Source organism: Sphaerodactylus townsendi, linkage group LG07, assembly GCF_021028975.2.
Source record: "Sphaerodactylus townsendi isolate TG3544 linkage group LG07, MPM_Stown_v2.3, whole genome shotgun sequence".
In the NCBI taxonomy this organism is placed as follows: domain Eukaryota; kingdom Metazoa; phylum Chordata; class Lepidosauria; order Squamata; family Sphaerodactylidae; genus Sphaerodactylus; species Sphaerodactylus townsendi.
The window spans coordinates 15708997-15997354 of NC_059431.1; the positions used below are offsets into that span (position 1 = coordinate 15708997).

Genomic DNA, 288358 nt, shown 5'->3' on the forward strand with positions numbered 1-288358 from the left:
GCCATAAAATCGACTTCTCCTCCATAAATCTGTCCAAGCCCCTTTTAAAGCTATCCAGGTTAGTGGCCATCACCACCTCCTGTGGCAGCATATTCCAAATACCAATCACATCGTTGCAGAAGAAGCAGCCTTTTCTATTAGTCCTAATTCTTCCCCCCAAAGCATTTTTCTGTTCGAATGCCCCCTGGTTCTAGTAGAGACAGAGAAAGAGAGGCACCTCTCTGTCAACATTTTCTACCCCATGCAGTACTCTTGTAGACTTCAAATCAGGTCCTCAGTCAGCTTCTCCCTCTCCAAACTAAAGAGTCCCAAACGCCAGTAGCCTCTCCTCATAGGAAAGGTGCCCCAGTCCCTCAATCATCCTTGTTGTCTTCTTCTGCACTTTTTCTATCTCCTCAACATCCTTTCTCAGATGTATGCGATCAGAACTGGACATAGGTACTCCAAGTGCGGTTTACTCACTGCTTTATGAGTAAGGGCATGACAATCTTTGCAGTTTTATTCTCAATTCTCTTTCTAATGATCCCCAGTGCATAGAGTTTTCTTCTGTTTTTTACAGTTGCCACACATTTGTTGACATTCCTGCTGGAACTATCAACTAAGACGCCTAAATCCTCTTCTTTCCTAGTTCCAGTAATTTTATAGCACTTGACCCCTGTGAAGGCAGTGTGTGAAGTTTGGATCTTTTTGCCCCTATGTGCATCACTTTACATTTTGCTACATTGAACTGCATTTAAGTGCCTTCCACTCACCTAATTTATCAAGGTCCGCTAAGCCTCTTCGCAACTCCTTCGTGGTTTCTCGCCACCCTACATAATTTGGTATCATCTGCAAACTTGGCCACCACGCTACTTCCACCCTTACTTCCAGGTCACGATGAATAGGTTAAAGAGCACTGGTCCCAAAACGGATCCTTGGGGGACACCACTCCCTACATCTCTCCATTGTGAGAACTTCCCATTTACACCCACTCCTTTTTACACCCACTTGCTTCCTGTTTCTCAACCAGTTTTTAATCCATAGGAGGACTTCCCCTCTTATTCCTTCATTGCTGAGTTTTCTCAATAGTCTCTGGTGAGGAACTTTGTCAAAAGCCTTTTGGAAATCTACCATACAATGTCCACTGTTCTCACCCCTGTCCAAATGCCTGTTTACACCCCTCAAAGAACTCTAGTAAGCTTCTGTAAGACAGGATTTGCCTCTGCAAAAGCCATGCTGACTCTTTCTCAGCAGGTCTTGCTTTTCTACATGTTTTATAATTTTATCTCTTGAATAGATAGATTCTACTAATTTACTATGAAACAGATGTCAAACTGACTGGCCTGTAATTTCCCGGGTCCCCCCTAGATCCTTTTCTAAAAGATTGGTGTGACATTGGTTATCTTCCAGTCTTCTAGGACAGCCTGATTTCAGGGATAAGTTGCATATTAAAGTGAGAAGATCAGCAATTTCATGTTTGAGCTCTTTAAGAACTCTTGGGTGAATGCAATCTGGGCCAGGGGATTTGGTAACATTTAGTTTATCAATGGCTGCCAGAACTTCTTCCTTGTCTACCGCTATCTTTGCTAGTTCCTCGGATTCGGCCTCCTACAGCTTAGTTCAGGTGCAGGAATGTTCCTCAATTTCCTCTTAAAGGAAGACAGATGCAAAGAATTCATTCAGCTTCTCTGCAATCATTCTGGCACCATTTGACCATGTTCCCTCTCATATTCCTTTCATCAGTCAAACTGGGACTTCCATTTTCTAAAAGACATTTTCTTTTTCTCTGATAATTTCCTCAACCTCTCTTGTTAACCATGGTGGCTTTCTTTTAGTCTAAAAGGTGCTGCCTTTTCTAACCTAGGGAAACAAGCCATTCCAGCTGAGCTTTTATTACTGTGTTTTTAAATAACCTCCAAGCATCCTGGACAGTTTTGACTCTCTTGATTTTCCCTTTCAGCTTCCTCAAGACTATCCCCTTTCATCTTTGAGAAATTTCCCTTTCTGAAGGTAAACAACTACATTAGTAGTTGCCACTTGTTCTCAAGATAAAGGAGATACTGAATCTGGACAGCATTGTGGTCGCTAAGCTCCCCATCGGCTCAACAACACTGACTTCCTGCACCAGGTCCTGGGTCCCACATAGAATTAGATCTAGGATCACCTCTCCCCTGGCTGGTTCCACAACCATCTGCTCTAAGCCACAGTCATTTCGCATATCCCAGGAATGCTCTCTCCCTACTATGACCTTGAACATGCATTTTTCCAGTTTATATGGGAGAAAGTTAAAATCACCCACTACTCACTAAGCATTCTTTGTTTCTTTGTTGGCCTCTCTAATTTCTTTTTCCATCCCAGAATCCTCTTTGTGCACTTTGGTCTGGGGGACTATAATATATTCCTAACATTAAACTGTCCTTCACACCTGGTATTGATATCCAATAGTGATTCCTGTAGGGGAACCAGCTCCCCTTGCATTATCTATTTTATGTGATACTATGCTCTCTTTGGATGTAAAGGGCAACTCCACCCCCAATGCGCTCTGTCCTATCCTTCCTATAGAGCCTGTAGCCTGGCATAACAGCATCCACCTGGTTCTTCTCATTCCACCATGTCTCTGTAATGCCCACTATATCAAAGTCCTCCTTCAAAACTCTGTACTCTAGCTCCCCCCATTTTAGGTCGAATGCTTTTACTATTAGCATAGAGACACCTGTATACCCTGCTCCCCTGTCCTTAACCTGGGATTTATGTGCTTTACCCTCAAGTCTTTTGTGACACTATCCCTTGTCACATGCACATTGCCATGTTCCTCGCCTGTATGTGGTTGATTTAGAAAAACCTCTCCCTCTGTCTGCATCCCCATATAGATACTGTATTCCGAACCGAAGTCACCCCAGCTCCTGTCGGCTTTCCCCCAGTGATCAGTTTAAAAGCTGTTCTGCCACCTTTTTAATGTTGAGCGCCAGCAGCTCGCTGGTTCCTCTTTGGTTAAGATGAAGCCCGGCCCCGCTTGTGCAGGCCTGCCTTTGTCCCAAAAGTGTTGTCTCAGTTCCCACAAATCGGAAACCCTCTGCCTTACACCACCTTTCTCATCCACGCATTAAGACCCTGTATCTCCCGCTTTTCTGCCTAGTTTTGCCCTGGCAGCTGGGGTGGAACGGGTAGCATTTCTGAGAATGCCAATCTTGGAGGTCCTGGACTTCAACCTGTTTCCTAGCAGCCTAAATTTAGCTTCCAGGAACCTCCCGGCTACATTTCCCAATGTCGTTGGTGCTAATATGGGACCACAACTGCTGACTCCACCCCAGCACTGTCTGTAAAAGCCTATTCTAGACGAAGCGCGACATCCACAACCTTCGCATCAGGCAGTGGGTGCCACACAATGCCATGTATGGCCATTCACGCTTCTCACAAATCCCAAACTCTCTACATTTCTAATGATCGAACCACCCACTACAAGGAGCTCCCCACTCTCCTCGGGAGGTAACCTCAAAAGGAAGAGGATAGCTGATCACCAGTTAAGGAAGGGATCCCATCTAAGGGAGCATCTTCCCCCACCTCAGACTGGCACCCTCCGTCCCCAAGACCTTCATTCTCCATGACATCTGAAGAGATGTCACCTTGGGAGTGGGACCCGGCTGTTAAGTCCCTGAAAGCCTCATCCGTCACCCTCTCTGCCTCTTTCAGCTACTCACAGACAATGTTTCTTCACCCGCCCTGGACACTCCAACAGGTATATATACTCCACTTGCTTTCCCAACATCAGATCCTCTGAAGATGCCAGCCGCAGATGCAGGCGAAACGTCAGGAGAGAATGCTGCTAGAACACGGCCACACAGCCCAGAAACCACACAGCACCCAATGATTCCGGTCGTGAAAGCCTTCGACAATACATCAAAGCCCAGTTTGTTTATCTTTGACCCTCTTTTTGGGGGGTGGGGGGAGAGGGGACTGGCAATACCCATCCACTGCAAGAGAAAAATATATCTTGCTTTTAAAAAGAGCAAACAAGCTATTTTAGTGCAAGGTTGATTTTTTAAAAAATATTTTTTGCTCTGTTAATACTCTGTCCCCCTTTATCTACCTTCTGTAAGAGTGGGAACACTCTGTGTGTGTGTGTGTGTGTGTGTGTGTGTGTGTGTGTGTGTGTGTGTGTGTGTGCTCTGTGTGTGTGTGTGTGTGTGTGTGTGTGTGTGTGTGTGTGTGTGTGTGTGTGTGTGTGTGTGTGTGTGTGTGTGTGTGTGTGTGTGTGTGTGTGTGTGTGTGACAGGAATCTGATTGCTACACTAAGGACTTGGCAACGCCTGGCACTAGGACCTCACAGGCGCCTTTCTGAATCGCTGGCTGCTAGCATGCCAGTGATACAGACACAGAGCCGCTCTCCCTGCTGTTACACAAGACAAGGGACAGCCGTGGTTGCAGCAGGAACATCCTTTGCCTCCCGAAAGGTATTTCTTTACCTGCCTGCTACCTTTAGCATCCTTCCCCTTGGCAGGCCTGGGCCGTGCCCAGCTGAGCCAGATGCCTGGCTAAAGCCCCAGCGGCTGCAGCAGCTCCTTCACACCCATGTTTTCTTATTTCCACAGAGCAACGTGAAGCAACAGTGCCGCAAAGAAATGGGCTAGTTATCCTTCGGCTGGCAGAATCGGAAGGGGGTATCTGGACGCCTCGAAGTGTAAGTTGGATTGATGTGACGTTTTTGGTGTTGGCTATTAATGCTTGCTCTTCTCTCTCTCTCTCTCTCTCTCTCTCTCTCTCTCTCTCTCTCTCTCTCTCACACACACACACACACACACACACACACACACACACACACACACACACACACAAAGCCTAATTGTAGTTGCCAATCAATCATTTCTGAAGCCAGGTTCTGACGTGAAATGCTTATATTTGCTTGCTCTGTTGTTCAGGAATTCCCAAAGAGGCCTGGAAAAATCTGAAGAGAGATAATTTCTTGGCTTTGTTTATGTTGGATCGGATATTATTTCCTTATGGATATATTTTTTTTAACATTCTGTACGGTCACTGAGGGCACAGCAAGAGGTGAAATGCTTCCCAGCTGGAGCAACGACTTGGGTTGAAACCAGGAAGGAGCAAGTGACCCTGGGAAAACTGAACCCTGTTGAGTCTGGCTGCCGTCAATGAATGCCAATCCTTTGCAATCCAAATACTTGGACCGGCCTGTGTCGTCTACCGAATTACGAGGTAGTCGTGTCTAGAACATGCTGTTCGTAATCATCGGGTGGTCCCCCCCTCCCCCGTTCTACAAGCAGACCTCTACAAATATTTTTGGGGCTGGAGGGAAAAAATACTCAATCTGCACGGTCACATGAAAGAGCTCATGGCATAGAAACAGCTGCCAAGGAGAGCAATTAAAAAAAAAGCATGAGAATATTGGCTGGCCTAATGTTACGGTTTTCACTCCCCATGTTTAGGATCACGCTGTGCCTTTTTTTGTTCCAGAGTAGTGTCTGGCTAGTGCTCTGTCTCATCCCAATGAGATCTGGTAGACAAAAAGAAATACAGTGTGATGCTAAATATATTGACTCGGAATAGGCTTGCCAGGTTCCCCAGTCTCTGGTAGGGGAGGGGTGGATAGGGTCACCAGATCTAGGATTGGAAACTCCCGGAAATTTGGTGTTGGATCCTGGGAGGACCGAGGCCTCATGGGTGGGGGGTGGGGGTACCATGCCATAGATTCCCCCCTCCAAAGCATCCATTTTCTCCAGGGAAATTGATCTCTGTAGCCTGTAAATGAGCTGAAATTCCAAACTGGAAGGTGGTATACCTCAGAAGAAAGTCTTACTAATTTCAGAATACTTCAGAAGAAAGTCTTATTAATTTCAGAATACTTCAGAAGAAAGTCTTATTAATTTCCAAGTTGGTACCTTTCATGTAGTTCTTCTTAGGACTACAACAGTGGTTAATGCCCTATGAATCACAACCTGCATGTGTGGTTAAGAACATAAGAAGAGGTTGGTGGTTCCTCTAGTCCAGCTTACTGTTTCACACAGTGGCCAGCCTTAGAGGACCAAATAAGCAGGGCGGAGAGGCAGAGGCTCTCCTCTGATGCTGTCTTGGCATTCTAATGTTTGCTGCCTCTACACACGGCGGCTCTCTTCAATAACTCTGGCTAGTAGCCTCTCCTCCATTAATCTATCGCAGTGATTCCCAAAGTGGGCGCCACCGCCCCCTGGTGGGTGCTGCTGCGATCCAGGGAGGCGGTGATGGCCACAGATAGAAACATTAATGCATATATCTTTCTGTTTAATTGGTATTAAAAAATTTAAAAAAATTAATTTCCAGGGGGCGCTAAGTAGTATTTTTTCTGGAAAGGGGGCAGTAGGCCAAATAAGTTTGGGAACCACTGATATCGCCTTTAAAAAGCCATCTATGCTTATGATCATTGCTGCATCCACTGGCTGTGAATTTCTCCACTCAGTGCATAATTTTAGAAACCTCTGTCCTGTCTCCCCTTAGCTGTCTTTTTTCTAGATTGCAATGCCCCAGACACTCCAGACCAGGGGTCTGCAACCTGCGGCTCTCCAGATGTTAATGGACTATAATTCCCATCAGTCCCTGCCATGTGGCAGGGGCTGATGGGAATTGTAGTCCATGTCCATCTGGAGAGCCGCAGGTTGAAGACCCCTGCTCCAGACTTTCCTCCTAGGAAAGATGCTCCGATCGCTTTGGTTATTTTCCTCGGTCCTTTTTCTAGTTCTGCAATATCTGGTTTGGACATATGGCAACCAGAACTGGACTCCTCATGCCTACCCCCAAAGATAGTGGGCCAAGCTCTGTTTGGCTGTAGAATTGGATCTGAGAACCAGACTCTTCATCAAAGAGTCAGACAACAGTCTGGAGAAGATGTGACCGGAAAAGTAGCAAGCAGGGGTGAAGACGCACAGACTCGTCACTGTAATCTTCTTGCCTTTAGCCAGTTTCCCCTGAGGTAAGACAGGCATGCATCCAGGATGGGAGGAAAATGGGGGAGACGGACATTTTCCTTACCGCCAGTTTTGTATAGCAAATAATCTCCTCACTTTGCCGCTTCATCAATGTTCCATGGTGAGAAATTTGGGGACTGAGACCCCGGATCTGCCACCAAAAGTTGACATCTGCATCAAACAGGATGTCCCCTAAGGTCCTTCCTATTCCTTCTGTCTTTTCAATGGGAACTGGATTATTATTTTTTTGGCTACTTTGGAAACTCTGTAACCCGCTTTTGATTGCAGCTGGGTTTATTTTCTTGGTAGCTGATATGATGTAGCTTACTCGCTCCTTTGCTTTCCTCCAACGTTAATGTTCCCATAAGATACGCGATTATATTCTCCATCAGACATGCAAGGAGAAAACTTCCTGGCTTTCCACTCCACCGACTTGAAACAAAACAAAATGTCGGGATCTGCTGTATTGATTTCCTCTTGACTGCTGAGTAAATGCTGCGATGTCCAGATTGCTTCCAATTTGATCATTTAAAGGTTGTATTGACTATGCATCAGTGGGTGCTACATCTCTTTCATTCTCCTGCCTGAGTAAACAGTCTTAATGAAAACAGGTGCGATCTGAAATGTTGCAAAGGAGTCATGCTGTTGGCTGAAGCAGAATACATCCTGCACTCTATAAACAATCTACGAAATGCTAAAAGATATAGTGAGATTTGGGTCTTGTTCGACGTAACACTGTTATCATCTGAGGAGAAGCGGAGTGGCTGTTTCCTAGTTGCGTTTGTTTGCATGTGGAAATGGAAATGTTTGTATCCAGGACTATTCTATTCTGTGATTGTTCAGGGAACATTTTGCTGGGTTTATATTTGTTTTGTATAGTTTTAATATTGTTTCTTCTTCATTTTTAATAACGTGCAGTGTTTATACGGTGTTCCCGTTGCAAATTGGGTTTGTAAAACTGTGACTAAAGATGGATTCGATTTAACTTGGAGGAGAATGTCAGTCTCCCTGGGCATTCTGTAATGGAGCTTTGTGCTTTAAGCAGACCCGTTTCTTTGGCCTTGTTATGCCTGGGATAATGGCAGAATCACATAATGGCAGAATAACAAACTTACATTCAACAAACAGCAAACTCAACAGCAGAAGACCTGCTGCAGAATAAAAAAGCTAGTCAAGCAGCTCTGATCTTATTAGATAGAATCATAGAGTCAGAAGAGGCCACAAGGACCATCAAGTCCAATCCCCCTGCCATGTAGGAATACACACCCAAAGCACTCCTGACAGGTGGCCATCCAGCCTCTGATAAAAACCTCTAAAGAAGGAGACTTCACCACACTCTAAGGCAGTGTACTTCACTGTCAAACAGATCTCAGAAGATAAGCAAGGTCAACCACCATGGACGTCTAGGGTTGTTTCACAGAGACAGCATAATTTAGTGGTTAAGATTCTCATCTGATTCCCTGCTCCTCTGCATGAGTGACAGACTCTAATCTGGAGAACAGTGTTTGATTCCCCCGCTCCTGTAGATGAAGCTTGCTGGGTGACCTTGGGCCGATCACAGTCCTCTCAGAACTCTCTCTGCCCCATTGATCTCACAAGGTGTCGGTTGTGGGCAGAGAAAGAGAAGATGATTGCAAGATGCTTTGAGACTCCTTGAAGGTAGAGAAAAGCAGCGTATAAAAACCACTTCAATTTGTCTCTTGTCTTGAAAACCCTACCCAGGGCACCATAAACCGGCTGCAACTTGATGACAATTTATAAACAAAAAAAAGGAGCTCTGCCAGACACACTCTGAAAACTCAAACAGAATGTCTGGCCCTTTCCGCACTGCAACGGTGCAGGGGTGCATCGGCATAAACAATGCCGACACACACCCCTAGGACCATTCGCATGGACGGTCCCAGGAGGGCGGCAGGCGGCGGCACAGCCTTTGCACAGGCTGCGCCGTCGCCAAACGCCTACCTTGTCTCCTGGCTTCCAGCTCGTCGCAGAAGCCAGTGGACACGCCCCTGCAGCCTGGAACGACGGCTCTGGAGTCGCAGGCCAGAGGGGCGTGTCCCCTGGCCTGTGCGACAAGCCGGAAGCCAGGAGACAAGGTAGGCATTCGGGAAAGGGGGGAAGGCACCTTCCAGCTGCTGCTGTTTGCACGGCAGCGGTTGGAAGCTACTGTTTCCGAAATACCTCGCTCAGGGAACGAGGTTCGAAAACAGCGGGTTCACGCCGCTCGGGGGTTGCGAGGCCGCTGTGATGCAGCGGTGGCCATGCGAACCCCTCCCCAGGGACGCTTTTTTTAGCGTCCCTGGGTTGCTGTATTCTGCCTGTGAATTTCAGCAGTATCCTGAGTTGCTCACTAGGACAAAGCAGTGAATTTCTTACCCTTCAACTTCAGCAGATGACCCCACGTTCCAGTCTTACGAGCGAGAAAGCTTCTACCTGTCCACTCTCTGCTTCGTACTTCAGTCACACTTCTAATTTTGTCTAGCACTCTTCTGCCGTAAGGTGAACTCCAGTCCTGATGTTGCAACCAGCAGCACAATTCACATCACGGATGTGTGGACAGGCACTCATCCTGTCTGTTATGAAGCCCAAACAGTGTTTTTCGCTGATACTCAACTGTGCAGAAGTCCTGCTCACAAATGTCTCTTTTCGTACTCCGTAATTCATTTATGGACTCTGTTGCCTGGAGATGCAGTGATGACTATCAGTTTAGATTGCTTTAAAAGGGGATTAAGGACATTCAGGCAAGGGAGTCTTATCAGTTGCCATCAGCCATGAGTGCGAGCCAAATTCATCCTCCCCATTTGCAGGCAGTGTGCGTACTAATGCTACTTGCTGAGAACAAACGGCACGCTATTTAGGGAATGTCTATGCCACCTCTCCAGGTGGCTTACAAAACATGAACAGAAGAACAACACAAAACATTAATCCAAATATCAGTTTTTGAAAAAGTGCATAAAAACATAGATCATCTATGCTTAAAATAGGTTTGCCAAGTCCCCTCTGGCCATCGGTGGAGGAAGGGGAGGTAGGTTTGCCTGATCCAAGTGGGGAACTCCTGGAGATTTCTATGTGGAGACTGAGCAGGGCTGGGACCTCAGTGGAGTAAAATGGACTACGATTCCCATCAGCCCCTGCCAGCATGGCCCCTTGGCCATGCTGGCAGGGGCTGATGGGAATTGTAGTCCATAACATCTGGAGTCCCAAAGGTTCGCCACCACACTCCATGCTCCAAAGGATCAGTTTTCTCAAAGGGAACTAATTTGAGAAAGCTGGAGAAATAACCCACCTGGGACTGTTTCCATATAGGAAAATGGTTTAAGGGGGAAGGCAGGAAATCTTCTTTCCCTCATAGTGGCTTCCCAAGCTCTTTTGGCCCAGCTTTATTTTAGAAAAGCCATTCCTCTACAGCTGCTCAGTAACTGCAGGGAACCCAAGTTGGGCCCAACAAACCCAACTTGTTAAAAACTGTAGAATAGAATAGAATAGAATCTTTATTGGCCAAGTGTGATTGGACACACAAGGAATTTGTCTCCGGTGCATATGCTCTCAGTGTACATAAAAGAAAAATACATTTGTCAAGAATCATAAGGTACAGCACTTAATGATTGTCATATAGGTCTAGTAAGCAATCAGGAAACAATCAGTAGTAATGAAAACATAAAATGTAAAATCATAAACTAAACTAAAATAAAATAAAATGTAAAATAAAATGAAATGCCAGCACAGGCTATAGTCATACACAGTCATAAGTGGGAGGAGATGGGTAATAGGAATGATGAAAAAAGTAGTGCAGTAATTATATAATAAGTATATAATAAATAGTTTAACATTATCGAGGGAATTATTTGTTTAACAGAGTGATGGCATTCGGAAAAAAACTGTTCTTATGTCTAGTTGTCTTGGTGTGCAGTGCTCTGTAGCGACGTTTAGAGGGTAAGACTTGAAACAGTTTATGTCCAGGATGCCAGGGCTCAGTAAATATTTTCACAGCCCTTTTTTTGACCCGTGCAGTATACAGGTCCTCAATGGAAGGCAGGTTAGCAGCAATTGTTTTTTCTGCAGTTCTGATTATTCTCTGAAGTCTGTGTCGATCTTGTTGGGTTGCAGAACCAAACCACACAGTTATAGAGGTGCAGATGACAGACTCAATGATTCCTCTGTAGAACTGTATCAGCAGCTCCTTGGGCAGTTTGAGCTTCCTGAGTTGGCGCAGAAAGAACATTCTTTGTTGTGCTTATTTGATGACATTTTTGATATTAGGTGACCATTTTAGGTCATGAGATATGATGGAGCCTAGAAATTTAAAGGTCTCTACTGTTGATACTGTGTTGTCTAGTATTGTGAGAGGAGGTAGGATGGGAGGGTTTCTCCTGAAATCTACCACCATTTCTATGGTTTTAAGTGTGTTCAGTTCTAGATTGTTCCAGTGGCACCACGAGGCTAGTTGTTCAACCTCCCGTCTGTATGCGGTTTCATCGTTGTCTCGAATGAGACCAATCACTGTTGTATCATCTGCAAATTTCAGTATTTTAACAGATGGATCGTTTGAGATGCAGTCATTGGTATACAGAGAGAAGAGAAGTGGTGAAAGTACACAGCCTTGGGGGGTAATAGCCCTGTAATGTGAAGTTCAGCCATTAGCTGTTTGAACAGCACTGACAGAACAAGATGCAATCTTAAAAAGTGTTCACCAAATGCTTTTTTTTTAAAAAAAACTCGCCCCTCCTTTTTTTGCAATTTAAATCTTTTCATACATCTGAGAGTCATCTCCTCATACTTAATGAGAATTTCCCTCCCCTCAACACACAACACTGCAATCTCTTGTTCCCATTTAATGAAAACAAATGATTCCCCTGCATCTTTATGCTTCTTAGCCCTAAACTACTGATCTGGGAGTGGCATTAAATCTGATAGGACTCCCTTTCCGCCCCCACCCCCCAAAAGTCCTTGGCTGACTGTACGTCTTGGATCAATATCGCAGCACTTTGGAATCTTGTGGGCATTCGTCCAAAAGTAGAAGCTGTCGGCCTTTCACTACGTGCCTACACTGTGGCATTTATTGCTAGGACCACCATTAGAAGAATCTGTGTAGCAACCCCATTTTATCAGGCATGGGGAACAGCGTACACATAGAGCAGGGGTCCCCAAACTTTTTAAACAGGGGGCCAGTTCACTGTCCCTCAGACTGTTGGAGGGCCGGACTAAAAAAAACTATGAACAAATTCCTATGCACAAATGATTGTAAAATGTTTGATTTCACCTTTCAGCCTTTCTGTCATGGTCTATTTTTAGAACAGTGACCAAAGTATGTCAAGTACAGGGTGGGCTCCAAATATTGTTGCGGAGGCTGTGGAATCCCCTACCCTATAAAAAAAAAAAAAAGCAGAACTTTCCCAATGAAGCATTCCATCTAACCCAGGATCAGGTATCTTCCTGGGTTCTTTCCTCCCTAGCAGCCAGCGAGCGATTCGCCAGCCTGGCTGATGCCAATGGGAGTGGGGCGGAACAGAAAGCCTGAGAGCAACACATGGAGTAGCTGAGAGGGAAGGGCGGAGCAGGCGTTGCCACATGTAAGGTTTCCAACTCTGGGTCAGAAAATTCATGGAGATTTGGGGGTGCCATCATGTAATTGCAATCAACAGCTGTTGGGGCTGGTTCCTCCTCTCCCTCGAGCCCCCACTGCACATGAATGGAGCCATCGCCGCCATGCCTGGCGGGCCAGATAAATGCCTTCAGGGGGCCACATTTGGCCCCCGGGCCGTAGTTTGGAAACCCCTGACATAGAGCTAAGGATGAGATCAAGTTAACTGTCTATGTTTCCTTGGGATAGCTAATTCAGCATGGCAGATTCCTCACTACTATATTTAATAAGGTTGCTGCCTGTTGAACGGGATGCTCATTGCTCCTGAAGGAGCCTAGAAAATGACCATTTGTGATATTGTCTTGCCAATCAAGAAAGCACTAGCAATTTGCTTTCCATCGCTGCCCCAAACTGAACTTTTGAAACAGCCTGCAGGAACCATGCATATGTCCCAGTGGTGGGATCCAAAAAATTTAGTAACAGGTTCCCACGGTGGTGGGATTCAAACTGTGGCGTAGCGCCAATGGGGCTGGGCGGGGCACGACGGGGGCGTGGCCGGGCATTCCGGGGGTGGGGCATTCCTGGGCAGGGCTGTGGCAAGGATGCAGCTGCTGCACCAGTCCTTGGGCGGGAAACGAATGCACGCAGGCGCAGGCTGCCACGCACGCCGGTGCACCTCCTGCTAGACTGCTTCAAGTTCTGCATGCTACTGCTGAGAGGAGGGGCGTAACTAAGGCAAAAATCACGTGGCAAAATCACCAATTAGTAACCCGCTCTCGGCACACACAAATAATTAGTAACCTACTCTCGGGAACCTGTGAGAACCTGCTGGATCCCACCTCTGATATGTCCTGATGGAGACAGTTAGGAGTTGTCAATGTGGCCTACTCATTTGCCTTTAAGAAGTGTGTTGTGGAAGGCTCACGCCTTTTTTTTTGGTGCTTATTATGTAAGGTGTCATTACCGTAACGAATCATTCTGCAAGCGTCACCCATAAAACCGGCAAAGTTCTTGCTATGGCCACAACTAAGTTAGCCAAATTCTATATGATCTCTTTACTCAGCTTGAGGTTGGTTGTTTGGAATGGATTTATTTTTTGTTAATGGGACGTATACAAACCAGCCCAATCGTTTCCTAAATGTGCTCAGAGAAAAGTCAGCAGAGCAATCCTACTTTATTGGGAGTGTGTCCGGGGACCCTCTTGAGAAGACAGTCTGAATTCAAAACCTTCACCTTTTATTGTACAGGGAGCTGAAAGCTCTCTAGGAGCATTATTGTGTCGGCACTCCTAACCTGTTTCTCAGTTGTCTTGTCCTCTCAGCTGCCTGATGCCAGCTAGTTAATAGCCCTTTTCAGGGATACAATTTTGGATACTCAAACTGTGCATAAAGGGAACTTGCGCTGCCCACAATCCTCCTGACTCGCAGAGGCACCATTTGGGGGTGAACAGCGTAAGTCACACATTTTCTAACTTCGCTACATTCAGTCATATGCTCACAGCAAATCTAGGGTTCTGACTGCACACAGAGAAGCTGGAAATTACACGCAACGCTCTTTTGAGACAAAATGGCAACCACAGTTTCAGGAACACTGCAGTTAGCCGGATCTCCTTTTACGAGCAATTTGAGTCCTGGCATTATGACTGAACAAAAAAGCAAAAGTGGTTTTTTTTAAAAATCCGCATGAATTTAAATGGATTCACAAGTATGCAAGAGAACAATTTTCCTTTTCCTGTCTGGGTTGCGGCCCATGGGTCCTGTCAAAAAACAGCAAGCTATCGCTTTGGTATATGACGAGCCCTTTTAGTTGCATAGGAACTGGACTTATACTCAACTTTTGATATCTTTTTTCCCCTCAGTTTAATTGAGGCCTCTCTAGGAAATCTCTCTAATGGATGTCTCTCCACCTTTCCTGAAAAAGGGGCAGGGCATGTGAAAAGTGAGCGTTGAGACTTGGCAGATTCCACTAACACAGCAGAGATAATCCAACTAGCCAGTTAAAGAATTTGGGTCACAAGGGACTTACCATGAAAGTTATGCTGCTTGTGATGAGCGTGATTAATAAGAATCACAAGGTAGGCAGCCAAAGGGATGGGAGGCTGGAAATTACTTTTTAAAAAAAGTAAAGAAAGAAAAGCAAGTTCTTTGCTGCTTTGTGAGGGATGCCATTCAAAGTTTTCTGATCTGGTGAATCAGTTTAAACTGGATAATGTGGTCAACTCAGGAAATCAGCAGTGGCCGACTGAATTTTACACACAGCCGTAAGAATACAGGACTCTTTTTAGTACTTCAGAGAGACGCCTAAGTATATATGTGGAACCTTTTGGCCTTATATGATTCTGGAGAAATTTCTAAGACTGTTGCAGACTACAAGGGACTCTTGCAGTGATGGGATCCAAAAATTTTAGTAACAGGTTCCCATGGTTGTGGGATTCAAACTGTGGCGTAGCGCCAATGGGGCTGGGCGGGGGACAACGGGGGCGTGGCTGGGCATTCCTGGGCGGGGCTGTGGCAAGGACACAGCCGCTGCATTGGTCCTTGAGCGGGAAACGAATGCGCGCAGGCTGCCATGCACGCCGGTGCACCTCCTGCTAGACTGCTTCAAGTTCTGCGCACTACTGCTGAGAGGAGGGGCGTAACTAAGGTAAAAAATCACATGGCAAAATCACCAATTAGTAACCCCCTCTCGGCACACACAAATAATTAGTAACCTACTCTCGGGAACCTGTGAGAACCTGCTGGATCCCACCTCTGGACTCTTGTCTCATTGGTCCACCACATACCTATTTCTTCCTTAATATTATGGGTCACTAGATTCTTATTCATCCAGCTGCTGTAGAGACAGCTGTTAAGTCTGTTTTGGCGTAAAATAAGATATGGCAGAGAACTAAAGCATTTATACTTAGGGTGTGGTTTCCACACCTTTTACCATTTTGGTTGCCCTCCTCTGGACACGTTCCAGCTTGTCAATACCCTTCTTAAATTGCGGTGCCCAGAACTGAACACAGTACTGTAGGTGAGGTCTGACCAGTGCAGAGTAGAGTGGTACAATTACTTCACTCGATTGAGACATTATACTGTTATCGGTGCATCCCAGAAATGCATTGGATTTCTTGGCTGCCATATCACACTGCTGACTCATGTTTAGTCTGTGGTCTACTAAGACTCTCGGATCCCTTTCAGATGTAGTGTTGCCAAGCCTATAGGTATTTCTGACTTAGGGAGCTGGAGAAGTGAAGGTTATGGAGGGACATGATAGCTATGATCTGAAGGGATGTCATGTCAAAGAGGGAGCAAGCTTGTTTTCTGCTGCCTCAGAGACTAGGACACGGAGTAATGGATACAAGATGCAGGAAAAGAGATTCCACCTAAATATTAGGAAGAACTTTCTGACTGTCAGGGCTTTTCGACAGTGGAATTCACTGCCTTGGAGAATGGTGAAATCTCCTTCTTCAAAGGTTTTAAAACAGAGGCTAGATGAACATATGTCGGGAGTGCTTTGATTGTGTGTTTGTGCATGGCAGGGAGTTGGACTTGATGACACTTGTGGTTTCTTCCAACTCTTCTATAATTCGGCGCTTGTGGTTTCTTCCAACTCTTCTATAATTCTATGAAAATTCAGTAATGTACCAATTAGTGTAATTTTATTTGCTGATGATGCTTGTTATATTCTTAGGCAGCAAAACAGGCTTAGATTTGATCAGAAAAGTAGGTATTCCATATGAGATGAATTGCAACACTTATCCATATTCACTGCATTTGGAAATCAGCTCACAAGGAGTTAAGTGAGGACTGTTTGTGACTGATGGCTGGTAGAAGTGGTAGAGAAATTTTGAAGGGGAGTAATTCAGAGTGTGCCGTGAACAGATGTGTGAAATAAGCCCCATTGTATGGTTGTTTTAAAGCTACCCTGATTGAGGGACTGAGATTAAAAAGGAATTTGTACTGAGTTCCTGGTGTAGCAAAACACTCACATCAAAGAAACACATGGATTGCTATTTTGATTTCTCCGAAGGAAATCCACACTCTAATACGGAGCAAGGAAGCTTATGAGAGTCGTGAAATTTTAAGAGATAAATGAGAGGAAATTGACTTTATGAGAGATAGAAGTAATTCCTGCTCTCGAAAGCAACGTGTGGGCAAGACAGTGAAGGGATTGTCTTTACAGTTTGTGTGAGGAAAACTGTTTTGAAATACTTACTTGCGGGTAATCTGAGGGATTTTCTAACTAAGAGAAAGGAGAACTAAATACTCAGTATTCTTTTACCAATACTTAAGTGTAATATCTGTATACATCAGCCTGAATGTAACATCTTAAAGGAACGAAGCTAGAGTAACTGAGCTAAAATGGAACCAAAATTCGAAGAAAGTTACAGCAACAGCTAGTATAGATTAACAGTACATCTCAATTTACCAGCTGCTTGTTTCTTAATTTAGTTTTTTGCCAGAACTATTTTGTTCCTGTATATTTTTTTAAAGTTATAAAGCCTCTGGTATCTTAGTTTATTTCTGTCAGAAAGCAAAGGATTTATTTTGTGTTTCCTCAGAACTGGCTGAGAGGTACCCACACAGAACAGCAGAAGAACATTTTAATTTTAATTTTTTGCTACAGGTGGGAAAGCACAAAGTGAAATATAAAGTAAAATCATCACATTCACACTACTGCTTTATCATCACAGTAAACCAAAGGGGGCTGCTCAGCCACAGCATAAACAGACGGAATTTTGGAGGGAAAATCGCCCTCCAAAATCATTGTTGTAGCATACATTTCAATCCCCCCACCACAAATTTCCATTTTTCTAGGAAAAGGGTGGGGGAGGAAAAGCAAGGATTCCCCTCCCTTGTGTCTTCAGAGATTCTGAAAATGTCATATCTCGTATCTCTTCTTGAGATAATGTTCCCCCTAGCTTCAACCTGACTATGCCCCTTTCTGATTAAGACTTCTGTGAACTCTAATGCTTGCAAACGTACAATCCAACAGAAGTTAGCTATTTGAAGGTCTTGTGCAGAAAGGATGCTTTTTTGGTGTGTATGAAGAATCCAGCATTTGATGTTTATTTAGTAAGTGAGCTGATGCCCCCCAAAAACAGACGCAAGACTGGTACTGACTCTGAGTGCCTGTCAGACAGCGTTACAACTTTTGACATTTGAAACCTGCTCTTTAATGGCTTTGTGAAATCAAAGGTTTAGTCAAGCTTTGAGCTGGCTTGATGCAATGATCTGGCTGGGTGCAAGACACTTGGATCAATACAGCAGCCCAAAGGCTTTCCTGTAACCTGAGGGGCTTTTGCATTTGTAGCAGTGCATTTCAGAGGCACCCGCTTTACACCATTTGCAACAAAGTCATCAGTAGCCTTTACACTTTCCGTCCCAGCATTTTAAACTCATGATAACAATATTTTGGCAGCCGTTGGTTCAAAAATTTTTTATTCTTACCTAAAATGGTTTAACAATGCAGAAAGGTGTAGAAAATTGAAGTAAGAACCTTTATCATAAGGACTTCCACTTTCGTTTGCATCAAATATTCATTCTGAAAAATATATCTCTTGGACATTATCAACATATTGTCGAAGGCTTTTACGGCCGGATTCAACTGGTTCTGGTGGTTTTTCCGGGCTGTGTGGCCATGGTCTGGTGGATCTTGTTCCACAAGGAACAAGATCCACCAGACCACGGCCACACAGCCCGGAAAAACCACCAGAACCAATTATCAATATAGGTAAAGTTGTATCTTTATCGGCATTTCTGATAAACATCACCCTTTTCCCTATTAAATCTTATTATAAAAGTCTATTAACCTTTAAAGTCACCAATCATCAGCTCATTTTTTCTTTTTTTATTTAAATAGTCTATCAAATGTTTCAGTTTCCTTTCTTTAGCAACAAAGTGAGCTTAGCCATCTCTGCTAATTCAAGCATCATTGGAAAGACAGCACTACTAGCTTGTTATTCAAAGCCTGTCTTTAATGTTGGTGTGACTTGGCTGGAAATAATGGATGTGTTAAGAATTACAACTAGGATTGGCATAGAAGGAGAAAAATTAAGAAAATGTCTGCTGGGTTGATGGCATGGCATCACTTCTGGGGAAACCAAGTAGCCACATCACATCTCTCTGGGAATCACTGGAAATTCTGTGGCAAAACCATAGATTTTCTGATGATTTCTGGAGAAGTGTGACATCACTTCCAGTTTTTCCCAGAAGTGACATCATGCTGTGACTGATGACCGCACCCTCATGGCCCAAACCCCTGCTCTCCCACTGGTTGTCTGGCAGCCCTATGCACCAGATCATCATATGCGAGGACATAGCTAGGGGTGAACTTTCCCAGACTCACACTGAACACTGAAAGCCATTAAGCTCCATACTCCAACTATAGGGAACATGGATTTGGGGGGCATCACTAGTCAGGATGCAAGTTCACAACAGGTCATGAATATGGAGTGGGGAGAATAGGCAAAGATTAAGTTTGTACAGACATCTAGCTCTGACCAAAAGAGGGAGCTACAGAGCAACTTGTTAGGTAGTGATAGGCCCTAGTTCATCATGTGATCTTGCTGGATGCCTATAAAAATTTCCAAGTCAGGAGCAGGATTGTAGATATTGGTAACAACCAGCCATCTTTAACTAACTGTATTTAACTACACAATAGCTTTCCACCACTCTTATTTGCAGATTCCTTTCAATCAGGAAGAAGGCTAATCATTCATGGATTGCTTACCTTGAGACTCTTCAGTGCACTGTGGGCTTGTGGAGAGGTCTCCTCGCATTTCTCTGTTTAAAGGCACAGATCTTAAAGACACTTATTCTTAAAGGCACAGATCTCATTACAATCGGAAGGCAAAATCGCTGACTTAGCCTTTAAACTGCACTTTTATTGATATTACTATTCCAAAAATAATCCCCCTTCCAAATGAAAGAGCAAAGCAATTTCCAGGACCAGCTGCTGCCAAAGATGGAAACATTGTGCTACAGCTGATACAGTTGCTGGAAGATAGAGAGGCTTGTTATTTTCAAGCAATCTCTGTTCTTATTGTGTTGGTATCTCATTATATCAATATAAGGTGGAGGTTGATGCATTTTGATTGAGACCCGTGTGAATGAGCTTCTTTTCTGTGATATTTCTGGGAGCCAGCAACATGGAAGGGGAGGATGAGAGGGAAGGCATACAGTGTGAGAGAGTGGGAAGGATGGAGGTAGGTAGGTTGGCCATGGGTGGAGGGAAAATATATTGGGCAAAACTGTGCTCACTGGCAAATCTGCTTGCTCTGGTGACAGAACAAAATCAAAATCATGCTACAAGTGGTCTCATTTGCCATGGAGAGAATGGAAAGTGGAAGTGGGCCTTGAAGAAATATGTCTGTCCAAGAAATCTTGCTGTGACAGACATTCACTCCCCACCATGAAGCAGGCACTTTGTGCATAATTGACCAAAGAGTGAGCCTTCAGATGTATCTCTAAAACTCCCCTCTTCTTTCCCCAGGGAGCACAAAAGTCTCAAACCATGCAGGTAATAAGACATTTCTATAATCACCCATCTAGCTCTGCTGCCCTGAGGCTTCAGATCAGACACAGATTATCCGTACTAGTCAAGCATTTACTGCCAATGTGAGAGATTTCTCTCCCTTTGATATATTCTCCAGTGCTCCATTTAATCTAGTTTTAAACTGTCTTTATGTTGCAGTCGTGCCGGATCTAAGTACATTTTCTCATTATCCCCGGAGCCAGACTGTGATACTACATAAAACATATGAGGATTCTGCAGGAGCAGAGTTGCTTCTGCTTTTCATTGGATAGCAATAATGATATTCCCTCTGAGAACTTAAGGTTGCCCGGTCCCCCCTGGTCAACGGTGGGGAATGTGGGTAGGGTTGCCTCCTCCAGGTTTTGGGATGAAAGGGCAGGGATCTCAGTGGGCACCCATGCTATAGAATAGGGAAGTGCATTTGGCAAAAAACGAATGGGGGGAAACAACCCCAAAGCACCTTTTTAATTTTGGGGGATGTTTGTACCTCCCCCAAAAAGGCAGCAGTGTAAAAGGATTCCAAAAGCAATCTGTAAAGGGATCCAAACAGGAGAACTGATCTCTGTAGTCTGGAGATATAACTCTTGAGGATCCACAGGTTCCAACTGGCGGCTGGCATCTTTATCAGGACTGCATTCATCTCTTCCCACTCTGGCTGTGTCAAGATTCCAAATATTCTTAAAACTTAGACCATAGGTGTCAAACTCGTGGCCCTCCAGATGTTATGGACTACAGTTTCCATCATCCCCTGCCACCATGATGCTGGCAGGGGATGATGGGAACTGTAGTCCACGACATCTGGAGGGCCGTGAGTTTGACACCTGTGACTTAGACAAATCACTTTCAACATTTGACTAGTGGGTGTAAGTTTTCCCAGTTGCCATAATTAGTATAGAGCTGAGAAACCCTGAATAAATTAAAATACTGGGTTTATTTCCCCCCTGCCCCCATAGCCAGTGGGCTTCTTGAACCTATACTGCCTTCATACTGGAGACTAACTGTACAACATAATGCCAGTGCAATGCCACATTCTGGTTAGGAATTCTTTACAGTTGCTCATAAACTCTCAAGATGCCAACCATAGGGGCAGGCGAAACGTCAGGAGAAAATACTACTGGGACACGGCCACACAACCCGGAAAACCCACAATGTCCTAAACTTTAATCTACTTCTACTGCTGAAGATATTGATCATCAAACAAGTCTCTATGTCACGTGTTATTGATGCATTTGAAGACAGGGAAACATTAGGAGCAAAAAAGAGCAAACCACAGCCACACAGCCCAGAAAACTCAAAACCAACAGCCTGTTGATTCCAGCCATAAAAGCCTTCAACAATACATTTGATAACCATTAGTGGTTCAGCTTGATTCAGTTTAGAATACCTTGTAAATGTCTTCATTTTTATGTATTTTCCCCACACAGACATTTCATTTTTCCTTTCCCTATAGCTAAATAAGGTATAAAATATTTTTTCTCTAGATCTCCTGGTTTTCTTCATCCTTCCCTGCCCTTTGGCCTACATAGGGGAGAAATCGAACTGGGTCTATTTTGAGAAAACTTGTTCCCTATTAATTGACTTAGGCAGTATTATTCCTGCATGCCACTGGCCAGCCCTTTGTTGAAGGAGGACTCCTATCAGGAAAGGTCTTCAGAAGCTGAGAAGAAGGCAAAACGAGAGAAACGAAAATGTATGAAAGGTCTGAAGAACGTGACATGATGGAATTCTGAAGTAGTTGGATTGGAGTTGCGAGGTGGAGGTGGGACCACCTGGCATGGTGGCGTGCTTTAGTCTATTCTGGTAAAAATTGGAAATGACGTAGCAGGTGATCTAGCAAACCGCAACAACTCTGTGCTTTTGCCATAGAGTTTTTGCAAAATGCTAGAGTTCCTTCCATGTCACTTCCTGTTTATATTGGAACTGCCATAATTGCAGCAGTGAGATGCCTTTCCCTCCATTTTCACCTGTCACATCCGAGGCACCAGTGGGCAACAAAACAGGAGGCCTCACATCTGAAAACTAGGTTTTGTTGGGGTTGGAGAGGATTTGATAATAGTTTTCAGATATTCTAGTTGCCTTGCAGGGAACAGGGATTTGTTGTTCTTGAGCGAAGAAATAATGGGTGCAAAATGTAAATTCCTGGCTATCTGGAAGAACATTCTGCCTGGGGCGATGGAACAAACAGCCTAACGATTTTGTGGAATTTTTGTTACCAGCAGCCTTTAAGCACAGTACAGAGATTTTCGTAAAGATTATTCAGGATTTGAGAGGGAAGAACTAAGGCACTTCCATTTGTATATCTGTTATGTTGGACTTGATGACCCATGAAGTCTCTCCCAACAGGGGCGTAATGAGTCAAACTGGAGCCCTGAGCAAAACCCGAGTTGGATGCCCCCCCCCCCCCATGGGCGGCCACACCACCACGACCAAAACATTTTTTTTGCACCAGGTCATTGGTGCCAGTTTAGAATACCTTAACTTTAGACTCCCTGAACCAAACTGCACCAAACTTGGCAGTTAGCATAAGGACAGTCTCCTGATGATACGCTGAAATTCTGGTGCCGCTAGCCTAAAAACTGCACCCCCTGCAGGCCAAAAACGGAAAACCACTAAAAATATCCAGAAACGAACCCTGCATTTTTGGTGCCCCCCACAAGGTGATGCCCTGGGCAGTTGCCCACCTTGCCCAATGGGCATTACACCCCTGTCTCCCAATTCAGTGAAAAGGATCCGATATACAAAACCGGATCCAGGCAACACCCTCCGTTGCTTTCTTAGCTACTTGGGTATTGTACACGAATGTCCTATGAAGCCTTCCAAAGTACTGCTAATTGAACTGGGCCTGCCTTGTTTATCTAGCGAAGGTGCCTTTTTGTTCCATCTAAGATTTTTATCCATTAGTAGGGGAGATGGGGTAGAGAAGGATTAGAAGGATTTCTCTCCAATTCAATGCCTTGGCCCACCGCGGTGGCTTTAAATGGTCTGCTAAGCATTTCTGTGCGCTTTTTTTAATTGATTCAAAAGATGGCAGGACACAAACGTAACAGCAGTCTTTAAATAATTGAAAGCTTGCTAATCCTCCAGAAATGCCAGGCGGTGCCCCAGTAGTATCACATGATGTGCTCTTTCTTTCCCATGGCCTGTTAATCGAGGAAATTCTATTCCCCGAATGTAAACAGTGACGAGAATTGCTCCTTTTAGTCATCAGGGCTAAAGGAGTGTGTGGAAATGGCTAACTGGGAAGATGCTATGAAGACAAGAGGATAGTATTTTTTTTAAAAAAAAATAAGAATCAGGCTGCTGTTAAATTCCAAGTTTTAATCAGTGAAACCGGTAGATCAGTGTTTCCCAACCTTTTTAACGTCATGGTACCCTTGACCTCGCTCTTCATATCTCAGGGTACCCTTGAAGTTCATTTGATTATTTTTTTTGGCCTTTTTGGGGGTTTTTCCCGTTTTTGGCCTGTAGGTGGGGGGAGTGGCAAGCAGGGGGAGGGGAGGGGAAGCCACGTTGACAGCCGTGTTGTTTGTTTGCCTATATTCAGCATGGATTGGGGGGGGATTTAAAGGGAGAGCTCCCTTTAAATCTACCCCCCCCCCATCCATGCCGAATTTAGGCAAATAAAATGATGCTGGTTTTCAGTGTTGTTTAAAGGGAGCCCATGAGGCTTCCAATCCCCCCTTCAAAATCCATTTGATTCTGGGGGGGGGGGGCAGGTGGTAGCATTGTCATGGTACCCCTGGGACGTGCTCATGGCACCCCAGGGTACCACGGAACCCTGGTTGGGAATCACTGCGGTAGATGAATCAACCAAAGGCCATTTCTGCGCAGCACAAATAAAACATCTTGAAGATCTTTTTTAAAAAAGTTTGGGCTTTTTTTGTCCACATAGGCCCTTGTTCCACTTACCTTAAGCCCTGCGCTACTCTCCTCTAGTAGCGCGGGGTCCTGGGGCACTCCCCACTACAGGGGCGGTGACAATGCAGCCGCCCCGGCGCTGCCGCTCTCGCACCCCCTCAGTGCGCGGCATCCCTGGCGCTCCTCGAAACAGCGCCTTCTGATGAATCGTGGGAATGCCCGGGCGCGCGCCAGAGATGCTGCGTGCTGAGAGTAGCGCGCAGCAAAGGGAAGTGGGGAAACACCAATAGCCTGGACAAAAAAAGTGTTGCCAGGGAAAGTGGGGTTTTTTTCTGCCTCCCCCCCCCCCAGCTCTCACTTCTGTTTTTGCCACAGCTCATGCCCACCATTTTCTCCTGCTTGTGATAAGTGCTGCTCACCATTTGGTGAAGGTTTTCTCTGCTTGCAGCACATTCGCCCCAATTCTGTGTAAAAAGTACATTAAAGTTAGTTTAGACTGCCGATTCAGCACATGTGTCGTTCTTCCTGTTGTTGTTGTTGTTGTTTTGAGGGAGGTGTCTTTGAAGCTACGACAACACGATACAAGAATCTGCAACATGTGCATATTTCGAGTCATCGTAGCTTTGAAGACACCTCCCTCACAGCTAAACAAAAAGAAAGACAAACTACATGTGCGCCAAATTGACAGTCGAAACTCACTTTTTTCATGTATTTTTATACAGAAAAGATGGGCGGGTGAGCTATAAACTGAGGAAATGGCAGGTGGCACGAAGGATCACAAGTGGCAGGAAATGGTGGGTGCGAGCTGTGGCGAAAATGAAAGTTAGAGCTTAAAAGGTTGGAGACTCTTGATGTAGTGTTTGATAATATTCCAGTGCTCTGTCCTTAATAGCTCAGGCGAGCTTAATCTCATCATATCTCAGAAGCTAGGTGCCGTCAGCCCTGGTTAGTGCCCTGAAATGGATGGCTCAGGCTAGTCTGATTTCTCTGAAGTGAAGCACGGTCAGTTCTTTTTTAGTAACTGGATGGGAGACCTCTGAGGAATCCAGGGTCACTACACAGAGACAGGCTATGATACATCACCTGATAATGGGTTTTTATACACATTGAGCAACCATGCCCTTCAGGTTCGACTCTTCAGTTATGCACACGTTTTGTCCCCTTCAGTAGTCACCCCATCCCTCAGATCAGAGATCCCTCGCAGTTTCCGAAATCGGTTTAAGTGCAACTCATGGGGATATAGTACATGCATAAGTGACCAGTGTCTCTTACTCTGAAAACCTCTCCGGGGTCATCATAAGTTGCTTTGGGTCCCCATTGGATAAAAGTTGGATGATGACGACAACAACAACAACAACAACGTGATGTTGGGGCAAATTCAAGTAGATGTGGGACTTATCGCAACCTCTGCATTTAGATATATATATGGGGTGGGAGGTGGGAATGCCTTTAAGTGGGCGTTTCCCCACTCTCCACGATCCCCCGTGTGCCGCATGCTGCTCTCAGCGCGCGGCATCCCTGGCATGAGCCCGGGCGTCCCCACGACGTCATCAAAAGGCGCCGTTTACAAGAGCGCCAGGGATGCTGCGCGCTGAGGGGGCGCAACAGCGGCAGCGTCGGGGCGGCTGCGCTGTCGCCGCCCCTGTCGTGGGGAGTGCCGGGGGACCCCATGCTACTTGAGGAGAGTAGCGCGGGGCTTAAGGTAAGTGGGGAAAGGCCCAGTGACACATCCCATTGCTGCGACAGTCTTGTTACAAATGGGCATTTCTTCTTTCACTCTGAGCTCAGACAATCTTTCAAGCAGAAACTTCACAACAAGACTTAATATGTATTCGCCATGGGTAGAAACAGCCAGTCTGTGTCCGGAGACTGTCTGCTTCTTCTAGTTTATGACAAGGAGCCTGAGCAATTAAGCTGACTGAAATAGGAGTTTGGCAGAAGCCAAGTTCAAATAGACTTGCTGAAAATCACCAAAGGCTGTAAATGGCCTTTTATTTGTGAGAGATTCACCAATTCCATTTGGCCCACCAATAGAGGGGGAGGACAATAATATGAACCATCCTCTCCAGAATAATCGTTATTATAAGTTGGGGGCCCGCAAGAAATCATAAACAACTGGAAATTGCCCTCTACCTGTAGTGCCATAGTTCAGGACAGCTGAGCTCTGTATCGAGACGGGGCAGGATGGTGTGGGCAGGGTCGCCAGCTCCGTGTTGGAAAATACCTGGAGGTTGTGGAGGTGGAGCTTGAGGAGGGTGGCGCTTGAGTAGTGAAGGGGAGGAACTTCAGTGGGGTATCATGGAGTCTATCTTCCATAATGGCCATTTTCTCCAGGTGAACTGATCCAGATGTAATCCCAGGATGTCCCAAGGCACCACCTGGAGGTTGGCAACCTTAGCTATGGTTCAAAGGGGATTCTCCCAATGTTCTGTGGAAGACTCTGAGATACTTCCTAGGTTTCACCTTTGGGGTTTGAGGAACTCAGTTTGCCTTCCCCATTCTGTTCTTCTTTTTCTTTCTAAATTGATATCTCAGAGAGTCCCTGGCTCCTGGTGACAATCAGTAGGCACGGTCTTTGTGAGACCATTTTTTTTCCAGGCTGCCTTCTTTCTTCTTAGCTTACAAACATGGGTTTTGAACATAGCTAGGGAGCCTTGTGACTCTCCAGAAGACCCAGTTTGTCCGTGGATGGCCTCATTTTGCTGCCCTGAAATAGACATGGAACCATCAAATTGTTTATTAGAGTGATTATAAGTGGTGAACCCACAAGGACTTGTGGGGGCATCGAATTTCCTCCTCTCCCACTATTTCCTGTTTCCCTACCTTTGAAGCCCCCAAAGCTCACCTTCCCTGCTTCTTTCTCCTGGAGGCGTAGGGCATCTCTATGGGTTGTTCTTGTCCCTTACTTAGGAAGCAGGACTTCCTGTTTTTTCTTCTTCTTCCACTCTCTCTTGGCTTGCTCACTTCCCCCTAACGGCCAGTAACGTTCCTGCCTCTATTCAGGTTACCTCTATCTATCCTGCTGTCTCCAGCGTTCCCTCCCCAGCAGCCTCTACTGAACTGGGCACAGTTTTGTGGTGCTAGCCACTGGGGCAGGCCCAGTTGCATGATGGGAACTTGCAAGGACTTGCAGGGGCACCTGATTTTCCCCTGTATCCCCCTCCACACATTATTTCCTCTTTTCAGCCACCTGGCAACTGAATATCCTCATTTCCCCCTGCTTCCCTTTCTTCTGCCTACCCACCAATTTATCTTGTGTGTGCCCCCCACTTGCTGTTTTATTATTTACTTCATTTTTCCTGTCTTTCCCCACAATGGGTACCCAAATCAGCTTACACCATTCTCCCCTCCACCATTTTATCCTAAACACAACCTTATGATGTATTTTAGGCTGAGAATGTGTAAGTGGCCCATGTTCACCCAGTGAGTTTCCATGGCAAAGTGGTGTTTTGAAGCTGGATCTTTTAGGTCCTAATCTGAAACTCTAACCACTACACCATACTTGCTGTTAAACAGTAGAAAGGAGCCGGGCCTGGATGAATCATGCAAGTTGCTTGTTAGCAAAGTTGCCTGGTTGTTGCTGACCGAAGTGGCCCCAATGAGTCCTTCCTCAAACATCAAAATGGCCCTAGAGAGGTCCTCCCCCCATCCGCTGCCTTTTAATGACAAAAATCAAGGCTTGAACTGGCAATACTGTTGTGATTTCTTAGCAACGGTCAAGGAGGATGTCCATTTCTTAAAGCTGGCAGTGTTTCTTTTCTTTAGGAACATTTTAGCCCCCAATGTATGTTTGATATTTCAGCAAACCTTTTTTTTTCCAGGTTTGTAGAAAGCTCTGCCTTGTCTGTCTATGGTTCCAATCTCTGAATTAAGTATCCATAAATTTGGCCATGTTGTATATTAGATATACTGATATTGATGATGATTTATTAAACAGCTATAGAACTGTGTGGCATACTAATTGTGTTCTTTGAAAAACCGACCTGCTGAAAAACTTGCCTTCAGTGGGCATGTGTTGCCTTAAATTCTACCCTCTGGTGAACTGATCTCTGAAGTCATGTGTAATTCTAGGAGAATGAGGTTGGCAACCCTAGTTCTCAAGTGGGCAACCCCCTGTCCTCTGCCAGCTCTTCCCACTACTCAGCTGGACAGCAGGGGGAAAATACTAGCAGAAATGAGGATGCAATCAATGTTGTGCCAACACCATTACATCACTTCTGGCATGACCAGGATGTGACATAATCATGTCAGGAGAGACTCCAGCATTCACCCCCAAACTCTTTGCTTAACCTAAAGTGCTTTGGGTGAATGCCAGAGCTGCACCGTTACACAATGAGGTAATGGTATTACTCCCCCCCACCCCAGGTGAGTCCTTGGCTAGCAACCTATCCTACTGAATCATTTTGCAGGGCTAAAATGGCTTCGTTTCAGCTATGGGGCTCAGTCATGCACCTATCCACTTATTCTTTATCCAAGATACAAGGCCTCTGTTACTCACTGTAAAGAGAGTGTCGGCTAGACACTCACAGCTTGAAGCACAGAAAGAAAGAAATGGTATAAACGATGGAACAATTAGCCATGAATTGGGATGGACTTGACTCAATGCAATTTAAATCTCCAAGCATAAAGTTGTGATTTAAAGGGAAACAATTCAGTTACGGTGCCAATTTGCATTCCACCATGAAGAAACATTCTCTCTGTCTGGATCTACAATATACCTTTGCTACCAGTGTATAGGGTAAAGTGCTATCAAGGGTCAGTGCTATCAGTCACAGACCAGGAAAGGGATTTGGGCATCTTAGTTGATAGTTCCATGGGAATGTCAACTCAATGCATGGCAGCTGTGAAAAAGGCAAACTCTATGCTGGGGATAATTAGGAAAGGAGTTGATAATAAAACTGCAAGGATTGTCATGCCCTTATATAAAGCCGTGGTGCGACCACACTTGTGTTCAGTTCTGGTTGCCACATCTCAAAAAGGATATCGAAGAGATAGAAAAAGTGCAGAGAAGGGCAACGAGGATGATTGAAGGATTGGAGCACCTTCCTTATGAGGAGAGGCTGCAGCGTTTGGGACTCTTTAGTTTGGAGAGGAGACGTCTGAGGGGGGATATGATTGAAGTCTATAAAATTATGCATGGGGTAGAAAATGTTGACAGAGAGAAATTTTTCTCTCTTTCTCACAATACTAGAACTAGGGGGCATTCATTGAAAATGCTGGGGGGAAGAATTAGGACTAATAAAAGGAAACACTTCTTCACACAACATGTGATTGGTGTTTGGAATATGCTGCCACAGGAGGTGGTGATGGCCACTAACCTGGATAGCTTTAAAAAGGGCTTGGACAGATTTTTGGAGAAGTCGATCTATGGCTACCAATCTTGATCCTCCTTGATCTCAGATTGCAAATGCCTTAGCAGACCAGGTGCTCGGGAGCAGCAGCAGCAGCAGAAGGCCATTGCTTTCACATCCTGCACGTGAGCTCCCAAAAGCACCTGGTGGGCCACTGCAAGTAGCAGAGTGCTGGACTAGATGGACTCTGGTCTGATCCAGCAGGCTAGTTCTTAGGTTCTTAAAGTCACAGAGAATATCACACTAGACTGTGTATGCATGTATTTTGGTAATTGTAGAGCTAGATGTTTTCAGATTGTTTTTAAACAGCAGGGCATTTTTAAAGTTCTCAGGGATGACGCTGTCTAAAAAAGCTGCACATCAATTCCAAGCTGGCCTGCCTCTCAGCCGTCCTACCTTTTTCCAGCGCAAGCCCACTCAGGAAGAACATGTGACTTTCAGGCGGGACAGCATCCCTAGTGAGTCTTCAGGAAGCGGGGGATGCTATGTGCTTGAGGCCATTTGTCTCTCATGGGCCAGGATGCTCCTCAGCAATCCAGGGTTACCAGCTCTCGCTGAGGAGGACAAAGTTTGAGGAGGGACTTTTGTGGACTATAATGTCGTAGAGTCCACCTTCCAAAGTGGCCATTTTCTTCAGGGAGATCAGCTGTAATTCCAGGAGATCAGCTGTAATTCCAGGAGATCAGCTGTAATTCCAGGAGATTTCCCACTATCGCCTGGAGATTGGTAACAGAATTCCCATGGAGCCTCTAGGGATATCTGCAGAGGTGGGATCCAGCAGGTTCTCACCAGTTCCCGAGAGTGGGTTACTAATTATTTGTGTGTGCCGAGAGGGGGTTACTAATTGGGTCTGCTTTTCCGTTAGAAATTCCATTAGGTCCAAAAATCATAAAGTCCTATTGTTTCCCATGTGGCTGGTTAGCGAAGGTAGAAAATGGGATAATTCTCCCTGTTGGGTTGTTTTAAAAACATGTTTTAGAAATATGATAAAGTTCCTTGTTTAAGGAAAGTATCCTTCTTTTGATTTCTAGAAACAAAATTAAGTATTTGAAAGTATTTGAAAATTAAGTATTTGAAAATTAAGTATTTGAAAGTATTAAGTATTTGCCAAATACTGTTGGCAGTAGACGATAGGACTTGCTATAATGAGTTTAAATTATGAACAGAAAGAGACCAGCTGAAAATTAGGAACTTTTTTTTTTACAGTAAGTGTTTTTCACAGTAACAGAGAAATTATTAATGCCCCGCCCCCGGAATGCCCGGCCACGCCCCTATCGTGCCCCGCCCAGCCCCATTGGCGCTACGCCACTGTTTGAATCCCACCACCATGGGAACCTGTTACTAAAATTTTTGGATCCCACCACTGGATATCTGGCATGCTAGAAGGGAAGAAAGAGATGAGTTCATTCGGTCGAAGCTTTGTTCTGAGTCTCTCTGATAATAAAATAGAGGATGTTCCAGAGGGAAGCGTTTTCTTGTATGATCTGTGAGGATTTTTTAGGTCCAGGGGCCAGATGCTCCCTGGTTACCTTTTCAAATGGCCGGGTGCTTCCTGGCTGTCTTATCAGATGGACAGGGCCAGGGCGATGGCTGACGATATCAAATCTGTCTCCAACCTTACCAGTCAAATCCTCAGGGCTAAAAAAGGTTGGCCGTCCCTCAAACTAGACAATAATTATCCTTCTGTACATGGTTAATGTCACGATGGTTTTGGAGACTGATTGCCACAATTAAATTGAAACAGATGAAATAGCAATAAAACGTACTCTTGTATAAGTCAAAATGACCTTCGGTGTTTTAATAGATGTCAAATACCAGCTTGTGGGGAAAAAAACACATTAATTGCAGCCAAAGAAGCTGCTTCGTCAAGGCTGGTCAGGCTAGCCCTTGTCGCTTAACTACAGAAATGTACCCAGCAATGGAGTCTGTTCCTCCCTTGCCTCCCCACTTGAAGGGGGCACCTCTGTTTTAAAAGATACATGCCAGAGACATAAAAGGAAAGGAACACTCACCCTGAAGACCTTTGGGTATCTTTTCTCCTACCATGAGTCAGATCCCTGCTGCTTCTGTGGACCCTGAAGCTAGAATCATAGAGTTGAAAGGGGCCACACATGCCATCTATCCCAACCCCTGCTCAATGCAGGATCAGCCTAGAGCAGTGTTTCCCAACCTTTTCGAGGTCAGGGTACCCTTGACCTCACTCTTCATATCTCACGGTACCCCTGCTGCCACCCTCCACCTTCCCCTCCCATTGCCCCTGCTTGCCACCCCCCCCCCCACCTTCCCCTCCCAGGTGAAGGGTAGCACTGGGGGTGGTGGTGGCTGCTGACCTTGTGGCAGGCCCTGCCCCGTGGGCCAGCTCCATGTCCTTGCTGGCGCCGGTGGGAGACACCACAAAAATGAGGGGGGGGGGGGCGTGGTAGTGTTGCCGCGGTACCCCTGGGACATGCTAATGGTACCCCAGGGTACCAGGGAACCCTGGTTGAGAATGGCTGGCCTAGAGCATTCCTGACAAGTGTTTGTCCAGCTGCTACTTGAAGTCTGTCAGAGAAGAGGAGCTTACCACTTCCCTAGGTAGCTGATTCCACTGTTGCACGGCTCTTAATGTAATATTTCCCCCCTAATATCCAGCAGGTACATTTCTGCCCATAATTTAAACTCGGTATTGCAAATCATGTCCTCTGCTGCCAACGGGAATAGCCCCCTGCCTTCCTTTGTGAGACGTAGTGTGGTGCAGTGGTTAAGAGTTATGGGCTCTAATAACGTAGAACCAACTTCAATTCCTTACTCTTCCACATGCAGCCTCCTAGGTGACCTTGAGTTAGGCACAGTTCTCTCTGAGCTCGCACTGCCCCATCTACCTCACAAGGTGCCTGTTGTGGGGAGCGGAAGGGAAAGTGTTTGTAAGCCACTTAAGAAGAAGAAGAAGAAGAAGAAGAAGAAGAAGAAGAAGAAGAAGAGGAGGAGGAGGAGGAGGAGGAGGAGGAGGAGGAGGAGTTTGGATTTATATCCCCCCTTTCTCTCCTGCAGGAGACTCAAAGGGGCTGACAATCTCCTTGCCCTTCCCCCCCCCCCCACAACAAACACCCTGTGAGGTAGGTGGGGCTGAGAGAGCTCCGAGAAGCTGTGACTAGCCCAAGGTCACCCAGCTGGCGCGTGTGGGAGTGCACAGGCTAATCTGAATTCCCCAGATCAGCCTCCACAGCTCAGGCGGCAGAGCTGGGAATCAAACCCCTAATGGTTGAGGGAAGTGGGGTATAAATCCAAACTCCTCTCTTCTCCTCTAAGTTATATCTCTTATGTCCTCTCCCAACCTTGTCTTTCCCAGAATGAACATTTCTAAGTCCCTCTGACTTTCCTCGTAGGGCTTGGTCTCCAGACCCTGGCTGCCCTCATCTCTCTCCTCTGCACTCATTCTATTCTGTCCAAACATATTGCATTTCCTCTGGCTCTGGCCATGCAGGGAATATGGGGAAACTTTCAGAAGAGCTCCCGTGATGAAAAAGTGTAGGGGAAAGGGCGTGCGTTCCTCAAACAAATTGTCATCATCTGCTCGTGGCAATTGTTAGCTGATACTGGTGCTTCGCTCAGCAGAGAAAAGCCCCAGGATTGCAGAGAGATTTGAAATCTTAAAAAAAAAACCTTTAAAAAAGTGGGAGAGGGTTAAAACATTTCAAAATTTGAACCATATCTTTCTCCCATATCTTAGAGCAGTGGTGGCGAACCTATGGCACGGGTGCCAGAGGTGGCACTCAGAGCCCTCTCTGTGGGCATGCAAAAACAGAGTGCCCCCCCCCCCCCCGCATCTAGGCTGGCCTGGGCCACTGGGCTCGATTATTAGCATTAAACCTAAGACCTGGTTTTGGGGACGCAGTGTAGGTAACCCTGTTAAGTGCTGTTAAACCCCATTGATTTTCATGCGAAGAACTAAAGCGCAATCCTTTACCTAGGAGTAAGCTCGGTTGCTGGCAATGGGGCTTGCTTCTGAGTAAACCCTCCTAGGGTCGTGATTCACCCGTTGGAAGAGTTGCATGGTTGCTTCAAAGCAAATCCATCGACTACCAAGCTACTCCTGAGTAACGCGCACCTCGGAGCCAACCATTTTTTCTAAACTAAAACCTCAGTATTCAGATTAATTTGCTCTGTTGGCACTTTGCGATAAATAAGTGGGTTTTGGGTTGCAATTTGGTCACTCGGTCTCGAAAAGGTTCGCCATCACTGTCTTAGAGTGACCCTTCTACCACTTTGCCACTCTGGCTTTTGTGTAGTGGTTTTAGTTGAGCAGTAAGAAGCAGCCAGCCCTGCCAGCAATTGCTGCTATGTCTGGCCCCTAATAAGTCTTCCTTTAAAGGCCAAAACAGGTCTGGAAAGGGTCCTGTCCCCCATTTTTTCCTGACAGAAACTGAGGCTTGAAGGCTGGCTATATTGTTGCAGTTGCCTAGCAACCCCCATAGTGACCCCTACACAGGGCACTCATTTCTTAAAGAAACAAGTGCTGTGGCAAAGGAGATGAGATGCCCCCCTGCAAGTCCTTGCATGTCCTTCACTTGTGCACACTAATGCGCACACTAATAGAAGAGCAAAGGGTTGAATGCAAAGTACCCTTTTCAAATTCAGCCCATAAGGACTGGGCCAGCCATCTCTGTGTCAAGAGATCTATTTTTAACTTCAGATTGCCTGGAAATTGATCTTTGTTGCTATGTTTGTGAGCCCAGAGGTCCAGGAACAGTTAGATTTTAGAGTTCCGGATCATCTTCAAGGTGTTGGTGTTTACCTTTAAGGCCATTCGCGGCCTGGGACCATCGGTGATCTTCGGGGAGACCGGCATTACTCCACATATGTCCCTCGTAAGCGGCCTCTCCGGGACGTGGGCGGAGGCCAATCTCTACTGGTGGTCCCTTGGCCCCTCGGGTGATGGCAGCTGGGAGTCTTCCACATCGGGCTCAGGACCTTTACGGCCTTGGCCCTGGCCTGGTGGAATGCTCTCCCACCAGCTGTCCGGGCCCTGCGGGACCTTGGGAGTTCCCGCGCCCAGAGGGCCTGTAAGACGGAGCTGTTCCGCCGGGCCTTTGGAGGAACCAGCCGCTAATGGTGCCCCCCCCCCGGCCCCCAACACCCGGGCCCTTAACCATCTGATGAGACTCGCCAAGCCTCCCTTTTTTCGTGGGGAGGGAGGGACTTTATGTTATTGGATTGCTGGACGCCACCTCACACTCAAATTTAAATTCAAATTTTTGAATTTTTAAAACTGGACTAAGACTTGGAAATTTTTATCGCTGCTTTTATATGTTATCATTTTATATTGTATTTTATATGTTGTGCACCCCCCAGAGCCCTTTGGGGATGGGGCGGTTTAAAAGTTTAATAAAATAATAATAATAATAATAATAATAATAATAATAATAGATTTTCTAAGTGGTGAGAGAAGTGCATTCTGCGCATGCTTGCAAGCACTCTCGCTCCACCTAAAGAATGTCTGAGGAAAGCCTTGTCTCAAATTAAAATTTCCCATGATAATTCTTGTGCCATGTGCCAGCATCCATTGTGCTGAGGTTTTTTTTTTTTTAAAGTCAGGTTTAAATAATCTGGTTTTTGTTTAAAAAAAATACTATTTCAGAAATACCTTCCAGGGCATCAAAAGGTTTGAGGCTGGGCCTTTTCTCCCCCGCCCTCTGCCCCGCTTTTTTATGATAAATGTATGTCAAACCTTCTTGGGGTACACGGGAGACGGTTTTGTGCTTTTCCCTGCTAGCACAACACAAAAGAATGGAAGATGGGCAGCTTTATTATATACCGTAATAAAAATGGGTCTATTGAAATTGTAACTGGCTGAGAGCCAGTTTAATAGCACTGTGGAAAGCAAAAAAAAATCTGCAGATAAATAGGACACAGCAGAAAGCACTGCTTTTAATATTTCATACAGCGATAATGAATTATTGCTTAGAAAGTTGGAAATAGCACAGGGAAATAGTAGGTCAAAAATTCAGAGAAACTGTCTTCTGTGATTGAGGCTGGTAGTGTTTGATTAACACCAGGATCCATATCTATGAAAAATCAAAAAAAGAGGAAGAAAACCAAGATGACCAAGGGACACTTCATCTCATTGCTCAAATTGGGGGGAGGGGGAGGTTGGAAGCTCTTAATGAAATTAATCTCTGCTGTCCTTTAAATTATAGCCCCTCCTACACGCTAGTTTTCTGCTACTCCAGAGACTAGAACATGGAGTAATGGATTCAAGGTACAGGATAAGAGATTCCACCTAAACGCTAGGAAGAACTTCCTGACGGTAAGGGCTGAGCTGAGTAGGTACTATCGAGTATGTACATTGTGCCCTTCTGGACTTGCATATTGTGCATCTAAAATGCTGTTACAAGAAGTATCCAACAACATGTTTAGAAATACGTGTTCACCTTAGTGATGATATGTACCTTCAGTGTGACGTATAGAATGTCCACAGAGCCAATGCAAGGTTACCATTTCCCTAGTTTCAATATCTCCGTGTGTGTGTGTGGGCACACACACTGTCAAGTCACAACTGACTTATGGTGACTCTGGGTGATTCCGCACAGCACGTTACCAGCAGAGCTCGACTTGTGTTGAGAGCTTTCAGTAGTCCTGCGACAGCCGAAGATTCTTCACCCAAGTCCGACTCTCAGCATTCGACTCGCCTAAGCCGGATTTTCTCTATTCTGCTCGGAGGGAGTACTTTTTGGTGAACTCGTGTCGAGCCCACGCTTCTGCGGACAGTCTGTTGAGCTCGACTCGACTCGACTCACCCCTCCAGCCAATCGCGTCATTCCTGTCTCTGCCCAATCAGGGCTTTGTTTCCCTTTAACCAATCACGGCGCATTTTCGGCCAGCCAATCACAATCGGCCATTCAGAGCATGCGTAGAGCCGTCGGAATTCCACGTCGGCCAAATGCCAGTCTTCCAGCACACTCACTTTTCTCACTAGCAAATGAGTCCTGTCTCTTTACTTTAGTTCAGGGGTCCTCAAACTATGGCCCAGGGGCCAAATGCGCCCCCCCCCAAACATTTATATGGCCTGCTGGGTGTTTTTGCCAAGTGCACCCACCTTCCTTTCAGGGGCTTCCTCTTGAGCAAGCGGGCGTGCACTTGCAGCCTTGGAGACCTCGGTGCATGCAAATCTTTGCAAGGATCCTCTCAACTGTAAGGATCCTCTCAACTGTAAGCCCCACAGGAGGTGAGAGGTCTCTGTTCCTGGGGGGCTGCAATGCCTGGCACGCAGGAGGCAGCCCCCTGGCACGGCAACTCCTGCAACCAGGCGCCTTGAAGGCGGCAGGCGGGTACACCCACCAGTTGACCCTCGCCGACTGCAGCTACAGCCATGACTACTGGCCCTGCTCACTGTCGTCGTGCACCACTCCCCAGCCTCGGTCATCCCGTCCGGCTTCAGTCTCCTCGTTTGCTGCCTCCCAGTACCCGAAGTGGGGAGGAAAGGCCCCTGCCACCGGCTTCTCCCTATCTCACTCACTTGCTCAGCTTGGACTGCTCGCATGACTTGGACCACTCGTACAGGGGTTGCAAGCGAGCAGTCCAAGCTGAGCAAGCGAGCGAGCGAGCGAGCGAGATGGGGAGAGGCTGGTGGCAGGGGCCTTTCCTCTCTGCTTCAGGTACTGGCAGGCGGTGAACAAGGACACTGAAGCTGGACGGGATGACCGAGGCTTGGGAGTGGCACACGACGACGGTTGGCGAGGGTCGCCTGGTGGGTGTACCCTCCTGCCCCCTTCAAGGCTCCTGGTTGCAGGAGTTGCCGTGCCAGGGGGCTGCCTCCTGTGTGCCGGGCATTGCAGCCCCCCAGGAACAGAGACCTCTCGCCTCCCGTGGGGCTTGCGGTTGAGAGGATCCTTACAAAGATCACGCGCGCTTGCTCGAGAGGAAGCCCCTTGAAAGCTCACACGTGCACAAAGGTGGGTGCGAGCTGGCACGGGAAAGATGTGTTAAAACAAACAACAGAGATTCCCACTGGGAACAAAAGGAGAGATGCCTGAAGGCCCATTGGATGCAGTGGAACCCAGGAATGCCCGTAGACTTGCATGGGCTTCATTGAAGACTATACAGCACACAAAAGAAGATGCAAAACAAATTTGGAGAAGCCTGTTTTTTGCCTGGCATGACAGCCCCCAGGGTGGAATGGTGGCCTCTGGGACCAGTCAGCTCAACTGCTGGGGGTCTGCAGTGCCAGCCCCCAAAAGGGAACAAGAGATTGTGGCGTTAATATCAGTGTTCTGGGACTGGAATGGCTTGTGCTTTCAAAGTAAGACCCTGCAAATCAGAAGGGCTTTGCCTAGGGCAGGGGGTCCCCACAGATACCATAATACTCATGATACCTTTTCTGGGCCCCCCCAAATGTATTTACAGAGTAAGCAGGACTGGGGGGTGGGGGTTGTCCTTGTATACTATTATACGTATTTTTACAGATGCGAGCATCCGTCCAGAATGGCTAGAGGATGATTACTCCAGAAGGGATAGTTGACTTGGAACAGGCAGTTTGCAGGGAGGCTGGGGGGGGGGAGTCGGGGAAAGGTCCCTTTAACCAATCACGGCGCGTTTTCGGTCAGCCAATCATAATCGAAGGAATTTCACGGTTTCCGCCATGGGAAAGGGAACCAATCAGGGCAGAGGGGTGGATGACGCACAGAGTCGAGCCCGCCCCCTGAGCTCTGGTAAGGAGAGCCGAGCTCGGCAATGTGCGGATTAACGGTGAGTTGAGCTCATGTGCCAACTTTTCGCGGCAGCCAATCGAATGCGAAGCAAGAGGCTTCTGAGCTTGGCTAAGGAGGATTGAGCTCTGCCGCTGTGCGGAACGACAGCGAGTCAAATTCATGATGAGAAATTCCGGTGAACTCAAGTCGAGCTCAACTGAATGTACTGTGGGGAATCACTCTCTGTGAGGCTTTACAGGCAAGAAATGTTCAGAGTTGGTTTGCCATTGCCTGCCTCCAATGGCAAGCCATGGCAGTCAAGACTTAAATGAAAGTCATTATAACTTGGGATGCTATAAAACCTGCTGGTTTAGTTCACATCCTGTCTGCAAACTGTCAACAGGGAGCCATTTTATTGTTGACCATGTAGCTGTTAATAAGCAGTTCAAATCTGTTCGTGGGACAGTTCTTGGCATATTTGAGCAGAGGAATTGGTACTGTTTAAAAAATGAGCATTTTCGTGGAGCCTGATGAGCGTCTTGACTTTTCTTCCACTTCCACTGACCTCTGGTCCCTAGTTGAATGAGAAAGTTAATTAGTAAGCAAATTGATCAGTCGGCTAGTGATTTCAAACAAGGACTGTGTCATTAAAAAAAAAACACAACCTTACCATTTGGCATCAACTAATTATGACTTCTTATTCCCTGCATGCGCCTTTTCTCATAGACTTATGGGAAGTGTAGCTCTCTTCCTGTGTCATTAAATGCCCTGGAACAGCTCTTCGTGACCCTGGTGGAGAATAGTTTTAATCTACTACACAGAGGCAAAATGTCATGCAAGGCAAGGAAAAGAAATGTTACCGCCACAAGAAAAGGAAACTCGGCTGTTCCAGAAGGCAGCCGTCTGCGGTAGAACGGCAGGATTTGGGGGGTATATTCTTTTGAAAATCAAAGCTCCTTTTGTCAATACTGGTAAACTCCACCCTATCCAACCAAGGGAGCTTGGGCCAGTGGTGGGATCCAAACATTTTAGTAACAGGTTCCCATGGTGGTGGGATTTAAACAGTGGCGTAGTTCCAATGGGTCTGGGCGGGGCACGACGGGGGCGTAGCTGGGCATTCCGGGGGCGGGGCATTAATAATTTCTCTGTTACTGTAAAAAACTCTTACTGTAAAAAAAAGTTCCTAATTTCCAGCTGGTATCTTTCTGTCCATAATTTAAACTCATTATAGCAAGTCCTATCGTCTACTGCCAACAGAAACAACTACTTCTCCTCTAATTGACTGCCTGTCAAATACTTAATACTTTCAAATACTTAATTTTGTTTCTAGAAATCAAAAGAAGGATACTTTCCTTACACAAGGAACTTTACCATATTTCTAAAACATGTTTTTAAAACAGCCCAACAGGGAGAATGATCCCGTTTTCTATCTTCGCTAACCAGCCACATAGGAAACAACAGGACTATGATTTTTGGACCTAATGGAATTTCTAACGGAAAAGCAGACCCAATTAGTAACCCACTCTTGGCACACACAAATAATTAGTAACCCACTCTCAGGAACTGGTGAGAACCTGCTGGAACCCACCCCAAACCCTGTTAGTCTATAAGGTGCTACTGGACTTGAACCTAGCTGTTCAACCCTGACAGTTATTGTGTAGCTGCAAAGCTGTTTGGTAGCTCTTTGACACAGAGGCAGCAGACCCAATGAATCTGAGGTTTGGCTCATGAGCTGTCATGGCTGTCAAACAGTGTGCCAGATGCCGAACCTGTTTGGTGGCATCCTTAATTGTAACTGGAAACAGGGTGGGAAAGGGGTTCTGTTAACACTTTCCCCTCGCTGTGCACAAGAACGCACCTTCCCACCCCCATAACGGGAGTTCCATTTTCATCTAATTGGACTGGAGCTAGCGTGCCAAGTTGAAGCAAACGGAAAGAATTCAAGAAAGAGGAGTGTTATTCTGAACAGACAGTTGAGATGTCGATTTAGTTGGGAAACAGTGAGAGAGTGCTGAGGGACCGAACCCTGGAGCAGAGCCAGAGCTAGTGAGAAGAAACACTTGCGAGAAAGCCTCTTGGGGTTCTTAAAGCAACTGTCAGGGAAAGAAACACTCTGCAGGCACCCAGCCTTGCTAAAGAGGTGCTTAGAAGGAACAAGGACAGAGGATGCCAGCAGAATCTATGCCCGTAGGGTAGGTAGCTGGGCGTGGAAGCAGGCACAAGGGGCCCAGCTGGGGATGCGAACCCACGGAGGCCTGAAGAGGAAGAGTCCGTAACTGTCCCCAATACGTTATAAAGACTACTTATGGAAGCAACCACAGCGATGCCTTGATTCTGAAGCAGCAGAGTGGTAGTCGTTTTTGTCTGTGGCAGCCAAATTTTTTTTTTAAGCTGTGTGACTCCTTAAAGGCCAATTATTTGTTGTAGCAGAAATGTTTGCGCGACAGATGCACAAAGTAGAAGGATGCCGTTTTCCTTTCACTGTGCGCACGAAGCTAAAATTTCCTCTCCCCGTAAAGGGAGTTTCAGTTTCATTTAATTGAAGTGAGTCTGCCAAGCTGAAGCAAACCTGGAGCGTTCTAAAAGAGAAGTGATATGCCAAGACACACACACACACACACACACACACGCAGAGAGAGAGAGAGAGAGAGAGAGAGAGAGAGAGAATGCTGTAAGCAGTGGTTGAGTGGTATGGGAGGAACTGTTCCGTGGCAGTCCTCAGGTTCGTATCACTATGTAGAGCATACATATGCCACACTTTTTACATGAGAGAGCAGTGGTCATTCATTCACAGGTGAGAATATTCATGGTAGGGAACACCAGAAAGTAAAAGCATTGGGCTGTGTTTGGGAATGGGATGGAGACTAGACCTGGTTTTACCACAGATTTTCCATTGGTTCCTCAAGTTACTCGCTGTCACTTCTGGGTTTTCTCCGGAAGTGACATCATAACACTGGCAATAACACCCTCCATCATGTCCCTCCCCTTCCTGCCGGTGGCCAGTGCGTTGCTGCTGGAAAATGGCAGGAGAGTTGTGGTGATGTGGCGGGACAGCATCCTGGGAGAAAAATTGAAAAGAAAAATAAGCTACTGAAAATTCTTATCATAAAGTTCCTAGTAATTCTCAGAGCTACATCGAAAGTAACAAAAAGTAGCTCCAGAAATTGCCAGAAACCGTACGGTAAAAAGCTCTTAGCATAGACTTTCCATTGATTCCTGTAGCTACCCTTTGTCTCTTCCAGGAAGCTCTAGGAATTGCTAAAAGGTCTATGATACAAACACCCTGCGAGCAGAAAAATCCTTATTTTTTGTTTCGTTTTTAATTTTTCGTTTTTAATTTTTCTCCTATTGCCACTGGAAACAGCAATGAGTAACAGCACCAGCGGTCTGGCAACCCTACAATAAACTCCAATAACTGAGTCTCCAGGCTGCTAACTGAAATCCTGTACCACTTTAAATTTCCCTGAATAAAATCGGTAATCGTTGAACTAAACGCAGTAAAGGGTTCATAAGCCACCTGTAAACCAAAGTGTGGATCATTTTTTCCCCTTGAAGGCAGGATTTCCTTACAAGAACAAAGCCCTTCTCATTCTTGATTCATGAATTAAGGTGACAATTAGCCAATTATTTTGGTGCAGCTAAAAGGGTTTTCGTACACATTTGCCTCTGGTGTAGCATAATTTCAACCGGTTGACCTACTTTTTTGAGAATCGAGGGAAATGTCTAAAAGCAAATGCCTCCGGGTGTGACTCTCAGTGGAACAGGCAACAGCCAGTCCCTTTGCTCAGCTGACTATATTGGACAAAATCCCAGTGCTTCAAAATGGTGAAACCTGTTTTTCATGAATAGTGCATCATTATCTGGAGCCTGCCTCCTTCCTGGACAGCCATAGTAGCCTCTGTTTGCTCAGCTGGAGGCAACGTGGAGCTGCAACGTGATCCCAGCGGTGAAAGCTTTTCAAATAAATATTCATTGACAATAATGAGACAGGTGTAGTGTGGACTTAGGTATAGTCCTATACTTAGGTGGACACTGCTCTGTGGCCTAGGATTAAATGGGATCAATCAACCCAGCCTAACCGTAGAATCCTGAGCAAATTTACAACCTCCTAAGTCCATTGAAGTCACCTGGACTTCAAGTGGGTAGAGAGGCAGTAGGTGGCGCCCGAGGCTGCTACATCCTTGCTACCATTGACAATCAATTGTGTGATAGCCTAAGGGGATTTTGGAAGAGCATGAGGTTACCAACTTCCAGGTGGCTCCTGGAGACCTCCTGTAATTACAACTGATCTCCAGATCTCTGTATCCGTTCCCCTGGAGAAAATGGCTGTTCTACAGGATAGACTCCATGGCATTATATATCCCACTGAGGCCCCGCCCCCAACCCTGCCATCAGATGGTCCCTCTCAACATCCCCAGGAATTTCTCAGTACACAGCTGGCAACTCTAACAGTGGTGGAAAGTCCTTTTGATGTGTAGTCCACACAGGGCGACCCTAAAGGGTTTTCATGGCAAGAGAATTTCAGAGGTGGTTTGCCATTGCCTGCCTCTATGTAGTGACTGTGGACTTCCTCAGTAGTCTCTCATCCAAATTTTAACTACGGCCAACCGAGTTTAGTTTCTGAGACCTGAGGAGATCAGGCTAGGTCAAGGCGCCTTTCAAGGTTCTAAAACGGGAATAACTCTGTTGTGCTTTTGGCAGATAAGTACCATTTCAGTACAGAGCCTCTTGTCTTATTTATGCTAGTATGAACATAATAGCACAGACCTACCAAGGAGTAAAATCGGCACCACATTTCTCCACCTGCCGCCTGCATCAAACTCAGTTGATACAGGAGCCTAATACTGGCCTGCCAGCCCTTGGCTCTATTTAAAATAAAGCTACCTCTGAGGTAATTTATGATGGCAACACTGAGGCACCTCTGCCTTGCCTTGGTAGATCTTCCTCTGGACCTTGTTTCCTCTTTTATAAACCCAGGAGGATGACAGAGAATGAAGACACAAACTGAACAGTTTTATTTAACAGGGAAGGGGAATAAATAGTAGATGTTCAGCACGTCAAACAACTGTAGCTTTCTGTAATGGCTGAGAGTCAAGAATGCAGTTTCTTAGGGTAAGAAGTAATCTATGTCATGGCAGAGTAGCAGTAGCCATCAGTTGCTTCTGAACAAAAACCAAAACAACTTTTCCCCGTCTTCGGAATTCACTGCACTCTCAGATCAGAGAATCTCCACAGTTTCCGAAACCTGTTAAAGTGTGACTTTTTCTCTACCTTAGCAGGGGAAAGCGAAAACTGTGCATTGAGGTTTCTTCGGGTTTTCTCACTCTTCCCCACCTTCCCCCGCTCACACAACATCAGATTCTGTCACTCTTCGGACCACCGTTTCAAAATGATCGGAAGGACTTTTAAAAACAAATTAACTCTGAAATTGACACAGTATTGACCTTTCTGCACAAATCACCTAAATGTTTCTAAAATGTTTTCCATCCCTGCCTCCCCTTTACAAAGATGTATGTCTGCATTCACCCCCTTGAAATGATTTCTGGCTGCCATTATGTGGTTTCTTTCTTTCTTTCTTTCTTTCTTTCTTTCTTTCTTTCTTTCTTTCTTTCTTTCTTTCTTTCTTTCTTTCTTTCTTTCTTGAGTTCTTGAGTTCTTGAGTTCTTGAGTTCTTGAGTTCTTTCTTGAGTTCTTTTGAGTTCTGTGTTGAATTGGTGTTTTAATGCTTCACAGCCTTGTGCTATATTCTATGCTGTCTGTAGACTTACTTGATGCTTTGAAAATTTCCCCCTCCAAATAAACAACCAGGGAAATGCTGCAAATAAACAGGTGAGGGGGAACTGAGTGAGCTCAGAAAATGGATCTGAGGAGGAAGTTCAGGGAAGCAGAGAAGCGTGGAAAACATATCGAGTAGATCGCAGCTGAAGACTCTTTCAAAATGTTGCAGCCAGAGAATCGTTGTAAAAGGGGATTCATTTAAAACAATTTTGAGGCTGCAACTAAAATGTTTGGGGGTAAAAAACAAAGCTGAACTCCATGGAGGAAATGTATTTCCTGCCTCAAAGCATTTTAAAAGGTTTGTGCGGAAAGGATCCTAGTGGAGCAGTGCTAGACCCGAGACAGCACAAAATAATTTAAAAAGGCAACAGGCAATCTCCACAAATGGCAGTTGCATGGAAGGAACTAGGAAGTGGCAGGAGCAGACGAACTGGTGGATCAGCTCAGCTAGAGACACATTGCAAGAGGAGAATCCCCGTGTAAACAAACAAACAAAAATTGGGGGAAATCCACAGTGAAGCAACAGCTATGGGGTAAGCAGTGCATGCATAAACAGCCAGAGTCATTACCATGAGATTATTACCATTGAAGGGACTGCACTGAGCCTTTTCAACTGGAAAGATTTAATCATATGCGTCTCCACCTGCAGTATGAAATAATACAGCCCAGGCCCAGGTTCAGTGCCTCCATAACTAGGCCCGAAAGACTGCTGGGAAATCTGGCTTAGGATTCTGGCTGTGTATTGGAATAATTTATTGGGTTTCATTTCTGTTGCTGCTCATTGCCTGAGGAAACTTGAATCGAGTCTAGCTTCAGCCAAAAGTGTTTTCGCAGCACTTAACAGCGTTTTTGGAGCCTCGTTAGTGTTTAGCCCGGCATCTTTAAGATGCTGAATATTTATCAGCTTTTGTTTCCTTCTGGTGATAAAAGATGGATCCTTCTCTCAGAGGGAAAATAAAATTCCCTTTTGGACAATCAGCCTGGCAGCTTTGTATTGCATTCAGCTGAGCGTGGAAATTCTTTTCTAATGATGTTTGTTTTGCCGTCCTTGAGTAAGGTATTACTTTACTGGCACGTAGCTGTTTTATTCCTACAAGAGAGTTTTCAAAAAAAATGGAGTAAAAAGTATGTTTAAAACATTCCAGAGAAATATATGTGGCATCCAAAAGGAGAAGGAGAAGGAACGACGTCTGTACAACCAATATTACAAAGTAGTAGGAGAAGAAGAGTTGGTTTTTATACCCCATTTTTCTCTACCTTTGAAGAATCTCAAAATGACTCTAAAGTGCTTTCCCTTCCCCCAAAACAGACACATCAGATATGTAAGGCTGAGAGAATTCAAACAGGCCTCATGTGTAGGAGTGGGGAAACAAACCAGATTTACCAGATTAGAGTCCAACACTCTTGACCACTATGCCACACTTCTTATATACAACTTATGATCATAGAATTATACAAATGAGTGCAAACATTTCAGTGGAGTTCCGTATAGGATCTCACAGTGATTTACATCTTTGGTCCATGAAACCTTAATGTCAGGGATGGAGCAAGGGGGGAAAGCACCTGGTGCACTGGTGCATCCTCCGCCCCTGCCACGCCCCTGTATGCCCCGCCCCACCCCTGCCATGCCCTCACCATACCACACCCCTGTCCCCTGGGAGCTACGCCTCTGCTTAATGTCCACTATATTTGGCAAAGCCTCTCCAACACATCTCTCCAAACAGAAAATAATCTTCCTTTACCCATTCAGAGATGGTTGCTGGGACCATTCGCATGCAAAGCTTATGGTTAGATTTCTCATCCATCCCTTATATGGAACTTGCAGGATACCCGTTCTTCGCTATGCATACTTCATCACAGCCTCTCTATGAATTTCGGGGTGACATTCAGCATACTTCTTTGCAGCCTGTTTGTGAACTTTGCGGTGACATGCAGCATATTCCCTCACAGCCTGTCTGTGGACTGACGGGTTGGTTTTCGCATATTTTGCAGCAGCTTCCTGTAGTTAATTTTTAGCTCTTACCGCTGCTTTTAACTGTTTAATTGTTTTATACTGTTTATTTGATATGCTGTACACCGCCCAGAGCCCTTTGGGGATGGGGCGGTATAAAAGCTTAATAAATAATAATAATAATAATAATAATAGTTGTCTTTTTCTAATGCAACGTGTAAATCGCTTTCTGCGTTTAATTCCTCTTCTCCCTTTAGTGGTTTCAGCAGAAGGAACAGGTTCGTATGCATTGAGGAGGGCGGTGTTAGAATGCAGTTGGCGCACAACTGGATCAATCGTGCTTGTTGTTTAGTGGGCATTAGCAGAACTTGTCTATGCGACAAATGGAGTTAGAGCTTCAAAGTGCCCTTCATTGAAATGTCCTGTGAAATGAAGCTGTATATATAAACGTGAAATACCACTTACTGACTGACTGGCCCATCAAAAGAACTCAAAAACCATCGAAAATACCATGTTGAAGGACATGAAACTCGTGGTTTGTAACTGTCACCCTTAGAATGTTCATGCAGATGGCCAGAGTTGAACAGTAAATATCTAATAAGTTGAGTGGAAGTGAATATTTTGGAAAATCCTTTCTTAGCGAACACCTGAAGCACATAATGAACCGGTGTGCCAAATTTCAACTTTGTAGTTTTGGTGGGTTTTGAATTCTTTTGATCAGTCAGTCAGTCAGTCAGTCAGTCAGTCAGTCAGTCAGTCAGTGGTATTTCGCATTTATAGATATAGATTTCCTCATTTTACTCTCATAACAATTCTTCGAGGTGGAATAGGGTTAGAGAGAAAGCAGCTACCCCAAACAGCCTCGTAGCTTGTCTATGAATCCTACAATTCCAGTGAAATGTTCCCTCAGTATACAGTGCCCACAATTTTTCAAGGTAAATTATTAACAGGTACCACTTTGCCAAACATTATTGCTCACAGAAGTTTGTCTTTTGGAACACTGCATTCTGGGCATGTTTCCTGGTAGGCTCTGTAATTTACAATCTAATGATAGAAACTTTTCCCCTGCAAACAAAGCTTCTGATATTTGAGGAATGGCACTTTCAGATTGAAACTCTGCAACAATGTAGAATCAAGATGGGCCTTTTCTGTGGTGAATTGTAATTCCTTCCACTTTGAATGCACTCGAAGCATCGTATAGTTAAGAAACTACATAAAAGCCCAGTCCCCTCACTTGCTACCTTAATGACACCATCCTGTGCCTTGTTACACCCTTCTAAGCCCCTTGACTCAGAGGGGAATAGCTCTGCTTAGGCCCCTTCCGCACATGCAGAATAATGCACATTCAATCCACTTTCACAATGGTTTGAAAGTGGATTTTGCTATTCTGCAAAATCCATCTTCGAAGTGCCTCGAAAGTGGATTTAAAGTGCATTATTCTGCATGTGTGGAAGGGGCCTATTAGAATGGCAGCGTGAATCTATCTCCTTTCCCACTGACTGATCTTCTGTTGTTTTGCATTTGTCTGACCTCAAGTCATGCTGAGTTTTCGCTCTTTAGGCCAAGTTGTCCGAAGGCAGCAAATCAGGGATGCACCCTTTCAGACTTCAGGGATGAGGGCGTCACATACAACCGATTATTCTTTTGTTCAGAAAAAAATGCACTGCAAAGAAAAAGGAGCAAGTCGAGCCATTCTAAATACCATCTAATTTCTAACAATAAATTTCTTTTTGAAAAAATAATTTCTCAGGTTGTTCTGGTGGGTTTTCCAGGCTGTGTGGCCATGGTCTGGTATGTCTTGTTCCTACAGTGTGTAACAGACTTCCCTCTGTGATACACCTCTGAGAATGCCAGCCACAGATGCAGGCGAAACGTTAGGAACAAGACACACCAGACCACGGCCACACAGCCCGGAAAACCCACCAGAACCAGTTGAATCCGGCTGTGAAAGCCTTCGACAATACATTTCTCAAGTTCTTTTGCAGGTTGTCAAAGACTTTTCAGTCCCACCGGGATCTTCTTCAGTGGCCCATAAATATACAAAATTATATACAGACTTGCCCTGGCCTGGATAGCTCAGACTAGTCCAAACAAGCCAGATTATGGAAATTTAGCAGGGGTGGCCCAGATTAGTACCTGGGCGAGGGACCATCGAAGAGGTTAGGATTGCCAAACCCAGACAGGCAATGGCAAGCCACCTTTGACGTTGCTTACAAACTCTGCAGAGTCGCCATAAGACAGGTGCAATTTAACTAAGGTGACCAGACGTCCCGCTTTTGGCGAGACAGTCCCGCCTTAAACCAATCTGTCCCGCAGGGTTTTTTAATTGTCCCGATTTTGCCTTCTGGGGCGCTCCCCTTTTCCCGCCCTGTCACAGGGCGGGAAACAGGGGAGCACCCCAGAAGGCAGTGCGGCATCCTCCCGCGCTGCCACACTGCCTTCTGGGGCACTCCCGTTTCCTGCCCCGTACCAGTTTTAAAAGGTGACCATCTGGCTCTTTCCACTACCATATAGGAACTGTCAGTGGCACAGCACAGGGTCTGAAGCCATTGGCTCCATCAGCCTTGTATAACAGCTAGATTTGAGTCCGGTAGCATGAGAGCCAGCGTGGTGCTGTGGTTAAGAGCAGGTGGATTCTAATCTGGAGAAGCGGGTTTGATTCCCCACTCCTCCACCTGAGTAACTGAGGCTTATCTGGTGAACCAGATGTGTTTCCGCACTCCTACATTCCTGCTGGGAGATCTTGGGCTACTCACAGTCCTCTCAGGACTCTCAGCCCTACCTACTTTACAAGATGTCTGTTGTGGGGAGAGGAAGGGAAAGGAGCTTGTAGGCCACCTTGAGTCTCCATACAGGAGAGAAAGGTGGGGTATAAATCCAAACTCCTACTCCTCCTCCTCTTCTTCTTCTTCTTCTTGACCAACAAGTTTTTTTTGAGATATGAGCTTTGGCTCTAGAAATCTCATACACTAAAAGTCTTTTTGGTTTCTCAGGTGCTACTGGACTTGGATTTCATTGGAATTTACCTGCATGACTACCCTCTAAAACTATCAGCCTTGTATGGAACTGGGAAGTTCTGGATCTAAGTGTTTGGGTGAAGATATTCCTGGGATAACTGTACTTGCTGCCTTGAGCTGCAGAGAGGAGAGATGGAGTATAATACCAATTAATTCTCTAGGCATCATCTGAATTTCCTTTTCCATCATTCCTCCCTAAATCGATCCTAGATTCATAACTGCGAAAGAAGCTATAGCCCAAATGGGACATTAAAACATAGTAATGAAAAACACTTTTTTTCAACCTATGTTTGACTTGGCTGGTCGATGACTCCAGATGCATTAAAAAAAACTTTCCTCAGTCCTTTTCATCCCAACATTTTTTAGTTTCATTTTATTGTACGTTGCTTTGTGTATTATAGTTGGTAGTGGTTGGAAGTGCTGTCAAGCAGTGGCGTAGCACCAAGGGGATAGGGGGCGCGACGCACTGGGAACGTGCCGGTATGGGGGCAGTGCGAGGGCATTCCGGGGCACGGCGGTGTGGGGGCATTCCGGGGTGGACTGGGGCGTGGCAAGGCCGCAGGGCATATGCGTGCCCCGGCATAGTTCCCCCTCGCTCCAACCCTGCTGTCAAATCATAGCTGACTTATGGTAACCCTTTTGGTTTTCAACATGAGATGTTCAGAGGTCCCATTGCCTGCTCCTCCGTGGGCTGAGTTCTGTGAGAATCATGACTGACTCAAACTCACCCAGCAAGCTTCATGTGGAGAAATGGGGAGTTGAACCCAGTTCTCCAGATTAGAATCCACTGCCGTTAACCACTACGCCGCACTGGCTGTCATTAGAAGTAAAATAACAGCACCAGTAACTCCTTTCAATGCTCCAATGATTCTCAGCCCTTCTTCCTCCTTCACCATAAAATCATTGATAAAATCTCGAAGCCTTAATTCATCACTTCTTTTTTTAAAGCGAACTTATTAAAATGTTGCATAAATTGATCCAGAGATTGGAGAGAACGTCAGGATCATGATAACAAGGTGTGTTACTCATTTAAGCTCCTCATGTTTACATCTGTCACAGCCTCTTTCTTTAAAAAAAAAACACTTATTGTGGGAGATAAGGACAGTGTGAGTTTACACAGCAGCAAAACTACATAAGCCTGATATGACTCAGTCGAGTTTTACACCAACCATCTTTTACCCTGAATGAAATTATTTGTACCAATGTGACACGGATAATAGGGCACGTACAGTAATAAGAAGGCCTTGCCTCTTTACCAGGCACTCTTCATTGCCATGATTTTACACTAAATCATGGAGCAGCGGTGGCGTAGGAGGTTAAGACCTCGTGTATCTAATCTGGAGGAACCGAGTTTGATTCTCCGCTCTGCCGCCTGAGCTGTGGAGGCTGATCTGGGGAATTCAGATTAGCCTGTACACTCCCACACACGCCAGCTGGGTGACCTTGGGCTAGTCACAGCTTCTCAGAGCTCTCTCAGCCCCACCTACCTCACAGGGTGTTTGTTGTGAGGGGGGAAGGGCAAGGAGATTGTAAGCCCCTTTGAGTCTCCTGCAGGAGAGAAAGGTGGGATATAAATCCAAACTACTACTACTACTACTACTACTACTACTACTACTCTTCTTCTTCTTCTTCTTCTTCTTCTTCTTCTTCTTCTTCTTCTTCTTCTTCTTCTTCTTCTTCTTCTTCTTCTTCTTCTTCTTCTTCTTCTTCTTCTTCTTCTTCTTCTTCTAAAATAGCAAGCATCAGATACTGAGCAAATGTTGCTATTTTATTTGTCCCGCTAGCATCGCAGTGTGAGTGACCCACAACTGGCATGTCAATATTGACTGATATTACAGCGCACAGTGTTTAATTTCCAGGTGTTCCTTAGTATTAAGGCCCGACTTTGTATGTTGAGCAAAGTTCAGGACTCTGAAGCGATCTCTCAGCTTTTCCTTGTTGAAACTGGAGAAGGACCAACCCTTTGGAACAGGAATTCATAACCTTTGCCACAGCGAGCCTCCCGCATCGAAAGCATTCTTTGCCGTTTCCTTTCGTCCTGCACCTCTGCAGGGCAAAGCAGGCATCCTGGAGCTCAGAGCAGGAATTTCCAGCCGTCTGTTAAAGGTTAATTGTGCGAAGCCACCACTTGGATTGGGGCCTCACAGGAAGGGGAGAGTGGATTTAACCCTTCACGCCTTGCTTGGCTCTGCTAATTGAAAATCGTTCAGGTTTCCTCATGATTACTACCGTGTTTCCCTGAAAATAAGGCAGTGTCTTATATTAATTTTTGCTCCCAAAGATGCGCTATGTCTTATTTTCAGGGGATGTCTTATTTTTCTGTGTTTCTGTTCGTCAGGCATGCTTCCAAACAAAAACTTTGCTATGTCTTACTTTTGGGGGATGCCTTATATTTCGCACTTCAGCAAAACCTCTACAACGTCTTATTTTCTGGGGATGTCTTATATTCGGGGAAACAGAGTAGCAGTTTTAAATAGGAACCAGGATCAGTAATGGTTAGTACTGGGATGGGAGCCCACCAAAGAATACTAGGGCGACTGTGTGGAGAAAGGCCGTGGCAAACTACCTCTACCAACTTCCAGGTGATAGCTGGAGATCCCCCACTTTTACGAAATGATCTCCAGGCAACAGAGACCAGTTCACCTGGAGAAAACGGCAGCTTTGGATCTTCTAGGAAGATGGACTTTATGGCATTACTCCTCACTGAGGTCCCCGTCTCTGCCCCTAAAGCTCCAGGAGCTTCCAAACCGGAGTTGGCAACCTGACCTTCCCCCTTGGAGACTTAAAATAAATGGCCAGCTCCCCAGTTCATCATATTAGCCAAAGGTCTCAAGAAAGTCATGGTCCAGACACCTGTACAAGACCCCGTGGTGGCAATTTAAGCAGGTGAGGGTTGTCATATTGGGAGAGGCGGTCCTGCAGGATGGTCCCAGATCATTTAGGGCCATGGTGGCGAACCTTTGGCACTCCAGATGTTATGGACTACAATTCCCATCAGCCCTGCCAGCATGGCTAATTGGCCATGTTGGCAGGCTCTGATGGGAATTGTAGTCCATAACATCTGGAGTGCCAAGGGTTCGCCACTACTGATTTAGGGCTCTATAGGTCAAAGTCTGCACTTTGAATTTGCACTGGCAGCTGACCAGAATCCTTTGCAGGCACTGACCAGAGAGACTTAGTCAACAACCTAGCTGCTGCAGACTCAATCGTCTGAAACTTCCGAAGCATCTTCAGGGGCAGCCCCGCATAGAGGACATTGTAGCAGTCTATCTGGAGGTGACGGCTGAATGGATCACAGTGGCAAGATCAGAGCAGGTCAGATACCCTGTTTCCCCGAATATAAGACATCCCCTGAAAATAAGACATAGTAGAGGTTTTGCTGAAGTGCGAAATATAAGGCATCCCCCGAAAGTAAGACGTAGCAAAGTTTTTGTTTGGAAGCATGCCCGTCAAACACAACACAGGAAAATAAGACATCCCCTGAAAATAAGACATAGCGCATCTTTGGGAGCAAAAATTAATATAAGACACTGTCTTATTTTCAGGGAAACAAGGTAGGGGGCCAACTGGTGGGCTCAGCATAAGTCAGTGGTGGCGAACCTTTGGCACTCCAGATATTGTGGACTACAATTCCCATCAGCCCCTGCCTTTGGCACTCCAGATGTTATAGACTACAATTCCCATCAGCTGAGTGCCAAAGGTTAGCCACCTCGGTCATAGGTCATAAAATGCTGTCTTTGCCAGTCTGGACACATATTTGTCCAGAGTAAAGGAAGATTGACCAATACCACTATGCTCCTAATGGGATCCCCTGCAAAGAGCTGGACTCCATCAAGTGCTGGTAAAGCCAGCCACCCCTGAGCCTTGGACCTACCTAACCACGCGATCTCTGTTTTTGAAGATCTCCTGGAACTGCAGTTAATCTCCAAACCATACTCTATGGTGCCATACCCCATGGAACGCCCTCCCCTCCCCTAACTCCATCCTGCCCAAGCATCACCCTCAAAATCTCCAGGGATTTCCTAACCCCAAGTTGCAACCCTATATCGATCCTTTGCAGTGGGAATTTTTTTTCATAACTTCTTTATTGTCCCCTGAGCGTTTGCAGTTCATAAATGCTCTACGAGCTTAAATCCCTCCCTTTCCGAGCACTGGACACCCACTTTGTGTCTATATTTACTTAAAGATTAGGATTCAGATTTAGTAGTTTCACCACTGGGCTTTCCCTGAGATGGCCTTTGAGTAGGAGGGAGTGGCACCACGCTTCAGTACATATAGCTATGGGCCTGCCGAATCTTCCCTGCTTCCACCTGCTTCCTCCAAGATGGTGCTTATCCAATCATGCTGAGGCAGTTGCTCACCTTTCCACTGCCAGTGGTCTTCTGCTCCAGTCTGCAGCCATTTAGTCCAACCTCCTTCTCAAAGCAAGATCAGCCTAGAGCAGGGGTCTGCAACCTGCGGCTCTCCAGATATTCATGGACTACAAATCCCATCAGCCCCTCCCTGCCCTCCGCTGACAGCCCTTCAAATGCTTAAAGAGAGCAATCTTGTCCCCTGCTCAATCTCTTCTTCCCCAGACTAAACATCCCCAAGTCCCTCAGCCTTTCCTCGTAGGGCAGTGGTGGCGAACCTATGGCACGGGTGCCAGAGGTGGCACTCAGAGCCCTCTCTGTGGGCACGGGTGCACAGAGTTCGTCATGTGATAATAATGTAATTATTTCAGGGAGATTATTAGCATTAAACCTAAGACCTAGTTTTGGGGAAGCAGTGTAGGTAACCCTGTTAAGCACTGTTAAACCCTATTGATTTTCATGGGAAGAATGAAAGTGTGATCCTTTACCTGGGAGTAAGCTCAGTTGCTGGCAATGGGGTTTGCTTCTGAGTAAACCCTCCTAGGGTCGTGATTCACCCGTTTGAAGTGTTGCACAGTTGCTTCAAAGCAAAGCCACCGACTACCACCAAGCTTACTCCTGAGTAACGTGCACCTTGGAGCCAACTGTTTTTTTCTAAACTAAAACCTCAGTATTCAGGTTAAATTGCCATGTTGGCACTTTGCGATAAATAAGTGGGGTTTGGGTTGCAGTTTGGGCACTGGGTCTCGAAAAGGTTCGCCATCACTGTCATAGGGCTTGGACTCCAGGCCCCTGATCATCCTCACCCCTCTCCTCTGCGCGCCCCCTCCATTCTGCCCGCATCCTTTTTGAAGTGAGGCCTCCAGAGCTGTACACAATACTCCAGGTGAGGCCTGACCAATGCAGTGTGCAGCAGGACTGTGACCTATTGTGATTTGGATTTAGGACACATCAGAGGCGGAGCGAGGGGAAACTCTGCCCGGGGTGCGAATGCGCCCTGCGCCACTGCCGTGGCACCACCCACCCCTGCCCTGGAACTCCCCCGGAACGCCTCCTCCACAGCCTGGCCACGCCTCTGCTGCGGCTCCACCCAGGTTCCATCATGCACCCCTCCTCGTTGGGGCTACGCCACTGGGACACATTGTATTAATTCACTAATAGGGAACTGTTCTGAACCTGGATTCTGGTCACTGTGGATCAGTCTATGGCAGGGGTAGGGAACCTGCAGCTCGAGAACCGCATGCGACTCTCCTGCCCTTGCACTGTGGCTCCACGAGCTGAGCCGCCGGCTTTATCCTTGCCCGCCCTGCAGGCAGCAGGGCGGGTGCATCCATGCGCTTCTAAGAATGAGCGGAGTAAAAGGTAAAAAAACCCTATATATATATATATATATATATATATATATATATATATATATATATATATATATATACTATATATATATATATATATATATATATATATATATATATATATATATATATATATATATATATATATATATATATATATATATATATATATATATATATATATATATATATATATATAAATATATATATATATATATATATATATATATATATATATATATATATATATATATATATATATATATATAGCGTTATCTTTATTTTAAATGTCAAAAATTATTTGCGGCTCCAAGTGTTTTCTTTTCCCGTGGAAAACGGGTCCAAATGGCTCTTTGAGTGTTAAAGATTCCCTACCCCTGGTCTATGGGCTTGGCCAAAAACAGCATGTTTCTGAGGAGCCAGATCGTGTCAGAAGATTTCACAGTGACTACAGTTATCTCATTTACTTGGCTTCAGGTGTTTTGCTGAAGTGCACATCAGGATTTGCAGGACTTGGACAGCCCCCAACAAAGGGCAAGGAAGGGGGGCAGCCGAATGTTTTCATGTGAAGGAAATGCAATTTCGGGTTCTGGCAGAGCCGGACAGAAGCAGACAGATGGTGTTGTGATTGAGCTGGAATGCCTGGAAGGAGCCGGATCTCTCTCTGGGGTTCTGATATGTAGCAGCCAATTCACTGCCCTGTAGGAATTCCTGTCCGCCTTCCCCCGTGGTCTCCTCGTGTATATGAAAACAAAGTAAATTGACAAAAAATGTTGCTCTTTCCTCCAAAAGGAACCAACTCCAGTAAAACACTTACCATGAAGTGTTCTACCACCTGGAAAAGTGGGGCACCCCTAGAAGAAACAATGGATATGGTCTCTCATATAGGGCGCTTCCCCACTTACAGGGATCCCCCCTATGCCACGCGCTGCTCTCAGCACGCAGCATCCCTGGCGCGCGCCAGGGCATCCCCACGACCCCGCGCTCTGTGCAGAGTCATCAAAAGGCGCCATTTTCTCCAGCGCCAGGGATGCCACATGCTGAGGGGGCGCGACAGCGGCAGCGTCAGGGTGGCTGTGCTGTCACCGCCCCTTTCATGGGGAGTGCAGGGGGACCCCGCGCTACTTGAGGAGAGTAGCGCGGGGCTTAAGGTAAGTGGGGGAAGTCCCATAGACATTGGTTAGAAGGCTAGACAAGTTTTGGTTAGACATATAGACATTTGGTTAGTCACATAGACATTGTTTAGAAGGCTGGTGGTTAGAAGGCTGGACAAGTTTTGAAATAGGGTTGCCGTCCTCCAGGTGGGAGCTGGTGATCTCCCTAAATCACGGCTGAGCTGCAGTTGACATAAAATGGAGGAGGGAGAAATGGGCCAGCACGGGATAGTGGTTAAGAGGGGTGGACTCCCATCTGGAGAACGGGGTCTGATTCCTCACTCCTCCACACAAAGCCTCGGAGGTGACATTGGACCAGTCACAATTCTCTCACCTACCTAACAAGGGCCCCTTCCGCACATGCAGAATAATGTGTTTTCAAACCACTTTCACAACTGTTTGCAAGTGGATTTTGCTGTTCTGCACAGCTTCAAAAGGCCCCTTCCGCACACGCAGAATAATGCACTTTCAATCCACTTCCAATGCACTTTGCAGCAGGATTTTACTGTGTGGAAGAGCAAAACCCAGTTTTAAACAGTTGTGAAAGTGGATTGAATGTGCATTATTCTGCATGTGCGGAAGGGGCCAGAGAGTACTGAAAGCAGTTTGAAAGTGTATTATTCTGCATGTGCAGAAGGGGCCAGAGAGTACTGAAAGCAGTTTGAAAGTGTATTATTCTGCATGTGCGGAAGGAGCCAAGGTGTCTGTTGTGGGGAGAGGAAAGGAAGGAATTTGCAAGCAGCATTGAAACTCCTCATGGTGAGAAAAGCAAGTAAAAATCCAAAAGGCACGATAAAAATGCACTAAAAAAACCCCTTCAGCTGCTTTTAATGGAAATGACCTTTCGGTTCCCATAAAAAATTGGAAGCTTTTCAACTGCTTCCATCTCGTTTCTCCTGCAGCGCTGAATATAAGGCTGTGACACACCTCGCCACGAGCTATATGACTCCCACAATTGCATTCCAGAGGCATGAGCTGTCATGTTCCACAAACATGCCCTGCGCTCCCGTCATAAATCATGCTTTCTGCATTCCCATCCATCTGGGAAAACATATGCATGGTTATCGCAGAGAAACGCCAACTCCGCGCCACCCTACAGTGTTGAGGGCTCTCCACCCAAGGACATCCTTTTACCGGAAACCAGGAAACAAACTCTGAACTGAAGTTGCTCCTGGGAATCCATTATAGACTTTCTGTATTTGAATATATCTAGATGGGAAAACTGGAACATTCAATCTGGAAAAATGCAATGTTAGCCTGAAATAAGAATTAAAGAAACAGTGTGTGTGTGTGTGTCTCTGTGTGTGTGTCTGTGTATAACACAGACACACACATATATACACCACACACACACACCTCTGTATTTTCTATAAGCCCAAGTGGAGTATATGTTGTTACAAGACACATATTTCTGTCACTCCTCAGTGATAAGTTCCAGAAGTGGAAATAGTCATTTTATCTCAAATAACCTCTGGTTTAGTATCACTGCAGTCCATAAGCGTGCCTGTACACTGTTGCCGCTACAGAAAAAGAAGAAGAGTTTGGATTTATCCCCTGCTTTTCTCAACCCTAAGGAGTAATAAAGTGGCTTACAAACACCTTCCCTTCCTCTCTCCACAGCAGACCCCTTGTGAGGTAGGCGGGGCTGAGAGAGTCCTGAGAGAACTGTCCTAAGCTGTGACCAGAGGTGGGATCCAGCAGGTTCTCACAGGTTCCCGAGAGTAGGTTACTAATTATTTGTGTGTGCCGAGAGGGGGTTACTAATTGGTGATTTTGCCACCTGATTTTGCCTTAGATTGTGCCCTCCTCCTCAGCGGTAGCTCACAGGGCAGAAGCAGTCTAGCAGGAGGTGCAATCGGTGCGTGCGCAAGGTGCCTGGCGTCTGTGTGCATTCGTTTCCCCGCTTAAGGACCAGTGCAGCTGACTGCGTCTGCCACAGCCCACGCCAGGGTATGCCCCGCTCTCGGGAATGCCGGGGCCATGCCCCGTCACATGCCGCCCACTTGTCCCATTGGCTTATGCTACAGTTTGAATCCCACCACCATGGGAACCTGTTACTAAAATTTTTGGATCCCACCACTGGCTGTGACCCAGCATCATGTGGAGCAGCAAGGAAACAAACCCTCTTCTCCAGATTAGAGTCCACTGCTCTTCATGACTGCAGCACACTGGCAGCACATCAGACCGTGACCAATGATGGGACACGCGGATAGATGCAAGTCTGATTGGGGAAGTGGGGAAGTTAGCAGTGTGAAAGTATCAGTGGGTGAACACTCCTGTGCATGCAATAAAACTGTTTGCAGCAGCAACAGTTGGTGGACTGTTTTTCATATAGCTCTACCTGCTGCTGCAAATGCAAAGGGATTTGCAGCAGCACTGGGGCATATACATGTCCTCCCACTGGCATCTTTGCCCATGTTGCTAACCTTCAGGTGGGCATCTCCAGGAATTACAGGTGGACCTCCAGACTGCCAAGATGAGTTCACCAGAAAAAGAAATGGCACATTCCAAGGGCAAACTCTATGATATACCATAGAGCCGTGGTGGCAAACCTTTGGCACTCCAGATGTTATGGACTACGCAGTTCTCCATCAGCCCTGGCGGCATGGCCAATCGGCCCATGCTGGAAGGAGCTGATGGGAATTCGTAATCCATAACTATCTGGAGATATAAATTAACCGGGCTTACCACTGCCATAGATTCTAGGTGAAATCCCTCCCCCAATTTTCCTCTCCAGAATCATGGCACTCAATTCTCCAGGGATTTCCCAGGCTGGAGTTGGCAACCTTTCCCCTCTCCCCCCCTTTCAGTTCTGTGGCACTCACTACCCCTACCATTAGCCATTGCACCAGGAACAGCTAGCGTTATCCTGGCTGACTTTCCTGTTATCTCTGACAGCAGCCTTCCTGAGTTGACAAACGTGTGGACAAGCATCATGCTTTTATACCAAGAGCAGCTTCGCAGGTCAGGTTGGCAATGGCAACTGTACCTCCCACACAGACACACAGAGACACACTCCCACCCCCAGCAAACTAATATCTCTGGGATCCGTCGTCAAATCGACAACGGGCTGAGCTGAGGCTGTTAACAAGGTTGCATTTTGCTCCCTGCAAGGATGGGTTTTGCAGACCTTCCTAGTCTAAAATTATCTCGAGAGCAGGGGCTCCGTGAGGGGCCACGACTTTTGTCAATCTTGCCCGACGGTGGCACCGAAACGGAACGTGAATCACACCAGAAGCAACAAGGGCTGCCAAAAATGTCGGGCACGAGCTGAGGGTGAAACTGAGCAGAGAGCAAAATGGTCAGGCAGGAAGCAGCCTCTTTCTCCCTCTGACGCCTCTGCTGTCTGGAAGCTTTAGAACCACCTCCTTTCCAAAGGCGTCCCTGGACATTTTTTATTTTGGGAGTGCAGAATGAAAAAAGAGGCCGTGCTTTCGTTCTTATGTTCTTAAAGATGTCCCTGCAGCAGAGGTTAATCAGAAGCCAAACCTCCAGATGTTAATGGATCTCACAATTCCCAGGCAGCCCCTGCTATCATGTAGCCAATTAGCCCTACTGGCATGTGGGCTGATGAGATGAATCGTAGGGTCCATGAACACCTGGAGAGCCTGAAGTTAACACCTATGTCCTACAGCGAGTGAGTGGCTGAACCTATGGCGCGGGTGCCAGAGGTGGCACTCAGAGCCCTCTCTGTAGGCACATGCAAACAGGATAATTTCCACACACACACACACATCTAGGCTGGCCTTGGGGCGCTGAGCTCGATTAATAGTTAGCATTAAACCTGAGACCTGGATTTTTGGGAAGCGGTGTAGGTAACCCTGTTAAATGCTGCCAAACCCTAACTGATTACCTGTTGAAGGAGGAATAAAGCGCCGATCCTTTACCTGGGAGTAAATTTCGATCTCCTGTATAATGGGGCTTGCTTCTGGAGTAAAACCCTCCTAGGGTCAGGATTCACCCGTTGGAAGAGTTGCACGGTTGCTTCAAAGCAAAGCCACCGCAACTACCACCAAGCTTACTCCTAAAGTAATGCATGCCTCCAGTTTCTCAAACCAACCGTTTTTCTAAGCTAAAACCTCAGCATTCAGGTTAAATTGCCGTGTTGGCACTCTGCGATAAATAAGGGGTTTGGGTTGCCATTTTAGGCTTTTCGGTCTCGAAAAGGTTCGCCATCACTGTCCTACAGTCATCTTTTTTTGTGCTGTGTGGAATGGACCATAAGCACCATTCTTCCAGTGTGACATTTTCTTGGATCTTAAAATAGGAGTCCTTGCTCCCAAACCTTTAAAAAAAAAACCCTAGATGTTGTGGTAAACGCTGTTACCCAAAATGGCTGCCTGCATTTGACTGAAGTGCCGTCAAGCTGTAGCTGACATACGCCAACCCCAGAAGGGGCCTTTCAGAGCAACAAGGAAGCAGAGGTAGTTTGCCACTGTCTTCCTCTGCAGAGTCTTCCTTGGTGATGTTCCTTCCAAATACTGATCCCGCTTAGCTTCTGAGGTCTGATTAGATTGGGCCAGAGGCGTAGCAAGGCGGGAAAGAGCCCAGTGCACTAGTGGAGTCATAAGCCCCCGCTCCGGAACGCTCCCGGAACACCCCCGGAATACCCCCAGATTGCCCTCACCACACTCCCACAGGGGCGTGCGCCCGGTGCATCGCCCCTCCCGGTCCCCTTGGAGCTACGCCTCTGGATCGGGCTATACCAGTGGTAGCGAACCTTTGGCACTCCAGATGTTATGGACTACAATTCCCATCAGCCCCTGCCAGCATGGTCAGTTGGCCATGCTGGCAGGGGCTGATGGGAATTGTAGTCCATAATATCTGGAGTGCCAAAGGTTCGCCACCACAGGGCTATACCATACTGCCTTCCCTCCCAAAATGGCTGTTGAGGCTTTCCATGTTGCCTAATTTTAGAATTCACTGAAAAAGTTAACCCAATTGAAATGATAAATTTCCAAATTTTAAGATTCACACTCTACCCTAAAGCATTTCTCTGCTCGGCAGCAAACCTTTTCCCTTGCTTACTGATTGTATCAATCAAAAGCCAGTGCAGATTGGGAAAAGGCCTGCGATAATTAGAAATTCACATTTTCTCAAATGCTGCTAAATTTCTCGGACTGTATCTGTTTCTTTTTGGTCTGCTAAAAAGTTTTTAAAGGCAAGCCTACTAAGGATCCATAAGTTGTATGTATAAAAACCTGGCACATTTCTTACCCCAGCGTGGAAAAAGCTCCAATTTCCTCTCTCACCCCCACAACACTTTTGAAAGGCATATCACCAAACCAAATGGTGGTGTACTACTTCTCTGCAGATGGACGGCTCTGGAGTTGTTCTCCTACATTCTGAATTTTAATTGGACTCTAATTTTAATTGAATGGTCTAAATTTAGTTAGTGGAATTAGTTACTGTGCTTGATTTTACATTTAGGGGTTTTTCATTTTGAGTCAGTTTTTGTTGTATTATTTATTTCTATTGCAAATCACCCCGAGCCAGTTTGAGAGGGGCAATCAATCTCAATCAATCAATCAATCAATCAATCAATCAATCAATCAATCAATCAATCAATCAATCAATCAATCAATAAAATGGCAAATGAATTATTTGTCTTGCACCTCCCTGCACACATCAAGATGGATAGCTGCCTTTTTGTTTTAAAAATTCACCTTGTAAATATATCTAATTGAATGAAAAACTGCTCCTACTGAGGGGAGCACCACAAATTTATCAGTATTGTTCACAGCTAGCTCGTGCTGCGAATGTGGAGAAACAATTTTTGTAGGAGTCTATCCTATATATGAAGTGTGGAGCACATTTTGGAAGCCGCATAGTGTTGCCAAGTCTGGGTTGGAGAAACGCCTGGAGGTTTTGTTGGTGGAGCCTAGGGCGGGCAGGGTTTGCGCAGGGACCTCAATGGGGCAAAATAGCCCTCCAAAATAGCCATTTTCTACAGGAGATCTCTGGAGATCAGTTGTAATCCTGTAAGATGTCCAGGCTCCACTTGGAGGCTAAAAAACTAGAACAATTTGCACAAATGATGGCAATATTTTAACACTTTACTGAATCAACAGTGTGGATAGAATCTGCACTGGGGCTAAGAAATATCTAATGCCCATTAACCATATATGTGGAGTATTGAATCCCAGTTCAACATATTTATCATATACACATTTATATCTTATACATTTATATCATATGTATCATATTCTCCTAGGCTGATTCCGCACAGCACATTTATAATGAGCTGCAATCATTGTAAAACAAATTCATTTATAACAATTGCAATTTGCTGTAAAAATGCTGTGCGGAATCCATCTGAATTAATCTGAAAACCCACAGATGAGCGGCCAGAATCCAATATTAATCTGGCATCGCTATCTTTAAAGCAGTGGTGGCGAACCTATGGCACGGGTGCCAGAGGTGGCACTCAGAGCCCTCTCTGTGGGCACTCAGAGCCCTCTCTGTGGGCACTCATGCATAGAGTTCATCATGTGGGAGGGGGGTGGAAAATCATCCCCCACACACATCTAGGCTGGACTGGGCATGATCCTTTACCTGGGAGTAAGCTCAGTTGCTGGTAATGGGGCTTGCTTCTGAGTAAACCCTCCTAGGATCATGATTCACCCATTTGAAGCATTGCACGGTTGCTTCACTAAGCTTACTCCCAAGTAACGCGTGCCTCAGAGCCAACCGTTTTTTCTAAACTAAAACCTCAGTATTCAGGTTAAATTGCTGTGTTGGCACTTTGCGATAAAATAAGTGGGTTTAGGGTTGCAATTTGGGCACTCGGTCTCGAAAAGGTTCACTATCACTGCTTCAAAGGCTCGTGTGCTCGTGGTGTTTTCAAAATCATCAACGATGTTGCAAAATAAGTTTTTCTTGCAATTCAAGCGGGACCACATTCAACTCTGCGCTGCTGATGCCTGATCGCAAAACATGCTACCTGAGCCCTTTGGGGGAGGGCGGTATAAAAGTGGAACTAATAAATAAATAAATAAAATAAATACAAAGCCAGATTGATACCAGATTCTGTCTGCTTGTCTGTGGGTTTTCGGGTTACTTTCGAGAAGCTCATGTTTATGATATGATTATGTTGAACTGGGATTCAGGACACCACAGAGCCCTGATGTCGATTCTATTCACACTGTAGATTCAGTGAAGTGTTAAAATATTCAAGTCTTTTGACAGCTAGCCATCATTTGTGCAAATTGTTCCATTTTAAAAAACTTTTGTTCCACAACTCCCCTTTTTTCAGAGCATAATATGGACCCACTTGGAGGCTGGCAACCCTGAAGCCGTTCCCTCTGTCCAAGGCTGTGTGATTTAGTGCCACCTTGAGTAACTTACAAGCTGGGTCAAATTTTCGACGTGATTTATGGTGAAACTTGCTGCTGCCCCTGTTCTTGCCGGACAGGATTGGTAGAAGCAAGCTTTCCAAATAGCTCCGGCATTCATGGCATTCTTCTTTGCTCATTGTTTTCACCCTCGTGCAGACCTTGTGGTGCAATGGCGGCATTGCCTGGCCGGCAAGGGGAAACATGTCGTTCATGTAGCCCAGCTCAAGGCTGTTGCTTCAGAGATGTGACTGCGCGCTTTGCACAGCATTGCTTAGTGTTGGGTTTGTTAAACTTGATCATTAGCAGCGTGCGGAATAACAGACCGTGAGACAGTTGCTGTGATTATATAAAAGAGTTTACTTACAAATAAGGGAAAGGGTTACATGGAATAAAACAATGAACAATTTTCTATTCTACCACTAACTTGGTTACATTGCTTAGGACCATGTGAGCCCACATGGTGTCTATGTAGCAAGGCACAGATTCACCTCTTAAGGTGAATCTCAATGAATCACCAATTAGTAACCCCCTCTCGGCACACACAAATAATTAGTAACCTACTCTCGGGAACCTGTGAGAACCTGCTGGATCCCACCTCTGCATAGGAGAGATTTAGCGGCGCTGGAGTGCATCAGCATCTTCTTGATGCCCATTCACAAGTTTCAGATGGGAACATAGCTGCCATTGCTCTTTGGGCAAGTGGTAGATGGCAAGGGCAGGGGGAATCCATGCCACATTTACAGTTGCCAACCTCCAGGTTGGCGGGGGGGGGGGCACGCGTGGAGGTCTCCAGGAATTGCAATTGCCCTTCAGACTACATGAATCACTTATTTTTTTAAATTTAAATTATTTATTCCACTTCTGGAAAAAAAGGCTGCTGGGAAGGTGGGCTGCGTGGCATTATACCCTACCGAGGTTCCCCCCCTCCCCACTCTCTCAAGCTCCACCCTCAGACATCCAGGTATTTCCAGACCCGGATCCGCCAACCCAATTATTCTCCCTCAGTAACACAGAGTATAGGGCATCTGTGAGAGAGAAAGCAGCGTGTTGTGGACAATCGCGCTGGGCTCTACCAAGCAACGGACACAAAAGTCTTGTGTGTCCAAATATCACAAGGCTGCCTGCTATCGCGTGGGCCCCTTCCCCCCCACCCCCACACGCGTGATCAGGAAGCCGGGCGATCTCAAGTTCATGAACAGTTTGACACCGGCGCTTGAGCGAAGCGAGGAGTCTAGAACAAGCTGTGCTGTTTATCGTTTTGAGTAACAAGGTCAGATAAAATCTGCTGTATAGGAAGAGTTTATGCTGTAATTGAAATGTGTGGCTAGCTCATGGGACTCCCTTGTGATTTGTTAGTGAAAAAAAACCCAGGCTTGATCTCATAATTTCCTTTCTGGCACGTATAAAGACACTCCCTCACGCTTTATGCCTAACATGTCTATGTGTGTGTGTGTGTGTGTGTGTTTTAAGTACATCTGTCTACTAATTAAAAGACTCTTTAGCTGATGAACCATTCGCCTTTCAAGCGATTCATGAATTGCACAATTAGACTTGAAAAACATCTTCACGTTATCACTAAAATGCCTTTTAAAGAGAGTGAAAGAAATGTTGGATTTTTGAATTTTAATAACAAAGGTTATGTTAGAAGGAAAGGTCTCCCTTGGTATTTTCTTCTTCGTTCCCCTGACGCAGAAATACATCCGAAGTTTTAATTCCCAGGTTCATTGGTAGCCTGTTTCGCACGTCTATTAAATTGCCTCCCACAATCAATCAAAGCTGTTTAAAGGTGGTATGTATCTGTTCGCACAAGTTGATTTCTATGCTGCTTTTTTCTCCACTTCTTACAGAAATTCCCAAAACAACTGATTTGAATGTATTGTTGAAGCCTTTCACAGCCTGCCTTTTATGGAATCAACCGGCTGCTGTGGGTTTCCAGGCTGTGTGGCCGCGGTTTGGTAATTTTTGCTCCTCATGTTTCACCCCCATCTATGGCTGGCACCTTCAGAGGCATGTCACTGTAAGATGGGTTTCTCTTTGTGGTGAATGAATTCCACCCTGACACATACAAATGCACCTAACCACCACCACCACCCCCTCCACACACACACCTAAGAGGTGGACAAAACATATACTTCATCACACAATCACTCCACACTGTGACGCGGAGAGAAACACAATGTGACATGCCTCTTAAGACGCCAGATGCGGGCGAAACATTAGGAGCAAAAACTACCAGACCACAGCCACACAGCCCAGGAAAACCACAATAGCCAACCCATTTGAACACCTTCATTTAAATAAACGAAACAAAGAAACAAAAATAAAACAGATCAAAATTCTGAAATAAATAAAACAACATGTTGGATGAGACATGCGACACTCGTACCGACTGTTGCAAGAGATGTCATGATTTTTGGAGATATGAATGGGACAATGGACCCCCCCCCCCCCGCCGAAAAAAAAAAAGATAGATCTAAGAAGACCAGTTGAGGGAGATCCCCTGAAAATGTCTTTACATATATGGAACTGTTACCATTAGAAGATGCGTGGCAGGTTAAGAATCCAAATACCTTCTCCAATAGACATCAATAGTGCAAGCCACGGACAAAGAACTATCAGGATTGGGACTGCCAATTTTGGGTTGGAAAATCCACAGAGATTTGGGGGTGGAGGGCAAGGTTTGGGATAGGCAAGGAAGGCAAGGTTTGGGATAGGAGGGACCTTAGCAGGGTATAATGTTATAGAATCCATCTCTTAAAGCAGCCACCCCACACACCCCCACACCCCCAAAGAGACGATCTCTGTAGGCTGGAGATCAGTTGTAATTCTGGGAGACCCCCAGCCCCCGCCTGGAGGTTGGCAACCTTATGATGCTTTGGAGGGTGGCCCGAGATTCCTCCACTCCCCAAACCCCACCCAGCCTGGGCTCCACTCCCATATCTCTAGGTATCTTTCCAGTAGGTGCTGGCAAGCTTATCTGGGCATTATAATATAACTGAGCACCAGACTACATAGGTCAGTTCCTGTAAGCTTCGGAGGAAGGACTCGATGCCACCACAGCCCTGCTGAGCTCCCCCCCTCCCCAAATCCGGCCCTCCAGAGGCTCACTACCCTCGATTTCCAGAATCTCCAAGGCCTTTTTCGCACACACGGTTTGTTCTAGAATTAAAGCAATCCGCATCGACATCCTGACCTTTTTGTTGCTGTTTCGCCGCTCGATAGCATTCACACATCACCAGGTTGTTACGGATCTTCTGGTTGTTTCGCAACTCGTTTTTTTGCATCGCCCTTGAATGCGGTGCAAACGACGATTCCGATTGGCTGTTGTGCCGTCCAGGGTCCAACTGGCAAGCTCAATCACATCCTGATTGGTTGCAGAAAATCGCATCACATGGTGGGCGTGACCCCTCGCAGTCGCTTGCTCCAGTTGTGTTTTGCACCTAGGCACCAGATTGTGGGGGGAATCCGTTTTATACAAGAAAGTTGCACAATTATCGAGCGACAGGAAAAATGTGGGACAAAGGCTGAAATGAGGTACAGATTGGGGGTCGGCACACATTACTGCTCAAGTGTGTGCGAAAAAAAGCCAGAAACAGTGACGACCTCACGTATTAAATCTGGAATAAACCGTGTGTGCAAAAAAGGCCCAAACCAGAGAATGCGACTCCAGTTAGGCTTGATTTCCGAGGCTGCCCGAATCTGGTCTAAACCGACTCAGTGGATGAAAGTTTTAGTGTACTCGGGTGGATTCTGTCCTGGTCCTCACCTTTTCTGTAAAGCATTGTTTCTCACCTGCTCGCTTGTCACTGCTGAATGTAAGCCTCACTCATTTGGGCAAAGATGTTAATTTTTCACTGGGACTGAAAAGGATTCGCGGGTCAGTGGTTTTTCTAGGCCTTTTTTTTTGCCTGACAAACCTATTCTATTCGATTTGGCCTTCCCTCTGGTCCTGCAGCTAAAAATACATTACCTTCCAATGCTGAAATGAAGGTGTTAACATTGTGAGCTGCACAAAGGAGGGGAACGAAACGTAGTCCTGTAACAGTGGAATTAAGCATTCGAAGGTCAAGAAAATACAAATGAAAAGCCATTGATTACAAATTGCAAAGGTATAGAATCTATTCGTTTATTTATTTGTTTACCTGCTTGCTTATTTATTACAAATTAAAACTATCAGCACATGTTAAGGGGCCATAATAGCTTACCTTACAAATATTCCCTTGCACGTACGTAACATAAATTGGATATAACTAGCCAATTTTTGACCTAACCAGATGCATTTTGGCCAAGCCATCAAAACTAAAACGTCTGAACACCCAGGCTAGAAATAATGCTTATTATAATCTTTACTGTATCTTTACCTTATACTACTTGCTCCGGATTTACAATTGGTATCTTTTGACTAAGATACAATGAAACATTGCTGTAGCAGACAAATATCTTCCCTTAAAGAAACTGGGACATACTGAGACAATATATCAATCTCTTATTGAAGATTCTATACCCAGGTGCTATTTGAAGTGATCTTTGCAATTTATCTTAGTCATAAAAATTATAATGTAGGCTATTATGGGCCCTTAGTATGTGCTGATGGTTTTAATTTACATATATTTCCAGGCTAGCATTGTGAACTATCGGATAGTTTACTGACTAGTAAGCACTTTTCTATGTAGAATTAGAAGCAAACACTTCCCAAATGCACCAGACCACTGTAAAGGTTCAATTAATCTTGCCAATAATTTCAAGTTCCTGGAAAAGAAGGTGCTTCTAAATAAAAAAAGAATGATCCTCTGAAGATGCCAGCCACAGATGTAGGCAAAATGTCAGGAGAAAATGCTACTGTAACACGGCCATACAGCTTGGAAACCCCACAACACCCCATCAAAAAGAATTGTTATTGTATAACTAAAGGGGGAAGGCTTTAGAAAGGATTGGACTGCTTCTGTGAAATGTCTGTTTATTTAGATACAATGAAAACTGAGGAAAATTCAGGAATATCAAGTCTTTGGTTGTTGAGAGATGAGCCAGAATAGTTCTGGGATCGTCCGAAAAAAGGCGGGGAAAGGGCTGTAAAATAGCTCAGAACCAATCTTGGGCAAGGAAACGTTGTTGGCCAAGTGATATTGTAACTCATGTAGTGGAGGTCTGAATTAGCTGCTAGCAAAAGGTATGTGAGCCCAACTCTTGACAGGCTGCTGTGCATTTTTTAATGCCATGCCCTTTTCTCTTTGACAGTCCCTAATGTCCTGCCCAGCTTTACCTGGACTGTTTGTCCTCTCTTCAAAGAGCAGGAGCGGCATAGTCAGGAGTCTTTTATTTTCTCGAAGATTTTTGCAGGTTGTCTAGCTTTTCCACACAAATTGTTTGCAACGTATTTTACCGCCAAATGCTGTATGTTCTCTTATAATGCTGCATGTTTATTCCTCCATTTGGTCCCAGAAACATTTCTCCTCTCTAGTTTCCCAGAGTGCTTTTGTTCGATCAGTTTCCAAGCCAGCTTCCCTTGATCCCTTGCAATCAGGTTGAAATGGTCTTTATTTCTCCACCCCACCAAACACCTGGCTCTTGTCCATGCCCTGTGTAGAGTCCCCCATCCTCCCCTTCAGCCATTTTCTCCTCCCCCTTGTCCTCTGTTTTCAAAAGAAAATTTAAAAAAAACCAAATCCTTTTGTCATTTCAAACTAGTGATGTAACATTGAGGCAGAGATACAAAGAAGCAGGGTGGATTGGATCAGCTTTGTCAATTTCACATAGAACTTGGATAGTAAGGTTCAGGCAGAGATACAAACTAAAAAAAAATTCCAAACTTCACATACACACTAGAAGGGTCAGTGCTATCAGTCACAGACCAGGAAAAGAATTTGGGCATCTTAGTTCCATGGGAATGTCAACTCAATGCATGGCAGCTGTGAAAAAGGCAAACTCTATGCTGGAGATAATTAGGAAAGGAGTTGATAATAAAACTGCAAGGATTGTCATGCCCTTATATAAAGCCATGGTGCGACCGCACTTGGAGTACTGTGTTCAGTTCTGGTCGCCACATCTCAAAAAGGATATCGAAGAGATAGAAAAAGTGCAGAGAAGGGCAACGAGGATGATTGAAGGATTGGAGCACCTTCCTTATGAGGAGAGGCTGCAGCGTTTGGGACTCTTTAGTTTGGAGAGGAGACGTCTGAGGGGGGATATGATTGAAGTCTATAAAATTATGCATGAGGTAGAAAATGTTGACAGAGAGAAATTTTTCTCTCTTTCTCACAATACTAGAATCAGGGGGCATTCATTGAAAATGCTGGGGGGAAGAATTAGGACTAATAAAAGGAAACACTTCTTCACACAACGTGTGATTGGTGTTTGGAATATGCTGCCACAGGAGGTGGCGATGGCCACTAACCTGGATAGCTTTAAAAAGGGCTTGGACAGATTTTTGGAGGAGAAGTCGATCTATGGCTACCAATCTTGATCCTACTTGATTTCAGATTGCAAATGCCTTATTAGACCAGGTGCTCAGAAGCAGCAGCAGCAGCAGAAGGCCATTGCTTTCACACCCTGCACGTGAGCTCCCAAAGGCACCTGGTGGGCCACTGCAAGTAGCAGAGTGCTAGACTAGATGGACTCTGGTCTGATCCAGCAGGCTAGTTCTTATGTTCTTATGTTCTTAAACTAGCATGGTCAATTAGATTAGTCAATTTCTTATCAAACTTCTGAGGTAACATTAGAACAGAGAGCGAGGGTGAGGGTGATTGCATCAGCAATAGAACAACAAGACTGTGGGGTGCTTGAAAAGACTACCAGGAGTAATGACTGCCAGTAATTGGGGTCTGCTGCAATAACAATTGTGCATTACTGCAGATCAGATTTGGATGAAAAATGTGGTTCTTTCTGGGTGGGGCTGGGCTGTGTGTTTCTGCATCTTCAGATAATGGCACCTGCTCCAGGAGTTATTTTGGGTTCCATTTTGAGTTGGCAGTTCTCAACAATAGATATGGGGGTTGAGACGTTTTTGAATTGCTGCTTCAAGATGTAACTGTGCAGTACTACTGCTGGAGTGCCGACGTAGAAGAGAAAAAAGAAGAGTTGTTCTTCTGGGTCATGGAGGACATCCCACCACCATCAGGAATAATACGTTTTCAGTAGTAGTGTGTGGAATAAATGTAACTGAAGAGCCAAGGGTGGGGGAACCCAAAACAGATTTGGGAAGGTATGCAGAATGATTTCACAGAAAACTTTTCCAAGATTTAAGGTTTGGTCGCTGGGAAAATTTGTGGTAAGCTGTGCATGCAGGAAAGGCATAGACCTTGTTTGAAAGGTGTTATGTCCCTTGCAAAGTGAGTCATCATATGGTATTCTTGTGCCTTTTCTTGAATACCTACCTAGACCAGTTGTCAAACTCTGGCCATTTGCTGTAGGACAGGGGTCAGCAACCTGTGGCTCTCCAGATGTTCATGGACTACAAATCCCATCAGCCCCTGCCAGCATGGCCAACTGGCTGATTGGATTTGTAGTCCATGAACATCTGGAGAGCCACAGGTTGCAGACCCCTGCTGTAGGATGAGGAAATCATTGCCCACGGAGGCTCTGGACTTGAAAATTCCTCTCTAGCCCAAGCCCCCTTAGGACTGGCACAGACAGTCCAAGGCGGAAAGGCCAGGGGGCTGGTGTGGACTGCACAAATATCACCAAGAGCAGAAATAGCAAATAATAAGGAGCTGCCTTATAGGGAAGCATGTCACTGATCCAACTAGCCCTGTATCACCTACTGAGCATCCCAGGTGTCAAGAGTGGGCCTTTTCAAAAGTTACTGCCTCTTTTAAATGAGGTGCTGGTGACAGGCTTGAGAGCTTTGCACATGCCAAGTAATGCCCTGAGCTGTGATTCTCATGATTTTTTTTTTAAAGTGATGAAAAATAGCTAGGAGAATGAAACGGTACTGGTATATGGTCTGCCTCCTACAGGACAGAAAATTTTGACACATTTGTAGCAAGCAGCAATTTGTGAGATGCTTTGGGGGGGGGCTTGCCATCTTTTAATGGTGTTTTGTTTTCTCAGTTGCAAAACTGGGCTCAATGCCACTTGAAAAGCAGCCAACAATTTACCTCTCCGATCATGATCTTACAACGCTCAGTCCACAGGGATAGTGTCGAGCAATGGTTATGGTCTTGGACTGAGACCAAGGGATCCTACATGTGAGCTCCCAAAGGCACCTGGTGGGCCACTGCGAGTAGCAGAGAGCTGGACTAGATGGACTTTGGTCTGATCCAGCTGGCTTGTTCTTATGTTCTTATGTTCTTAACCTGGACTCAAATTCCTGCTTGCCATGAAACTTACTGGGTGACTTTGGCCTACAGAGATATTTTTTTTAACAAGTAAAGTGAATTTTTTTTTTTACCTGGAACTCCCCCGTAGGAAGAGCAGAGATATGCCACAGAAAACGCAGCGTATCTCCAAGGCTGGGCCCACCGACACAAGGGGTTAAACAGGCGGTAGAAGCCAACTAAGGTCAGCTCCATTCCCAAAAATGTCCTTGTCATGCCCCCGCATGTTCGGGACAGTGCAGAAGCGCTGATAGAGAACTGGGGGCTGCAGCTGGCCATCTCAGGGCCCTGCGGCAGCCAGGTGCTGGTAGATTTGCCCCTCTGTCAGGGTATGAACCTGGGGGGTTGGTGGAAGCACATGCCACCTCCAGAGAGGGATCCCCCCCCCCTAAAAAATTGCACTGTCCAAAAAAGAGGTGTGTGGGGTATGAATTTTAAGTCCCTGGTTTCTAGATCTGGAGGTGGCATATCAACAAATACTCTCCCATCAAGGAGCTCAGGATAAAAACCGCATGGGTTTATGGCTGCAAAAGTGTTAGGCTTGCTAACTCCAGGTTGTTAAATTCCTGGAGATTCGTGGGCTGAGTCTAAAGAGGATGGGCTTTGGGAATCCAAGAATCCTCAGTAAAATTAAAGACTATAAAGTCCATCTAATCCTGGGGTAGGGAACCTGCGGCTCTCCAGATGTTCAGGAACTACAATCCCCATCAGCCCCTACCAGCATGGCCAATTGGCCATGCTGACAGAGGCTGATGGGAATTGTAGTTCCTGAACATCTGGAGAGCCGCAGGTTCCCTACCCCTGATCTAATTGGACTGCCAGTTTCTCCAGAGCAACCGATCCCTGTAATCTGGAGGTCAGGTGTAATTCTGGGAGATCTCCAGGCCCCACCTGGAGGGTGGCAACTCTGCTTTTCTTTTGAGTGTTCTATTCATGCAGAGCTTTTAGTCCAAGAATATCACAATGTAAAAACAAAAATCAGCAAGTGCATCAGAGCCATTCGAATATTCCAAAACAAGCACGGGCCATGTGGATGCACGGGTTTTAAGGTTCCATACAATTTTATTTGTCCCAGCCGGAATTAAGTTTCCAGGAAATGGAAAGATAGGATCCAGTTCCAGGCATTATGATGCTGCTGGAAAAATAGCCCAAACCATGAAACTTAGTTCAAAGGTAGAAGTAATTTCATTAGTTAGCCATCCAAGGTCATCTGTGGATTAGATTTTGGTTGGTTACCCTGGGAATGCTAGATCTCCTCTCGCCCATACACATCAAACAGACTCCCGTGGCGAAAAGCCCATTAAAATAAGCATCAAGCTGCATATGGCTGATCAGACCTAAAAACAGAATCATAGTATCATACAGTTGAAAGAGACCACAGTGGCCATCCAGTCCAACCCTCTGCCATGCAGGAACACACAATCAAAGCATTCCTGACAGATGGCCATCCAGCCTCTATTTAAAAACCTCCAAAGACGGAGACTCCACCGCTCTCTGAGGCAGTGAACTCCACTGTCGAACATCCCTGACAGTCAGGAAGTTCTTCCTCGTGTTTAGAAAGATGCATCCCGTTTGCCTGCTTCTTGCAGTCAGAAACAAATTCCTGCACTCCCAGACGTGCATTACAATAAGCGAAATGACTGGAACAAATTTCCTGTTTGCATGAGCAGCACATACTAAACAGCTCATTACAGGCGTCAGTGAACATTAGCAACATTTCCAGGTGCGTTTCTATGTGCACAGATGATCGGCGGAAGATTTTCTTTGTTCGGATGGTGTGCTCAGAGGCGCGTGCTTCGCCCCCATCGACATGTCGCCTGACGCACCAGCCCTGGTGGAAAAAGCTCTCTGTTCATGTTGCCCCTTCTTTCCTGTTCCCCACACAGAGAGCTTCTGAGAAGGCTGTGATGGAAAAGAGGATTTTATTTCTCCTTGCTACCCTGCTTTGAAGAATTCTTCGCAGAGGCACACCGCTACAAATCAGGTCAGAGTCGTTTTTCCTCCAGCTCTAATATGTTAGATCAGTGGTGGCGAACCTTTGGCACGGGTGCCAGAGGTGGCACTCAGAGCCCTCTCTGTGGGCACACGCAAATAGAGTGCTCCCCCCCACATCTAAGCTGGCCTGGGCTGCCCGGCTCAATTATTAGCATTAAACCTAAGACCAAATTTTGGGGAAGCAGTGTAGGTAACCCTGTTAAGCACTGTTAAACCCCACTGATTTTCATGCAAAGAACAAAAGCTCAATCCTTTACCTGGGAGTAAGCTCGGTTGCTGGCAATGGGGCTTGCTTCTGAGTAAACTGTCCTAGGGTCATGATTCACCCATTGGAACAAATGCACGGTTGCTTCAAAGCAAAGCCACCGACTACCACCAAGCTTACTCCTGAGTAACGCACGCCTCGGAGCCAACTGTTTTTTCTAAACTAAAACCTCAGTGTTCAGGTTAAATTGCCATGTTGGCACTTTGCAATAAATAAGTGGGTTTGGGGTTGCAATTTGGGCACTCGGTCTCAAAAAGGTTCGCCATCACTGTGTTAGATGGATGGGTCATGGTGGGCAGCTACCCCAAAGTGGACTTTTTCTGTTGCAGTGTCTTGATTCTCTCTCCCTTGGCTCAGCATCAAGAGTCAGCATGAGAGTCTGCATGGTATGACTCCACACGAAGTACGCTGGGTGACCTTGGGCTAGTCACAGTTCTCTTCAAACTCTCAGTCCCACTCACCTCACCAGTGGTCTGTTGTGGGGAGAGGAAAGGAAGGGAAGGAGTTTGCATGCCACTTTGAGACTCCTTGCAGTTGAGAAAAGCAGGGTATAAATCCAAATGCTTCTTCTCTTCTTCTGAGTAAACTTTGGCATGAGGCTGTTTGGGAATGAATTATCTTGCAGTCACTGCTTGGTCACAGGATTAGAAGTGATACCCACTGTTTTACAAACAGGGATTCCATTGTCTCTTGTAATGAAACTCCTCCATGTTTGCATGAGCAGCACATACTCCATGTTCTAATTTTTTAGCACGCACGACAGGAACTCAACCTTGATGGTACCATTGTACTCTACCAGTTATCAGACAATGACTAGAATGTGTCTAGCAAACCATAATAAGCTGCACTCTGCAGCCTCACAACCCCCCTGCTTTATTACTGCAAGACTGATTAATCTGTCCATTTAGTTTGGAATCAACATATGTGTCACCCAAACCTATAGCTGTGGAAGAACAGGTTGGAACAACCAGCCAAAGCAACCACTCATTGTTAGAAGGAAAAACTTTCTCTCAGAGTAGCTTTGTCGCCTTTGCTTAGAACAGTGGTGGTGAACCTATGGCACGGGTGCCAGAGGTGGCACGCAGAGCACTCTCTGTGGGCATGTGCAAACAGAGTCGCTCCGCCCCCCTCCCCCCACATCTAGCCTGGACTTGATTATTTGCATTAAACCTAAGACCTAGTTTTGGGGAAGCAGTGTAGGTAACCCTGTTAAGCGCTGTTAAACCCCACTGATTTTCATGCGAAGAACTAAAGTGTGATCCTTTATCTGGGAGTAAGCTCAGTTGCTGGCAATGGGGCTTGCTTCTGAGTAAACCCTCCTAGGGTAGTGATTCACCCGTTGGAAGAGTTGCATGGTTGCTTCAAAGCAAAGCCGCTGACTACCACCAAGCTTACTCCCGAGTAACGCATGCCTTGGAGCCCACCGTTTTTTCTAAACGAAAACCTCAGTATTCAGGTTAAATTGCCGGGTTGGCACTTTGCGATAAATAAGTGGGTTTTGGGTTGCAATTGGGGCACTCCGTCTCAAAAAAGGTTTGCCATCACTGGCTTAGAACAACCATAATAATGCGTCCATTTCAAATCACAAAAGGGTGCCAGCATTGAAATGACATCACTGTTGAGCAAGTGTGCCTTTCGGGCTCTTCCTTTAAAATTTGCATCATTGTTAAAACACACTCCCTGCAGTTAATCAATTGATGATTCCTTGTAGCCCTTAAAAATAAAATCCATTTGCATCTTCTTATTTACAATTCATGTATTTTCTCCATGGCACTGGGATATCTCATTGCGGAATAAGATGCCGGATCAATCTTTCTGCCTGTAATTTTCAGAGCCCTCGTCAGAGGAGATTTTTACACTTCCAACCCTGCTTGCAGCACAAATGTACTTATATTTGCCTTGGGGTGTGCTTTATTTTCATGTGATACAATAAAGCTAGACGAACGATGATCTGGCTGTTTGCCTTATCCAGAGGAATCTTGATAATCTTCTCGATATACTGGGCGGCTTTTTCATTTCAGTGGGGTGCTGTGTGGTTTCCGGGCTGTATGGCCATGTTCTAGCAGCATTCTCTCCTGACGTTTCGCCTGTATCTGTGGCTGGCATCTTCAGAGGATCCTCTGAAGATGCCAGCCACAGATGCAGGCGAAACGTCAGGAGGGAATGCTGCTAGAACACGGCCATACAGCCCGGAAAACACACAGCACCCCAGTGATTCCGGCCGTGAAAGCCTTCAACAATACATTTTTCATTTCAGTTTCCTGAAAAGCAGCCGAAAGCACCCCCCCACCCCCCCGCAAATAACTTAAAGTTTTCTGCTGAATCATTCCCTCCAGTTTTTACTTTAGAATTCCTCCCCCTTGACATTTTGAGACAGTCCAATGTTCAAGACAAGCTTTTTCTTCGCTGTTCGTGCAGAGTTGTAACCGTTTATTACATTATTTGAAAGAAAAATACAGACCTGCCTGGAATGTCTAGACTTACGTGGGACTCCTTGCATAATCACAAGCCTTACGAAGCTCAGTAATGTTGGCAGATTTCTAGCTATGGGGAGAAGTGGTAGACTCAACGATGAGAGATAAAGTTGAATGTTTATTGGGGGGGGACTACATTTCAGATAGCAAAGCTGAGAGGCAGAAGAAAGCATGCTTGACCCATAGAAACCAGACACGTGCAAAGAGTTATGGCAGCCATTCTCAACCAGGGTACCGTGGTACCCTGGGGTGCCATGAGCATGTCCCAGGGGTACCGCGGCAACACTACTGCCCCTCCCCCCTCATTTTTGTGGTGTCTCCCACCGGCGCCAGCAAGGACATGGAGCTGGCCCATGGGGCAGGGCCTGCCACAAGGTCAGCAGCCACCCCCTCCCCCCAGTGCTTCCCTTCACCCTGGGAGGGGAAGGTGGGGGTGTGGCAAGCAGGGGCAATGGGAGGGGAAGGTGGAGGGTGGTGGCAGGGGTACCGTGAGATATGAAGAGTGAGGTCAAGGGTACCCTGACCTCGAAAAGGTTGGGAAACACGGAGCTATGGCCACATACAGCTTCCTTATACCAACTCTTGGCCCATCAGACTGGCAACAGCCTCTCTACAGGGTTCCAGGTTGAGCTCTTTCACATCGCTCACTGCCTGGTATTTCTTTTGATCGGAGACGACAGGGCTTGAACTTGGGACCTTCAGCGTTGCAAAGTCGATGCTGTAACATGGAGCAACAACCGCTCCCCAGACTTTCTGAAAGAGCACATCTCTGCAGGTGGGCTTTGTGGGTGCCTCTCCCCACCCGCCAACCACAACAGTTTTGGGGGAAATGTTTTGTGAAAGGAGCAAGGGTCAAGAAGGATGGCAGGCTGTTTGAAAAAGCCGCAGGGATTTCATGCTCAACCTCTCCATTTCCACTGGGAGAAGCGGTGAGACGTTCCTGCCCCCGGCCTTGAGTTCTGGGTCTGTCCCCTTTGTTTTGAAGCGAGAGAAATGATACTGAAAGTGGGAGGAAGTGAGGTGTGAGAACGACATGCAAGCCTTTGGGAAATTTTCACTCATGCGTATATCTCTTGCCTCGCAAAATGTAGCATGTGCCAAGTGGGGTCTGAAGATTTCCCATTATTACAACTGATAACAGAGATCACTTCCCCTGGAGAAAATGGCTGCTTTGAAGGGTACAACGTTGTACCGCACTAAGGCCCATCTCCTGTGCAAACCCGGCCCTCCCCAGGAAATATTCTCTAATCCCCAGTGGTTTCTTAAGTTGGCAGTCCTATGAAGGGCAGAGGAGGGGGGAACTGCGCCCAGGGCACACATGCACCTGCGCCCCTGCCGTGGCACTGCCCACCCCACCTCACCCCGGAACGCCCCCTCTACGGCCCAACCACGGCCCAGTCACACCCTTGCCTCGGCGGCGCCCGGGGCATCGCGCCCCACTGTCCCATTGGCGCTACGCCACTGGTCCTATGTGAAGAGACCAGAGGACTTCCTTCTCCTCAGCTGAAATGCATTTATTCATAGGTAAAATCTCGTTCTTGTGAGTTGAACTTAATGAATGAGTAACGGAGAGCAATAATTAGCTTCAACTGGAAAGAGAAGATAAAACTGAAATCAACATGCTTAGAAGAGCTTCCCTCCTCTCTCTCTCTCTCTCTCTCTCTCTCTCTCTCTCTCTCTCAGATTAGTCATTGTCCACCTACGAAGGGGTAGGGGAGGAAAAGGGGGGGGGTAAAGAATGATGATTCATCTGTGCGATCCTTGACCAAACATCATTGGATTGAGCAGAATTTGCCTCGCTCATTAGCTGTATTGAAAATTTCATGCCAGCTCACCAGCACTAGAATCTGATTTTTTTAAAGGCGCAGGTGATGTACTTAGGACACACCCCTCCATCCTTAGTGAATGGTAATGGGAGAGGTAACAACCAAACTTAAGAACAAAAGAACTAGCCTGCTGGATCAGACCAGAGTCCATCTAGTCCAGCACTCTGCTACTCGCAGTGGCCCACCAGGTGCCTTTGTGACGAGACTATTATTATTATTATTATTATTATTATTATTATTATTATTATTATTATTATTATTATTATTATTGGGTTTATAAACCGCCCTCCCCCGAAGGACTATAAGAAAAGCCCCTGCACTTTGTTTTGAACTCCTGAGGCACAGCTTTTGTGAAGCACCCAGCTCAATCAATCAGTCCCAGCCTGTCTGCTGGGGAGAACAACTAAAGTCTGGAAAGCATGCAGACAGTAGTTAGTTATCTGGCTTCCGACTCTCAGATGTGATGTGTAAGTAGCAAAAAGCTGAATGCTTGAGTGTCTGCTAAGCCCGTTCCCATGATTTTTGGCCTTCATTCAAAGTGGTTGCCGTAAAATGGGAAGACAAATGTTGAACCCCTTCCTGTCACTGAACAGAACATGGAAGTCTTAAGAAGAGAATGCACGAGTCATCCGTATGGTATTGTCCTGGCCTGCCAAGGTCCCAGAGAGTCAGGTTCCAGCTAATAGCAGGCACAGAAGCAAGAGGGGGACAGAGCGGTCTTACTCTGAGTCCTGAGAAACAGAGTCCAAGCAGGCCTGTTAAGAGACAGTCAAGGATCCAAGCGAGGTCAGGCAATCCAGCCCGAGTCAGAGTTTCAAGGAACCAGTCTGCAGACAGGAGTGGCAGAATGCTGTCCAGCTTTCAACAACCAACCAGAGGCGTATCATTATTGAAGGCTGGGAATTCTATGTACAATTACAGCAATGAAGGAATACAATTTTGGGTTGTTTAAGCAACGTTGTTCAGACAGCATGTGGCACGACCCATCAGAAATCTCTCTCATATAACCCTCATTAAGATGAACAGGTGCTGCACAAGAGTGCCTCCAATGTGCCAAAGGATTCATTCATTAATTTATTCATCATTCATTCATTCATACTTCCATTTATGAGTGGGTGGTTCCACAGCAACCAACTTCAAGCATGCTTTGGCCTTGGTGAACAATCTGCTTCGAAGAACTTCAGTTCGTTCTACGTGTTTCACCTTCTTTTCTGTTCACTGAAGACACTGTGAATTTCATTAGCTGCATCCTTTATGAGAATAGTTGTTCAATATGATATTCACAGTTTGGTTTTTATCTGGTGATTAAAGATGACGCAAAGCCATCTCCATTTTTCCCCCTTCTCACTGGACACAGTGTGTAAGCAGACTTTTCTCTGATACACCTCTGAAGATGCCAGCCACAGATGCAGGTAAAACGTTAGGAACAAGATCTACCAGACCACCACCACACAGGCTGGAAAACCCACCACAACCATCTCCATTCATCCCCACTTTGAACTTTGCCAACAATTCTCAGAAGCATTTGAACACAGAGCTAGCCCATGAAAAGGGGACAAGATGAATGATGTAGAGCCCACGTTCTTTGCAGTGGATGCTACCAGACAAACAAGCAGACAAATTTCAACAGAAAGGGAGAGACCATGAAAATGAACAAAACTTGGCTACCAGTGTTGAAAAACACTAGAGTCAAGACAGTGACTAATCAGCTCCACACAAACACAGGATAACTACAGACAGTAAACAATCTAAGGGAACAAAGGTATATATACTCCACTTGCTTTCCTACTATCAGATCCTCTGAAGATGCCAGAAGAAGCTAAAAATCATTTGGGATATATTTTTGCAAATCTTTTCTCCATTTGTTTATGTAAACTAATTTTTGTTTCCAATTAATTCCATTAATTCTAAAGTATTCCATTAATTCTAAAGTGTTCCATTAATAGCCCATATATTTTGTCTATAGATCCATAAGAACTGGTAAGTTCTTCTAAAATCATTTCCGTTTTATTTAATAGAGAAATTTCAAACATCTTATTTAAAAATGTATATACATACATCTGTTTCTTTTCAGCTTCCAAAGTCCAGGATTTAAGGATTATGTTCTATTTTGTTCTGTTATATCACTGTATTAATATTTATAATTTTCAACATGGCCAAATCTGTGAATATTTAAATCCAGACTTTGGAGCCATGAACAGACAAATATTTTTTATACAGTCCTGAAAAAAGCCCCCCGGCTTGCAGGGAAATCTAAAAATAAAATACACTGAGCATTTTCAGTGGGAGGTTTAAAAACCTCCAAAATGATAGCAGTAGTGCCTGTATCTTTAAGGAATGAATGCCCTCAGTAGCTGTTGCAAAGCAATGAAAATTCCTGAAGTTAGATAGGCTGGCTGGTGAATAGGAAGGAGTGAAGGAAGCAGGAAATGGGGAGAGACTATTTGGGCTTTCAGGGATGAGAAAGGGGAAATAGTGGGGGAGGGGAAAGGAGATTTCCCCCCTTGCATGTCTTTGCAGGTCCCCCTCATGTTTGTGCATGTGCTCATGTGGTGTTTACACAATACCAGTGGTATTGCTTATATGGCCGTGGTGGTGAACCTTTGGCACTCCAGATGTTATGGACTACAATTCCCATCAGCCCCTGCCAGCATGGCCAATTGGGAATTGTAGTCCATAACATCTGGAATGCCAAAGGTTCACCACCACTGTTATATGGCATATGAACACAATCTCTAGTAGAATCCAAGCCTTATTATTCTTGAGTGCCGCTTATGAATATTCATATCCTTTCCAAAAAATTACCTCCAAAGGTAAACCTTAGACATTTGTGGAGATACAACTCCACACAAACAGGGTAGAAGGGAAGTTACATTTGAACATAACTGAATATTAATGATCAATGTTTCCTCTTTTGCATTCCTCTCTGGTGGACGCTAATTAATCCTTTTCAGTATTGCCTTTTATCTTTACCCGGGCCACTTGCCTTGAAAATGAAAGCACGCTGGTGCTCATAATTCCAGTTTCCCAGTCCTTTAATCTACACTGATTGAGAACTGCATCAGTTCAGTAAAAAATAATAATCAAAAAGGCAGAATGACTTTAGCAGCTGGCTCGTAAGCTGTCTTAGGAAGCATAGCTGATCTGAATCCGTCTAAAAAATGATACCTCTAACAAAAAACTAGCAATATCCTACTCTGCGGTAACTTAGTTCAGCCAAGTTGCATGTCAGGGTCACCGTGATCTCACCATTCCCTGTTTGGTGGAGAGTTCCCCTGGACTTTCTTTGTTGCTACCAAATCCCCAGCTCAAGAGAAGTCTTGTACCTGTCCATAAGCCATAAGAACACAAGAACATAAGAAACAGCCTTGCTGGATCAGACCAGAGTCCATCTAGTCCAGCACTCTGCTGCTCGCAGTGGCCCACAAGATGCCCTTGGGAGCTCGGGCTGAGCGATGTGGCAGTAGCAGCCCCTCCCCCACTTCTCCCTCACTGCCGCTGCCCCCACCAAAGAAGCCGAAGAAGATATTCCTCCTTAACGATGTGCTTCCTCCAATAGTTCAGCAAGCCAGTGCCTGTCCTTGAAGGGCTGCCTGGATTCTCATATGAACTTCCTTGTTCAGCTACCAGTTGGGTTGGCCTAGTGATAGAAACAGAAACGATGGCTAAACCCTCCTGAGAAGAAGGAATCTTCTGAGGATTTGGGGACTGAGAAGAAGGAATCTTCTGAGGATTTGGGAACTGAGAAGAAGGAATCTTCTGAGGATTTGGGAACTGAGAAGAAGGAATCTTCTGAGGATTTGGGAACTGAGAAGAAGGAATCTTCTGAGGATTTGGGAACTGAGAAGAAGGAATCTTCTGAGGATTTGGGAACTGAGAAGAAGGAATCTTCTGAGGATTTGGGAACCGGCACACGTGGCTTGCCATGCTGCTTTTAAGAAGATCTAAAGCAGGGGTCTGCAACCCGTGGCTCCGGAGCCACATGTGGCTCTTTCAGCCTTATACTGCGACTCCGCGTGGCCTGGAGGTCGGAGGGTAGCATGGGCATGTGCCTCCAGGAAAGGTGAGTGGAGAGGCCAAACTGGAGGCGGCTCTGTGCGGAGCCGCCTCTCCGGCTCAGTAGATTTTGGGGCCATAAAAAACGGGTCCAAATGGCTCTTTGGGTGGTAAAGGTTGCTGACCCCTGATCTAAAGGGATAACAGGGAAGGAGGCATGGCATGGCCCGATCTACTCAGATCTCAGAAGCTAAACAGGGTCAGTACTTGGAAGGGAGACCTCTGAAGAAGGCTCTACAGAGGAAAGCAATGGCAAACTGACTCTGCTTCTCACTTCCTTTAAAGCCCCTTGCTGGAGTCACCATAAGTCAGTTGAAACTTAACTTACCTACACATATACGGAAATGGGGAAGATTATTTTCTCGAGCTCCTGGACAGGAGCATCACTTTGGTGGGTGAACAGCTGACTGACTGGTAGCAGGCAGGATGGGATATTGCTCCCTTTCCCCCATTTTTTTTGTCTCAGTCAGCCCTACTGGGGCAACCATTGCAGTCTCTTCCCACCCAGCCGTGGTCCGCTTCTGCTGTGGCAATGGCCAAAGGATTCGCACGAGCTCTGCTCAGGTGTTGAGTGATAGGCAAAGATGGAGGATGTGATCCCCAACATTCCGTAACCCAAAGAGGTTAGAAGTCTGGTAGATGCCTCTGAAAATATATTAAATATACATTTTATTGCACTGTGCTTAACACTTATCAATAGAAAACTATGCAGAAAAAAATCTCAATAGAAAATATATTTTCATATCTAAAAACGCATGTAAAATATCACAAAGTATACCCCAAATAACCACAAGACTGAGCTTGTTTTTCAGGTTGGGTCTGGATTCCCCCCCCCTTTCCCCCCTTTTCTTTGGCTGCTAATCCAAAGTTATTTTGTTTGTTTGTTGGTTCAACTTGCTATAGCGCCCACCCCTAAGGGCTCTGGGCGGCGTACAGAAGATAAAAGATAAACCAATTAAAACCACAACCTAATAACTAAAACAAACTTAATTTAAATACAGCCTCAACACAGAAACAGAAAAAAAAACCCAGTGATGATGGTATGTGGGGGAAATGGTGTGGGAGGCAATCAGCAACCGTCCCCCAACAACAACAAAAAACCTAGTGGAACAGCTCCATTTTACGGGCCCCGTGGAACTGTCCAAGGTCCCACAGGGCTTTGATGGCTGGATGGAGAGTGTTCCACCAGGCAGGGGCCAGGGCAGTGAAGGCCCTGGCCTGGGTAGAGGCCAGCTGCATCATTGAGGGGCCGGGGACCACCAGCAGATTTGCCTCTGCAGATCGCAGAGGCTGAGTCGGGTCCTATGGGGAGAGACGGTCCCTAAGGTATGAGGACCCTGTGGTATAGCTTGGGTATATCCATCTCCTCTTCACTGCCAGCACAAGTTGCTGAACCCCCCAAAAGGAAACCACAAGCATAGGTGTTTGTTTGTTGCCATCAAATTGCAGCTGAATTATAAGTTCCAAGGCAAGGAGCAGGGATGGCTTGTCATTGTCTACCAACCCTAGATGTCCTGGGTGATCTCCCATCCAAGTACTAGCCAGGCCAACCCTGCTTAGCTTCTGAGATTTGTGAAAAACAGCTATCCTGGGTTAACCTGGTCAAGACCCAAGAATAGTTGGAGGTCAGAAATGGCCCAGCTCAGAAGCTGTACAACAATAGTCTGTGTGTTTGTAGGAGGCTGAGGTGAATACTGCCTCCAGTCACAGTAAATGGCCCTTCAGATGTGTTGGAAGGTTACTGAAACTGAGGTGGTTGGGAACAAATCAGCACAGGGATCAGCAGTGTTGTTTAGTTGAATAAGAAGAGTTGGTTTTTATAGCCCACACGCGTTGCTGTGGCTGAGTCTGGTGAAGTGGAAAAGAAAGAAAAGGCGAAACAAACGGTTCGAACATGTGGCATGCAAGGGAAGAGATGTGAGGGAGGGAAGAGAGTGAGGGGCGACATGCAAGGGACGGGAGGGAGGGGCCAGGCACCCTAGATTCCCTGAATACTGCAGTTACAGTTAAGAAAACCACACACGCATTACTCAGGAGTAAGCTTGGTACAGCAACTGTGACATACTTTGAATGGCTGTGTCGTGCCCCTCAGAGGGTTTCCTCAGAAGCGACACCCATTGCCACCAACCAAACTTACTCCCAGGCAAAGGATCATGACCAGCCAGCCTAGATGTGTGGGAGGGGTGCCTTTCCATTCCCCCCCCCCCCCAAGGAATGCGGGCACACACATCAATGACATCACACAGTATCAGGCTGCGTGTTTGCATGAGCACGTACTGCTGGCCTCTGCAATTGATTTGCTGCTACTGTTCCTTTGCCATTTCACCACAATAAGCCACAGCAACGCGTGGCTGGGCCCCGCTAATATATATAAAAATCTATCAGTGCATTTTTCTGCTGACAGGTAATCTCCCAAACTGTTTCCCTCCCAGCAGCAGACATGTTGTGAGGTAGGTATGGCTGAAAGTGATTGAAGAGATCTGTGGCTGGCCCAAGGCTACCCAGCAGGCTTCATGTGTAGGAGTGGAGAAACCAACCCAGATCACCAGATTAGAGTCCATCACTGATACACAGCTGAGTTGGAGACTGGGAAGCCAGTCAGTTTGAGCATCACCTGATATGCCCTTAGATCACGCTTCTTGCTGTAAGCCTTCACCATGTTCGTGCATTTGTGTGCATGTGTATGTCATATGACTCACATTGATGTGGTTGTTTGTTACGATATTTCCTGTTCCTTCTCTATTTTCACATTTGATTCATCCATGTTACCTCCTGGTTTTTCCTTCCACATTCCGATCCATTTCATTCATCAACTATTTATTGGCATACTGGTTCTGGTGGGTTTTCCGGGCGGTGTGGCCATGGTCTGGTGGATCTTGTTCCCTAACGTTTCACCTGCATCTGTAGCTGGCATCTACAGAGGTATATCTGATGATGCCAGCCACAGATACAGGGGAAACGTTAGGAACAAGATCCACCAGACCATGGCCACACAGCCCGCAAAACCCACCAGAACCAGTTGAATCCTGTCATGAAAACCTTCGACAATACATTTATTAGCATAGTTTTTTTTAAAAAAAAGGAAGAAAGAAAACTGACAAAGTTGTGTTCATTAAAAAACAGAGTTGCATAGCTTGCAGTAGAAGTTTTGCTACATCCGCTGTTCTCCGGGGCCGGCAGTCTAGTAAAAGAAAGCAAACTTCCCCACTATCAGTTAATGAGGAGACAGTCTTGAGGTGTGCATCGAGACAGGAATTCCTCAAAAGAGTGCACCGTTCAAAATGTAGCAGAATATGACTGGTACCGGTAGTTTCGGTCCGCCTCTGGGAACGTGGACATAATCTTTCATGGGATGGTATGGACATAAAGCGGCCATTTAAAATTGATGTTGAAAGGATGTTAAACCGTGCCTGCATAAACTTCCTTCGTAGTTGCGGCGCAGTGAGTAGGTAAAAATATGCTGGGAGACGCCCATATTCAGGGGTAAGCCCATAGCCTGGGGTGAACAGGTTGTAAAGGCCGAGAAAATAAGGTCTGTTTCTCGATGTCTTGAAGTCTGTGCTTAAGAGCTAAAAAGATACAATTTTCATCAGAATTTTAGTCTTGGCCAGTGATGAAAGGCAGCCACATCCAGAGGTGGGATCCAGCAGGTTCTCACCAGTTCCCGAGAGCGGGTTACTAATTATTTGTGTGTGCCGAGAGGGGGTTACTAATTGGGTCTGCTTTTCCGTTAGAAATTCCATTAGGTCCAAAAATCATAAAGTCCTGTTGTTTCCTATGTGGCTGGTTAGCGAAGGTAGAAAACGGGATCATTCTCCCTGTTGGGCTGTTTTAAAAACATGTTTTAGAAATATGGTAAAGTTCCTTGTTTAAGGAAAGTATCCTCCTTTTGATTTCTAGAAACAAAATTAAGTATTTGAAAGTATTAAGTTTTTGACAGGCAGTCAATTAGAGGAGAAGTAGCTGTTTCTGTTGGCAGTAGACGATAGGACTTGCTATAATGAGTTTACATTATGGACAGAAAGATACCAGCAGGAAATTAGGAACTTTTTTTTACAGTAACAGAGAAATTATTAATGCCCCACCCCCGGAATGCCCGGCCACTCCCCTGTCGTGCCCCGCCCAGCCCCACTTGCGCTCCACCACTGTTTGAATCCCACCACCATGGGGACCTGTTACTAAAATTTTTGGATCCCACCACTGGCCATATCACCTAAGGTGCAACCTGTGAGGCTGTAATGGTGTGTGAGCCTGCCGAGAGAGGAGGATCAGGTCCACGTATTCCAAACAGCTGCTTTGTGGCCAAATGTCTCTTGAGGAGCCATTGCTTTTGCCGGCTTCAACCCAGGCTTTTCATTGAGAATGAAGGCTTCGTCCGCTGCTTGTCATTCACAAATCTCACATCACAGTCACAGCAAGATACTGAATCATATCCCTGTTGACGCATTTGACAGGCGGGTCAGGCCTGCATGCTCTGCTTCGTGGCGCGTTGCCACGTAGTACTAGAATACAGCAGCTGATTAGCTTGGCTTTAACACGCACTGTTTGCAGCCCTTTCAAAGGATTAGTCAGAAACCTATTTCAAGACAGCCCACCCAATGACAGCTCATAATCCACTGCAATTGTGTTATGCAGTTTAGTTCTCACTGTGAGAAAGCGAGCCTCTTGTGCTGATCTCTGCAGCTTGAGCAATGTGTGCCCCCCCCCCAATCTTAACAACATGTGAAGTTGGATTATGTCAGCTTTCCATCCCTGTGACAACCTCGGAGGGGCAGTGATTTATTCTTAAGATAACGTTGGGAATGACTGCTTTATACTGAAGAAGAAGAAGAAGAGTTTGGATTTATATCCCCCTTTCTCTCCTGCAGGAGACTCGAAGGGGCTGACAATCTCCTTGCCCTTCCCCCCTCACAACAAACACCCTGCGTGGTAGGTGGGGCTGAGAGAGCTCCGAGAAGCTGTGACTAGCCCAAGGTCACCCAGTTGGCGTGTGTGGGAGTGTACAGGCTAATCTGAATTCCCCAGATAAGCCTCCACAGCTAAGGTGTCAGAGCGGGGAATCAAACCCGGTTCCTCAAGATTAGATGCACGAGCTCTTAACCTCCTACGCCACTGCTGCTCACTACGCACTACGCAATACTGCACATAATAAAGAAATTCACCGGCACAAAAAGACATGGATGATCATTAACAGATATTGCTTTAAAAGGGAGTTGGACCACCAAACAAGATTACTACCGGCAGAAGTGTATATAGAAAACTGGCAGCCATGGATTACTTACTTAAAAGGAAATATGGATGCAGATTTCTCACCAATTGATTATTAATTGAAAGATTGATATTGATAAGATATTACTTTCTAAGATAACAACATTTTGTGAATAGTAGTCATTCTATGGATTATAAGTATTACTGAAATTACTGTACTGATGCGTTCAGGGCATGTGTTCGGTTAGGAGTGCCTATATCGTAAGCCTTTTCCTTTTCATATTTTGTACCTTTGTTGTTTGACATGTGTTTATTGTTGGGGGGGAAATAAAAGGGAGTTAGACAAGCTCATGGAGAGGTACACTACTAGCTGTGTCAGTTAAACAGAGACTCCAGGCTCAGAGGCAGTATACCTCTGAGAATCAAACTACCGAAGAAATGCTACAAGGGAAGGTCACTGCCTTTCACCTTGCAAATGAGGGTTCCTAGATGTAGATGGACCTTGATCTGATCCAGAAAGGTTTTTTGTACATATTGCCAGACCCGTGTGCTTACATGCCTCTAAAAGGGGAAGGGAAGAAGTGATAAATGCCATGCCAAAGGCAAAAACCTTTGCGCCGTCGTCACGCCCCAGGTCTCCTTTACACCTCAAGTCTAGCCCTTTCCTTACAGTTGCTGGTCGTTTCCCCACTTACCATCGACCACCCTTTGCTGTGCGCTACTCTCAGCACGCGTCATTTCTGGCGCGCTCCCAGGCTTCCCCACGACTTGCCCAGCCCCATTGGCACTACGCGACAGTTTGACTCCTACCACCATGGGAACCTGTTACTAAAATGTTTGGATCCCACCACTGTTGCTCACTGCTAAAACAGACATCAGGCCCATAATGCCCCAAATAAACCATCTGTCTCACAAGGATTCAAACTGTCCTCATGAATTCAAACTGTGCAAGTCATCAAAAGGCGCCGTTTTGAGGAGCACCAGGAATGACGGGCGCTGAGGGGGCGTGAGAGCGGCAGCATTGGGGCGGCTGTGTTGTTGCCGCCCCTGTAGTGGGGAGTGCCGCGGGACCCCGCGCTACTTGGCGAGAGTAGCACGCAGCAGATGGTAAGTGGGGAAACAACCGCTGCCTCAACTACATTATCAATCCATGTAATTCCATGGTGCCAACCACTCCTCTGCCAGGCAGATGTCTCCCCTTCCTCCTACCGCCATTTTAGCCGCTGAGCTTTCCTTTCTTGTCAGCCAGCTACTTCTCCTTCTGTCTCCCTGTCCCTTTCCCCCTTGGCCCAGATGGCCTCATTGGCAGGTTTTTTCAAAGCTGCATGTTTTCTAAGCAGCCTCGGTTCGTGGGGATTATGCTTGGTGCCCACCCAAAAGGGAGGGCCCAGTGGCTTTGGACACTGTGGAACGAGGCGGGGGAAACCCAGCTGGAGGTACATGGTCATGACACCTTCCTCTTCTCTGGCACTTCTGCCTGACTCACAGGAGCAGGGAGAAGCAGAGTTCAGATGTTGATCACTAATGCAATTGACTCAGGTGGCAAACATGCAAGGAGAAACCACGTCCCTCTTTGGAACCACGGTGGGAATTCAAGGCTCACCGGCTGTCACGGCTACAGCTCAGAGCACCCCTGCTGATAATTCCAAGCAGCTGGTCGGGGGCTACTGCTCTTGGGTCGTTCCTCCTGCCCGGCCCCGGGGCTTCCACAGGCAATTAGCCACCGCTTCTAGGCTAGGCTGCACCTCCTACACTGCTCAGCCCAGCCGGCTATCTGCTTGGGTAGGGAGCCACTGGAGAGCAGCAAATGAGCCACATGTGGCTTCAGAGCCACAGATTGCAGGCCCCGACCTAGGATCTCCAACAGGCTAAGTATGTGTTCGATGACTGAGCTGCAGTCCTTCCCCATAACAGTTTGCTGATGGTGGTCGATTCCCCACTTACCATCTGCTGCGCTCTACTCTCGCCAAGTAGCATGGGGTCCTGCGGCACTCCCCACTACAGGGGCGGCGACAACGCAGCCGTCCCAACACTGCCACTCTTGCGCCCTGGCACTCCTCAAAACGGTGCCTTTTGATGACCCCACGCAGAGCGTGGGGTCGTGGGGAAGCCCGGGAGCGCGCCAGAAATGACGCGCGCTGAGAGTAGCGCGCAGCAAGGGTGGTCGATGGTAAGTGGGGAATCGACCGGTGCTAATAAAGTATAAGACAGACATTACTGAAGTAATTACTTTCCCCTCCTCTAGTTTCTGTCTACTTTATTATGGGAAAATATGTATGATAGGGTTTAGATAGGGTTTGGATAGGATATTATTGTGATAAGCTGTGAATGGGGAATAAGGGACATTCTGAGTGTTCTTTTCTCTTTAATGAAAATTTCATTTCCACATACAAAGACATTTTGAATGTGCAGATAAACCAGGAAGATGCTTAGCATAGGCGAATTCCGCATGGGCCAAAAACAGCGGTGTGAAAACAGTGTAAACCCTTTTTCACTGTTTTAAACCATTTTACACCGTTTTCACACCACTGTTTGTGGCTGGTGTGGAGTCCGCCATAGTTTTTAAGAAACGAAAGGTGAAAAAGAAGGATACATGGGTTCAAATAAGAGGAAATCAGTTTGTTTATACAGAGCAAGAAATACATAACAAGTGAAGCATTTTTCCGAAAATCTTCCCACCAAGACTGCATTGATGAGGAAGGTATGGAGAAGCATTTAATAGATGTACCAATAGAAAAATTCACATCTGAATACAGAAGAATTCATTCGCGTCTAGCTAAAAAGAAGTCCGAGCTGAAGGATGTTCAACCGGAACATTTATTGCTAACTGCTAAAACAGACATCAGGCCCATAATGCCCCAAATAAACCATTTGTCTCACAAGGATTCAAACTGTCCTCATGGATTCAAACTGTGCAAGTACATTTCCTGTTACACGCCACAACAAGAAACATCGTTAGTTATGGCTGAAGTACCTTAACAAAGAGTCGGTTGAGAAGAGTTATCTGTCTGAGCAAGAGAAGAGAAATAGTCGCAAGGCTGTCTTTCGTAATCTACTTTTGGAGTGTGTCTTCCTTCCTTTATTGGAAACTTAACTACCTCTTAGGTCATTGTGAACTTAATAAATAAAGAAATGCATTTTTATGAAGATAAACTAATATAGATTTTTGGAGTCTCCGCAGTTTATGAACACCACAGTTATAATGAAGTAATCAGAAAATCTGTCACTTTGCTTATGCCTATGAAATACTAAACTATTGTTAAACAGGTTGGCAAAGGTATATGCTGTACAACAGCCGGATAAACTGTACCACAGCCAAATAAATCGCTATGCTAGGTGCGTGATATCCTGTCGCTTTATACAAACTCCTATTTCATCCCTGATTTTCTGGTCTGTTTCAACTTTAGATGCATCAGGCATTGGGAGGAAATGACTTTTATAACCTCTTACATGATGTGCTGTCACAGGACAATGTAAAAGGCACATAATGTTCTACTATTAAGTCACATTCTGTACTCTTTGTTTTGTTTTAAAAAATGAATGGCTTTACACACAGCCCTGGTCTGAGTGTTCATTTGATGTCAAGTCATGTTATCCTGACGGTCTAGACTGTTTCCAGGCTGCGGTCAAAGCTCACATAAGATCTAGGTTTGGATCCTCGAGAATGGCAGTTTCTCGAGAAAATGCCGGGGCCGTCTCTATGTGCTAAGAAAGCACACCTGATGGCGTAGAGAAACGGAACCCATCTCACTGACAGGGACATGAATCTGAGGAAATCAAGAGGGATACAAATGTTTTAAATGAACAAGTATACAAAAAAGCCAAATGGTGTGTAACGTATATGACAGAGGAACAAGACAGCGCGTCACACACTGGAGACGGAGGATCAATATATTCAATAAATTTATTTATATATATTATTATAATTGTCCAGTTACTGAATCCAATGATTGTACATCCAGTTTTTTGAAAAACAAGTAAAATATTTTTTCAACAACAGAAGTTCATTTTTGAGATATATACTCCATATCTTCAATATCTACTGAACGAAAATAGTTCATTTTTTCAATATCTTTAGGATGATTATATTCCATATAGAAAGTACTTCCCAAACGACTCACACATTTTTAAATATGTTTCCACTGTAGTCTTCCTCAGGAGAAGCAATTCTTTCAGGAAAAATTATTCATTCATTTGCCATGCAAAGGTCTTTCTACAAATACATAAACAATATAGTATAATTTGTACATAAGATTCTAGTAATATCTTATACCATTTAAGTATTTCTAGCCTTTTTCAACATTTTTAACATTTTTAACATTTATAACATTTAATTGAACAAGTAAACAAACAAAGCTGCAGGTTGGCAAACCTGCGTATCGCACTTTTTAAACCCCGCCCTTCCTATGGTCCTGGCCTCCATTTTGTCCTCAAGGTAATGCCGCAAGACAGGCAAGGCTGAGGGAGAATGACTACGGAATGGGGTGCAGCTCAGTAGCAGAACATCGGTTTTCCATGCAGGAAATCCTAGGTTCAATCCCTGGCAGCTCCAGTTTAAACGGAGCTTGTAGTAGGTGAATGAAAAGACCCCTGCTTCAGACCCCAGAGAGTCTCTGCTCCTCTAACCAGTACTGGGTGTTGTGGGCTGGTTGTGGGCTGTTAGTTCCTCACATTTCACTCACATGCATGGCTGGCATCTTCAGAGGCATGTCACAGGGAGTTGTGTTTCTCTCTGGTGGATTCTGCATGGGCCCGGGGAGTGGCGGTGAACTGTTCTACATGACACCGGTGCAGCCCTCGGGCTGCTTGTACACTTGTGTGCGGGCGGCCCGGGAGCTGCCGTGTCCTGTGTCCACACATCTGCATGGAGGCATGCCACTGTTTTTAAAAAACATACCCCCCCTTCCCTGTGTGACTCAGTCAGGACGCGGGGACATGCCCCCATGGCATTGCCCCAGGGGTGGGGGGCAGGAGGCGTGTCCCCTCATCCCCACAGAGCCACGCAGGAAGAGGAGGTTAAAAAAATTTTTTTTTAAAAAAGCGGTGTGCCAGGAAACAGCATCCTCCACTCGGTGCTGTTCTCTCGGCACTGGGTGGACATTGCTGTTTTTCAAAAGACTCGCTCATTTAGCGAGTCGGAAAAACACCGTTGTGGGGGAATAACACCGTTGTGGCTTTGCGAAGTCCTCCCCCACAACGGCATTTTTAGCGTCTACACACCGCTGTATTCAGCCCATGTGGAATCCGCCTCTGTGACACAGTGTGGAGGGGTATATGTTTTGTCTGCCTCGCAGGGAGAAATATCAGCATATATGACACCAGCATATATATCACCATATATGACACCAGCAGCAGTGGCGTAGGAGGTTAAGAGCTCGTGTATCTAATCTGGAGGAACTGGGTTTGATTCTCCGCTCTGCTGCCTGAGCTGTGGAGGCTTATCTGGGGAATTCAGATTAGTCTGTGCACTCCCACACATGCCAGCTGGGTGACCATATTTCTAAAACTGAATCAAGAACAGAACTGTATGTCAAATTCCCTATTGAAGATGTCAGTCAGTATTAATTTCCCTTGGGATACAGGCATCCCATCCAAAATTTAACTTGAAGATTGAGATGACAGGCCAACAGTACATCTGACAGAACAACAGTACAGCTGACATATCCAAAGTCCTGGGAGTCCCATATAATCATCCAGTCTTGACTGACAGAAGTGGATGGGCCTGCAGTTGGAGGAGGCTGCAACCTAACTTGCTCAATGATCCAAGTTGGTTGTCTCCAAAATGAGTTACGTAGATAGAAGCCCATGGTTGACATCATTTGGTTGAAGCAAGCTTTAAAGTAGGGCTTTCAAGAGAAGACTCTAGGGCAATGAGTGACAATGAGCTTCGGATAGACCAGCTGTCCCAGAATAACCCATTGCAAAGTGGAGCAATCTGGAGAAGAGAAGGTTAAGCAGTGACATTATAGCCATGTTCAAATATTTGAAGGGATGTCTTGTCGAAGAGAGAGCAAGCTTGTTTTTGGTTGCTCCAGAGACTAGGACAAGAATTGAAACTATGAGAAAAGAGATTCCACCCAAACTTACTTTATTTATTTGTTTGTTTGTTTGTTTATTAGATTTTAGACCGCCCACCCCTGAAGGGCTCTGGGCAGTGTACAACATGTCAAGAACATCATTATGCCCGCAGGCCAACCAACATTTCACACCATAAAATTAAGATAAGTTAAAACAATGCACAAATTCTCTAAAACATAGCAGCATTAAAACAGTACTATAAAGTACAACAACATCCCGAGGGGTGCGACGCCCGATCCCAAGGCCGGGAGGGAGCAGCAATGTTAAATAGATGCTATATTGGGCATGCCGGTGATGGAGTGGCACGCAACACAAGGGCATCCTGGAGGAAGAACTTCCTGACAGTAAGGGCTGTTTGACAGCGGAATAAGCTTCCTTGGAGGGTAGTGGAGTCTCCTTCTTTGGAGGTTTTTAAATAGAGGCTGGATGGTCATCTGTTGGGAGTGCTTTGATTGTGTGCTCCTGCATGACAGGGGGTTGGACTTGATGGCCCTCGTGGTCTCTTCCAACTCTATGGCCGTTTCTGCACAGCCACGGTAGGGGTCGGGTCGGTGTACATGACGCCGACCCGAACCCTCTGGGACCGTTTGCATGAACGGTCCCAGAACCTCCCGGGATGACGGAGCGGCGCTGCGCCGTCGTCAGGTCGACCTACCTGCCCTGCGGCCCTCCGGCACGTCACTGAGGCCAGGGGACACGCCCCCCTGCCCTGCGCGACTGCTCCAGAGTCGCAGGGCAGGTAGGTCTACTGGACATGGGGGGAGGGAAGACGCCTTGGAGCTGCTGCCGTTCGCACGGCAGCGGCTCCAAGCCGCCGTTTTCCATAAACCTTGCTTGGTTTCCATAAACCTCGCTTGGGCGAACAGCTCCCTGGGGACGGCGTTTTTGCTGTCCCCAGGGCGCCGTATATGGCCCGTGCGGAAAGGGCCTATGATTCCATGGACTCAGAGAGGTCTCCCACCTTTTAGAGCCTGTGGATATCTTTGAAATTCTGACTCGGTTCTTCAGATTAGAATTCAACTGCTCTTAACCACTATACCATGCTGATTGGTAGAGGTAGTCTAGCTATAGTAATGGCTATCTGTGCAGGTAGGGCATGAGGATCTCCTGGAATCAGAAATGACCTCCAGATGACAGAAAACAGTTCTTTGGAGGCAGAAGTCTGCTCTGGAGAGTCGGCTGTTCAGAATTTTACTTCGCTGTGGTCTCTCCCCTCCCCGAACCTGGCCTTTCCCACACCCACCCCTCAATATCCGAAAATTTCTTAACCCAGAGTTGGCAACCCTATATACATGGGCACCCGGCAGGTTGCAAACTCAGGCCGCTTCTGCATGGCCATGCTGGGGGTCGGGTCGGCGTACATGACGTTGACCCAACCCCCCCATGACCGTTCGGACGAATGGTCCCGGTAACGACCGGGAAGACGGCGCCGCAATGCGCCATCGCCTGATCGACTTACTGTCCCTGCGACTGTCTGGCGCATCGCCGAGGCCAGGGGACATGCCCCCCTGCCCTGCGCGACCGCTCCGGAGTCGCAGGGCAGGGGGGGGTGTATCCCCAGGCCTCGGTGATGCGCCGGACGGTCGCAGGGACAGTAAGTCGATTGGGCAAGGGGGGAGGGATGGCGCCTTCCAGCCGCTGCCATTTGCACAGCAGCGGCTGGAAGCGGCCGTTTCCCAAAAACCTCACTCGGGGAGCGAGGTGGGAAAATGGCGGCTTCGCGCCGCTGGGGAGGAGCGAGGCTGGCGCGGCTGCAAAGCAGCTGCGCCCCCCTTGCGAACAGCTCCCTTGGGACGGCTTTTTGCCGTCTCCAGGGCTCTGTAAAAGGCCCGTGCGGAAAGGGCCTCAGTTAAAATCACAGTGACTGAGTACCCAGTAACTGGCAGCTCCCTCTCCTACAAACCTCTTGAACAGAGTTTTCACCAGTGATTTGGAAGAACGGGTGAACGTCACTTCATAGCTAGAAACGGTCTCACAGCTTTGAATAAAGTGGAGTTAATTACATTATCACATTCCTCCCCCCACCTCCCCCCGCCCTTAAGCCTCACTGGGCTGCAAATACAAATCGCCGTCTACATAATTTGCTCTGGTTCATTACAGGGCCTTTTACTTAAGGGCCTTCTTTCTTGTCTACAGCATTGCTCATTAAAAAAAACCCCTCTCACTATAAGAGTACAGCGCTGAGGGGGAGGCCAATGGCTCTGGATGTGGCGTGACCTCAGTGCCGGCATAAATGCTGCTCAGCGTGGCGTAAGCGGCATCTGTGCTGGTGCTGAGGACTTACGCTAGTGCTGGGAAGCTGTGTGGCTAAGTGATGTCTGGGCACTAACACTGCCACGGCGCCAGCACTCCTATGGTACCAGAGTCCCTGCCAGTGCCGAGGGGGGCATTCCTGAGGGTAGAGCCCTTTCAGCCCCAGGAAGCCTCCTTTTGCTGGTGCGGACTTATGCCAGCAAAAAAGATAGTGTAGTCCAATGGTTATGTGTACCCCCAGGGCAGAGGTGGGATCCAGCAGGTTCTCACAGGTTCCCGAGAGTAGGTTACTAATTATTTGTGTGTGCCAAGAGGGGGTTACTAATTGGTGATTTTGCCACCTGATTTTTGCCTAGTTACGCCCCTCCTCTCAGCAGTAGCGCGCAGAACTTGAAGCAGTCTAGCAGGAGGTGCACCGGCGTGCGTGGCAGCCTGCGCCCGCGTGCATTCGTTTCCCGCCCAAGGACCGGCACAGCGGCTGCGTCCTTGCCACAGCCCCGCCCAGGAATGCCCCGCCCACGGACTGCCCGGCCACGCCCCCGTCGTGCCCCGCCCAGCCCCATTGGTGCTACGCCACAGTTTGAATCCCACCACCGTGGGAACCTGTTACTAAAATTTTTGGATCCCACCACTGCCCCAGGGGTACACACCAGAGCGTTGGGGATATGCAAAAAAAAATTACACAATGGGTTTGCAAATCTGGGAGTACAGTTTTAGGGAACTGAGTTGCCAAGGGATACTCGAGTGAAATAAGGGTGGGAAGCACTGGCGTAGCCCATTGGGCTGCTGCGAGTTTTTCAGTGCCAGCAGAGGAGGTTGCCTATTTTCCCCTTGGATGCAGCACCACAAACCTCTTCGGAGATGGCAAGGCTGTTTTATGCCCGGCTGCCACAAATCTACCCGTCCTTAACATCGGGCTGCAAGAGGGCCAGTTTCAGAAGGCAGCCATCTTGGTCTGCAGCAAAACACGTAGATTTGTGTCCAGAAGCATTTTAGAAACAACAATGTTCCCCTTAACTGTCATTCATCCAGTGTCTTCTGTGCAGACACACATTGGGACTGAGCACGTGTAGGAAGACAGTGAAGAAGAACGTTCTAGATCAGGGGTAGGGAACCTTTAACACTCAAAGAGCCATTTGGACCCGTTTTCCATGGGAAAAGAAAACACTTGGAGCCGCAAATAATTTTTGACATTTAAAATAAAGATAACACTGTATATATTGGGATTTTAAACCTTTTACTCCACTCATTCTGAGAAGTGCATGGATGCGTCCGCCCTGCTGCCTGCAGGGCGGGCAAGGATGGGGCCAGCGGCTCAGCCTTGCTGGCCACCGGGAAAGCGCCCGCCCCGTTCCAATGGGGCAGGCGAGAGGGGAAGCCCGCAGCGCGGCCCAGCCGGCTGCGGGCAGTTGGTGCACCCACACTGCTGCCTGCAGGGCGGGCAAGGATGGGGCCAGCAGCTCGGCTCGTGGAGCCGCAGTACAAGGGCAGAAGAGCCGCATGCGGCTCTCGAGCCGCAGGTTCCCTACCCCTGTTCTAGATGAAAGGAACCGAAAAGGCGCCCCTTCCTTCAGCGCGCACAGTGGGATTTTGTCACCAAAACTGTGGTGTGCCGAGAGGGATGGGTACCATTTCCCCTCAGTTCTCCTGAGCTGCCAGAGGAAAAGAAACCAGTGAATTGGGGAAAGAAGAGAAGGTTAAGAGGTGACATAATAGCCACGTTTAGACATTTGAAGGGATGTCATGTTGGTGAGGGAGCGAGCTTGTTTTCTGCTGCTCCAGAGACTAGGACCAGGAGTAATGGGTTCAAGGTGGAGGAAAAGAGATTCCACCTAAACATCCGGGGAAAACTATGTATGGATGATGATCTCGTCATTGCCAAAAGCTTCTGCTGAGATTTGAAACAGGAGGAGGAATGAAAGGCTGTATAATAAAATGGGCCAGGTAGCTTTCGGTATAATACACAAATGGATCAACGGGAGAATAGGTGGTTCAAGTTAAGTTCCAGTCTTATTAAGTTCGAGTCTGAAAGCGGATTTCTGACTTTCTGTAAAATGATGACTCATTGGTATTTGCCCCTGGAGAAATGAGGTAAAATGTATGAAAATGTTAAGAATGTGCGTTGGAAACATGAACATCACGAAGGGTTGTTTTACCACTTATTGTGGACTTGCAATAAAGCTCCCCCTCCTTCCCTTTCCCTTGCATGCCACCCCTCCCCCTCCCTCCCCTCCCTCTGCTAGGGTGCGTGGGCCACGTCCAGATGCCGGGCCCCTTTCCTCCCCTCCCTTGCATGCCACCCCTCCCCCTCCCTCCTCTCCCTCTGCTAGGGTGCGTGGGCCACGTCCAGATGCCGGGCCTCTTTCCTCCCCTCCCTTGCATGCCCTCCCTCCCCTTCCCTTGCATGCCATCCCTCCCCCTCCCTCCCCTCCCTCTGCTAGGGTGTGTGGGCCACGTCCAGATGCCGGGCCTCTTTCCTCCCCTTCCCTTGCATGCCACCCCTCCCCCTCCCTCTGCTAGGGTGCGTGGGCCACGTCCAGATGCCGGGCCTCTTTCCTCCCCTCCCTTGCATGCCACCCCTCCCTCCCTCCCCTCCCTCACTGAGGAAATTTAATAAGCCTTTCTTCATACAAATGTTGGTTTCCTTTTTGTGTGCCCCTTCAATATCGTGTGCCCCTTGTTCCAGCATAAGTGCTGCGTGGGATGACAATGACCCCAGCGCTTTGCCCCCCCCCCCCCCGGATGGATTGAATTGCAGGCGTACTTCTTTGAGAAAATAATTACATTTATCGCTCACTAGAAACCTCTGATAGATTTTTTGCTTAAACTAGGAAAAAATGAATTGATGACGCGTGGGTTTGAGGCCTAGGAGAATCAGAAAACAGGACATAATAGAGAGAAGCGTGAATCCTACTTAATTAGTAAGAATTGATTGGATTCTCAGTTTATAATTGTAGTTAAGGGGAAGAGGTAATTTTTAAACTGTGTTGATATTTGGCATACAAAAACTCAGGAGCCCTCCTTTTATAGGAGAGTTCCCCTCCCCCTTTTCTTTGTATATTTTAGCTCTTGTATGTTTGTTTTCTTGAAAAAAAAAACTTTATCTGAAAGAAAGGCTTCTGCTTAATTGACTTTCCAGAAATCTTGTTATATTTCACCAAGCTTCTTGAAGGTGTAGCAGTTAACAGTGGCAAACTCTTAACCTGGAGAACCTGGTTTGATTCCCCTATCCTCCACATGAGCAGCAGACTCTAATCTGGTGAATCAGGTTTGTTTCCTCACTCCTCCACACGAAGCCTGCATGGTAATCTTGAGCCAGTCACAGTTCTCTCAGAACTCTCTCAGCCTCACCTACCTCACAGGGTGTCTGTTGTGGGGAGAGGAAGGGAAGGAGTTTGTAAGCCACTCTGAGACTTCTTACAGGAGAGAAAAGTGGGGTATACATCCAAACTCTTCTCTTAATTTAGTACTCAGCACAGAAAGTGATGAGCTGTTGGGCATTATGTCTCATTGTGCTGAAACGAATTCAGTGTAAGGTTATTAGTATTGTTAGTCTAATGTATGTGATCTCTCTTGAATCTCTCTTGAAAGTAGAATAGAAAGACTACATTAATTTTAAAAGTGACCACTTGAAAAAGAGCCATTATGGGTAACAGACATTTTTTTCCCATAATCTCATACTTCACACTTGTGAAATCTCATACTTCTCATACTTGTGAAATGTCCTCCGCCCGATTGAGGGGAATGACGGCAAATGTACCGGGTGTACGTGTCTCCTTGTGTTACTTAGGACTCACAGGCATCCACCAAGAATAAGAGTTTTGGATTTATACTTTGCCTTTATTTCCTGTAAGAAGACTCAAAGGGTCTTACAAACTCCTTTCCCTTCCTCTCCCCACAAGACACCTTGAAAGATAGGTGGGGTTGAGAGAGTTCGGAGAGAACTGTGACTAATCCAAGGTCACCCAGCAGGAATGTAGGAGTGAGGAAACAAATGTGGTTCACCAGATACATGTCTGACGCTCATATGGAGGAGCAGGGAACCGAACCCTGTTCTCCAGATTAGAGTAAACCTACTCTTAACAACTACACTATGACGGCTTTTGCCTCTGCTTTTCCTGTAGCTGCAAATAGGGTTGGGAGCCATTGCAGGATAGGAGCAGGAGGGGCATTTGGCTGAGGCCCTCCATTCAAAGAGAGCCTCAGTTTTATACAGTTGCGTTTATGGCACTTGAGAACTTTTGCAGCTTGTTTTTATGTGTTTCATGTGTTACCTTTTACATCCTTCTTTTTAAAAAGCCAGGAGACTTAAAAATGACCCAAGAACTCTGCCTTAGAGCCAGTGTGGTGTATTATTATTATTATTATTATTTATTATATTTCTAAACCGCCCTCCCCCGAAGGGCTCAGGGCGGTGAACAAACAAATAGATAGAGCACAATAAAATCAATAATCATTAAATAACGGCTCTATATACTTAAAACCAACCCCATTAAAATGCAGCGTTCTAGTGGGTAAGAGCAGGTGTAGTGGGTAAGAGCAGGTGCATTCTAATCTGGAGAACCGGGTTTGATTCCCCACTCCTCCACCTGAGTGGCAGAGGCGTATCTGGTGAACCAGATGCGTTTCCGCACTCGTACAATCTTGCTGGGTGACAGTTGGGCTAGTAGTCCTAGTTCTTCTGAACTCTCTCAGCCCCACCGACCTCACAAGGTGTCTGTTGTGGGGAGAGGAAAGGAAAGGAGCTTGTAGGCCACCTTGAGGAGGAGAGATAAGTGGGATATAAATCCAAACTCTTCTTCTATTAATCACCGGCTCAATGTTTCCCCTTTTAAGGACGGCTTAAAGGAAACAAAAACGGATGTTCCCCTTTAGGCAGTCCTCAAATGACCGCAGAGAAGACGCTTTCTTCATTGAACGCGATCTCATGATCTCCTTGTGGGGGGAAAAAAATACAGAAATATGCGCGTTCCCTGGCAGCCGCCTCGGGAGCTGAGAGCAGCGCGCAAAAAGTTTCAACCGGGGCCAGCAAGGGCGGCCGGGTCCCACGCCCGCTGCGCTCCTCCACATCCGTGTGCACGCTCATGCGCTCCTCCGGGCACGCCTCGCTCCTCGCATCGCCCTTTGCAGAGAAAGGTTTTGGAGAGGTGGGGCCAAGCAAAAGGCAGGGGGGCGGGCAGGCGGGCGGGCCGGCTGACTTTCCCCAGCTAGGTTGCCGCAGCCGCCAAGGCGCCAGATCCCTTCCTGCACCGGCCCTCACCTCTCCTGCGCGCCTTTCCATGTCTCCAAGGGCCGCCGGGTCGATCTGGGGCATTCCGGGGCCGGGCCGTGCAGGAGTCTTTTGAGCAACTCTCGGATCCCGCAAGCGGGCAGGAAAGAGAAACTTCGGAGGCCGGTAAGTTGTTTCCCAAGACAAGCGGGCGGGCGGGTGGGATGCGTGCGGGCACCGGAGGCCGGGAAACTTTTGCATTTGCTCGCTGCGTAAAGGGAAGGGAAGGGGAGCTCGGGCGCGCGAGGCCCGGGTGTTGCTGCTCTTGTTTCCTTGCCAAGCAGCCGGCCTGCTGCAAGCCGCCTTCTCTTCCAAGCCAGCGTCGCGCGCAGAGTTTGGCTTCTTGCTGGCCCCTTCCGCACATGCGGAATGATGCGCTTTCAAGCCACTTTTACCATTGTTTGCAAAGGGATTTTGCTCTTCCGCACTGTGAAAGCCAGCTGCAAAGTGCGTTCAAAGTGGATTGAAAGTGCATTATTCTGCATGTGCGGAAGGAACCGCTGTTTGCCCGGCCAGCAGCTGCAACCTCCGCAGGTGGGTTCGTTTGCTCCGGTTTGGGCTGAGCTCCACGTGGAGCTTTGCAGGGGAAAACGCCGAGGCGCGTGGAGAGAGCTTGTTTCCCCGATTCTCTCTTGCCCCTTTCAGCTTTCCCTGTTTTGCAAGGAGCCCGGGGACAAAGGACAATCTTCTTGACTGCAGTATTTTTGGAATGCGGCTCTTACTTTTTAAAGATACGGATCTCTGCTGATGTGTACAGGAAGTGCTGCTGTGGACGTCTGTTTTTTTTTTCCAACTGCTGCCTGAAACGGCTATGAAAAAGCCCCCGTGAAAAGATTATTTGGAGCTGTAGAGAAACGTTCTGTCATTTGTTTTTAACCCGCTTTTCTGTTGAAGTGGGCATGGGCGCTCAAGTGCATCGTTGGTGTTAAAAGAGGGGTTCTCTGGATTTCGGGTGAAGTTGCAGAAATCAATAGAAGTTACTTCCGATGGCAAGCAGGGGACTGAGTTTTCAGGTGTTTCGAGCAGTGGAAACGAGAGAGTCACGTCCTGTATTTGGAGAGCCAGAGAGGATTCAGCGGATAAAATATTTTAGCTCCTACCACTAGGCAACTGACATCCCAGTCCTGAGCTGACTGACACCCTTCTAAATCCACCAAAGTCTGCTTTCCCTATATGTCATGTCATATTGGCTTCCTTCTCATATTGGCATTAAGGGGAAACTTGGCCGTCTACCTTTCCATAGGCGGCGTCATTGCTAACACCATGGGTGCCGTATGGTGTTCCTAAATATGGAACAGTTCTGCATAATTTTATATAGTTATCTAGTTCGTGATTCATAGCTGGTTTCAATGTTTTTCTTTGGCGTAGGGTAGCTTGTTTTTGTAGCATTGAGTAGAGCAAATACTCAGAAAGGTAGAGTTATTAACTCTGAGGGCCCTTCCACGCATTCATGTGGGCAACCCTACCGGAAGGTGAAATTGGACCCCGAATTGATAGCTGTAGTCCGAAACAGATGACATATATCCTAAATAGATGACAGGAGTGGTAGCTGTGGAGAGGAAATAGCAGCGTTGAGCATACTGTGGAGTCTCCCTCTTTGGAAGTTTTTAAACAGAGGCTGGATGGCCATCTGTCAGGAGTGCTTTAATTATATGTTCCTGCATTGCAGGGGGTTGGACTTGATGGGGTCTCATGTGATTGTATGATTTTACTGGTTAGATTCCAGGCAGGAGAATGGAGCTTGTAAGCATGCAGGTTGTGCCCACATGCAACATTCTTGCACAGGTGGGATCAGCAAACTCAAGTTGTGAGAGAGGGCAGGGAATTGCAGTAGTGCCAGTTCCCCCATACATATATTGGACTGTCCCCAAATATGCATGCACGAGGCTTTGTGTAAGAAACCTTTGCAAGTGAAGTGGTCCTGCGTTTGGTGCTCGATCTTGGGTAGAACAGGGTGAGGTTTTGTGTCTAAGACGTACCTGGCTCGGCCTGGGAAAAGCAAGCCGGAATCGTTGTTTACGCTTTCGACATTCTGCAGGCTTATGCCGTTCCGCATATTGTGCTGACAATAACTCCTTGTAACTGAGCCGCCCAGTCTTGGTGAGAATTTCCTGCAGGGTGGATTCTGTGCAGTCCGAGGCCAGCCGCGCTTTACATTAATAAAATGGGTGTATTGATTGCGCTGTGCTGAAGTGCTACTTGAGTTCCCTCGTGAATGTTCTCAAGGGAACCATTCTGAATTTCATCAGACAGAGAAGTCTGTTCATATGCGCCTCTCCCCTATCAAGGGAGTTTATGCACACCTCTTACGAAACCAGGCTGTGAAAAGTTCATCAGTTTAGGAACTCAGAATGGCAACAAGAAGTGAAGTTTTTGGTTGTTGCTCCCAAGGTCCTGGAACAAGTTCCTTGAACAGGGGTGTCAGGAACAAAAAAATACAGCTCACAAACCGGTCAAGCCTAAGCATTTTACTCATAACAAAGATATGTATTTGAGTTCAATAACATATAGAATCACAAGCTTGGTTTAGGATTGCAGCGTTATGTACGCACAGCATTTTGGATGTGAGATGGTATTATCATCTTAACATTTGTTGCTGTTTTACAGGGCCGCAGCTGGGCAGGAGTGCACCCGGGGCACACTCCGTGTTTTCCACCTCCTTGCAGCCCCGCCCCATGGCCCCGCCCACTTACCATTTCCAGCCGACAGAAAACAGCTTTCTGCTGGCTGAAAACGGGCCAGGCTGGTGGGGTGGTGTGGTGTCGGGGGTGATTTTTGCACTCCCAAGGCGTCCCCCCCTGTCCCCTTGTAGCTCCGCCACTGCTGTTTTGTGGAATTTCAGGGCTGCGCTCTTTTTTGGCTATTTGGATCTTTTAAAAACTCACTGGGCAGTTCTTCCTTTTAATTCTTTTCATTATGTGGGGGGCTATCCACACAAGATAGACAGAGGTGTGAATGGCTGCATCAGTCCACAGCACATTCCAAAACAAAAGTTCTACAATACCTTTTATTTAGGATCACCCAAAACAATGCGACACGCTGTGGAAGTTCTCCAGATCCCACTCATTGGTATATTTGCATTGCTGAAGGGTTATTCTTCCACAGGTGGCAGCAGAATTTGAAACTGGGTTCTGGATGGCCCTTAAGGTACTAAAATTGTGTGCTGCTCCAGCTATGCCTGACAATGAAATCTAAAGTGTGTTTACTCATGGATAAGCCCCATTCAGTGTAATGAGGTTCAGCTGTTTCCTCCAATCCGAGTGATCCTTCACTTAATTGCTTCCTGGCCTCATTAGGAGAAACAATCCCATCGTTTTTAATTCCTCCCCCCCATTGATCTGTGCATATTGCTCTCATTTTGCACCTGTGGCACTGAGGACATGGGAGGAATAAAATTACCTTTGGAGACTGGGAAAATAGCTTGGTGCAAGGATCATTGAGAAAGCCAGTGAGGTGTGGTGATTACAGTGTTGGACAGTGGTGGTGAACCTTTGGCACTCCAGATGTTATGGACTACAATTCCCATCAGCCCCTGCCAGTATGGCCAATTGGCCATGCTGGCAGGGGCTGATGGGAATTGTAGTCCACAACAACTGGAGTATCAAAGGTTCGCCACCACGGGACTAGGACCTGCGAGGCCCAGGTTCGAATCCCCACTTTGCCATGGAAATTTGATGGGTGAGCTTGGGCCAGTCGCAGCCTCGATCCCGGCTAGTATTTGGATGGGAGGAGACCTCCAAGGAACCCCAGAGTTGTGTCACAGAGGGAGGCAGTGGCAAACCACCTCTGAACGTCTCTTGCTTTGAAAACGCCACCAGGGGTCGCCATAAGTAAGATGTAACTTGACAGCATGAAATAAAAGGAATGTTAAAAGGGGAGGACAAGAAACAACTCTCAAGAACCTACTGAATTCAAAGTCTTTGAAATACATTCTAGGCTAGAGAAGATTGGATCCTGTTTCTTTGGTTTCAGTCAGTAGCGACCTCCCCATGATGATGCAAGATGGGGAGAAATGGCTGCAAGACATGATAACTAAAGGGAAACTCCACAATCAGTGGCGGTAAACCTCTAAAGACCTTGACCCCTGTGCTCTGTGGTTGGCCCTCTGGAGTAACTAGTTGACCACCAAGGTTACCAGCAGGCTTGAAGAAAAGGTAAGAGAGACTTGTGAGCCACCAACTAAAAAGAGCTCCCAGCCATTAGAGTGAGATCAGGCCAGCGGGGCATTCAGCAGATGACAAGCCTTCTTGAAGGAGGAGATTGGGGTTGAGGTCCCCATTATTTAATGCTTTCAGGCTCCAAGAGCACACAGCACACTATTGCTGTCTTGTTCTGTGGCACAGGCTTCTTCCTGGGCAAGAGTTTCGCCGTTGAGGGATCAATGTTGAAATCCCTCTCTGTCACCATTGAAGCGATCCCCTGCTTGAGGTCAATAGTCATTGTTGGGAGTCTCCACCATCAACATCTTCCCATGTCATCCATTTCCCTCTCTTAGCCATCAAACACAATGGCCCTTTAGCTAACTGCATATATAAGAAACCCATTCCTTTGCTGTTGCAGCAATCAAGGATTGGAGCCCAGGGTAGTGGTTAAGGATGCAAAAATATAGGTGAGGCTTCAACCACTTCTCCCTCAGTGCCGGTGGCCATCTGGGAGGCACAAAACTCCCCAATGAACACAAGGACTTGTTAATGTGTAGATGGACCCCATCCTCTACCTGGGATTGGTGTTTCTTCCCTTCTAAAAAGGGAATCTCATATTATTAAGGCAGACAACTCCCCTTACTTCAAAACATGCCCATTAATACCTTTATTTTCTCTTCCAAATGAGGAAATGGCTACAATGAGCAGATGCGTTTCAGGAAGCTTAGTACCCAGAAGTTCGAAACGAGACCATACGGAAACGTCAATAAAGTGAAGCTAAAGTAGATTGTGGTTCTGTTTATTTAGGAGGGCGTCAAGCTGGATCCAGAGCTATCCTCTTAACTATACATTAGGCAGTTTGAAATTACCCTTAGGTAAATTTCAGGGAAGGTGAAAAATAATATAGAAGATATATTTGGAAGCACAAGAATGTGAAGGTTCAGAATGTAAAACTATGCTTTTTAATAAGAACTGGTACTAAACGTACCGACTTTATCCATCTTTATTTGTGTTGTATGTGTATGTGTATGCCGGGGGAGGGCGGCATACAAGCCTAATAATTGATTGATTGATTGATTGATAGATTGATTAATATGGGCAAACCAGAGGAATTGCTGGGGGATGCATGATTAGATCTTTCCAGGATTTTTAAAGGTTAATTGCAGCTTCTGCCCCGCTTCCCAAATTGTTACTAGCCCTGGAAGAGAAAAAGATGGAACATTGCTCTATAAAATTATGTAGAGCCCCAGTACAGACTGGTGCATACCATAGGTGTAATTTACCATGTTAAAAATGCTAGGAAGATAATGATAGGTCTTCTGGTTTGACCCACCTTTCATCCACACACCATTGGATACTGCACAACAAGTGCACAGCAGCAATCTTTTGCAACTGGAGTGTCTTGTCCACACAGGGAAATCCATTTGCAAATGATAGCAGCAGTGCAGTGATAATGCAGTATCTACCAATGTGTGTATGGTGGCCCCATTTCCAGTTTCCCAGCACTGCTCAGAGCAGCAGGAGGAGAAAAAGAAATGGTAGCCGGTCCAAGGGCACGATGTCATTTCTACGGGAAACCAGGAAGTGGTTTCAGATGTTGGAACCCCAAGAAACTGCAGTCGTTTTTAGAGAGGTCTGATGTCATTTCTGGGTTGCCGACAGAAGTGAAAACAGAAGTGGCATGGCATCACTTCTGGTGGCAGCCCAGAAATGACGTCAGACCGCTCTAAAAATTACTTCAGTTTGTTGCGATTCCAAGCTATGCCCAGATGCCCACCCAACTCAGTGTTCAAGTCTGTTTACATTTTATCTCGAAATTATATTGCAGTTAGAAGCCATGCAGTTAGAAGCCGTGAAGATATCTGGCCATGAGAATATTCCATTTTTGATTCAGAACTCGGTCATATTCTCAATATGGAATGGGTTTTTATCACAGTGTCATAAGTTGTTCGTTTAAATTTGACATTGATCTTTGAGTAGTGTGACCCAACCAGAGCTAATCATTTTCAAGTTTAATCTCTCATAATGCTCTGGCCCCGGCCTGGTGGAACGCTCTCCCACCAGCTGTTCGGGCCCTGCGGGACCTTGGTGAGTTCCGCAGGGCCTGCAAGACAGAGCTGTTCCGCCGGGCCTTTGGAGAGTCCAGCCACTGATGGTGCCCCCCCTTCCGCTGGGCCCCCACATCCGGGCCTATAACATCTACCAAGACCTGCCGCCCCTCCCTGGGGAGAAGAATTTGATAATGGGCTCCGGGCGCCACCCATGTTTACACCCATGTTTACATTCAATTTTTACCTAAATATTAATGTTTAGTGAGTTTTCGCTGCTTTTGTAAGTTTTAGCCTATTTATGATGTTTTAAAATTGTACTTATTATGTGATGTACACCGCCCAGAGCCCTTCGGGGATGGGGCGGTCTAGAAGCCCAAAGTATAAATAAATAAATAAATAATGGGCCACTACCCACTTACCTCACTAAACTGCAACGCCGCTGCGACCCCGCAATGAAAAGCCTCCGTGGCTTCTGACCACGGAGACATTTGTTCCCCACACATTTGCCATTCAGGAAATAACGCGGGCAGCAAAGAGCGGGAGTTCCGTTGCAATGAGGGGAATGGAGCGCTCCGATTGGCCGTCGAACGTGTGCGTCATGAGTTACGTGAAAGTGGCGGCCAGCCGAGGGCGGGTCTCCAGTGTGATTGGCTGGGAAGAGGTTGTTTATGATAGGTTCACACGAGCGTGAGTGTGAACGTCATCAAAGAGGCGCTAACAGCCCTCTATTAAGACGTCGGCACATGCTGACGTCAGCAGTAAATCGTTGGCTGCGCTTTCTGTGGAGACACGTCATCAGCAGTGTTTGGAAGTGAAAGCAGAAGCCAGCTCGCACGCACGCCTCTTGTACTTCCTCATTCGCTCGGCGCCGACATTTTCCATTTGCTCGGCACGGGCTTTGAACAAGTTGAGACGTGAAGATGTGACTTCGACTGGGTGTCGACACGTGTCTACTTCATCACTACACGCACTTTTAGACGGGGACACCCCCACTTAACAAGATGGCGCTCCCTGTTCCCTGATTGGCCGTGAGCTGCGCGTCACAGCGAATCAGCCGCGCGCAAACAGCCGAGGTTCCCCACAACCCCGCGGCACCCGCGGGGTTTTTAAAAAAGTTGCTCTTTTTAGCGGAGCTAATTTGCCGCGCAGCCAGGAGGCGGGAGAGAGGTAAATCCCTGGCAGCCGCGCAGTGAGCGCCGGAGATGTGGGGAGCGTCCAGGACCCCCGTGGCTTTTAAAGAGGTGACCCCGCGGCTTATGGTGAGTGGATAGTGACCCAATGAGGAGTGTAAGTTTGTGTCTGCATTTCTTCCCCTAAAATCAATGGGACTTTGAAAACTGCTTCACTGCGGCCGGGTTACGCACCTTCATTTGTAAAAAAAAAAAAAAAAGTCAGCTGTTCAAAATGGGTGTAAACCTTTGTATGCTCTTGTGTTTATCTATTGGGTTCAGTCTTGACATTAAGGCAATTTGAAAAGTGATAAGTTCTCACGACGGTCAGTGTTTTAAGCCTGCCTACAACAATAAAAAGTGGTAATCCTACCACCGGTAAAAATTCTTCAGGGTGTAACCAGCAGCTATTTAAAGCCCAGATATGCATCCTCCCCTAGTATACCTATGCACACCGAAGGCAATCACTAATACCTGGGCTACAAAAAGAAGAAGAACGAGGTAGCAGAATGTGCCGACTTCAGGGAGAGGGTGAAACAATTCCCTACAAACATACATACAAAAAAAGCACTCTTGGAGCAAAAATGACTCCGGTCGCCCCCTTCTCATGCTGTACTAGTTTTCCCCCTTAAAAGGAATTCCTAATAAAGAGGGGAAAAGTTTTATCCCCCACTCACAGTTCATTTTATCCCCCTCCAAGTTCTGCCGCCTCAGTACCGCCTTGGTCTGCCTGAGGCATTAACACCGTCTCCACAAAAGGGAAGAAATATATATGAAGACGAAGCCGTGAAGATGAGCTCTGCCTTCCTTTCCGGAAAGTGCTCCTGCAAATATGCCATTGTTGACCTCATTTTGGGTGGGAGTGGGCTGGAAAATGGGAAGGGTCCTGCAAAGAAAAGAGGCTTGCTGGCTTTTTGGCTCAACGTTCCCACTTTCCAAAACAGCTTTGCTCCTTTTTTTTTTTTTAAAAAAAGCTAATAAATAATAATGGCAGCAAATAACACTCATTAATTTACTGTGCTTATAGTCAGACTTTCTTACTTGGACTCAGACCCATTTACAAAATGTACATTGGTACATTCTTTTTTTTAAAAAAACACACCTTATTTAATGTAAAGTGATGACACACAATACCAGACAAGCAACTTGTAACAGACAATACAAGAAGAAGAAGAAGAGTTTGGATTTTTATCCCCCCTTTCTCTCCTGCAGGAGACTCAAAGGGACTTACAGTCTCCTTGCCCTTCCCCCCTCACAACAAACACCCTGTGAGGTGGGTGGGGCTGAGAGAGCTCCGAGAAGCTGTGACTAGCCCAAGGTCACCCAGCTGGCGTGTGTGGGAGTGCACAGGCTAATCTGAATTCCCCAGATAAGCCTTCACAGCTCAGGCGGCAGAGCTGGGAATCAAACCCGGTTCCTCCAGATTAGATACACGAGCTCTTAACCTCCTACGCCACCAAATCAATGCAAAATACTTAAGAACTCTCTTCATAAGTACATATCTTACATTGTAACATCATAAACCTTCTAATTACATACGGATTCACTTCTCCTATATCCACTTCCAACTAATTCCAAATTTCTCCATCTTTCTTTCTTCACCTAGACCTAACTCTTCCTTTATTTCGTTTAATAACTCATTTGCATTTTAAAAACAAAACAAAATACTTCTTATATTAACCATACATCTTTAGGGACTGCGGTTGAATCAGCTACTACTATAAATCATAATACATTTACCGTCCTTTTGTTTGTTAACATAGTCTAAGAAAGGATACCATTCTTCCAAAAAAGATCTTCGTAGATTTGTTCTTAATTAAGATAGATAACTTGTCATTAGCAGCATAGTTCATTGTAATATTCAGCCATTCAGCTGAATATTGTGTAAATTGATACATTCGATGACCTCTACTGAGCAATGTACCCAGGTTGCAGCGGTTTCAACCATCATAGCATATTCGGCATGAAACGGTGTGCAGACACAGTTCAGAAAATGCCATCACATCAGTCACAGATAATTCAGTGGTAGCAGGATAATATGTGAAGCAGTGCACAGTGGTGTGCACGGGAGGAGCTGTAACGAAAGCGCCCCAAAGCTTGGATCCTTCTCCCTCTGGTTTCCCTAGGGCAGTGGTGGTGAAACTTTGGCAGTCCAGATGTTATGGACTACAATTCCCATCAGCCCCTGCCAGCATGGCCAATTGGGCTGATGGGAATTGTAGTCCATAGCATCTGGAGTGCCAAAGGTTTGCCACCATGGCCCTAGGGAGTCCTTGCTGGGATTCTCCCTCCATTGCCAGTACCTGTTGTTTCCATCAGCCCTAGCTGCACAATGCCACTGCCTGCCAATACTGTACTGTCTGTTTGTTCCCGGCATGCCACAGGACCGGGATCCGTGAGGAATCTGGCTGGTGAGGAAGCCCAGAGGAGCTGGCGCTGGCTGCAATCAGCAGAAAGCATCGGCAGTTTCCTTCCCCTGTGCACTCAAATGGCCAGTCTGAATTTAAAGAAGGATATGAAAGTTGCGTTCTGATTATTGGACTTGGCTTTTCTGCTCCTTTTGTTAGCAACACATTTTTTAAAAACCCAACTACAGCCACCAAGAATAAAAGAGGAAACAGATAGAGAGGGAAAATTAAATGGTGGGCCACTGCGAGTAGCAGAGAGCTGGACTAGATGGACTCTGGTCTGATCCAGCTGGCTCTTTCTGATGTTCTTAAATGGCGGAAGTGTGTCATTTTCAAGCAGGCCAATTGGAATGAGGGCACAGGTATGTTTCTAGTTGTGATTGGCCAAACCGGGGCGGGCTACTCCCTAATATTGTACAAAAGAGAGAAGACCCAGGAAGTGGCAGTGGGTTAATTCTCATTTGAGGTTCTTTCTTTCTGAGAGACAGTGTATAGCTGTCTCACATCTGATTTAGCCTCAAGTAGTTATTACATTTTGTGGCAGCCATTTTGTTGCTGCGCTCACTATGGCGTGTCAGAATTCTAAACATGCCAGCGAGCTCAAAACGTTTGTGGACCCCTGGAGTAGATAGTACTGGGTTTGATGCATCGTCGTCTTGACTCAGAATAAGGCAGTTTCATATGTTCGTGTGAGATGAAGTTGAAAACTGAGTTACTGGCTGCTGATGCACGAAACCAGTATCTTCTCCAAAAGACTGGTTGTTCTTTTCCCATCTTTTCCAAAGATTCATCCATTTTTCCATTCCACAATGGCAGAGCGACAAATCTTTCTCAAGTGTAGACCCTATCATAGGATTTCTGGTGCCAATGTCATATCTTGGGACATGCCCAACTGGGATAAGAAAATGTCAACATCTTGGTAGCATTTTTACTGGCAGCCATTTGGGCATGTTTATCCACTTCTCTGCGGCTCCTTGGAGGAGAAGGAAATGAGAACCGCGTGCCAAAGCTCTTACTGAGGCCTGTCTATAACTAGCGATCGTACTCGATGAGACAGCACAAGCGATCCACAGATGCAGGGCCGCTGACCATACTGTGAACTGGTTGCAAAACTGTGATAACTTGGTAATGGCATTTTGGTGATTGCTGCCAAAACAGGAGGTTACTTCAAGTGAAAAAAGAGCCAGTTCACACAACCACTTTCTACCTCTTAGGCCCTTTCCGCACATACAAAATAATGCACTTTCAATCCACTTTCAGTGCACTTTGCAGCTGGATTTTATTGAGCGGAATAGCAAAAATCCACTTGCAAACAATTGTGAAAGTGGATTGAAAGTGCATTATTCCGCATGGGCGGAAGGGGCCTTAAGAACATAAGAACAAGCCAGCTGGATCAGACCAGAGCCCATTTAGTCCAGCTCTCTGCTACTGGCAGTGGCCCACCAGGTGCCTTTGGGAGCTCACATGCAGGATGTGAAAGCAATGGCCTGCTGCTGCTGCTGCTGCTGAGCACCTGGTCTGCTAAGGCATTTGCAATCTGAGATCAAGGAGGATCAAGATTGGTAGCCATAAATCGACTTCTCCTCCATAAATCTGTCCAGCCCCCTTTTAAAGCTATCCAGTCTTCTTCTGTCCTGCCCAACCCATATTCGTTGTTCTGTGACACTCCAGAAGCTTTTCGCTTGCAATCCAGACCCCTGTTAAGCTGTTCCCAAGACCCTCTTACCACGTGTCAATTCAGCTTGAGGGGCAGGGTGGGTCAAGAGAGAGATAATACAGCACGTTTTCTTTTGTAAGTAAAAATTCTTTTTTTTATGACAATTGCTCTGAAGAGGCTGAAAAATGTGTTCAGTGAAGAAGCAAAAGGAATATTCATGGGGAAAAAATACTGTCTTTTAAGGGGTGGAGCAGAGCGATAACTAAGTCTGTGGTAAGGCGTAGCTGAGTCACGGAGGAGAAGTTCCTCCTGCAACCGAAGAACTTGCGTTTCCACTCCGTCCATCACCTGGTTCCTGAGCTGTCTGTTTGCAAGGTAGGCTGGGTCAGCTGCTAAACTATTTGAGACCGGAGAAGGCCTGATTTGGGAGGCCAAACCTTTTTTTGCTGATTCCTGTGTAAAGTGGGACTAATTGAGGGCTGTCACCTGTGTAAGTGAGAGGGAGAAAGATCAGCCACATCAGAGCAGTGAGAAACAACGGGTTGGACTGTCGCTTTAGGAAGTTAAGGGTGGAAGAGAGAAGCGCTTTAGAAAGGGCTGGAGAAAAGGAAACTGACACGTCTCGTTCTATTGGATGTGAATTCTGAGCGATAGCCGTTTGTGACATGACGTTGCCGTGTGTTCTTCTAGGCCGGGTTTAGACGCTGTTCTGAAAACTTAGCAATGTTTTCCATCCTCTCACTGAAAATTCACACAGTATTATCAGCTTTTTTGAAAAAAATGTGAAGCTTCTAGCCCTTTCCCCCCCCCCCCCCTTAGGAGTACATTTAGGAGAATGTAAACTTCTGTGTCCCAAAGGCCTATTGAAACGAACAGCATGTCAGTAGCAACGTTTGGGGTGGGATTGATAGCTGCTTGCTTTAAAGCTATGGTTCTCAACCTTCCTAATGCCGCGACCCTTTAATACAGTTCCTCATGTTGTGGTGACCCCCCAACCCTAACATTTATCCATTTGACAGATGGAGAACACTGATGCAGAGAGTCTTAGGCGACCCCTGTGAAAGGGTTGTTCGACCCCTAAAGGGGTCCCGACCCCCAGGTTGAGAACTACTGGTTTAAAGAGTTGCCAATTACAATCAACTTGGTGAGTTTTGAGGTAGCATGCAGATACATTTGAATAAGGAATTTGCTGTCTTCTCTATTGCTTGTCAGCTATTAGGATTGCTAACAGCCTGAGGGAAAGGGTCTTGTCCCTTGAAGAGAGGCTTAACGTATTTATCTAGGGTTGCCAATTCTGGGTTGGGAGATTCCTGGAGATTTGGGGCAGAGACTGGGGAAAGTAGAGACCTCAGCAGGTTATAATGCCGCAGAGTTTGCCCTCCAAAGCAGTCATTTTCTTAATGGTGACTGATTTTTGTGGGGAGGGAAGGCAGGATGGCATAACCTGATCTTGGAAGCTAAGCATGTTTTGTATTTGGAAAGGAGACTACCAAGGAAGACTCCTCAGAGGAAGTCCCTGGCAAACCACCTCTGGTTCTCAGTTGCCTGGAAAGCCCCTTGCTGGAGTTGCCGGACGTTCGCTGCAACTTGATGGCGCTTTATGCACACACACACACCCATGCTCTGTTAGATGAGGAAATGCAGCATGGTATAGCCAGATCACAGGAGCTAAGCGGGGTCAGTGCTTGTGTGGGAGTCCACCAAGGAAGTCTCTGCAGAGGAAGGCAATGACAAACCACCTCTGCTTCTCTCCGGCTTCGAAAACCCCTTGCTGGGGTTGCCACAGTTGGCAGCGATTTGATGGCACTTTACACACACACAACTGATCTCTGTAATCTGAAGATCACTCAATTCTGGGAGGTCTGCTGGCCCCACCTGGAAGTCAACAACACTATATTCATTAGGTGATGTTATTTTCCTTCTAACTGTGAAAAGGTTGCTGCCTCTGGCTCATTCCGCACATGCAGAATAATGCACTTTCAAACTGCTTTCAGTGCTCTTTGAAGCTGTGCGGAATGGCAAAATCCACTTGCAAACAGTTGTGAAAGTGGTTTGAAAACGCATTATTTTGCGTGTGCGGAAGGGGCCTCTGTCCCCACAAGAAGCCTCAATGAAAGAGAAAGCGCCTTTTTCCTTCAGGCTACTGGCAACCCTAAATGAGATGTTTCTTTGCTGGCGGGCAACTGATAGCCAGGGGGTGTCCCGGTTTGTGTGTGTGTGTGTGCACGAATGAAAACATCTACAGCATAAATGAGTGAGAGACCTTCTCCAAAGCAAACTATTTCAATCTTGTCATCGTCAAAAAAAGGAGAGAAGGATTCATGCCATCTTCCATTTATTTCTTCCACCACTTGTTTGTGAATACGCATTCCAGCACATGCCTCCAGGTCTGCATTAAGGTGAACAACAGCGATTTGATTGACATGACCCTTTAATTCTTGCACGACAGGCCAAGGATTAAAGGGATGCATTCTTTTCTAGCGTTGAGTTGCCGAATTAGGGAGACTTGGGCTTGTCAACCCTGCATCACTTGTCTGTCATGCAGACTATTAAAGGCACAGAGCCTGTGTCAGGGGAAAAAGTAGCAAACTTGTTTGACGCCGATAAAAATCACAGAAGCCGCCCATCCATTTTCCATGCGTCTTCCCTGCTGGAAGGATGCCTGGGAAACTCTGCTTAGCATCCAAAAAAGTCTTGAAACAGATGGGATGAAGCCAGAAAGGTGAAAAGGTACTGCAAGTAACAATATTATTTGCTAGCAAATATGCAAGACATCAGACTTTCTGTTCCTCCTGCTAGATAACGGGTTTAATTTTTAAGAACATAAGAAAGAGCCTGCTGGATCAGACCAGAGTCCATCTAGTCCAGCACTCTGCTACTCGCAGTGGCCCACCAGGTGCCTTTGGGAGCTCACATGCAGGATGTGAAAGCTATGGCCTGCTGCTGCTTCCGAACACCTGGTCTGCTAAGGCATTTGCAATCTGAGATCAAGGAGGATCAAGATTGGTAGCCATAGTTTTCCAAAAGATAGCATCCACAGACATTGGAAACATGAAAAACAAATGCAAACTCCGGCATCTCCAGAGCCGTTCTCCCTGTGCCAGGGAGAAAGAAGAAGGAAGGTGTGTCCTGAAGTTGGTCCATCTCTCTTAACAGGAAGCTCCCCCCCCCCCCGGTTTCCTGTTTCTTTCAAGCACTTTCCAGGAAACAACTCTTGCATATCTTTTTTCCAGTTAGCTGAGAAAACACACAGCGGGTTGCAGAAGGGGCTGATGTCGCCATGGGATCATAGGCAGCGCTTCAGCCAAGAATGGCCCCTTTTTCCTCCTCTGAGGGGGTAGATCGCTATCGCTCTTTCCCTCACAAAGCCATCATTAGCTTGTCGACACCTTACCTGATCTCTGTCTTTTAATGTTAGCTAGGTGAACAGGCAATTAGCAGGTGACAGCGTTTATCTCAGTTCTGGGAACAGCCTCACTTGCTCACTTCTGCAGGTGAAACTGGGGTGAAGAGTGCACGGATCAGGCTCAGCTGGTTTCTCCAGTTAGCGGGTGACCCTATAAAAGTTGGTGACCCTGTACAAATATCAGGGCTGTTCTGTGATTGTAATTACCCCCATTTCTGAGATATTTGTGTGCTTCTGAACCTTGTAGCAGATGTTGAGGAACTGGAATAGATGGGGAAGGCAGTCCGTTTGCAACTTTTGGTTGGAATGAGAACCTGTCTCTTAGGAACCAAAGAAGGGAATACTGCTGCTTTCCATAAACAGCAAAACTGCAATACCATACCAGGCTAGGAGCACATTAAGCAGAGTAAAGAATGAATGCGGGCATGCTGAATGAACCAGCTGCAAACATAGTGGGCACCTTGCTCTCATCTTGTCCTTCTGCATCTTGCAAGTGGGGGTTTCTCTTGCCAAATGCTGCTCCATTTTAAAAAAAGTCTCCCTGCCTGCAGAAAGCTAGATAAAACTTAGATATCCAGGTTGGAACTCTTTCCCTTCACAGGCTAGTTTTCTATGAACAAGGAGTGTTTGCAGTGTAGTAGACCAGTAGAGTTGTCATTTACCAGAGTTGCCTGGTGGGGACAGGGGGGCTCCCCCCCTACAACCTTGTGGCAGATGGCGTGGGGGGGGGATGCGGGGGCTGGAACCACATCCCCTGATACCATGAATCATTTGTAGCTGTGTAACTGAAAGCAATGTCCCCAAGTTCCTGGTGAGGTTGTGATGTCATTTCCCATTACCCAACTGGAAGCAGTGTTGTTGTTCTGGTAAGTCTCTGGTCTCTGAAGTCTCTGTAGCCCAGAGATGAGATACGATTTACCTCCATGGTAGAAAAACCTTCGTCTGCACCTATCTGCATATGAAGCTTCTATTGAAGGAGCAGGTCGTTTTGTCCCCGTACCCGTTTGGCAATCTTCTCACCCATTCTGTCTGCTGCAGTCTGTTTTCGTGAGCCCATTTCGGATACATCCCCATCATTATCCGGTCGTTTGGTAGAGCAACAGGCTGACAATTAAGAGTAGAGTCCTAGTATATTATTGTATTTCTGCGATGGGAGATCTGGACCTGTTGAATTTCTTAATGTCCAGCTGTTTAAAAAAATGGGGGGGGGGGAGAGATAGCAGTCCCAGAAAGACCCTGAGGACTGTTTGATGTAACCATCCTCTACAAATTAATTGCAGCAGGAGGAAGTGATCAGTTAAGCACGTGGGTTGTATGCAACAGTTAGCAGGCATTGAGCCCGAAGATTTCTAGGGGTAACAGACTTCAATGCTGGAGAGCTGGGATCCTGGAGAGCTGGGGCCCACCACAGTGTAAGCATTCTGGACTAGGTGACCCCATAAAGAAGCGTTGTCGGTCTGTGAACATTAATCCCAGGTCGGACTGCCAGCTGCAGGTTGGGAAATTCCTGGAGATTTGGGGGTGGAGCCTGAGGTGGGCGGAGTCTGTGAAAGGGAGGGAGCATAGCAAGGATGTGATGACACGGAGTCCACCCTCCCACAGTCGCCGTTTCCTTCAGGGGAACTGACCTCTGTAGTACGGAGATCAGTTATAATTCTGGGAGGACACCAGGCCTTGCAGAGGCCAGGTCTCCTGTTCGTTTAGTTAATTCATTTGTGTCCCACTTTTCTCCCCAGTGGGGACCCAAAGCGGTTTACATTGTTCTCCATTGTATTTTCCCAACAACCCTATAGGTTAGGGCCAGGGGTCTGCAACCTGCGGCTCTCCAGAGGTTCTTGGACTACAATTCCCATCAGCCCCTGCCAGCATGAGCCAATTGGTTGCAGACCCCTGGGTTAGGGCAGACCCCTGGTTGCAGACCCTTGGGTTAGGACACGTAGTCGCTCAGAGAATTTCCATGGCATGAGTGGCAATTTGAGCCCTGGTCCCCCAGGCGTTAATCTGACCCTCTTAACCACCACACCACACGTGGATCTGTGATCTATAATGGTCGTGTGGAAAATAAGTTTTTAGTGACCCTGGATGGTTGTGCAGTGAGTTACGCTTGCTGAAATTCTCCAGTTAGCGTTGTTTCCTTTCCGATACTTGGGAGTTTATTATTTACTTTTAAGGATGCCTTGGGAAGATATTTTCAATATAATTTGCTAGATTTATTTTTCCTTCAAGATTAGGCGTGCTTTCTTTTCAGGGTCTTTAAGCAGTGGGCATCCCCATCCAAGAAGCCGTGGCACTGCGGCCCCTTCCGCACATGCCAAATAATGCACTTTCAATCCACTTTCAGTGCACTTTGCAGCTGGATTTTACTATGCAAAATCCACTTTCAAACAATTGTGAAATTGGATTGAAAGTGCATTATTTGGCATGTGTGGAAGGGGCCGCAGTCAGCGTCAGAACCCCGCTCCCACGGAGGCTTCCTAGTGGCACGGGCAGATTTGAAACGTGAAAAAGCCTCCCTTCTGCGAGGAGGCCCCCACTGGGCTTAATGGATTATGTTACCTTTTTGGTGGCGCAAGTCCTAAGCCCAGGCCACTGGCATACCAGCAACAATGACCGAGAAGGAGCTGACCGATGTCGGCTACTCCCCAGACCATATGCCTAGATCACTCCCGCTACTCCAGCAGTGGCTGCAGGAATGCAAGAACACTGGCGCTGCATTCGGCCACATGTCTCACTGCTGGGGAGGGCTGCAGCCAGTGGTGGGATCCAAAAATTTTAGTAACAGGTTCCCATGATGGTGGGATTCAAACAGTGGCGTAGCGCAAATGGGGCTGGGCGGGGCATGACAGGGGCGTGGGCGGGCATTCCGGGGGCGGGGCATTAATAATTTCTCTGTTACTGTAAAAAACTCTTACTGTAAAAAAAAAAAGTTCCTAATTTCCAGCTGGTATCTTTCTGTCCATAATTTAAACTCGTTATAGCAAGTCCTATCGTCTACTGCCAACAGAAACAACTACTTCTCCTCTAATTGACTGCCTGTCAAATACTTAATACTTTCAAATACTTAATTTTGTTTCTAGAAATCAAAAGGAGGATACTTTCCTTAAACAAGGAACTTTACCATATTTCTAAAACGTGTTTTTAAAACATCCCAACAGGGAGAATTATCCCGTTTTCTACCTTTGCTAACCAGCCACATAGGAAACAACAGGACTTGATGATTTTTGGACCTAATGGAATTTCTAACGGAAAAGCAGACCCAATTAGTAACCCCCTCTCGGCACACACAAATAATTAGTAACCCACTCTCGGGAACTGGTGAGAACCTGCTGGATCCCACCTCTGGCTGCAGCGGCTGCACACCATCGGTTTCACCCCTCTGCCGGGGCAAGTGTCCCAGGGAGTCCAAATATGCCAGCACGGCAGCACGCTGCTCCCACTGGCGAATTACACCCCCCCCCCGGATGGGGGCTGTAAATCTGTGAATGTGGAATAGATGTATCATGTCTCAAGCGCCGCCCAGAAAAGGCACCATGCGATGTATCCAACCTGATACGTTGGTTGTCTCATCAGCTGAAGGATGCTTTGTACAGCTAATGATACATTTGTGCATCAGCCCCCAAAGAATAAACAGCTCCTTGAATTATAAAGCCACAGAGGATCAGCTGTTGCAGACGAAACAACACTGGGTAGGTGAATGCGTTTAGTAGTCTGTAGTATTTGGCAGTCCCCTCCAAGTTCCTCCCTCCTCAGTGTCTATTCCCCAAATCTCCCGGAATTTCCCAGCCTCCAGCTGGAAAACCTTTCTGCAGCACAGAGGTTCCACAGCTGACGCTTTTCCCACGCTGCCGTGTGGCAAAACTTGTGCTTATTGAATTTCTGCCCATCACACAGCCGTCTGTCTCAGAGACCCCTGCCTTTCTACTCCCTGTCTTTTAAAACAGTCTGTTTTTTGTTCACCTGCCGCTGAAAAGAACGGTTCTGCCCATCAGGAAATAGTTGTAAAATGCCTTTAAATTATTGAGAACGAGAGTGTGATGGATTTTATCGTAGGCTTGTGTTTCCGCACGGTCTGACCTAACTGCCCCCCAAGAACTCCCTTCATCGATCTGATTTTCTTCTGTTGTCATTCTTACCTGCGACTTCTGATGCTTTTAAAGCCTAGGTGTCAAACTCAGGGCCTCCAGGTGTTCATGGACTATGATTCCCATCAGCCCATGCCAGCAGGGCCAATTGGCCATGCTGGCAGGGGATGATGGGAACTGTAGTCCGTAACATCTAAAGGGCCTGAGTTTGACACCTATGCTTTAAAGAGACGCCTTTGCTTGTATTCCCTTCTGCTTGCTTGTATGAATGAAAATTGGGCAGAAGGGCGGCTGAGCTGGAGTTTCAGTGGCAGATTGTGGTTTCTGTCGGCAGAGGCTTCCGCTCTGGGCGGGTATGACCATGCTAAACCATGGTTTTATTGGTTGTCGTGGGCTTTCCAGACTGTGTGGCCGTGGTCTTGTAATTTTGTCCCCTAACGTTTCGCCCCCATCTGTGGCTGGCATCTTCAGAAGCTTCTCACGGTAAGATATGTTTCTGCCTGCCCATAGCGAGAAACACATCTCACCGTGGCATGCCTCTGAAGATGCCAGCCATAGATGTGGGCGAAACATTAGGAGCAAAAACCACCAGACCACAGCCACACAGCCCGGAAAACCCACAACAGCCGGTTGATTCCAGCCGTGAAAGCCTTCGGCAGTACAATGGCTTTATTGTCTATAGTCACAGTGACCTGGTTCTGTTACTCATGTGTGACAAAATAGACTGCCTAGTCTGTGACAGGAGTGATTCATTTAGCTACCGAGCAGGTTTTGCGAAGGGCAAAGCATGCGGGAATATGTACAGCCCTTGTCGTTTAATAATGTCTTACTCAAAACTGAAGAAATGCAAAAAGGAGGGGGAGAAAGGAAAAACCTTCCGGGGACTGCAAAATTGGAAAAGCCTTTGAAATGAATATTTAAAGATGTTAGTGTTGTTGTGCTATATTTGAGAAAGTGCCAGCTAGGCAGGGTTGCTCAGACCAAATTCTTAGTGGGGTTTGCAATTTTAAGAGTGGCTTTCAGAGAAGGGTAAAGTGCAGTGGTGGGATCCAAAAATTTTAGTAACAGGTTCCCATGGTGGTGGGATTCAAACTGTGACGTAGCGCCAGTGTGGCTGGGCGGGGCAAGACGGGGGTGTGGCCGGGCATTCCGGGGGTGGGGCATTCCTGGGCGGGGCTGTGGCAAGGACGCAGCCGCTGCGCCGGTCCTTGGGCGGGAAACGAATGCACGCAGGCGCAGGCTGCCATGCATGCCGGTGCACCTCCTGCTAGACTGCTTCAAGTTCTGCGTGCTACTGCTGAGAGGAGGGGCGTAACTAAGGCAAAAATCACGTGGCAAAATCACCAATTAGTAGCCCCCTCTCGGCACACACAAATAATTAGTAACCTACTCTCGGGAACCTGTGAGAACCTGCTGGATCCCACCTCTGGTGAAGTGCCATCAGGTGTGCTGTTACATAAAGAGGCAGGAGTTCTCCAGAGATGACTGTGCTGTGGAGCACAGGGTAAGGGACTCAGGCCCCTTCCGCACATGCAGAATAATGCACTTTCAATCCACCTTCACAAATGTTTGCCAGTGGATTTTGCTATTCCGCACATTGAAATCCAGGTGCAAAGTGCATTGAAAGTGGATTATTCTGCATGTGCGGAAGCGGCCTCAGAATTACCTGGAACATATTTTAAGGCAGGGGTCCCCAACATGCTGCCATAGCACCACTGATACCATTCGTGGAACCCATGGAAGTATTTTTAGAAAGTACACTGGGCCAGGTGGGGCTTTTACCCAGCAAGGCTTCTTATTGACCAATGGAGAATTTTTTTGCCTGTGTAGATTGTTAAAGGTGTTGCTTTTTAAACTCTGCAATCACAGCACAAGGATCTTCACGGTGACTGTTAACAGGGTTGCCAGCTCTTAGTAGACCACAAACTGAACGTGAGACAGCAGTGTGATACGGCAGCCAAGAAAGCCAATGCAATTCTGGACTGCCTCAACAGACATACAGGGTCTAGATTGAGGGATTTAATAGTACCACTGTATTCTGCATGGGTCAGACTTCCCCTGGAATACTGTGCCCATTCTGGCTCCACAATTCAAGAAGGATATTGACAAGCTGAAACGGGTCTCGAGGAGGGCGACCAAAATGGTAAAAAGTTTGGATTTCATGTCCTGTGAGGAGAGACTTAGGGAGCTGGGAATGTTTAGTCTGAGGAAAAGAAGGTTAAGGAGTGACATGTTTAAATATTTGAAGGGCTGCCAGGTTGAAGAGGGAGCAGACTTGTTTTCCGGAGACCAGGACACAGAGTAATAGATTCAAACTACAAGAAAACATTAGGAAGAACTTCCAAATGTAAGGACTGTTCAACAGTGGAATATTCTGCCTCAGAGGGTGATGGAATCTCCTTCTTTGGAGGTTTTTTAAACAGAGGCTGGATGATCATATGCCAGGAGTTCTTTGATTGTGCCTTCTTGCATGGCAGGGGGTTGGACTGGATGACCCTTGTGGTCTCTTCCAACTCTATGATTCTATGAAATGCCTGGAGTGCTGTGATAACCATTTTGTGGCTGGCTCCCCTTCCTGCAGTAGCCATTTTTTTTTACTTCGTCCGCCACACTATGCCAGAATTCAAAGGTGTCCACAGGATCTGAAATGTTGGGGACCTCTGTTTTAAGGGGAGGGTGGGAAGCAATTGAATGTTACAAACGCTTTCTTTAACGATGAACTCATGCTATACCAAGGTGGGGGGGGGGGGAGGGGGTTCCCACTTGTTCTTCTGGGAATTCACATATTTTTTGGAATGTGTTTTTGGAGAAGATAAGCCAGAGCACATGATTTCGAAGCCATTAAAGTTTGTGTGTGTTTCATTATTTGGCTGGTTGACAAAAGATTGCTTATTATCGCAGTTTGCTTTTGCAGGGCCTAAACATCTTCTCTTGCGCTGTAATTGCAAAGCACGGGTGTTTCCTACATCTCAAGGAAATTGAAGAGGTTGAAGTGGGGATAAACAATTTGATTTCAAAGCCGTTTTAACGTTGGCAGAGTGGGTTACGAATTCCTCTGGGCTTTTTAAAATATTGGTGTATTTGGAATAAATTGACAATACCTTCAAGAGGGGGAAAATGCACGTTTACCTTTTTGAAAGCTGTTGTGATAGTTGAAAGGGAGGAGGTATTGGATGACGATTTGCTCTTTTAGGGTGAGCTGCTCAGAGCTTAGAAATAAAGTAGGGTGAGCCAAAGTCATTGTTTGAATGACTGAGGAAGAAAAAGATTTGTTTTTTTTATACCCTGCTTTCCCCTTGGCTTTAAGAAGTCTCAAAGAGGCTTACAATCGCCTTCCCTTCCCTTCCCCGCAACAGACACCTTGTGAGGTGGGTGGGTGTGAGGGAGTTCTGAGAGCCAGCAGGCTTCATGTGTAGGAGTGGGGAAACCAATCCAGTTCTCTAGATTAGAGTCTGCTGCTCATGTGGAGGAATGGGGAATCAAATCTGGTTCTCCAGATTAAAGTCCATTGCTCTCCACTACTGCATCACACTGCATTGGGAGTACTAATAGAGCGAAGAAACGCTGCTGCAACAGAAAGAAAACTTGCCCAGAGGGCAAAGAATGCCGGTAGCCAAACTGCCACACAGTTCAGAGTTGCAGTGCATGTAGTATTTTTGTAAAAGGGTGTGCTCATGTGATGCAAATCAATTAGAAACATTAACTCACCAATTGTTCTGTTGTCCCAAATCGGCAAGTATTAGAATTAAATACTCTAGGTTGCTTTCTATGATACCTAGCGAGCTGGATGAACTAAGCAGACTATTGTTTTCATTAAATAACTCTGATGCCACATTCTGTAAAATGGCTGCGAACTTTCTGCTAGAAATATCCTATAAGCAACAGTATGTATGAATCAACTCCCTTTGCTATATGTTGCAAGTTTGCATTTTGATGTGATTTTGATGTGATTTTATACTGCTTATGCCAAATAAAGGCTAAATGAATGAATGAAGTATTTTTGTGATAGAAGGATAATTTCCAAGATAGAAGGATTATTTCCAAGAGTTGCTTGGAATAAAGGGATATAGGCAGGTGTACATTTAAAAAAAAATTAGTAAAAACAGAATTCATGTACAACACAATGTGCAAGCAAATAGCTACCATGCAGCAACTTCAAAGACAATCTGGCTCCGTGTAGGAAAAATATACGAGCAAACCTTTTAACCTTCGGTGTGGTTGAGCTGTCTCTAGTCGTATTTCCTGATTTGAATGGGTTTTGGATGGTGTAGGAACTTTCCCCCCCCAAAAAAGCGACAACCCTAAAATCGTCACTGTTGTACCAGAGGAATCTTGGGTTTCCTATGATTTGTGCCTGAAGACTTGAGAGACCTTCAGTGGTAACCAGCCGTCTTCTGGGTCTGTCGCATATTCGGGACACCCCGCCAAATGGCGAGGAATCCTCTCTCCTGCAAATATTTGCTTTTTTATTTGTCTAGCTTTCCCTCGCTCTTCTGTTACACTTTTTAGTTTCAGCTTGTTTTGTATGGAGTTTATCGGAACGAAGCGTGTTCTTCCCTTGACATGCTAGTAGCGGGTTCTTAAGCAATCTGTACACAAAATAAAATCTTCTTTTGCTCTTTTTAAAAAAAAATAAGATGAATGAGCTGTCCGGTATCGTGGTGATACAGTTGTTCAGAATGTACCTTGAATCAGACGGCACTCCAGGAGGGATTTCAGGAAGGGAAATGAGGCTGTGATTTTAGGGCCTTCAAATCCGGTAATTTGAGGCTTGGCAGAAGAAGTCAATTGATTGCAGCCAGATGGTCACAAAACGCCATCAGTGCTGAGACCTGGTGGCAGTCCGACCCCCAGTTTGCTAAAGAAGAAGAGTTTGGATTTCTGTCTCTGCTTTTTTTTCTCCTGTGAGGAGACTCAAATGGGCTTACAATCTCCTTTCCCTTCCCCCCCCCCCAACAAACACCCTGTGAGGTGGGTGGGGCTGAGAGAACTCCGAAGAACTGTGACTAGCTCAAGGTCACCCAGCTGGCGTGTGTTGGACTGCACAAGCCAGTGGCGTAGTGCCCACGGGGCGGGGAGTCCAACTAGGTTGGAAAAGCTGCTGCTGTCCTCAATCATAGGCCGGTTGGAGTAGCCCCGCCTTAAAAGGTCTGGCGGAACTGAGATAAGTTGTTGAAGCATCACATAAATGAGTCCCTGTGACTGAAATACAAGCTTGAATTCAGGAAACATCTTCGTGCCAATCCAAAGTTTGCTCACTTTATTAGCCAAGAAGAGGAAATTGGACTAATACAAATATTGTGTCCAGGAAGCTAGCAAGACCCAAGGTGCGCCAACTTAATCGCCTTGCACATCTCGACGCAAGACAGAATTAAATTAGATTTGGGTACATCTAGGGCACAGGTAGTCATGGGTTCAAGTACATCTAAATGTCATTTACTAACAATGTAATCAGTGGTGGGATCCAAAATTTTTAGTAACAGGTTCCCATGGTGGTGGGATTCAAACTGTGGCATAGCGCCAGTGGGGCTGGGTGGGACACGATGGGGGCAGGGCATTCCTGGGCGGGGCTGTGGCAAGGACGCAGCTGCTGCGCCGGTCCTTGGGCAGGAAATGAATGCACGCAGGCGCAGGCTGCCACGCACGCCAGTGCACCTCCTGCTAGACTGCTTCAAGTTCTGTGCCCTACTGCTGAGAAGAGGGGCATAACTAAGGCAAAAATCACATTGCAAAATCACCAATTAGTAACCGCCTCTCGGCACGCACAAATAATTAGTAACCTACTCTCGGGAACCTGTGAGAACCTGCTGGATCCCACCTCTGAATGTAATGATAAGAAGGAGGTGGTGGGGGTTTTTTTTGGGGGGGACACGTAATGCTGTGTGTCCCTAGCAAAAAAAAAAGGCAAGGCTTAAGTGCATGGAATGGGCTTCTAGGCATACACAGTCCTCGTTTTGCCCTCTGGCAAACCTGAGTAGTTCCCTGCTGGATCGTAACAGAGATTCATCCCATCCAGGTCGGATCCTGTTTCTAACAACGGCTGGCCAGTTGTCTTTGGGGAAGTTCCTAAGCAGAGAAGACAGTCTCCCATTGCTGTTGTGCATCTGTCGCTGATATACGGAGGCGTACCGACTCTGAATGCAGAGGCTTTATTTATCAATAGTGACTGATCATTTGTTGATGGATCTTTCCTCTGTGAATTGGTCTAGTCCTTCTTATAAAAAGTTGCCTAAAGTGTAATTAAAATGGGGCTATGGGGGAAAGGATTTCACTCGTGTGCTTTCATACTCACATAAATCTTGTGTTATCTGTGCAAAGTAGCGACCTGTGCAGCCTAGGCAAATGGTGTGCCAGCGGGTACAACTGTCTGGCATGGATTACCTCACTGCCCAATCTAAATAAGACGTGGTGGCACAAGGAAAATGACCCACTGATGAATGTACTCACCTTGCCAGTATCACAGATAAATGTGGCCTAAAGCCTACTGTTGTATCCTGTGCTGGCGGGTGCCATCTGTTGATTATTTGCTGGGTAGAGAAGCATTTTCTTCAGACCTGAATCTGCTGCCAGTCAGCGCCATTGGCTGACCCCAAGCTCTGTTAGCTACAGTGGGGCCTCCCCCTTTTTGCGCCCCGCAGAGTGATAATCTGCAACACTGCAGTCCAAGCTTTGCTCACGACCTGAGTTCAATCCTGACGGAAGTCCAGTTTCAGGTAGCCGGCTCAAGGTTGACTCCGCCTTCCATCCTTCCGAGGTCGGTAAAACGAGTACCCAGCTTGCTGGGGATAAAAGTGTAGACGACAAGGGAAAGCAATGGCAAACCACCCCATAGACATAAAAGAAGCAAGCCTTTATTGGCATAGACAACAGTACAACAGTAATAAAAAACAGATTAAAAATCATATACAATACAGGTCGAAGGAAATCTACTGGCGTTTAGTAATTTTCAGGAGAAAGTCTGCCACTATCATACAGAGAGAAGGATCAGGGTTGTCCAACAAGCAGTGTAATCTAATTAAATCGGGGAGATGGGGTAAATGTAAAGGAGTAAGATTCACATACTTGGATCTGATTTCCTTGAATCTGAGACAGTGTAGTAATTGGTGGGCCAGAGATTCAACTGAGCCATCGTTACATGGGGCCCATAGACATAGGCTCATTCCGCACATGCAGAATGATGCACTTTCAAACTGTTTTCAGTGCTCTTTGAAGCTGTGCGGAATGGCAAAATCCACTTGCAAACAGTTGTGAAAGTGGTTTGAAAACGCATTATTTTGCGTGTGTGGAAGGGGCCATAGCCTGCGTAATAAACGACGTGATGTGACATTATCCTCTGGGTCAGTAATGCTTGCGCAAGGGGGCTATCTTTATCTTTACCTTTTCAGTGGGTCAGATGGAGGAAATCATGAAAGGACCGCAGGCCACAGGTGCGAGCCTCTTTTGAGCGGGTTCCTTTTTATTTGGAAAAGTGTCTGCGAAACGGATAATTCTCTTGCTTATAGCATCAAGCGGAGGAACCTTTGCAAATATATCCCTTTGAGGCACTCTTTTCTCTCATCCAGAAGAAAGGAACAGTGATTTCAAAAGACCGGCATGCCTTCCTTTTTGATCAGCCGCCAGGTGTTTCTGTATCGTTTATTAAAAAGCCACCTGAGCTTCCTGCCGTCGGTCGTCGGCTCTCTGATCTGGCCGAGGCCACGTAGGTGAATGAATGTGTTTCAGGCAATTAATGCTGAGCTCAGAAACGAGAAGGGGGGGGGGGGATCTGATTGAAGCTCCAGGTGCAACTGTGGGGCAGCGCACCAAAGTGGGTGGCCCAAATCCGTTCTACCTCCCCTTTTCAAAGGACACCATTTCCTGGGAATAGTTGCTCTTGTGTTGGGATGATGAGTAAGAAGATACTTACACCATGTTTATATATATTTTAAAAATCACATGATTTGGCATGTCCAAAGAGGTGGCGGGGGGGGGGGGGGATAGCAAGTTAGGCTCCCTATTTTTTTTTCATTACAAGGTGAGGGGAGATTAGCTGGAAATTAGTCAGAAATAGCAATTTCCAAAAATGATAATTTCTTCTGATTCAAACACGATTGTCTCCTGGTAGTCCTAGTTCCCTGCTAACTGTGGTTAAGGGATCCAGAGCCAGCAATGTGGCTGCCCCCCCCCCCCCCGGCCCCTTGCCCTCTCTGTTCTTAGGAGAGAATTCTTCCCTGCTCCTCTGCGGCAGTTAAAGATCCCCTCTGCTGAACCACAAGCAAGCACGGACTGCGGCCCCTTCCGCACATGCAGAATAATGCACTTTCAATCCACTTTCACAATTGCTTGCAAGTAGATTTTGCTATTCCACACAGTAAAATCCAGCTGCAAAGTGCATTGAAAGTGGATCAGAAGCGCATTATTCTGCATGTGTGGAAGGGGCCTGTGTTAGGACTAAGCAAATTTGTCCTTTTTAATGTATTTTGTGTGTGTGTGCATGCGTGCATGCGTGCGTGCGTGCGGTCATTGTGAATGCTTTTCAATTTTCATCACTGGTATTAATATTTTGTAATGCAGTGTGGATAACTTTCATGCGGTTCTCATGGAGTTTATGCACATACATCAAGCATATATATAATCTGTACCTATGTCTGTGTGTCTGTGTGTGTGGAGGAAAGTTGGGAAGCTAAGAAGGGTTGGTACTTGAAAGGGATCTCAAGAAGGAAGACTTTGCAGAGGAAGACAACAGCAAACCGCCCTTGGTTCTCACTTGTCTTAAAAGGCCCACGCTGGGGTTGCCAGGTTGGTTGAGATTCGTTGGCAGGTTACACACGTACGCACACAGCGCATGATACTGATTTACAGACACAGAAGTAATGTTGAAAATGCTGCAGGTTTTATGGGAAATGTTTGTTGCAAGGAAACGCAAAATGAAGATTCACGGGGTCACCGCAAATCAGTTGTTACTTGGTGGCATGTTACGCACAGACACACACACGTGGGCAAAGGTTGTTCAACCTCATGGCTTGCTGCTGCTGTGTTGCCTATAGGAAGGAGGCTGCTGGTATTATGACCGTGTTGGCCCTTCGGGATGTATCAACCATGTAAAAGAAGCTCAGACATGCTTTGTGTTATGGCCGTTTCTCTCATTCTGGGCTTTCTCTTTCCCCGGCCTGCAGGTTCATCAAGGTCAGCATTATGACTGATGGGGACTATGACTATCTGATCAAACTCCTGGCCCTGGGGGACTCTGGGGTTGGGAAGACAACCTTTCTGTACAGATACACGGACAACAAGTTCAACCCTAAGTTCATTACAACAGTTGGAATCGACTTCCGGGAAAAACGTGTGGTGAGTCTCTAATGTGTCTCTCTCTCTCTGTGTGTTTGTTTGTCTTTTTAAAAGACCTCTTTTCCCCCTTGTCTCTTTTGAATGTGCACAACATTCTTTGTGTTTGAGACCTACCAGCACAACCCTCGCGGTGAAACATTCAGTGTTTCTGCATCCAGTTTGTGTCAAGGCATGCCGGTCATTATATACCCTGTTTCCCCGAATATAAGACATTCCCTGAAAATGAGACGTAGTAGAGGTTTTGCTGAAGTGCTAAATATAAGGCATCCCCCGAAAGTAAGACGTAGCAAAGTTTTTGTTTGGAAGCATGCCCGATGAACAGAACACAGAAAAATAAGACATCCCCTGAAAATAAGACATAGCGCATCTTTGGGAGCAAAAATTAATATAAGACACTGTCTTATTTTTGGGGAAACACAATAGCTCTTCTCTGAGTTCTAAGCAACTCATCCAGATCCTTAAACTCGCCAAAGATGGGGTGACCTTGGCCTAGTCACAGTTCTCTCAGGACTCTGTCAGCCTCAGAGCAGCAGTGGCGTAGTGGTTAAGAGCAGGTGCATTCTAATCTGCAGGAACCGGGTTTGATTCCCCGCTCTGCTGCTTGAGCTGTGGAGGCTTATCTGGGGAATTCAGATTGGCCTGTGCACTCCCACACACGCCAGTTGGGTGACCTTGGGCTAGTCACAGTTCTTCGGAGCTCTCTCAGCCCCACCTACCTCACAGGGTGTTTGTTGTGAGGGGGGAAGGGCAAGGAGATTGTAAGCCCCTTTGAGTCTCCTGCAGGAGAGAAAGGAGGGATATAAATCCAAACTCTTCTTCTACTCTTCTTCTCACTGACCTCCCATTTCTGTTGTGGAAAGGGAGGGAGATTGTAAGCTTCTTTGGGACTCCTTAAAGGTAGAGAAAAGTGGGGTACAAAAATCAACTCTTCTGCTACCCAATGTCAGAAGGAAACATCAGCAGAAGGCCTTGGCCTCTGTGTCCTGTTTGGTCGTCCTCCCAGGGTAACTGGCTGACCACTTTATGAAACAGGAGGCTGGACTACTGGTCTGGCAGTGAATGTCCACGTGATTGTCCACAGGTGATAATGCCCATGACAAGAAAACAGCGGGCCCAAGGACATGTTGGCTTCCACAGTGACCCCTTCGACTTGCAGTCTTAGCGATACCAAGTCAGTCGCACGCTATTGGCTGCAAGTTAAGAAAAGACGCCTCAACCGGCGACGGCTGCCATTTGGTTTGAACAGGTGCCTCTTCCGTTTTCAGGTGTACAATAGCCGAGGGAGTAATGGATCTCCGGGAAAAGCCTTTAAGGTCCACCTGCAGCTCTGGGACACAGCTGGGCAAGAAAGGTAACGCACGAGAACTCTCATTCTCCGAAGCAAAGAGAATAGGGAACGCAGATGAAAGACTGTCTGTCGGATGTTGCTCAGGCATTTTCAGATAGCAATTTGGCCAGATAATGGCATTTCCTGCCCGCCTGCCTCGTGTCCTTCGTGACGTGTTTGGCGAAGAAGCCTCTGTGCTCAGAGTTTCTTAACTCGAATCAATACATACTTTGATGAGACAATGAGAGATGTTGGGGTGTTTTGTGGGAGGATGGGGATAGGAATTCTTTGTAGACTTCCTTTGCTGGGCTGAGCTGGAGTATATGTTTCTTTTTTTTTAAGGAGATTGGCATTGCCACAGCAAATTTGCCACTCTGCCCTTCCCACCACATCCTGGTTGTTGGGAGACAGACTAGGAGCTTTGCTGGGCAAGGAATTTGGTATCACTGGCAGAGATATTTTTTTCTTGTTCTTTGCGGGATTCTTCCCTCATATTTCCACGCCTCTTTTAGCAGTCAAAGCCTCAACTCTGGATTCATTTAGCCACAATAGGCCCTACTACAGTGGTGGCAAACCTTTGGCACTCCTGATGTTATGGACTACAATTCCCATCAGCCCTTGCCAGCAAGGCCAATTGGCCATGCTGGCAGGGGCTGATGGGAATTGGAGTCCATAACATCTGGAGTGCCAAAGGTTCGCCACCACGGCCCTCCTAGTTTCAGAAGACAATACACCTGATAACTGCCCCTGGAGTTACCGTTCTTGTGAATCCAGCAAATGTTCTACTGGTGCAGCTGATACGTGATCAGGCTTGCTTTTTCAGGACATTTAAGCAGTGATTTAGCGAATAGGTGATAGTTGTTGTTATCAAAACCCAAAGTTTATCCAGAGGTGTAGCAAGGGTGGAAAGCACCCAGTCCACTGGTGCGTCCTTTGCCCCCACCCCACCACGCCCCCAGAACTCCCTCGCCACGCTCCCAGAACGCCCTCGCCACGCCCCCACAGGAGCGTGTGCCCGGTGCGTCGCGCCCCCCCCCCCCCCCGCCCTCTTGGAGCAGAGTGTTTACTTGGCATTTGGAAGGTCCCAAGTTCAATCCGCAGAACCTCCTGTTAGAACGGGCCAGGCATTAGGTGATGTGAAGCACCTCTAACTGAGACCCTGGTGAGCCACCACCAGTTTGAGTAGACAAATCTGATTTTTATTGACCCACAGTCTGAGTCAGCATAAGGCATCTTCGTGTCGGGTTTGTAAATCCACAGAGCCTTCTGTATTTGCAGTTGAAAAGTTCTGCTGATGAAAATGTCGCACTGCATTCTGGGAGGAGGTTGGGTTCCACCTGAAAATGCACGAGGAAGGGTACCCACAATGCTTAGTTGTTTCCGATACCGTTAAACAGGAATGTGTTCTGACTCTCTTTTTAAAGTTCAGCCTGAACGTTGATCCTTTCCTCGCTTTCTGTTGCCAGATTCCGAAGCCTCACAACGGCATTTTTCCGGGACGCCATGGGCTTCCTGCTAATGTTTGATCTCACCAGTCAGCAGAGCTTCTTAAATGTCAGGAATTGGATGAGTAAGTGGGGAGAGAGCAGCTGCTTTTTCTCGGCCTCGAGGGCTTCTCGATTAAACGTCTTTGCTTGCGTCGTGGTTCAAACAGCAGTCGTCCTTGCATAAGAGACGGGATGTCAGGAGAAAAAAGTAAACCCAGGAAAACCCATATTCTGTTCTGACAGTGAAAGCTGATCAGATCAAGGAAGATAGGTTAACCGTAGCCCAGTATCTTTATCTCCTGGTTAAGGCCCGGTGGTATAGAGCAATCACCTTAGCTAGGTGTAATGCCCTGCCTTCTTCCCTTAGTCTTGGACGCCACCTTGGAATTCCACATAAAGACAGGAAATGCCCGTGTCGTATGGGCTCTGTGGAAACAGTATCTCATATGCTGTTGAATTGTCCCTTCTACAAGATAGAGAGGAAGAAGCACATAATTCCTTTCTTGCAAGGGAATGAAGGTATTACAGATAACCAGAAGGTTATATATCTTTTAAATAGCCACAGCTACGAGTTGTTGGAAGCCGTGGCTAAATTTTGTAATGCCGTTATTTTAACTCGCCCAAAGTTGTAAAGGCTGTTGGTACCTTGTGGTGTTGATGTTCATGTTGATGTTGAATTATTTATATGCCATTAAAGGTATTTGATTCGAAGATCAAGGTTCAGTTAATGGTTTGGGCACGTACTAACTCCTTGAACCAGATGTGTTTCCGCACTCCTACATTCCTGCCGGATGACCTTGGGCTAGTCACAGTTCTCTCTGAACTCTCTCAGCCCCACCTACCTCACAAGGTGTCTGTTGTGGGGAGAGGAAGGGAAAAGGATCTTGCAAGCCACCTTGAGTCTCCTTACAGGAGAGAAAATTGGGATATGAATCCAAACCCCTCCTCTTCTTTTTTCTCTCCAGAGCGGCCCTGCACATCCTTATTATTCTCCCATCCAAGTGTTTAGCTTCCAAGTTCTGATAAGATCAGGCTTGCCTGGGTCATTTAGATCAGGGCACGTAAGAACTGCTGACTTGGATGGGAGTAGTAAATCCAGGAAGACTGATCTGCTGGTCTGCCTACCGGTGTGTCCTGTTGGAGGTGATGGATGGTGTGTGTTTTTGAGCTTGCTGGTCAGGGGAGCTAAATCCCCTTGCCTGACTTCACTAGGTTTTCTCTTGTCTGAAGCGTGTGCTCTTGCTGCCTGGCTCAGACACTGAAAGAGAGACACCGCAGTATGTATAGGTCAGTGGTGGCGAACCTTTGGCACTCCAGATGTTATGGACTACAGTTCCCATCAGCCCCTGCCAGCATGGCCAATTGGCTATGCTGGAAGAGGCTGATGGGAGTTGTAGTCCATAACATCTGGAGTGCCAAAGGTTCGCCACCACTGGTATAGGTGGACAGGGATGCTTTTATGTCCGTCCCCAGCCCCGCCAAAAAAATTCACCTGCATGCTCTCTTTGCATATGAATGTGTTCACCAATAAATAAATGAGGATTCCCTGTCCTGCTCACTGAGGCTGGTTTTGCCTGATAATCCACGTAAAGTGTTTTCAACGCTAAATATGTGCTGCAGAGGAAAGAACTCGCACCTGAATGATTGTCGACAGGTTCTTCTACTACTCCCTAAATCTCTTCCTTTTCTCTCCCCCACCTTTTAGTTATCAATATAGCTGTGGAAAGATTTTTCTACCCTGCATGCTTCAAAGGACCCTGACCTGGATAGCCCCAGACTAACCTGATCTCATCAGATATCGGAAGCTAAGAAAGTTCAGCCCTGGCTAGTATTTGAATGGGAGACCTCCAAGAAGGACTCCAGGGCTCGGCACAGAGGCAGGCAATGGCAAACCACCTCTGTTATCCTCCTGCCTTGAAAACCCTACACCATAAGTGTCAAACTCGCAGCCCTCCAGATGTTATGGACTACAGTTCCCATCATCCCCTGCCAGCACCATGTTGGCAGGGGATGATGGGAACTGTAGTCCATAACATCTGGAGGGCCACGAGTTTGACACCTGTGGCCTACACCATAAACGAGCTGTGACTTGATGGCGCTTTCCGCTACCGCACACCGAATGAAGAGAGACTTGACTCACTTTAACTTTTTTGTAAAGTCACAATACAGCAACCTTTATTAGGCATATTAAAATAGGCTCCAGAGCATTACAGACATTTCTGAAGTACAAATCAAAAGTACATTCAAAACACAGACAGGTAAACTGTATCTAGCATTGGACGTTACTTAGAAAATTCTGTCACTTGTAAAAGAAATTTTGCTACTTTTTCCAAGAGCATGACATCTGTGTTGTTTAACAAAAGCTCCACAACAGAGTTGTCAGAGTCTCTTTCAGATTTGTCTAAGACCCGCCCAGGAGAGAAATTCCTAATACCCACATATCTCGGTCAGTCAAGTATAATGTGAGCAAGAGTCTCCACTTGGTTTTTACAGTGTGGACAGACCCGATCCTGGAGAGGGATAGATAGGTAGCGACTTTTTGTAATGGCCGATGGAAAAGTATTACATCTGGCCCTTGTAATAATCCATCTCTGTTGGGGTTCAGTTAATAGTTCAAGATATTTGGCTATGTGCCCCTGTTCTGGTACTATTCCGACAGAAAGGGGTGAGCATGATTTATTTGCTTGGCCCAACAAAATATGGTATTCCTGTCCTAGAAGTCTGCTTTTTAAGGTTTGCAGAATCTCTCTGGGTGACAGCATACAGAGATCTTCAAGTATTAAACCTAGAGAGTAGATTTTTGATTTATGTTGGATTAAACTTTATAAACCTTTAAGGTACCACTGGAGTTTAGTTTTATTGTGCGGAGAACAAGAGGAATGGTTACAATACTCGGTTCTCTCTGGACTTCCCCATGTTGTTACGTTCTCTCAACGTACAGTCTGCCTTAGGTCAGCACCATCCGCATCGTTCCGAGCAAATGTTATCCTTGCGTATAAGATATAAATGGTCTGCGTTGGATAAAGTTTTCTTGTAATCTGTTTCTTTTTTTAAAAAAAAAAAACCATTTTCAATATCCCTGAACAGCCCTCTCTGTTTTCTTCAGGTCAGCTACAAGCGAACGCATACTGCGAGAGTCCAGATATAGTATTAATTGGAAATAAAGCCGACCTATCAGATCAGAGGGAGGTCAATGAAAGACAAGCGAAAGATTTGGCAGACAAATACGGGTAGGTAAACAAGTGGCCATTTCAGTCACACTACAAGTGGAGTGGCGGGGGTGGGGGGAGTCATGAAAGGTCAAACTTTTAAAGTTATATGCCACTGAAACCCATGGAATTAAGGAGATGCTTTGATTCCTTATGGGCATAACAGAATCTTAAATTATGCCACAGAAACACCGTGTGATAAATTATGCCACAGAAACACCTCTAAGTGTAATTCTGCCCAAGAAATAGTTTGTTGATTACAATTGGGAGTTTGATAGAGATTCAGGGTCAAACTTTTAAAGTTATATGCCACTGAAACCCATGGAATTAAAGTTTGACTTTGTAAGAACATAAGAACGAGCCTGCCGGATCGGACCAGAGTCCATCTAGTCCAGCACTCTGCTACTCGCAGTGGCCCACCAGGTGCCTTTGGGAGCTCACATGCAGGATGTGAAAGCACTGGCCTGCTGCTGCTGCTGCTGCTCCCGAGCACCTGGTCTGCTAAGGCATTTGCAATCTGAGATCAAGGAGGATCAAGATTGGTAGCCATAGATCGACTTCTCCTCCATAAATCTGTCCAAGCCCCTTTTAAAGCTATCCAGGTTAGTGGCCATCACCACCTCCTGTGGCAGCATGTTCCAAACACCGATCACGCGTTGCGTGAAGAAGTGTTTCCTTTTATTAGTCCTAATTCTTCCCCCCAGCATTTTCAATGAATGCCCCCTGGTTCTAGTATTGTGAGAAAGAGAGAAAAATTTCTCTCTGTCAACATTTTCTACCCCATGCATAATTTTATAGACTTCAATCTATAGGACTTGGTGGAGCAAGTCTTCATTTTGTCTATCCGTAGAAGACCTGCAGTAATAGTTTCTAAATGTTTGGGAGTTCAGTCTGACTTATGGAAGAGTTATTTTGCTCCAGAGCTCACCTGCTCAGAGGGGCTTAATGACACATCATACTGTTCTGTACTTGCTGAAGCTAAATATTCTGGCTGTCATAAGCTGCCTACATGAAAGCCCCGCTCAGAGATTCCTGGACAAAGAGCAGGGTAGAAATGCATCAAATCAATGTTTCTTTTTTGAAAGCCTTCCATCTGACAAAAATTGTTTCATTTTTTCCCCCTTGTGCTAGTATCCCGTACTTCGAAACGAGTGCAGCTACCGGCCAAAACATCGATAAGGCGGTGGAAACGCTCTTGGACTTGATAATGAAGCGCATGGAACAGTGCGTGGACAAGACTCAAGACTCAACGGCCAACGGGGGCAGTTCAGGAAAACTGGATTCGGCAAAAACGGAAGAGAAGAGATGCGCTTGTTGATTTGGTCCCCCTGGACTGCAGAGAGCGAACGAGGAACCATTAAATTCAACCCTGGAAGCTCCTCTGGGCCCCATGTGGCCTTTGTTGTTGTCTGAAAGCAAGCCTGATTTTTTGATGTTGAGAGATTCGTGCTTTTGTGCTTGAGCAGATGCTCCCTTTCTACAGTGCCATCTTCATAAAACAAAACAAAAGACCCTCCCCTCACCTTCTTAATCCAGTTAGGCTAGTATATAGAGGAAAGACTTCTTCTGGGGGAGGCGGGGAGGGCTGTTCAGTTGGTAGGAGATACTTTTTTTTAATAAGGCAAGGGGAACTCCTTGGAGAAGACCTTGGCCATCTCTTTTAAATCCTGTTGCCTTCTGTGACGATGTGCATAATGCGTTTGCTCCAGGCAGTTTTTTAAAGAACTAAAGGATAGACAAGTGTGCCTTGTATCACCTTGTGCGCGGGGGGAGGAAAGCCTGAGAAAGCGAGTTTTGTGATTACATTTTGTTGACCAACTTCCCGGTGAGATCAGTGCTGCAAAGGAGTTGGTGGAATCCTCTTTGGAATTAAAACCAAGGGAAGTAGAACTGAGGGAATTAAAACCAGCCTTTTGCTAAGTGGATTGGACCTCTCTCTCTCCCATGAGTTGAAAGAGGGAACCAGAAATTCCTGTCCCCCTGTCGGAAAAGAGCAAATGTATCCTGCGGGCAAGCTGTAAACTTAAAAGACCCTTTCTGCCTTCTAACAAAAACCTCCAGAATGTGAGCTGCCTTTTTCAAGGGTACCTGTGTAAAAATGGTGGCCACTTTCCTTCCTGACGTTTGAATGGGGTTTTGTTAGGGACTCCCCAGGTTTTTTGTAGGAGAGGGAGAGGTAGGACATCTGTTTGGGTTATCAATTAGTAGAGTTAGCTTTCCTTCCCGCTCTTTCTCCCTAGTGTTGGCCTTATGATCATTATTGTTAAAAAATAGGTCACTTTATAAAAAAGAAAGCTGTGCCAAGCGTCGATCAGGGAAACGGAGCACCGAAAAGTGAAACCCTGATTGGATGCAGTGTAGGTTTGCCACTTTGAAGGTTTTATTTAATGGGTGGAGAAGGGGTAGACACATTGCTCGTGTTCTTGTCATTGTCAGCTGTGCCACCTTTGAAGTGCGCTTTCGACGGGTGAGCCTAGGTCGGTGATGTCTTGAAATGTCTCTTTCTGAAATAAAAATTCAGCCGCTTCCCTCCTGTATCTCTGTGATGATACTTGTAGAGTAAAGGGTCCGTGAGGTAATGGGCTAACGTGGCTGGTTCCAGAGGATGACGAGGCGGACCCACACAGACGATCAAAGGTACCGTGTGGTCTTTGGCTTCACCATCAAGTAGACTGTCTTGGGGTTTCCTTCTGAATTAAAGCAGATAGGAATGGCATGATCTCGAGGAGGAGAACGTTGAATTGACCTAGTTACACCGTAATGAGTTGCAAGGGAGACTTTGAACAAGCATGATCTGGCTAGCGCAAGTCCTCTTGTTGGATGACTCTGTTTCCTCTGTCCCTTGCTCGTCCTACAGAGCATGCCGTTCTGCATGCCGCAGAGCTGCAACTCAGAGCTCCACGAGGAAGCAGGGAACGTGTGACGGCCCTTGAACTCCTGCTTTGATCCGCTCCATTAGCAGCGAACGATTAGCTGGCAGACTGGCTGAGAAGCCATCTTTAAAGAAAATACACTCGGGCTCATTCCGCACATGCAGAATAATGCACTTTCAAACTGCTTTCAGTTCTCTTTTAAGCTGTGCGGAATAGCAAAATCCACTTACAAACAGTTGTGAAAGTGGTTTGAAAACACATTATTTTGCATGTGTGGAAGGGGCCTCGTAGAGCAGTAAACGGAACCTTCCGGCATTGCTAGTTGTGCTTGTGAGCAGGGCTGAGCTGGAAAGGAAACCAGCACGTCCAACACAGAATGTCTTAACTGCCCTTGCTTGGCATGTGTATGTGTGTGTAGAGGGGATAATGTGAATGACGGCTGTCTGCTTTTCCTTTTCTTGCTTTCTCCCTTGCCCTTCCTTTCTGTGGACCAATTTGTCCCCTCTGAAGACTCATTTTCTTCCTTGTCGAACCAAGGAAACCTTTGGTTTTAACACCTGTCTGGAAGAAGGAATTTTAGCAAGTGTAGCTTCTTTACTGTGACCAGAGAGGAGGACTCTTGTATCTTGGTAGCAGATCTCTGGAGACAACGCCTCCGGACTCGCATCCTGGCTGCGGCGTGGCCCGACCATCCTGGGAGGAGCACTCACTGGGGCGGGGAAAACTGGGGCCTGGAGAACTGCTGGAAGTGCCTTGATTTCTGAGGCCTGGTGTAGATCCTGTCAGCTGTGGACAAACAGGCCTCAAAAGCACTAGGAAGCCCTGTCTGAGGCCAAAGGAGGAGCACCTCAGATCCCCAGGTCATGGCTAACACAGGGGTCCAGGGGCACGACAATGGATGTATTGAAGAAGGCCATTTGGACAGGTAGAACTTCTCACACACAAGTGAGAAGAGCCAAACTTAATGTGGTCCTCGGCCACACATGTGTTACATAGTTCTGGCCTCCTTTGCATCACCTAATTGAAGAGCCCAAATAATATCCAGGGCCCAGAACCTCCACTTTCCAACAGGTACAGGACTTCTGTCCTTTCCGAGTGTTGTGAGGAACATCAAGTGTTCTAGCACTTCAGTGTCTACTACCCACAGTATATGAGAATGAGAAAAGCTGCATCCGTGGACCTCTCTTGAAAGGGGGCTTTCTTCCTTGCCTACATTTCTATTGCATTTTTATCCTGCCCTTCCTTCTAAGAGCTTGAGGTGAATGTAACATGAGCCCTGGTGGACGGATTAGACCAGTGATCTTTCTAGTCTGGTAAACCATTTCACTCAATGGCCAACCAGTTGCCCTGGAGCAAACCGAGCATAAAGGACCCTGCAACTGAAGCTTAGCGCTGATATTGAGAGGATTGGTCTAGCTATGGAGATTCACCTTTGGTTTGTAGCCTCTGATGGACGTCACCTTCATAATGGTCCTCTCCCTCCACTCTGATAGCCCTGCGAGGTTGCTAACCTGACACAGAGGGGCTGGGCCGGGCAACCTAGCAAACTTGGTTACTCGAACCTGAGTCTCTGAGTTTCATCTGACACTCCCATTATTATCTCACACTGGCTTTTTGAAATATGCCAACTGCAAGGTCTATTGTATTAATTCGCCACTGCTGCTCCCTAGTTTTGCATGTTCATGTCAACAGGAAGGTTGTCTTCTCTCTGGATCCTAGCAGAACTGCCATTATAATATGAAGCCCAGTTAATGCTGTTTTGTTGTCCCCTTCCGGTCCATTAACTTAAGTTCACCATATTTTTGGTGAGGTATGGGCTGTTTCCCAGCTGGAGAAATAACAAACTTAAAGATATAGCCTGTCCATATGCACTAAAGGCTCAGTTGCATTATTTATTCCTGTGATATAAATTTAGTATAATTTCTTTTAAATTGCTTTTCTAAATCTTGAGAATCGTCTTCTTAGAAGAAATTAAAAAATACATCTTGTTCGTTTCCCAACAGGCAATCTCTTGATTTTCAAAGCGATGGTAGTAGTGTGTGAGGATCAATACACATTTGATACTAATTTCTTTTCGTTAGAAAAGTTGGAGCCGATTACTCTTCTGACAACAGAACAGAACCATACAGTGGGCTAGAAGCAGGAGATCTCGTAGTTGTGGGTTCTTGTATTTCGACCCTGTTGCCTGGATTGTTTGTGGCAGATTTCATGGAATCTAAATCGATAGCAGAAAAGCCAATATTGGTGGGACAGACATATTGGTATTCCAGTCGTATGCATGGATTGGCCTGGTATGCACATGTTTTTGGTTGCCTCGGTTTTTTTGCATGCACCGGAGAGGCGCCCTCAAAGTCATGAACTTAATTATGAATGCCCAGTTGGACCTGAGCATCATCTAGCACAGTCACTAGTTTACCTTTGCTGCATTGCCTGCCAGAAAAAAAGTATTGCATATTGTCAAGTACCTTGGCCTGGTACTCCCAACAGTATCATGGAAAGAGGCGTAAGGGTGAATGTCCTGTGCGCAGATACTCCATGTTGGCAATAACTATCTCCATTATGTGTGTAGAGATCATTCCTTGACCTTGAACAGCTGCATGCATCTTGTGCATGCTTGAACCTGTGCATGCTCAATAGGACCCAAGTGTTTGAGGAGGCTACATCAGTGTTTAAGAACTGTGCATGCTGGTTAAGAGCAGGTGCACACTAATCTGGAGAAACGGGTTTGATTCTCCACTCTCCCATTTGAATGGTGGAGGCTTATTTGGTGAACTAGGTTAGCTTGTGCACTCCAACACATGCCAGCTGGGTGACCTTGGGCTAGTCACAGTTCTTCGGAGCTCTCTCAGCCCCACCTACCTCACAGGGTGTTTGTTCATCATCATCATCAACCTTTTATTGGCATGAGTTTAAAATACAACAGAGAGGTTGAGGAGAATCAAGTTAAAATAAGTAGGTTCAGACATTATCAGCAATTAAAACATTAAGTAAATAAACAAACAAACTAAAATCTGCAGCGAATCTGTTGTGCCAGTGCCAAGAATTTGGCAACGTCTAGGTATCTCTGAGGATATTGATCACAAAGCAGATAGAAAGATTTGGCCTTGTCTGATGAGTAGGCATAGTTCTCAATATATGGGTCTATATATTGTCTTCTAAATGAAGCACATAGTTCGCAGTCTAGGAGGGTGTTTGTTGTGAGGGGGGAAGGGCATGGAGTTTCTAAGCCCTTTTGAATTTCCTTACAGGAGAGAAAGGAGGGATATGAACCCAACTCCCTCCTCCTCCTCCTCCTCCTCCTCCTCTTCTTCTTCTTCTTCTTCTTCTTCTTCTTTGCCATGTTGCGTATTTATACCACATAATATCATTCATTCTTTGTGGCCTCTAACTCCATCTCACTGTTCCTTGCGAGCTGGAAATGAGCGTGCATATATGTAAGGACAGCAATCCAGTACCTTATATGCAGGTGAAAAGTACTTTGCCATCACAGAGGGTTGGGCTACGAGCTGGGAGACCCAGGTTTGAGTCATTACAATGCCATGGAGGCTCACTGGGGGACGTTGGGCCACTCATTTTCACTCTGGTTGACCTACTTCACAGAACTGTTGTGCAGATGGTAAAGTGGAGGAGGGGGCAATACCATTGTAAGTCACTTTGAGTCTGTGTTGAGAAAAGTAGGATATTCTGCATGCTCCTTTAAGTTGCAACCGACTTATGGCGTCACCAGCAATTTTCAAGGCCAGTGAGAAGCAGGGGTGGTTTGTCATCACCTCCCTCTGCAAAGTATTCCTTGGCAGTTTCCCCTCCAATACCGACTCAGCTAAGCTTCCAAGATGTGACAACGTTGGGTTGTGCCATACTAGTCCATATCCTTGGAAAGCAGGATGAAAACACCGAAATAAATAGTTCACCCTTGGCTTATTGGCAAAATAAACCTACACCTAAAAAAGTACTTGAATAACTTCATGTGCAGTTCATTTGTCAAGCATTGGAAGAGTTTTAATGAAAATAAAAGGCTTCCTTCTGATCTGTTTAAAATTACAGTTGCAGAAGAATCCCGTCAAATGCACCAAGAATATCTGTAGTACAGTGTAAACTGTGTGAGACTGACATTGCATTCTCCTGCCCAAAAGCCACTAATATGTTCACAAGCTTCTACAGTGGGTTTTTGGAGATGATCTAAACCGTCGGTCAAAACTTGCCAAAGCCACCATCCCAAGACGGCCTTGGAAGGGATACTGGTTTGGTAAACTGATATACAATTGAGGAAGAGAGAAGAATATATTCTTGTAGAAAGAGCTAAACTGTACTTTTTAAAAACAAAATGTAGACTACATTGCGGTGTTCAAGGGGAGGGGGCTCACGACCACACTAAGATGACAAGGGGGTGGACTTGTGGGTTGCCTGTATCTTCATTTTAAGGTGTCCATATGAGTGTGCCCCATGGTTTTAAGTCTTACACTGCTGGTATGCTCTGCGCAACCCAGTGCCCTTTCTAATCCTACAGCCATGTTCCACGTTTCTCCCAGTTAATGCCACACTGCTGTTGGTTATCTCGTTATGGTTTCCTGTGCATTGATTGTCCAAAATGCAGAGTTTTACTGCAGGCACAAAAGTTCCTTGAGGGAGCTCATGTTTACAAATCAATAACAGAAAAGCAACTGTACTTTTCATAATTCCAAATATTTTTCTGCAAGCATTTTTTTTTTGCCGCACTAGAGAATCCCTTCAGCATGAGTACTGTATCTCTGCTCGGCCTGGGACTGCTAGAACCATTTGCCAATTGAACTAGGGGAGGCTTTCTTTGCCTTCTCCCCGTCAGACTATCATTAGCCCTTTTCTATTAATACATTAGTGAGAGGCCAGTTTGTGTATCACATGTTACCCACGATGCCCCAGATTTGTGTAGTCACCATTTTGTCATAGCGGGGCTCCATGTGTATTTTCAGTTTCAGTATCTGCTGCACAAAACTCTTTAGGATTGTAACGTTCACTGAATATATGCAGTGTCTTACTTGGATGAAATGGTGACCATGAATATTGGGAGGATAATGGCAACAAGGGAGGACACTCCCAAGTTTAACTACTAAAAAGAGCTGTAGAGATGGAGAAGATTTCCGTGATAGGCCTTCAGCAAGGCGGTTCTGGTCCTTGGTGTACTTTTATCACATGTACGGGCCTTTCCCCACTTACCATAAGCCCCGCGCTACTTGAGGAGAGTAGCGCGGGGTCCCCCAGCACTCCCCACGACAGGGGCGGCAACAGCATAGCTGCCCCGACGCTGTCGCGCCCCCTCAGCATGCGGCATCCCAGGCGCTCTTCTTAAGGGCACCTTTTGATGACCCCGCGCAGAGTGCGGGATTGTGGGGACGCCCGGCCGTGCGCCTGGGATCAGCGCGCGGCATAGGGGGGATGGAAGAGAGTGGGGAAAGGCCTGTACAATACTTTGGGGGAAGAGATTGGAATTTGGCCTTCCATTTCTGGTTAAACAGCATATGCGTTTTCTAAAGGCTAAATCAGAAGGGCTGAAAGTGGGCCCGTTGTGTTCCTATGAGAAAATAGATCTGATTGCACGTGTGTTGGTGGTGACCACCATGATACACTTGAATACTTCTCTCAACAAAGATTGGACTAAATGTCTCATCAGAGGGGTTGTCGGACAGCCTTTTATCTGACCTATCGCAGGCCTAACTAATGTTTCACTGTTGAACTTGCCATTTGGGACCTACCTCGATGAGCGAGTGACGATTTAGCGTTAAACTGGGCTTAACTCTGAAAATGCCCAGAGTTCTTTGTTGTGTGTGCCCTTTGCACAATCCCACACTGGGAACTGTGCCTGTGGAGACCAGCTGCAGAATTTTCCAGACCTTTAGCGAGGAGCATGGGGTTTGCACGGCACCCTCTTCCTCTGCTCAAACATTTTTCAAGCTTTTCGTTTGACATCAAGCAAATGTTATGATTTGCCCTCCCCCCATTCCCTTGAGAATCAAACTAGGTAAAACGGATAATCCGAAGCGAGCTGTGTACACAGGTATCATCCAAATGGTAGACAAAAAGCATGAATTTTCATGGGGAAGAGCGGAATCATCATGGCCTGTGGGAAGTTTGAGATTTTCATTAAAAGCGAACTGCGTGTTCTCTGCCAGTTTTCATTTGAACAGTGCTGCCTTTGGGATTTGCCGTCCGCCATTTTTGGATTAAGTCAATAGGATTCAGGCTCAATAAGGGGTGAAATCAGACTAATTTGTTTTCTATGGCATATAGATATTCCTGCGCTTTAAAAGAAATCTATACTGCCTTTTCTGGTTGCAAGACCAGCAAATGACACACCTCTATATTTCATTCTTAATTTTGTACCATGTTACATTTTAATCTGATTCTCTGCCAACCATCTCTCACCTAAAATTGCCTGCCCTTCTCGCACAATAGGGCTTTCAGTGTACATACTGTGTAATCCAAGGTACCTATTGTATCTTGCCTGAGTATATTTATTGAGATGATTCTTTTCAGATTTTTGTATCCTTATGTCTTTCTGATTTAACACTAACCTTCTAGTCGATCGATCGCCAGTTTAAAAGTATATTTCTTCGCTTCAGTTACCCTGAGCATGTTTTATGTTGGACTATGCAGCAGGTCTTTTACATGTCGAAATTGACACTCTTGAGCGTGGAAGTTTTTATTAGACATCTCTTGGTAGACCGTGACGCCAGCATAACAGTGTCAGTCATCAGTATATCGTACCAAAGTACCCGTGGCTTCAAAGCAAATATATATATATTGTCCAATTTTCTTTACTGGTGTATGGGTTTGTATGATATGGTCAAGGATCGTAATCCTGTGATTTCATTTCTACACTGTTCTTTTGAAAATTAAAAAAAGAATACAGTTTTTAATTGCTTGTGGCTTGTATGTTTTGTTAGGCAAATTCAGTCATGTGCCTCCATCCACCTGTGAACAGATGTCTTCCCAGTTTCCTCTCCTTTCCTGTACCCCATTCAGTCCCCCGAAATACCACTGCTGCAGGTACAGGATCCCTGCAGAGGAAACGCCATTTGGTTTAGTGGTCTGGAGTGAAAAGGGGAAGGGGGATTAAATTTATCTCATCTCTTAATGGGGCGAAAGGGGGGGAAAGAAGCAATTACTGCCCCGTTCTTTCTCCCTCCTGTGATCCTGGAATGCTCTTTCTGGAGATCAGAAGGATTCTTGGGATACATAGGGTTCCATGCACACACCTGGAATCATCTGTTGAAAGAGTTCATACAGTCTACAGCACAGGTGTCAAACTGTGGCCCTCCAGATGTTCATGGACTACAATTCCCATTAGTCCCTCCCAGTATGGCCATTGGCCATGCTGGCAAGGGCTGATGGGAATAGTAGTTCATGAACATCTGGAGGGCCAGAGTTTGACACCCCTGGTCTACCGTATCCGCTGCAACCCACTATCCTTGGTTCAAGTGTAGTCTTACCATTTCTTGTTGACTTAGTCTCAAAGGATGCTGACAACATACTTTGAAAGTTTTGATTAACATGCATTTGCTATGTGTGAAAAAGAATCACCTTGTCTTTTGGGGCGGGGGGGACACAAGAGGTACCTGCAAAGATGTGGAAGTTTAATTTTTTTGTAAGGTGTTGCATTTTTTCTATATAACACTGCATTGGCCATGCTCCTCAAAATAAAACAAGGTGGGCAGAGAATCCTGAGGGTTGCATGAGAACTTAGTGGAGGGGGCTTCAATGTGCATCAGGTGTGGAAGGGCAAGTTCGCACAGAAATGTGTCAGCAACCATAGTGCCACAGAAAATCACCCTAATACAGAGGTCGGGTCCAACCAGTTCTCACCCCTTCTCTAGAAGTGATCACTAATTTTTTCTGAGTGCCGAGAAGCGGTTACTAAAGCAACCTCCCTGCCCAATAGGGACTGGAGGTGCGTGTGTGCGGCGGCGCCACTGTTTGAATCCCACCACCATCGGAACCTGTTATTAAAATTTTTGGATCCCGCCACTGCCCTAATATGAAAACAGCCCAGGTTAAGTTACGATAAATATTTCCTGGTTAAACCAAATCTAGTTTTAAGAAATCTGTTTTAAACTTTGGTTTGTAGCTTTTTTCCCCCCAGACTTTGAATTTTTCCTTCTGTTTCTAAATTTGTCTGAATGGCAACCCACCGATGCTATTTGATGTTCTAATTTGCCAGATTTCTAGTTCCTCATGGCTGCGCAGCAAGTTTCTTGGTGGGATGACTAAATAAATAAATCATGGACAAATGCACTGCAGGAGTTTTTCATAAATCTTTAATACCAGTGATTGCAAAGCATCAAGTGTTTTAAATACATTTACATTTTAGGTTATCCTATTTTTTTACTGGAGGGGGCGGGGTTACTGAAAGTTGCCTGGAAATTTTTGAAAACAGCACACTATGGATAGCACAGGTTGTAATTGATGATGCCTGGGATGCAATGCCTATTATATGTTTATTTGTGTTTTTGCTTCATTTTTATAGTCTATCTTCCTCACAGAGATTCAAGGCAGATTTAAAGTATATCTCACACATGCCTCCATCCCATGCTGGACAAACATTTTTTTGTAATATTTCCCTTAGGAGCAGCAGTGGCGTAGGAGGTTAAGAGCTCATGTATCTAATCTGGAGGAACCGGGTTTGATTCCCAGCTCTGCCGCCTGAGCTGCAGAGGCTTATCTGGGGAATTCAGATTAGCCTGTGCACTCCCACACACGCCAGCTGGGTGACCTTGGGCTAGTCACAGCTTCTCGGAGCTCTCTCAGCCCCACCTACCTCACAGGGTGTTTGTTGTGAGGGGGGAAGGGCAAGGAGATTGTAAGCCCCTTTGAGTCTCCTGCAGGAGAGAAAGGGGGGGATATAAATCCAAACTCCTCCTCCTCTTCTTCTTCATCATCATCATCATCATCATCTTCTTCTTCTTCTTCTTCTTCTTCTTCTTCTTCTTCTTCTTCTTCTTCTTCTTCTTCTTCTTAGCTGAATGAAACTCTAAATAGCATTCATGTTCAGGAGTAACAGCTGCCATATTGAATAAAAATTATTTGGGAGGCATCTCATATGGACTTTTTTCCCCTGCTACTTGAGATGTGTCTGTATTATTAGCCTTCTATGCAGACATCACCATTTCATGACAGGGAGTCATTTTATATTAGGTGATTGTTTAGAATTACCAAACTAAATATCATTTTCAACCATATTCCAGTGTTTTCTATGTCACTTTCCCACTTCCAGATGAGGTAGCATTTTCTCTTTCGAAAAATGCCAGATATCTACACATCGAATGACCAAAGTACTATTGAGCCTTCCCCAGGGCTATCATCTCTTTAAATTTCCCTCCTCATTTTTGAGCAGTCTCTGTTTAATTACTTCTAGGAATGTACATCAAGATATTTCTAATCTGAAATATATCCCACCTCCCAAAAAAATCCCACTGGTATTTTTGAGTACATTTCAGTCAGGCAAAGTAGTATTTGGGCTTCCAGAACACTAAATGTTGATTGCTGAAATAATGGTGGGAACATTTGGGCATATTTGGGTATGTTCCACAACTGTAATATCCCTCAACCAAAACCTGCTCTGGCACGAGGCTGCCGCTTTAGGGAGGCCTACAGCTTGCCCATTCCTTCAGTAGTAGCTCTTTTAAGGGGGAAACCACCTGCCCACTGCAAGCCCCATCAGCCCAAGACCTTGGCCACTTTCCTGAAATATGGGGTGGATGTCCCATTGGGTAATGGTGGCCAGGAGTGCCACAGGTGGCTTCCAAGACCCTAACCAATACTGTTCTAGTTCTTCCAAGTACGTACAGGTTGTCTCCTGAATGTACTGCCTAGACTGCAAAAGCTGGGAGATTGTGAAGAACCTAGCAGGCCACACTGTATGAGTTGACGACACTGAGGGAAACAGAGCTGTCCTACAGACTACACTACAGTCATCTTCACCGAAACACACAAAGATTTGAGGAGGCTCAAAGCCAGGTCTGTGTACGATCCCAGTCCTGAACAACAGTCATCCTAAAATACTAATTGCCAGGAATGCTAGCCTCCAGGTGGGACCTGGGAATCCCCTTCCTATAATATCAGTGGATCCTGCCGCCCCCTCCCTCCTTTTCTTTTAGGGGATTTGATAGTAGGTGCCATCTATTATGTTGATTTTAGTATGCTGCGTTTTAATGAGATGGGGTTTATTTTATAGAGAGCCAGGAAACTAATTTAATGAATTCTAGTTTTTAGTCGTGTGTGCTCTATTTATGTTTATGCTGTTCACCGCCCTGAGCCCTCCGGGGGAGGGCGGTATATAAATAAATAAATAAATAAATAAATAAATAAATAAATAACATTGCACTGCAGGGAGTTGGACTTGATGGCCCTTGTGGTCTCTTCCAACTCTATGATTCTATGATTCTACAGCTCATCTTCAGACTACAGAGATCAATTTCTCCGGAGAAAATGACAGCTTTGGAGGGTGGTCCCTTTCCTCCCCAGTCTTAATCGCCAAATCTTCAGGAGTTTCCCAACCTGGAGCTGGCAACCTTACCTTCACCCTTCCCATACCAGTGGCCAGGGGGACCTGCAGAGGCGTAGCTATAAGGGGTATGGAGGAGCCATGCACCGGGTGCCCACTGATTGGGGCTGAAAATCACCTCCTGACCCCGCCCCTTCCCCCCTCATCCCACCCCACCAGACTGGCCTGTTTTCAGCCGGCAGAAAAAGGTAAGTGGGGGGTGGGGCCACGGGGGGGGTGGCCCAAGTGCCATTTTCCCCCCTACGTCCCTGGGGACCTGGCAACCCTATTAATTTCTCTGCTTTTCTTAAGAGCAGACTGTGAGAACTGGTGTGCACAAAAGCAGTATTCCTGGTGCTTTCAGGTTTACTGCAATATTTCAGCCCTATTTCTGACGACCAACAGGGAGGCTCAAGCTTCAGATATTCCAGTTTTGTGGGACTGAATGGTGGGGAGTCTCTGCATACCCAGTTCCTCTTGCAGTTGTGTGATCAAATCAGTTCCGTTCCTTTCTTCCGCATTACCCTTTGGATCACTCCTCTGTCCAGAGGCATTCCTCCCATTGGGCAAAGTGGGCAGTTGCCCAGAGCGCCACCTTGGGGGGGGGGGGGCGCCAAAAATGCAGGTGGGATTTTTTTTGAAATTTCATTTTTTCCTGTTTTTTGCCTGCAGGGGGCACAGTTTTTAGGCTAGCAGCACCTAAATTTCAGGGATTTTTCAGGAGACTATCCTAATGATATCACCCAGGTTTGGTGAGGTTTGGTTTAGGGAGTCCAAAGTTATGGACTCCCATAGGGAGTGTCCCCATCCTCTATTGTTTCCAATGGGAGCTAATAGGAGATGGGGGCTACACCTTTGAGGGTCCATAACTTTGGGCCCCCTGAACCAAACTTCACCAAACCTGGGTGGTATCATCAGTAGGGGGTCATGAAGATACTCTGAAATTTTGGTGCTGCTATCTTAATAATTGCACTCCTGACAGCAGGCACACCCTAAAGATTTCCCCAGATTCTCCTTTTAAATCCACCCTCTTCCTGCCAATGCTTGTTTTCTTTCTTTCTTTTATTCTTTCAATGCCTAATAAAGGTTGTTGTTGTTGTTATTGGGGGGGCATCAAACGCAGGTTTTGCCCAGGGCTCCAGTTTGCCTAGGTTCGCCACTGCCTCAGTCCATCCGTAGGATGTTCAATAAGCAATTTGAAAATAGTTCAGTCATTCAGTCCTCCAAAGCCTACAGATATCACAAGAATTTCTTCCCAAGTACTATGGACATACACGTCCAAAACCCTGCAATTTGAAGAGGTGATGAAACACACTATTTCTTGGCTTTGCTGAGTTTCTGTGATCACTGAAATAAAAACAGGCTTTGCCTCCAGAGATCACAGCTGACGACCTTTATCTCCCCAGCTCAAGTACCAGTGTTAAGACTACAAGGGAAGCGTGCTTAATCAATCTGGCCTCCAATAAAGAGCAGAAACCCCCCAAAGGAAAGAACGCATACATTAGTGCTGGCGGCTGCAAAAACGGCCCCTAATTTTGTTAACAGTAATATGTTTTGTTGGCATGGAGAGACTTTAATGACTTGGGGGACATGCTTGGCTGCATATTTACTTGGGAATAAATGCCATCGAATCTAGCAGAACTTATGACATTCTTACTGCTTACTAGAGTAGAACGTGGAAGTTTTTGCATGCTGTATGTACCATGTTGTCGCAAACTGTATTTTTAGACCATGTTTGTGTATGCTTAGAAGAAGAAGAAGAGTTTGGATTTATATCCCCCCTTTCTCTCCTGCAGGAGACTCAAAGGGGCTTACAATCTCCTTGCCCTTCCCCCCCTCACAACAAACACCCTGTGAGGTGGGTGGGGCTGAGAGAGCTCCGAGAAGCTGTGACTAGCCCAAGGTCACCCAGCTGGCGTGTGTGGGAGTGCACAGGCTAATCTGAATTCCCCAGATAAGCCTCCACAGCTCAGGCGGCAGAGCTGGGAATCAAACCCGGTTCCTCCAGATTAGATACATGAGCTCTTAACCTCCTACGCCATTGCTGCTCTTAGTCTGCTGATGCTACTTTTACATAGTCTCTTACATAGTCTGCTCTTACATAGTCTGCTGATGCTACTTTAAACTTTTAAGAACCTGGCCCCGTTGGGGGTGGGGGGATTGGCTCTTGGAGCCAGCCCGTTTGCCAGTGTAAGTGGCAAACTGGAAAACACTGGCCTAAAGCTGTATGACTGGGGTACAGATGAGGACAGGTTATGTGCATTTCCAAGGGGTGGAACTGATTTTAATTGGCTTCCACCAGGTTTTCGAGCTGGGAATGCCCTCAGTGCAGGTTTTGGACTTATGACTCCCAAAAGGATGGTGTAAGTCCATTAAGCCCTATGGAGGATTTTCAGGTGACTGGGGAGCAAGGGTGGGATCCAGCAGGTTCTCACAGGTTCCCGAGAGTAGGTTACTAATTATTTGTGTGTGCCGAGAGGGGGTTACTAATTGGTGATTTTGCCACGTGATTTTTACCTTAGTTACGCCCCTCCTCTCAGCAGTAGCACGCAGAACTTGAAGCAGTCTAGCAGGAGGTGCACCGGCGTGCATGGCAGCCTGCGCCTGCATGCATTTGTTTCCCGCCCAAGGACTGGCGCAGCGGCTGCATCCTTGCCACAGCCCCACCCGGGAATGCCCCGCCCCCGTCGTGCCCCGCCCAGCCCCATTGGCGCTACGCCACAGTTTGAATCCCACCACCATGGGAACCTGTTACTAAAAATTTTGGATCCCACCACTGCTGGGGAGTTTCTGGTATTGCTGCCTCCCTAGCTGCTGGAGCCCCTCTAGATTGGGCTGTAAGTGCTGGATTATCTGCAAGTCATGTAGCATGTGTGTTGCCTTAAGGCTATTTGCAATTACTTGCGTATAGATTTCTGCGTTAGGAAGGCCTCCTCGGATCAGCTGCAGCAGATAAACAAGCTTTCCCAGAAATGGTAAGGAAAACGAAGATCAGTGCATGTCATTTTTGAGAGCTTTTAAACGAAATGAAATTGGTTTTAGATTTTAATTCCCCCCCCCCCCGCCAAAGACTCTTAAATGCTTAGACTCTGCTTATAGCGGCCAGATCCAGAACAATCCTGCAGAACCCTTTGAGCCCCCATGTACCATTACAACTCTGACACTGGGCCTTTCCCCACTTTTCCCTCGGCTGCGGTCACTGCGCGCAATTCCCAGTGCGCGGCATCTGTGGCGCGCGCCCGGGCGTCCCCACAACCGTCATCAAAAGGCGCCCTTTGCAAGAGCGCCACGGATGCCTTGCGCTGAGGGGGCGCGACAGCGGCAGCATCGGGGTGGCTGCGCTGTTGCCGCCCCGGTAGTGGGGAGTGTCGGGGGACCACGCGCTACTCTCCTCAAGTAGAGTGGGGCTTAAGGTAAGTGGGGAAAGGCCCACTGGGTTGTGAGAACAGCTGAAATTTTCACCGGCTTGCCCAGTCACTGGCCGGTTCCCCTTTTCCACATTTTCCCCAATAAACAGCTCATAGGCAGGCTTATAAAAGTTTATTGGTGTTTTGCACAGTTCATTGCTTGCAATCTTCGCTTTCTTAGATCTGTATTCTGGTTAGGGATTTAAAAAAAAAAACTTTTTCTGCAGTGAGTTGTTTTTCTTCCGAGAGTTGTTCCAAGTTGGGATCTGGTATACACTGGCCAATTTGGCCTTGATTTAGTTAATTGACGTGGAGACGCATATTTGGCCCAACATGCAAAGGGGACACTGAGCATTTTGGGGCACAACTGGGCAACATTCAGATTTAAACAAAACAATATTTAAAAAGCAAAAAAAAAAACAAGTTTGAAATGAAAACTCATTTTAGAAAGCTCACAAAAAGAGGAAGAAGAGTTGTATTTATACCCTGCCTTTCATGCTTGGAAGGAGACTCAAGGTAGCTTTCAAACTCCTTTCCATTCCTCTCTCTGAAACAGACATTTTGTGAGGTAAATAACGCTGCGAGAGTGCTGAGAAAACTGTGATTGGCCCAAGGACGCCCAGCAGGAATGTAAGAATGGGGACACAAAACCAGTTCACCAGATAAGAGTCAGCTGCTCATGTGGAGGAGGCGGGGAATCAAACCCAGTTCTCCAGGTTAGAGTCCACCTGCTCTCAACCACTACACCATGCTGGTTCTCAGAACTTCATTTGGCATCTAAAAAGCCAGTACTGTGGAGAGGGGGATACTTCTGCCAGCATCCCTAATCAGGATGCTAGTAGAGAGAAGGCCCTCTACCTCATAGCAGTTTCTGAGAGACACAGCTCTTCAGAGAAGACCCTCTAACCCAGATCATAATTGCCCAAACCTTCTTGGATATGGCTTCTAAAATAGTGGGGGCTGCTGTGATCTACCTGCTATCACATAATGATTGGCATACTGTCCTAAGCAAAAGATGCACAATCTATACCAGTGATGGCGAACCTATGGCACGGATGCCAGAGGTGGCACTCGGAGCCCTATCTGTGGGCACGCACAGAGTTCAACATGTGGGGGACAAAAAATCACCCCCCACATACACACATCTAGGCTGGCCTGGGCCACTGAGCACAGCATGCCCGCACCATGGTGAGCAGGGAGGACACAGCTGGCGGGCCTGGTGCCTGTGCTCTGGGTGGCTGCTACCTGAGGGGGGGGGCGCAGAGGAGGCAGAGATGCTAGAAAGGCACAGAGCGGTACATGCAGGACTTACTGGAGGCTAGAGCAGGCTGGCCCCTGCTCGAGCGGGTGGGGTGGAGGAAGAGGGAGCCAATTAGTTTTTTCTAAACTAAAACGTCAGCATACAGGTTAAATTGCCGGGTTGGCACTTTGCGATAAATAACTGGGGTTTGGGTTGCAATTTGGGCACTCGGTCTTAAAAAGGTTCACCATCACTGATCTATACGCTACGAACTTGGATTGGTTTTATGCCACTTTAAACAGACCTGGCTGCCTCCAAAGACTCCTAAAAACAGAGCAAGGCAGAAAGAATTCTTGCTGGGAATTCCCCATGCCACCTACCCACATAAGTTGACCCAACGCCCCACGAGACATTTCTCAGGACGACCTGAAGAACAAAGCCTGACCGCTCAACCAGTTCAAACGTGTAGCACAGCTACGTGTGGAGGTCTCACATCATCCCACCGCAATGTACAAACATGTAGGCATGCCTGCAAGGTCGAATCCCCACTACTGTCTTAGCCAGGTTTCAGAACACAAACTAACCAGGTTTGAGGGACGACCTCCCCATTGCTTGCGTGGCAGATTCCGTTTCTGGAGTTCGTTCTCCCCGTTAATCCGCGTTCCGGCAGGACCTGTTTGCAAGTGGCACAGACCCCATTGACACGGTTCAGAGCTGATTTGAGGGGAGGGATGAGGGTTGAAACCCTGACTCGTTTCCTGCCCTGGAGTGTGATGTGGAATTTGGGCAACCAATCAGCACTGCGATGCGCGCGCAGCCTTTCCTTGGTTTCGTTTCCGCTTTTGCAATCAGCCAGCAGAAGGGGACGCAAACGTTAAACAGTCAAACGTGTAACTTTGAATCATTAATGGATTACACAGGTAACGATTAACTGTTTGCACAGTCAAACGTTAAATTTTACACGTTTTTTTGATCACACCCCTACAATGTACATTTCCGCAGGGGAAAAGGTCCCGCCCCATCAAGGCACGCCTGCCAATCAGGGGAGACTGGCGAAGCGAGCTCGCCTGGTAGTGGGGATTGCTAAGAGTTCTGCAACGGGGTGTGTCTGCTGTGTGCTGGCTGTGGTGGGGAGGGAGAAACTCCGATGAAGAGGACGCGGACGCGGTTTCACAACGAACAGGTTTGGATCTGCGTGCAAATTTCAAGTGGGGATTCGACCCAAGACTGTTATATTCTAGGCTCAAGTTCAGTTTCATTCACCCTTCAAACATTTATCAGTATAACTGGATGCGTCTCCTTGCGTATGGCACAAAGAATTTCCTGGCTGAATCAGTTCTAACAGCAGAAAAATTCTGTCATCAGAGGAGTCAAACACACTTCTATAGCCGTGTGTCTCTAAATAAATAAAAAGCAAAGCCGTTTCCTCCTCCGCCACCGCTTCGTGGCCATCTTCCAAGTCCTCCTTCACATCAAGACTCTGCTTCTTCGATTGGAAAGGCCCTCCTGGGCTACCATCTGTCCTGCCGTAGTCACGAACCAGCATGCTGCGAGGGAAGTGCTTTTCCTATGCAGAATGTTTCAAAACAGAATTGCATAGGAGAGGAATCCTCAACAGGAAGTCGAAGAAGAACAGGATCCCAGGGACGTCTTATTTGCGCAGTCTCGTTATCATGGTGTACGGCGTGGCCACGTCAAGCCTGCAAAAGGAAGAAGGTGAAAAATTGTAAATGTATACTTAGTGCAAACGGATCCTGTGCCTATTTTTTGTCTTGCACATCTGATTTATGGCGACCCCTGGTGGGGTTTTCAAGGCAAGAGATGTTCAGATTGCCTGCCGCTGCCTGGTATTCCTTGGTGGTCTCCCATCCAAATACTAACCAGGACCAACTCTGCTTAGCTTGCAAGATCTGATTAGATTAATTTGGGCTATCTGGGTCAGGTCATACTATGCTTCAAGTCACCGGGGAAGGGATGGAGAGATCTTGGGGTAAGTCCAACCAGCTTCTCCACTAGGGAAAAGGGGAGTAGGTAGCCCCTTTGGTCACCCCAAACAGATGCACTGAGAGTTACAGGATCTGTGCGGGCAAAACCCATGGGCACTGTGGGCTGAACTAAGAAGGACTTACTGGGGTGTTGTGTGGTTTCCGGGCTGTATCTAGCAGCATTTTCTCCTGACGTTTCGCCTGCATCTGTGGCTGGCATCTTCAGAGGATCCTCTGAAGATGCCAGCCACAGATGCAGGCGAAACGTCAGGAGAAAATCCTGCTAGATACAGCCCAGAAACCACACAACACCCCAGTGATTCGGGCCGTGAAAGCCTTTGACAATGCATTAAGAAGGACTTACTTTGCGGAAACTGCTTTGGAAGCTGTTGATTTGGACTGGCTAGACCAGAATTGCACTTTGTCCTTCAGTTCTTCATTCTGGAACAAGGAAACGCACAAGATTGATTTCACTTTGGCATCACAGGATATTAACATTCACTGGGGTGCTGTCTGGTTTCCGGGCTGTGTGGCCGTGTTCTAGCAGCATTCTCTCCTGACGTTTCGCCTGCATCTGTGGCTGGCATCTTCAGAGGATCTGAAGGAATGCTAGAACACGGCCATACAGCCCAGAAACCACACAGCACCCCAGTGATTCCGGCCGTGAAAGCCTTCGACAATATATTAACATTCAGTTCTGGTAATTTGTTTCAGCAATTAGTGATCAACGACTATCACCCCCGGACAGACTACAGATTTTAAGAATCTAGTATTTTCATTTGCCAGAGTTTTATCAGCCTAAGCCAGTTGAAAAATGGCTTCTTTCAGTGGGTGGAGCCAGCTGCGACGAGTCTTGATATACAAATCCATACCCAAGTTAAGAGCAGGAATTCTAACATCAGCCCCTAACACTGTTACACAAAGATCACAGGGAACCAAGCACCATTACTATTTTACATCCGTGTAACCATATTGGTCTGCAATAAAAGAGACCAATAAAACTTTCAGGGTGTAAGCTTTTGAGACTCGGGCAGCTCTATCCAAAAAGGCAACAAAATCCCGCACTGCTGGGAAGCACTCCAGAAGTGGTGCAAGTCCAGGAGCCATTTGTCAGCGTTTCCAGCAGCAAAACGAGGGTGCAAGCCAACGAGCATCAGCTTGAAGTCTTTCATGGCCGGATTCAGCAACTGAGCTGTTTTGGGCTTTCCGGGCTGTATGGCTGTGGTCTGGTAGTCCTACCAGACCATGGCCACACAGCCCAGAAAGCCTACAACAACTTAGCATCAGCTCCTCCCCTGTGATGCAGAAATGCTGGGGTGGCAACCAGTACTGTGTTCCACTGCCAGGAAGGACCACAGATTCACCCCTCCGCTGGACAAGTCTCTGACTATGGGAAATTTGACTCTCAACAACTTATTCCCTGAAAATGTTGGTGTCTGAGATGCTACTGGACTCAAATCTCACTTTGCTATTTTCTTCCACCTCTTTTCATAAACTAATTCTTTCCTTTCCAACTCCATCAATGGCCATATATTTTGGCTATCATGTTTATACTGAATTGCTGGTTTTATATTCCTATGTCACTGTTTTCTTACAATGTTGTTTACCGCCCTGAGCCCTCTGGGGGAGGGCGGTATACAAATTAAATATCATATCATATCCAGTGATGGGATCCAAAAATTTTAGTAACAGGTTCCCATGGTGGTGGGATTCAAACTGTGGCGTAGCGCCAATGGGGCTTGGCGGGGCACGACAGGGGCGTGGGCGGGCATTCTGGGGGCAGGGCATTGCTGGGCGGGGCTGTAGCAAGGACGCAGCCGCTGTGCCGGTCCTTGGGCGGGAAATGAATGCATGCAGGCGCAGGCTGCCACGCACGCCAGTGCACCTCCTGCTAGACTGCTTCAAGTTCTGCGTGCTACTGCTGAGAGGAGGGGTGTAACTAGGCAAAAATCAGGTGGCAAAATCACCAATTAGTAACCCCCTCTTGGCACACACAAATAATTAGTAACCTACTCTCGGGAACCTGTGAGAATCTGCTGGATCCCACCTCTGATCATATCATATATTTTACAGGTGTGGAATACTGCAGCTGGGAGCCAATTTATTAATCCTTATTTATGAGCATTAAACAACAATTTGTGTTAGCATTTTTTAGCATATAGAGGAAAGGCTGTTTTAAAAGCCACATATAAACCGAGAATGAAGTTTAGCTTATCACAAGTGTGTCAATTTATTCTTGCCATTAGAATACGGAATGGAGAAAAATTATTCTCCCAAATAGGATGGGGTGATATGGTAAGTTCAACTTGTCTGAACTTTGTGTGAAGGTATGGCTATGGAGTTCCCTTCCCGTTTTACTTTACCTTTGCCTGTAGAGTCCCAATCTTCTCTTTTAGGGATTCTATGTTTTCATCTTGAAGTCTTAGCTCATTATTCAAGTCTTCAATCTGTAAAAATCAATAGAAAATAATGAAAATCAGTAAAAAAAAAATACCCTGGATGCTGCGTTTGCCATTAAGTGACATCTGACTTATGGCAACGCCGGTGCGGCTCTGAAGGCAAAAGGCGTTCAGAGGTGGTTTGCTATTCCCTGCTCCTGTCACAACTCTGGTATACCTTGGAGATCACCCATCCAAATACTTGTCAAGCTCAACCCTACTCAGCTTCCAAGATCTGATGATGAAGAAGAAGATTTGGATTTATACCCTACCTTTCTCTCCTATAAGGAGACTCAAGGGGGCTTACAAGCTCCTTTCCCTTCCTCTCCCCACAACAGACACCTTGTGAGGTAGGTGGGGCTGAGAGAAATCAGAGAGAATGGTGACTAGCCCAAGGTCGCCCAGCAGGAATGTAGGAGTGCAGAAACACAACTGGTTCACCAGATAAGCCTCTGCCCCTCAGGTGGAGGAGTGGGGAATCAAACCCGGTTCTCCAGATTAGAATCCACCTGCTCTTAACCACTACATGACACTGAGATCAGACCAGCCTGGGCTATCCAGGTCATGGCAATAAAACTGTTTGCTAATAAATAAATCTCCTTCAATTCATAGCTATTCTTTTACAGGAAACTTTTCTGGCAAAGTCTCAAAACCCTTTATGCAAATCAAGTTTATCTTAGACCAGTTAAGCAGCCTCAATATGTAGCCACAGTTTTCCATAAGATACTGATGAATTAAGTTTAAACTTCGGCTCAAAGCACTGAACACCCTACAGAATGAAGAGAAAGAAGGGATCCAGAGGTGGGACCCAGCAGGTTCTCACCAGTTCCCAAGAGAGGGTTACTAATTATTTGTGTGTGCCGAGAGGGGGTTACTAATTGGGTCTGCTTTTCCGTTAGAAATTCCATTAGGTCCAAAAATCATAAAGTCCTGTTGTTTCCTATTTGGCTGGTTAGCGAAGGTAGAAAACGGGATAATTCTCCCTGTTGGGCTGTTTTAAAAACATGTTTTAGAAAGATGGTCAAGTTCCTTGTTTAAGGAAAGTATCCTTCTTTTGATTTCTAGAAACAAAATTAAACATTTGAAAGTATTAAGTATTTGACAGGAAGTCAGTTGGAGGAGAAGTAGCTGTTTCTGTTGCCAGTAGACGATAGGACCTGCTATAATGAGTTTAAATTATGGACAGAAAGATACCAGCTGGAAATTAGGAACTTTTTTTTAACAGTAAGAGTTTTTTTACAGTAACAGAGAAATTATTAATGCCCCACCCCCAGAATGCCAGGCCACGCCCCAGTTGTGCCCTGCCCAGCTCCATTGGTGCTACGCCACTGTTTGAATCCCACCACCATGGGAACCTGTTACTAAAATTTTTGGATCCCACCACTGAAGGGATCCCTCCCCTCCATAGACAGATGAGAAAAGCTGGGGGCGGGAGAAGCAGTTTTGGAAAAAGAATAGGAAAAAAATAGTAATTATATTTTAGAAATGAAAACAGGGACATGTTAGTAACACAGCAATCCTCATCACCATATAGATCTTCTCCAATCCAACCATATTTATACTGAAGTCAGCTGCCGCCCATCTTTCTCCCCAAGGGGGAGCCAAAGAAACCACTGTTTTATTCTGTGAAGTAGGTTAGCCTGAGACTACGGGACTGGACCAAGGTCGCTCGGCAAGCTTTCGTAGAAGAGTGGGAGTTTGTATCTGGGTCTCCAAGATCCTAGTCTGGGACATCTTTTTGCAAATCCTTCTTCCATCTCTTTTCATAAACTAATTCTTTCCTTTCCAACTCCATCAATGGCCGTGTATTTTGGCTATCAACCTGTGAGAATTGGTAGGTTTTTCTAACAATCAGCTCAGTTGTGTTTTATTGACTATGCTGTTGCTTTGGAGAGCCAGCATGTAGTGGTTAAGAACAGGAGGGCTCTAATCTAAAGAACAAGGTTTGATTTTCCACTCGTCCACATGAGCGCTGGACTCTTGTCTGGTGAACTGGATTTGCTTCCCTACTCCTACAATCCTGCTGACCGGCCTTGGGCTAGTCACAGCTCTCTCTGAACTCTCTCAGCCCTACCTACCTCACAAGGTGTGATTTGACGAGCTGCAAGCTGCGAGTAGCAGAGAGCTGGACTAGATGGACTCTGGTCTGATCCAGCTGGCTTGTTCTTATGTTCTTATGTTCTTGACAATCTAACCACTACACCAAGTTGGTGGAATAATAAGAGGAGGAGGAGTTGGTTTTTATACCGCACTTTTCGCTACCTCTCGGGAGTCTCAAAGTGGCTTACAGTCACCTTCCTTTCCTCTCCCCACAACAGACACCTTGTGAGATAGGTGTGGCTGAGAGAGTTCTGAGAGAACTGTGCGGAGAAGTGGATATCCACATTAAAGTTCGCTGCTCGTGTGGAGGGGCAGGGGATCAAACCCAGCTCTCCAGATAAGATTCCACTGCTTTTAATCACTACACCCATGCCATCTCTCACTGTCACAAGCTCCACACAGTGTGCCGCATTTGTTTTGCACAGTAAATCTGCTTCAATTTAACAGCCAAGGCGGTGTTTGTTCATTTGATTAAAAGAGGTACCAGACAAAACATAATGGTGCTACCCTACATTACTGGCTGTTCCATAATATGCCTCTGCAGATGCAGCGTGTCAGATGGCACCCTGAATATGGCACGGTGCCTCAGTTCATGCATTTATACAGATATACATTACAGACAGGATGAACCCGTTCCTCAAGCATTCAGAGATGTGACCTCTTGAGACCCTAAAGAGGTTGAGCTGAGCTGAAGAAGAGCAGCGTGAGTAACTTACAGTGCATTTCCAAAAGGGCAGTGACGTAGCAGGGACAGGTATTCTCCCCCGCCCCGCCCCCCACTCCATTAGGGACATTTTCTAGTACAGGGGTGCCCATGGACACACCTGTGCACATCACCATCTTTGCTGGTGTCCAACAAGTGTTTTAGAAGAGTTTTAGAAGAAGATATGAATTCATACCCCGTTTTTCTCAACCATGGTCTCAAAGTGGCCTATAAACTCCTTTCCTTCTCCCCACAACAGACACCTTGTGAGGTAGGTAGAGCGGAGAGAGTTCTGAGAGAACTGTGACTAGCCCCAGGTCACCTAGCAGGATTCATGTGTAGGAGTGGGGAAATAAACTGGTTCACCAGATTAGGACCTGCTGTTCATGTGGTGAGGAATCGAACCTGGTTCTCCAGATTAGAATCCACTGCTCTAAACCATTACATGCTGGTGGATACAAAGTAGGCGGGGCCTTTACCCAGCAAAGCTTCTGATTGGCCACTGGAGATCTGATTGGATGTACAGATTTATAAAAATGTGGCTTTGTCAGCAGCTGCCACCACAGCACAAGGCTCCTCTCTGTGTGACTGAATGAAAGACGGGGCAGCCATTTTGTAGCTGGCTGCACATCCTGTGGAGGCCATTCTATGGCAGCCATTTTGTGGCTGTGTTCACCATACTACCTCAGAATTTTAAAGGTGCCCCATGCTCATAAAGGCCAGGGATCACTGTTCTAATAAACAGAGAAAATGGAAGAAAAATCCTTATTAAACCCTTATTGCAGTGGTTCTCAGCCTTCCTAATGCCGCGACCCTTTAATACAGTTCCTCATGTTGTGGTGACCCCCCAACCCTAACATTTATCCATTTTACAGATAGAGAACACTGATGCACAGAGTCTTAGGCGACCCCTGTGAAAGGCGACCCCCAAAGGGGTCCCGACCCCCAGGCTGAGAACCACTGCCTTATTGGATACGTTTACCTGATGAATCAAAGCGTGTAAGTTTTGATGCTGAGAATGTATTACGTTCTCCAGATGACTAATTTGTTCCTGAAGAGTGGAGATTTCTGTCTGAACTACGACGCAGCTGTTAAGAAAAGAAGGAAGGAAAGCATTATGGGACAAGAATCTAACTTGCCCTAAATAATCTGCTTACATATTACACATAAACTTACCCCTTCTTAATTGCCAAGAGTACAATTATCCAGTAGGTTCCCCTAAATTGACCAGCTACCCTAGACAACTCTTTGATTGTCCTTGATAAAATAGCATTAATTATGCTATCCAGTGGTGGGATTCAGCAGGTTTGGACCACTTTGGCAGAACCGGTTGTTAAAATGGTGCTTGTAAACAATCAGTTGTTAAATTATTTGAATTCCCACCACCGGAACTGGTTGTTAAATTATTTGAATCCCACCACTGATGCTATCCCATAAAATAAAATGTTCAGTAGCATACAGATTGCCTCGCCCTTTCCCATTTAAAAGCAGACAAATTCCCCACAACTGAACACAAAAGTTGTGCAAACCTGTTAGTGTCTTCTGCTTTCGACATCATTTGTTGCAGCTTCCCTTTTAATAACCGTTGCTTTTCTTTCAGCGTCTTCTTTTCCTAGGAAACAGCAAACGGATCATTGCTCTCGCTTGGGGAAGGACTTTTTTTGATACAAGGGTTTCAGGATTTCTCAAACAGGGCAACCAGAGAACAGAGGGACGCAACTACTTTAACTGCCTTAACCATAGAATCATACAGTTGGAAGAGACCACAGGGACCATCCAGTCCAACCCTCTGCCATGCAGGAATACACAGTCAAGCACTCTCAACAGAGGGCTATCCAGACTTGCAGGATATGGTGAGTCGGCAGCTGCAATGGGAAAGGGGGAATGATCCCATTCTGCAAGCTGAACTCTGGCCCCTTCCGCACACACACTTTCAATCCACTTTCACAATTGTTTGCAAGTGGATCTTGCTATTTCGCACAGTAAAATCCAGCTGCATTGAAAGTGGATTGAAAGTGCATTATTCTGCGTGTGCGGAAGGGGCCTCTGTTCACAGTACTTTAGATTCTGCCCTATGCATGCGAAGCCAGGGACAAGACATTTGGAAACAAACTTCCACATCCATCTGCAACTTGCTGGATCTGGGCTAATATGTTCAATAATATTATCTGCTGTTCCCTGTGAGAGACGTGTACCATTGGAGCACTCCAGAAGAGTTCGGTAAAAGAACCTATCAAATCTTTTCATCGCCTTGGATGAGAGCGAAGAGAAATGAAGGGAGTAGGTGTTAACCAAGAAAAGCAGTCACATGTTGGTTGTTGTTTCTTCTTCTTCTTCTTCTTCTTCTTCTTCTTCTTCTTCTTCTTCTTCTTCTTCTTCTTCTTCTTCTTCTTCTTCTTCTTCTTCTTCTTCTTCTTCTTCTTCTTCTTCTTCTTCTTCTTCTTCTTCTCCTTGCTGCCAAGTCATGGGTAACTTATAGTGACCCCTAGTGGAGTTTTCAAGGAAAGAGGTGTTGGGAGCTGGTTGACCATTGCCTGTCTCCATGGCTCCTTCCGCACACGCAAAATAATGCGTTTTCAAACCACTTTCACAACTATTTGCAAGTGGATTTTGCCATTCCGCACAGCATCAAAGAGCACTGACAGCAGTTTGAAAGTGCATTATTCTGCATGTGCGGAATGAGCCCATGTCACGACCCTGGTATTCCTTGGAGGTTTCCCATCCAAATACTTGCAGGCAGCCCAAACCATGGCCCGAGAGGGCCAGAGATAGCACCACTACTCCACTGCCCCACCACCTCCAGAGGGCTTGCCGGCAGCAATGAGAGGCATAATATATTCTTAAAAACCCCACAGCCACTGAAAAGCCCTCCGTAAGGCTAAATGGACTTATGCCACTCGAAAGGATGGCGTTAAGTCAGGAGCTGCTTTGGATTCCAGTTGGAAAGAAAAATGGTGAATAAGTATCTAAATAAATAATAGAAGAAGAAGAGTTTGGATTTATATCCCCCCTTTCTCTCCTGCAGGAGACTCAAAGGGGCTTACAATCTCCTTGCCCTTTCCCCCTCACAACAAACACCCTGTGAGGTAGGTGGGGCTGAGAGAGCTCCGAGAAGCTGTGACTAGCCCAAGGTCACCCAGCTGGCGTGTGTGGGAGTGCACAAGCTAATCTGAATTCCCCAGATAAGCCTCCACAGCTCAGGCGGCAGAGCGGAGAATCAAACCCGGTTCCTCCAGACTAGATACACGAGCTCTTAACAACTACTTTACCTTTTATGAATTATTGGATGTGCCTATGATTTTATTGCTGCAGAACTATCTGTAAACACAAGTACCAAATTTGATAAAGGAATCCAGGGGATGAAGTAATAGTCCCTCTCACTGTGGTAGGGAACTGCATGGAAGTCCCCAACCTCTGTGAGCTGCCTGCAGAGCTCCCCCTGCTGGTGATGGCCCAAACTGCATGGCACCAATACAGTGTCTGCGGGGCCACGTGGCTTACAGGCAACTTTGGGATCATGAAGCGTTTTTAAATAAAAATAAAAAGCTACATAAAAGCAAGAGCAAACTGAGCCAAGAGCACAGCAGAGTCTTTTGATCCCGTCACGTAAAAAGCCTTCTCAATTGGGCTCTTTGACTGAGCCTCTCTTAATGGAATGTGATCCTACTTCCTTCCACGTTACAACAGAACAGATGGCGAGGCTCTGGTTTTAAGTAATGCGTTCGCTGCGATAAACTTGCTGCTAATGACTATTTACTATAAAAGGAGGTGGTGTTTGTTCACAGCAAGCACTTGTGAATGAGGCGAGAGCACTGGAAGGGTTTTGGGGAGGAAAAGAAAAAGGGGGGAAAGTTTATCAGAGTACTGGAATGATGACAAACAGGAATTTAAAGAATAGGTCTTTGTAAGTGAGCGGTACCAAAGCTGTCACCAATTGGCTTCTTCTCACTGCATTTCACTGCACTCTCACTGCATTTCAGCCAATAACATGCTCAGAATTGTTTTTTAAGATTCTCTATTTACATCTGAGATCCAGGGGCTGATGGGAGTTGTAGTCCATGAACATCTGAAGCGCCAGAGTTGTACATCCCTGATCTAGTGGTTACGAGTGGCAGGCTCTAAACTGGAGAACCGGGTTCGATTCCCCGCTCTGCCATATAAAGCCTGCTGGGTGATCTTGGCCTCGTCCAGTGATGGCGAACCTATGGCACGGGTGCCAGAGGTGGCACTCAGAGCCCTTTCTGTGGGCACACATGCACAGAGATCATCATGTGGGGGTGGGATGGAAAATCACACACACACCCCCACACACACACATCTAGGCTAGCCTGGGCACGATCCTTTACCTGGGAGTAAGCTCGGTTGCTGGCAATGGGGCTTGCTTCTGAGTAAACCCTCCTAGGGTCGTGATTCACCCATTGGAAAAGTTGCACAGTTGCTTCATCAAATTTACTCAGAAACGTGCACCTTGGAGCCAACCATTTTTTCTAAACCAAAACCTCAGTATTCAGGTTAAATTGGCGTATTGGCACTTTGTGATAAATAAGTGGGTTTTGGGTTGCAATTTGGGCACTCGGTCTCGAAAAGGTTCGCCATCACTGGCCTAGTCTGTTGAAGGCAGACCAGGCCAGACTTACCTCTCCCATTCTCTGGACTCGCTTCTCCAGCTCCTCAATCTGGTTGTACTTTCCTTGAAGTGCTATATTCATTCGACTGAGGTTGTCCATATTTTGATTTAACGTCTCTTCGTGCTCCAACTTTCGTGCCTGAAAAGGACAGGAGGCAGGTAGAAAGCATGAAAGGAGAGACAACCCTCAGAGGGGGCTACAAATAAAACTTGTGATACTGCAGCAATACGGTCTTATTCTGTCTGCTCAGGGCAAGTAGCAAACGTACCTGAGCCACGCCTCAGGCAGTAAGAAAAGCTGCACTCTAGAGTCCAGCCTGGAGCTATCTATGGTCGATTCTACACTTGGGTTATCGACCTAAGTTCGAGCTGCGTTCAACCTAAGTGCTCCGCACAACCACTGGGATCGACGTGGTTTTGTACCAGCTTCGCCCCGTGTAATGGTCAAATTTCCGACTCCAGTTGGGAACTACTACTTTTTCAGGGAACCACGCTTGCTCAGCTCGATTCCAGTAAAGTGCGGAATCACTGGTGCCAGGAGTCCCCCATTCAGCCAATCACAGCTGAGTGTTTCGGGCATGCGTACAGCTGGCCAATCAAAAAACGCTACCTTCGTCCCTCCATTCCTGTGGCAGTTTTTTTTATAACATGTGTGGGGATAGACGGAACATGGCCGTAGAACAGTAGCCAATCGGAACGGAGCGGTGAAGAAGCACAGGATGATTCCGCCCTCCAAGCTGGGATCAAGCTGGTTGCAGTGGGGAACAACAATGGCTTCGACCTAAGTCAGTACCCTTCTCAGGGAACTGGGTCGAACCTATTTTACTCGTGTGCGGAATCGCCCTATATGAGCAGGAAGACACGAGCAGGAAGAGAGTGGCCTCCGCTTAGCTGCACTTGCTAGAACTCGAATGGAAACCTTCATGTCTTTCCTGGTGCTACTGAGTGTATACACATCATCACGAAACGCTTAGTGTGAATTATGCAGGCGTGCAACATTGAGTAGTTTCTTGGGTGGTCTTTCTTTTCTAAATAAAATACATTGTTCTCTTCTCCTCTGGTTTATCCTCGGAACAACCCCGTGAGGTAGGTTGGGCTGAGAATGTGTGATAAGTCCGAGGTCATCCAGCAAGCTTGCATTCAATGGCATAGCTAGGGGGCGTGGGGGAGGGGCTGCAGCTTCGCGCACCACTTTCTCAGGGGTGCATTGCAGCCTTCCTGTCTGCAGTTTAAAGCAGGATCCGGGTGAGCTAAGGTCAGCATCAAATGGACCCATGCCACTCCTGAGCTGCACATGGAGATCAGAGATGAAGAGTTTGGGGGGAAGCTGTGGGTGGTGCCCAGGGTGAACCCCTGGCGCTGGGTGAATATTAAAAGCATATGGCATAAGCAGAAGCTCTACTCCCCAAAATACCTGAAAGCCTAAGGTCCTGGCCTTGGGTTAATATAGCACTGAATTAGACCATCTGTCCATCACAATAGTGGTTCTCCAAGGTCTCAGACAGAGGCCTTTTACTTCACCTATTACCTGACCCTTTGAACTGCAGATGTCAGGAACTAAACCTGGGACCTTCTCCATGCAAAACGGAGGTTCTTCCATGTCAGGAACTAAACCTGGGACCTTCTCCATGCAAAACGTAGTGGTTAAGAGCAGGTGCATTCTAATCTGGAGGAACTGGGTTTGATTCCCTGCTCTGCCACCTGAGCTGTGGAGACTTATCTGGGGAATTCAGATTAGCCTGTACACTCCCACACACGCCAGCTGGGTGACCTTGGGCTAGTCACAGCTTCTCGGAGCTCTCTCAGCCCCAACTACCTCACAGGGTGTTTGTTGTGAGGGGGGAAGGGCAAGGAGATTGCCGGCCCCTTTGAGTCTCCTACAGGAGAGAAAGGGAGGATATAAATCCAAACTCTTCTTCTTCTAAGTCACAGCCCACTCCCCTGTGGTGACCTCACACAGTCCTAGTGTAGCTTCACAAGCACACTCTACTTTAGAGAAGTGACGTTGCGTCGTTCAAAACAATGCTTGATTAGCTGCAGCCAATCTGATGCTGTTTCTGATTAGCTACAGCCAATCTCACAAGAGATCTGGAGCAAAGAGACCAGGAAACAAGTCTCTACAAATATCCTCAGCCGTGATCTACGGTTTATCCGCAAACTTTTCCCTCATGGTAACAGAGAAGGCAGCCTAGGCTGCTGCTGGGTTCCACTGGGCCCCAACAAAGGGTTCCCTTGTCTCCTCCCATGTAGGCCCCAGCACTGATGGGCACAAAAGTTAGCCAATCAGGAAGCTATCTCTGACCTCCACATCTTTTGAGTAAATTGTGAACAAACCGATGGTGGCGAACCTTTGGAACTCCAGATGCTATGGACTACAATTCCCATGGCCAATTGGCCATGCTGGCAGGAGCTGATGGGAATTGTAGTCCAAAACATCTGGAGTGCCAAAGGTTCGCCACCATGGCGATAGGATGTATCATTAAAGGCTTTCACAGCCAGAATCCGTATGGTGTACTGCAGGGGTCCCCAAACTACGGCCCGGGGGCCAAATGTGGCCCCCTGAAGGCATTTATCCGGCCCGCCAGGCATGGCGGCGATGGCTCCATTCATGTGCAGTGGGGGCTCGAGGGAGAGGAGGAACTGGCCCCAACGGCTGTTGATTGCAGTTACATGATGGCACCCCCAAATCTCCATGAATTTTCTGACCCAGAGTTGGAAACCTTACATGTGGCAACGCCTGCTCCGCCCTTCCCTCTCAGCTACTCCATGTGTTGCTCTCAGGCTTTCTGTTCCGCCTCACTCCCATTGGCATCAGCCAGGCTGGCGAATCGCTCGCTGGCTGCTAGGGAGGAAAGAACCCAGGAAGATACCTGATCCAGGGTTAGATGGAATGCTTCATTGGGTAAGTTCTGCTTTTTTTTTTTTTTTACAGGGGAAGGTATTCCACAGCCTCCCCAACAATATTTGGAGCCCACCCTGTACTTGACATATTTGGTCACTGTTCTAAAAATAGACCATGACAGAAAGGCTGAAAGGTGAAATCAAACATTTTACAATCATTTGTGCATAGGAATTTGTTCATAGTTTTTTTTAGTCCGGCCCTCCAACAGTCTGAGGGACAGTGAACTGGCCCCCTGTTTAAAAAGTTTGGGGACCCCTGGTGTAGTGGTTAAGAGCAGGTGAACTCTAATCTGGAGAGCCATATCTGCTTTCCCCACTCCTTCAAATGAGCTGAAAGCTCCTATCTGGTGAACTAGATTTGTTGCCCCACTCCTCCACATGAAGCTGTTAGGTTACCTTGGGCTAGTCACAGTTCTCTCAGAACTCTCTACCCCACCTACCTCACAAGATGTCTGTTGCGAGGAGAGGAAGGGAAAAGGAGTTTGTAAGCCACATTGAGCCTCCTTACTGGCGAAAAAAAGCAGGGTATAAATCCAAACTCTTACTCTTCTTCTTCGTCAACTGGCTGTTGTAGGTTTTCCAGGCTGCATGGACATGATCTGGTAGTTTTTGCTCCTAACATTTGGCCGGCGTCTTTGACTGGCATCTTCAGAGGCATGTGTAAAGCTACTAGACCCCTGTACTAGACTATGGCCACAAAAACCGATAGGATGTTTTTGGTGTTAAAAAGAAGCGCCAAACATACATTATTTATCAGGTTCATTAGAAAAAGGGAACTTTTAAGGATCCCTTTAGCATGGAAGTTGCCAATCCTGTTGAGTCTGTGGCCACTATTTCAGAGATTTAAGTACATGAATGAATTCAGTTTTGCCTACTGGTTACAGGAATGTGTTGTTTTCCGGGTTTTTTCACACACACACACACACACATATATATACATACATATGTACACACACACACATATACATATATATACACACATATACACACACACACACACACACACATATATACACACATACATACATACATACATACATACCTCACAGAAAATTAAAAAAACAGAAAATGACACGTTCCCATAATCAGCAGACAAAACTGAATTCGTTCACGTACTTAAATCACTGAAAAGTCAGTCAGTCACCAATGCCAGCTGAGGAAACGTCTGTGGGCACCAGTTAGCAAATGGTTGGCAGCACAGAGAATCACCAAAATGGCAGTAAATAATGGGAAAAAAGAACTGTTTCCGCTGGAAACACTGCATTTTTCCATGCTGTGCAGACAAAAAAAAAGCCAGAATGGTTCTTTTTAAAACATTTGCAAAACGTTTTAAATGGCCTGTGCAGAAAGGGCCTCTGAAAGACCAAGGGTCTGACTCAGGGCAAGGCAGTGCCGTGTGTTCAATCAGCAATCCATCTGAAAAGCGTACATGTTTTCCTTGGCTACCAGAGCAGAGCGCAAGGGAGGAATCATGTCACAGCAGAAAATCCCCTCACTTGCTTGTTTGCATGAGGCACGTTTCATTTACTTCATTTACACCTTACCAGTGTGTGACCGGTTCAAGAATTAGAACCTGGGTCTTAGCACAGCTTTCAAACTACACACTATACCTGGCTGGCTATGCCATTACCTTCATTCTACGTATAACTTCTTCATGCCTTTTCTTAAAATCTTCATAGCGCCGATTGTAGTCATCTTGGATTATACATGAAGCACTTTTCACAGACTCTATTCCAGCTGCTCTTGAGGCCTCCAGCTGGAAAGGAAAACATCACCATTGCTTCTGACAACACTTCAAGGCCTTTTCTGCACAAGTGATTTACCTCACATCCAGCCCAATAAGGCCATGCTTTTTCTGTGGACTTCCACATATTTTCCCCCAGAAACGTTTCAAACTACCTCTTTCTTCAGAGTTTTAATGAACGCTTTCACCGTGATATTTTCCCCAAAAACATTAAGAACATAAGAACATAAGAACTAGCCTGCTGGATCAGACCAGAGTCCATCTAGTCCAGCACTCTGCTACTCGCAGTGGCCCACCAGATGCCTTTGGGAGCTCACATGCAGGAGGTGAAAGCAATGGCCTTCTGCTGCTGCTGCTCCTGAGCACCTGGTCTGCTAAGGCATTTGCAATCTCAGATCAAGGAGGATCAAGATTGGTAGCCATAGATCCACTTCTCCTCCATAAATCTGTCCAAGCCCCTTTTAAAGCAATCCAGGTTAGTGGCCATCACCACCTCCTGTGGCAGCATATTCCAAACACCAGTCACACGTTGCGTGAAGAAGTGTTTCCTTTTATTAGTCCTAATTCTCCCCCCCAGCATTTTCAATGAATGCCCCCTGGTTCTAGTATTGTGAGTAAGAGAGAAAAATTTCTCTCTGTCAACATTATTGAGTTAGTTTCCCTTACCTTAACAATTCGATTTTTCTTTCCCGCCAAAACGTCTGGCCGTTATCTACACCCCCTGTGCAGTCACCCAACCTCTCCTTTGGCTCCTGGTCCTCCATTTTTTCTCACCCCCATCTCGCTCCTTTAACCCCTTTCCTTTTAATTGCATTCTCCTTTTTAAAATATATATATTATCAAATTAGTGAAGTACTGCATTTTCACTAGAGCACATTGTGGAAAAAGCAAAAAGAAAATTATGGGGCAAAGGGGACATGTCCACTGCTTAAAGAATGATTTCGCAACTGAAAATAACTTCAATATGGGAAAAAGGCCTAAATCACGTCTCTGCTACTAAAATGGTTTCAAGGTAGCCGTGTTGGCTTGCAGTAGAAGAGCATCTAGGCCAATGGTGGCGAACCTTTGGCACTCCAGATGTTATGGACTACAATTCCCATCAGCCCCTGCCAGGGGCTGTAGTCCATAACATCTGGAGTGCCAAAGGTTCGCCACCACTGATCTAGGCTTACACGCTGTAATGTGCTACCTGAAGCACAGGTGAAGGGATCCTTTGCTGGGATTCCTTCACAAAAACATTTTTATCATAGCTCCCTGTCAATGGCGAATTCATTATTGCATGTTTTCTCTCATTGTTCCAAACACACTGTTGCTAGGGAAGAATGCCTTGCGGAATGGCTTTTAAAATATTCAGCAACTTCTGACACCCACAAATCAAGACTATTCATAGTGGCATCTGCAAAGCCTGCACTGTTCATGAGGGTGAATTTTCCACGGCTGTTTTTTTTAATTCTGAAATGTCCTTCTTGGCTTATGGGATGTGAAGCTTGAATAGCATCAAAGATAAAGCGGAAGATCAAGATCTGGCTGATTACCTACTGCAGGGTGTTCCCCACCTTGCCCCGCTCTGGAGCAAAAAGTCACACCAGAAGTGCTCTTGCTTTCCCTGTGGAAAGCGAGAAGCACGCGCAGTGCAAGGGGAAGCACGTCAGGACAGATTTCTGGCCCCGACACATTTCCGGTCCCACTGCACGCCAGAGTGCCGGCGAGTAATTGGCCTCTCAGTCCAGCTTTTGAGAGTCAAAGTTTATTCTCTGGAAATCTTTTGGTCTCTAAGGCAGTACCGGACTCAAATCTTGCTCTTCCCTCTGCCATAATATTCTTTCTCAAGCCTAATTTCATGAGTCACAGTGCTTGGATTGGGTCTGGGTCTGACAGATACCGCTAGATGAGTGTTCCCTAGCTCGCTCAATTTGCATTCTTGTGTGTATGCAAGAAAACAGTTCAATATTCATTCTGTTAAGCAGAGCTTCCATCTGACATGTTGAAAGGTTACTATTACAGTTACGCACAACCCCACTCCCTGACATTTTTATGACTGCTTCCTGCAACAGACATTTTGCAGTTGCACTCACCAAACTGTATCAGATATCCAAAGGTGCCCATAGCCTACAAAAGGTCGGGGACCACCTGATTTAGTCCAATGGATCATATAAACCAGACACAAGCAGATTTAATCTGTTCAGGACTTTCATTGTCAAAACGGGTGCAATAGATTTCTAGCAATCCCCTCTTTGAGCAGCAGTGAGCGTAGATGGTTAAGAGCTTGTGTATCTAATCTGGAGGAACCGGGTTTGATTCTCAGCTCTGCCGCCTGAGCTGTGGAGGTTTATCTGGGGAATTCAGATTGGCCTGTACACTCCCACACACGCCAGCTGGGTGACCTTGGGCTAGTCACAGCTTCTCGGAGCTCTCTCAGCCCCACCTACCTCACAGGGTGTTTGTTGTGAGGGGGGAAGGGCAAGGAGATTGTAAGCCCCTTTGAGTCTCCTACAGGAGAGAAAGGGGGATATAAATCCAAACTCCTCCTCCTCCTCCTCCTCTTCTTCCTCTTCTTCTTCTTTTTGTTCTGCAGATCCCACTGTTCCTGACTGTGTCCTCCATCTTTCTTGGGCTGAGTGGAGTGTCCTGGTGCTCAAGAGCTAGGACTAAGAACAGCCCCTCAAAAAAGCGTACCCCAAAAAAAGAGAGCCCTGAATATGTTTTAAGTTAAACATCAGATTTTCCCAGTTAGCAAAGCGTCAAGATTCCCACATAGCATTCAGAAGGCCCGTTTTAGCAGTAATATTACACTATTACCACTAGATGGCAGCAATGAAGACCTTGTCTCACCCGCCGCCCCCCCCCCCCCGCCGCAGCCCCCCGCGCAACACACAAAATGCAAAGAGCTGATTGTCACTCTTGAAAAATAATTTGACTGGAAATGTGCTAGGGAGACATTTTAAGTTGCAATATGTCAGGATTAAACACTGAAATGTGCATCATTTACTTATTAGCCAGCTCCAGCCATCTGTGCCAACAGTTGTAGAGGTTAATTGGGAGTCTGGGCGGGATGGAGGATCATCCTTGGGAGAGAGGGGGAAAGAATGGCCATGTAGAATTTGGGGGGGGGGAGGGGTGTGTGGCTTGCCTTGAACATTTTTCCTCGTACTTACCTGCACCCTATGGCAGAGACTCCCCTCCCAAAATATACTGGCCGTATGTCTTCGACGGGGTGGGGGAGGGGGGGAATGAGGTGTTTTTGGAATTATTTCTGGCAGCTGCATAGTAATTAGGTGCAGTTGACAGCTTTGGGTTGGAAAATTCGTAGAGCAGTGGTGGCGAACCTTTGGCACTCCAAATGTTATGGACTACAATTCCCATCAACCCCTGCCAGCATGGCAACCCCAATTGGCCATGCTGGCAGGGGCTGATGGGAATTGTAGTCCATAATATCTGGAGTGCCAAAGGTTCGCCACCACGGCTGTAGAGGTTTGGGAAGGGGAGTGACCTCAACAGAGTATAATGCCATGGAGTCCACATTCCAAAGCCACAATTTTCTCCAGGGCAGCAGCATATCTGGGGAGAGGGGGCCAACTAGTTATATTTCCAGCAGAGCTCCAGTCATTACCTAGAGGTCGGCAAACCTACATTTAGATGTCCTCATACGCCTTTCTCCTTGCAAATTAACAGGGACTTTAATAAGATCTGTGGCAAATACATTGCAAGCCTGATTGTGTGCTTACAAAGGCCCAGGACTCTACTCTACATGGATACATGTGGCAAACATGTCTGGAAGTAGTAAGTGATTTAACACAGAGGGTGCTCCACAAGGTCAACTCAAGAGAGCCAGCGTGGTTTAGTGGTTACAAGCAGGTGGATTCTAATCTGGAGAACCGGGTTTGATTCCCCACTCCTCCACCTGAGATACTTATCTAGTGAACCAGATCTGTTTCTGCACTCCTACATCCCTGCTGGGTGACCTTGGGCTAGTCACAGTTCTTTGGATCTCTTTCAGTCCCACCTACTTCACAAGATGTCTGTTTTGGAGAGAGGAAGGGAAATGAGCTTGTAAGCCACCTTGAGTCTCCTTACAGGAGAGAAAGGTGAGGTATAAATACAAACTCTTCTTCTTCTCAAGCAAAGCAAACCACAGATAACTTTCCTGGTTCAGGCTTCAGTATATAGTTGGCAGCAGATTTGTTTGTGGGGGCGGGGAGGGACACACACACACTATTCTTGGATAATACACTTGCAGGCATGTAGGGGTACCAACCACGGGCTGGCCACCAGCAGGAGTCTAGGGAGAAGGTATGGGGTCGCCACCAGTGATGGTGTGACATCGCTTCTGGGGGAAACTGAGAAGTGGCATCACACCTTTCTAGAAGTCGCTGGACACTTTATGGTTATACCACCTGTTGGTTATCCACTCAATATGGCCCACCCGGTTTCAACCAGAGCTCGGGACTTCTCCATCACAGATCCCCAAAGAGATGAGAGGAACCCCCAATATGAGATCTTTGGGAGATGCTGCATGGCTTCCTTACTTGCCAGAACTTTTGAGAAGTTATATTTTAAGGGTAAGGAAGACATTTGTTCAATGTATTGTCGAAGGCTTTCACGGCCAGATCACTGGGGTGCTGTGTGGTTTCTGGGCTGTATGGCCATGTTCTAGCTGATCCTCCGAAGATGCCAGCCACAGATGCAGGAGAAACTTCAGGAGAGAATGCTGCTAGAACACGGCCATACAGCCCGGAAACCGCACAGCATCCCACCAAAGACATTTGTGTCTGTGTGTTTTAATAAAGTAAGTAAGTGATAAATACAGTTTTTAAAAATGGAAGTTGGGAACTAGTAAGCCTCTAGCTTAATTGGTTGCAGAGAATTACTGACATAAAAAAAATTAAAATCTGGGAACTAGTACATTGTGGCAGCGTCATATTTCTAATTACAAGCTTGACCAGAGTATGGATCAACAGATCCATAAAATGGCTATGAACAGATGGGAGTGAGATTTCTCTACAAACTTGATGAATGGCTTCTCTGAATCTGGAAATTGGACCATCATCCGACAGCCATGATCCAGGTCCATTTATTCTTTATTGACCATCTAATGTTGCAATTATTTGTAAGATATTTACGATGCAAATTGTATTATCTCTTGTTAACCATCCAGAGACCAGCTTTAGTCCAGAAAGGTGGAGTAAAAATATTATAAACAAACAGATAGTCTACTCTGACTAGCAGAGGCTTGCCACGTTCTCAGACAGAGGCGTTTCACATCATCTACAACTTGATCCTTTTAACTGAAGATGCTGGAATTTGAACCTGGAACCTTCTGAGCCAGAGCCCCTCCCCAAGATACACTCCGGGAAACTAGACGCACCTTGATCTGCAGCCATTCGTTTTCTTTGTTCATCCGTGACAACTGCTGTTCCACCTCTTCCACCTGCTCCACTATCTTCATACAGCTGGAAGCCAAGCTCTCTTGGTCAGAGTTCAATCCAGGTTCTTGAAGACGTGGCTAAGAAGAATCAACATCAAGCGTGAGTAGACTTTTCCCATTCCATTGGGTTACTGTTTGGTGGCTTCTCTCTGTCCTGCATTTTCCTCTATTAATTTTGAAAGTGGCACATGCAAATTTGATTCAGTTGCCAGCAGGCAGGGTAGGAATTACAGGTGCATCCTGGCCTACTGCTTAAAAGGGGCACAAAAGGGAATCTTGATACGATGGCACAACTGCACCAAGATTCTTTTTCAGGTGGCAATTGAATCAGGGCACACGTGCACTGATGCTACATCAGTTATCTCTAAGGCAGTTTCCGCACAGCCAAGGGAGAGACCCTGCATCGGCATTAATAATGCTGATGCAGGCTATGGGGCCGTTCCCACAAATGGCCCCATGGGATGCGCAGCTGTGGAAGCAAGCTCCGCACAGCCGCGTATTCCCCTCCCCGGCCCCAAACGCCTCGTTACTTTCTGCTGGCAGCCACGTCGCTCTATCGTCGCTCTGAAGAGGGAAGGGGACACGCCCCCATGGCCACAGCAATGGCTGAAGCACCGGAGACCAGGGGGCGTGTCCCCTTCCCTCCTCAGAGCGCCGATAGAGCGACGCAGCTGCCAGCAGAAGGTAATGAGGCGTTTGGGGCTGGGGAAGGGAGGGGAAAATGCCAGCTTCCACCCACTGCCATTCACATGGCAGCGGATGGAAGCCGGCGTTTGCAGGAAAACTCGCTCCCCAAGCAAGTTTTGAATACACCGTTTTGGCAGGCACAGAGCGCTGCTGCATCGATTTGGCAGCGGCGCCTGTGCGAAGGGTCCCCGCCAAAACCGTGTTTTACCGGGGTGAAGTCGTTGCTTTCAGCCCGTGCAGAAATCGCCTAAGAAAGAAATGCAGACTGGAAACTGTGTCCAGCCCCCACCACAGCACAAGCGTCTGAATGAAGCCCTGGAATCTAGATGGGGAAAAGGCAGGTACATCCTTCCATCTCCAAAACCCAGGTAGTTCATACCCCTAAAATCCAAGTAGTTTAAATGGGGGGCAGGATTGTAAGCAATCTCTAAATGACATTCACAATTTAACTAGCAACTTCTGGCAAAGAACCTCCAAAGCAGTTACTTGGATGAACTCTGTGTGACTAAAATCTAGGGTTGCCAGGACCCCGTGGCCACCAGCAGGGGATGGGATGATGGTAGGGTTGCCAGATCCAGGTTGAGAATCATAAGAACACAAGAACATAAGAACTAGCCTGCTGGATCAGACCAGAGTCCATCTAGTCCAGCACTCTGCTACTCGCAGTGGCCCACCAAGTGCCTTTGGGAGCTCACATGCAGGAGGTGAAAGCAATGGCCTTCTCCGGCTGCTGCTCCTGAGCACCTGGTCTGCTAAGGCATTTGCAATCTCAGATCAAGGAGGATCAAGATTGGTAGCCATAGATCCACTTCTCCTCCATAAATCTGTCCAAGCCCCTTTTAAAGCTATCCAGGTTAGTGGCCATCACCACCTCCTGTGGCAGCATATTCCAAACACCAATCACGCGTTGCGTGAAGAAGTGTTTCCTTTTATTAGTCCTAATTCTTCCCCCTAGCATTTTCAATGTATGTCCCCCTGGTTCTAGTATTGTGAGAAAGAGAGAAAACATTTCTCTCTGTCAACATTTTCTACCTCAGGCATAATTTTATAGACTTCAATCATATCCCCCCTCAGACGTCTCCTCTCCAAACTAAAGAGTCCCAAACGCTGCAGCCTCTCCTCATAAGGAAGGCGCTCCAGTCCCTCAATCATCCTCGTTGCCCTTCTCTGCACTTTTTCTATCTCTTCAATATCCTTTTTGAGATGTGGTGAACACATAGAGTTGGAAGAGACCACAAGGGCCCTCAAGTCCAACCCCCTGCAATGCAGGAACACACAATCAAAGCACTCCTGTCAGGTGGCCATCCAGCCTCTCTTTAAAAACCTCCAAAGGAGGAGACTCCACCACACTCCGAAGTAGCGCATTCCACTGTTGAACAGAGAAATGTCTGGCAATCGGCGGATAGAGCTTGGGAGGATAGGGAGCTCAGTGGGGTACAATGCTAAAGAGTTCACTTTCCAAAGCATCCCTTTTTCCCAGGGGAACTCATCTCTATAGTCTGGAGGCGAGCTGTAATTCCGGGGGATCCCTAGGTCCCATCTGGAGGCTGGCATTCCCACGAAAGACTCTGCCTCCATCTTCACAGCCACACTGAACTCCCCTCGGGGGAGAGGGCTCAGCAAAAATTAACGGCAAAAATTATCTTTCCCCCTCTCGACTCTCAATATCAAATATCATGTTCTTTTAGCAAAACTCCCCGGGGTTTCAGATCTTGAAAGCATTAGCACAACAGACCTGATAAATAACAGCTTCTGATTTCCCCCCAGGACAGTGTTTTCTGCCGACAAGATTAATTAGCGCTCGGAACACTGCTGCAGACGGCAAAACTCTTTCCACCTAGGTCTGCAAACCGGTGGCATGCAATCGCTAAACGCCAAGTCGCATTTGTTGCAATTAACATTCAACGCGCTCTGTAGCTGAGAAAGGTCACCAGGCCGCTTCTTAATGAGTAGGTTTGAGATGCGGGGGCCAAAGGAGTGTTGTGGCGTTTTTCGCCAGAACGACAAAAAATGTGGAGGAGGGCTGTTCCAAGGTGGCATCCCAGTAGCGGTCAAGCTGCCCAGCACTGCTGAATTTGGGATGTTTTTGCAGCTGTTCAAAACACCGGAAAGACTGTTTTTATTTAGAGGTTTTGTGCCAACTGCTTTCCTGTTTCAAATCACGGCTCTTTTTAGCTGGGAGGTGATTAAACGTTTAACATCTGCACTAGAGCAAAATGTCCAAAAATCTGGTTTCCGTCAGCATTTCAACTTTTAACGCTGACCATTCTGGATTATCTCTAGTTTGACTGTGGGGGGGAAATTAGCCACGATATTCTGGCTCAGCATTAGGGTTGCCAACCTCCAGGTACGGACTGGAATTCTGGTTGCTAAATTATTTGAATTCCATCACTGGGTATACGCCACATTTCTTTATCTTTATATCTCAGCACAGTAAGCAAGACACATCCAACTCGGAAATTATAACATTTTTTCCACTACTAGAAGCCACCCCTACCTTTGAATTCAGTGTGCCACTTGAAACCCCATAGTTTTTACACAGCAGAGGCTGAACTTTAGCTAGAGTTGCTCTTATCTGTTGGAAGAAAACAAACAATCAATTAGATTTTGATATTTAAAAGCTGTGGTAAAGCAAAGTTTACGCACATGTAGCATGCCTGAAAACTTAAAAGTAATGTCATATAGAGACAGTGGTGGGATTCAGAGGGTTCGCACCACTTCGGCAGAACCAGTTGTTAAAACGGTGCTTGTGAACAACCAGTTGTTAAATTATTTGAACCCCACCGCTGTATAGGGAGCTTTACCGACAGCAGAAAAAAATAACACAAGAATCTAGGAGCAAGTTAAAAGATGAACAAAAGGGTAATAGTGAAATAAGCCCTGGCTCACAGAGTTTTCCAGACTTATGCCACCCTAATTGAGCCTCATAGTTGCTTCTTGGCAGTAGAGAGGTTCTTTTACTTTTCAAGCCGGGAAGCCTCTTCGTGGGGGGCGGGGCACGACCGGGCCACAGCTGTGGCTCTTGCGCAGATCTCCCCATTCATTCCAATGCTCAATCCACAATATCTCGCCACCAGAGGCTCAGAATGTTTCCACTTTGAGCCACTCTGGATCATGCAAAACTGTGAGGTAAAATGTTTTAATCAGTTAAAATATGTTCACATCATACCTGTTTTATATATTCAGTTTCTTCATTCAGCTCAGAAGCACTGGATCCATACAGGAGATAATTCCCCCCTGCGCCTTGGTTGTCTTTTAAAACGTGCGGCGTCAGCACTAGAGTAGTAGTCATGATCAGGGCTTTGGGGCGTTCTGCGTGGAAAGAAGAAAAGTATTGATTCGATATTCCTCCACGTGGCAGAAATTCAAAGTCCAACCAATGAATCACCCTCACCTCTTGACGGTCAAATGCTAGGAGAAACCAGTCATGATGAAAGAAGGTGGACAGAAACATATTAAATAACATCATGTTAATATTATTGTTGTTGTTGTTGTTGTTAATATAAAATGAAGAAGAAGAAGAAGAAGAAGAAGAAGAAGAAGAAGAAGAAGAAGAAGAAGAAGAAGAAGAAGAAGAAGAAGAAGAAGAAGAAGAAGAAGAAGAAGAAGAAGAAGAAGAAGAAGAAGAAGAAGAAGAAGAAGAAGTTTGGATTTATATCCCCCCTTTCTCTCCTGCAGGAGACTCAAAGGGGCTTACAATCTCCTTGCCCTTCCCCCCTCACAACAAACATCCTGTGAGGTTGGTGGGGCTGAGAGAGCTCCGAGAAGCTGTGACTAGCCCAAGGCCACCCAGCTGGCGTGTGTGGGAGTGTACAGGCTAATCTGAATTCCCCAGATAAGCCTCCACAACTCAAGCGGCAGAGCTGGGAATCAAACCCGGTTCCTCCAGATTAGATACATGAGCTCTTAACCTCCTATGCCACTGCTGCTCTACTATTTCTGCCAACTATTTCTGCCAAACTCTCAAAGTGGCTCTGTTCTATAAAAACACCTGTGGTTTCGGTCCAGCATACTAACTCTTCCCTTTTGGGACGAAAGACGCAAGGGATTTACTCCTTATTCGAGGAATCCTAGGAAATATATAAAAGCATTCCAAATCTGAAAGTGAAATTTTCACTTGCCAGCCTGACAGGGTGCTTTTACAGTGTGGCGCAGTGTTTAAGAGCGATGGACTCTAATCTGGAGAACCGGGTTTGATTCCCCACCCCTCCACATGAGTGGCAGAGTCTTGTGTGGTGAATTAAATTTGTTTCCCCACTTCTACGTTCCTGCTGGCTGACCCTTGGGCCGGTATAAATCCAAAACTCTTCTTTTTCTTCTTTAAGAACATAAGAACATAAGAACTAGTCTGCTGGATCAGACCAGAGTCCATCTAGTCCAGCACTCTGCTACTCGCAGTGGCCCACCAGGTGCCTTTGGGAGCTCACATGCAGAATGTGAAAGCAACAGCCTTCTGCTGCTGCTCCTCCTTTCCCTGGATCCTCAAGTAGAGGGAGTTGTATTATTTGTATTCTCTAAACTCTGCCCCCTTCTGAGCCTGACTTTTGGTGCACTCTGGTTCTTCACTATCTTTAAGAGTGCAATGTCAAAGTTAACCCAAATAAACTCAAAATCGCACACGTTGCACTCTGGCTGTGTCCAGTCTTATATATTGATCTTACATATAATTAAACAACTTAACACTTCTATTTGTATTTACATTTCCGTATTTCTCTAACAAAGTTCTTAACAGCATAAGGCTTCCAACTCTTGTAACTAAACATAAATAATCACATAAATAATCACAATGGACTAAGTGATTATTTATGTTTAGTTACAAGAGTTGGAAGCCTTATGCTGTATCTTTAAGAACTTTGTTACAGAAATATGGAAATGTAAATACAAATAGAAGTGTTTAATTATATGTAAGATCAATATATAAGACTGGACACAGCCAGAGTGCAATGTGTGTGATTTTGAGTTTATTTGGGCACTCTGGTTCTTTGCATCTAGCTTCCCAAACATTCACCCGGGAGACTGACTGGGAGAATATATGCCTCAAACAGCAAGATGTAATAAGACATGTTAGGGAGTGGAAGCAGGGTTATCTTCCCTCCCCAGCGTGCTCCAGTCAGGTTGAAAATAAGATCCCCACAACCCCTGCTTTACGCAGCAATGGCCAGATTCATAAATACCCACTCCCTCTGGAGACTTAGGTTTGGTTTCTGGCAATATGAAGGAGGCAGTGTGACTAGTGGGAAATCCTGATAAGTGAACTCTCCCTACCCAAGTAGCAATATTTGAGTCTCTGATGGGGAGACATGGGGGGGGGGGCATATTTTCTGCCTGCAAGGCAGAGAAAAATCATCTTTCCCAGTGAAATGAACTACTGGCAGTTTTAGAACAGAAGAGAAATCCTTCCTCACAGACAAAATTGATCCCAACAATGCATTTATGGTACAACGGTGACATCCAGTGTTTGAGTCATTCGTCTCAGGCCTATATATATAGTACAGCTTTAAAACAGACAAACACACACACAAACAAAAAAACCCTTTCCATATTCTACAGGATTCCATCAATACTTTAGTTAATATTTAAAGTGTAAAATGAGATGTAATAATAGAGGAAGTAAAGGCAGGTCACCCCTCTGGGTTTATAGGTAACCAGAATATCCACAAAACTGCTATTTAAATACAGCCTCTAACCCTTGACACAGAACTTGACAATTTGTGCATTTCGGTATTCTTTTTCATAAGCCAGTTATGAAGGCAGAGGAACACTTGAAAACATCTGTGTACTACGTTTGTGACGGCATAGTAGCAAAGAGCACAAAGCAGAGTCACAACTCCACATATCTCTGCTCATCACTAAATTCCTGTGCGACACACAGAATCACAGCCAGCAAAACAGACAATGGAGATTTTTGTCATCTGAGAGTACTCTGTAAATACATGTGTTTAGGAAGGATACACACAGCACATCCCTTTTCTCAGTGGTGGGATCCAAAAATTTTAGTAACAGGTTCCCATGGTGGTGGGATTCAAACTGTGGCGTAGCGCCAATGGGGCTGGAAATTTGCGGGAGCCACTCGATGGGGGGCGTGAGTGGGCATTCCCGGGGCGGGGCATTCCTGGAAGCGGGGACTGTGGCAAGGACAGCAGCCGCTTTCTGCGCCTCGTCCTTAGGCGAGGGAAACGCAATGCACACAGGCGCATCTGGCAGTGCACCTCCTGCTAGGACTGCTGTTTCAAGTTCTGGCGCGACTACTGCTGGAGAGGGAGGGCTACGTAACTAAGGCAAAAATCACGTGGCAAAATCACCAATTAGTAACCCCCTCTCGGCACACACAAATAATTAGTAACCTACTCTCGGGAACCTGTGAGAACCGGCTGGATCCCACCTCTGCCTTTTCTTCTTTCAGCATGCCAAACAAACACTAATTTAATTGAACATCTGAGTGACAAAAACTAACAAGGGTTAGATCAGGCAAGAGATGTTCAGAGGTGGTTTGCCATTGCCTGCCTCTGTGTCGGCTGAGAACGTTCTCTGATTCCTGTGACTGGCCCAAAGTCATCCAGCAGGCTTCATGCGGAAGAGAAGGGAATCAAACCCGCCACCATTCTGTTTGCAACAGGGTCAGCTAGATACCTTCAAGCAGTGGTGGGATTCCGCAGGTTCGCACCACTTTGGCAGAACCGGTTGTTAAAATGGTGCTTGTAAACAACCAGTTGTTAAATTATTTGAATCCACCACCGGAACCGGTTGTTCAATTATTTGAATCCCACCACTGCCTTCAAGCAATCTAAAAATTGACTACTGCCTCTGAAAATTGAGGTTCCAGTTAACGATCCTGGCTAATATCCATTGATAGGATAATTTTTCCCCAACTGATGTATTTCCATTTTAATGCCAATGGCCATCGCATTGATATTCCATTATACTACTCAAGTAGATTTAACATTCTTGTGGAATTTGGGATACTATGTCAGAGGGTAAGTCAGTCTCCCAGAAAAAGAAGATGACAGCATCATTACTGTCTTAAGAGTCTAAGAGCTTAGATTTATTAGCATTCCAAGTGGAAATTAAGTTCTTGAGATACTTCAGCTTACAGTTTCTTGAGTCATCCTAAAACAGTGATGGTGAACCTTTTCGAGACCAAGTGCCCAAATTGCAACCCAAAACCCACTTATTTATCGCAAAGTGCCAACATAGTATTTTAAAAACGGTTGGCTCCAAGGAGCGCATTACTCAGGAGGAAGCTCGGTGGTAGTCAGTGGCTTTGCTTTGAAGCAGCTGTGCAACGCTTCAAACAGGTGAATCACGAACCTAGGAAGGTTTACTCAGAAGCAAACCCCATTGCCAGCAACTGAGCTTACTCCCAGGTAAAGGATCACACTTTCGTTCTTCCCATGAAAATCAGTGGGGTTTAACAGCGCTTAACAGGGTTACCCACACTGCTTCCCCAAAACTAGGTCTTAGGTTTAATGCTAATAGTCTCCCTGAAATAATTACACTATTTTCATATGACGAACTCTGCGCACGTGCCCACAGAGAGGGCTCTGAGTGCCACCTCTGGCACCCTTGCCACCACTGTCCTAAGATGTCACTATAAGGACACACACACTGGTTATCACAATCAATCTTTCGTGTCCTGGTCTACCAAATGAGTGCTATGAGCCATCATAGATGGATCTTCTGTGTTCTTTGAAAGGCATTAATATCACTGTCTTGGTTGTCTGGGACAGTGAATCATCTATTGTCACAATACAGTGTTCTTGAGGAATGCTGAGTATCTTTTGATATTGAGGAGAACAGAATGGATCTAGCCTGGGTGGTTGAAAAGCAGGTTGTGGTGGCAGCCAGGATTGCTTTCTATCACCTGTATCTGTCTGCCAGTTCTCCCCTTTCTTATAGTACTGTACAAGATTGGGAGCATAAATACACTATCAATGAACACCCTTTAAAATAAAAAATAGGGTGCATGAATACATCAACAACGAAGAATGTTTTATAGTACTACAGTGGTTTAGTGGTGGGATCAGTTAAGCCTGTTCTTTATAAAAGAAGACAGTCTAGTTTGAGGTATAAGAAGTTTCCTGTTGTGATAGATAAGGGGAGTTCAGCTTTAACAAGAACGCCTTTGATTAAAGAATTAAAATATGAAACCTACTGTGTTCCCAATATCAATGAAACAAAAGAAGAATGGTTAGAAGTGGAAAATATAGCAACGCAAAATTGCAACGAACATTGTGACATTCAATGTTCGTGTTTAAATCAAGGCCGTCTACAGTTTGCAGTGGTGGCAGGGGTGGTTCATGATACAGTTGATGGAAAGTGTATAGGTTCAAGATCATGTGGGGCTGGAATATGTGAGTTTCAGATCGCTGGTGTAACCAAACAAGGTATTGACAGACATACTCCCAACATTGTTGGATCCTGGCATGAGAACAGAAACGTTATTGTTGGACCAGGGTTTCACAAATGGGGATTGACATTGAACACGGGTGCTTTGAATATCAGTGCATGAAACGAGAAATGTCATGGGAATGTTGACGTCTGTATGGAGGTAGTGTGGAGGCAGTGGTGGGATTCAGCGGGTTCACACCACATCGGCAGAACCGGTCATTAAAATATGCTTGTAAACAACCAGTTGTTAAATTATTTGAATCCCACCACTGTGTGGAGGGCATTGATACCTGGAGAGGAACAGGATGAGATTTGCTGGAGTTGTTGTTGCAAGTGGTTGGGATGTAGAGAAATGGGTCAATAGGCGTTCGGCTTTGGGACAACTACAGTGGAGGGCCTTAGAAGCGACAGCTAATGATTTTGAAAATGGATGTTGTGTGTATGTGGTGGGAGCTATGTTGGGATTGGAAGGGAAGTTAGTGGACCATTGTATGCAATAGTACAGTTACAGTAAGGTGACCAGATGGTCACCTTGTAAACCCGGGACGGGGGTAGGCTGACTGCATGCTTTTTTATCTGTAGCCCTTGGGAGACACACTGCCTTCCTGAAAATGGCAAGCCCAGAGGCAGTGTGCTCCCTGCGTGGCATGTAAGTGCAGCAGCACATGCAACCATGCAAGCATTCTCCCGCAGGGCCACATCATGCGCACATGGCGCAGGCTTATGTGCCTAGGCACCATTCCTGTGACTGGTGAGGAAAGCGGCGCCCAGAAGAGCGATGCTCCTCACGGCCGCAGCGTAGGAGCTACGCTGCCTGCCCCAGAAAGGCAGTGCAGTAGCCTCAAAAACTCAGGACAATGCACAAGGAGGAACCCGCAGGATCTGCGGGACAAATTGTGCGAAGGCAGGATTGTCCTGCCAAAAGCGGGACGGCTGGTCAGCCTAAGTTACAGAATATATCTATAAAATAATAGGAGAAGCTTTAAGTTGTCTAGCAATGCAGTAAGTAGCTATTAATTTGGAAGAAAAATTGAAAATTGCATTAATGGGAAATCAAGCTAATATGTTTGTCCAGTTAGGAAATGTACAATCTATTGTTTCAACTCACTACACGGGATGGTAGAAGTTGATTGAATATAATATTAAAGGAGAATTGTGGTATATAGAAATATTGTTAATAGAAAAAAGTATTAAGCATAAAACTAAGAAGGCAAGAATTTGCAGTGTAACACCGACCCCTATAGAGAAAAATGATGTGTTTTAGAGGCCATATTTCTTTACCAATAAAATGTGGCGCAATAATACAAAATACTATGCAGCTACCAGTACTATTGATATAAACTGATGTGGATTATAGGATGCTGGTTATATATGTCCCCAAATTGTTAAACAAATGGAACCTTGTGGTTTGGAACTAGAGAATGGAATTTGTCGACTACAAAAAATGGAGAATGATAGCTTTGTACAAGACACTGGGATAGGATGCCTTTGTGTTATCAGTGTCAATCCAGTGTTATGGTCTGATTGAACTATGATATCAGAATCGCATAGAGGTTAGGAAAGACATAAGAAGACCACAGAATTTAACCTACAATGCAAGACACATAATCAAAGCATTAGTTATCATAGTTGTTTGGATTCTTGTATTGCTTAGATTATTAAGAAATGTACAACAAAGAAAGAGATAGAAAATATTAGGCAAGGTATATTTGCTGAAAGGGTCGAAGGAAGAAATAAGGGACAAAGTAAAATTACTGTGTGTTCTTTTTTAGTAATGATTAAATAAGACATTATTTCGATATGTAACTAATAGATTTAATTATAGAGGGGAAGTCAGAGAGAGGGAAGAGAAGGGGAGAAGGAGGATTAGAGGGGGGGTTTAATGATTACAGGAGTAGACAAATCTATGTATTAGATATTAAAGTTTGTATGTGTTATATGGAGTAGTGGACTAAACTGCTTTCATTTATTAATTATTATTATTATTATTATTATTATTATTATTATTATTATTATTATTATTTGCAAATTTGTAAAAAGCGACAGGTTTACTTTTGTCTTGTTTGAAATGCAATTAAAGAAATGTACAACAAAGAAATGTACAAAAAAAATTGCAAGTGGAGGACCACATTGCTGTCACAGCACTGTTAAACAGATGCTAGACATATTCTGGCACTAACTGGGAAGAGACTGTGGTTGGTTAGTATACCACATATAAGGCTGCAGGTACGGAAGTCTGTGGAGGCATTTGTCTTCGTACTACTTGGCGAAGCACTTTGTCTGTGCAACCAATATTTGTGAACAATAAAAGTTGGACCGCTTCTGTGAAGCCGAATAGCTGTGTGTGAGAGTTCCTACTGGAGTTCACAAGAGTGGCGCTATTCTGCTACTAGGGGTTTTACCCCATCCTTCACAGCTGCTTGATGGTCCTGACAAGCTGAGCGAGATAACCCAGGGAAAAGCAAAATCATGCAGTTTGGCAGTAAAGGATCTGATATGGACAACTGAGCAAAAGAACTTTGTGAATGAACAAGCTGCACAGCAGATAAGTGAAAGGAGGCTGGCAGTGATAACTGAAGGAAAACATCTTGTACAACAATCATTTGAGAATAAGTCATATCTAAACAAGAGCTAAGAGAGTATAAGAAGAAGGGGTTTTCCGAGGACTGTGTCCCAGGTTAGCCATCCCTTACTAACCTTGATCAATTCAGTGAAGGGATTGAGGTGAGTGAGTATGTGGGTGGATTTGGTGGAGCAAAGGTATGAATAGATAAGTTCCCTCTGTATTTAATCAATGACTGGTTGAAATCAGAACTGGTTGTCCGTGAGTTTTCTTGCCCTGTGTAGTGCTCTATTGGTCTTGGTTTCATACTGTTTCCAGGAAAGAAAAGAACCAGTGACCGTTTTGGTGGACAAAGAAGGCTGACAGGAGGAACTCTATTTTTGGGGTGCTGTGTGGTTTGCGGGCTGTATGGCCGTGTTCTAGCAGCATTCTCTCTGACGTTTATGCAAATGTAGTTCAACTGGCATCTTCAGAATCATCTGAAAGATGCCAATACAGATACGAGAGCATCAGGAGAATACTAAATTATGAAAGCCATACAACTCCCGCAAACTACAACCTCTCAATGATCGACCATTGAAGCCGACAGCTCTATTTTTAAAAAAAAAATCACTGCGCACAGGAAGCTAGATATGGAGACACACTTGATCCGGCATTTTATTTTCTAAATTAACAGGAATATTTGTTAATGGAAGCATTTAATCAGGTGATGATGCCTGCATTCACAAAGTGAGACAGCCCAGACAGATTTACTACCTCTGTTATACTGAGGCTGGTGTTTGTTCAGCGCACTGACATTCTAAGCAAACAGTGACCTGCATGTGGACTTTCCACGAGGCTGTAAAATTTCTCCATCTGAATATGACATTTGATTACCACAGGACTGTGCTGGGTAAATACTGTCAAGATTATAGCCAAGGTTTTTGCAAATAGCCATTTGCACCCTGAACTGCCGAGCATTCAAAAAATTATTCTGCAACTCTACTGAACGGTACTAGTATTTGTTGGCCAGTTCTAAAGAGATATTCGGCGGGACCGCCAGATATTTTAGGAAACAGAAGGAGTATTAAAAGAATAGGGCAGGATTTGCATACATAAACCTCTGCATGGTGCTCGGTCGCCCATTCTTCTCATTTTTTAAAACATGTGACATCCAATCCAGCCCGCACGCATGGATGCAGTAAGACACCAGTATTACATCCTAAAGGAAACACCTAACAGGCGTAAGGAATTGTACCAAAGACCATAGAAAGTTTATTCCCAAAGTAGTCCTCAGAAATTATTATGCATAATAAAGGCAGGAGATAGACTTCCCCTTTGGAGGCCGGACTATACCAACGTACTTTACTACAGGGTCCTCCCGCAGTGGTGAACCCGGTATAAAACGGTATGGGTAGAGGTGAGGTGGGGCTCCCAATCGAAGCAGATTTCGAACTCCCAATCAAAGCAGATTTCACAAAATAATTATTTGTATAGTCATAGTTGAAAAGGGGTTGGTATTGGTGGGATTCTCTCCCCCCAAGTTGGCAATGGTATGGTGGGCAGCATGGATCCCCAGACAAACGAAGGTCTAAGGTCCCTTCCGCACATGCAGAATAATGCACATTCAATCCCTTTCACAATAGTTTGGAAGTGGATTTAAAAGCTGCTATTGCACAGTGAAATCCAGCTTCAAAGTGCCTTGAAAGTGGATTGAAAGTAATTATTCTGCCTGTGCGGAAGGGGCCTTACAGTTGTAGTTCATAGATATTTGTTACATTTTTCACGTTATTAATACACTGATGCATTCATGTATTACAAAATAAAAGAACAATAATAAGATAAAATCAGAGAGCATAATGAAAATGGAGGTTGGGGGGGATGAGGAGAGGGTTGGCTGGAAAAGTGGGAGAAGGGTGGGATGACACAAGTTTGGGAGAAAAAACCCGAATTAGGCATTGTGCATACATTTACTTCGCCTTCCCTGGGAAGTGAAAAAAAAGGTCAGATTTTCCCCACCTGGAAAATGCAGAGCTTCCCCTTAGAAAAGCGCAGTCACTTCACAGCAGTTGCATAAGGGAAACGCTAACCCAGATCATGTATCAAATCTGTTGCGTAATTAGAAATCTGATCCAAAGCAAAAGACTGCTTCAATCAGGGAATACATCAGTGCGTAATGGGCCATAGTCAGGGTCAATAGGGCGGAATTCTCTGCAGGAGACAGGAATATATCTGCCTTACTATATGCAAGCTATATTTACATGCACATTTATGCAATCAAATAACTGACTGAAATGACTAGCATTTATACAATCAAATAACTGCATGATTATGCCGTGGTAGCTTGCTGGGTGACCTTGGTCCAGTCACACACATTAACCTACCTTACAAGAGTGTGTGAAGATAAAATGGAAGTAGGACATGTTGGAGTTCCCCATTTGAAGAAAAAATAGTTCAATGTATTGTTAGAAGAGCTTTCATGGCGGAATCACTGGAAGTGCTATGTGGTTTCGGGCTGTATGTGGCCGATATTCTAGCCATTCTCTCCTGAATTTCTCCATCTAGGGGCTGGCATCTTCAGAGGATCTGATAGTAGGATCTGATACAGTATATATACTCCACTTGCTTTCCATTCCTACTATCAGATCCTCCGAAGATGCAACCACAAATACCAATACACAGAAACCCAAAATAGTTTACATTATCTAGTGAAAGGTAATGTCACAAAATCAATGGCCTCTCCTCCAAAAGGATCTCTTTTTTTGACCTGCCCTATTTGAAACATGGCCACTAAACTTCAGTGTGATGAGTCATCTCAATAAAATTATATATAGGACAATATATATCCATTCCAGGACAAAAAAAGAAGAAGAAAAACAAGAGAAAACTGGAATTTGTAATTGGTGTAATAAAAAACTCAACAGTGATCTAGTTAACAGGAATGAACAAGGAAATGGGCTGTTAGTGGCGTTTGGGATCCCTTCCACTTCCATTTTGTAAGCAATTTCACATAAATCCAGGAAGAAAAGCAACCCGAAGCAAAATGCTTAAATAAAAACATATGAAATATAAATATATCTGTATTTCCTGCAATGATTCAGAATCTGGTAGAAAAGCATTAAAAAAATTAGGCCAGCCCATTTTCTCAACCTTGACTTTCTTTTCTTATCAGTTAATTTCTTTCTTTTTGCAATTTTGATCATTATAACTGAAAGCCCTACATATCCGTATTGCTCCAACCTCTGAGAGTCATTGGGACATGTTCTATTAAGTCATAGAATTATAGATCTCAGACCTGAGCGTTTCACTTGCGGCCTCAGTGTTCATGCGCCCGCTTAAAGTTCACAGGCGTGAGGCACTATTCGCCTGCGCAAGCGTCTGCGAGCAAATTGTGAGCAGCAGATGGCGAAGCCCCGGCTCCGCCGGAACCCTCTTCTATCCCAGCCCTCCACGGTGTCGCAAACCGTGCATGCTGGAACCTGTAGCCAGCTGCCTCCGATACAGGTGGGAGGGCAGTGTGGGCGGGGCAGAGACTCTTAACGAACAGGCAACGACGAGGACACCGTGAGTATGGCCGAGAACGAAGACAGCGTCTTCCCCAACAGCAACCCTTTAAAGGGTTGTTGTTTTGCAGAAGGCGACCTGAGGCAGCCCTGGGGGGAGGGAAGCGGAGTCAGATTAAGCTGCTGCTGCGTTGCAGCAGCGGTGCCATAGCTATCGCGAGCAATGACCTGGGGGGCGGCGTTTTAAACGCCCCCTGGGCGATGCGTTAATAGACGTGCGGAAACGGCCCTAGTTTGTTTTTTTCAACACCGACTTACTTATGCCCTCCATATTCCAAATTGACGCCGCCTGCGCGAACAGTAGGGATCCAGGCAGGCAGTTAGAAATGAAGGTGGCGGAGTTCGCCTTTCGATATTGTGAAATAAGTCTCTGGCTCTCCTTTTATTCACTTATTTTCTTGAAGTTTGTACTGTATGAACTATGAGCAGTTGTTTTACCCCGTTAAACTCTGGATCATACTACTGCACAGTTTTATCTGTATTTTCTCTTGATGCCTAATAAAGGTTTTTGAATTGAATTGATCATATAACCGTCAGTGAAATATTGATGTCACTGTAGTTCCTGGGTCAGTCCTCCAAAATTCACTATGCCAGGTACGCCATACAAATGTGACTCTTAAAAAGCGGCATGCCAGCGAACAGTTGCGAGCTTTTGAACTGCACGTAACTCTTCTTCTGGCAGAATGCTGAAAACTAATAGCAGCTGACTGGGTTCATGTCACAAAACTTTTGCGATTTGGGGGCAGCACAGGTCAGTGTGGAGAAAGCACATATTTGGGGATTAGGAGCGTTATTGCAGGTTTACACTATATTTAGGATGTTAATTTGTTTTTAAAAAGCTATGCTGCTTTTCAGCCAAACAACTTGAGATGCTTGAAATTCCTTCATCTGGCCTATGGTTAAAGTGGAGGAAATAGTGCCTGATCTTCAACACACAATGTTACAAGTCCCAATTCGTATATGCAAAGTAGCACTTTTTTAGCCTACAACTGTACGTATGACTAGGACAGAGGTTATTTTATGTAGAGAGTGCTTTGGGGAAGAATCTCAAGCAGCCCTTCTCAGAGGTAAATATCTGGGTTTGGAGAGGGGCTAGGGCTCAGTGGTAGAGCATCTTCTGGGCATGCAGAAGAAGAAGAAGAAGAAGAAGAAGAAGAAGAAGAAGAAGAGGAGGAGGAGGAGGAGGAGGAGGAGGAGTTTGGATTTATATCCCCCCTTTCTCTCCTGCAGGAGACTCACAAAGGGCTGACGATACCTCGCCGCCCTTCCCCCCTCACAACAAACACCCTGTGAGGTAGGTGGGGCTGAGAGAGCTCCGAGAAGCTGTGACTAGCCCAAGGTCACCCAGCTGGCGTGTGTGGGAGTGCACAGACTAATCTGAATTCCCCAGATAAGCCTCCACAGCTCAGGCGGCAGAGCTGGGAATCAAACCCGGTTCCTCCAGATTAGATACACGAGCTCTTAACCTCCTACGCCACTGCTGCTCCTTTCACAGAAGGTCCCCGGCTCAGTCCCTAGCATCTCCCATTAAAAGGGCCAAGTCATTGGTGATGTGAAAGGCCTGCTATCAGTCTGAATAGACCACACTGACCTTTATTCGTTTGACTTAGGACAAGGCAGCTTCCTGCGTTCAAGTGGGTTCAAGGCCAGCCTTCTACCTCATTTACAGTATTTAAATATATAAAGAATAATACGAAATGTAAAATTCCTCTTACAAGCTGCAGAGTACTTTTCCCTCTGCGCTGAGTAAATACACAAAGTTCTGTCTGGCAAGAATTGGATGGAAGAGCTCCCAGATGGACAGAAAGGCTATTTTCAAACATACTTCAATTTCTCTGGTATTGAACAAAGCGTGTTATGGCGGTCAAAAACATAGATTGGGAATTTTGTTGGTTTCTACTAGTCTTGAACCTTGTTCTCCTAAGGAGAAGTTTGGATTTATACCTCACCTATCTCTCCTGTAAGGAGACTCAAAGTGGCTTACAGTCTCCTTTCCCTTCCTCTCCCCACAACAGACACCTTGTGGTGTAGGTGGGGCTGAGAGAGTTCCGGAGAACTGTGACTAGCCCAAGGTCACCCAGCAGGAATGTAGGAGTGCGGAAGCACATCTGGTTCACCAGATAAGCCTCTGCCACTCAGGTGGAGGAATGGGGAATCAAACCTGGTTCTCCGGATTAGAATTTACCTGCTCTTAACCACTACACCACGCTGGCTCTCATACAGTCATACATAGCTCTGCATGTAAAGTGCCATCAAATCTCCACCAACATGGTGATCCCAGCAAGGGGTTTTCAAGGCAAGTGAAAAGCAGAGGTGGTTTGCCGCTGCTATCCTGTGCAAAGTCTTCCCTGGTGGTCTCTCACCCAAGTATCGACCCAACTTAGCTTCTGCGATGTGCCAAGATCGGGCGATGTCAAACCCTTCCACATACCAACATAGCTAACCGCCTAATAATAACTTCCACTTGACTTCCTTTTCATTATTATCATCCTTTTCCCAGCATATCTCAGGTGTTCGTAAGTAGCTCATATTTATCATCTTGGTGAGATCATTACGCTGCAAGGAAGGTCCATGCTGTGCTAGGCCCATATCGTTGACAGATTGACTGAGGCTCAGAAACAGCTCATGCATGGTCATCTAGAGTCTTACGAGTGAGGAGATTCATCCTTTCCAGATTCATCACTCGTATCCAAAGCCTCTACACCACAATCCCAAGAACTTAAGGTCTGCAAATGGGCCAGCGCGTCAAGACAACTTTATGGTCACTGGCCTGGCAGGAGATTTGGTCAGCCTGAAGTTGCTTGCTAACAGGGATGCCAGCCTCCAGGTAGGACCTGGGGAATGGCCCGAAATTACAGTTCATCTCCAGACCACAGAGATCAGTTTTCCTAGAGAAATGGATGCTTTGGAGTGGTGGACTCTATGGTGCGGTACCCCACTGAGCCCTTCCCAGACTTCACTCCCAAATCGCCAGGAGTTTCCCAACCTGGATCTGGCAACCTTACCCCACCACCTCACCTGGCCACCCGACTTGCAAAAGATTTACCTGAGTCACTGGCTCAGGTAAGCGTTCAAGGTTTCCAGAACCTTTCCCCCCATCCGACAGCCTTTATTTTGAACCACCCTCTTTTTTTCCCCCCTTCTGACCAAACACACACTCAAAACCATCCCAGCGAAGCTGCGATCCCGGAGCAGCTTGGAAAGAAAGCAGGAGCGTCACAATTTCCAAGGAGGAGATCTCCAAAGCAGGACGTGAAGGTGCCTCCGTCTCGGAAGCACCTGGAACCGGACGGGACCCGACCCACAAACGCCCCATCCGCGGGGACAAAAGGATCCGGATTAACTTTGCCCTCTTACCGCGAACGGGATCGCTCCCAATCCAGGCAGCGCCTCCGCCGAGCTCCTCGCTCAGGAACCTCCGTGGCTCCGTCTCTGGGCGCCGGAGTCCTGCCCGGCTCTTCCCAAGCCCCGACCTGGCCGGCCCCGCCCCTGGCCCCGCCCAGGGCCCCGCCCCCGTTAGACGCTGCTGTCCTGGGAAGCAGGGAGGGGGACAGACTGCCCAGCTGTGGATGGGTGGGACAGCCCTGCTTTGGGGGGAGTGGGGGGAGACCCCAGGGCGGGTGAGGTTGGGGAAGGCGACGTGGGGGATAAGGTCTTAGAGTCCACCTGTCCGTGGTCAGTGAAAATGGACCTTTCATGGCCTTTCTGCTGCTCAAAGATTTTTGTTATAACCCTGGAAGAACAAAAGGCCATCTCTGGCACTCCAGTGGACTGAAGACCTTAGAATTCTTATCAGTATCTGAAGACAGGGCACACAGGCAGCCATGGCTCACGACCTTGTTCTTCGATGTTTGGAAACCATTTGCAGACAATTCTGTCCAGATCTGTTGCTGCTGTTCCTGTGGGACAAGAGCTTCAACTCCGGTAGCACCTTTAAAACCAGGAAAGTTTTATTCCCGGTATAATTCATGTGCATTCACATCAGTGTATCGGCAAAAGTGCATGCGCACACACGCCTAGAGTAAAACTTCGCTGGGTTTAAAGGTATGCTGGACTAAATCCCTTTTTCTGCCACTTCAGACTGACATGGATTGAAGACCTTAGAACTCTTATCAGTACTGGAAGACTGTTATATTTTTGTTTTTATTTTATGTACATCTTTTTAAAAGTTTTCTTTCTTTGATTTATTCTGGGATTTTTGGCAAGGAAAATAAAGGAAGGGAAAGCATCTGTAATCTGTATGCACACACACACACACACACACATTACATACACACATGTACATATATTGTGGGTGTATGTGTGGTTTATATATATATACACACATGTGGTATATATGTGTGTGTGTGTGTGTGTGTGTGTGTGTGGTGTATATATATGTATATATGTATATATATATATGTGTGTGTGTGTGTGTGTGTGTGTGTGTATATATATATATATATACACACACACACACATACACATACACATACACATACACATACACACATATATGGGTGTTTTCAGAGGTGGGATCCAGCAGGTTCTCACAGGTTCCTGAGAGTAGGTTACTAATTATTTGTGTGTGCCGAGAGGGGGTTACTAATTGGTGATTTTGCCACGTGATTTTTGCCTTAGTTACGCCCCTCCTCTCAGCAGTAGCACGCAGAACTTGGAGCAGTCTAGCAGGAGGTGCACCGGCGTGCCTGGCAGCCTGCGCCTGCATGCATTCGTTTCCCACCCAAGGACCGGCGCAGCAGCTGCATCCTTGCCACAGACCTGCCCAGGAATGCCCCGCCCCCAGAATGCCCGGCCACACCCCCGTCGTTCCCTGCCCAGCCCCATTGGCGCTACACCACAGTTTGAATCCCACCACCATGAGAACATGTTCCTAAAATTTTTGGATCCTACCACTGGGTGTTTTGCATATATACACACACATACTATGTATATAGAGTGTGTGGGTGTGTGCGTATGTGTCCATCTTCCACAACTTCCATTTTCTCCAGGGGAAACTGATAGTAGGAAGAGCTGTATAGTAGGAAGATTCTTACAGAAAGCAATCTACAGCATTAGATAAGGACAATTTCTTGCCATACTCTGTTGACATATAGTTGCAACAAGTACAGTAGATACAGTATTTGTTTCAGTATTTCCAGAAAGCCTCAAAGGAGAGTAAAACGAACTATCAGTTTGTCAAATCTAAGCCTTGTCTGAGATCAATGATGCTGCAATAACTATGTAAGCTGCTTGCGAGATTCTCTGATCTGTGTAACTCTTCAAGGCACAGAAAATCTTGCAAGATCAGCTGCTCAAGTTAGTTTTAATATTATAGTTTCACAAGTGAAATTGACTTTTTTTCCCTTTGAAAATTTATGGGCAGCCGTGGCTGAAGGGTCACAATCTGGAAGGGACTGGGTCTTCATGTCCTATCTGGAGCGGAGATGAAGAAATAAAGACCATTTCAACATGATTATAGGCTCAAGGGAAGCTGGCTCTGAAAACATCACTGTTAAAGTGTTTGGGGAAACATCAGAGGAAAAATGAAACAAAATTTTTTCCAGGGGCAGAGAAAATGGCTGAAAAAGAGGTTGGCAACTACAGAGGGGCACGGATAAAGGCCAAGTGCTTTGTGGGGTGAAGAAATAAAGGCCATTTCAACATGTCTGCACACTAAAGGGAAACTGGCTCCGAAATGGATAAAAACTAAACAACGTCATAAAAGTGCTCGGGAAAATGGAGGAAGTGCTCGGGAAAATGGAGGAAATATGAAGGGAAAAGGTTTCCAGAACCAAATATAGGGGGGAAAGATGTGGAATTTAAAGGAAAAAGTAAAATTTGGCAGCAAGATACGCTGTAAACAGCTCCTATGGGAAAGGCCAGAGGTAGGAGTGATTGATGACATCTCTAGCTCTGCAAATACTTCAGAACTTTGCTAGATTTCACTCATGTGAGTATTGCTAAACACATCCTTCAAATTACTGATCAGGAACACAGCGTCAGGGCCTAATTGCCAACATAAAACAGAGGTACTGTCACTGTGCAAAGGCCTGCTTATAAGCCGGAAGCACCTGCTTCCAGCACCTGGAGATTCGTCAGCCCCTGCAAAGTTGGCCTTTTCTGTTTCAGTACTGATTTGTCAGAGGATTTTAACGGGTGTTAATCACAACTTTGCTCACTTAAAGGGTATGCTTGCGGACCAGCCGGCTAAAGACTTCCATCCAATAGCAGCCATGTATGCAAATCTTCTCCTAAAGAAAGGAGGATTGGTTCAGGAGCTGCGTCTGCTGCAGCCCATTCAATTCGCAAATGCATTAAAAAGTACCAGCATATTTGAGATGTTTTTATATCCTCCGGATTAAATCACTTAATAACCTGTATCAGAGACTGGGCTTAATGGCTTTTCTCAGTACAATTCAGCATGAGAATATTTATCTTCAGAGCCATACAGCTCTGTACTTTAAAAAAAGAATAATTTGCAAATAAGAAATATCAATAAAACAAAAGAGGCAAAAATAATGCCAGTGATAGCGAATATAATGCCAGTGTAAAGGGGTGGGGGTGGGGGGTAAAGTCACAAACAAGAAAATATATCCTCAAGAGGAAAGAAATAAGATCCACTAAAATCCCCTAAACTCACACATTAAACAGTACAAACAAAATGCAGGTTAGAGCATTTTTAAAAGAACGGTGGAAGGAAATAAGGTATTACATTATAAGTTACTGTTAGCATTGTAATCTCATTAAGAACAATTAATCAAAAAGTAGGGATCAAGCTTTTACGTTCCCTGGAGCTTGTAAAAGAAGAATGGGAGACGAAAAAAAAGACATTTCAGGCTGTGACGATTTGTTTATTTGAAATATTTACGTTCCCACCTTTCTTCTGTGCATCTTGGATAACAGCAACGTGAAAAACAATTGTTAAAACACGCATGAAAAATAACAGATATACAAACACTACAGTCTGTAGTCATCTTATGCTAACCACCCATAGGTATTTGGAAAGAGCCGAAGTGCCCATATTCTCCAGGGGAGCTCAGCTGATCTGTGTAGTCTGGTGATCAGTTGTAATTCCAGAAATTCTTCAGTGTCTACTCAGAGGATGATGAATTAGAACCATGCCGTTCTTTTAACCCCCCTTCTGATTCTCTGGGAGCATTTTAAAACCTATTTAAGTACCCAGAGGTGGGATCCAGCAGGTTCTCACAGGTTCCCGAGAGTAGGTTACTAATTATTTGTGTGTGCCGAGAGGGGGTTACTAATGGGTGATTTTGCCACGTGATTTTTGCCTTAGTTACGCCCCTCCTCTCAGCAGTAGCATGCAGAACTTGAAGCAGTCTATCAGGAGGTGCACCGGTGTGCGTGGCAGCCTGCGCCTGTGTGCATTCATTTCCCACCCAAGGACCGGCGCAGCGGCTGCGTCCTTGCCACAGCCCTGCCCAGGAAAGTCCTGCCCCCGGAATGCCTGGCCACGCCCCTGTTGTGCCCCGCCCAGCCCCATTGGCGCTATGCCACAGTTTGAATCCCACCACCATGGGAACCTGTTACTAAAATTTTTGGATCCCACCACTATAAGTACCACTTCCATCAAAACTATTACTATCTGTACCAGGAAACACAGCATTTTGAGAAAACAGCATTTATATTGCTAGGGACACTTGTTATCAAGATCTTCCTTTTTGTAACGTTGTGTCCGCCATTTTCTTTCCCACAGAACAAAAAGGGGGATCTCAATAACAGGCATGTGAAGCAATATAAAAGCTATTTCATTAAGGTGACCAGATGGTCACCTTTCCATCCCGGGATGGGGAAGTGAAACAATGTGTGCACGCAGCACACAGCATTAAATAAGCGGAAGCAAACGAAGCTTCTCGCGACTTACGCTTGCCGCCTCTGTCACAGGTGACTGCAAACGGCAAGCAAGCCTCAGAAGTTCGCGTAGCGCGCCGCCAGAAGCGCACGATGGCTAGGTTGCAGCTTTTGCCGCTCTGTCAGCCCTGTCACAGGGTGGCAAACGGCAAGCCGCAGAAGCCCGCACGCACGACCACAGGAGCAAAAGGCAGCCTTTTGCACGGCGCTCCCCGGTCAGAAACAGGGAAGCGCCCCAGAAGACACTGCGGCTGCTGCAGTGCCTTCTGGGGCGCTTCCCTGTTTCCTGACTGGGGAGCACCGCCGCAAAAGGCAGTGTGCTGCTGGGGCCATTGTCCATAATCGGGACAATGGCATAAGCCCAGCGGGATGCGGGACACTCTACGCAAAAGCGTGAGTGTCCCGTGAAAATAGGGACGGATGGTCACCCTATATTTCATCAAAGTGCTCTGTTTCCCTGCACAGATAGTAATAGTTTCTACAAAAGCAGCACTTCGATAAGGTTTTTAAAAGCTCCCAGAGAACCAGGCTACTTAAAAATGCGGGCTCATGCTGCTCCGATTTCTGCTGGAGCACGCATGATTGCATTTAGTTCTTTTTGTTGAACAGAGTATAGAAATGCCATAGAATCCCAGAGTTGGAAAGGGCATGCAGGCCGACCCACTGCTCAATGCAAGATCAGCCTAAAGAATCCATGACAAATGTTCGTTTTGCCGCTGCTTGAAAACTGCTAGTGAAGGAGGTCTCGCCACCTTGATAGTTCCACTGCTAAACAACTCTCACCATAATTCCGCCCCCCTAATATCCAGCTGGTACCTTTCCACACATAATTTACACTCATCATTGCAAGTCCTGACCTCTGCTGCCAATTGGAACAGCTCCCTGTCACATATCTACAAAACGATGCCATGTTTAAATGCCAGAGCCACTCCTTTTCCAGCCTGGAAAAGCAAAACCAGACCTAATATCCCTCTTTGTTTGACTTGTAAACACAGGAATGGCAGGGCAGGGTGTCAAAGTCTACTGCTGTTGCCCTACAAGGCTAGATGGTTTCAGGCAGAGCCACTGAGCTTCCGGACCCCACCTTCCATTCAAATTCTGCACCAAGTAAACAAAAGGTTACATGTGTAATAACTCTGCTAGGCTCCCAGCTAACAGATATGGAAATGCGCTTGCTTTACATAAAAAGCGGCTCAACTTGAACAGTTGATTTTGAATGTACCATTATTCATAGGACATTGGGGGGGGGGGTACAAATTCCACGTAACTGGATCCCACAGCATGCCAGGGATGCTTGTAGGGCAGTGATGGCGAACCTTTTTAAGACCGAGTGCCCAAATTGCGATCCAAACCCCACTTATTTATCGCAAAGTGCCAACCCAGCAATTTAACCTGAATGCTGAGGTTTTAGTTTAGGAAAAAACGGTTGGCTCCCTCTTCTTCTGCTTCACCGGCTTGAGCAGGGGCTAGCCTCCAGCAAGTCCTGCGCACACCACTCTGTGCCTCTCTAGCATCTCTGCCTCCTCTGTGCCCCCGCCCCCAGGCAGCAGCCACCTGGAGCACAGACACCAGGCCCACCAGCCAAGTCCTCCCTGCTCACTGCGGTGTGCGCACGTCATGCTCAGTGACCTAGGCCAGCCTAGATGTGTGTGTGGGGGGAGTGATTTTTCTGCCCCCCACATGACAAACTCTGTGGGCCCTTCCGCACATGCAAAATAATGCGTTTTCAAACCACTTTCACAACTGTTTGCAAGTGGATTTTGCTATTCTGCACAGCTTCAAAGAGCACTGAAAACAGTTTGAAAGTGTGTTATTCTGCATGTGCGGAATGAGCCTGGGTGTGTGTGCCCACAGAGAGGGCTCTGAGTGCCACCTCTGGCACCCATGCCATAGGCTCACCATCACTGTTGTAGGGTATCTTGGAATATTCAGGAAGAGCCTGGGATCTCCTAGATGCATGACCCCGCTCAAGATGTCTGCAAAACAGATAGCTACGTAAGTAAACCAAGCCACAAACTCCAAAAGAAGGCACCCCATCTAACTATTTCTGTTGGGCTTTTCATGTACAAAGGAACCCAAAGTTAAAGACAATCTGCAGAACTCAACACAACTCATCAGAAAAACGATGAGGCATTCAAGTAAATTGGTAATGGAAAGTGCTGCCAATTCATAACTGACTTATGGGATTCCCATAAGGTGTTCATGGGAAAAGATCAGCAGGGGTGATTTGCCATTGCTTGACTCTGCATAACAACCTTGGTTTCCCCGGTGATCCACATACCAACCATCCAAGTGCTAGCCAGGGCTAACCCTGCTTCGTTTACAAGATTGGACTACTCTGGGTCATCCGTGACCAGGCTCAAATAAATTAATAGAACAAAATGTGGGGTTTTTTTTTGGGGGGGGGGGTGCCCAACATTTTCTATTGTGTGAAACCAGTCCCATCATGTGCCACTGACAACGTTTATCAGCCTGTATCTGAATGTACAGACATCTGACATAGTTGTTGACTGAGATATCACGGCTTGACATCACGCACTAAGATCTCTATTAAGGCTGTAATTTCCTGCGTAGGAAGACTTCTTGTAAATAGACAAGATTCATTCTGGAATTTCAGGTTTGGCTGACTCATGTTTCTCCCTGTCCTAATAATACATCCCTTGGGATGTGGAATGGTATACTATAGCACGATCTCATTGGATCTCAGAAAATGTTGGGTTGGGACTTGGAAGGGAGACCTCCAAAGAAGACTCTGAAGAGGACGGCAAAGGCAAACCACCTTTGCGTAATCACTTGTCTTGAAAATCCCACCACTATAAATCAGCTGCAACTTTACAACCTTATATGCACACCCATGACATCCTTTGCTACCTGCATTGGGACACTGGATTGAAGAGTTTGTTTTGGATGTTCAGTGGTCAGATATTTGGGGGGCAGTTTCCAGCTTTCATCCACTTGGTCCACGATCCCCTTCCAGTCGGAACGTCTTCAAGATACCTTCAAGTCATCTCAACAGGGGAAAATATATCCTTGCCCTGCCAAATTGAGTGTCTCGTGGTTGGAATGAACGAGTTAATGAATTGACTAAAAAAATCCCTCCTCTGTTCATTAAAAAAAATACTAGAAATATTCACTGTGCTGCTATCATCATGCCAGAGGCATTTGTTTTTTAAAAAATTTTTTTAATAAATGTTTATTTAACTTAACAACATTACAGAAAAGACATACATTGTCTCACAATTAAAACTTTACATGAAATTTGCTTTAAAAAGGGTAAGATGAACTCCCTTCCCAATACATAAACCCCTATTGGGGATTGTCATATCCATAATGTTCAACTTATTCAACTAAACTTGGGTTTGACTTCACCAATCGTAATAACATTCTTTGAGAAATTATTAATTAATTATTACTAGCCTTCTATCTTATACAACATAACATCTTCCTGTCCTTTACACCAAAAAAAACCTAAGATTAACAGATACAACTTTCGTATATACTTTAGTTCAAATAGTTTCAAATCTATTTGCGAAGAATTCTTTCAACGGAGACCAGCTGTCTTCTTTATTTTCCTGAATATCGTTATTCTGCAGTGTAATTGTCAATAAATCAAGGTCCATGTAATTCCATGATTTAACATACCAATCGTTTAAAGAGGGGAGTTGCGGTGATTTCCAGTACTTCGCTATTTCGATACGAGCTGCTGCTACTAAGTAAGTCAATAGTTTGGAAAAACAAGTAAGTTTTTTATCTTTATATAGCCCCAACAAGAGGCATTTGTGAGTGACCAGGGTGGGATACTGGTAGCTACTTTCATGGGGAAAATAGAACTCCTGGGAACCTGGGCAAAATCCTATATTCATGAAACAGCATATATGTGCACAATCCAATGTGGCAGCCCAATTTGCTCCATTGTGGGGTTCCAGTGTGTGGCTTCCCACAGCAGGGCAACCAGTCCCCTCCCCCAACAGCTGTTTCAGCTTGGGAAAACAGACTGGAAGGAAAGTTTCAGTGGCTTTTGTCCTAACACCATTCCACGAAGCCAAGTAAGGCCCCAGGGCACTTGGGAACTTTAGTTCCCTGATGTGGTGCCAAATTAGGTTGGGGGCAACAGTTCCTCTCACCATCTTATGGAATTGCGTGGAAGTGCCCTTCCTCTGTGCAGAAGTGAGCTGACTGCCAGAGCTCCCCCTGCTGGTGGCCACCCAATCTGCAAGGCACCAATATGGTGTCTGGGTGGTTGTGTGGTTTCTGTGCAGTATGGCCATGTTCTAGTAGCATTTTCTCGTGATGTTTCACCTGCATCTGTAGCTGGCATCTTCAGAGGAACACAGCCACACAGCCTGGAAACCACACAACGCCCCAGTGATTCCGGCCGTGAAAGCCTTCGACAATATGGTGACTGCGTGGTCGTGCGGCTTACAGGGATCGCTGGTTGGGCAATCTCTGATCCACCTTGCGTCTAGCATTGCTGACCTTCAGGAGGGGCCTGAAGATGTCTCAACATTCCAACTGATCTCCTGAGATCATTTCCCCTGGAGAAAAAGCCTGCTTTGAAGGGTGGATGATATGGCAGTATACCTCCCCGAAGACCCTCCCCTCCCCAAATACTGCCCTCTCCAGGCCCAAAACCTCCAGGAATTTCCCATCTTGGAGTGGGCAACCCTACTTGTGTCCCATGCACCATCTTGTTGAAACCTTGCAAAGAATTAAGTGGGGGCAAGGACAATGCGAAACCAGCAAGTTCTTCATGTGGGTAGAAGGAATTAATTTGCTAAATGAAAAGATGTGAAAGTTCTCTGTTGTGCCTGATGGAGGCACAGCAGGAACCAGAAAAGCCAGTGCTAACCATCAAAACAAAGTTGTTCACCTGTCCTGCCAGCCCTTTGTGCCGTGTTGTATGGCATTGGAATGTGGATCGCTTCTGGTTGCCAAGAGAAGAAACTCAACGGCTGTGCTGCTGTTTGTGTGGCATCCTTGGCATTTCCTGGAGAGATAGGATCACCTGTGTGGATGCTCTCATCACAACCAATCTGCCAAGCAGCCTGGCTCTTCACTGAGACTGGCTAGGGAGTATCCAAGATGGTTGCATACCAAAGCTCATGTAGGGTGATGAGATAGCCAGCGAAGGCAGAGACCCCCTCAAAATTCTGATATAAGGATGTTTGCAAGTCTTTGACATGACATCAAAGAGTGGGAAGTTCTTAAAAGTAGAAAGGATCACAGGTGCTGATCTAGCGTGCACCACTATGACTCATCCAACTTCAGAAACATTATGAGCTTTAGATGAAATCCTGATCTAATTAGTGGGAATGTGACTCTGCACATTAATCAGAGGTGGGATCCAGCAGGTTCTCACAGGTTCCCGAGAGTAGGTTACTCATTATTTGTGTGTGCCGAGAGGGGGTTACTAATTGGTGATTTTGCCACGTGATTTTTGCCTTAGTTAACACCCCCCTCCTCTCAGCAGTAGTGCGCAGAACTTGAAGCAGTCTAGCAGGAGGTGCACCGGCGTGTGTGGCAGCCTGCGCCTGCATGCATGCATTTGTTTCCCACCCAAGGACTGGCTGCGTCCTTGCCACAGCCCTGCCCAGGAATGCTCTGCCCCCAGAATGCCCGGCCATGCCCCCGTCGTGCCCCGCCCAGCCCCATTGGTGCTACGCCACAGTTTGAATCTCACCATGGGAACCTGTTACCAAAATTTTTGGATCCCACCACAGACATTAATGTGCTAGATGTAAACTAGTTCACTAGTCCCTGTTCCTTAATAATTCTTTGAGGAAAAGGAGTAGATATTCTTGGAGAATTCTCAGCACCTCAACATCCCCAAGATTCTATAAAACGGATCTATGTTTGTAAGCAGGATCTTGTAACAAGATGGGCCAGTGTCAAAGGAATTTCTTCAGCCTTTGGTGGAGGGGAAGTAGTCAGATTAAGCAATCTCAAGCAGAAAACACTGCAAATTGAATGTTTTGCACAGGGTCTTTTCCAACATGTCTGTACATCCCTTGCATACTCAACACTTCAAGATGTACATGAATTGTTGACTGAAAAGTGTTCTATATCAGTGTTCATACTTTCATAAAGTAGCAGTATAAGCAAGAATTCACTTCATTCTTGCTTACTTCATCATCATCATCATCATTAAATTTTGTTTAATGTTACAACTACCAGTTCTTTAGCTGGTTGTTGGCCTTTCATTACAGTTCGAGCCTCACCCAGAGGCCTAGGGTGTTGTAATGTATCGGCGTAGTATTTGTGCGGATCCCAGCAGGGCTGCCTTCTGAATCTGACAGATGTTAATTTTGTCAATTCGAAGATATTTCCAGTGCTGCCCTAGTGTTTTCGGAATGGCACCCAGGATGCAGATTACCACTGGGACGACCTCAGTTGGTTTGTGCCATAGACGCTGAAGCTCAATTTTCAAATCGTGGTATTTAGTTACCTTCTCGTGTTCTTTTTCAATGACTCTGCTGTCACTGGGTAGTGCTATGTCGATGATGGTCACTTTCTTGTCCTTGATCACTGTGATGTCCAGGGTATTATGTGCCAATGCATTGTCTGTTTGGATTCAAAAGTCCCACAGGATCTTGACCTTCTCATTTTCTGTGACTTTCTCTGGACAATGTTCCCACCAGTTTTTAGCTGTCCTTATGTTGCAATTCTTGCATACATTCCAGTGGATCATCTTGGACACTGAGTTGTGCTTCAGTTTGTGCTCTCATTCTGAGCGATCTTTTTGCAGCAGCTGAGGACATGATCTACAGCTTCGTCAGCTTCTTTGCACAATCTTCACTTTGCATCATCCAAGGATTTTTCAATTCTGGCCTTGACCTAATTTGTTCTAATGGCCTGCTCTTGAGTGGCTAAAATCAGGGATTCAGTTTCCTTTTCCGAAGTTCCAGTTGTTAACCACAGTCAGGTTTTTTTACTGTCCACCTTGTCCTTGATCCAAGGACATAGGTAAGGGGGGGGGTTTCCCCAGGTTTAACCCCCCATTACATGTCCAAAGCTGAGCCCACCGTTTGCAGTTTTTTTGTATTTTTTCATTTTTTTCCCAGTTTTTGGCCTGCAGGGGATGTAGTTTTTAGGCTAGCAGCACCAAAAGTTAAGGGATTTTCAGGAGACTCTTCTGCTGATACCACCTAGGTTTGGTGAGATTTGGTTCAGAGGGTCCAAAGTTATAGACTCCCAAAGGGGGTGTCCCATCCCCCATTGTTTCCAATGGGAGCTAATAGGAGATGGGAGCTACATATTTGAGGTCCATAACTTTGAACCTCCTGAACCAAACGCCACCAAACCTGGGTGATATCATTAGAAGAGTCTCCTAAAGTTACCCTGAAAGTTTGGTGCTGCTAGCTTAACAATTGCACCCCTGACAGCAGGCACCCCTGATTGCACTTGATGCTTTGGCCATCAGGCATTTCTATGCCATCAGTCTCGGTGATTTTGCCCCTTTTCATTGCCACAGTGGCACACTTTTCCAGGCCAAACTCCATTGAAATGTCTGTGCTGAATATTCGGACTGTGTTCGCTAGTGACTGGATTTCTGTGTCCGATTTCCCGTACAGCTTCACATCATCCATGTACAGCAAATGTGAGATTTTTTCCGAGTCTCTGGTCATTTGACATCCCAACTTTGTTTTCTTTAAAATTACTGTTAGTGGGATCATGGCAATGATAAACAGTTAGGGCGATAGTGAATCACCTTGGAAAATTCCTTGCTTAATGTTGACTGTTCCATAATTTTCATTTCCGACTGTCAGTTCAGTTTTCCACTGTCTCATCGCTTTTTCAGTGAATACTCGAATGTTTTAGCTGATGCCAACGGTTTCCAAGGATTTCATGATCCAACTACGGGGCAGTGAGTCTTGTAATTGATCCTTCTTGTAATCGATCCAGACCATATGCAAATTAATTCTTGCAGTTCTCCTTTATCATTTTGTCTGTCAGGAGTTGATCTTTTGTACCCCTGCTCCTTCTTTTGTTCCCTTTTTGCTCCACCAGCAGGATGATTGTCATTCATTCATTCATTCATTCATTCATTCATTCATTCATTCATTCATTCATTCATTCATTCATTCATTCATTCATTCATTCATTCATTCATTCATTCATTCATTCATTCATTCATTCATTCATTCATTCATTCATTCATTCATTCATTCATTCATTCATTCCAAGTAGTCCCTGTCTTTCTGTCTTAATTTTCTCCCTCTGCTCATTTCTAGGGCACCTTCTTCTTCCACACATTGCCGATTTTCCTTTCATCTAACTCATCCTTTGTGATGAGCGGCTTCAGGGCATTCCAGGAAAATCTGCAATCGGAAGGTAGGTGGCAGGATTTTAAGCTGGCTGTAATAAGACTTGGTGTAAACACACTCTTTTGTACTGCTGTGTAAGGCGTGACTTCCACCTGTCGGCTGCTTGTTAAAACTCCAGGAATGTCCTTTGATCAGTGTCATTCCACCATAACTCCTTTATAAATAACTTACCACTTGTGGTTACTGCTGAAAGCCCTGCCTTTTACTAGAGATCCGCATGATGAAGAGTGATATTTAAATACTTTGACACTTGTGGCGTTGGCGTGACAGTGCTGCCGTGCCATGTTCCCAAAGGTACATGGTGTTTGTACACAAATGCTTGTACATGTATACTAACTGGCAGTGGTGGGATCCAAAAATTTTAATAACAGGTTCCAATGGTGGTGGGATTCAAACAGTGGCGCCACCGCACACACACACACCTCCAGTCCCTGTTGGGCAGGGAGGTTGCTTTAGTAATCCCTTCTCAGCACTCAGAAAAAATTAGTAACCACTTCTACAGAAGTGGTGAGAACTGGTTGGATCCCACCTCTGCTAACTGGCCAATCCAGCTTGGGCGGGGGGAGGTGGCATGGGCCCACACTGGTGGGTTTGACCTTCCTGAAAGACTTATCTCAGCGGAGGGACAAACATACTGGTGGGCGGCTGCTCCGGCCCTCCCAGAGAACCGCTCCAGTGCAGCAGGGCCAGAGGTGTTCCCAGAAGTAGCACCAATGTTAGTCAGTTTCCACCCCAGGTCTGTGGGCAGGCATATACCACCCTTTCGGGTGGAAGGCTTTCCAGCAGTGAGGAGGTTATTCTGTATTTTCTGCAAACCCCCACCACCGGAAAGCCCTTCAGCGGCATGGGAGCCGCACTGTCCCCAACTGCTTCAGGCTATAGATTGCATGCCCAACACAAGGGGGAAAGGACAGAAGGGTTATTCCATCATTTGAACTGTATTTATTTATACCTCACTTTTTCCTTCATGGGGACATGAAGTGACTTAGAAAATAATTCTCCTCTTGGTGCTTCATCCTCATCACGACATCCCTGCAAAATAGGTTAGACTGAGAGAGAATAACTGGCCCAAGGTCACTTAAACAGCCTTCATGACATTGGCTGGGGGGGGGGGGGTTCTCAAACCTGGGGTCTTCCAGATTCTAGAACAACCTCTACCCCATACTGGCTAGACTTTTGTCTCAAGGAAAAATGTTTTTACCACAACTCTGTTGGCTGTCCTCATTCAAGCAAGCGGATTTTTAATCATGCTGTAGCAGCAACCACCAATGGAGGATCAGAAGGTCTGCTTGTTAAAACATGCAGGTTTGTAGTTTCATTCCCTCTTCTCTTCTTCTGTATTATATTGTATTGTCTTCCTTCTTTCCTTTCCCTGGGTTTCCTTTCATTCCTTTTCATTCCCTTTCTCTGATTGTTTTGCAAAGTGAGGAGAGAGATACTGTGTTTTGTTCTGCCTCCTATGGCAGCCATTTTGGGTATGTCTCTGCCTCCTTTGGCAGCCATTTTGGAGCAACAGTCATCATTCCATCACAAAATGCCCACAGTCTCAAATAAGTTAGGAACCCTGGCCTAAGGTAACAAATGTGAGTACAATTTATTCCTTATATGAAATAATTCAATCTAACAGCAAAGATTCTTAATAAAACAAAACAATGCAGCGGTGTTGGGATTGAGGTATTGTTGGTCCAGGTTTGTTTCCCTACTCCTCCACATGAAGCCTGCTGGGTAACCTTGGATTTATTTACAGAAGGGAAAAAAACCTGTCTTGCTCTAGTGAAAACTTTAAAACTCTATTTTTTAATGAAAATAATTAAAACATTTATATAACAGAACCACAACTCTTAATCGACAAACTGAAGTATACATATTATAAATAACAACAATAAAACAACGAATAATACACACACAGGGGATCCCAAATACAATGATATCAAGTCTCTGTAATAAAGTTATCACTTTGAAAGAGATCCACTAACGGTGTAGAAGTGAAGGATACCAATGTCTGATGCCTTTAAATGCTCAACTTCCGTAGATGAGTCTCGTGTATTCATAGCCTTTGGTGAGGCTGGCCGCTGAGTCCGCCCTTCTTTGTTGCTCCTTACAGCTTTGTCATCTGCTGACTGAATATTGGCCAGTCCCCTCCCGGGGGGTTAATGCTGGACATCATCTACCTATTTTAATTGTGGAAGATCACTGCTGCTAGTGTTTTAATGTTTAATTTATTTATTGTTATCACCTCAGGGCCAATTTCAAGCAACCAGAGCAGAGATACTTGTCCTTGGCAATTGTTCCTCTGTTCTGGAATGTATTGCCTCTGATCATTTTGTTCTTCCAGACATCATGTAAGGTTTTGTTTCCATCATTGTAATCCTTTTGTAAACATGCATAACTAGGATTTAGGGTTGCAGTTATGAACTATGCAAACATGTTATCTTTTAAATACATGTAGTCAGTATTAGGGGACATTCAGAAAGCTTATACCTCTGCAGATAGTTTCAAACGGTAGCTATGTTAGTTTGCAGTAGAATAGCTAGATTCAAGTCCAGTAGCACCTTAGACAACAACAAAATTTTGAGGGTATAAGCTCTCAAAGGTCAAAACTCCTTCATCAGATATCTATGCTGATCTCTTGAGAACAGCTCAATAAAACAATAAAAGCAAGATAGTAAATATAAAGTCTGTGGGCTAGGATTCTTTCATTCTTACCAAACATACTACCAAATAATGATTACACTATGGGGAAAAGTGATCTGTTGTTCTTGGATTCAATTTTCCTCTGGATGTTTGAAGAGGTATTGGGTGATATAATTTCTTTATGATTTCTTAATTCTCAAAAAATGTTCACATTCTACATTTTGGCCAATTCAGTCCAAAACAATTAATATGCAGGCATACAAAAATGCTGAAGTGAAATCAAACAGTGGCAACTGAAAATGCTAAACTAAAGAGCTTGAGGGGAAGAAAAAACATCTAGCAGGGAAAACAAATCAATACTAACATCAAAGGAGTTGTCGAAAGCAATTTCAACCTCCCCACCGCTGCTGCCGCCGCCGCCGCCGCCGCCGCCGCCGCCGCCGCCGCCACCACCACCACCACCAGAACACATTTGCTTTGATCAGGCTCCAAAAAACCATCAATGGTCTTTCAATGTTATTCTAAGACACTGGATATAATTCAAGATGGCATGTGTTCTAAACTGGAATACCAGGACATGAAAGACCCATACTCAAAATGTGATAAGGTGCATGACCATTATGACAGGCTCAAATGGGCATCTCTGATGCTTTCCTTGATCAAGTTATAGGAACAGTAAGACAAGTTAGCTTGTAGGCCAAAGATCTCGGCCATGGCAACCTCAAGAATCCGAAGGGCATATTCTGGAGCCTTGGACAATGACCGAAATGTCTGGTAATGTCTTTTAGGAATCCAGCCCTAGGATGGTTCTGGTGGGTTTTCCGGGCTGTGTGGCCGTGGTCTGGTGGATTTTGTTCCTAATGTTTCGCCTGCACCTGTGGCTGGCATCTTCAGCAGCAGCAGCAGCAGAAGGCCCTTCCTTTCACATCCTGCATGTGAGCTCCCAAAGGCACCTGGTGGGCCACTGCCAGTAGCAGAGAGCTGGACTAGATGGACTCTGGTCTGATCCAGCTGGCTTGTTCTTATGTTCTTATGTTCTTCTTATGTTCTTAACATTTACAGCAATTACCGAACATGAACACGGAAACTCATGAAGCTGCCGTAGATCCATCAAAGTCAGTTTGTCTATTCAGACTGCTGGTGCTCTCCAGTGCTCTCCAAGATAAAGATATTTCACATGATCTACTTTACCTGGAAATGCTAGAGATTGAACCTGAGGTCTTCTACATTCCAAGAAGATGATTTTCCCCTGAGCCACAGTCCCTCCCCAAGGAACATACCATGAATGCAATGTCAACCATGTGCCACAACTGATTTTTTGGGGTTCAAGAGTACTCATTTTCACTGCATTGTCCTTGCTCATTCTAAGAAACACAATCAGATGTGTTAAGGAATTTAAAGTAAACATAACAGTGTGGTCAACTCATGTGATAATGATCTAGCAATGGAGTTTGATTGGGTGGCATTGCATTCATGTGATAAGAAGGTTCCGTTTATAATAGTAGTTTGGTCTGCCTGAGTTGTCATATGGAAATTAAGATAATTAATCAGCCTTAAATTTTGTTCTCCAGGGAAGAAAGTAGTGAATCCTAGAAAGGCCCTGTTGAGTAGGTATTCAGATATATATCCACAGTCAGTGGTGGGATCCAAAAATTTTAGTAACAGGTTCCCATGGTGGTGGGATTCAAACTGTATGTGTAAGCCAATTGGGCTGGGCGAGGCATGACGGGGGCGTGGCCGGGCATTCCGGGGGCGGAGCATTCCTAGGCGGGGCTGTGGCAAGGACGCAGCCGCTACGCCAGTCCTTGGGCGGGAAACGAATGCACACAGGTGTAGGCTGCCACACACACCGGTGCACCTCCTGCTAGACTGCTTCAAGTTCTGCGCGCTACTGCTGAGAGGAGGGGCGTAACTAAGGCAAAAATCACGTGGCAAAATCACCAATTAGCAACCCCCTCTCGGCACACACAAATAATTAGTAACCTACTCTCGGGAACCTGTGAGAACCTGCTGGATCCCACCTCTGTCCACAGTCCATATGGAACATGTAAGAACTTCTAAAGCTCTGAGTCATCTCATCTGGAAAAAGGTCTCAAGCTGTATTAACAGTTATGTCCCACAGAGCTATCCTCAGAATACTTTCCTGGGAATGAGCCATCTTGAATAGACTTGAGTAGGAGTCTGAGTAGAACTGTTTCTTGGTGTCCATGGAGAAGTTCATGTTTTTTGACCACAATGGGATTGCTGCTGGAGATATGATGCTTTAGGTTATAACATACCTATGTTTGTCTATTATCCTGCCTGTCTCTCAGGACAGCAAACATCAGAGATCAGCACATGTGGAGAAAATGGCAGCTTTGGAAAATGGACTCTATAGCATTGTACCCCATTGAAGACCCTCCCCTCCACAAACCCCATCCTTCACAGGCTCCACCCTTGAAATCTCCAGATATTTCCCAACCCATTGTGATATAGGATAGGTGGAAAGTATATGGCCGGCCCAGAGTCATCTGGTGAACTTCATGGCAAAGTGGGGATTTGAACCTGCATCTCCCAGACCCTAGTCCAAATATATTATGCTTGTGTCCACCTTGTAGCTAATTCATAAGAATATAAGAACATAAGAACAAGCCAGCTGGATCAGACCAGAGTCCATCTAGTCCAGCTCTCTGCTACTCGCAGTGGCTCACCAGGTGCCTTTGGGAGCTCACATGCAGGATGTGAAAGGAAGGGCCTTCTGCTGCTGCTGCTGCTGCTCCCGAGTGAGAGGAACTGTTGCCCCCAACCTAATTTGGCATCACATCAAAGAACTAAAGTTCCCAAGTTCCCCTTGGGCCTTACTTGGCTTCGTAGAATGGTGTTAGGACAAAAGCCACTGAAACTTTCCTTCCAGTCTGTTTTCCCAAGCTGAAACAGCTGTTGGGGGAGGGGACTGGTTGCCCTGCTGTGGGAAGCCACACACTGAAACCCCACAATGGAGCAAATTGGGCTGCCACATTGGATTGTGCACATATATGCTGTTTCATGCATATAGGATTTTGCCCAGGTTCACAGAAGTTATATTATCCCCATGAAAGTAGCTACCAGTATCCCACCCTGGTCACTCATAAGAACATAAGAACATAAGAACTAGCCTGCTGGATCAGACCAGAGTCCATCTAGTCCAGCATTCTGCTACTCGCAGTGGCCCACCAGGTGCCTTTGGGAGCTCACATGCAGGATGTGAAAGCAATGGCCTTGTGCTGCTACTGCTCCTGAGCACCTGGTCTGCTAAGGCATTTGCAATCTGAGATCAAGGAGGATCAAGATTGGTAGCCATAGATCGACTTCTCCTCCATAAATCTGTCCAAGCCCCTTTTAAAGCTATCCAGGTTAGTGGCCATCACCACCTCCTGTGGCAGCATATTCCAAACACCAATCAGACGTTGTGTGAAGAAGTGTTTCCTTTTATTTTATTCAAGCTATTGTTTAGCAAACAGCTTCAGTTCAGGCACTAATAAAGGATTTGGCCAAGATGAAAACCAGTACCTCGTGTTTCATTTTAATTAACTGTTGGGAAAGTCAAAGATGTTTGTTGGTTGACCAGAGGAACCACACTGTGGGTGGCGTGGTTTTAGGATCCCTGTTCCCAAAGTGTCAATCCAGCATGTTTTCACAAACTAACTCAGCTACTTCACCCTTTGAACTGTCATATGGAAGAGGGTGAGTCTTAGACAGGGCATGCAAGTGGATAATGAAAGCATGCAGAAGATATTGAATGAATGAACACATGCAGAAGATGATGGTCCTCCCCGAACAGCACAAAATAAAATGTTTCGCAGATGTTTTAAAAAGAACTATTTTGGCTTTCCTTGTGTGCATAGTGCGGACAAAAAAAAGAGTTGCCAGGGAAACCAGTCCTCCCCCCACCCCCAAGTTGGTTCCCAATTGTGCCCTGCCATTTTCTTCTTCTTGTGATTCTCCCTCAGAAGTAGTAACAATCGTTTTGCGTTGGTGCTTCTGGGCTGGCTGCTGGAGTAAATTGTGCATACATTTGCCCCTTGTGCCAGTGAAGTGGGCACCCACGCCGGTGCAAGGGCATGTCAGCATCAGAGGGGGATTTCCCTTCCCCTTGGATTGGGCTTCCTGAGTTGCTAGTCTGTTATATATTTCAGTATACGTATATTTTTAATCAGTAGGTTACTAAGACTTTTTCCTCATGGAATCAGAGGAGGTATTTATACTACAAATGTAAAGTGGATGTATACTATTTCTGTCACTGTGGTTTCCTTGAAATTATTCTTTGGAATTGTAACTTGGTGACATAAGAGAACGCAACATGGTATACCTGTCAGGATATTGAAAATTGCAAGGTGGTCATATGCTGGTCTAGAATGACTGGAATGTAACAGTCAGCAGAATTGTAACAGCTCCGGAGCCTCTGTCTGGGTCTGCAGTGATTGGTAATGTGTAGTCAGTGTGAATTGTAAAGGTCGGAGCCTCTCTGTCTGGGTCTGCAGTGATTGGCATGTAACAGTCAGCAGAAGTGAAAAGGTCACAGGCCAGGATGATTAGATCATCTAGCTAATGGGATTCGGTTGGACAAAACCGTATAAGAAGACTGCATACCCAATTCAGTACCTCTCCCAACCTTCAGGTCTGGCCTGATTATTGTCAGAGTAGAGAGTGGATAGTTATTGTTATTTTTGTTCCTTTGAGAAACAAGAGATAAAGTATTCCTGTTGGAACTAAATCTACCGTCTGGATAAGGTTCTTTTTCTATAACTGCGTGCCAGTTACCTCCTGTTCTAGTATAAGGGTGAGTTGGCACCTAGTCCTTCCGGGCTGTGCACTAGCCAACAATTTGCTATGGGCCCAGTATCCCAACCACTGAAGCTAGAGAGTGTCGGTGTGACACGATGACATCTACCATGTGCAGTTTGTCTTTGAACGGCTGACCGCAGGGAACTACTCAGCATGGAGTGTGAAATGCAGAGCTTTCATAATGCGAAGATTTATGGGCTGTAGTCGGTGACCCCAATCAACCCAGCACAGCAGCAGAGCAGAGGGCAGCAGATGCCAGAGCCAGGCGTCCATAATGTTGGCTGTGGAAAACCCCAGCTCATTCATTCACGGGCTGCTGAGAAGGTTTGACCGCTGGAAGGTGTTGAAGGACCTGTACCAGACGCGCAGACTGCTGGTTCCAAGGTAATCTTGACCCGACGCTTATACAATTTGAAGTTGAAAGGAGGGTGAAAATGTGGCTAACCATAACCAACAGCCAAGGCATAATCATTCGTCGAGCTGGACGACAGCGGCATGACTTTCGCTGAACAGCATAGGGCCCATATTGTACTATCTCCCTGGGGATGACAGTTACCAATTTTTTGCCTATAGTATGCAGAGCATAAAGGAAGATGATTTGGACTCTAGGACTATGTGGACTGTATCGGCTTTGGAGCTCCAGGAACAAAGAGAGTTTTGCCTGAAGCCACAGAAAGCCAGAGAGAAGCCCGCTGTTTCCAGAGGCAAAAGTGGTGTCCCAGCTTTCCCTGAACTGTCCAAGGTCAGCATGTAGTTCGCATTGTTTCATAGGTTTACCAATCATCTCTCCGAGAATGCCCACAGAAGGGGAGAAGAAGGCCAGCTAAAGGACAAATCGAAGAGGGAAAGAAGGGAGCACTACTTGGACGGCATTGTTGAGAACCGATGTCCAGAGAAAGTCTCCAATCCCATCTGGCTCTTGGACTTGCCTGCTCAGAGCATGTCAGAAATGCTCATCACCCATTGGACTGGAGAGTCCAAGGCAAGTGTGAAGCATGTCATTACCGGCTGGATCACCAGCTGCTGTTACGCTTCTGCAAGGAACTGGGCTCTACATACCATGCCTAGGTAAAAAAGTTGCAAAATGTGTTGTGTGTTCCTGGACTGGATTTTTGCTTGTTGAGCGTCCCCAAGTTTAGCTGAACAAGTGCACAAAACTATATTTGATAGGACAGGGTTGCGGCCAGTATGGCAGAATGACATAGAGGTGCAAAAGGGTACACCCATGCATAAAATGTATGACTGATAAAGGCAAAATGAAATGTAATGAATGTTTCCGTCTAGCTTAATAAAGCCTATGCATGATGATTGTGTGCACTATCTTCACAGAGTCCTTAGGATGCAAGTTTTGCCACCATCAAGCAGTTACAGCGGTATGATTTGAGTGTAAAGTCTTGCAAAGCATTCCTAGACTGTTCAGTCTGTAGTGGGTTAAGGTGAAATCCTATCCAATCCCCAAAAGATTAAGGAGACAAATGGAAAGACCCATTTGAACTAGTCCATGCAGACTTAGCTGGTCCCTTTCCAATCAAGCCGTATAAGTGCACTCCATATATATTTCTTACGGATTGATGATTATAGCAGATATTCCTTACCGGGTTTGCTGTTGAAATCTTAAGGATGAAGCCTTTACAAGGTTTTAAGGAATGGGTCTCACTGATTGAACGGAGGTTCCCCACAAGGTGGTTTGCCTGCAATCTGACAGAGGCGGTGAGTTCATAGAACAAATTCCCAAACATGGCTAATACAGAAAGGTATTAGCCACAGGAGAACAACCGCTCAGCCCGGCTGAAATGGCGTATTGAGAGGAGACTAGGTATCTTTCAAACAATGCGACGTATGATAAATGATGCCAAGGTTCCACCCATTTCTGAGAGGTTGTTCAGCTGCCACACATGTAATAAACAGGTTGTGGAGTTCAAGTATCAATGAAACACTACTCTTTTCAGAATGTTTTGGCAAAATCTCCGTTCAATCTTTGTGAATATTTGGAGTTTTGTTAACGCCTCATTCCCAGACAGCAAACGGAAAAAGGACAAAAGAAATGGCAGAGACTGGCGCTTTGTGATGGCGCGCAGAATACCAAAGGCTATAGGATTTTCATTGGCCATGGAAAAATTGCTATCTCAATGAAAGTGCAAATCCCTTTGAAACATACAGGTTGGGAACATGTGCATCAAAATTCTGAAGTGTTCTTACCACCAGTAAGCCATGACACAGTGGCACCTAGTGACAGTAATATCAACCCCCCACTCCTGTTCAAGGTCACACATCTGTTCGAAAGCCCTTTAAGCAACAACAACAGAACAGCGATAGTGATCAGGAAGGAAGCCAGGAGAGGAGGGGCTGGAGCAAACTGGAGAAATAGCTATTCAATGCAGGATCAGAAAGAGCAAATAAAGGCATGTCTACCAAAAAAAGGTTTATGGTACAAGAAGTGAGAGTGTGCCACTAGGGACAGAACCATTGTTTCCATGATATGTTGAAAATGTCCAATCTGAGGAACAGGAAAAATGGAACTGTGGCTATGGACAATGAGTTTGAATCCTTGGTGAACTTAAAAGTGTTTAACATTGTTGATAAACCTACCGGATAAGTCATCATAGGTGCAAGATGGGTATACAGGGCGTGAAACCTATTATCCGGCGTGGGACTTTGCAAATATAAAGCAAGATTAGTCGCGACAAGGCTTCTCTCTCAAACAAAGTTTGGATAAAGTTGCGATCAGATCTTATGCACCCACCGCAAAGGCAGAATCCATGAGATTAGTGATTGTTCTTGGCTTCGAGTAAAGAGACTTTAAAATGAGGCACTTTTGATTTTGAAACAGCTTATTTAAATGACAAGAGACCATACATGAAGTAAGCACCAGGTTAAGTGAGCATGAACAAGTTGATAAAGTTTATAAGCTCAACAAGCTTTGTACGGGCTGGAAACAGTCGCCAGATGTTAGAACAGGTGCATGTACACAAAGCATTATGTGAAATGAAATTTGACCAAAGTGTGGCCGTGATGCCTGTATATATACCAGAGGTACTGGTGATGAATGTATCATTTTGATGATTTATGTTGATGATCTCTGTGTGGTTGCAAAAAACAGACAACCAAATCAAACAACTTTACACTGAGTTGGGTAAACACTTTAAGCTGAAAGACTTGGGGTATCTAAAGCAATACCTGGGTATTCCAAGTCAGTAAATCTGAAGAAGGGATGTGTTTGACACAAAAAACAAAGATAGAGGGTGTCATACAAAAAGTTGGTCTGCAAGATGCCAAAGTGGCACAAACCCCAATGGTGGCTGCTGATTTTGTAAGCAAGATAACAGCAAAGCATTTGAAAGGCAAGACCTATATCGTCCTTAATTGGCAGCCTGCTGCACATTGCTAACTGGACAAGACCAGACATAGTTTTTGCTGTAGGTTTATTAAGTAGAACAGTTGCATAAAACCTACTGAGAAAAGACTGGGCAGGCTAAAAAAGGTAATTGCTATCTGAAGGAACTGCTAACTATGGTTTACACTTTTCTAACCAAAACAACAAGGACTTAGTGGGTGTATGCGACAGCTCATTTGGCAGAGGACTCAGGATGTAAGTCAGTGAGTGGTTATTATATGCACATGGCAGCATCCCATTTGTTGGAGATCTCGAAACAAAACAACGCTGCCACTTCAACTGTTGAGGTAGAGTATGCGGCTCCAATGAGGCATGCAATGAGCTACAAATGGCTATGCAGTTGCTAAAAAAGACCTGGTGAGAAATGTGAACAACCTATAATAGTTTTTTCTTTTGAAGACTCACAGACATGTATAGCCATGGCAGAGAACTAAACCTTAAAAGTCGCATCTAAACATGTAGCTGTGAAATTCCAAAATGTAAACAACTGATACAGTCAAATATGATTAAGTTGCAGTACTGTGAATCATCTGCAAACATAGCCTACATCTTAACAAAGCTATTACCAATACAAAAACATAAATGGACTTGGTGTTTGGTTTGGCTTCTAGTAGATGTACAATTTGGTAAGGACCTGTAAAATAAAGTGAGTGAAATATAACTCTGTGTAAATTGGACTATGTAAATTAACTATGTAATGAGTAAAATAATGTGGAATGACTTTTGTTTGTAATTTTGTTTTGTAAATATTATGTATCGAGGCAACATTCCAACCAGATATGAGAAGGTGTCAGGGATATTGAAAATTGCAGTATGGCTTGCATGTTGGTCTAGAATGACTGGAAATGTAACAGCCGCAGAATTGTAAAGGTCGGAGCCTCTGTCTGGGTCTGCAGTGTGATTGGTACAAAAAATAGCCGCAGAATTGTAAAGGTCGGAGCCTCCTCTGTCTGTCTGCAGTGATTGGCATGTAACAGCCGCAGAAGTGAAGGTCACAGGCCAGGATGACAGGGATCATCTAGCTAATGATTTGGTTGGACAAACTGTATAAGAAGACTGCATACCCAATTAGCACCTCCTTCACCTTCTTCTGTGGTTCGGGTTCGATTGTTACTAGAGTAGAGAGTGGATAGTTATTGTTATTTTTGTTCCTTTGAGAAACAAGAGATAAAGTATTCCTGTTGGAACTAAATCTACTGTCTGAGTGTTTCTTTTTCTTATACTGCAAGCAGTTACCTCCTGTTCTAGCAAGGGTGAGTTGGCACCTAGTCCTTCCGCTGTGCACTAGGCCAACAATACCCTGATCTCATCAGATCTCAGAAGCAGAGTCAGTGCTTGGATAGGAGACCATCAAAGAAGTCCAGGGTTGTTACACAGAGGAGGGAAATGGCAAACCACCTCAACTTGCCTTGAAAGCCCCTTGCTGAGATCACCATAGATCTGTGGAGAACATTCCAGCACACAGGTTGGTAGTTGATCTCCCTGATGTGACCTGGACATTCCAGGCAATCCTGATCTTTTCAGATCTTAGAAGTTGAGTACTTAAGATGGGAGACCACCAAAGAAGACTCGGTAGGAGAAGGCAATGACAAACCACCTCTGCTTCTCACTTGCCTTGAAAGCCCCTTGCTGAGGTCACCATAAGTCAGCTGCGATTTAACGGCACTTGGTGTAGTGTTGGTGTACTTGGTGTAGTGTTGACTATTCACTGTTAGAGACAATTCCCCCAACAAATACAGTTGCCAAGTTTTTGGGAAAAGGGAACAACTCCAGTTATTATTTGTAGGACAGATACACCTTGACAGTGGTGTAGTGCCCACGGGGCAGGGGGGGCATGACGCCCTGGGTGGAGCTGCAGCACAGGCATGGCCAGGCCGTGGAGGGGGCATGGCAGGGGCCTTCCCAAGCAGGGTGAGGGCAGGTAGCACTGTGGCAGGGGTGCAGGGGGTGCGCACGCCCTGGGCACAGTTTCCCCTTGCGCTGCCTCTGCACCTTGATATACCTCCAAAGCCTATATAATCCAGGGGACAATTTGCCACAAGCAGGGAGCCAGTGAGCCACAGAAACACACTTAGCTGAAGATGACTCATGCAAGCAAGGCAAGCCACACGCTGTGGCAGATGGTGATAACCTCTCAGCTGATCTGATCTGGGAGAAATTCCTTTCTAGCATTTGTATTAAACTGAGCATGCCTGAAAGTTATTAATCAAGTCATGCTAAGGGACATTTAATCACATGTGTTTCCATGTGTGGTGATGGTTGTTCCTCATGCTTGTTTGTTGTCTGGAGTGAGCCTGCAGGATCATTTCCCAGATATTTGAGGTCTCTTCATGGGCTGCGCATTTAGTTTCCAGCTCCAGTTGGGAAAAGGATTTGAGGTGGAGCCTGGGGGTGGGGAAGGTTTTGGGGAGGAACTTCAGCAGGTCATAATCAGAGGTGGGATCCAGCAGGTTCTCACCAGTTCCCGGTAGGGTTACCACTATTTAGTGCCAGAGGGGGGGTTACCACTGGGTCCTTCCCATCCCCACTGCTTCCCTGAGAGGCATACTGCCTTTGAACTTGAAGGTCCCTTATAGCAATTGCGACTAATAATGTAACTCCCTGAACTGGGTTAATCCCTTTCAGGTACTGCAATTCATTGATTCTCAGCCTTTCTTACCTTTTATCTCACCAGTCTCTATCAAAGAACCTGTGTGTTTCACCATTGCTGTGTTCAGATTTGTGAGTTGGGGCATTTTCTCTATAATGTGATGATGATTTAGAAATGACCTGGTGCAAAAAACATCACCTTTTGGGGGGTCGCGGTAAGTGGCTGCCCATGGGGGGCATCTAACCCAGGTTTTGCCTAGGGCTCAGGGTTTAGGTCAGGAATCCCAGCTCCAGATACCAAGGAACTACAATTCCCATCAGCCCCTACCAGCATGGCCAATTGGCCATGCTGTCAGAGGCTGATAGGAATTGCAGTTCCTGAACATCTGGAGAGCCGCAGGTTCCCTACCCCTGGCCTAGGTACACCTCTGCCCCCTTTGCTGGGGTGGGGGTGCTGGCGAGGGAACCTGTTACTAAAAATTTTGGATCCCACCACTGGTCATAATGCTATATGACTTTGGAGTCCACTCTCCGACACAGCTGTGTTCTCCAAGGGAACTGATCTCTGTGGTCTGGAAATCAGTTGTAATCCCAAGAGAATTCCAGTCCAGATCTGGAGGTTGACAAATCTATGATAGACTAGAAATGGGGAGATGGGGCTCAAATCGTCCTTCATTCCACAAAATTCCTGGGATTAACTCAAACTAGTCTCTCTTCTCCTCTTGCGGCCTAATCTATAGGCTTAACAAAATTGACAAAACAGGATTACGGAGGCACCTTAAAGACCAGCCACATTTCTTCTAATGGAAGTCCTGAATCATTCCTCAGAGTCAAGGTTTACTTGAAGAGCATCAACGGAAGTCTCGCTGTCTGGTTTCTAGATGGGGCAGTTGGCGTTTCCAGGATGTGTGTTGCGTGACACTGTCATCCTTTAGCCAGGCATGAGGCACTAATCTGCCTCAAGTGTTTAAAAGTCATAGGGGAAGCCTTGTAATTAATTTACACTTTTAATTATACAGCAGGTTAACTTGATCCCAACAACGTCTCTCCCACTGCATTGTTTGCAGAAGATCCAGATTTTGCCATGGGACATAGCACTGGCAGGCCTGAAGAAATTTACTACCTCGCTTGCTTACTTTGGAAATGGTTAGAGCTGAAAAGTAGTTGTGGAAATATGTGAAACATCACTGAATTTGTGGCTTAAGGCAAGCCATTCGCCATTTCCGCACAAGTCATTGTAATGTTTGCAAAACATTTTAAATCTCCCCCCATTTGTTTGCACACACCTCCTCAAAATGATTCTTGGCTACTATTTTGTGTTCATTCCAAGGTTGTTGTTTTTTTTGGGGGGGGGGGGTTGGACGTCTTTGTGGATTTGATGCTTAAAAGTTTCAATGCTTTTGTGCTGCAATTCAACACAGCATGTGTAACAGAAGTGTAACCCCCATGCTCAGAATGGGTTGACCCAGAAAGGGGTGGAGACTCAAAGCAGCAGGAGGCTGCAGAGCTCATGTAGTTTGGAGGAGACAAGGTTACCAGACTCGGACCTTGAGCCCTCCAGGGATAGGGCAGTATATTAAAGCTAATAATAAATAAATAAAATAATAAAATAAATAAGCCCTTAACACCTTGTTAAGGGTTTTTTGTGGTTGTAATGTGTGAGAGTTCTCCTGGAAACTTTCATCATGTTGAATCCTGTTCACCAAGCCCTTGGAGTCTTCAAGAGCCAACCCACTTGCAAAGAAGAATTGGACTTGGCATTACAAGACTGTAACTAGAAGGACTTGAAATGAAACCTGAACAGGACCTTGAACTGTAATGTGTTAAATGTTAAATGTTAAAAGTGTTATTTGTTCAGAAAGTAAACCCTTTTGTTTTAAATTTAGTTTCTTTGCAACTCCTTCCAAGTACTGCCCCACAGAACTCACAAGCTGAGGTTACAGAAGCTTCAAAGAAAAAACACTAAAAAACAATAATTAAAAAACCCAGAACCGACAAAATAAACAGGCAAGACAGCTGGCATGAACTCAGAAAAAGGCACCAAGGAGGGACTGTAATCCAGCTCACTTTTGTAGATGCTCCCAAAGTCTTATCATTTTTCATGGGCACATAAGTGTCTTCACAGGCTATTATGCAACCTCATGTACAAAAAAAATGTTAATCCCATTATCCTTCAGACAAAGTATTAGACCAATAATCCTTCAGGCTAATCAGCCACTGGTTTCAGACCTGATCTTGCCATCTTCTTGGCCCCAAGAATGAGACTCTGTAAACTCCCGACATGCTTCCTCTTGCCCCGCCTCTGCTTCTCACTTTCCCTGCGGACTTTTGGCATGACTTTTGTGCCAGAGCGAGGCACAGGTAGGGGTAATCGGCCCAAAAGCCTGCTGGGTGATCTTGGCCCAGTCACAGTTCTCTCAGAACTCTCACAGCCCCACCTTCCTCCAAAGTTGTCTGTTGTGAGGAGAGGAAGGGAAGGAGTTTGTAAGCCGCTTGTAAGACTCCTTACATTGACAAAAAGTGGGGTATAAATCCAAACTCTCCTCCTTTGTTGGTATTTGTACCTTTCAAGCCCATTTAATCTGAACGCTTTAAAACAAGATGCGGTTTTACTTCAGAAAACGTTAACTATATGCGACTAACAAATTCCCCAAGCCAATCATTTGGCATCAACACGCTTCAATGGCTTCACGAATCAATGACTTCTCTGTGAAACAGTCGTTAGGCTCCCTTCTGTTCAATTCAGTCCACCTCCCTTTGGACCACTCTGTGCGTTGCATCCATTTTGTACTCTCTCCCCTACAACTTTAGATCTGCAAAATACAAGCTGTTAAATCTTTTCCAAAAATTATAAAGTCACAGCAGGCCTTGGTCATCGTCAGCTTTTGCAACAGATTCCTGTAAATTATTGAGCTTTTTGTTCTAATTTGTTTCCCGCTGAAATATTTTGGAGGACTATTAATTCTGTGTATCGCTTCTCTGGGATGCATGCATTATTCCCCTCCAGTCAAAGCAAACGCTTAAACATTAAAGCCAAATCTCATTGGCAGTCAAATCTCTGCAAATTTCATCCGATATCAATTTCATTCACACCTGTTTGATTATTGCCTTGATTTCATTGATGATATTATTACAGTGGCTTTGAGTCTTTTGGTTGGTGGCACAGCCATCAAATAAATAAGTAGAGGTCTATTAATTCAGGGCTGTGGTATGATCAGAATGAGACCATTTGTCTAATTTAACTCCATGTACCACAGGAATCCCCATGGTGTAAAACTCAAGTATACGACTTGCATTTGTGAGTTCTGCCACACAGTCTCACTTACAATATCCCGGCAGTTGTGCGCTCTGAAGTCTGTATATAGATGTGCTTGGCTTGGATTATTCAAACAGCAGTCAAGCCCCAATAGAATCCTGTTGCACCTTTTTGGGGGGAGGTGTGGAGGAGTCAGACCAGATGGCATGCTATGAATTTAGACACACAGGAAAAAAAGAACACGTAAACCTCTTCTGAACAGGAGTGCTTTCCTCTAATTTTTGACCTCTTTGCTTGAAAAAATAATAAATTGTCCCATTTCAGCAAAGCTATGTTTCCCCAAATAGAAGACATCCCCTGAAAATAAGACGTAGTAGAGGTTTTCCTGAAGTACGAAATATAAGGCATCCCCCAAAGTAAGACGTAGCAAAGTTTTTCTTTGGAAGCATGCCCGTCGAACAGAACACAGAAAAATAAGACATCCCCTGAAAATAAGACATAGCACATCTTTGGGAGCAAAAATTAATATAAGACACTGTCTTATTTTCGGGGAAACACAGTACTAAATGTGTCAAGGCTCCATCATATGTAGGGTGTCAAAGGTCAGCAAGGCCAGATTGCATGAGGATGTAGGATCCGTTCAAATGTATTTAGCCTGAATAACTGGGGCTAGCCCAGGGGTCTGCAATTGTCCATGCTGGCAGGGGCTGATGGGAATTGTAGTCCATTAACATCTAGAGAGCCACAGGTTGCAGACCCTTGGGCTAGGCCAATCTTTCCAGAGCTAGGAAGCTAGAAGATGAAGAAGAGTTGGTTTTTATACTTCGACTCTCAGAGCTGCTTACAATGGCCTTCTCTTCCCCTCCCTACAACAGGCACCTTTTGACGTAGATGAGTTTGAGAGAGTTCTGAGAGAACTGCGACTGGAGGTGTGGGGAATCAAGCCTGGTTCTCCAAATTAGAGTCTGCTGCTCACATGGAGGAGCGGGGAATCAATCCCAGTTCCGCAGATTAGAGTCCGACTCTCTAAACCACTATGCCATGCTGGCTAAGTACAGTGGGCCGTGGTCAGTACGTGGATGGAAGACCACTAGGAACAACTGAGGATGCTTCGCAGGGGAAAGCAATGGCAAGCCACCTCTGCCCCTCTATTGAAAACCCTGTAGTTCTGGCAATGCCATGAATAATTTGCAACTTGATGGCACAGAGTTATTATTAGAGGTATATAATTTGAGCAACGAGCCCACAGTGGAATTTCAGGGTAGCCATAATATGAAAGATCACGCCTCAGGTGACAGTCTCCAGGAAGAACGCGGGGATCCCCCAGAATTACGATTCATCTCCAGAATACAGAGATCCATTTCCCTGGAGAAAATGGATACTCTGGAAGGTGGACTTTATGGCGTTGTACCCCACAGACGTCCCTGTTCTCCCCAGGGCTCCAAATTTCCAGGAGTTTCCCAATCTAGACCTGGAAACCCTAATCACTCCACTCCACCAATGAACATTACTGAGTGAATGCCACGTTAGGATCTGAAACTGTGGTTTAAACATGGTTTATTAACTGCAACTAAACTGAACAGTGGCGTATCTGCCCAGGGACCAGGTGGGGTCAAATGCCCTGGGCACCCCCTTGTCGGGGCGCAAAAATTGCAGGTTCATTTGTGGGTTTTTTGAATTTTTTAGTGTTTTTTCAGTGATAGCACTGCTTATTTGTTAGCACTGCCTTTGTCCCAATGGAAACTGGGATCCAGCTATGTTTCTGCAGGAAGGTGGAAGAAAGAACTCAGGTACTGCAACTAACATTTGTCAACTCAGAGCAGGATTTGCACAAGGCTCTGTGCACCAAACCCTGTCTTCACAGACTATCGTCAGAATGAACTTTGGTTTCATATGATGTCTGAACTGAGCCAACTGAAGAATGGGCCTTTCAGCCACCTGGAAAGCACTCCCTCTCTAGCTGCAGCTTTAAAATGGGATTTTTTTTGCTAGATATGCCTCTTTAGTACCCTGTTTCCCCGAAAATAAGTCATCCCCTGAAAATAAGACATAGTAGAGGTTTTGCTGAAGTGCTAAATATAAAGCATCCCCCGAAAGTAAGACATAGCAAAGTTTTTGTTTGGAAGCATGCCCGTCAAACAGAACACCAGAGCATGCAGCTGTGGAGCGGAAAAATAAGACATCCCCTGAAAATAAGACATAGCACATCTTTGGGAGCAAAAATTAATATAAGACACTGTCTTATTTTGGGGAAAACACGGTATATTGCAGGCTCACCCAACTCCTGTTAGGGAAATTTCTGTACATTTGGGCATGCAGAATGTAAACGGCAGGGTTTTGAAAGTGAGAACCAGCATGTAACAGTGGTTAAGAGCAGCAGACTCTAATCTGGAGAACTGGGTTGGATTCCCCACTCCTCCACATGAAGCCTGCTGGGTGAACTTGAGCCAGTCACAGTTCTCTCAGAACTCTCTCAGCCCCACCGACCTTACAAGGTGTCTGTTGTGTGGAGGAGAAAAGGAGGCAGTTGTAAGTGGCTTTGGGATGCCTTAGTGGCAGAGAAAAGCAGGGTATAAAATCAACTCCCCCCCCCCCAGAACAGCCAGGGAACTGAATTCTGTAGTCTAGAGGTCTGTTTGAATTCCAAGAGGATTCAGCAGAGGCAAATTTTCTGGTGGTCCCCGGCCCCTCTGTGATGCGGCTAGCCTCCACGCGGGCCAGGGCCTTTATGGCCCTGGCCCAGGCCTGGTAGAACACTCTCCCTCCAGCTGTCCGGGCCCTGCGGGATCTCGGTGAATTCCGCAGGGGCTGTAAGACCGAGTTGTTCCGCCAGGCCTTTGGAGCAACCAGCCGCTGAGTATGGCGCCCCTGCTCGATTACATCACGATTATCCTCCTATGGAGGAGTCCGGTTGCTCCCTAAGGGAGGGTTTTAAAGGAAAGGATTCACCGGGTGCCTTTTATTATGATATTACCGCTGTTTTAATGAAAATTTAGTATGTTTTAATGTTGGAGCTTTTATGGGCTGTTGTTGTTTTAATTGTATGGTTTGCCCCTTAACTTGTTGATTTTGTTGTGCACCGCCCGGAGCCCCTTGGGGATAGGGCGATATAAAAGTCGAAATAAATAAATAAATAAATAAATAAATAAATAAATAAATAAATACATACATAAATACATAAATACATAAATACATAAATACATACATACATACATACATACATACATACATACATACATACATACATGCATAAAAGAGACCTCCAGGTCACAACTGGAGATTGGCAGCCCTGATTGGTTGCATCACATATCTTTGCTTTGTTTGTCTCATTTTAAAGGCTAACTTTACGGTGTTTTCCAGCTGTGAGAGAAACATTAGCAAGAGCTCAGGAACACTCGCGTAACTCCCCAGGTGAAAACCAAACAACATGGCCCATATTTCAAGAGTGCTGGGAATAAGAGATTCCCCAGCTTGCTCAGCAGACATCTGTACGTGGGAAGAATGGCAGGCTGGGGCAATTAGGAAGCCGCTGCCCGGAGGGACCCAACACGATTGTCTTTCTGCCACCGCTAAGACGGCGGTGACAACGGGAGGCGCAGGGATGGCATGGCACAGGTGGGCTTTCCTTTACATGCCTCAGCGGCCCTTATTTAAAAGAAGGGAGCAAATGGATATTTCGCTTCTTGAGACGCCATTTAATCACAAGCAAGCGGAGCACGCCGTGTTCTCCATGGGCCCAGGTGTGCCGTTTGCGTAACTGCAGCGGGAAACCAAACCGCAAGGCTGCAAACGGTGGCAAGGAAGGCTAACTGCCGTGTTACCCTCAGCACAATTGGGATCTGTGCATCAGAGCCTCCTGTTTTTTTCAAAATCTATGCAGGCTGTTTTAGCTGGCAGCTCCCTCCTTGAATTCTACACCTCCTTCTTGTCTTCAGATTAGGTCAGGAGCAGCAGGGATACATCTCAGCCATAATTAAGCACCTGGAGGTGGAGGGGGGGGGGAGGTCTTATGTGCAGATGATTTAGGATGTCCTTTGTTCACCATCTTCCTTCACTAGAATTTGCTTCCATTATGTAACTCTGGGGAAGAGTCTCCTGAGTAAGGGACCAATGGTGGGTTGACTCCTTTCTTCCCCAATGCCTAGGCTGACCAGACATCCCGCTTTTGGCGGGACAGTCCCGCCTTGAAACAACTTATCCCATGTCCCGGGTTTTGGAAGGCTGCCGCACTGCCTTCTGGGGCGCAAATGTCCCGGGTTTTGGAAGGCTGCCCGCGACTGCCTTCCTGGGGGGAAGCAATAAGGAGCAGTCGGCAGCCTCCCACAGCCTTGTCAGCAGGGAACGCCCACAGCCTTCTGGGGTGCTGCTGATTTCCTCGCTTCCTGTGATAGAGCGGGAAGCGGAAGAAAGCCCCAGAAGGCACAATGTCGGCTCCTGCCACACACCGCCGCCCGCCCACCTGTCCCGGTTCGCGAAGGTGACCATCTGGACACCTTACCAATGCCCAGCAATGAAATGTGGAAAGTGTTGGATTTGACAGCCTTGCATGCAGCAGGCACGGAATTCTGGGAGAGCTCAGCAACCATTCTAAAAGTGACAGTTGGAGGCTGTTGTTTTCTGACTGAGGAAAGATGTTGTTCAGTTTTATGTTAACTAAAGCTATGTAAAAGCCTCTGACTGGAAGTTTAATACTGTAAACTATACTGGTTATTGGTAACCAAATTGTAACAAAACGATGAACTGTTACTTTGGTGGTGGTGGATTTTCTGGGCTGTGTGGCCGTGGTCTGGTGGATCTTGTTCCTAACGTTTCACCTGCATCTGTGGCTGGCATCTTCAGAGGTGTATCACAGAGGGAAGTCTGTTAACACACTGTGTCTGTGACAAACTTCTCTCTGTGATACACCTCTGAAGATGCCAGCCACAGATGCAGGCAAAATGTTAGGAACAAGATCCACCCGTCCACGGCCACACAGCCCAGAAAGCCCACCAGAACCATATTCAGATGACTTTTCTTATCAGTACACGTGTGTGCATCAACATTAGGATGAAGACATAAACAGATGGAAGGAACACATTTTGGTTGATTTTTACTGAGTTCTTATTGTATTTTGCTTACTTTTTATTGATTTTTTTGAGTTATATTGTTTTATACGTTACCTTGGAGAAACAGGCTGTAGATAAACTAAATTTAACAAGGAAATGGAAGATGATTTTGTAATTAAGTGCCCAGCGAGGTCCAGTATAAGAACAGGAGCGAGAACTTGGTGATAACATCTGGTGGAAGCCAGCAGCGGGAATTGTAGTGTCCGTGTTCCTAGCGACTCTGCCGCGATGCTGGTTCTTAGCACCTTTTATTATGATTCTAAGCGAGTGTAGAGGCGGAGACGGGGGGGATTCGGAGGGGAGGCGGAGACTGAGATCATCATGTGATGCATGATCTCACCTGGCTGCTACGTGCGGAGAGGAGCATCAGCGTCTGGGCCTAATCCTCACCTGGGGGCAAGACCATTGTCCCTTTGTCCGGGACACCCGGTGGTTGTGAGCCAGGTAGTTCATGACCCGTGACTCATCGGGGGATGAGGGGTGGGGGAGCGGTGCGACCAGAAGGCCGTAGGAGCGCCGGTGTTCCAGCGCTCTACTTACGGTGCTGCTGGGTCAGCAGTTCATCCCTACATGATTTTAAATTGTACCTTCCAATTCTTGAGTTAATTTCAGAAAGTGTTCTGCTTTCAGTGGAATTCAGGACGTTCAGACTTCAATGCACAGTGAAATTTCAGAATATTTAAAGCACGTAATGTGGGAAATGCCTTCAGTTTAAGAACTTGGTTCTGTTTGATTCTGAAAATTAAATGCACAGGTTAAAGACTTTGCTGAGGATTACTGGTCAGCTTCCAAGCTAGGATGATCTTATCACCACCAAGCATTAAACAAACTATAGTAAATAATTGCCTGCTTTCCTTATCAGAAACAGCAAACCAATTTTTCCTTAGCCAATAATGTGACTATGTACTGCCACCTAGTGCTGGTTTACCTGAAAAGCAGAGAATGATTAAACCAAAGGCAATAAATAGACTTAACATTGATTTAAGAACATAAGAACATAAGAACTAGCCTGCTGGATCAGACCAGAGTCCATCTAGTCCAGCACTCTGCTACTCGCAGTGGCCCACCAGGTGCCTTTGGGAGCTCACATTTTCTGCACCCCAGGCATTTGCCCAGGGCATGATGCACCCCCCCGTCCCCTTGTAGCTCCACCACTGCATACTGGTAAGAAGAAGAGTTGGATTTATATCCCCCCCCTTTCTCTCCTGCAGGAGACTCAAAGGGGCTGACAATCTCCTTGCCCTTCCCCCCTCACAACAAACACCCTGTGAGGTGGGTGGGGCTGAGAGAGCTCCGAGAAGCTGTGACTAGCCCACGGTCACCCAGCTGGCGTGTGTGGGAGTGCACAGGCTAATCTGAATTCCCCAGATAAGCCTCCACAGCTCAGGCGGCAGAGCGGGGAATCAAACCCGGTTCCTCCAGATTAGACTACACCTGCTCTTAACCACTATGCCACTTTTTTGTGAGCTTATTGCTTTCCCAAGAGTTTTCTGAGATTATCAGCTTTCCCGGGAGAGAAAGGAGTTTCTACTTCTCCCCCAACTCCCATGCTGCCATTTGCTTTTTTGCAGGCAGTGCTGTGACATTGTTCTCAACCACTGCTCTACCACCACCACCTCACCCCCTTTGGATTGGGCTGCCCAAAGTGCTACAGAAATGTCAGCTATTATTATCACTAGCCATAGCCTTGATCCACGTACAAAGGAATGAGGTGACACCCACTGTGTTTTTCACCTGCCTCTCCATGTGTACAGCTGACCATGTGCAGCCATGGTAAGCAGGCACTTGAAGGCACCTCAAAGACTTCCCTGCAATCAGGATCATGCTTTTGTGCAGCTTGGAGAAGCCTGGGTGCAGAGTAGCGATCACCACTATGGTGTTCAAGAGCACCGTAGCACCTGCCAGTGTGTTTGCTTGCATCCATTTGCTTCTTATGTTTGCTCAGAAGCAGTCACTGTAAGACATCACTTGGGTTGGATTTTTGCAGCATTTTCTCGTTGGCCACAGCCTAGGATTGCCAGATTTTAAACTGGTCCCTCTAGCTTAGGGCTACCTAGCCACTTATGGGATATGGATTCTCCCACTTCCGGGGAGCAGCAGCGGGATAATTTCTTTTCTTTTCTTTAAATGCATCTCCATTCTTACCAAGTTCTTACTGGAAGTGACAAAGGATTGATCTAGGGATCGTGAGAAACTCTTACCATTTTATCAGTGAGTTTCCTAGATTCCTAGAGCTGTCCTTTGACACTTCTGATATAGGGGCTCACCACAGATGCTTCAATGCATACATAGACGTCTAGGGGTGGAACCAGGATGTGCATTCCTGACCTTGGACACACATACATACATGTGTGACCCTGAATGCCTGAGCAGGGCTTTTGAGTGGGTGGAAGCAGATATGAAACAATAAAGCAAAGCGTTGCTTTCATGTGCTTATTGAAAATACAAGAACACATGAATCTTCTACTTGAAACAGACTCCTAGTCAATCAGACTTTCCCCACTACAGAAGGGAGCTAAGGTCGACTTGGTTCCCTTCAGTGGAGGGCGATTCCAGGCTGTCCCCACAGCAACAGAGTTGGCCCCCTGGAACCTGCGCTGGCATGGATCATCTTGGTGCCTGTTTCGCTACTCGATCGTGATTGGCGCTTTGTGCTACGGGAAACGTGGAGCTTTACAGTTTTTACAGCTTGCAGTTACTGGGCGCTTTCTGCCCTCGCCACGACTCTCCCATTCTGCACATGCCACAAAAGCGGCTCGTGATTGGTTGAACGGATGAGGTGTCATTTCGATGCTTCCCCACTTCGAAGCTTCGAAGCGGTATCGACCTTGTTCCGGCAGAAAAGTGTAGTTCATAATTGCGACAAGGATGTCGCAGTTCTGAGGGGGGCGGAACTGAGACAAAACAGTATTGAGCTCGGTGGCAGTGGGGATTCACTGAGGCGAACCTAGGGTATGCCAAGCAAATGCCAATTTAACTCTGTCAGCCAGGAAAAGCCCCAATAGTCAAATTCTGGGTCAGCATCTTGCTTTGAAGTAAGTGACTCTAGAAAGTCTCAGGTACAGATTTTTCACATCATCTACCTCCTGGCCCTTTTATACTTGAGATACTGGGAATCAAACCTGGGTTTTTCTGCATGCAAAGCAATCAGATCAAATCAAATCAGCCTTTACTGGCACATCAATACAATATCATAGCCGGAGAAATTCATTGAAACCAAGCACAAAAAAAGGAGATATTAGTCAGATCATTTAAATAAAGGTTAGAGAACACTGGTGCAAGGACACAGCCCTTGTTTTACTCCCTAGTAATAGATATTTTGGGTGAGAGCAGTCCCTCCTGAGTACATTTAGCTCGGCATTCGGTATCTTGGTGCAGCACCTTGATGAGAAGAAGCAGTCTATTCTCAATACCCATTTTGGTAAATTTGACCCTTAACTTGTCTCTTGGGACAGAGTCAAAGGCCCCCTTTATGTCCAGAACTACAGCATACAGGGACCTTCTTGGTTTGCTGCAGGTTTTAGCAATGAGTTGGTTAGTGACCATTATGTAACAGTTTCTCGAGAGGAGACTTGCCTTTACTAAACCCCATCTGTTCAGGGCCCAGTACCCCACTCAAGATGACCCATTCATTTAGTCTGGCAAGCAGAAATTTGACATAAAGTTTTCCTGGTATTGACAGTAGGCTAATTGGCCTATAGTTCACTGGAGAGAGATGGTCAGCTTTTTTTAAAGATAGGGACAATTATAGCCTGGTCCAAGCCTCAGCAGTGGTGTAGGAGCAGCAGTGGCGTAGGAGGTTAAGAGCTCGTGTATCTAATCTGTAGGAACCGGGTTTGATTCCCTGCTCTGCCGCCTGAGCTGTGGAGGCTTATCTGGGGAATTCAGATTAGCCTGTGCACTCCCACACATGCCAGCTGGGTGACCTTGGGCTAGTCACAGCTTCTCGGAGCTCTCTCAGCCCCACCCACCTCACAGGGTGTTTGTTATGGGGGGGAGGGCAAGGAGATTGTAAGCCCCTTTGAGTCTCCTGCAGGAGAGAAAGGGGGGGGATATAAATCCAAACTCTTCTTCTTCTTTAGGAATTAAACCAGTTTTGTTGACCACTGTGAAGAGGGAGGCCAAAAGTGGGGCCCACTAGACAGTATATTTTTTTAAAAGCTCTGATGGTAATCCATGACGGCCTAGCACTTTATCTGTCTTATGATGTTCAATTAGTGTTGCTACTTCAGAGGGAGTAACTGGGGGCCAGTCCAGGAGATGATCAGGAAGCGGTTGGTCTTGAGTTTTAAGGTCAACCTCTTCCACATGAAAGATGTTCTGATAATGCTGAAGCCAAGCTTCAATCGACATGCCGGCTACCAGATTGTTGCTAGTTTTTAAATTACTGGAAGCTACGGTCCAGAAAGATCCGGAGTCATTAGGACTGGTTACCTGAATGAGTCTTTCCCACTCAGCATTAATGATAGCCAATTTATTGTCCTTTAAATGCTGAATAAGTTGTTTTTTTGGGTTAAAAAATAAGCAGGAGGTAAGGTAAGTTCATTGGCAGTTCTCTGTCTTAAGTATATGGTTCGTAACTGGTGTATGCTGTTTGACTGAGCTACAGCCTCTCTCTTCCTCAAGGACTTTGAATTTTCTTTATTCAGCTATTCTCCCTTTAATTATTCTACTTACCCCGCGAAAAGAGTTAGTTGATTTTGAACTTATTACACTTAACATGGCTCAAATATGCTGCTCTCCCTCCTCCACTGCCCTTGAGAAACGGTGACAAGTCTGAGAGCCACTGCTTGGGAAGGGATCTTATGTTTACATTTATTCTTTCAAACAAAAAAAGATGTTTTAAAAAATCCTAGGCCGCCTTTCTACCACCCATCCACTCAGCAGGTCTCTTCACTTTCCCCTCAAGCCGCACAGGAATAGTTGTGCTAATTTGCATCAGTGAGAAAGACACAACAAAACATGCCTCCGGAGAGACAAGCAGATGCGCTGCGAGAATCACTGTGAGAGAATCATGGGTGCCAGATGGCACCAGGATGGCTCTTGCATCCCTTTGTGTGGGAGGTGCCAGAGGTCAGCTGTCGCATTTACTCTGGGGACACTGAAGATCTCACCTCCATGACTGGTATCTCCATCAAATGATGTCAGACCGAGTCCACTTTTGCATATTTACCAGGAATTGGGCCATTAGTAGAAATGATTAAAAGAAAAACAAAAAGCTACTAGGGGCAGTGATTTGGTTTCGTATAATTCTGCACATAATAGTCTGAAGAATGATGGGAAATTTCACCTGCACCTAAGAGGCCAACCAGGGGCGTAATGTTTGTGGGGTGCATCAAAATGCAGGGTTCGTTTGGGGGTATTTTTAGTGGTTTTCCATTTTTGGCCTGCAGGGGGCGCAGATTTTAGGATAGCAGCACCAAATTGTCAGCATATCATCAGAAGACTGTCCTTATGCTACCCCCCAAGTTTGGTGAGGTTTGGTTCAAGGAGTCCAAAGTTATGGACTCCCAAAGGGAGTGCCCCATCCCCCATTGTTTCCAATGGGAGTTAATAGGAGATGGGGGCTACAGTTTTGAGGGTCCATAACTTTGGCCCCCCCTGAACCAAACTGCACCAAACCTGGGGGGTATCATCAGGGCAGTCTCCTGATGAGACCCTGAAAGTTTTGAGACTGTGTCTTCAGAAATGTGCCTCCCCAGCCTGCAACCCCCATTGACAGCAATGCAGAAAACTCAATGCAGAACAAAGATTCTTGGGCAAATTTCTAGGATGTTCCTGCAGGGGGCGCATCTTTGGGTGCATTGGCACCAAAATTTCAGGTGGAGTGGCCGCCCATGGGGGGGGGGGCATTCAACTCAGGTTTTGCCCAGGGCTACAGTTTGCCCAGGGCTGCCTTGTTACGCCCCTGAGGCCAACACATGCCAAGTTGGTCAATACGGCAAGGAGGGAATGACACATGGGATGCTGCTGGAATACAGGATGGATGGAGTAGTAAACCAGTCATTCCACCATTCCTAGGTCCAACCTGTTATTCTCCAGCATCTTTTCTCCCCATTGACTGGATGCTGCTTTTGGAGAGGAGAAATATTCTAGGATGAGGCCGTGAAGATCCATCTTCCTCCTCTGGAGTGCTCCAGAATCACTTCTCCCCCACCCCCACCCCTGCAACAAGAACTGCATTCTGATCCCCAGATGTATATATGAAAGGGTTCTGAATGATAAATATTGTGAGTCATTTAAGGTCCAAGATGCATTTTTATGGGAAGGGGGTAGGGATTGGTTCAAACCACTGGGAATTGATGGGAGGTATCAGCATAAAAATCAAATTAATCATACAATCATAGATTGGGAAGGGGCCATACAGGCCATCTAGTCCAACCCCCTGCTCAATGCAAGATAAGCCTAAAGTATCCCTGACAAGTGTTCGTCCAGCTGCTGCTCGATAACTGCCAGAGAGGGAGAGCTTGCCACCTCCCTAGGAAGCTGATTTCACTACTACTACTACTACTACTACTACTACTACTACTACTACTACTACTACTACTACTACTACTACTACTACTAGTAGTAGTAGTAGTAGTAGTAGTAGTAGTAGTAGTAGTAGTAGTAGTAGTAGTAGTAGTACCAGTACCAGTACCAGTACTAGTACTAGTACTACCCAGACAGTACCATTGTTACCGATGGGAAAATAGACAAAATATTTTCCTGAAGTCAGGTTGCCTAGCTACACTGGCTCCATGCCTGGACACGGAGACTTGTGTGGTTCAGAAGCCTTCATAAGGTTCACAAAGAATGTATATGCATGATTGTGCCAATGCTATATGGTTTCCCTCTTGTTTATGCCTTTCTAGGATGTAATAAAAGCCCCTTTTAAGTTGAATTTATGATGTGCCTGCAGTTTAGGATGTTAGTTTAATAAGGTTCTTCAGTTAGGTTAAGGTTCTATTAGTTTTAAGCGAGCCCTGCCAGTAGGTAGATGTACAGTCCTGCCTATAAGTATAAGTATGCGTGTTTATCCTTTAAGGTTTTCCTAATGTTTAAGTTAGAAATGTTATTTTTGAAATTTGTGTCTGAGAATAGAAGCAATAGCCAGTTAAGGTCTGATATTAAGGGACAAGGAAGTTACTCCTGGAATTTAGTTTGGACCAACACCCAGGTAATCCCATCTTCACCAACAAAAGGGCCTTTTGACTAACAAAGGATGTCACCCTGATTTGCTATTGGACGGTTTGAAGTTTTACCCTCAGGATCCAGAAGCTCATTGGACTGTTCACATCCTTACTTTCAGGATCCAAGAATTCATTGGTTGATTTGAACTTGTCTCTGTCTAACACTCCCAAGGAACCACCTCAGGCAAGAAGGTACTAGCTTTTCTTCTGGGATTTGATCTCATCAGCATGTGCAAAGGGACTGTTTTCTCCCTTTGGCGTTCTAGGATTTTTCTCTGTATTAGATGGAAGGAGACCGCCCCCTTCCTGGGTTTCGCACTGTGGGGGTGGGACTGCCCTACACCCCTTTTCTGGGTTACTGGGAAAGGTATAAAGGGGCTGAGGCACAGCCACGTGGAGTGCCCTTTCTGCTGAGCTGTGCCAAGAGATCACTTGCAATAAAATCCTTCCTGCTTTGAAGAAACGCCGGCTTCCTGCGCCTCATTAAGTTGCTGAGCTGAAATCACTTATTGTTACCTGGCAATTCGCGGTAACAAATTGGGGGCTCGTCCGGGATCCCCAAAACCTACTTGGGGAGCAACGAGGCGCAGGAGCAAGGAAGAAACGAGCCATTGCCTGAATCTGGAAGCAAGAAACCTCTGAACACAGGACGGACCACCCAGGAACACCGCTTGAACCTTGAAGACGGGTGAGATCCCCCCCCTTAGGAAAAGGGAAAGTTAGGTCTAGGGAAGCCAGGTTATTAGGGTTCAGGGAGCAAAATGGGTGCTTCTGAAGCTAAGTTTCTGAAGTCCCAGTCTTTGACTGAGAACGATCCTCTAGCATGTGTCCTATTTAACTGGAGGAAATTTGGGAAAAAGCCTAAAGCCAGCAAGAAGCAATTCTGTGCCTGGTGTAAGGATGAATGGGTGAACTACAACTTGGCTGCTGGAGAGTGGCCAAAGGAGGGATCCTTTAAATGGGCCCTCCTCCGAGATCTGCATCAGACCCTGATTAATGTAGGGAAGAAACGTGAGGCAAAAGGCCTTAGACGAACCTTCATGGAAATTTACAAAAATCCAGATCTGTATAAATGCTCTCCAGGTTCTGGTATTATGATTCTTAAGAAGCCGCCTAGGATAGACAGTGAGAAAGCCAGCAAAGAGAATTCCCTTGCAAAGGTGCCAGAAATTATTCCTTCAGCCCCTGAGGACATCCTGGATTCCCCTCCTGTGTTAGTTGCCGCTCCAACGATAGCTGCTGCCCCTCCCCAATTGGCGATTGCCCAGCCAGCCGCCGTTCAAGCTGCCAGTGCGGGGACAGGACTCACCCCCTCTCCCATGCCCTTGCCAGCTTCTAGTACCCCTGGAACTTCCACGCCAGTAAGTGGAGACTTAGCGCAGTTAATCCAGCAGTTTGTGACCCAGAAAGTACAGCAGATGAGTTCCTCCCTTTTAGGCTCCCCCTTGCTGTCTCGGGGATCTCCCAGAGTTGCAGCAACGGATTCCCCCACAAGCCCCTCTGGTGCGCAAGCCCCCATGCCTACCTCGACCCCCCAGCCAGAAGAAAGGCACGTGTACCCTTCTAGGGTCCACAACCCCCCAGATAGATTACAAGTTGGCATAGACACCCCCGCGAAAGGAGCCGGCTTGTTTCCACTCCGTTCACAGCTGGTGATGGGTGCAAACGGGCTCCAATCAGTTTATGTACATGTTCCCTTTACGGCCTCTGACTTGTATAATTGGAAGCAGGAAGTTGGCCCCTATTCTGCCAACCCCCACGCAGTGAGCCAGTTAGTGGAATCCATCTTCCAGACCCACCTGCCCTCCTATGCAGACAAAGAGCAGATATTGAGAACTTTCTTAACAGTGGAAGAAAGGTCCCTAGTCGTGAGAGCAGCCAGAGAAGAGGCAGAGAAACAGGTAGAACTCAGAAAGCAAGGAACAAACCCGCCCACTCAAGAGCAGATTTTTCCATCCCAGGACCCTAGCTGGGACCCCAATACAGATATGGGAAAGGAACGGTTAGTTCTCTATAGGCAGATTATACTGGTCGGTCTCAGGAAGGGAGCTCCCCACAGGAATGACCTGTCCAAATTGCATAGCCTGAAGCAGGAGAAAGATGAATCCCCAGCTGCTTTTATGGAACGTATTCGCACTGAGTGCAGACGAAGTACGGATATGGATCCTGATGATGTTAAAAATCGGCCCCTCCTTAATGGTGTATTCATTGGGGGGAGTGCACCTGATATTAGGAAGAAACTGAACAAGGTAGACAGTAATGTGACTGCAGAGCCTGGAAAGCTGCTTGAGGTAGCTACCACCGTCTTTTATGAAAGGCCTGAAGCTGTGATAGGTGCCCTACAGGGAGCTCTGGAAGGGATTCTTAAGGGACCCATGGGTGGGAATGGAAACCCCCCAGTGGGACGATATGGGGGCGGAATGCCACGTGGTCCCCCTCCAGCACCCCGCCGAAGCCCCATTGACCCAGACCGATGTTTATACTGCCATGAAAGAGGCCACTGGAGACGCTCCTGCTCCGCCCTTCAGGCTGCTGCCCCGCCTTTGGCCCCAGCTAATGCCCCATGGCAGGGATATGCCCCCACCGGGGCGGCTGCCCCCAACTCTGCATTTGCGAAAGGCTTGGGTTTTGCTCCCCAAGGCCAGCCTATGGAACAGCAGTTTGCCAATCCCCCTCCACAGAACCCCAACTACTCCCGCTAGGACAGCCCGGGTTCGTTGGGTCCCCTGTCTGTAACCAGCCCCCGTAGGGGACCTGGGAATCGATGGGGACCCAATCGCAAGGCAGAGGCCAGAACCCCTGGGCTTGGGTTGTCTGCCGTTCTTCCCCTTCCGCCCCACCTTCGCCTCCCCGATCCACTACCAAAGGATGTGAATGCGCTGATAGGGCTCCTTAGAAGCCAGGACTTAGAGTTCTTGCAGCTTCAGGATGAAATACGTAGGATTGAGGGGGATTTGGAAGCTTTCTGCCTCGCCACCAGACGTACCTGGGAAGGTGACGCAACAGCCCATCCCCCTTCCAGCCCTGCTTCCTCCCCATCTCCCCGTAGAAACAAGCGCAATAGACCCCGTTCGAGAAAGGAGAAGGCTGGACGGGTTCTCCCCAGGTCTGCCTCGGTGATCAGCTGGGCCACCTCCCCCTTCTCCTCCCAGAAGTGTTCAGCAGTTATTAGATCCCCCATCCCCTCCTGGTCACTAGACATTGGCTCCAGGATCTGTCCATGTACCTGACTTCCCTTTTTGAGACTTGGAGGAGCCCATCCCGGCAGCATGCCAGCTCTGGGATGGCTCTCAGTACCCCGCGTCACATCTGTTTAGTTCAGCACCAAAGTCCCATGGATCTCGCCCCTGTGATCCCACGGCCGCTCGCCCCTATTGTTGTTGCAGCTGATTCCCGTGCACCAGCTTTCCGGATTCAGCAGAGCTGGACAGAGCTTTCAGCCTCTCCCAGCCCCCAGATAGCTTGTGTTGTCAACCCTGTGCCAACTGTGCTTGTTGGATGCCTGGCCCCTGATTGCCCTGAAACTGTTTGTGCTGCCCAGCCAGTACTAGCGCTATGTCCCCTGGCCCCCGGGAGTGCTCCGGTGCCCCGAGTGCCAGCGGCTGTCCAGGAAGTTCCCTCTGCCCCTGTGAGTGCTGTAGATGCTTCAGGTGCCCATTCTGTGCAATCAAGTGCCCTATCTGTGCCACCTCCCTGTCCTGATGTTGTTTTGACCCTGATTATGTTATTTGCTATGCTGGGGTTTGTGGTTTTCTACCTTTTGACTTTGCCTGTCCAGTTCGCCATTTTGTGTCTGAGTTATTGCATCCAGAGGGGGGAGAAGGCCCAGGCCGCCATTTCCAGATGGGATGCAAAATCTCAGACACAAATTTCAATAACCCACAAGATTCAGAAGGGTTTGAAGCCAAACCGGAAAGTCTTGCCCAGGAAACAGAGAAAAAGAGTCAGAATCAATGCCTTTGTGTCCTCAAAGAACTCAAAAGGGGTGATACAAAATAGAGGGGGGGTACAAAACTGCAGGAACACCCTGCCTAACGTGGAATTGGAGCTGAGGAACGAGGTCCCAAGCAAACCTGGCATGGATTCTTTGTTAACAGGTGTAGATTCTTGGTTGCACCAGTTTTCTCAATTAAGCCATCATATGGAGGAAATGGCAGCAACTGTGTACCCCCTGCTCTTTCAAAATGTCCGCTGCGCCACAGACCCCAAGAAGTGGCTCTGTGCGGGCGGGTGATACTCCATTGTGCCCCCCCCTTTTCTTTTCCTTTCATCCTAGTTTTTTTCCTTGTTCCGCTCTTCAGTATAATTGTGTTTGCTGGCCCACGTTCACTTGAAATGGATTGTGTTCAGTGTTAATAACCTTGTGTTTAGAATTGTTTTGCAAAGCAGGTATGCATACCTACAGTCCCTGGAAGCAGCGACACGGCTGAAGCCAACCCTACCACGTTATCGTTTGCCCTTCTGCCCATACTGTCTCCACTTTGTGTTATGTATCCCCAATGCTTTAACTGCCTGGCTCTCTTTTCCAAGTGCAATGTCACAGGAGCTACGGTCCAGGACAAGACGACGAGATTCTTTGAGCACTGGGTTCAGGTCCTAGTTGGAGGGGTCAGGGACCCCTGGTCCAGAAGTGGGGTTAAAGGCCCCTGGGAATCCCAGACCTTAGAGTACTGAGCTCAGGTTTTGGTTCGGGGTTAGAGTCCCCTGGAACTTCTGCCTGCATCGAGTTCAGTTCTGTTTTGGGGCCCCAGAAACTCAGGTCATGCTCTAAATAAAGAAATCTCCTTGTTGTTGAAGAGTCTCCGGTCTCCTGTGCTTTTCCTCTTTACTGCCTCCCGCCTAATGTAATTTGACACCCCCTCCCTATGCCTTTGTCTTTGGTTTTAAAACTGTTTGTGCCTTAAGGTTCCACTGTGCGTATGTGCTTTATATTGCTATTGTTCCCGGTCTGCACGAGGTAGTCCAGGCGCTCTGCCCCCTCCTTCTGCCCTGATAGTTGTCTAGGGTGCTCTAGGCTCTGCTGTTGCCCAGATCCCAACTTGAGAAGAACCTGATGCGACCAGACTCTGACTACCATGCAGAGAAACATTCCCTTGAGATGGCCACGAGCTGATGACGAAAAGAGGACTGCCCTGATACCTTTGTCCACAGCCAGACCCCGCAGAGCTGCCAGGAAGACTTTTTGAAGCTGCTGCCCTGCCTGTTTCCCCAGCGACTGAGCTTTGAAAGCACCAGAAAAGCCAGCGTGAAAGGGACCGTTTGTTCCACCCGATGAAGTGAGTGAAGTCACAGAAGAACAACGCCTCGCCTTAGGTGGAAAAGCATCAGAGGGGGGACACTGATGCTGCGAACGCTTGGACAGCACCCCACTGACAGATGGCTGACAGCTCCGCGCCTGCGCGATGGATGCCAACCTCGCCAGCTTGCTTGGATTCCTTTGGCTGAACTGTTGCACTTTGCCAGCATGGCCTTGCCAGCAGCAGCCGCTTCCCTCCCGAGTTCCAGTTGGATTTACAATCGTTCCACCTCACCCCGTTTTGCCAGATCCTCCGAAGTTTGCAAGTTTCCCCGCCTCTGAGCACCCTATTGCCCCAATCTTGATCCCCAGTGGTCGAGCCTAATACAAGCGCCTTGCCTACCTCCCTTCCTTCTGAAGCCTGGTTGCCTGAAGCCACTCTGACCCCATTTAGCGATAGTATGTATTCTCTTTGATGCCTTTGAAATTGTGTTCACTCCATGCTTGTTTGTTTGTACACCCGCGTAAGTTGGTTCTAGGCATCCATGTCCCGTGCCTCGCCCGGAACATGGATACCTAGAGAAGTGGGGACTGTTACCGATGGGAAAATAAACAAAATATTTTCCTGAAGTCAGGTTGCCTAGCTACACTGGCTCCATGCCTGGACACGGAGACTTGTGTGGTTCAGAAGCCTTCATAAGGTTCACAAAGAATGTATATGCATGATTGTGCCAATGCTATATGGTTTCCCTCTTGTTTATGCCTTTCTAGGATGTAATAAAAGCCCCTTTTAAGTTGAATTTATGATGTGCCTGCAGTTTAGGATGTTAGTTTAATAAGGTTCTTCAGTTAGGTTAAGGTTCTATTAGTTTTAAGCGAGCCCTGCCAGTAGGTAGATGTACAGTCCTGCCTATAAGTATGAGAGTAATGCGTGTTTATCCTTTAAAGGTTTTCCTAATGTTTGAAGTTAGAAATGTTATTTTTTTGGGAAATTTGTGTCTGAGAATAGAAGCAATAGCCAAAGTTAAGGTCTGATGATTAAGGGACAAAGGAAGTTACTCCTGGAATTTAGTTTGGACCAACACCCAGGTAATCCCATCTTCACCAACAAAAGGGCCTTTTGACTAACAAAGGATGTCACCCCTGATTTGGTTGCTATTGGGACGGTTTGAAGTTTTACTCTCAGGATCCAGAAGCTCATTGGACTGTTCACATCCTTACTTTCAGGATCCAAAGAAATTCATTGGTTGATTTGAACTTGTCTCTGTCTAACACTCCCAAGGAACCACCTCAGGCAAGAAGGAATTTACTAGCTTTTCTTCTGGGATTTGATCTCATCAGCATGTGCAAAGGGACTGTTTTCTCCCTTTGGCGTTCTAGGATTTTTCTCTGTATTAGATGGAAGGAGACCGCCCCCTTCCTGGGTTTCGCACTGTGGGGGTGGGACTGCCCTACACCCCTTTTCTGGGTTACTGGGAAAGGTATAAAGGGGCTGAGGCACAGCCATGTGGAGTGCCCTTTCTGCTGAGCTGTGCCAAGAGATCACTTGCAATAAAATCCTTCCTGCTTTGAAGAAACGCCGGCTTCCTGCGCCTCATTAAGTTGCTGAGCTGAAATCACTTATTGTTACCTGGCAATTCGCGGTAACACCATTTAAACCCATTATTACCAGTCCTATCCGCTGGTGCCAACAGCTACCTGCCCTCCTCTAAGTAACAGCCTTTCAAATGCTTAAATACTCAAACACTTAATATAATGTGATCCACTCCTCATTACATATGTATTTATAATGATGATCCACCTTACAGGATTGTTGTAAGGTTTATGGTGCTGATGTGTCCAAAAGTCGTTGAATACCAGAAAAGGATTTATAAATACAAATAAATAAATTGTTGCCTCAGGCTCATATCCTTTCCCTGTCGTCACAAAGGACTATCTCATCTTCTGAGAGGTTTTGTGTAATAAGTTACAGTGAATGACTGACATTTGCTCAGTGTTGATATCACATGGGAATATTGCAGAAAAATATATCCAGATATACAGCTTATGCATAGCCAAAGTGGTGACTCAGGCCTCGAACTAATCTCCAAGGTATATATGAATCCAAGCTAAAGCCCCAGAAGTAGCTTGTGCTTTTCCTTTGTTTTATTTAAATTGTATTTTCTATTGTTTTAAGTTTTGCAGGGTCTCTTCAAGGAAAAAGGTGGGAAATTAAATATTTGAATAACTCTTTCAAGTAAAGAGAAGGCCAATAAATCATTGCAACCAGCCAAAATGGAGCTAGGATCAACGTTTTCATAGTGTCAACATTCATCCAATGTTGAACATTCACTATGAGGAACATCAGTAAAAGAAAATAATTTTATGAGCAGGAGTGAGCTGCAAATTGACCCAACTTGTAGAAGTCCAAAAGACTTGACTCCTGTCTGTCCCACCTTTGTCTTCTGACATCATTATCAAAGATAAGCAGAGCGGAGATTCTGTTCCCCTCTGAAACTGAGCTGAATGCAAAACAAACTTTTTCCACATCCCCAAAATGATTAAAATCATATGCAAAAAGTTTCTCTATCATTTCATGAGCTAATTATTGTAATTAGCCTCTTAATTTGAATCTAGAAGCAATTTCCTTTCTTCCCTTCTATGTTTTTATCCCCCCCTCTCTTTTTTTGTCTTTCTTGGAAATCTAAATTAATTCCCTGGGAAACTGATGAGAATTTTTCAAACTAGAAATAAATGCCTGCAATAAATCAAGAGATAAGGGAATGACAGAGATTATTCTGCAATTAAAGTTTACAAAATTAATTCCATTTAAAATCTGTAGAGCTTAATGCCAAAAAAACCACAAAAAAAGAAGGAAAGCACCCTAGTAGCCAAGACTCTGCGAGAAGCCCATTTAGAAATTTTGGAGAGGGGGGAAAAAAGAGAGAGAAAAAGATTCTGGAAAAACCCAGGCAATAATCAATATTCATTTGCTCCTTAATCATCAAAGAGACTACACAGCTATCTTTCTCCGTGTGACATTCACATTAAACAAAGACATACAGAGTGCCCAGACTGATGTCACACGGAAGGAGAGTCTGGACAGGTGATGGGGAATTGAACGAGCGTCCTTCAGTTTTTACCCTGATGAATGTAAATTTCATTAGCTGATAATTAAAAGGAAATTATACCGACATTACATTTACTGCCAATGGCATAAGTGATGAAGCTATATGGCACAACAATTTAGGAACCCTATCGCTGTTCTTTTTTTCTTCTTTTTTTTTGTCAATTTGGTTACCAAAGAAACCAAGAATAAATAATGTACTCAGTGGCTCTGCAAATGAAGCATTGATGTGTTGCTAGGCTGTTAAAGCTTAATGCTGTTGCATAAAACAATAATGTTAAACATTATTAGTTTTTTAATTATGTCAGTTAATTAGAATTGCTCCTGTTAATTGCCTGTGATTCATCTCCAGATTTTTTTTCTTTTTTAGAAAAGGAGAGGGGTTTTGGTGGGGGAGGGTCCCCATGCCCCAACACTAGATTTTTTTTTTCAAAAATAGATACCAGGGATATGATGTAAGATACACAATTTGACAATCTGGGCCACTTCAAAAGCAGTTTTCCAGATCTGCTTACCACAGTTAAAGGACCAGGAACAGGTGTTTCTTCTACATTCTGTTCAGTTGCTGTGACAATCTTCCCTTCCCTTTACCAACGCTCCCTTATTGGCATGAACTGTCGTGTAGGGTTATCTCTGCACCAGAAACAGTAAGGGTTGATGTTAACCATGCTGAACTTCAACAAAGACCCCTTCCACACATGCAGAAAAACACACTTTCAATCCAGTTTTACAATAGTTTGCAAGTGGATTTTGCTCTTCTGCAAAGTAAAATCCAGCTGCAAAGTAGATTGAAAGTGCAGTGAAAGTGCAGTGAAAGTGTGTTATTCTGCATGTGCGGAAGGGGCCTGAGGTTTGCAAGCCCACCAAATTGACAAAAACTAAACATGGGTCAATTCCGCACTTGAGTTATCGACCTAAGTTCGAGCTGCGTTCGACCTAAGTGCTCCACACAACCACTGGGATCGACGTGGTTTTGTACCAGCTTCGCCCCGTGTAACGGTCAAATTTCCGACTCCAGTTGGGAACTACTACTTTTTCAGGGAACCACGCTCGGACTCAGCTCGATTCCAGTAAAGTGTGGAATCTCTGGTGCCAGGAGTCCCCCATTCAGCCAATCACAGCTGAGTGTTTCGGGCATGCGTACAGCTGGCCAATCAAAAAACGCCACCTTTGTCCCTCCATTCCTGTGGCAGTTTTTTTTATAACGTGTGTGGGGATAGACGGAACATGGCCGTAGAACAGTAGCCAATCGGAACGGAGCGGTGAAGAGGCACAGGATGATCCCGCCCTCCGAGCTGGGATCAAGCTGGTTGCAGTGGGGAACAACAATGGCTTCGACCTAGGTCAGTACCCTTCTCAGGGAACTGGGTCGAATCTATTTTACTCATGTGCGGAATCGCCCATGGTTGGAATGAACTAAGGATGGAATTGGTGTAGTGGAATCACAAAGTTGCATCCTGGTTCACAACATGTAGAAGAAGGAGGGGGGAAGGTGAGGCCCTTTCCGTACAAACCTTTTGAAACGTTTTGAGGCAGGAAATGAAATGTTTCCTCCATGGAGTTCCACATTTGTTTTTACCCTCCAATGTTTTATTGGCAGCCTCAAATTGTGTTAAATGAATCCCTTTTAAAAACGGTTCTCCGACTGAAACATTTTGAACACGACTGCAGTTGCTGTGCGATCTATTCATTATGTTTCTCACACTTCTCTGCTTCCCTGAACTTCCTCCTCGACGCCATTTTCTGAGCTAACTCCATTCTCCCTTGCCAGTTCATTTGCAGCATTTCTGTTTGTTTTTTATTGGGGTGTGTGTGTGTGGAATCTTTGAAGAATCATGTGTACAAGGAGTACAGAATCACAGCACGAGGCTTTGAAGCAGGAGCAGCAGTGGCGTAGGAGGTTAAGAGCTCGTGTATCTAATCTGGAGGAACCGGGTTTGATTCCCAGCTCTGCCGCCTGAGCTGTGGAGGCTTATCTGGAGAATTCAGATTAGCCTGTGCTAATCTGCCACACATGCCAGTTGGGTGACCTTGGGCTAGTCACAGCTTCTCAGAGCTCTCTCAGCCCCACCCACCTCACAGGGTGTTTGTTGTGAGGGGGGAAGGGCAAGGAGATTGTAAGCCCCTTTGAGTCTCCTACAGGAGAGAAAGGGGGATATAAATCCAAACTCTTCTTCTTCTTCTTCTTGAAACACTGATTCAACACAGAACTCAAAAAAGGCTAAAAATCATGTAATGGTGGCCATGAATCATTTTGAGGGGTGAGTGTGGACATACATCATTGTAAAAGGGGGGATTGAAAATGTTTTAGAATGTTAGAAATGTTTTAGGTGATTTGTGCTGAAAAGAGTCAGCTTGTGAGCTGGTCCAGTCTCTCAATCAGAATTTATTTTATTCACTTAACCTGTGAAAATTTTATACTACCTTTCCAGGGACCCTGCCTAGGGAGGCATGCAAAAAAAGAGCAGCAGTGGCGTAGGAGGTTAAGAGCTCGTGTATCTAATCTGGAGGAACCGGGTTTGATTCCCAGCTCTGCCACCTGAGCTGTTGATGCTTATCTGGGGAATTCAGATTAGCCTGTGCACTCCCACACACGCCAGCTGGGTGACCTTGGGCTAGTCACAGCTTTTCGGAGCTCTCTCAGCCCTACCCACCTCACAGGGTGTTTGTTGTTGTGAGGGGGGAAGGGCAAGGAGTTTGTAAGCCCCTTTGAGTCTCCTACAGGAGAGAAAGGGGGTATATAAATCCAAATTTTCCTCTTCTTCATTTTTGCCCTGGCAAGCTCAAATACATTCTTCTTCTTCTTCTTCTTCTTCTTCTTCTTCTTCTTCTTCTTCTTCTTCTTCTTCTTCTTCTTCTTCTTCTTCTTCTTCTTCTTCTTCTTCTTCTTCTTCTTCTTCTTCTTCTTCTTCTTCTTCTTCTTCTTCATCATCATCAAATCCCAAACCACCGCATAAGACAGAAGTCTCCAACCTTTTTGATCGTGCGCCCACCTTTGGAATTCTGACACAGTGTGGTGACTGCAGCCACAAAATGGCTGCCACAGGAGGCGGAAGCAATCACCAAATGGCTGCTGCAGTTTGCTTTCAATCACACAGTGAAGATCTTTGTGCTGTGGAGCAGGGGCAGAACGAGGGGGAACGGTGCCTGGGGCACGTGTGCATCCTGCGCCCCTGCCACACCCCAGAATGCCCACGCCATGCCCAAGCACTGGCGTGTACTTGGGGCATTTAACCCACCCCCGCCCCGTTGGCGCTACCCCACTGCTATGGAGGCAGTTCCGTTTCAAAGCAACATTTTTTAAAAAATCTGCACAGTAGTCAGAAGCCTTGCTGCAGAAAAGCTCACCGGGCCCGGCCCACTTCTGAAAATACTTGGTGGGCACCAGGAAAGGTTTTGGCAGGCACCCTGTTGGGAAGCTTGGCATAAAAACATAAACTAAAAGCATGAGCCTTTTTGAGGAGCTTAAAATAGCAGTTTCAGATGAAAACACACTAAAATGGTGTTAAAATGGCAATACCGTCATTAAAAACCTGAACGAACCGAAACCTTCGGGATTGGCACCTAAAAGAGAGCAATTGCACACCGGATGAGTCTCAAGGGGAAGGAATAACACTGAAGGATTGTATCTGTGCCTAGCTATGAGTTTTGCTTATTATTTCATAACTTATAGAACAGTGATGAACAAGGAAATATATCCATCAACAATGAAGTGTTGCTTTTATTAGAAACATCAATGATCCTCAGAATTCTTATGCACCCGGCAATTCATGCTGATATTTGATGCATTAATTTTGATTGGAAATCTTGGGTACAGCTAAACTTTAATCACTCTATGCCATAAAATGCTGACACCCCCCCCCCCCATGCCTTCATGGTTTGGCTGCTCACCTGCAGAGTCAGGCTCATATATCTTCTTTCTTCACCTTTCCCCTCTCACCATCTCTCTCTAGATCAGTAATACTTGCTGAGGTTAGGATTTAATGGAATTTAAGATTTGTGGAACATTTATTGACAGTCCACTCCAGATCAGGCTGGTGGGCAGAGATGGAGCTGCTTTGCTGCCCCCACCCTCTCCAAAGGGCTTCTCTGCAGTGTGAGAAGCCCAAAAAACAAAACAAAAAAGTCAAACTGATGGTATGAATCTCCGATAGAGGATAATGGAAATACCAGTGGCATAGCACTCATAGGATGGGGGGTGCAACACCCCGGGCGGAGCAGTGGTGGAGGTATGGCCAGGTCATCAAGGTGGCATGGTGGGGGGATTCTGGGGTGTGGCAGGGATGGGCGAAGCCACAGCAGGGGCGCAGGGCATGCGGGCACCCCAGGCGTAGTTTCCCCTCGCTCCGCCTCTGGGAAATACACCATGTTTCTGAGGCCAGCTTCACTGACGCTCAGGGAATGGGTGGGCAGTGGAAGCCCCCGGCCATACAAGAGCAGAGGCTTCCAGGGCAGGCACTGCATAATCACACAGAACTCACCCAACGGGGTAAGCTACCCTTCCATCAGCATATTTGCCCCTTGCCCCGGCTCCAGAAATGTGTCTGGCCTCCGCACTCTGGATTGGGCTGCCTCTGTATGTGTGCATCTCAGCTCTGTATTCAATTTGCAAATTATGTTTGCTATTATTCCTTTTCTTACTAAATTCTTAACTTGATACCTGTCAACAATACATTGATACCTGTTTATTTCTAAAAAAAATTGTACCCACTTGCAGGATATTAGATCAGTTCTTGGAACCTGGTAAACACCTGGCAGAATGGTCCCGACAATAATTGCCCTAAGCACATACTTATGGGTTTTTGTCATGTTAAAGAAGGATGCTCCTGTACTCTGGGTAACACAACACCAGTGGGAATCCTAGTATCCTCCACACCTTGGTCTTTGCTGCAGACATGCAGTGTGTACTGAACACTTTTGTTGAGTACCAATTTCCTGGAGAAAGTATGTACGGCTTTGTACAGCCACTCCGACAACCACTACGTCAGACTACACAGAGAAGCCATTGAAATTCACAAACACATGGACAATTTCAACAGGAAGGAAGAAACCATGAAAATGAACAGAATTTGGCTGCCATTGTTGAAAAACTCTAGAATCAAGACAGTGACTGATCAGCTCCACACAAACACAGGACAACTATAGACTATAGCACTCAAAGGGAACAAAGACCAGGATACTTCTATTCAGATCCATTCACATATTGACCTTGCTATCTTCATTGTTACTCCCATGCTACTGACTTCTCTGTGACTCACATGCCAGGCTACTCTATTCAGATGGCCTCACCTTTTGACCTCACAGTATATATACTCCACTTGCTTTCCATTCCTACCATCAGATCCTCTGAAGATGCCAGCCACAGATGCAGGCGAAACGTCAGGAGAGAATGCTGCTAGAACACGGCCATACAGCCCGGAAACCACACAGCACCCCAGTGATTCCTGCCGTGAAAACCTTCGACAATACATATGTACAGCTTGTTTGTAAACAGGCCTTATGAAGAAGGAGGTCAAGGGCAGGCCAACGTCACCCAGATTTCTCCACTCCTCAGACTTCACACTTGATCCAATGACTTGGTTTCATTTCTCCTGTTTTCCGAGTACAGCAGGCTTCTGTTGTGGGCCACGCCTTTGTATGCTGTTCCATGCTTGGCAACTCTCCAGAAATAACTGATTCCCCCTTTAGATCTGTCAACAGAGCGGAGCCATCAAAGCCTGCTGAAATCTTAGCCCTGATCCCAAACACAACCTGGGTGTTTCTCCTCATGCGCTCTTGACATAAGCCATACCTGACCACAATATTTTTAAACCTGAAGGAAAGAGTTTACCAATTGCAAACGCGACTTATTGTACCATAATTTGAGCCAATCTAGCTGTTTCCACTTTCTCCAATCTGTTAATTAATTTTTCTCCCATACTGCTCCTCGGCTAAGCACCTGTGCAAAGAATAGACCATATTGTAGCACAGAATAAAATGCAAACAGACATTGTTTATAACACATAATCTTTGGATACAGCTTGACACTACTTAGGTGACAAATGTTTGGTTCAACTAGATGTGTCAGAAATAAGTGTGTATTAGCAGGTTGATTAACTAGCTATTCCATTGCTAAATTTAACATCTATTGTTGCTAACAGAAAATTCTTGATGGTGATGAAAGATTATCTAGCTTTGAGAGGGACTTTGTTGTTTGAAGTTTTCGTGTGTTTTTTTCGCAGCAACAAATTATTGCCGAATTACCAGCAAGGGGAGTTTCAAGTAAACATGAAATGCAGGATTTGCCATTAAGTCTCTAATTTGCTTTGAAAATTCCAAAGGTCATATAGAGTTAGGTCTTAGAGAGAAAGAAAGAAAGAAAGAAAGAAAGAAAGAAAGAAAGAAAGAAAGAAAGAAAGAAAGAAAGAAAGAAAGAAAGAAAGAAAGAAAGAAAGAAAGAAAGAAAGAAAGAAAGAAAAAGACAAAGATAATTCTATGGTCATTTATGGGATGTTTGACTTTTAACAAACTCTTGGGCTCAGTTCAGACATAACTAAGGTTACTGTGATATACTGAACATAGAATCATGGAGTTGGAAGAGACTCCAAGGGCTGTCAAGTCCAACCCCTGTCATGTAGGAACACACAGTCAAAGTACTCCTGATATATGTTCATCTGGGCTCTGTTTAAAAACCTCCAAAGAAGGGGCAACTCCACCGCTCTCCACATGGACTATTCTGGTAGATAAGGCTGCTTCTCGGAATGCAGTCAGCCCCCAAATCCAATGGCAGCTTCTACATGACCCTTTGCAAACATGTCTCATGAAGCTGCCAGAACTTTCCTCTTTGAACTGAAACAAAGGAAAAACTTTTTTAAAAAAAGCTCTGGTGTGGCTGTATGTGGGGCATCCATAGGCACACTCGGCCTGCAGCCAATACAGGGAAGGGGGTGCGGGGTGGGGGAAGAGACCTACGCTCTGACTTCAAAATGGCAGGGCTAAGCTCTGTCCCACCCACCCCCTCCCCCAGCTTCAAGGGATGTTTTCTGTTGTCCAGCTGACCTGAACAGCACAGCTCTGCTAAGGAGAAGTGGGGAACAAAAGGGAAGCTTTCGGGCCACAATGGTGGATTCTGTCAGCACAATCATAACATCTTTAGGAGGTTATGAAAGCATTTTGGGGGAGAACTTTGCATAGCTCTCTTCCAGTGGCGTAGCTACCACAGGGCAGGGGGGTGCACTTTGCACCGGGTGCGCGCCTGGGAGGGGGCAGCAAAAATGTATTTTTGATATTTTTAGTGTTTTTACTTTGTCAGCCAGCAGGGGGGCACAGTTTTTAGGATAGCAGCATCAAAATTTCAGGATATCATCCAGTGACACTCCTGATGATACCAGACAACTTTGGTGAAGTTTGGTTTGGGAGTCCAAAGTTATGGACCCCCAAAGGGGGTCTCCCATTGTTTCCAATGGGAGCTAATAGTAGATGGGGCTACCCTTTTGAGGGTCCATAACTTTGGACCCCCTGAACCAAACTTCACCAAACCTGGCAGGTATCATTAGGAGCATTTTCTAAAGATACCCTGCTTTTTTGATGCTGCTAGCCTAAAAAACTGTGCCCCCTGCAGGCCAAAAACTGAAAAAACACTAAAAATACAAAAAAACACAAACGAACAGGGGGGGGGGGCAGCAAAACTGCGATTTTGCATCAGGCTCCATTTCCTCTAGCTATGCCTTTGCTCTCTTCCCCAAAAGGAGTTCAGCTTGTTATATTCCTCTCAACCTGGGTTCTTTAAAAATGGTTTCCCCCAACCTTGGTTGAGGACGATTCCTGCCTGCTGAGTGAATGCCAGCAAGCAGGAAACACTTAACTTCTTCTACCCAAACCTCTTATTTTCATTTCCACCGCTTGTGCCCACCATTTTGTGTGCTGCAGCAGGTTCTCCATGAAGATTCCCCATAGAGGTTTCCTCTGCTTGCAGCTAATCCATTTGCTATTTCACTGTAAAAAGTAGACGATTAAAGTTTGTTCAGCCTGGTGATCCCATGCACATGTTGTGTTTCCTTTTTTTGTTTTTTTGAGGGGGATGTCTGTGAAGCTACGGCAACACGATTAGAGAAGCTGCATTATGCAGCTTACAGAGCACATCTAAGCAGGTCTACTCACAAGTGAGTCCTATGTTATCCAGTGGGATAACTCCCAGGAAAATGCTCTTAGCACTGCAGTCTCAATAAATGACCGTTCCCTGACATGTTCTAGAATTCTTAAGAAGCAGCATTCTCCCTTTTACTGAAATATACCAGTGGGAGTATTGACAACAAGATTTCAGACCGAAACAAATCCTGGGGGTTATTTTCAAAGGCACTGTACTACCTCCTTCTACAAATAGCAATCAGGCCTCTTTCATAGTTCAGTCCTGAACAATTAGTTTTTAGAATGATAGGTTTAGACAATAGAGTCTTCACAGACTTTTGTATGTAGCATTTCCCAGAATCTATGCTTGTTCTTCAACTAGTCCAGTAGATTATTTGCAAGCAATTGCCAGATTGGTGTTCTGATTTTTCCCCCCAAAGATTTATTTTTTTAATTCTTTATTTTATAATCTGGTTGATTGGCAAAATTTGACTCAGACTAAGCATAATCACAGTTGATTTTGCTTGTTGCGGATTCAAAAGCTACACTGAAAAGCACAAGCGATCCACTTATCTCCATTCTTCAAAGATTTTGTTTAAATTAAAAAATTCCTCAGCTTTTATTGTGCACTAGTATTTACATTACAAAGGTCCTGATTCCCTCTGTGTATGGAGTTACAACCCAAGGTTTACTTGTTTGTTCGGAATATAACCCAGAGGACTGGAAACTTTTCCTGAAAAATAAAAGAAAGAAAAAATGTTCAAGAAAAAAAGAAAAAGAAATTTGGCCTGGATCCAAGGGAAGAACTAGTTCTGCATACCAAGGTAATTTTGAGACTTGTGCAAACATCTGCACAACAAACACCTATTGAAATTAAGGGTGTCTTGAAAGATGTTTATGAGATGGTGTTGGTACTGAATGGATAAGGAAAAAACCCCAAATAATTCTGGGCTTAAGGCTGAGGAATTAGAGGTATGTAGGCAGTGGTGGGATCCAAAAATTTTAGTAACAGGTTCCCATGGTGGTGGGATTCAAACTGTGGTGTAGCGCCAATGGGGCTGGGCGGGGCACAACGGTGGCATGGTTGGGCATTCTGGGGGCAGGGCATTCTTGGGCGGGGCTGTGGCAAGGATGCAGCCGCTGCACTGGTCCTTGGGCGGGAAATGAATGCACGCAGGCGCAGGCGCAGGCTGCCACGCACGCCGGTGCACCTCCTGCTAGACTGCTTCAAGTTCTGCGTGCTACTGCTGAGAGGAGGGGCGTAACTAAGGCAAAAATCATGTGGCAAAATCACCAATTAGTAACCCCCTCTCGGCACACACAAATAATTAGTAACCTACTCTCGGGAACCTGTGGGAACCTGCTGGATCCCACCTCTGTGTGTAGGTCTCAAGGGAACTTCTTTTCCATGAAGGCCTGAGGCCTTGGTTCAAGTTTGCAGAAGGTCTACATTTTCAAGGCACTTTCCAAGCTTCAAGATTGGACTGGGGGAAATGGAAGGGAAAAAGACATTGATTGTGGTCAAGAAGGCAGAACTTTAACAAAAAGGATGTAGCTCTGCACAGAGAAGGTGGATGTTCTCTCCCTGGTGGATTCCACAGAGGGCAAATACAATGGATGTAGGATGCTATACAAACCATTGGGGGAGGGGGTGGATTTCGCACAGGCCTCATCCCATCGCCAAAATGACCCTGCTCTGTTTTATTTCCCTCAACCCAGGGTTTTTGAAAATTGCTAAACCAGTAACCCTTTAGCAAAATCCCAAGTTGGAGCCAGAGGTGTATCTAGTCCAGGGGTGTCAAACTTGCGGCCCTCCAGATGTTCATGAACTACAATTCCCATCAGTCCCTCCCAACAAGAGCTTTGGCTATACTGGCAAGGGCTGATGGGAATTGTAGTTCATGAACATCTGGAGGGCCGCAAGTTTGACACCTGTGATCTAGTCAAACTGGAGCCTGGGGACAAAACTTGAGTTTGGCGCCCCCCCCCCCATGGGCCAAACACACAAACCTTCCTCCACCACAACCAAACAATGATTTTTTTTTGCACCAGCTCACAAAACACCTCCCACCCCCAGCAAAACATACATGGCTCTCTCCCCACCAACTCTCTTTCCTAATTTTGTTCTCACACAAACCCTATGAGTACAAGTGGGTATTAAGCATGTAAATCTTTCACAAATCACCCCCAGCAAAACATTTACCAAACAAATGTCAGCATCATCTCTCACAAAACACCTCCAGTGGAATCCACTCCCAAACAACATCACTTTCAATGGTGTTTATGGAGCCCAGATTCTTCTTTTAAATCCACCTTGAAGGGAGAATCTGGGGTCCCCAGTTAAAACAACATTGAAAGTGATGCTGTTTGGGGGTGGATTCTTCCCCACCCTGAAACAGCATCACTTTCAATGTTTAAACTGGGAACCTCACATTCTTCCTTTAAGTCCATGCCGAAAGGGATGGATTTAAAAGGAGAATCTGGGGAAATTTGGAGGGTGCCTGCTGTCAGGGGTGCAATTGTTAAGCTAGAAGCACTGAAATTTCGGGGTATCTTTAGGAGACTCTCCTGATGATACCACCCAGGTTTGGTGAAGTTTGGTTCAGGGGGTCCAAAGTTATGGACTCTCAAAGGTTTATTTTATTTATTTATTTATTTATTCATTCCACTTTTATACCGCCCTCCCCCAAAGGGCTCCTATTAGTTCCCATTGGAAACAATGGGGGATGGGGCATCCCTTTTGGGAGTCCATAACTTTGGACCCCCTGACCCAAACCTCACCAAACCTGGGTAGTATCATCAGGAGGGTCTCCTGAAAGAGCCCTGAAATTTTGGTGCTGCTATCCTAAAAACTGCACCCCCTGCAGGCCAAAAACTGAAAAAAACACTAAAAAATGCAGAACACACACAAACCTGAAATTTTGTGCCCTCCACTGGGCGGGGGGGCACCCAGGGACATAGGGTACCCCATGTCTCCTAGGCAAATACGCCACTGGTTGGAGCTGCTCCCGTGTGAATGGCCAGGCAGGAGGTGCTCACAGATAGTACCACACCAATGGCTTCAGGACTCTAAACAGGGGCAAGGGGTAGAGGCAGAATGGATACACAGGATAGAAAAGGCTTCTGCAGTTAACCTGTGTTTCAGTTAAAGGCACAATATAGCTTTGCAGTAGCTTGAGTGGTAAGATAGTGACTGGATGCCCACCTGTTAAAATGCCTTCATTTTGCTCAGTAATTCGGGGTTTCGGCTTCTTAATATGCTGCCCCTCTTCTGACAGCTCCCGTTTTCCAAACCTTGGATTTGCAATCTCCCTCTCTTTTTCTGTCAGTCTTTATACCTTTTCGTCGAAAAACAAAGAGAAACAAAGATCCTAATTATACCCACAACGATTATTCTCTGAAGAAGTTCCCAGTAATTAAATTTTAAAGAAAGAAATTATTTAATGAGCTTTTTTTCCTGCAGTTACAGCCAAGCAATACATATTCATGTAGATAGTGATTAAGATGAAACAGTTCTAATTTGAATGACTTGATAAAAGCCCCTACTCCATGACTGTGTTTTTTAATAATTGTGTAATTACACAGAGAAGGGTCCCTGTAAATATCACTTGTTTCTGAAGAGAATGGAAGACACGGAGATGCGTTTTTTTCAGAAGAAAATCTCCAGTATTTCGAAGCTGTGTTTTTATGTCAGCTAAAAAGCTAATACGTGCATCTGAATTTCTCAGAAACATGATAACTATATCAAGAGGAGCCACAAAGCAAGTGCCCAGTTTCTACCAATGCCTGAATATCTGGTCTTGCTTATCTGCTCCTGCTGGAGAGGGCAGGAAAGAGGTTCATACTCTTCTCTGGTGTTTGGCTCTGTAAGAGATTATGTGGCTACCTCCTCTCTTGATGTTTTTAATTCTGTTCCCTAACAGATGATAATTATTTTCCAGAAGTGTTTGTTCTGCCACATGGCCAGACGCATTTGGTGAGGTAACCAGCGGAGGGAAAACATCTGGGGCCTAATAAGGACCGATATAGTTTTTTTAAAAAAACCCAAAAAGAGAAGGAAAAATGATAAAATAAATAAAACAGAGGAATATTGGCTTTATAATTTTCCCTTGCTTCATTCTTTTTTTAACTTCCTGCTCCTTTCTTCTCTTCCTTCCTGCTTTTTAAATCTTCCCATTCTCTTCTTTCCTCTTTGATTGTCTTCTTCTCTTCCTGTTCCGTTCCTTCCTTCTTCCCTGTTCTCAGTCTTCTTTCTTTCTCCCATTCTGGTTTTGTCATCTTCCTTCCTTTATACCATTATGTGAAAGATGTTTAGAATAAACTCCACTTTAGATGTTTAGAATAAACTCAGATTTCCAGTAGGCTTGAACCTGAGGTGGGATCCAGCAGGTTCTCACAGGTTCCCGAGAGTAGGTTACTAATTATTTGTGTGTGCTGAGAGGGGGTCACTAATTGGTGATTTTGCCACGTGATTTTTGCCTTAGTTATGCCCCTCCTCTCAGCAGTAGCGGGCAGAACTTGAAGCAGTCTAGCAGGAGGTGCACCGGCGTGCATGGCAGCCTGCGCCTGCGTGCATTCGTTTCCTGCCCAAGGACTGGCGCAGCGGCTGCATCCTTGCCACAGCCCTGCCCAGGAATGCCCCGCCCCCAGAATGCCCGGCTACACCCCCATTGGTGCCCCGCCCAGCCCCATTGGCGCTACACCACAGTTTGAATCCCACCACCATGGGAACCTGTTACTAAAATTTTTGGATCCCACCACTGGCTTGAACCCTACGTGGCCTTAATAGCCTGGAAGAAGGATGAAGATGACTAGAAAGCCCAGTTTCTCCTTTAAAAGCATACTTCACCTCTCACCCCACCCCTGCACATCTTCCCCCTCCCCGCCCCACACACAATGGGGATCATATCACCCCTGTGCTGAAAGATCTGCACTAATTATACATCTGTTTCCAGGCACAATTTAAGGCTCTGGTACTTCCATTTAAGGTCCTAAATAGCTTGGTCCCAGGGTACCTAAAGGTCTGTCTATTCCAAATTGTAAACTGTCTCAGGCAAGACTAAATAATAAATAAAACATGATATAAACATAGTTTACTATCTGGAACTTTTGAAAAGTTCTCAATATCTCTCATCAGATCCCACTTCCTAACCAAAGGGCTTTTTTCTCTGGCTTCCTAGGGAAGAAGGAAAGAGGCCTCTCTTTTACTGACTCCACTGCCAACCTCTGCACTGGTACGAGATTACTGGGTATAACCAGGAAGTAACAATGGGTAACTGAAAGGCCCACTCTGCAGGGGCCACTGCAACAGCTGCACACGGCATATATGATGCCGGTGTGGCCCCAGGACCGTTCGCACGCTCCCGTGCAAGTGGCCCCAGAGCGGCCCCGGCCCCAGCCCCAGCTCCACACTGTCCTTGGTCTTCTCCAGCAGGGTCATGCAATGCTTTTTTGTGTCAGCTTTCGGTCCTCATTTTAATCACTTTTTTTTTCTGCACTCCTGCTTGGTTCACTGGACTTTCAGTAAATTTCTGTTCTCCACTTCAGTCAGTACCTATTCTTGACTTTCACAGGAAGCAGTAAGATCTAGACTCTGGTGGCAAAGAGCAGAGGAGAGCCGTTGTCCTTACATTTAGCACAGGAGCTTCTCAGGGATCTCATTGGTCACTGTTAGAAACAGAACGGGCCATTAGTCCAACAAGGCCTTCATTCTGTCCTCACAACGATCCCAGGAAATAGTTAAGCTGAAAAGGAGTTACGGATCCAAGGTCATCCACAGAGCTTTGTGTCTGAATGGGGTCTTGAAGCTCGGTCTCCCCAGTCTTAATATAGCATTCTAATCTAAACCGCAACACCACATTTGGTTTCAGAATCCTGGTTCTTCCTTGGTGTGACATTTTTTTTCCGTTCCCCCTTTGACAGGAAGCCTCCTAAGAGGCCTGGAGATCTCCCATAATTACAACTGATCTCCAGACTACAGTGGTGAGATCCAAAAATTTTAGTAACAGGTTCCCATGGTGGTGGGATTCAAACTGTGGCGTAGCGCCAATGGGGCTGGGCGGGGCACGACGGGGGTGTGGCCGGGCATTCCTGGACGGGGCTGTGGCAAGGACGCAGCCACTGCGCTGGTCCTTGGGCGGGAAACGAATGCACGCAGGCGCAGGCTGCCACGCACGCCGGTGAACCTCCTGCTAGACTGCTTCAAGTTCTGCGCGCTACTGCTGAGAGGAGGGGCGTAACTAAGGCAAAAATCACGTGGCAAAATCACCAATTAGTAACTCCCTCTCGGCACACACAAATAATTAGTAACCTACTCTCGGGAACCTGTGAGAACCTGCTGGATCCCACCTCTGATCAGTTCTCTTGGACAAAATGGCTGCTTTGGAGGGCATTGTACTTTTGGCATTGCACCTCACTGATTCCCCTTTTCCTCAGACTCTGTTGTCACCCGGCTCCACCCCCAAATCTCCAGGAATTTCCCAACTCATTGTTGGCAACTTCCCAACATTTTGCGATTGGTCGCTGTCCCTCGGCAGCCATTTTGTGGTAGGCCGTGTCCTCCTTTCAATGGAAACAGAGATGGTATGGTAGTATTCATGCTGTAGTGGTGCCCAAACTTCCAGTAATGACCACAGGAAACTTAAGAAGGCTGAGGAACTCTAACAGACCACAGGAGGTCCAGCGCTAACGAGCTTGAAGATGTTGTTGATCTGTTAGTGGTCCTTTCGATCGGTCGAATGTTAGTGATGTTATAAGGCCCAAGCCCAACTTAGGAAAGATGGTGAAAGTCAGCATGGCATAGTGGTTAAGAGAGGTGGACTCTAATCTGCCTTCTGGGTGACCTTGGGCTAGTCACGGTTCTCTCAGAATTCTTATAGCTCCCCCTACCTCACAAGGTGTCTGTTGGGGGGAGAGGAAGGGAAAAAGTTTGTAAGGCGCTTTGAGACTCCTGAAAAAAGCAGGGTATAAATCCAAACTCCTTTTCTACTTCTCTAAATTCCTATTGTAACAATGTGATTTCAGTCCCCATGCTCCTTTTACCAAATCAGCCGCCCTCAGCCCTCAAATATAGTCTCAGATTACTGGTTTAGTTTAGATTTACACAAGCGAAGTCTGAAAACCCTGCATATGAAATGCAGTTCAGCATAGCAAAAGAAGCTGGATTTTGAGCCACGCAGTCCATTTACATCATATTTTAGGGGTTGTTCCCCCCCCGTCACACTCCCAATTATACGTGCCTATACGTATTCACCATCAAAGTGGTAGTTTCCCCTGATTGAGATTCCTAAGTAGGTTTTAATAATAATGGTGCTACTAATTTGCAGAGATAGGAGACTAAATCTAAGTGATGTTATGGAAGGGATAATTAAATAGGAGAAAAATATAACGTTAGCGCTGATTTTTCAAGCAAGGCTGCAGGTGATTCTCTGAATATCTATTTTGCCTTCTGCACTGTGATTGCATTTGGTAAATCCCAAGGCATGTTTTCACAACATATTGTTCTTCTTTATTATATATAGACAGATATGAGGATAATCAGGTTGTGTAGTAACTTGCACTCGTTTCATCTGTAATGCGTTCAACATTTCTGCAGAATTGATTTAACCCTTCTTGAAATTCTACCCATTAAGGTATATGGGGCCCGCAGTCAAGTAGTTTTGCTGAGTGTTTTAATCTAGGTTGCTAGGATGTGTGTGTTAGCCTCTCTCTGTGTGTGAGGGGGTGTATCTTGAGTTCCCTTGTATCTAGCAGGATCTAGAAAGTTCTGCTGATTCAGCCAGATGAGTAGGGTTGTTTGGACACCTGTTTTCACTTATGTCCTGCTCTGCAGGTACAAACAGGGAATCATATGAACTCACAGAAGCTGTCTTAGTCTCCTTCTGCACAGGTCTAATAACACGGGTTAAGGGCGGGATAAAATCCAGGTTGGGGGAACTTTGCATGGATCCTGCTCCTGAAGTGAGTCTGCCTCAGAGGCGTGTTAGGCAGCTGCCATCCAACAAGAGAATCACAGTTCCCAGCTCCCATTTGCAGAGCCACGCAGGGACAAGGGGCTGTTTCATGACCCTGGGGGGATCAGTTGTGCCTGTGTAACCCCCATGCTCAGAATGGGCTGACCCAGTAAGGGTGGAGACTCAAAGCAGCAAGAGGCTGCAGCAGAGCTCATGTAGTTTGGAGGAGACAAGGCTACCAGACTCGGACCTTGATTTCTATAAGCCCTTAACACCTTGTTAAGGTAACTGCAAAGTTGTTGGGAACTACTGGGAAGGTAGTTGTTTGTTTTTGCTATATTGTAAATGTTTGAGCTTATTGTTTCAGGGGCCCCTTCTGCACACACAAAATATTGCGTTTTCAAACCACTTTCACAACTGTTTGAAAGTAGATTTTGCTATTCTGCACAGCTTCAAAGAGCACTGAAAGCAGTTTGAAAGTGCATTATTCTACATGTGCGGAATGAGCCAGGGTTTTTTATGTTTGTAATGGGTGAGAGTTCTCCTGGAAACCTTCATCATGTTGAATCCTGTTCACCAAGCCATTGGAGTCTTCAGGAGCCAACCCACTTGCAAAGAAGAATTGGACTTGGCAGTATCAGTAGACTGTAACTAGAAGGACTTGAAAATGCAACCTGAACAGGACCTTGAAGTGTGATGTTAAATGTTGATGTTATATGTTAAGAAAGTAAACCATTTTGTCTTTAAAATTTGTTGTTGTTGCAAACTCATTCCAAGTTCTGCCCCACAGAGCCCACAGATAGAGGTTACACCTGCAGCTTTGGAGGGAGGCAGGGACCCAAAAAGACCCTGTGAATCCATGCGAAGGTGTACACCCCGTTCGCATGGCTGGCTGTCCACGGGCTGGGGCAAGGATGGGTTCATGTAACCTGCCTTTCACCCGGGTTTATTGGCCCGTGCAGATAGGGCCTTATACTGAGTCAAACCACTGGTCCATCAATGCAAGTATTGCCAACTCAGGCTGGCAGGTGCTCTCTGGGTGCTTAGAGGTCTCCTTTTTTAACTGAAAATGCTGTGGACTGAACCTGGGGCCTTCAATATGCAAAAGAAAAGCCACTATTGCACTGTAGCCACAGCCCCTTGTGGTTGTTTGGCAGATTGTGTGTATGTGTGTGTGTGTGTGTGTTAAGTGCAATAAAGTTGCTTCTGACTTATGGTGACCCTATGAGTTAAAGACCTCCAAAATGTCCTTTCGAGAACAGCCTTGCTCAGGTCTTGCAAAATGAAGGCCGTGCAGCCCTGAATTAACCATTAGGCAAAATAAGCACATGCTCGGGGCCTCAAGTAAAGAGGGCCCCATAAAGTTATAAGTAAGCAACAGTAAACATTAGTTCGCTTCTTGTTTCTTGAAGGTAGAAAGTATGGAGAAATAACTTTTGTAGGGCCCCTTCTGCACATGCAGAATAATACACTTTCAATTCACTTTCAATCCACTTTGCAGCTGGATTTTACTGTGCGGAATAGCAAAATCCACTTGCAAACGATTGTCAAAGTGGATTGAAAATGCATTATTGTCAGAGGTGGGATTTGTGTGTGCCGAGAAAGGGTTACTCATTGGTGATTTTGCCACGTGATTTTTGCCTTAGTTACGCCCCTCCTCTCAGCAGTGGCGTGCAGAACTTGAAGCAGTCTAGCAGGAGGTGCACCAGCGTGCGTGGCAGCCTGCGCCTGCGTGCATTCGTTTCCCACCCAAGGACCGGCGCAGTGGCTGCGTCCTTGCCACAGCCCCGCCCAGGAATGCCCCACCCCCGGAATGCCCGGCCACGCCCCTGTCATGCTCCGCCCAGCCCCATTGGCGCTACGCCACAGTTTGAATCCCACTACCTTGGGAACCTGTTACTAAAATGTTTGGATCCCACCACTGGTTATTGTACCTGTGCAGAAGGGGCCCAGGAGTCACACAACTCTCTGGTTAATAAAGTGAGTGACTTGCCTGTGCAGGGCAAGGGTGAAAAGAATCACCAGTGAAACTGGATTATTGTAATGAAGGCTGACTCATGAATCATACAGGAAAGAACTAGCACTAATGTCCTTAAGAAGACAACCTTTTGGATGCTCTACAGTATGGAAAAAAGAGAAGAACATGGCATCAAGTCACAACCAGCTCGTGGTGAACTCATCCATGAGGCATTCCAGGCAGAAGTGGTCTGCCATTTCCTTCCTTCTTGTAGCAGCCTGAATCTTTCCTGGTGGTATCCCGTTGACGTACCAACCACGGCTGACCTTGCATAGGTTCTAGCCTCTGACAAACTTTGGCTTAAGCAGGGCTATTCAGGCTGTCAGGAGAAATAAGAATAGATCAGTCTAAAAAGATCTAAGAAATGGCATCTTGACTCCATGTGATTATTATTTCCAGTAATACCTTTGCCTCTATAATACTGCCTAATTATTTCATCACTTAATACTATGCTCCGGTTGCATACATTACAATTTCAAACAATAGCAAAGAATGAGTTACAGTTTTCCTTTTTCAAATAGTGTTTTTTTTTCCTGGAGGAGTTGTTCCATGTGCACACAGATGCACAGGTCTCACACCATGACACACACCTGTATAATTTGAACAGAAACTCAACTGCTATTGTTTTTCTTCGAACGGAACTTTCCCATATCATCAAAATGGAGTATCGCTGTATCTATACCAACGAAAGGCATCGCAGATTAATTTTACTTGACCCAATCCAAAGGAATGAATAAATCTCATGCTTCAAATACATGAATAAAACTAGCACTGCAAAAAATAACACAAGCCCTTGTTCACTATTAAAACTATAGCTGAGATTTTATATCACCAAAATGGTAGAGAATTTGAGCTTTAGAGTTGGGTTCAGATTCAAATTTAGGCACCTTTTACAGTGACTAATTACATAAAGTGGGAGGGAAAGTGACATGATATCGATCAGGGGTCTGCAACCTGCGGCTCTCCAGATGTTCATGGACTACAAATCCCAACAGCCCCTGCCAGCATGGCCAATTGGCAGGGGCTGATGGGGATTGTAGTTCATGAACATCTGGAGAGCCGCAGGTTGCAGACCCCTGATATAGATCAATCTCATGAGATCTCATAGCAGGGTCAGTACTTGGAAGAGAGACCACCAAAGAAAACTCTGCAGAGGAAAGCAATGGCAAACCACCTCTGCTTCTCACTAGCCTTGGAAGCCTCTTGCTGTGGTCTCCTTAAATTATAACTTGACAGCACTTTACACACACAATCACACAAATGTAACAATTCTCCTGCAAAGAAAGTGGTTTGGGTTATGTGGAGACCCTGGAACACACTCTTTTCCACTGCCAGAAACATACTCAACTGAGGATGAAATTTAAAAACTCTTTGGGGGATTCTGCACACGAGTAAAATAGGTTCGACCCAGTTCCCTGAGAAGGGTACTAACCTAGGTTGAAGCCATTGTTGTTCCCCACTGCAACCAGCTTGATCCCAGCTCGGAGGGCGGAATCATTCTGTGCCTCTTCGCCGCTCCGTTCCAATTGGCTACTGTTCTACGGCCATGTTCCGTCTATCCCCACACACGTTATAAAAAAAACTGCCACAGGAATGGAGGAGGCCAGATCTAAGCATGGCGCTTTTGATTGGCCAGCTGTACGCATGCCTGAAACACTCGGCTGTGATTGGCTGAATGGGGGACTCCTGGCACCAGAGATTCCGCACTTTACTGGAATCGAGCTGAGTTCGAGTGTGGTTCCCTGAAAAAGTAGTAGTTCCCAACTGGAGTCGGAAATTTGACCGTTACACGGTGCGAAGCTGGTACAAAACCACATCGATCCCAGTGGTTGTGCGGAGCACTTAGGTCGAACACAGCTCGAACTTAGGTCGATAACGCAAGAGCGGAATCGACCCTTATTTGTTAAGTGATCAGGCCTGTCTGACTACCGCAAGTTACTTCCCTTGTTAAATAATGAGGATTCTGCACATTGTGCACTAGTTGCAAATGTATTATTAGACATTATAGAGACTTGGCGTATGGTTCAGAGATGCAAACTGTATTTTCACTCCTTGTTATTTATTTTTGACTTTTTATATGTAACCCTTTTCTTTCCTTTTGCTTATGCCAATAAAGGCTTACTTGGCTTGACTTGACTCAAGGGAATGACTCAAGTATAACAATATCACTTTCTCAATAGGACATAACAATAGCCTTGCTGGGTCAGATTAAAGGTCTAGGTGGTCCGACATCCTGTTTCCCATGATGGCTGCCAGAAGACTCAGGCGGAGCAATTGGCCTTCCCTCACTGTTTCCGCCAATCCACTCTTATTCAGAGGTATACCAGCCTGTAAACCCAGCTATTTTGTTTGGCAGTCCATTCAGTCAAATGAAAGCGCTCTGAAAGTTATTGACATGAGGGATGGTCCAATTCTGCAGTTTCTCATAATAACCACATCAGCCCGGTGTAGTGGTTAAGATCTGAAGACTCTACTCTGAAGGAGTGATTCTCCACTCCTCCACATAAGCTGTGGACTCTAATCTGGGGAACCAGGTTTGATTCCCTGCTCTTATGCATGAAGCCTGTTGGTTGACCTTGGTGTAGTCACAGTTCTCTCAGAACTCTCTCAGCCCCACCAACCTCACAAGGTGTTTGTTGCGGGGAGAAGAGGAGAAGGTGTTTGTAAGCCAGTTTAGACTCCTTTAAGGTAGCAAAAAGTGGGTATAAAAACCAATTCTTGTTCTTCTTGCTGCTGCTGTTTTTCTTCTTCTGCTCTTCTTCTTTTCTTCTTCTTTTCTTCTTCTGCTCTTCCTTTCTTCTCTTCTGCTCTTCTTCTTCTGCTCTTCTTCTTCTTCTTCTTCTTCTTCTTCTTCTTCTTCTTCTTCTTCTTCTTCTTCTTCTTCTTCTTCTTCTTCTTCTTCTTCTTCTTCACCAGAAAAGGTCAGTTTGGTTGCTATCTTGAAACAAGTGATTTGCACATGAAGCTGCTTTCTACTGAGTCAGAACATTCGTCTGTCAAGGTCAGCACTGTCTACTCTTTCTGGGAGCAGATCTACATGATCTTGGGTGGAAGTCTTTCATCTCACCTTTTCCAACTGGATTTGTTGGAATCTGGGTCTTTCTGCATGCAACGCAGGTGGTCTACCTGATCCACAGCCTGACTAATGGGGATTTTGGGGAAGTTTTGTAGAAGCTGCAGACGACACGCGAAAGCCAGCAGATGACACAAAAAAGGTCCAGAAACTCAGATATGCATAAAATAAATGTATAGTATTGTATAATACCAACATATTTTATCTTTTAATACGGGTTCATGTAACCCCATAAATATACACAAATATACACAATTTCTTTTTTTTAAAGTTAAAGAAAAAGAACAAAAATCAGACTTATTTTCTGGTATGAAGGGAGGGCCAAAAATTTTACACGGATTTCCAGATTGTCGGGGATGCCGCACACCCGACAGCCGCAATGTGCAAGGGATGACTGTAGTCATCTTTCTCACACGCTTCCAGAAGATCAGAAGCCATTTCTGCGCAGTTCTGCCTTCCATCTTAGAGCAGTGCAGATGACTACCACAATGCCAGTATATTAAGAATATAAGGAGAAACTGGGGAACTGGATTTGAGTCTCCATTCCTCCATGTGAAGCCTGCTGGGTGACCTTGGGCCAGTCACAGTTCCTCTTAGAACCCCCCCTCCCAGCCCATGAAGAAGAAGAAGAAGAAGAAGAAGAAGAAGAAGAAGAAGAAGAAGAAGAAGAAGAAGAAGAAGAAGAAGAAGAAGAAGAAGAAGAAGAAGAAGAAGAAGAAGAAGAAGAAGGAGAAGGAGAAGGAGAAGGAGAAGGAGAAGGAGAAGGAGAAGGAGGAGGAGGAGGAGGAGGAGAAGGAGGAGGAGGAGAAGGAGGAGGAGAAGAAGGAGAAGGAGAAGAAGGAGAAGAAGGAGAAGGAGAAGAAGGAGGAGGAGGAGGAGGAGGAGGAGGAGGAGAAGGAGAAGGAGGAGGAGAAGAAGGAGGAGGAGGAGGAGGAGGAGGAGGAGAAGGAAAGGAGAAGAAGAAGGAGAAGAAGAAGAGGGAGAAGGAGAAGGAGAAGGAGAAGGAGAAGGAGAAGGAGAAGGAGAAGGAGAAGGAGAAGGAGGAGAAGGAGAAGAAGGAGGAGGAGAAGGAGAAGGAGAAGAAGAAGAAGAAGAGGAGGAGGAGGAGGAGGAGTTGGATTTATATCCCCCCCTTTCTCTCCTGTAAGGAGACTCAAAGGGGCTTACAAAGTCCTTCCCTTCTCCCCTCACAACAAACACCCTGTGAGGTAGGTGGAGAGAGCTCCGAAGAGCTGTGACTAGCCCAAGGTCACCCAGCTGGCATGCGTCGGAGTACACAAGCTAATCTAGTTCACCAGATAAGCCTCCACAGCTGAAGTGGCAGAGCGGGGAATCAAACCCTGTTCTCCAGAGTGGAGTGCACCTGCTCTTAATGGCTACACCATGCAGGCAGACAATGAGGAACGTTTCACCCACATCTCTTGCCTTGAAAATGCCCCGGGGCCGCCATAAGTCACCAGCAAGTTGACAGCACATTCCGCCGCTATAAGGAGACTAAGAAAGAAATGCTTTTAGGTAATGGGGTGACTACTTGGGTAACATGAAGACAGACTCCTTCCTAAAAGGTTAGGAGGCCTCAGCAAGTTCTTACACTTGCTGCTAAAATAGGACAGCATTAAGAGAATGTTGAAACCCCCAGGGCAGTTATGATAAAGGGCCGAAAACCAGTTCTGCCGTCATGTTTGGCCACCTTATTTGATTACACCGGGAGCCAACACTAAACAGGATTATTGAGTCTAAAAAACTCTAAGTGATTGTTATGAAAAGAAAGGTGTGCCACTTATTAGAGACTCTTAGTTTTTTTATTAGATCACAACAGAATAACTTTGGCCAAATATTCGCTGTGGGACCGGCTTTAATGATTTATGGGTCTGTCGCCCTCCCCACCTCCTGCCTAGCAGCTGGGAAAGCAGCTCTGGAATGAAATACATTATGCAACGTCCGCTTAAAGGCCATAGAATAAAGAGCAAATCAGTGTTCACAGTGGCAACCCAAGGAGCCTAGTAAATGATGCATGGATTTTTCCATGCCTAGAATCACTCCCAACTCTAAAACAAAGTGTATGGTGTAACAAAACAGACTCACAAGGAGCTCTACAAGAGCTGGTTTTTCCCCACAGTTAAACCTTGTAAGATGCTCTGTTTCTCAGAATTGCTGTCATTTTAGGGGTTCCCCAATGTCAACAGTAGGTTGGGCAAACTGATTTGCTTAGTCTGTGGACAGTTGTATGTATAACATGTAACCCTTTGAGTCCCCAAGGTCCAGGTTCCAAATCTAAAGTAATTCTGATAAACTCAAAATATATATCCAATTAGTTAAACTAAAACAGAAAGCATTTGTGAAAACATTCCGAAAGATATCAACACTGGTTCACTACCCACTATCCTATATCAGAGGTGTTTTCTCCATGGCCAATATATCCTGGGATAAGGTAAATGGTCCCGGGTCAGCCATGACTTCTACATGGCTTCCGGGTCTAACTCGGGCCCGCCCTGCGAGATTTCCCGTATCCCCGCCTTTTAAAAAATGATGAAATTTGGGGTTCTTAAAAAAAATGCACCGCTCCTATGCAAACACGTGGCAGGCCGGTCTGTTTATTTTTCCTGCCTCACCAGCTGCAGCCAATCAGAACGGCAAAAAAAGGGACAGTTCGCGCATACGTGGCAACGTCAATGAGGAAAATGAAAGTAAACCGGGGGCCGTGCGTAATCACCTGGAGCTTTTCCTCCCGGCCTGAATGCACTGATGGGCTGCCGTGCGGAGGGAGAAACCAAGGTAGAAACATCCTGGAATGTATGATCACGGTTTTCCCATGAGGTATTTTGGATGTGGGGAAAATGCCAGAGTCCTCTTCAGTTCCTTGCAGAAAGGATTGAAACCAAGTCTGGGGCAGAGCCCCCCCCCCAAAAAAAAATCTTCCTGGCAGCAGACCGAAGGGGCCTGCACTTCCTCCCCCTGACCTGCTGGCACTGTGAACAGGAAGGGGGTGACTGGGTTTCAGTAAGCTGAATTAGTATGGTAATACAACCCTCACAAAACACGAGCGCAGGTCATCTGGAGCCAACTGGATAGTCTGGTAAGAATCTAGGGCAGTGGTGGCGAACCTATGGCACTCCAGATGTTCATGGACTACAATTCCCATCAGCCCCTGACAGCATGGCCAATTGGCCATCCTGGCAGGGGCTGATGGGAATTGTAGTCCATGGACATCTGGAGTGCCATAGGTTTCTCCACCACGGATCTAGGGACTATTGAAGAGAATGCGAATTGAAGAGAAGAATCTGGAGGAAATTGCCCCTGAATTTATCATATTGAGAACCAAATTTGGAGATTCCTATCTGAAAGAAGCATCCAAGGAGCTTCAAATGGTTTTTATAAAGCTGCCATACTTTTTTAGGGGAAAAGACAGCAGCCAGGGGAAGCTCAAGAAGTTTCACTTTCTGAGGCAGCGGCTATATTGGCTGCCACCTCTCCACTGCTTCAGTGCTGTACCCAAGAACTTATCGCATGCCTCTATTCTCTTTCATATTACTACCACAAGCCATGCTTGCCTTAAAGGGCTTCCTGAAACCTTGCAAGATTCCTCTCTGGGTACTTTCGCACGTGCAGAATAATGCACTTTCAATCCACTTTCATAATTGTTTGCAAGTGGATTTTGCTATTCCACCCAGTAAAATCCAGCTGCAAGGTGAATGGAAAGTGGATTGAAAATGCATTATTCTGCATGTGCAGAAGTGCCCTCTCATAGGACACTTTGATTAGCATTCACCTTGACCCGGCAACTAGGAATGGCACAGACGTATTTGACTGTGATGGTCCGAGGTGAGCCAATCACCCAGTCTGTTCAGTTCACACTAAATGACTCAGGCCGTTCAAGAGATCCATACGTGCCGCCGCGAGCCCCCCCACGCCAGCCAAGAGTTCTGGCAGCGTGAGGGGCATAGCTCCGCTCGCGACGCCAAGCCGTGCTGAGCAGGCCAAGCAGAGGCCCCCCCCCGCCAGAGAGGCGGGCAGTTCCGCGCAGAGCCGCCTCTTCACGCTTCTCCGCCCCACTCATCGATGTCTGCCGTCGAAGCCTGCTGCCGCCAGTTGGTGGAAGGCCCGCCCATGCTGCCCTTCCTCGACCCTGGAGGTCGGAGGGACACAGTATGGCGGGCTTCCACGGCCAGCAGGCTTAATGCACCGGGACAACGTGCGGGCGGATAGAAGCGGAGAACAGCTGCTTCCCCCAACAACAACCCTTTAAAAGGGTACAGTTGTTTACAGAAGCGACAGCGCCTGACGCCCTGGGGATAGTAAAAGGAGAGTCATGTGCGCCCGCTGCTTGGCGCTTGCAGCGGCCCGAGCGCCAAAGATAACTGGCTTGCCTACAGGGCGGCGCTTTACGGCCCCCCAGGCGTCGTTGCTTTTGGACGCCGCGGCGGAAACGGCCTCAGATCCCTGCCAAACAGCTTTGCATTGTATGGACACAGTGGAACACAAGAAACATTTGGGTACTCCAAGGGCAAACATTGCCCCTCTCTGCTGTCTTGGAAACAATAATCTCTCAAAAGGCTTAGAGGATACATGGTCCATAGCTAGTTTAGAAAGAAGGTGCAGTCGGTACACAATAATAGCCAACCCTGGTTTGCGTGCTACAGAATTTGCCCTTGCTAGTTTTACCATCTAACTCTCTTAGAAGTTAATTACAAGCCATTTAATTAAGATTCCTCGCTCACTAATGCACTAGTCACTTAGCAAGTTTGGGTTAACACAGTATGCGGCAAAGATGTTGTTCTATCAGTTATCTTCCCATTAACTCATCCTGCATCGGTAGCATGCTTGGGTACCATTGCCTGCCCCAGGTAGCTAAGCCATTTCAAATATCATTAACTAGGAGTTTCCAAAAATGACTGTATTTTTGGGCTTGCCACCTGTGCTGCTCAGCATCAGGTAGCACGGTTGTGCACTCTGATTAACACATGAAAGACACCCTCATCCAACCCTGGATCTTTCGGTGAAATTAACTGACAGGGATGAAGAAATCCATACCTGGAAGGGTTGTGAGGTGGCCAAAACTGGACATGATCCATTCAAAGTTAAGACATTTTGAATTCCATGATTTTAATGATCAATTGTTGTCAGGATGTGCCCCCTCTTGCCATCCCAGTGCTGACCTAGGTGCAAGGACTCACACCTGACTGTGGGGAAGGGGGAGCTGTCTTCACCTTCTGGTATGTTATGGATCTTTCTCCTTTCGTTCACTTTCCTTTGATGCTAGCAACTGTAGTCAACCAGAGGCAACCCTCCAGATTAGAATGCACCTGCTCTTAACCAATACGCCACATTGAAAGTGATGCTGTTTCCACGCGGTTTGTAGATAATTCATCTTTAAACAGCATCACTTTCAATGTTGTTTAACTGGGGACCCCAAGATTCTTCCCTTTAAAGGTGGATTTAAAAGGAGAATTTGGGCTCTCTAGTTTAAACATCATTGAAAGTGATGCTGCTTTGGGGGTGGATTCCCAGCATCACAGGCCTGCTGCCCGAGGACGGGGGGGGCCACGGGACGGGGCCTATGGGAACTCCGTGATTTTGCATCGGGCTCCATTTTCCCTCTATGCCTCTGCCCAGACGGGAGGGCAGAAGGAACTGCCAGCTGCCGGCTGGGAGCCCAGCTGATGGGGGGCAGGGAAGGGAAGGGCGGGGAGCCTGCCGTCCCCGGCTGCTTGGAGAGCTGCTTTATAAGGCTAGGCTGGGGCGAGCTTGGGAGGCGGGAGTCATGCTCCCAGGGATGGGTGGGGGTGTGGCCCCACCCCCGAGCCCCCCCCCCCCATAAAAAATCTATACCTACGTCGCTGGGGAGGGGGGATTCTGGCAGGAAAGTCTGAGGGGATAAAGGCAATTGTATTTTCACAGTCAGGCAGAACTGGCTTTCTGAAAAATGGAAAGACTTCAATAAAGACTTCTGATCCAGCATCCAGAACCCGCTTATTGACTTCAGACTCAAGACCTGACAGTTGTATGTATCTGATCTCAAACCCCTGATCCCTGTATCTTACACACGTATGGTTGGAAGGGCCCTTAAGGCTAATCCAACCCCTTGCACAACACAGGAAATTCACAACTACCTTCCACTACCGCTCCCCCAGTGACCCTCTGCTCTATGCCCAGAGAAAAGCAAAAAAACCCCTCCAGGATTCTTGGCCAGTGAAGGAAAACTCCTTCCTGACCCCAAAGTGGTGGACAGCATTGACCTGAGCATGAGAAGGCACCAGAACAGAGCACGGACTCATCTCTTCCTGCCTTCCCTCTCATGATCTTAATTGGCAATTTCTGTTGCCTTCTGCCCACATGGCTCTTCTGACATGTCACAAAGGCAATTTAGAGCCACTTGGGGGGGTGCATCACAAATATCATATGCAAAGCACTCTTTTAAATGAAACCCGGAGGCTAATTTAGCATGCTACAGCAAAAATAAAAAAAATCTGTGCCAGCTGATTTTTATCAGGTCAGTTGAGCATTTTGAATATTTTGCTCGAAAGTTCCCCACTGTGATAACAGTGGGCATTTGCTGCATGAAGATGAACCTCTAAGGTTCACATGGATCTAGAGCAGTGGTGGCGAACCTATGGCACGGGTGCCAGAGGTGGCACTCAGAGCCCTCTCTGTGGGCATGCGCAAACAGAGTCCCCGCCCCCCCCAACACATCTAGGGCTGGCCTGTGCCGCTGGAAGCTTGATTATTAGCATTAAACCCTAAAGATCTAATTCTTTAGAAGCAGTGTAGGGTAACCCCTGTTAAAGCGTTGTTAAACCCCACTGGGATTGCATTACCAAGAACTAAAGCACGATCCTTTACCTGGGAGTAATCTCAGGTGCTGGCAATGAGGCTTGCTTCTGAGTAAACCCTCCTAGGGTTGTGATTCACTCATTGGAAGAGTTCCATGGTTGCTTCCTAAAGCAGCCAATCGACTCACCACCAAGCTTACTCCTGAGAAACGCATCTTTGGCAACCATATTTTCTAAACTAAAACCCCAAGTATTCAGGTTGCACTACCATGTTGGCACTTTGCAATAAATAAGTGGGTTTTGGATTGCATTTTGGGCATTCAGTCTCAAAAAGGTTTGCTATCACTGATCTAGAGCAGAAACCATCTCCAGGGTTTCAGATGTTCGCGGATTGCTAATTTCATCAGGCCCCTGCCAGCATGGTCAATTGGCCACACTGGCAGGGGCTGATGGGATTTGTAGTCCATGAACATCTGGAGAGCCGCAGGTTGCAGACCCCTGATCTAGAGATACTAACCTAAAGGTAGGGTCTGGAGCTGTAGAATTAGGGGGCTGTTTCTCCTGTTGGCAGCAGAGGCTAGGACTAGCGATAATGGGTTTCAATTACGGGAGGAAAGATTCTGACTGGCAATTAGAAAAAAAGAGTTGTGCAATAATGAAAGTGCAAGAGTTGTGCAATAATGAAATCAGCTACCAGGGGAGGTGGCGAGTTCCCTCATCAACAGTCTTTAAGCATGTCGGCAACGTTTAGTTCCTTCCTCCTCACATTACGTGGATAATGCACTTTCAATCCATTTTCAATGCACTTTGCTGCTGGATTTTGCTGTGTGGAACAGCAAAATCCACTTTCTAAACAACTGTGAAAGTGGGTTGAAAGTGCATTATTCTGCATGTGCGGAAGGGGCCTAAGATGCTTTAGGCCACAGGTGTCAAACTCATGGCCCTCCAGATGTTATGGACTACAGTTATGGACAACTGTAGTTCACAACATCTGGAGGGCCGCAAGTTTGACACCTATGCTCTAGGCCAGGGGTCTGCAACTTGCGGCTCTCCAGATGTTCATGGACTACATGTGGCTCTCCAGATGTTCATGGACTACAAACCCCATCGGCCCCTGCCAGGGCTGATGGGACTTATAGTTCATGAAAATCTGGAGAGCCGCAGGTTGCAGACCCCTGCTCTAGGCTGATCCTGCATTGAGTAGCGGGGTTGGACTAGATGGCCTTCATGACACCTCCCATCTCTATGATTATATGACTACACAGATCAGTTGTCCTGGAGGAGATGGCAACTGCAGATGGCGGATGGTGGCTTCACATATCTGATGAGCTCCATTCCAAAACTTTGCCTTCCCCAAGCACCTCCCCACAAATCTCCAGGAATTTGTAAAGCTGGAGTTGACAACTCTAATGGAGCCCATTTGGGATAGGAGCTTGCAGGACCTGGAGAAGCACAGCTTGATTCTCCCGCCATCCTTGGGGCATTGCTTCATCTCCATGGCGAACTGTTGAGAGCCACCTGGCTCTCCAAGGCTTTCAAGATGACTGCCAAGAACATCCATAAAAACAGCAGGTGGTCCTTTGAGTAGAACAATGGTCCCGCCCTCTCATCCAGGACCTCCTCTCTTTGGCCACGTTGTGTCTCTGGAGACTTATTTTATTTATTAAAAACATTTACACCCCACCTTTCTGTAGTCATAGTTAAGGCAGCTTACAAAATACAATATAATACAATCACATATACGATCATAAAACCAACAACAATAAACCCCACTGCAATACCATAAAATCACACTATACCATAAAAAATCAAGTCAACGATAGAATGCACATAAAACCTAAATCACGGCTTATTAAAATCAAACCTAAATCAGCCTCCATTGCCTACAAAGCCGGTGTCTGAGATATGCAACGTTTTAATTCGTAAGGTGGATTCCGGTGTTTTTTGGGTTTCCCAGGGAAGTATTTCGGAGAGGATGGGGCAGTGCTGGAGTGGTGCCCTCCCTGAGGCCGGCCCACTTTAGATGGGGCTGTGAATTGGGTTCTAGCACTGGAGGTGAGCAAACAAACCAAGGCCAGACAAAACAGTGATGGAGGCCACAGGATACACACTGGTTATAATATGTATGGTGATGCAAAGAGCCATCAAGTCATGGGCAACTTACAGTAACCCCTCATGGGGTTTTCAAGGTGAGAACCGGTCCGTTTGCACGGTGTTGCTCCCTACATGGGAGCAGCAGTGGCGTAGGAGGTTAAGAGCTTGTATATCTAATCTGGAGGAACTGGGTTTGATCCTCCGCTCTGCCGCCTGAGCTGTGGAGGCTGATCTGGGGAATTCAGATTAGCCTGTGCACTCCCACATACACCAGCTGGGTGACCTTGGGCTACTCACAGCTTCTTGGAGCTCTCTCAGCCCCACCTACCTCACAGGGTGTTTGTTGTGAGGGGGGAAGAGCAAGGAGATTGTAAGCCCCTTTGAGTCTCCTACAGGAGAGAAAGGGGGGATATAAATCCAAACTCCTCCACCTCCTCCTCCTCCTCCTCCTCCTCCTCCTCCTCTTCTTCTTCTTCTTCTTCTTCTTCTTCCATTGCCTTCTTTTGCTGAATCTTCCTTGGTGGTCTTCCTTCCAAGTTCCAACCCACCTCAGCTTCTGAGATCAGACGACATCAGACAATACTATAAATTTCCCATCTGTTCTATCATTACCCCAACTTTAAATTAATTTTGATTCTACCAAAATGAGAATGACTTTTGTCCCCCACCTCACCTCTCTTTTCATTCAGTCCAAAAAGATGCTTTCTCATTTAATTTTTTTTCCTCCTGCGAGAGCTATTTTAATTCCAGTGACGCCCATGCACCCGAGAAATAAATTTTTCATTATGATATTCTGCATAAGCAAATGCCACGGTTATTATTAGTGCTTACCACAATAGCAAAAGCAAAGCACCATTCTGTCTATGTGCCATTTTCCCCTCACTCAGCACAATTTTAGAAAGTGTCTCCAAGAGCTGATCATGTAAGACTCAGAGCTCTATATTTAATAATGTGTCCTTTTGTGACTTGCCGCCCTGTTCCGGCCCCCTGATTCCTGATTTAGCAAACAGAGATATGCCTGAGATACAAAAGAAAACACAAAAGTCTGGTTGCTTCCACACAGAGGTGGGTTTTTTGTTTTTTAAGCATCCGGGTGACATCTTCATTCATCCGTCCATCTAGCAGGTGTTGTCCTGCTTCATTGTGCTCTTTCCCAAAACTAGTTTAATGCGAAAATCTTGGCAAAGATCACAGTCAAAGCATGTTTGCATACCACATGGATAGGAAAGTATGTGTTTTTAAAGGTCCCACTCATATCAGTGTTGTTTTCTATAACCCTTTCTGCATGGGCCAATAAACACGTGTTAAATGTGGAATAAAACCCGGAGGGGGGGGGACTTCGCACGGATCCCGCTCCTAACGTGGATCCACTCCACGTTTCCCCCCCAACCTGGGCTTTTCAAGAATCATGATTTTCACGATTCTTTTGTTTTACTGTGCCTCGCAGCTGCAGCTAAGTGAACGGCCTGGCAGGAGGCACATGAAGTGGGTGAGATTCTCTAGTTGGATCTTAGTCCCCGGCTCACATTTGCAGACCCATGCAGGGACAAAGGGCCGTATCATGGCCCTGGGAGGTCAGTCATGCCTGCCTGTGAAGCTGCGTGTCGAGGGGAGGTAAGAACCACAACAAAAGAAGGAGATCCAGGTCAGAGCCTTCAATAGGATATCTTGGTCAACAGTAACTGAAGCTACAGAGGCCCTTTCCATACAGGTCAACAAACACAGGTTAAGGGTGGGGGAAAAACATGTTGGGCGGGAACTTCGCATGGTTCCCACCCCTAACACAAGTCTAGCCCGCCCCTCACCCATGCATTCTTTCCATGCATGTTTCCCAGCTTTTCCTTTGACACTGTCATAATGGCTCAGATAACACCCAGAATCTCCACCAGTGGGCTGCAGGGGCGTACCGCCTAGGGGGACATATGGGGTCAAATGTCCCCGGGCTGCAGCCATGTAGTCACGTGGGAGTGGAAAATAGCCCCACACCCCTCTTCCTTCCCCCGGGTCCATACACTGACTTCAAGACCTGGTGCAAAAAAAAGTTGTTTGGTCGTGTTGGGGAAGGGCAGCCGCCCATAGGGAGGGCAGAAAACTCAGGTTTTTCACCAGGCTACATTTTCCTTACATATGCCTCCGGTAGACTGCTTCTTCCCACTTCAGACCAAAAATGCCCCTCAGATGCTGCTATGGGGTACAGGAACCCCCCTGGAACACTTTGAGGGTACAAGTGAAATGTCTGACCTGAGAGAGGGGAGAATCATCAAAAACTGTCCCCCCCCCCCAATCAACAGAAATGACTGATGAAATGAAAGCTATGAAATGCAAGTTTCGGGTGAAATGTAATTATGTTAACTTCAAATCTAATCCTGAAAAAAAAATAGAAACAATATGCTAGTCACGAGACGCTAGCTACAGGTGTTAGCTCGTTCAGTGCAACTAGTGAATGGTGATCTCGGTGTTTTACATGATCAGATTTGCATCTTAAATAATTATATTTTAATTTGTACTTCGGAGCGTTTCATGGATTGACTCTGCCGTTTGTTTTCTGCATATCCCCTCTCTAAATCGACCGCAGAGCAACGCTCCTCTCACTGAACTTGAAGAGGCAGGCTCTAACCACAAACTCTTATGCTATCATAAAATGTTGCTACTCCTTAAGATGGGATGTTCAGTCACTCCAGTTTATTCATGCCTCTTTGCTTAGTTGAAAGACTAGAGCAGCAGCTATTCTAATCCTGCCTGCATCATGGAGAATGGCATTGAATTTATGCAGAGCAGCATAGATATTTTTAATAACACCTTCTTTTCCTCCCAAACCCCTTTTATTACCTATTTCCCCCCCTCTCTCCTCCATAAGTTTTAAAATTAGGTTCTTAGTTCAAGGCTAATGAAGGCAATTACGAAAGGATTCTGGCTTCTAAGACCAAACAAAATCAGAAAGTGCTGTGGATGATCTATTTTCCATCCCGTTGCCACAGATCCCAATTTTTTTTTAAAAGCATCATTATCAGAAGTTGAGTCGGCAGGATTCAAGTACAGCAAAAGTAAACAGGCCAAGATTCTGGGAACTCATTCATCTTAATCCAACCGAAGGGTGGTAATCCAATTCATTGGATTTGAATACTTTGAATTTTGTCGGCTGAATTTACATTGTTAGATGCTTAGGAAGACAGCCAGGCGACTGAAGGACAACAAGGTATAAGAACCAGTAGAAATCACTTGGCGGTTAATCCTCCTTAATGAGTTTTTTCCCCTGTTCTTTCTTTGAGAAAAGCTATTTCAACCCTTCTGATATTCTAACAGCAATGGAATCAGGTTGTGTCAAGAGAAGTAAGGACTGCCTCTTGTACATTTGATGGTTTGGTACTAATTATTGATGGTCAACTCATTTTGAGTACTCAGTGGCCAACTTCCCACCGGTGCTCTGCCACGTGGTGGGACTGGAAGCGTGTCAGGGCAAAAATCGTGTCCTGACGCACTTTCTGTTTGTGGTGCATCGAAAGAGGAGGTGCATCGGGCAAGATTTCTTGTCCCGATGCATTTCCTCTTGCCCCACGCATGCTTCTCACTTTCTGCAGGGAAAGGGGGAGCATTCTGGCTCTGCTTTTCACACCAGAGCAGGTGAGGCCAGAAAGAGTGGGCAATTGGCTAGGGTAATATGCAGACTTTAGAATAGTCCCTGGCTTGGTTTTCCTTATGGGTACACTGTCAGAACATGTGTTTATGTAACCTTCTTATCCTTGGCCACATCAATCTCCATTGGAGACCTAGGAAATAATATATGACAGCACCCTGTGGCTTAACAAACAAATATGAAATTGCTTGAACAAATCAACAAACCTTTAATTTTTAACACAACTTTCTATCTTTTAAGGATAAATAATAGTGAACATATAGTGAACATATATGTATATATATGCAGCACAACTCAATTGAACAAAATCTTCAGTGCTTTAAAAGAAAAAAAGCACTCAGAACAGTTACCACCACTAACAGTGTCCAGTAATGAAAGAATATCAATAAAGTCCAAACTATTAATCAAGCAGGGCTTCTTTCTTCCATCTGGCCTTCTGCATCTGATGTAGCTGCTGCAGGTCTTTCCTCAATTTGGGCCTGTAAAACAATAAGTCATTCCCTCAATTAAGCTGTAGGCCTTCCTTCTCCTACTGCAGGCCAGACCAATTGAGGAGGGTGGGGCTCTTGCAGTTGGTAATAAGTAAGCAAGCTTACCAACTGCACATGCTCAGTGAGCTTTTATCCCCTGGGCCCTAAGATCCAACAAAACCAAAAAATACTAAAATGGCATGGGTTACATTTAGATGAGCAAAATCTAAATGACAGCTGGACCCTCCTTCTAGCAGGTGCCGTGTGCAAATTAGGACTGAGTGCACAACATGTACCGTGTGCAAAACTTGATAAGGTAAGGGCGCCTGATTGGTACCACTTTTGTATATAGATAGCACAGACAGCAGAGTGATGTGTGCCTGAAAACACCTGTGGTCTGGCGAAGCACTTTGTCAGTAGATAACAATAAATAGAACTGCACTGGTGACTGTGTGTCTGTCAGTTCTTGTCTACATTGCGTCCTGCAAGGTGGTCTACTCCGAGTAAATCCGCTGCTTCAACATACACTTACCAGGCTGTCCGGGTCTGCTACTTTGAGCCCTGCCCTTGTTCTTTGAAGCTGTGGGTGCAAAATGAGTGGGAAAGGTCTCATTCAACACCATGACTTCACTTCCAGGCGTACTCAGAAGTGAATGAATTTGCCTAATCTGGCTGTTGTAGGTTTTCTGGGTTGTGTGGCCCTGATCCGGTGGTATTTGCTCCTAACATTTCACCTGCATCTATGGCCGGCATCTTCAGAGGAATGTCATGTAAGATGTGTTTCACTCCATGGCACGTTTTATCATGACATTCCTCTGAAGATGTCAGCCACGGATGCAGGCAAAAAATTAGGAGCAAGAATTGCCAGACCACAACCATTTCGCTCAAAAAAATCCACACCACCCAGATGATTCCGGCTGTGAAAACCTTTGACAGTACAATTTGCTTAGTCATTTGTTAAGGCCAGAAGACAAACTGGATGTCAGAGCACTGTCATATTAGCATCTGATCAGCAAAATCTAGATGACAGTTGTCACATGACACAGCCTCATTCTGGGCTTAATTGGTACAGAACTGTGATTGGACAGTAAACCATATATAAGTCAGCACTGTACATAGCTTTGTGAGACACTTGTCTTCGCAGTGCCTGGCGGAGCACTTTGTCTGTGAGAGCAACATTTTGTGAACTGATAAAAGTAGGACCGCTCCTGTGAAGCTAAGCTGCTGTGCGCGTCTGAGTTCCTACTGCGTTCCAGTGTGTTGTGCAACTTTGCTACCCAGGGATTTACCCCATACCTTCACACTGGATCCATGAGCAATCCAAAACTATGAACCTCGGTGTTGGGTACAGGTGTGTCCTGGCCCAAGACAGCCATTTCCATCATTTTGCTATTTCTAGGGGCCTTTCCCCACTCTCCCCTATCCCCCCTATGCCGCGCGCTGCTCTCAGCGTGCGGCATCCCAGGCGCACGCCCAGGCGTCCCCATGATCCCGTGCTCTGTGCGGGGTCATCAAAAGGCGCCCTTTGCAAGAGCGCCAGGGATGCCGCACGCTGAGGGGGCGCGGCAGCGGCAGTGTCGGGGTGGCTGCGCTGTCACCGCCCCTCTCGTGGGGAGTGCCAGGGGACCCCGCGCTACTCTCCTCAAGTAGCGCGGGGCTTAAGGTAAGTGGGGAAAGGCCCTAGGACAACCCATCCACAAACCATCACTTCATGCAAAAAGTCTATAGGGAGTTTTCAGTCAGTAATAAAAGAAGACATAGTCTTTCCTCTGATCAAAGAAGCAAGTTTAGTCTTTTCTGCCAATTCCATCATCTCCACACACCACTCTACTATTGTAGGCAATGTTGGACCTTTTTATTTTTGAGCATAGAATAATCTCTCTGCCATAGTTATATATAACAAAAAGTTCCATGACTATTTTTAGTTATCTGTCCATTAGTCCCAAGAGAAAGGCCTCTAGTTTCAATTGTACATTAGCCTTTAGAATCTTCTGGATTAGTGAGTGAATTTGTTCCCAAAAGTTTTTGGCTTTGCTACAGGTCCATGATAAACGATAAAATGTCCCTTCCTGTTGTTCACATTTCCAGCATACATTTGAAATAAGTTTAAAGCTTCTACCTAATTTCTCTGGTGAAATATATTAATAATACGGCATTTTAGAGAACTTCCCCTTAAGACAAGAACTTAATACAAATTTGAGAGTCAACCACATATTTCCTCCCTGTTCCATTTGTATATTGTGCTCCAAAATTTTAGCCCATCTTATCATAGACTAGTGGTACCCGGCCACGTGTTGCTGTGGGTTATTGTGGTGAAATGGGAAAGGAACAGTAGCAGCAAATCAATTGCAGAGGCCAGCAGTACGTGGTCACGGAAACGCACAGTCTGATACTGTGCGATGTCATTGATGTGTGTGACCGCATTCCTTGGGGGGAGGAATGGAAAGGCACCCCCACACACATCTAGGCTGGCTGGTCACGCTCCTTTACCTGGGAGTAAGTTTGGTTGGTGACAATGGGTGACGCTTCTGAGTAAACCATCTGAGGGGTGCGACTCAGCCATTCAAAGTATGGCACGGTTGCTTTACCAAGCTTACTCCTGAGTAACGCGTGCCTCGGAGGCAACCTGGTTTTCTGAACTGTAACCTCAGTATTCAGGGAATCTAGGCTGGCTGGCCCCTCCCTCCCCTCCCTTGCATGCCACCCCTCACTCTCTCCCCTCCATCACTTCTCTTCCCTTGAATGCCACCCTGCTATAATGGGTGGGTCATATCCAGATGCTGGGCCCCCTCCCTCCCCTTTCTTGCATGCCACCCCTCCTCCTCCCTCCCTTCCCTCTCCCTCAGCTAGGGTGGGTGGGTCATATCCAGATTGGGGGCCCCTATCTCCCCTCCTGTTACCTGCATGTGAGGGGGGTGAACCCCACCTGAAGTCGCACACAGCAACACGTGTATGTGTTTCACTTCCACTCGAGTTATTACCTATGTACTGTTTTCACTGCTCATATCTGGCCATCTAAGTGAACATTCTAAGGGCATACCATGCTTCACAAACATTCTAAGGGTGACAGTTACACACAGTCAGCTTCATGTCCTTCACCATGGAGCGCCAGGAAAAAGACATTTTACCTGGGCCAGGTGTGAAATTTCATGTATGTGAACATCTAAAAACACTCTCGCCTGGCTGAGTACAGTGGCTGGAAATTTTCAGAGGATTTGGCCCAGCAGTTCCTGTGCTAGACCATCGTGAACAAACTCACGGTTTGCTTTTTATATACATAGATTGTTTCACTCATTCATCCTCTGTCTCAGAATTCAATAATCTACACATTTTGTGTATTCCCAAGTGAGTACAGCATCTTTCATTCCCCTCTCTTTTCATTGTGTACACTTGGGAAGAAGTACATATTCAGCCAGTAAATCTCCAGTGTTCTTTTTTTATCTGAGCTGCCCTTGGAACTTCCTTACGGTGTGCTCAAAACAATATGTTTACACTTGTAAAACCATTTGTGTGCAGATGACTTCAATTTTAGAAGCACACGCATGTCAACAGAAGAGTAGCTGTGGAGTCCCTCTTAGTTTAATGGGATTTACTACCTAGAAAATGTTCTAGGACCACTTCCCAGATTTTGTTCTGTTCTCGCAGATGCCATATAAACAAGATTATGCCCTTATGCAAGGGTTGCCACCTGGAAATCCTGGAATGACAATTGATTTCCACATTGCAAATATCTGTTGCCCTGACAAAATGGATGTTTTGGAGAGTGCTTTATACCAGTGGTGGGATCCAAAAATTTTAACAACAGGTTCCGATGGGGGTGGGATTCAAATAGTGGTGCCGCCACACACACGCACCTCCAGTCCCTATTGGGCAGGGAGGTTGCTTTAGTAACCCCTTCTCGGCACTCAGAAAAAAATAGTAACCACTTCTAGAGAAGTGGTGAGAACTGGTTGGATCCCACTTCTGCTTTATACCCTTCTGAGGTCTCCCCCTTCCCCCAACTCTGCCCTCCTTATGGTGTACCCCCAAATCTCCCAGAACTTCTCAAACCAGAATTGGTCACCCTATCTTATGCTCTATGTTCAATAATCAAAAATAAGTACCAGCCTCTGGTTCTGTGATCACACTAGCTAGAGTATATCACAGTTCGGACTGAAAAGGTTGGGAACTTTTCCACTTTGTAAGCACACTATAATCACCCTGATTGTGTGAGCAGGATATTTGCAGCAGAGAACGATAAAGAATGGCAAATCGATGCTAAATAAGATGGAGCATGAAATTCAATGAGAGAAGTTAAAATAAGGGGAAAATGTCGGAATCTCCGTTTAAATTAAGTATACGTACCATTAATTCAGTCCTTAATTTCCTGTTAGGGTTACCAATTGCAGCTTGAGAAATTAGGGATTGGGGGATCTGGATAATTTCCCATGTAAAACGATCAGGATAAAGATATGTGTAACTGTGGTCCATTCTGCACAGCACAAATAAGGCGTCTTGAGGACAGAAAAAAAGGCATCTTGGGGAGGAACTCTGTGCAGCTTTTCCCCCAAACTACCAACCTTCCCCCAAACTACCAACCTTTTGTCCCCCAATCATCTCCTCTTACTGTGTGGAGTTCAGGAGACGTCTTTATTTTCCCCTCTGACTTTCACGCCTCTATCGTCAATTTCCTTTGCTGCTTGTGCCTGCCATTTTATGGTGTTGCATTGGTTCTCTATGCCTGCCTAATAATAAAGGTAACAAAGATGTAGGTAACGTCTAAATAAGCATTAACATACAAACCACGTAACCCACTGGCAGCCAATTTAAGTGTGGTATTTCTTATTTGTATAATAAGGAACAATGCTCATAACATACAATAATATAATTCACTGTTGTATCATCACATGAATTATTTTTCTCTTTTTTCATTCAATAATCTAAACTAAACCTTTTCTCTTTTTTCATTCAATAGTCCTTTCAAAGGTGTATCCACATTCATATAAATCCAAATTCATATAAATCCAAGTTCTTGCAATTGATAACAAAGTTCAGTCATAAATATTGCAGTCTTCAATTCATTGCTGGCAGGAACGCATCGCACGAAATTGCGCTCTTCGGTGCCTTCATCAGTGCCAATTTGCCATTTACTTGTACATGAGGTGTTCTATAGGTAATCTGTCAATGGATATTACATCATATCAATTCATAGCTCATTTCAATGTCTTATTGAATCCATCACTTATTAAACACATATATATACAATTATAACATACATATATATACTGAAATGAGAGCAATTATTAAGCTCACTATCATGTTATTAGTTCCACTTACAACTGACTTTCCAAGAAGCTGTTAAGCGATCTCTAACACCTTCCTCTGGTAGCTATTTGACTCTTTCTTCTGGTGTTGAGAGCTACGTGCACAGCTGGATAAGTAACACCTGTTCAGTGTTCTTAAAGACAACAGTATTAAAGATGACAAAGAAAAAAATTCAATGACCTGTTTACGATCCAATGGAATCTGTTCTAAACTTATATATGAGACGGTTTTCTCGCTTGGAGGGATAATTCTGTCTAAATTCATGTGAGGAGAATCTCCCTGAAATTGCTGTAACGCACAAAAACGGAGGTCAGTGTCCGTATGGTTATGCGTCAAAAAATGTTCCACCAGTGGTGCTTCCATTTTCTTAGCCCTGATACAACTTCTGTGTTCTGACACTCTTAATTTTAAGGGGCGTAACGTTTTTCCCACATACATTTTAGGACATGGGCACATAATCGCATACACACATTTATCTGAGTCACAGTTAGTAAATTGAGGAATGATCTACTTTTGAGATTCTGTCCCATGCTTCATACAGGACCTCTTTGGGATAGCCCCGGTTATCCCTCTTTGGGATAGCCCCGGTGCGAGCCAAACGTAATTTTACAATGGAATCTGGATTTCATACGGAAGCTAATCGTATTGTGAACAATTATTATAACCGGGGCTATCCCAAAGAGGTCCTATATGAAGCATGGGACAGAATCTCAAAAGTAGATCGTTCCTTGTTAAAACTGAAACAACAACAACAACAAATAATCTCACCGGCTTAATATGGTCTTTAGATCACACCAATTTAACAGCAATTATTAACGCGATGGTGTTTAAGCAAAACATTGGCATGTCATTTTCAGACTTACCTGGGTGTCAGGACACCTCCTATGATAGGCCTTAGACGTTACAACCAACGTGAGAGACAGTTATTGAGTACGCATGCTAATTTTATTAGTGAAAACAGCCTTCTACAACCAACATCATATGGACATTTTCCATGTGAAAAATGTATACAATGTAATTTTTTTCTATGTCTGTTCGATTCTCTGAAGTTGTTCCTAATACTCGAGATTGTATGGACATTACGTCAATTCTACTAACTGTGACTCAGATAAATGTGTGTATCGATTAATGTGCCCCATGTCCTAAAAAATGTATGTGGAAAAAAAGCGTTAATACGCCCTTAAAATTAAAGAGTAAGTCAGAACACCAGAAGTTGTATCAAGGGCTAAAGAAAATGGAAGCACCACTGGTGGAACATTTTTTTGACGATAACCATAATGACACTGACACTCCTCGTTTTTTTGTCGTTACAGCAATTCTCAGGGAGATTCTCCTCACATGAATTTAGACAGAATTATCCTCCAAGCAGAAAACCGTCTCATATATAAGTTTAGGAACAGATTCCATTGGATTTCAAACAGGTCATTGGATTTTTTTCTTTGTCATCTTTAATATACTGTGTCTTTAAAGAACACTGAACAGGTGTTACTTATCAGCTGTGCACGTAGCCTTTCAACCAGAGAGGAGTCAGCTACCAGAGGAAGGTGTGGTAGGATCTAACAGCTTCTTGGAAAGCATTTGTAGAAGTGGAACTAATAACATTAGTGAGGCTTAATAATTGCTCATTTCGGTATATGTAGCCCGTATGTTATAATTGTATGCTATATGTGTTTGGCAAGTGATAATTCAATAAGATTCCATTGATATGAGCTATGAATTAATATGACGTAATATCCAATGACCGAATTACCTATAGAGGCTACCTCATGCTTTAGTAAATGGCAAATTGGCATTGCTGACGAGCACCGAAGAGCGCAATTTTATTTAATTGTTCCCTGCCAGCTATGAATTGAAGACTGCAATATTCCCTTGAACTTTGTCCATCAAGTGCGAGAACTTGGATTTATATGAACTATGAATATTGAATACTGCTTTGAAAGGACTATTGAATGAAAAAAGAGAAAAGGTTTAGTTTAGATTATTGAATGAAAAAAGAGAAAAATAATTCATGTGATGATACAACAGTGAATTATATTATTGTATGTTATGAGCATTGTTCCTTATTATACAAATAAGAAATACCACACTTAAATTGGCTGCCAGTGGGTTACGTGGTTTGTATGTTAATGCTCTCTATGCCTGCCGCCATTTACTGAAGGTTCCCATGGGATGTTTGCCCTGCTGGCTCCACCACTGGGTGCCCTTTCAGCCCATAAAGTACATGGTTCGATTCCCTCATCCTGCCGATTCCAGCAATGTATAGGTTTCCCTTTTTGAATTTTATTTTCAATGAGCTGTCTTCGAAGACACACTGACATGATTTTAGAATCGATGCCAATTTTCGAATCGTGTCCACGTGTCTTCGAAGACAGCTCATCGCATATTTTAAAAAGGGAAACCTATACATTGCTGGAATCGGCAGGATGAGAAGAAGAAGAAGAAGAGTTTGGATTTATATCCCCCCTTTCTCTCCTGCAGGAGACTCAAAGGGGCTTACAAACTCCTTGCCCTTCCCCCCTCACAACAAACACCCTGTGAGGTGGGTGGGGCTGGGAGAGCTCCGAGAAGCAGTGACTAGCCCAAGGTCACCCAGCTGGCGTGTGTGGGAGTGTACAGGCTAATCTGAATTCCCCAGATAAGCCTCCACAGCTCAGGCAGCAGAGCTGGGAATCAAACCCGGTTCCTCCAGATTAGATACACGAGCTCTTAACCTCCTACGCCACTGCTGCTCCATTTACTTCACAGCCTGAAAAGATGCCCAGCAGCGGAGCCTGAAGACTAAACATCCCAGGAAAACCTTCTGCAAATAGCGGCAGGCATGAAAAATCAATGCAGCACCAAAAACGTTGGGCGCGAGAGCTTCAAATTCAGGTGGGAGGAAATGGCAGGTGGAAGAAAAAAGCTACTATCTCCTCTGATGCCTTTTTTTGTCAACGGTGCCGGGACCAAAAATGAGGAGACGGCTTTTTTAAAAAGCTGTCTCCAGGATGTCTTATTTCTGTTTTGCAGAATGTACCTCTAATAATAGCTTTAGCCTAAGTTGCATCAGTATCACTATAACCCACTACTTAGGCAGGTCTGGAAGGCAGACCTTATGCCTGTAAGAGCAGGACAAACTGTCTTGCGTGTGGGGGTGGGGAAAGATATGCTTCTCAGAAGCTGCAAACAATTTTTCTAGGCCTTTGAGAAAAGGTGAACCTCCATTTTCAATTTATTTTCAAACTTCTACCAAAGATATATGGTTTTGTACTACTGTCACTTTTAAGGAGGCCTGGGGGAGCAAGGTCAGAGGTGGGATCCAGCAGGTTCTCACAGGTTCCCGAGAGTAGGTTACTAATTATTTGTGTGTGCCGAGAGGGGGTTACTAATTGGTGATTTTGCCACATGATTTTTGCCTTAGTTACGCCCCTCCTCTCAGCAGTAGCGCACAGAACTTGAAGCAGTCTAGCAGGAGGTGCACCGGCGTGCGTGGCAGCCTGCGCCTGCGTGCATAAGTTTCCTGCCCAATGCCGGCGCAGTGGCTGCGTCCTTGCCACAGCCCCTCCCAGGAATGCCCCGCCCCAGAATGCCTGACCACACCCCCATCGTGCCTCGCTCAGCCCCATTGGCGCTACGCCATAGTTTGAATCCCACCACCATGGGAACCTGTTACTAAAAATTTTGGATCCCACCACTGCTTCCAAGCACAGCCTGGCAACCAGCATGAGTCTGTGGAGCAGGCATGTGGTATAGGTGGCCATCAGGACATGGGGTGGCCTAAAGTCCTCTCTAGGAATAATCAAAAATGCCATGGTTATACATAGAGTGTTGGCCAGTTCCTGGATAGGTGGGATATCTCTTCATGGATGTCACGATGTCAGTCAATGGCCATTTAAACATTTATTTTTTTCTGTTGGTTTTTTCTGTTGCCACTTAAAGGTGCAGTGGGAAAAGCTGGCTTGAGAGCAGGGGGTTCCCTGCCCCCCCCCCGCCGCAGGGCTGTAACCTTTATTCCCCCCCACGCACACACCATTGTGTCTACAGTGACCTCCTTCAGTTGCCTCATTATAGAGCAGCTCATGCAGAGGTGGGATCCAGCAGGTTCTCACAGGTTCCCAAGAGTAGGTTACTAATTATTTGTGTGTGCCGAGAGGGGGTTACTAATTGGTGATTTTGCCACGTGATTTTTGCCTTAGTTGCGCCCCTCCTCTCAGCAGTAGCACGCAGAACTTGGAGCAGTCTAGCAGGAGGTGCACCGTTGTGTGTAAAGCTCGGTAATCAAGCGTGCATTCGTTTCCCACCCAAGGACAGGTGCAGTGGATTAGTATGCCAATAAAGCCTGGTGAAAGTTTCCAGAATGCCCGACCACGCTGTCATCGTTCAGCCCAGTCTCCATTGGGTTTAACGCCACAGTTTGAATCCCTCCACCATGGGAACCTGTTACTAAAATTTTTGGATCCCACCCCTGAGTTCATGCTATTAAATCTCTTTCTAGCTTCACGTTTTTCTAACTTCTTCCTGTTCCCTCTTTCGTCTGGCGCAGGGAGGACTGAATGGTTGAAAGTGTGCAGTCATGCCACCCCCCTCCATGCTGCCTGCCCCCCCCCACCAAATCTCCTAGAATCTAATTCTACATCAGCTCCTACTAAATACAAGCACAGTGTTAGGGGAACTTAGCAATGTAAAGTGAAGTCAGTCACTGGAAAGGAAGAGCCTGCGAAACCCCAAATGCCACAGCAGAACAGGAGTTAGGTAAACAAACACATGAGTATTAAAATCTAAGCTCTGCTAGCGAGTGAAGTACAGGGTAATAACCACAGTAGGGTGTCCCTCAAGGTACTTTAGAGCCCCACTGTTTTTATTATCTCGTATCAGTAAGGAAATATATGCCTGACTACATTTATGGGGCTATTTAGAACTTTAAAATAGGCTGTTCTTCTCAGAAAGAGGTCATAAAAATACTCACCCTCCAAGGTCTTTGTCTTGATTAGCATACTGTAGATTCACCCATGACACCTTTTATCAAAGACGCACTCCTTCATGGTACTCTGTAGGCAAAGGGTAAACGTTCAAGGAAGCATTTGGAGTCATGTGAGGTGTCTTCCGTGAATGCCAGTAGATCTGGGAAACAGCCACGAGCTGAACCAAGCCCGTGGGTTCCCTTTAAGGACGTTTCCTATCTAATCTCGCAATAACCCTATCCATCAAAAACCTTAAATCTCAGGGCTACATATTTCTCTCAATGCAACTCCCTAGGGTGCGTTCACATTTATCTGTACAAACAGGGAGCGGTTTATTATTATTAATTCATACGGAACCATAATCCACAGGGCAATTTAAAGAATAGCTGCAAAACAAAGCAAGGCCTCCTCCTTTCCCGCCCCCGTGAGCTTATTTTTTTTTTTATTTACAGTATTTCTAAACCACTCTCCAATTTAGCAAATTTCCCTCAATGGTTTCTAAAGCAAATTAAAACTGGTAACAATTAAAAGATCTTAA

The 288358-nt window shown here is 45.9% G+C and overlaps 2 protein-coding genes across 4 annotated transcripts; one reads left to right on the plus strand and one right to left on the minus strand.

Moving 5' to 3' along the window:
• Nucleotides 1–4330: 4330 nt before the first annotated feature.
• Nucleotides 4331–137388, plus strand: RAB27B (RAB27B, member RAS oncogene family). 3 transcript variants are annotated; one of them, XM_048503865.1, is made up of 8 exons: nucleotides 4331–4430; nucleotides 4569–4657; nucleotides 73049–73146; nucleotides 128657–128828; nucleotides 130094–130179; nucleotides 131622–131725; nucleotides 134749–134872; nucleotides 135983–137388. In XM_048503865.1, the coding sequence occupies exons 4-8, from the start codon at nucleotides 128676–128678 to the stop codon at nucleotides 136167–136169; spliced, it is 654 nt and encodes a 217-aa protein (XP_048359822.1). In that variant the 5' UTR covers nucleotides 4331–4430; nucleotides 4569–4657; nucleotides 73049–73146; nucleotides 128657–128675; the 3' UTR covers nucleotides 136170–137388. The 3 variants fall into 3 exon arrangements, with proteins under 3 accessions (XP_048359822.1, XP_048359821.1, XP_048359823.1); XM_048503864.1 differs by lacking the exons at nucleotides 4331–4430; nucleotides 4569–4657; nucleotides 73049–73146 and adding an exon at nucleotides 100365–100712; XM_048503866.1 differs by lacking the exons at nucleotides 4331–4430; nucleotides 4569–4657; nucleotides 73049–73146 and adding an exon at nucleotides 112371–112388.
• A 16612-nt stretch (nucleotides 137389–154000) lies between these two features.
• CCDC68 (coiled-coil domain containing 68) lies at nucleotides 154001–193464 on the minus strand. Its single transcript, XM_048504118.1, has 11 exons — nucleotides 193348–193464; nucleotides 178667–178809; nucleotides 177995–178072; nucleotides 174751–174888; nucleotides 169272–169397; nucleotides 164751–164879; nucleotides 161643–161725; nucleotides 161096–161201; nucleotides 157236–157319; nucleotides 155237–155313; nucleotides 154001–154587 (listed from the first exon to the last, which is right to left on the minus strand). Exons 2-11 carry the CDS (start codon nucleotides 178787–178789, stop codon nucleotides 154539–154541), a joined length of 993 nt encoding a protein of 330 aa, XP_048360075.1. The 5' UTR covers nucleotides 178790–178809; nucleotides 193348–193464; the 3' UTR covers nucleotides 154001–154538.
• Between the last annotated feature and the right edge of the window lie 94894 nt (nucleotides 193465–288358).

What these genes read in the sequence shown, in the direction of transcription:
- CCDC68 (XM_048504118.1), bottom strand. Translation starts at nt 178,789, where the DNA reads ATGACTACTACTCTAGTGCTGACGCCGCACGTTTTAAAAGACAACCAA. An exon ending in GTGGCACACTGAATTCAAAG is followed by an intron (nt 174,889 to 177,994) that starts GTAGGGGTGGCT and finishes GATTCTTCTTAG; the next exon opens with CCACGTCTTCAAGAACCTGG. An exon ending in TCCAAAGCAGTTTCCGCAAA is followed by an intron (nt 154,588 to 155,236) that starts GTAAGTCCTTCT and finishes TTCCTTTTGCAG; the next exon opens with GCTTGACGTGGCCACGCCGT.
- RAB27B (XM_048503865.1), top strand. Translation starts at nt 128,676, where the DNA reads ATGACTGATGGGGACTATGACTATCTGATCAAACTCCTGGCCCTGGGG. An exon ending in GACACAGCTGGGCAAGAAAG is followed by an intron (nt 130,180 to 131,621) that starts GTAACGCACGAG and finishes TTCTGTTGCCAG; the next exon opens with ATTCCGAAGCCTCACAACGG. An exon ending in GATTTGGCAGACAAATACGG is followed by an intron (nt 134,873 to 135,982) that starts GTAGGTAAACAA and finishes CCCTTGTGCTAG; the next exon opens with TATCCCGTACTTCGAAACGA.